The sequence below is a fragment of the Marmota marmota genome, unplaced genomic scaffold (assembly GCF_001458135.2).
Source record: "Marmota marmota marmota unplaced genomic scaffold, marMar, whole genome shotgun sequence".
NCBI lineage: Eukaryota > Metazoa > Chordata > Mammalia > Rodentia > Sciuridae > Marmota > Marmota marmota.
Window position 1 is genome coordinate 321,111 of NW_026000037.1, and position 211,566 is coordinate 532,676.

General features: G+C 47.9%; 1 protein-coding gene and 1 long non-coding RNA gene across 2 annotated transcripts; both read right to left on the reverse strand.

The window, feature by feature from the left end:
* Positions 1–82,569: 82,569 nt before the first annotated feature.
* Positions 82,570–203,248, reverse strand: Prdm5 (PR/SET domain 5). Its single transcript, XM_048812548.1, has 13 exons — positions 203,083–203,248; positions 177,200–177,322; positions 166,451–166,619; positions 163,227–163,472; positions 159,617–159,696; positions 154,565–154,649; positions 153,347–153,504; positions 139,502–139,595; positions 136,149–136,309; positions 132,790–132,883; positions 119,059–119,144; positions 92,811–92,915; positions 82,570–84,284 (listed from the first exon to the last, which is right to left on the reverse strand). Exons 1-13 carry the CDS (start codon positions 203,206–203,208, stop codon positions 84,120–84,122), a joined length of 1,692 nt encoding a protein of 563 aa, XP_048668505.1. The 5' UTR covers positions 203,209–203,248; the 3' UTR covers positions 82,570–84,119.
* Positions 142,597–147,349, reverse strand: LOC125619328. The gene is made up of 2 exons (XR_007350810.1): positions 146,643–147,349; positions 142,597–144,929 (listed from the first exon to the last, which is right to left on the reverse strand). It is a non-coding gene; the product is annotated as an uncharacterized LOC125619328 (long non-coding RNA).
* Positions 203,249–211,566: the final 8,318 nt, after the last annotated feature.

A 211,566-nucleotide genomic window follows, 5' to 3' on the forward strand; every position in this document is an offset into this window, starting at 1 on the left:
TTTTTTGAGTTCTTTGTATACTCTGGATATTAGGGTTCTATCTGAAGTGTGAGGAGTAAATATTTGTTCCCAGGATGTAGGCTCCCTATTTACCTCTCTTATTGTCTCTTTTGCTGAGAAAAAAACTTTTTAGTTTGAGTAAGTCCCATTTGTTGATTCTAGTTATTAAGTTTTGTGCTATGGGTGTCCTATTGAGGAATTTGGAGCCTGACCCCACCGTATGTAGATCGTAGCCAACTTTTTCTTCTATCAGACGGCGTGTCTCTGATTTGATATCAAGCTCCTTGATCCATTTTGAATTAACTTTTGTGCATGGCGAGAGAAAGGGATTCAGTTTCATTTTGTTGCATATGGATTTCCAGTTTTCCCAGCACCATTTGTTCGGAAACAAGAATTTTAAATTGATAACTTTTGCATATGAAAATACGAGCCAGTTAGGAGACAACGAAAGAGAAGACTTCATTTATGAAAGCAATTCCATTCACAGCTAGTTCTAAACTTAAGAAAAGGCAAACCACTACAGAAAACCAACCCACTGCCGAGAGGGAAAGGGGAGTCCTAGTGAGGGAAAAGGCCGGGCAGACGGCACAGAGCGCACCAGCTTCAGGGAGGGTGCACACGCGTGCTGTCAGTCACAGCCCAGGACAGCCATCCCGGGGACTCACCAACAGTGCAGATGAGAAGGAATTTGGTTGAAGAGCTCACTGTGGGCAGGGGCAGGCCTGTCCTACTGTGCCTCACACCTAGACCAAAGCCACTAAAACCCCAAGGTGCAGTGGTGAGACAGGCAAACCGTGGAAAAGAGTTTCCAAACCCAGAAAAGGCCAAATCGTCCAGGATGTGGGGACACTCTGGAGGAGCATCTCACCTCGGGGAGAAGGGGCGGGGGTGACTGCCTCCCATGCAGAGGGCCAGCGGACCTGTTCCCGGCTCCTGGGGATGGGAGAAAGAAACATGGCCCTTCCACAAAGAAACGCAGGCGAAGCCCTCCAGGCACTGCAGGGGAGAAAGGCCTGAGGCGCAGAAGCCAGAGGCATTAAAGGAAAAGGCGGAAGAATCTGACGCTGTGAAAAAAGAGCCACTAAAGCAGAGAGACAGGACAGGGATGTGACCTGACAGCATGAACTCGCGCCCGGTGCTGCGGGGGACGCTGCCTGGTCATTCTGGAACTGCTGGGTGCGGTAAGATGATGATGGACGAAAACATTTACAATGGAGACATTTTAGCTCTTCCTGATGTCTATGGCTCATGGCAGACACATGGCTACTTTGCATACATTCCATTTGGGGATCATTTCTGGGTCTTTTACATTTTATTGCCATTTTGAATGAGACCCTTTCCATTTTATCTTCTAGCAGACGAGGGCTAATGCATAAAAAGACATGCATAGGCCCTCAGTATGAGCCCATTTATTCAACAGTGAGTTTGCTAGTTTTTGCTTTTTTAGGATTTCGGAGGGGCAATAAACGTAGCTTTTCACATCTCCTTGATTTAGAACTGGCTGAAACACACAGGAACAACCCAGGGAGAGCCAGCCGAGTGGGCTCACAATCCTGCAACCTGAGCCATGACCTGCTCCTCTGCCTACACAGACAGCTGCAGGCAGCTGGCCCCTGTGTGGCTGAGGCAGGCTGCATGGACCACAGAGCCTCCGTGGGCAGACGAGGCTGGGAGGGAGCAGAGCCTGCACTCACCACGCCCTCCCCACCCAACCAACCCCTCCCAAAGGGAGCCTGACAGGAGGACAGAAGGGCCCTGTCCTCCACAAAGTTCTCACAGGGACTCTCAGGCCAGAGGAGGCTTCCAGAGATGCTGATTTTTCTCTGGTAGCTGGAACATCTGGTCACTTTTCTCCCCTCCGACTGTCTACTGACATTGGTCCTAGGGCAAGCAAGGCACGGTGGGCTAGGACCTGCCAATCCATGGGTGGTCTGTGCAGGGGCCTCATGCTCGTCACTGGGACCGCCCAGAGACACGGCTCTCAAGACAGATCCACAGGGCAGTGGGGTGTGGGCACTGCTTCGGGGCAGGGCACACAGGGCACCAGGCGGGTGCCAAGCATGGGCATGTGGCCCCCACCTCAGCCTCACCGACCCATCTACTTTTCCCAAGAGCGGCCGTCAGATCTGTCTCTCATGCACACTCTGCTAAGCACTAGGGGCACAATCCTGGGTGTGCCTTTCCTCCTGTGCAAGGCAGATCATAACAGCACCCTCACAGAGGCCGTTTTGACGATGCACGATAATGACTGTAAAGCACTTATTAAAAACTCGGGGACAAAACGCTGGCTATTTCCAGGTGCTGAAGCGCAGCGGGCACAAGGTGCACTGACTGCACCTGGCTCGGGGCTCTTCAGGTTTTCCACTTCTTCCTGTTTCTGTGCTGCCTCACGTCCTCCGACCCTCCCCTTCTCCTTTCAGTGAGTAGTTTTCCTCTTGCCGTGTTTGGGAAACCAAGCACATCTCCTCTATACTGTTCATTTCTGTCTTTTAGAAAATGTTCTTAGAGACACAGTGTCTCTGACACCCTGGGATGCACAAGTCTCTTCCAAGCACCTGACTGCTTGCTGGGAGTGGGGGCCTTGGCTTTGCTGTAGAGCTCAAGGCGTGAACTGGCCATCAATGGTCTTCCCTGACCTCAGACTCCATTTTTCCATCATTTATCTCAGTCACATGCAAATTTTCCCTCTACCAGGAAATGTCAACTTAATTATTTTGTATAATGATTTACATTTTATGTAAATGTAGTGGAGTCTTGAATAAATCAAGACCACAAAACTTGACAAATATCAGTCAAATCACCATGGAAAGAATTGCCTTCTCCTGAGAAAGCACATCCGCTGACATTGCACCAGCCTCCCACGAGCGCTGGCTCCTGACCCTGGGTGTGTTCATCACCTGTGAGCACAGTTCTGACGTGGAGGGAAAGTGAAGTGGCCATGTCAATGGGAGCTGCACGAATCCTCGAATGCAGGAGCACCGAGAGCTCCCAGCAGCCCTGGCCTGGCTTGCTCTTCGCCCTGAGACTCTGCCCCGAGTCTTGCAATCCTACCTTCTTACTGAGGACAGCTGCTGGCAGAACACGAAGCTCAGAGGTGGAAGCAGACTTCACTGTTATTTCCATGCCCACTTTACTTTTTTAGGATCTATATTTTTTCTCACTTATTTGTTTGATTTTGTTGGTTTGGAATTTTCCCCCCCTCTATGATCTCAAGGGATCTTTTCTCAGGTCTAAAAACAAAATCCTAACTTTTCACGTTTAAATAAAATAACCAGAGATCTGGAATACAGAGAAGCATAATGTTTTGCAGGGTATAGACATAATCTTTCTTCCAGGAAAATTCCTTTCAGATGTGACTAAATCAGAAACACATTCCCCCTTTGTCAGATGAGACTGCTTACCAGGGAAAGGAAAGGCAGCCTCAGGACGGCTCAAGGGCCAGATCCACGGCCGGGGACAGGAGGGCAAGCCCGGCGCGGGGGCTCCCTGGGCTCTGGCTCCTGGGAGCACTGGGAATCTCAGCAGCTGGGGGCACCCACCCGGAGCAGCCTGGCTCCCACCTGGGAGGCAGGGCCTGAGCCTGGGGCCAGCACAGGGCGGCTCCTCACTCAACCATTGCCCTTCCCGTATCCCTAATTCCTGCCTTCAGAAAGTCTTTATTTTTAAAAGGGAATCAGACTATTCCCATTTATTTCCCCAATTGACATGACATTTCAAGTAAAATCAAAAATATCCTGAGTGTAAAAAATGACACATCTGCTTCTTTTGGTGTGGGATAACTGGGATCACAGGATCAACTGCAAAATAAAACTCTGTGAGTTGGGCCTCTACCCTGGAAGGGATGCAGCAGTGCACGAGGCCAGAGTGGCCGCTGCTGCTCCAGGAATGCATCAGGTCAGCTACACACATGGTTCCCTCGTGAGGTCCTCCAGCCCCCTGCGCCAGCCAGGAGCACTCCGCAGCACTCTGGCAGAATTCTCTTGCCATAAGCAGCACCCACAAACACAGCCCTCACACAGACTCCCATGAAAGCCTGTGCAGAGGTGGCTTAGCGGCCCTCTGTAAATACAGGCTGAAAACACTGTCCCTCAGCAATGACCCGATGCGGCAGAAGCAGCCTTTGGTCAGCATACCCACAGGAAGGTCCCCGAATTCCAAAACCAGGTACTGGACCAATTTTTTTTCAGTTGTATAAGATACTGAAACTGGAATCTCGCCTTTTTGTGTTTTAGAATTTGATACAAAACCAGCCACAGTCTTTAAGAAGATCTTTCTCCATCACCTTGAACATCAGTGTCCGCTATTGTCCATTAGGCGCTTCCACTGAAAATCTTAGAAACCATCGTGTGAATGAGGCATGTGATTCCTACTAAGAACAGGGAGCGCTAAGCAGGAGTATGACAGTGAGTTCCACGGGTAGGTGTGTTTATAAAAACATCATACTTTTTACAGTAAATGAGAAAAAGGTATGGAAAAGCCTGTGTTTGTTTAGTAAATATCGCGTATCTATTCAACAGTATATTCATATAGGAAGAAGAATTTGCAAAGATCCTTAATGATTGCTTTAATAGTTTTTATGTATAATCTCATTTTTTCCACTATGGCAAACATAGAATTCTTTGCAAAACTAATGGGATATAGTAGTAAGGAAGGATTTTGTACCCAATACATAACTTGTCTAGAAACCAACTTACTTGATTTAAATTTGAAAATCAACATTATTTTAGATAAACTTTGACTCCCTGTGTTTTGAATAAATTTCATTAAAACTTGATAAACAGAGAGGCAGAATAAAGTGAAAATTATGTCCGTCAGCTCCAGGCAAATATTAATTCTCACTTATTGAGCACTTTGGGCATCATAGCCAACAAAACTGTCTACAGCAAAACTAGTTTGAACAAAGACCCAGAGACGTCCAGGGGTTGGAATATTCCCTGATTTCCCCTCATGGGATCTGGCCAGCGTCTCTCCAGGCTCAGCAGGTAGGCATTGGGCTTTGTAGGAGTGGCCTGGTGACCTCCGCCCACCTGGCTGGGTGATGGCCGCTGCCTGTGGAGACAATGGGTCCTTTACACACAGGAGTTGTGGCTTCTCCAGTGACCTCTCTTGCTGCATGTCCTTGAGAAGACAAAAGTACGTCTGCTTTCCAGTGCCCCCAGAATAACAGCTGTGGCTGGCGGTCTGCCCAAGACAGACCTTAGACACGGCACGGCTGCCAGAGCTTCAGACCAACACAGGCCACTGTCAGGAAGTCCCCACTGGGCCGTAGGTGTGGGCAGAGCAGTCAGTTCTTAGCGAGGACAGGGCACATGTTTCTGGTGTCTCCTTGCCACACACAAGCATTAAAGAATCCAGCCTACTCTACTGTCACCATCAACAATTTTGCTGAAGGCAAAGTAAACTGTGTTCCTCTCCCCAGGGAGAAACTGTGTTCCTCGACTCTCCGGAAGCTTGGGATAATCAGGGGAGAAAAACGGTTTAAGCAAATACAGTTTACTCCTTAGTAAAGGCTGTTCAGATTCCGGCCTTTTCTCCCAGTTCTTCATTTCTATATTTTAGGGGGAAATATGCTTTCTCTGGTTACTGGAGGGAAAAGAAGGTCCAGAAACTTCCCTCAGACCACACCTGACTGCGGCTCGTCCTGTGCGCCCCTTCCCGGCTGGCTTTTGTCCTGCGCTGCCCCGAGCTCCTCACCAGTTCCCGCCACGTGACGCAGCCAGGGCACCGCCAGAAGCCCTGAGCTCACCGGCAGCTCGTTTCCCAGGCTGGCACTGTGGATGGTGGCACCTCCCTCACCCAGGAAGCCGGAGCCCGGCCAGGCCAGCATTCCGGACCCTGAAACTCGGGTGCCTCAGTCATGAGCTTTCATGCCATTACAATCACACATCTTAGTGTCTCGTCTCCATACTTCTACCCCAGCACTGGGGTGGCCTCGGGATGTCCCCACCCGGCTGTGAGGACAGGTTGCATGTCATCGGGCCCGCCTGCCCATCCCAAGGGAGAAGCCTGGCACCTGGTTGGCACTAGAGTCACAGCTGGGGACCAGGAGAGAGCCCTTTAGATACCCTGAAGGGCTCTAGGCGTCTGCACCAAGAGCCACCCACAGGGAGGCTTCTGATTGTTACAGGGTGTGTGAGGACAGCAGGTGAGGAACACTCTCGCCACGGAGCTGGTGCATTTGGCCCTCGTGCTGAAGAGGGCAGTGGCCGCGGCCCAGCGCGCAGCCCCAGCCCAGCTCTGAGAGCCTGGCACTCAGGCGGCCTTCCCGGGCCGGGGCAGCAGATTTCTGCCTATTGTCCTTCTTCTCCAGTTCAGTGACTCTCTCCTGCCCCTAAATGTCTGGACTTTTAAGGGGACTGAGAAAGGGGACAAAGAGCTTGGACTAGGGCAATCACTGCCACCGGTCCTCCCGCTGGCCCATCTGTGAGGATCCCCCAGGGACACGAGTGGACACCTGATGGAAGGGCTGGTGTCTACCTCACACCAGCGGCTCCACCACCCAAGGAAGCCGTCCCCCAGCCTGTCCTCCTCAGCCAGGATAAACAGCAGGCTCCTGGCACTCAGGACTCTGTTCCCTGCTCTCTGTCATCGTGGGGGTGCCTAGGGGAGAACACACAGGGGTCTCTCTGCCAGTCTTCACAGGGACCCCGAGTGACTTCCACGCAGCACCCCTCTCCGTGCAGTCAGGGGGATCTCAGGGAAACGAGGCCTGGTGGTCTTGGAAATCGTCCAAGATTGACAAAAACGTGTGGCCCAAGCTGCTGTAGCTCGGGTCCCCTCCCCAGGCCAGGCAGGGCCCCCAGGCACACCAGGCATCCCAGGGTTCCTTGCTACATTCTGGGGAGGCAGGGCCCTGTGGCCACCAGCTAGAGCGGCACAGGGATCATGAATGTCCACAGGAACAGCCCAGGAAGGCGAGTCTGCGTTCTCCTTCCAGTCCCTGGGTGGAGCTTGCTCTGTGCCACCACGGCAGGTGCTCCTGTTCCTAGTGGCTCCATAAGGGCTGGCCAGGAGGCTTGGCAAACCATGTCTCCATCAAAACCATTCTCACCATTTTAAAAATATAATAGAGAGATTTTCAATCAAACATGCAAAAGTCAGACTTCACAACTTTGTAATCTTAGAAATGTGCTTAACATGAACAGGTGGAAAGGTTTTCCTCCCCCTGGAGAGACCCTGACTTTCCCACCTCCCACTTTATGGACGTTTCTGTGCACACTGAAAGTATCCAAAAGCCAGCGAGTCACCGAGTTTGGCGACCCCTCCTTCCAAGCTGGGTGCACCCTCTCGTAGGTTTGTGCTCTCAGAAGAGTTCATGTGCACACTCTCTCCTTCATTATGATTTACGTCCCTGAGTCCACTCATCCCATCTGCACATGGAGCCCAGCGCCTGCCTCTCCTAGACAGGCCTGTGTGCTGCTCTCCACAGCTGCCCTCCCAGCCACCAGCTCCCCGCCCAGAGGGCAAGTGCCTGCCGGCAGACGCAGGCTTTGTTGATGGTGCCTTTGTTCCTTCCTTTCTGAGTGGGAGGACGTTGCAATCTGGTGCGGAGAAGAGTGTGAACCAGCCAAGCACCTTCTCTGCCCCGGATGGCTGCAGGCATCCTCCTTGCTGGAGTCTGGGTGGCTGGCTCAGCTTTTCTCCTGGGGGTCAGCAGCTGGCCACTGGCCGAGCATTGGCAATGTGAGCTAGGTTGTCCACTGCTTCACACACAAACAAAGACAGAGAATGGTGAAGCCCAGGGTCAGGTGCACAGGACAGAGCCACTTTTCTTAAGCAGCTGGTGCTACAAGATTCATTGAGCAGATCGACTCTCACATCCACTGCCTGCTCTACTCGCTTCCTCTGTGGGCCCAAACCCATCACTTGGTTTTAAAGCAGATTTTGAAGTGCGCCATCTTGGTTTGATCACAGTTCATGGAATACGTAGACCAAGGTTTACAGCCTCATCAGAGATCTCGGTCTCCTGGTGGAAAACCAGACTGTTTGTTAACTCTTCACCGAATCAGAGCGGTGCTGCTGGACCACGAGACACACAGTGTTGATGAGTCGGCGATGCCCTTGTTGCTGATTAGAAGTAAACACAGCTTCATCCTGTGACATGCTGAAGAGATACAGAAAGGCGGCTGCAAAGAGGAAGCCTGGGGGTGGCTCTGCTGAACCAGACCCTTGGGAGAGCCCGCCATGCGTGCCCAGTTGGCCACTGCTTCCAGTACTGGCACCAAATGAAGTGGCACGCGGGAGTACTCTGGGTCTCCATTCGTCACCTACGGGATTCAGCCACAGTTTAGGTCATTCCTGAAGAGCCACCACAGGACATGATGCAAGTGTAAGGAGAATCTCGGACAGAGTTCTCGCCCCGGCACGGCCCAGAAGCTGTGCAGGTTACCAGGACTGCCCATCTGCCGGCCGTCTCCTCAGTCATCAGGGAAGACACGTGAGCGACTTGGTTTCAGCGTGGAAGGTCCTTGTCATCTTGTGTAAAATGGTATAGCATCACGACAGTCCGGTGAGACTACACGTGGGCGACTGTGTGCAGGAGCTGGAGCTCCAATCCATTTCTGAAAAGCAGGTAAAACCCAATAAAAGCACTTTGGAAAAACCTCCGCCTTTCCTGTAATCAGTAATCACACGCCTAAGTCTTTACCAGGGAAAGGAGGCCATGCGTCCATAAAAAATAAGACACACAAAAGTGGACTTGGAGGGTGTTTTCAAAAAAGAGTCCAATCAGAGAACCACCCTAAGATCCTTAAGAGAGGATGGATGGACCTGCGTCTCACTCCCAGCCGAGCACGTGACAGTCATGAAGCCACAGGTCAGAGGGCAGCGTGCACACATCTTTAAAACCACTACGTTTAGCAAATGGATTTGAATGTGAATCATTCAGACTACAGGATTCAAATGTGACATTCAGGTAGGCCAGGTTCATAGATGACAACAGAAACCTGAGCAGATGCCAGGCCCGATGGCCACACCTGTGATCCCAGCCACGGGGAGATGAGGCAGGAGGATCCCAAGGTGGAGGCCAGGCTTGGCAACTGAGTGAGACCCTGCCTCAAAATTCATAAATGAAAAGGGCTGGGGAGGCAGCCCTGCCTGGAGTGCTGGCCCAGCCTGCTCAAGGCCCTAGGTTCAATACTGGGGTTCAGTATGGTACCCCCATACTGACAAAAGGAAAAAGAGGTTGAGAATTGACTGGAGTGGCCACGGTACCTCTGTTGTTGAGAGAGTGCCCTGCTTCACGGCAAACCACAGAAGTGAGAAAGCTTTGTTCTAACCTTCAGAGAAGGACGCGTCTAGACCTGCAGCTAATGACACTCGTGAGGATCGACTGAAGTTCCAGAAACGTCTCGTAAAACCTCTTTTTACCCAAGAGGAAGCTTTTTCACTCTGAACATTGTTCTAGAAGTAATTTTAGAATTCTCTTCAAAAGAGCTTCTTTGAATAGCAGAAAATCTTGGCCAGCTACTCCTATGAGAGGAGATTGATATCTAGAATATATAAATAACTAAAAAAACCCAAATAATTCCATCAATAAATGGACAAAAGAACTAAACAGACACTTCTTAAAAGAAGCAACACAAATGGCCAAGAAATATGCCAACATCCCTGGCAATCAGGGAAATGCGCATCAAAACCACACTGAGATTCCGTCTCACTCCAGGCAGAATGGCAGTGATCAAGATCACAGATAATAAGTGCTGGTGAGGGTGTGGGGAAAAAGCACACGTCTGCACTGCTGAGACTGCAGGTCACTACAGCCACTTGGGACAGTGGTGTGGGGACTTCTCACAGAACCAGGGTTGGGAACCATTGTATGACCCGCTATTGCACTCCTTGTTAGTATATATATATATATATATGTATATATATATATATACCCTTAAAATCAGCAACTACAGAGATACAGCCACCTCAGTGTTGATAGGGTTAGGGTTAGGCTTCTCTCTGAAGTTCCATTTGTTAGTTTCACATTTCTCCCCAGACGTCCTCCAGATTCCCTGTGAGTTCCCATTTCTGAATGACACAGTCACAGTCTGAATTCCTCTCCACTTCCTGCTCTGGTGGCACATGGGCGTGGTTGTGAGCTAGTCCCCGTTTCCACCGTGTCCCCACGATCTCCCCCGGCATCACTTCTGGGTCTCAGTGTAGAGACAGCCCACCCTGGCTGCCTTTCCCTCAAGTTCAAGAACACTTGCTCCACCACGTGTCATTTCAGCCCCGGCCTCTTCGTCAGGGACCGCTCTTCGGTCAGGAGCATCGTGTCTTCTAGTGTGCCAGCACTATGTGTAGGCTCATGGATGTCCCCCGTGCCCGGGGCGTTCGTGCTGTGCAGACCAGCAGCACCCGCAGGGTGGCCTCTCCCCATGTCCTTCCTGGCGGACCCCGCACTCTCCACCTGCCCCCATAATGAGGCAAACTGCAGGAGAACCACACCACGTCCTGGGCCTTAGAGCGCAGGGCCGGGGAACTCTGCCAGGAGCCGCCTAAGTGAAGTTCTGCTGCTGGAGGCCCTGCTGCGGGGGTCTGCCTGCTGCGGGGGTCTCCCTGCTGCCCTGCCTCCAGGCTGCTTCTCCTCGGGCCGGGCCTCTCCAGAGCCCGACGTGGTGATATTCAGATATGTAAAGTCCTCACAGAGTGACGCAGCTGTCGTCATCTCTCATCATCCCCGTAGAAGCCTAAGGCCGTGAGGTGTCACCCGTCCCCCCACCCCGCCCAGAGCCTGTCCACACTGACGCTCTCCTGTCCGTCTCTCGGAGTTGCTGCCTCTGGACGTTTCTCAGGAACAGGGCTGTGCCTCTGGCTGGCGTCTCTGCCTGCACGAGGCCAGCCTGCGTGTGGAGCCCAGCCGGTCCTCTGTCCTGTGGGCGTGGCACGGCCTCTGCTGTCCCTCGGTGGCGTTTGGTTTCCCTCTACCTTTGGGCTCCGAGGCTGCCGCTGTGAGCCGCTCGCGGGTTACACGGCCGCTCACCCTCACTCCTCTCGGGAGGACACACGGGTGGAGACGCAGGTCATGCGGTGACAGTTTCCCTCATGAGAACTGACAGACTGTCCTCCGAAGTGGCTGCTCTGGTCTATAACCCTCCAAACAGCTCCATTTTAGAGGCCTCTGGTCTCCACACAGAATCACTCCATCACGCCATGGAGATGAACCTCAGAACAAGTGAATCGCGTCTGAGGACCTCAAGCCTCAGCCCTTGGCCACAAGCCAGCCGTCTGCGTCCCCGTCCTCACCTTCTCCAACACCCCCACGCGTTCGCCCCCAAACTGGCCCTGCCACCGTCTCAGTCGCCCTCGTCACCCTGGAGCCCGGTGACCTGTAGCCCCTCCCCCGGGGCTCGGCTGTCCCCGAGTCGAGTCACCCCGAAGCCAAGGCTCCTCCATGAATCACTGGGAGGTCTGACCCTCCAGCTCCGGCCCCAGCCGCGGCCCAGGCGGCCTGCGCACCTCCAGCCGACGATTCAGACAGTGAGGTGCTTTGTGGGCCTCACTTCAAACTCAAAGTGGAAAAGACCAAAGGGAGGGCCGGGCCGAAGGGGCAGTGGACAGGACCAGACTCTTTCCTTCAGGTGAGGGTGGGACCGACCGAGGGAAGGCACTGGCCAGCGCGGCAGAAGGCGCCCTGCTCCTCTGGTCCTGAGAGGAAGATCCCAACACGCGCCGCGGGCTTCCTGAGTTTTAGACTGAAACTCACGTCCTCAAGTGCCACCAAGTGCCACACAGATGGCAGAGGGGGAGGACTTGGGTCCCTTTCTCGAAGACCCTGGGAGCTCTGGTTCTCAGTGGCTCAGGCAACGGCCCTGCCCTGTCCTGTTGGCAGTGATTTTCTGGAAGGTGTTCCTGAGGTTGGTGTCACTGTCACCAGCATCTGATACTCAGCTGGGGTTAGTGGGTGCTGCCACCCCTGATCTTGGTTTGCCTCTGCCCCTCTGTGACTGGAAGCCCCGTTTGCCAAGCCACTTCCTCCCTCCCTTTCAGCCCCCACACAGTGCTGCATCTATTTGTTTTCGTTTTTTAAATTTTTAATTGTTCTTTTAAGATATACGCGGCAGCAGAGCCTATTCTGCATATTTATACGAACAAGGAGTCCGTCTTATTCTAATTAGGCCCCCAGTCTTTGGATGCACCGCGTTGAGGTCCACGGGGGTCCACGCACATACGCACGCAGGGAAGCTGAGTCAGATGTGTCCCCTTCCTATTCCCCCTCCCTTCCCTTCACTCCCCTTTGTCTAATTCACTGAACAGCTATTCCTGCCTCTCCTGTCATTGTGTGTTAGCACCCATATATCAGAGAGGACTTTCGCCCTTTGGTTTGAGGGATTGGCTTACTTCACTAAGTACGATAGTCTCCAGATCCATCCTTTTACCAGCAAATGACAAAAACTCATTCTTCTTTAGGGCCAAGTAATACTCCACAGTGTATATAAACCATATATTCTTTATCCATCCATCTGCTGATGAGCACCTGAGTTGGTTCCATATATCTTTATCTTTTTTCAACTCACCTGCCTCCAGATTTACTCAGATTTCAGAAATGAGGAACTCAGGGGAATAAGAGTAAATTTGGTGGAGTCCAGCAGTGGGTGGGGCGAGGTAGCGGGCACGTCAGGAAGGGCCCCTGCACACAGCTCCCCATGCACCACCCTGCTCAGCAGGGGCCTCCCCAGGGAGCTCACTGTGGGACGCCCCAGGAGGAGGGCAGAGTGCACCATGAGCTTGGAGACTTGAGGCGGTCCTGGAGGCAGGACCAGGTGTCCACTGTGCACACGTCATGCAGGCTTCGCCCTCAACGGTCAGTCCACTGTCCGATGCCAGATCTGGGTGCCGGCCAGCATTTACAGATTTCGGGGGAACTGGCAAATTTAAACACCCTGGGAGGACTGACCTCCAGAGACCCTCAACCTCTGCTGCAGTCAGGGTCTCACGGGAAAACCTCTCCGTCCCCCCCCCCCTTCACAGGTCCCCCACAGTGCTCCCCTGCCCAGGCCAGGTGAGAGGAGGAAGGGCCAGCTGCCTGGTTAGGAGTGCTGCTCAGAAGGAGCCTCCAGGGCGGCGGCGGGCCATGTGCCACTGGAGGACCGCAGGGAACAGGTTTCCAGACCCAGGGGGTGTGATCAGGAAGCCGTGCATTCTTTCTTTTTATGATGTGATTGGGACTCGGTGTTCACTCATTCCTGATGCAGGATGAGTACAGTCAACGCTTAAAAGGCGGAAACTTAATTAACTGATAAAAGTGGGTGCGCACACTCTGATTCCATGCTGCACACGCGATGTGCCTGTGTGGTAGATTCACACGCAGGCTCTGGGAGTGGAGAGACTAACAGCAAAAATCAGAACGAGAGCTGTTTCCTCGTAGCTAGCCACCATCTATCTTCAGAAGTGCGTCTGCGTCCAGTGCATCCCTACGTACCCTGTGGCCCTCTCCGCAGCCGCGTGCACCCTGCTCCCTGGGCTAAAATGTTCACTGCAGACAGCGGGAGAACAGGATTCCACACGCAGGGCTCAGGGTTCGGGAGTCCAGGGCTGCTGTGCACCCAGAATGCCAGGTGGGTCTCCAGTGGCCTCCTGCTGGAGGACCAAGAAGCGCGTCCATCTGAACTCATGCGTCCAGCCCTCCTTCTTTCACTGGGGCCTGAACAAGAGCCCCGTGCCTGCCGGGCAAGGGCTGCCCCGGGAACTTAGTGACAGACTTCACACCCTGCTACCCCACCATCAGATCTCATGGACTCTAGCATTGTTTTAAGAGACTCCGATATAAAACTAACAATCCAGAGGCTCTGGGAGTGAGTCCGTCCAACCCAGCGTGTCATGAGGAAGGCGGTTCCGCCATGCTGCAGGGATACGCCAAAGCTGATGACTTTTGGCCACTGCTCAAAGCCCTGTGCTCTGTGTTGGACATTGTTCATGGAAGCAGCTCCTAGGCATTCCTGCATAAGTCACCATGTCACTGTGTGCAGCACACACTGCTGGGGACCATAGCGCTGGGACACCCGAGCGGCACCTCCACAGGGAGAGCCGCCCACAGAGGACCCGAGCCTCCACCTCCCTCCGAGTCGGGCTCAGGCCCTGGGCACGGCGTCCCCAGAGCACTTCTCTGAGGACCCCCGGCAGCGCAGTCTTTGGTCCCCTGAGCTGCACCTGGACGCGCTCACACCACTGTGAGCAGAGTGTCACACAACTCTGAGGTCTGCAGAACATGTGGGAAGTATCTCATGGTTCCTTTTATTAATAGAAACCATTTTCCTTTTCTCCAGTGACAAATTGCCCAAAATTAGTTTTTTTACACCTATTATGACTGAACATGATGAGAAATTCATCTGCAGAGCACAGCTGTGGGTTGCAGCAGGAGAGCACTAAGCAGGAAGTGTCATTTATTTTGGTGGGAGACAGAAATCCTAGCTTTCAAACTTTCCAAGAAATCTAAGATTGGGTTTTGGTAGCCATTTTCAACTTTATCCAAAAGTATATTGTTTCAATAAGTTACAAGGGTGCATTTGAAAACTTCTGTGGAGATACCACATTCAAAAAGAAAAACCTTTACTCCTTAGTGTCATCTCAGTGTCCACGAAGGCCTGGAGCGCGGGCGCAGCAGCAACCATACCAGGCTGGGGTCGCCATCGGCCCACACGCCCCCTGCCCTCTGCCTGCTGGACCGCTTACTGGCGATTACGCCCAGCTGCAGAGTTAATATTGCGGGTGATTTTCCGCAGATGACAACTGCCTGCTTCAAAACCTGCCAAAGGAACATAATGGTCTGATTTCGGAGAAGTTGTTGACAAGGAAAAAAAAAATCATACTTAAAAATCAAATTCAACGCTGACTTATCAAAAGTTCCACCAGGAAAGTTGGGAGGCGACTGAGAAACCGGAAACCATTTCCAGAACACTGAGGGGCAACTGACGCCTCGGCTTTGCTGGCCATGCGTCTGTTGGAGACGATTCCTCTTGGCCTCCTCTGTAGGCAACAGCGTGGGCTGCTCGCTGTTGGTGAGCGCGGTCTGCAGACACAGGGCCACTCGTCTCTCATGTCCCGAGCTGGACATCCTCTCCCCACCCCGCGAGCTTGGGCTTCTGTAAGCAATCCCAGAAGCACAGCCCGGACTGTCTCCACCAGAGCAGGACTGTGCTCTTGAGCCTGTCCGCTGGGTCCGACCTGTAGGAGACCAGAGCACCAGTGTGGAAGGAAAGGCTAGCGTGCGTCTGTCCCGGTCAGCCCCGGCCTCCATCAAGACAGAAATGTAAAGCTTTGTCAACATCAATGTAAAACGATACTAATTCTCATAAGTTTTTTGCTGTTGATTTATTTTGAGCAATAATGTTTGATGTTCAGGTACCATACTCATTAATTTTAAGTAAAATTTTAAAAACGTTTTTATTTTTATTTTTTATTAGAGCAATGGCATCATACATAGTATTTGGGTTCATTTTGACAAACTCATTCATGCAAGAAATCTGCTACTTTTAGGTTATTAAATTGGTTCCCATAATTTTTAAACAAAATTGCAATTTATTAAATTCACCTCATAATTCCAGATCCTCTTTTTAGAAATTAACACATGAAAAACCATTTAAAATTCAATTTGATGCCATGTGTCACCAATTAGGTAAGAAAAAATACTAAATGGTTTATTCAATACTGGACCTAATAATGAATTAATAAATTGTAATTTTTGTACACTAGTTAGTCATTTCAAAGGGAGCAATTTCAATGAAAATTATAAGTTTGAAGATTAAATAGTTTCTGTCAAAATACAATGAGGGCATGGAGTTGTCAAGGTGACCAGAATATGAAACTGCTTTTTGGAGTGTGGTTCTCTCAATCATGGAGAGTCAGACAGAAATAAAGAGAAATAAATTCTTCAAGAATGTCAAATCTGTTAGAAATCATTTTTAGAATAAGGTGGACTTAAATGAACAAAAAAGCCCATGTTCTCTAAGGAGCTTTCTCTGTTGTGTAAATACCAAGAGGCGGCACCGTGTGCTGGGTGCGCTCCAGACGGTGAGTGGTTCCAGATGCTCAGGGCCCCTCGCTCCTCGCTCCGGGGACAGCACGCTCACCAAGGTCGCTCGCCAAGGTCGCAGCAAGGACTTGCTCCCCACTGTTACTTCTTTGAATCACCTTGATGTGAGCGTTAGAGTCTGTGATGTTGTGGCTTATGATGAGGAATGGATGATCAGGACAAATGACCAAAGCAAGACTTTAAGACTGGAAAACTCCCACTTACGGCAGTCTTTCCTCTTAAGGAGATGTGAATAAAACTCTGAGCATATTCTAAAACCATGTGAATAAAAAGCCATAAGACAGGTTGTTTGGGGTCTTTCATATAATCCTTCATGTCCTTTTGCCGATTGGACTTTGACATGTTGGGTATACAGATGAGAACCAGGGGCCAGTAGCCTTCACAGCACTAAAGGGAGTTTAGTACTGTGTCTCAGCCCACGCGATTTTCCCCTGAATGACCTCACTGGAACAAGGCGCTCCACTGCACGGGTGTGCAGCTGTCCTGCACGGTGGCTCCGGGTGGCTTCAGGCTGCCGCGCAGGGTCCACGTGCTGGCAGGAGACACAGCTGTCTGCAGGTGCTCACGGTTCTGTCTCAAAACTTGCAATGACAGGCGCGCCCCGTCACTCTGCTGGACGTTACAGGCTTGCCTGGTCCTTCATTCCGAGATTGCTGGACGTGAGAATCCCATGCCCTTTGAGTTCAGGGAGCAGGATTTATTGCTTTTAGCACATTTCACAGTTTACTGGGCCATCAGCCCTTCGTCCTGTGAGATAGTTTCAAGTGAGCTTTAAATCTATTGATGTAAGTGATTTATATCCCAGAATTAACACGAAATACAATACTCGGTTTCATTATCTAAAGTCGTTACCTTATAATAAGAAAAAACAGAGTTAATGAGATCATGATTTTCCTTCCCTCATCCATCTTGGCAAAAAAGTGTAGCATAATAGTGGCGGGTCTCTGTGCCAGAGAAAAGACGTTTTCACATAAACGCAGCAGTCAACTTCTGAATGTCTGCCTTATAATTATAAATGGCCCCATAAGCCCACACAAATGATCTAAGAGTAGATAAACTAAATAAACAGAAGACATTATTTTGAGGTTATGGAGATCTCATCTCTCCAGCTTTCTTTTACCAGTGATAATCTTCCACAAATCCCTCTGAATATGAAGAGACTGGAATCTGAGCCTAACCTGGCTCCTGCTCAGGCCCTTCTGAGGTCAGGGTTCTAGAGGGCGTACATCAGGACACGGGGCTCCGGGCCTTCCGGCCCGTTCCAGGAAATTTCAAACTTCATACAAGAGTGGCTATTTGCTAACAGGTGGCGTATTTTAATAGAAGATCTGGGATTTAAATTAATCATAGCTTCGGAGACAAATGCAAAGGAATCAGAAGGATTCTTAAATTATAATAAGTAAAAAAAAAAATATATCAAAATAAGTTACCTGGACCCCCCTGGTTTTCCCTGGAGTTGAAGGTAGGGGAGTGGCACTCGACGATGTGAATTTCTTAAACGTGACATAGGACCCATCTGCTCAGACTGCAGTCAGCTTGCCTCAAATTCAATCCAAGGCAAATCACACTGTCCTGGCACAATGGAGAGGTATGCGCTGACATGACTATATTAAAAGTCCTTGTCATCGGGTCCCTTCCTGTTGACCCAGGACAAACCTCCCTGACATGACACAGGGGCAGTCTATGCACTTGACGTGTCTCTTGGCTGGGAACAACGTGGCCGCTCTGGGTAAGGGGCACCTGGAAGCCCGACCCTAGGGACATGCTGGCTAATAAAACAAAAGCACCGAGTGAGGGATGGCTGCAGCCGCAGCTGCCTGCCTGCCCCGCCCTCACGGAGAACCAGGGCAGCCTGGCTGTGGCAGATGGCCTCTCCTCCCCGCGGCTTGGCTCTGAGTCCAAGTCTGAGAGAGAAGCTTCCTCATGTGGCCTTGGGGAGATCAATCCCGTATTTTGGGAAACAAAGCTCCAAAAGGGTCATAGGATAAATTGTGTTTTTGTTTTACGTGTCAAAGCCCTAACCCTAAGTACTGTAGAACGGGACCTCATTCGGGTCACTGCAGATGTAACTAGTTAGGATGAGATGATGCTTGAGTAAGATGGACCCAAGTTCAATATGAGTGGTGTCACAGGGCACGGTGGTACCTACCTGTCATTCCAGCTATTCAGGAGGCTGAGGCAGGAGGATCACAAGTTGGAGGCCAGCCTGGGAAACTTAGCAGGCCCGGCCTCAAAATAAAAAAATAAAAAGGGCTGGGGATATAGCTCAGTGGTAGAGAGCCCTGGGTTCATTCCCCAGGGCCAGCATGATTGGTCCTTCTAAAAGGGGTCGTCTGCAGACAGGCACCAGGAAGAATGTCAGGTACCCATCATGCCAGAGATGGAGGTGACATGTCTACCAGCCACAAAGGCCAGAGATGGCTGTGGACACGAGAAGCCAGGGCAGAGGCATGGAACCGACCCCGGTGGCAGCCTCACTGGGAACCAGCCCTGCCAGGGCCTGGCCTTGCACGTCCATCCTCAGCACTGTCAAGCAAGGCCGCTCTGCTGCGCAGACTGTCCCATTTGGAGCCTTAGCTGACCCCTCCTGTCACAGCTCACTCCTTTCAGGGTCTTTCCCCAGATGACAAAGCCCAGCTCTTCACCACCCAGAGGGGAAACTGGCCCAGCCAACCACTGAGGTTTGCATTTAGGATCCTGAGTGTGAGTTTCATTGTTCACTTCTCTGCAGCGAACCTGCCCACCAGCCCACGAGTGGGCACCTCTCCCAGTCCAGCCCTGGCTCAGCACCTCGGCCCATGCAGGAGAGCTCCCAGCACCCGGCAGGAGGCCACGTGCACTAGCAGTGTCACCTGCCTGTGGCCTGAGGAAGACATCCTGCCTGTCAGCAGGAGCAGTGTCAGTGCCAGCAACCTTGCAAGGGGACATGCTAAGTTTTACAACCAAATCTATTTAAAGATAAAGGGGTTTGTCCTTTGCAGGGGCCTGATCAACGGAAAACACTCATAAAGTAGACTCAACGGCTCAGGCTGAGGATCTTGAGTCCCTGGACTCCCATATGGTAGCAGTTGTGTTTTAATAATGGGGCTGAGGGGTGTTTACAGCACAACATGAGAAGTCAGGAGTCCCTCCACCTTGGCTGGAGTTGGCTCTTCAACCTCAGACAGAGGATCAGCCAGCGTGTGCCTCAGCTTAACTACCATCCCACCTGGACCTGCGACCTGCACGGAGAACTCCGAGTGCCCCGAGGGCGGTGGGCTCTGTCTTTCTGTTGCTTTTGTGGCTCACGTTCCAGAAGCTTTGCCGCAGGCTCACAGAGCACAGGTCCTGCAGAAAGGAATGCTTTGGCAAAAGTGTTAGCAGTTTGAGTCAGCTCCGGCCGCCTTTCCCGGGCCGCCCAGGTGAAGGGTCATTCAGAATCACCCCAGGTGCAGAGAAGACCTGGCCCAGGCTGACTCTCAAAGAGCTCTGCCATTAGCATTCTCATTCCGATTCTCAATTCAACATTCAGGGCCGCAGCAAACAGTGAGCAGTGCCTCTGGCTCTGCCGGGGATAAGTTTCCAGAGGGAAATCAACTTCTACTCTTCTGGAGTCCTTTGAGAAGAAGCCTGTCTCCAATCTCCATTTCCGTCTCCTGGCCACCACAGCGCCACACATTCACAACCGCCCCAGGGCCCTGTTCTCAGGGGCCACAGCCGACCTGGGGCAGAACCCTGTCAACAGCGGGCGAGTCGGCTGGGGCTCCTCCTCTCCTGCACATGCCCTCACGGAAGCCCTGCCTGCTGGCCTCGCAGCTTGGCACCCCCTGGCTCAGCACCCCCGGGCTCGGCACCCCCGCGGCTCTCTGACCCTCTTGCCGTGGGGTGCAGGACCCCTCTGTCCCTCTGGCCCCACAGGCCCTCGTATGTTCCCGTGTGTCCCTCTCTTCTCGGGCCTGCTGCGACACCTACCTGCCTGCCTGTCCCTCACCCTGGGTGGTCCACACCCTTCTGACCCTGTGTGGCCATGGCTGAGCATGCTCTTGCCCCTCAGGGGTACACCCCTGGACCCCTTGGCCTCAGGGAAGGGGAGCCCATCTGTTGCACATGCCGGTAAACGCCCTGCCCTGCAGCCCCTGGCAGACCCCCTGTGGGCACCTGTGGGCTCCCTCAAGAGCGCCCCCCACCCACTGTCCTCTGCACCTGCAGCCACTCCTCTCTGTCCAGTCCTGCATCCTCTCCCTGGCCTCCCACTTCTGCCCTTGCTCGCACAGAACAAGTGTGAGCTCTTTACAATGAAAACCAACATCACTTCTCTCTTTGAAATATTTATTTTTGTCTTTTCACCCCAAGTAAAACCCTGTCTTCTTACCAGGCCTGCGAAACTGGCCAGTCTGTCTCTTAGCTCAGCACGGTCCACCGGCTCCATGCTCGGCAGTGTCCGGCACACTGGCCGCCTGTCCATGGTGACCACACAGGGAGTGGCTCCACTTCCGAGCCCACCCCCCAGGTGTGTAGGAGGCACCCTCTCCCCACAGTGCTGTGGCTGGCTCAGGTGGGAATCGGCTTTAGGGGCAGCTCCTCAGGAAGCACCTTGATCTCATGCTTCTTAGCGCCTTCAACGGTTGTGTCCGTTATTGTCTGCTACGTCTCGTCTGTGTCCACCAGTAGAACAGGAGCGCGAGAGAGGACGCAGCCCTCCTCCAGTGCCTCCTTTCGCACTCTGGCGCTGCCTGGACACAGCAGGCTCTCAGTAAGTACCCACTGGTCCATTTTGGTGATGATTTAGTGGAGAAACACTAGTCCGGACTCTAGATATTTTATTTTGCTCTTGTTCTTCATCAAAGGTACCTCGTAAGGTCTGTGTCTTCTCTCGAGCAGTTCTCGCCATGACACAGCGTTCCTTTCTTAACCAAGATGTGCCTGGCAGGTGCATCTTGACTGTGTGGTTCTGCAGTGGTGCGTGTGCTGCAGGTGGTGACAGGCTTTTGCTGGCAATGACCTATGTGAGCTCCGATCAGTGAGGAAGCTTTGTTTTCCGTCTTTACTTGCTCACCTGAAAACAAGGCTGGGAGCAAGGAGCCCTGCGCTGTGGCCTCCCGACTGGCCTGAGGCCAGGGAGGGACTTGGCTAGGGCCCTCTGGGGGCTACGCAAACACTTATGCAGCATGTCTTCTGCAGAGCTCAGGTTCCTCCTCGCTCTTCAGCACCCTGCTGCTCCCTGAGACTCGTCCACACCACCAGTGCAGACGTCAGGCAAGGTGGGGTCGGAGGTGGACGCTGGCCGGCCTTGGTGTGAGGACGGTGTTCTAACCCAGGGCGGACACGAGCCACTCAGGCAGGGGCCGGTGAGGGGAGCGGCTCGAATCCCCGTGACGCCGTAGGCATCGCGCAACATTCTGCAGGCCACATCCCACCTCTTCACAAGATCCTGGGGGCACAGAAATCGAGTGCCTAGAACCCACGCAGCTAAAAAATGGCGGGTGTCCCAAGCCCCATTGGCCACCTCAGACTGCATGCTCTCCCAAGCACAAGGTGCCTCATTTCCCCTGGGACATGGGAGGGCGGAGCGGAGAAGAGTGCAGAACAGACTTGGAGATGGCACGACTCTGGAATGACAGGGAACGCCAAGACTCACAGGTTGTCTCGCTGGGGCCGTCCTTGTGAGGACAGAGACCTACCGGCTGGAGAAAGCCCCGGAGCCAGCGAGCACAGCACGGTCCAGGGGGGACAGCGTTTGGGAGCAGCTGCAGCTGGAGGAGAGAAGAGAGCCTGGCGAGGACCGATGCCGTGCGGGGACCGGGAGCGAGGTACAGAGGGGCTCAGGCCAGGCCCAGGAGTCGGCGTCATCAGAACTCGGGGAGGAGATGTGCAGGCGCTGGGCTGCGGGGCCAGAGGAGGCCTGATCTCTCCAGGGAGCCCTCTGGGAGCAGTGACGGGGAGACCATAGGGTCGGGATCGGTGACAAGTGGAAATGCAGGTCCCAAGCCAGCAGCCACTCCCTGAGTTAAACCGTGGCAGTGAGAGTTGACAGAAGGACGCACTGTGACACTCTCAGCAGGCGCTGAGCCGGCCGTGCCCAACGAGGGCCTTCGCTCGCCACCCCCTTTCTAAATCACTGACTTTTGGACGATGCTTTTCAAGCATTAATCTGGAGGGAAGATTTTCAGATGAAAATGTTTAAAAATTCAGTCTTTCTAAATTTCATCTCAAAGATCTAAGTCACGAGGTCAGAGTGTGAGAAAAGTCACCTTCATCTCGGGCCCTCGCTCTCTCTTCTGCTGGTACTGAGGGTGGAACCCAGGGGAGCTCTACCACTGAGCTGCATCCCAGCCCTTTGTACTTTCATTTTCAGACAGGACCCCACAGGTTACTGAGGCTGTCCTCCACCTCCTGAGTCACGGGATCACGGGTGTGGCCACCACGACTCTACGTCTAAGTCGAAATGAATCGGAACGCCTGTGAAGACACCTTCACGGCGACTTTGGGAGCTACTTTTGTGGCCTGCTGCAATGAACTTCCCTTTGTGTGTGCTGAGCTACGCAGCACAAGAGTGTGTCACAGGTGCAGGGGACCAGGTGGGGAGCCTGGCGCAGGGACCTGGGGAGAGGTGTAACAGCCCTGCCACCTGTTGCACTCCCCATAAAGCCCAGCCTGCCCTTCACCTGGTCTGTGACTGCCGCAACCTGCCAGCCCAGGCCAAAGGTCAGGCAGGGCCTCCTGAGTCCCCAGGAAGCTTAGGGGCACGGCCAAGGAGCAGAGGCCACAGAGCAACTGGGGAAGGAACTGAGCTGATATCAGAGGTGGCAGCCTGCGCAGGGGCGAGCCGCAGGTGGTGAGCGTCCAGCTGTGCGGAGGTACATGAGGTCCTGAGTGGTGCTCTGCTTCCCGTGAGCCAGCCGCCTGACAGCTGTGAAGCCCTGACTGCCAAGGCACTCGGGTCACACGACCCCGGCAGGGAAGTGCAGCCATAGATGTGACCATTACTAGTGAGGACACCACCACTGGCCACAGAGACAGGAGCGCCATTCACTGGAAGGAGTCCTCAGGATCAGCTCGGTGGCTACAGCATCTCCTTCCCTACAGCGGCATTTGGATGGAACTGACGCGCTCCAGCCCTTCCCAAAGTCACCACTGATCTAAGAGAATTGGGTCTCCTGAGGTCCCTTCAGCAGCTGTGTGTCGCGTGATGTTTTGGCTTCATGGCACAGAACACGTCTTGGCGAGCCCTGCCCCGACAGAGGTCAGGTATCTCCCATCTCTGATGCTGGTCCCCCGAGCACTGTGGGAACCCTCTGGACCCCATGGCATGGTCTGGTCCACTCCCAGTGCTTCTTCCTCAGGTCCCTGTAGAAGGAAAGACGCCAACCTCCGACTCAGGCCTCAGCGATTCGTGATAAGAGTTGGGCACAACGCTGCGACATATTTATTTTCTCCCCCCGTTTATTCCGAGACATCTTCTAAGAAGGAATTAATGCAAGTCTAACTATGATTTATCATTTTGCACCGCTGCCGTGGCAATGAGCACACGTGTCCTTTCCCCGTGGCTAAATGCCATCAGCCAGCCATTGAACACACAGGGACTGTGCTAACGGGCCAGCTGGGGAAAGCGGCAGAGCGTAACTCACGCTGCAGTGCACGTGCTCGGAACATCCCGGCGGCTTCCAGAGAGCCCAAGGCTTCATTTTTCTTTGCACCTAACATTGTCTGTGGAAACAGGAGAGAAAGGTCCCCTCATTTGGCAGTAGAAAACAGTGGAGACCCTCTTGGAACTGTGTGTCCAGGAAAAAGGGAAACTCGGTCTTGGGGCGACTGCAGCTGGAGTGGAGCTCTGGGAGCAAGTCCCCGTCACCACTGGCGAGTCTGGTGAACCTGGGCTGGCCCCCTGCAGCCCTCCTCCATGCCCTCTCCCCTTCTCCTCCTGGCTTCAGGTCTCCCCCTTGGGCTCCAAGCCAGTCTTGCTTCCTGGTGACTCTTTGAGGAAAGGGGTCCCATGTCCCCAACAGGTTCCTGGATGTGGGAATCCGTACGACGGGAACCAGATAGTCCCTGTCCTCACAGTGCCACGGCTCTCAGGAAAACAGACCTGATTATCAGCTGAGCTGGACCTGGGCACGGTTCTGATGGGTCACAGGGAGGCACAGGGTGCCTTGCACGTTGATAGTCCAGGACCAGGACAATCTGAAGTCTGTGCTGTTCATGACCAGGGCAGCTGTAAGGTTCCAGGTGTCCGACAGTTTGCTCCTGGGAAGGGAGCTCCACCCACCTACCGCGGCTGCAGGACACGCACTCTGAAATCACACTCCTGTTTCTTTCTGGGATATGCTGTGCACCAACTTCAGTTGGGAAAAGACACATACAAACACCTGTGGGAATACGTGGCCATGGCCCACACCACCCAGGTGGGGAGCCTCTGGCCGGACCATTCTAGAATCAATCTCGTTCACTACCAGCGTGAAGTCTGCAGTAGGATCACATTTGAATGTGATTGACACTTGTTTTCCAATCCCATCAAGTGCAGAGCTACTGCTGGACCTAGGTGGGGGCCATGGGAGGGCAGCAGCAGGAGGAAGATGCAGGGGGCCCCCTTGAGAAAGGGCCAGAACTTGTGCTGACTCGGCCACATTTTAAGTGCTCAGTGAAAGGTTCAAAGGAAGAGCGTTAGCGCATCATCGTGACCTAACCCTTGGCACCTGCTGACAGTCCTTCCCCACCCCTCCCCCTGCTCCTCTGTCATTCAGATGTGGGTACTTGTCATTTCCTGGTTCCTATTTAAATCAGACAAATATTCAATTGACACTATAGTGGCAAGTAAGATCACCGGCTTCAGAACGTGTGCTGCCAAGTCACAGGTGTTGGCTGGCCTGTCCCCTTAATCTACTCTACTGGATCCTGATACAAGTCTTGAAAGCATTCAAATTCTAGCTTAGCCGTTTTTGACTTCCTGATCACAACTCGGGGTGGAGTGTTTCCATAGTCATCAAGGTCTGACTGGCAAAGCTCTGGTGGAGGAGCACCACTACAGGTCTGCTTGGTTTTACCACCAGCCGCCAGCTGAATCCATGCCTGTCCTCACTCCCGGGCAGTCAGATCCCAAAGGCCTTTCAGGAAGAGTCTGGAGGAGTCCTGGGCCTCACCTGGACTCTGCATACACTCCTCTCAAGGCCAAATCCCTCCATGACATCTGGAAGGCACGTGGGTCCTCAGCTAGCAAAGAGGAAAGCCACCCTCAGGCCCTTGGCACCAGTGCCCTCCCAGGTCCTCAGAAGCCCCCGGGGGGACACAGCAGGGATGTCTGGAGGGTTTGCGTGGCCACGCCAGCCTGGTTGAAACCTGGGCCTGGCTCTTTTCTCTGCAGAACCGGCTCTCCACCCGGCTCTTCCACCTGAAGGCGCATATTGCTGCTCTTGCTGGGTTGGCCCTGCACTTCTGCCTCAGAAGCCAGCTGGCTGGACCCCACAGTGGCCAGGCCCTGGCTTCCTGGGTGACCTTAGGCAGGCATCTGAACTCTGTGCCCCTCCTGGCTGAGCTGGGCCTTTCTGGCCTATAGGGACCTCGGGCTCTTAAGCCTAATCTACTTCATAGTCATAATGGAGGAAATCGCATTAGTTAAGGTCCTTTTGGTTTTAAATAAGATAATCTGCTTGTGGAAGTTTAAGTAAAAAAAAAAAGCAATTTGTGGGATTATCTCAGAGAATCAGGGGAATGTCACCAGCCTTCCTGAGGAGGAAAAGGAACCAGGCCTCCTGGGGCTGAGGACACTGTGGCCCAGCATGGCCATCGCACCATGCTGAGCGCCCAGCCCCTCCTGGCCAGTCTGCTCAGCAGGGCATCTGCACAGGGCCAGAGGAAAGCCGCTGAGCCTGTCCCCTGAGACGGTGGCACACGGTGTGGGGGACTGTTTCTGGTAAAGGAGGGCGTGAGACTGTGGGCCTGTGGGTGGATGGCGGGTGCCGTGCAGGCTCTGGGGAGCTCCACCCCGGGGCCTCCCCCCTTTGTGGCCGGGCTCTGCAAGGCGCTGTCTGTGCCTCTCCTTTTGTTCACCCCTCAGCCAACCGGAGTCCAGTTTCCACCCTATCATCGTAAAAGGGGCCTTTGTCGAGGTAACTCTGACCCCTAGGTCCTTAAACCTGATTCCCAACTTCCTGTCTGTATTGTGCCCAGATGTCCAGTCCTATGTGATGGCAGACCGTCCCTGCGGCCTGGGAAACAGCCTCGGACTTCCCTCTGCAGAGCACACTTCACCCCTCCCTGCTCCCCAGGCTCAGCACTGGGCTCCCTGAGAGCCTGGCCTCAGCACCCTCCTCTGCCCCCTCCACAGGGCCACGCGGCTTCCCTTCCTGGGAGCTCCCCAGTCCTGTGAGTTTGAACACGGCTTTCATCCTAATGAATCCTGAATTCATACCCGTCTAGAAGGTCCTCCCCTCACTCTGAACGCAGGCACTTCTCTCCGGCACATCCTTCAGCCTGTGGGCCCACGAGGGTGGAGTCAGGGAGCTGCACAAGGAAGCCAAGTAAGGGACCGTGTGGGAGCTGGGGGTCGTCTCCTGCCTCCTCCATGAACGTCCAGCCTTCTGCAGCAGGCCCTTCCTACCCCACCACCACACCTTCCTCCCTGGTCACAGACATGGCTCCTGGTGACTGTCCACCAGCATTCGCCTAAGGGGTGATCGACAGCTAGCCAGTACTCGGTGTCCCCTTGGCCAGGGGAAGAAGCCATGAGCTGGAGGCACCTGAGATATCTGGATGTGGCTGGGGTCGTGAAGAGGACACTTTCGCACAGAAGACGCGGCGTCCAGGAACACAGATGGCCGAGTGCAGGGCATTGCGCGGGGAGGGCGGGAAGGGGTGGCGGGCTGGCATTTTAACCTGGACGGTGCGTCATTCCAGCTCTGTGGCGTGCTCTGATCTAGGGAACTAGGATCGGCTACTCATCGCTTCTGACCTTCATCTTCAATCCTGACTTACCGGCGATGTCTTGGAACACTTCATCTGGGGGTTTCTTCTATAAATGACTTCGTTTTCTGCAAACAAACCCACGAGAATCCGCTACCGTAAGGGATCTGGTGATGGCAGGTGACAGGGGACAGTCTGGTGGATAAGAGAGCTTGACCCTGCGATGTGTGATGTGAAGCAGAAGCGAGCTCAGGCACTGATCTAGCTGGACGCTGGGTGTGGTGCAGTGGAAAGCTCCGGTGCGGAAGAGCGGCTCAGGTCCACAGCAACAGCCTCTTCACCAGGCAGCAAGGAAAGGGAGGAGGAGGGAGGCAGCCGGAGGGAGCCCCGGGGTGCTGAGGACCACAGGAGCAACAGGACCTTTGGGCTTTGGTGACCGCCAAGAGTAGTCATGAAATGAGGATTTTTAAATGCGTTTTAAGAAGTTATTGGCTGCCATCTCAGCTTTCTAGTGCTACCATGATGAAGTGTCACGGACTGAACGGCTTAAAAGATGAAAGCATGTTTTCCGGCAGTTCCGGAGGCTGGACGTTCAGCAGCAGCTGCTGGCAGTGTCGGTTGTGGCTGAGAGCCCTGAGGCCGCTCCCTGATTGCAGGCGGCTGTCTGCACCCTCTCTCCTCGCCTGTCTTCCCAGCCGTGTGTCTGTGTCCACAGTCGTCCTTCTGTGAGACCCCAGACTTACTGGGGCGGGCCCACCGCAGTGACCTCAGTTAACCTGGTTGCCTCTCCAGAGACGCGATTGCCAGGCAAGATGGAACTCTGATGCCCTGGAGCTTAGGACTGCAGTGTTGAAGGGAACCTGAGGGGCGCCATCAGCCCCTGACAGCCGCCACATGGACAAGGACTGGGGTGGAGGCCGCAAGACCAGGAAGGAAGGAAAGAAGGAGGGAAGGCGGGCCGACAGGCAGGCGCAGGGTGTGGCGGGTGGCGTGGAAGTGCAGAAATGTGCGCAGACGTGGAGCCCCTTAGGAGCACACAGTGGTGAAGGTCGTGGGGTCCTGGTTGGAAGGACCGGGAGAGGGTGGCATTGAGGATGTTGCTGTAGTTTCCAGCACAGGTCACTCTCAATGTCACCAGTGTTGACAGCATGGGGCACCAGAGGTGGGAGGGTGTGCTAAAGTTCTGGCCTGGGACCGTCCATCCTGGATGGCCAGGAACACCAGGTCAGAACCTGGGCCAGGACTACTGAGTTCCAATGTAGCCTCCTCTGCTGTCACTTCTCAAAGCAGACACGCAGTGGAACTGTCGGCTGAGTGCCCACGTTGTGGTATTCAGCAAATCCACAGAGACCACCTGCCCTGTGCCAGGCCCGACTGTCCCCTTAGCAACCAACAACAGGGCTCCTCCTCCAACCAGAGGCACACAGCAGATGATCAGTGAACGGCAAACTAGCAGGAGATAACTGCCATTAAAAGATTCATTAATTCAGGTTGCGGGGTCAGGAGTGCCTGGACCTGAAAGTGTGTGTGGTTGTAGGGTCAAAGACCTTTGGGACAGGCCGGGGTGCAGGGGCAGGCTGGGGTGCAGGGGCAGGCTGGGGTGTAGGGGCAGGCTGGGGGTGCACAGGTAATCTCGAGGCAAAGGGGCAGGTCAGAGTGCAGGGCCCAGGGCCAGGGGCCAGGGCCTGCCTCGGGCTCTCAAGGCCCAGCACGCAGGCTGCTGCGCAGGCAGTGAGGGTGGAGCATGGGAAGGACACTGGTCAGGTAACAGGGACTACGCAGAATCCCATGCGGCTGCCTGGCTTGCTCAGAGAGAAGTACTGCCTGACCTCATTTGTGTTTGGAATCCAACAAAGATGATCTTGCAGAAGTTGAGAGTAGAATGGTGGTCACTGGAGATGGGGAGGCAGGGAGGGAGAGCCGGGGCAGGCCATCATGGTGTAGGGTACAGCCGATGGGAGCCAGGAGGGCTAGGGAGCTGCTGTACCCGGGAGCAGGAGTGACCCTGGGGAACAGTGGCGTACTGCTCATTCCAGAGCTGGGAGAAAGGACCTAGGAAGTTTTACCAGAATGACTGTGGAGACAGGCGTGTTTAACCTGATTCAAACATGACACGTGCACAAAGGTCTCATTAGCCAATTGCCATGTCTGACTTGTATGTTTTACGTATCAGTTTAAAGTTAAGTGTCATATAAAACAAAGCCAACAGAGGCAGAGATATGTGGACAGTCACAGTAAAGCAAAGCGCAGGTCCCCGGTGGAACAGCCGAGGTGGGAGCCTTCCGGTGTCACTGGGACACCAGACATCTTGCTGCCTCGGGAACTTGTCGTGATGAAGTGCTCAGGGTGTTGTTATCACCTGACCGTCCAGAGGAGAAGCAGGGTGAGGCCAGCCAGGCCCATGTGGGGCCTCCCCGGCTCAGCCTACCCTGCAGACAGCAGCAGGTCGTCCCTGGAGTGGGTGGCTCTGGGAAGGGGCTTGCTGACACCCCCAGCTGTCACCTCATCCTCTCTGCTCCAACTCCCTAGTGACTGACTTGTCTTCTGGTTTTAGTCTAATTCCTCAAGGAATACGAAGAAAAGTAAGTCAGACTCTGCGTGGGCCCATGATCACCCTTCTCCTTGTAAATTTAAAAATCCTTTCCTGTTAGAAACGCATTGTTTGGACTGGGCTCTTGGGCAATTCAAGGCAAGTCGGCCTCACCATACAGGTGCTGAGGCCTGCGGGGACTCTCCAGGCCGAGAGATCCCCGGTGCCAGGCAGGAAGTGGAGGCCCCAGTTGGCACCCTGATGCTGAGAAGCTGGGGAAACAGAGGTAGCCAGCGTTCCCATTTCTGTGAAATTGCTTTAAAAACTAACTGGGGTAAAAAGATATGTGTTTCTATTCCATTTCTCTTTCAGTCAGAAGGTACAGTTCCTATACGGGCACAAGAGGACATCATGCACAGTCTGGACACAGAAATGGCCCGTGACAAGACCACTGTTAGGTGCCAATCACCAAACGGGACTCTGCTACCGCTGCCTCCCTCCATCACCGCCCAGTTCACTTTCCTTTGAAAAACAACGTTCCTGTCCCAAATGTTCCTGGAACTCTATTAGGGATTTTTTTTTTTTTTAACACATTGAGGGAAAGCAGGAATAAGTTCCTTTGTACTTAGAAATTCTTTATCAGTTAAAACACGTTTTTGAATATCTCTGGTTACATGTTTTAAAATACACATAAATTTCCCCAAAAAAGAACACCGGAAAGCAAATTGGTGATTTTAAACACGTTCCCTGAAGTTCTGGAGGGAGCTGCTGGGACGATGTGTGACAATGAGCATCCTGTGACTCTCTTTATCACCGCTGTTGAGACGCTCCGCTCCGCTGCAGTCAGGGTGAATCCAACTGCCCTTCAATCGTCTCCTAATGGACAAGCCACAGGGCGGCCATGTGTTTCCATTGCAAGATTAGCTTCTCTCCCTTCCGTGGAATCCGAGGACACAAGTACCCCACACCCTCTGCTGAGCTGGGGGAGAGAGGGCCCTGAGCAACGGAATGGGAGTGAGGGCGAAACCCAGGCTCCTCTCGGGAGCCCCGTTTGTGCTCTGCAGCCTGTTCAGCTCTGGTGCGGCCCAAGACGTCAGGGAGCACACGTCTCAAGTACCAGAGCACCCCCACACGTCCGAGCCACGGAGCGCCACAGGAATGGGTCTGTAAGAGGAAGGCGGCGGACTCCCCCTGGGAAACGGAAGCGGAGGTCCAGGACCTCACAGAGGAGCAGGCGCCCTGGGCTCAGGGGCAAGGCACTTCCACTGTCCTCCAGTCCTCATGGCTCACCAGCCCCAGCCCAGAGCCCTTTCCATCCCCGGGCCTCCAGAGCTGATCTCAAAGTGGACAGGGCTGCTCGCAAGCACTGAGCACGCTGATTCCAAAGGCCTTGCCAACCTGCAGGACTCTGTGTGCTGAGGACTCCAGGTGGCCGTGGAGGCGCTTCCCTCTGGACAGGCTGAGGACGCTGTCCACGCTGAAGACGGAGAGCTGCGGTGGTGCCATGGTAGTGCAGATGCCCCAGGGCACCCTGGCCTGGCAGAGGCTGGTGCTCAAATGTGTCCTGAGCAAGCCTGCAGCCCCTACGCCCCCAGAGTACCCGCATCGCCTTCCCACACCGAGATGCCTGTTTGGGCTATGACATCGTCCCATGCCACGTAAACCACAGTGCCTGCCTCTCTCCTCCTCCCCTTCGGGAACAGCCCTGTCCCATTAACTGGGGCAGAGTAAGCAGGCATAGCTTTACCCGGCTGCCACACGAGTCATCACCACCTCCCAGCTTATCCCAACTAGATGATTCCTCTCATGGTTCTGGAGGCCAGACGTCCCCTGGGCCCCACTGGGCTAAACTGGGGAAGAGCGGCAGGCTGCTCCCCCCGCATAGGAATCCCCTTCTCACCCTGCCAGCTCCCAGAGGCCCTGCCATCTTCAAGCACACCAGCCCAGGTCACCCCCCCCCAGGTCAAGGCCAGCCGATCAGCAGCCTCAATCCCCTTTGCCACATGCCTGACGTGTCACCAAGTTCCAGGGTTGGGAGGTGAACATCTGCACTGGCCAGCTGCGGGGGGTGCTGGAGAGAGCAGCCTCAGAGGCTCAGAGTCCCTTGTCACCAGCTCAGGATTGAAAAGGTGCCACAGATAAGCAGGCAGCTGAGTGCTGGCCACTGGTGGAGGAAGTGATGCCTCCCCAGAGCTGGGCACCTTGAGCAAGGACCAGTCCCCCGTGAGGTGAAGGGGCGTTTGCAGGCAGAGAAGCCCCACGCCGGACGTCAGACCTCGCCTGTCGGAGGCCCGCTTGACATGCCACACGGAGCCCACAGGAGGGGGCTTTGACACAAGTGTGTACCTGCATCAGGGTCAGATGTCCACTCCTGCAGATGGGGAGACAGGTGGGCATTCAGAGCTTGGGCTGGCTAAGGAGGACATCAGCTGGCACCTGGGGAGGCCGGTGCCTGATGTCAGAGCCACAGAGAGCCACTTCTTCTCTGTGAGGAGAGGGCTGGGGTGTCAGAGCTGTGTGTGTTGAGAGCATCTGCATGGTGGGGAGGCCCAGCACGGAGGCTGTTGTGCAAGGAGCCTACGCCCTGCAGCTTGCTCCTCCTCTACCCGTCAGTCCTGAGCCAAAGAATCAGGGACCGGGTTGCAGATCCTCAGAGCTCCCTCTGCACAGCTCCTTTCCTCCTGGCACCAGGCTCAGCTGGACCAGCCACCTTAGCCTCCGGAGTCCATCCCTCCTCCTGGAAGCATGGCCCCATCCTCACCTGGGGAAGAAGCCCTCGGGGCTGGAAGCTCCATCGAAAGGGCTCACCTCTTATTTCTCTTCTCTTGGCAGCGACTGTCCAAACTGACCACTAACCAAACTCTGAAAAACCTCTGTCCACGTAATCTACTTTACTACAAAGAGTAAGGTGAGAGCAGCTGGTTTCTGTCACTTCCTCATGAATAAGAACAGAAGTCGTCTAACTTTTATTTATATGTGTGTGTGTGTGTGTGTGCGTGTGTATACACACACATACACACACATACATATATGTAGGTGTTATAGTTTGATGTCTGCACACAGTTGCGAGATCAAGTTAATCAGCATGTGCACAACATTGTGTGTGTGTGTGCATATGTGTGTGTGTAGAACACTTACAATCCACTCAGCACTTTCCAAGCATAGCACACATTGCTATTAGCTGTATCACAATGTTGGACAGGTATCTGGGAAACTTCCCCCTCCCCGTGACCTGGCCGCCCAGTCACACCCCATTCTCCAGATCCTGGGAGTCCACTCTATTCTGCTTCCTTTGAGTTGGTCCTTTTTAGATTCCATGAAATCATATTTTTCTGCCTGTACCTGGCTTATTTCACTCAATAGAATGTCTTCCAGGTCCATTAATGGTTTTATATTTATGTATCATCTTCCAAAATGCAGCCAATAGAAACATTTTTTAAAAATCCCATTGAGCCGGGTGCAGTGGCACACACCTGTAAACACAATGACTCAGGAGGCTGAGGCAGGAGAATTGCAAGTTCAAAGCCAGCCTCAGAAATTTAGCAAGGCCCTTAGCAACTTAGCAAGACCCTGTCTCAAAATAAAAAATAAAAAAGGGCTGGGGATGTGGCTCAGTGGTTAAGCACCCCTGGGTTCAATCCCTGGTACCAAATAAATATATAAGTAAGTAAATAAATCCTATTGAATGTTTGAAGAAAAACAAAATGCCCCTATGTGAGTTTAAGATTGACAAACCAAAGATTTTCTTTATTATTCTTTAGTTAAAAAAATTGTATTTTTAAGTTTAAAAAATTTTTAGATTCCATGTAAAAACCCAAATTCCAAAATGATTTATGCTGGAAGTGATACACTGCATTGTTTTATTTCTTTTTTAATTTGCATAGAGACATTTTCAAACATATTCTAAACCTAGTCAGGCTTGTATTCCCAGCTACTTGGGAGGCTAAGGCAGGAAGATTGCCAATTCTAGGTCACTTAGGGAGACCTGTCTCAAAAGAAAAATATTCTTAAAAAGGACTGGGGATGTAACTGGTGGTAAAGTGCCCCTGGGTTCAATTTCCAGTGCCCAAAAAAAAAAAAAAAAAAGATATTCTAAAACAGAAAATGGGATTTCGTTTCACCACTAGTTTTTGAAGTCTGTAGCTCTTAGCTTACAGAGGGTCCATGTCATCCGAGATTGACACAGAAATGCAAGTTCTAGGCGGAGAGGACTTCTCCATTCCTCTAAGACACCTGCACTACTACCTGGAAAGGAGCAGGCCTTCATGGAGTTCGACCAGGGACACCTGCTCGCGGGGGCCCTCTCCAGGAGAGCCGTCCCTCCAGCACAGCGTCCCCAGCAGGGCAATGAGCTCATGTGCTCTGAAGTCCCCACTCTCGGCTCACATCTGTCAAGACAACCGGCTGAGGGCTGCTCTGTTCCCACCTAGGTGCGTTGTCACATCAGTGCCACCCACAAAGCTCAGGCCCCTGAAGAGTTGCCCTTTATGCCATGCTACGTAGCTTTCCACATAGGGCCACACATCAAACCCAGCGCAGACCGCCGCAGGGCAGGCAGCACCCCTGCTCCAGGCTGCCGGCCTGGAACTCCACACACTGGCGCTTCCCGAGGCTGCTGGAGCCTCAGCCCTCCATGTCCAAGGCCTCGTGTCCTTGCCGCAGCAGGAGGGCTGACCCTGGATGAAATGAGGACACGTGGGCTGTACATTGCTGATATCAGAAATAGGTGACCCTTCGTTAGGCTGCAGGTGACGGCAGTGCTCGGGAAACAGCTGATTTAGAATTCCTCTCCCTGGACAGTTCGAACCAGTCACCCCTTGAATAATGAGCTACCTTCCACGGCAGCCTCAGGACACCCCACTCTGCTTCTTTTTGAAGAAGATTTCTGTTTCAGATGTGTGACAGAGACACCATGGGCTTGTGGCCTATAGAACAAGCATGTGATTTTCCCAGCTCAGAAGTGCAAGGTCAAGGTGCAGCAGGTCTGGCTTCCGGCACTCTTGGCCCTCATGCAGACGAGGTGTCTCCCTTATGCTCAGAGGCTGAGGAAGACAGCCTGTCTCTTTTCCCTCTAAGCACACTGATCCCACCATGGGCTGTTAGGGTCTGTAAACAAGTCAAGATGGCGCCTGGCATTTTGCAGGGGGAGTGGTTTGTGAAGTCACGCCAGCGAGCCATTAAGTGTGGAGATTCCTTATTGGTTGACTGCTGTATCTAGTTTATGTTAATTAGATAAGCTGTGTGGAATGTAGATATACCCCTCCTGTCCTACAATAAACGGCTCCCACTCCTGCTGTATCAATGTACACAAGTTGCTCGTCACCACCACCACCCCCCCGCCCCCCGCCCTTATCTTGCTGCAGCTGGACTGCGGCAGATGATGGACCATACGGGGAGCCCCGGGACACTCGGGGGTAAGTGACGAAAAAAAGCTGCCCGTCCATAGATAGGACGGGAGCAAATCTGCTCATCCCTAGGCAGATAGGGCGAGAGGAAAAATGGCCATTTTGAGAAAATGGAGAAGATTGATACAGTATGTTTGTGTCTTGTTTTGTCTTGAAATGTTGTATTGTCTTTGTGACTAAAATATGGAAGGGGTGAGAAGTAAATTACTAAGGGAAGAAGGCACCCCAGTGGAACCAAGAATAGTTAGGGCATGTGTTGATGGAAGCCCAGGAACTCTAGTCAGAAAGAAAAAGAAAGTTCAGAGGAGGAAGGATTATCAGGAAAAAAGTTGTAGCAAAAGGCTATTACTAAATACTTTTCGTTACCAGAGGGTGCGTGAATCGGCGTGGCGGCTGCCACGTGCACGAGCCAGTCATGGCCACAGCAAGGACTTTCCAAGTGGCGGCAGCGGGCTCTTCCCCGCCCCCCGCCCGGGGAGCAGGACACCACTGCCAAGAGCCCAAATCCAGACCTGACCCGGAGGCACAGTCTCACAGGCTCTTGCTCCCTGTGCCCAGTGGCAGTTTGAGTCCGGAACACTCCCCGGACTCTCCCCGGGGCCATCTGGGGCTGCCCAGGACGCTGCAGGCAGAAGACAGGCCCGAGTCCCTGAAGTTTGATCATTTCCAGGGCCAGTAACTACAATGGTTCTCCCACACCTGGAAGCTAATGAGTAATGAGCACTATTAAGGCTTATTTCAAATGTAAAAAACCTTGAGATAATGTACTAAATTGTTCAGAAGGTTGTTTTCTTAGTGCCTGCTAGAATACTACAGGATTTTCTTTAGCCAGCATTGCCAGAGTTCCTGCCTTTGTCCCAGTGCCGGTGAGGACGAGGGTGGAAGAATTTCCAGTGTTGCTGAGAACCGGACGAGACTTCAGATCAAGCTAGCTGCCTGCAGAACTTACCTGGACTGTGATTTACCTGGACTGTGAGTTAATCTATTGAGACACTGCTTTACCTGGACTGAGATAACAAACTGTAATCTACAACAAATTGTAACTCGGTATCTTTGCTAATGGTGTCATTGCTGGTATAATTTTTCCAAGGGCTTCTTGCATGGAGCCATCAATTGGCTTGGTATTGTGGCATTTTGTATCCTCCCCTTCTGCTTGTAGCAGATTATTTATGGTGTTTGTGTAAAAACCACTATGGTCGTTATTTAAATTAAACAAAAGGGGGAAATGTTAGGGTCTGTAAACAAGTCAAGATGGCACCTGGCATTTTGCAGAGGGAGTGGTTTGTGAAGTAACGCCAGCGAGCCATTGAGTGTGGAGATTCCTTATTGGTTGACTGCTGTATCTAGTTTATGTTAATTAAGATAAGCTGTGTGGAATGTATATATACCCCTCCTGTCCTACATTAAAGGGCTCCCACTCCTGCTGTATCAATCTACACAAGTTGCTCGTCACCCCCCGGCTATTTTGCTGCAGCTGGACTGCGGCAATGGGCCCCACTCTGCTGACCTCTGGGACACTCGATTCCCTCCCAAGGCTCCTCCTACTAATGCTGCCATTTTGGGTTAGGGTTTCAAGATACAAATTTATAGGTCAGGAGAGACACAAGCATTGGGTCCCAAGATTTCCAACTAGTGCAGTGTCCACATCCATTGCAGATAGTGGGCAAAGAGAGTCTGCCAGGTTCCATGAACCATGCTCCTCTTCAATTATATGTGAACTATATGCAAAATACCTGAGGCACAGAATCTAGTCTCTCCTGGGAAATCAGATGGACATCGAATGGTAGGGTTGTGAGTGGTGTTACTTCAATTAAAATGCTTAATAAATTTAAAAAGAAATTAGTATAAGCTTGATTGGAAGAATTTTATATCATTTTTTGTATTATCATTTAGATACTAATTGTTTAGAAGTTGTTTTTAAAAGCATATGTTCGTATTGCACTGGGGCACAATAAGCATTCAGAAAGCACACTCCTCGCAGCTGTGTGTGGACCCAGCAGTCCTCCCTCCGTGCCTGCGTTTGAGATGTGGCAACTGGAACAAGCTGTTTTAGGAGTGTGAGGTTTTCCTCTTACAAAGTTATATAAGATAAAAACAAGTGTAAAGACCCCTTATTAGAAAACTAATATTGTCATTCAATCAGAGCACTTTCAAAAATCATTATATGTATCGAGTAACAGCTGCCACTAAACACCTACTTTCAATCCTCTTCAGACACTCGGCAAAGCCAGGCAGTGTGAGAGGGAGGAGACTTGCATTTCATGTTCTACTCTGAATTCACGTTACTCTGTCCCACATTTTACCCACCACCTAAATTGAAGGACCTCATGCTATGAGCTCCACCCTCTGAAATAACTTTGCTGTAATTGTGATCATACAATCCTTTCTTACTTAAAATGTTACAGGACAATTATCCAGGGAATGTTGGACAAGAAGCATGAACTGACTGAGTGTGCATGAGCAATGTCCTCCTAAAACATGCAAGATGCACCTCAGCTTCAAAGAGACAGGAGTATGGACTCTACTTTTGATTGACACTACCTTCTCTCCACTTCAGAAAAAGTGGCACAGTGGGACCCTGGACTCCCATGAAGGAGTGAGAGGAACTAGGTGTCTGCTCCAGCAGGGTCAGAATCAGATCCCCTGTGGAGCTTCCAGCCTCAGCCTCATTCTGCGAGAACCTGTCCAGCAGACGGCATGAGGCACTGCCCAGACCACAGGAACCATCTCTCTTTCATCTACTCGTGTTCCCAGTTGTTCTCATCTGCCAAAGTAAGGTCATCACTGGGACAGGAGACAGCCAGGCTCAGAGAACTCGGAGCAGGCTCACTGTGCCAAGACGCAGAATGCACTGAAGCACCTCAGATGCTGCTGGAAACCACAGCTGCTTCATGAGACTGTCTGTGGCTAGGGCTGCTGTAGTGAGCTTCCACACAGCACACAGAGGGAATAAGTATGGTTTTGCTTTTTTAAAGTTGATTAAGATTGCTCACTCCCAACTGCTGGTGGAACACACAACTGTCAAGATTTGCCTGGGAGAATGGCTGCTCTTCTATTTCAGGAAATTGGTGACACTGGTGGACGTGTAAGCGCCTGATGGACATGCCTAAACATCTAGAGTCGAAGGAGTCCTATGGGTCACGCGCTCCTCCCTGCAGTCCTTGTCTGGGCTGGGTAAAGAGGTCTGTGCACACAAAACACTCGACTTCACAGATATCATCGTCAACCCCAACCAGGACATGCCAGGAGTCAACATCAGGACGCGACCACATACTCCCCACCCTCTGACCGTGACCCCCTTTAGGTGGAAAGGCCCTCACCCTGGCTTAGGCACACTGCCCTCGCAGGCTAAACGCCAGGTCCCAGCTTCTCCTGCCATGGGGTGCCCCCTCCCTTCCACTCCGTCTCATCCGCACCCCTGCTCCCCGCTTGATCAGCAGCACTGGCACCCTTGGCCGAGAGACGGCCGAGAGTCTGCCAAGGACCTTCAAGGCAGAGTTCACTCCTTTAGAGTAACCTCTGGAAAGGGTCCAGGTCCTCTGGACAGTTTTGGATACACTTTAATTCCCCACAGCATCACACATCTTCCAGACAGTCTCTCCACAGTTCTCACTTTACGTCCTGCCGTCCCTACTTCCGTCCATTGCTTGGCTTTACCTGTACCCCATTCCTCTTCCTCTGATTATGACCCAGTTTTCATTTCCTCCTAAAGATCACACTAGGTTGACATAATGACCCTCATCTTCTTTCTGCTCTAATTGCTGCCTCCTCCATCCTAGCAGGAGTTCTTAACCTGAGGCCTTGGGAGACTAGAAGCTGCATGAAATCTTATGGAGACTTTCTGTGTATGTGCACGTTGGCTTTACGTATAGGATCGACCGTGGTTTAACTCAGCTGCTCCAAAGACTGGACGTCTAGGAAACGCGTGGGGTTGTTTGTGAAATGAGCCCACACACCTGGGGTCCCCCTTGCTCTGTTGGTGCGCCCTCCTTCCTCTGCCCATGCCCAGTGTCTCTCATCACAGGGAGACTCTTGGCCCTCTCTCTCTTTTCCCTGGCACAGGAAGCAGCCAAAAGGCTGGTGCTCAGTCAGCCTGGAACTGTATCTCGGTGGGTCATACTGGGCGGCTGTGGCTGCACAGGATTGGCTCCACAGAACAGGAGCCCGCTGCTCCGTAGGGTGGCGCATCAGCCGTGAACAGGCTGGAAGGAGGCACGATCGTGGTAGTTATGCTTTATGCAAATGGCCGACCCAGCATTGCTAAAATCAGGATACAAATAGCCCTCAAACGCGCTCAGTGCACAGATTTAAGGTCACTTGTGGGCCCGAAGGTGGTCCTCCTCCAGGACTGGGCTGGCTCTGCAGGATGCACCGCCGAATCCAGCCACCCGCCAACCTGCGGCTTTTCCATCAAGCACCCCAGCTGTGTGCTGGTCCTGGAAATGCGTGCTGGCTGTCATTCACACAGTCCTAATTCACTTCCTAAGCAATTTTCATAAAGTAACAAACTGAGAAAAGATTGCATGTAAGATGGAAGTTTGCTTATTTATTACTGTGGTGAAGGTAAATACCACTACTATGATTTTCTGAGTAGAAATTAAAATATCATATGACATCTAGACAAAGAAGTCCTTTTTATTTACCTCCTAGTAAACGCCAGAAACTCATGAGTAACATGTTAATGTATCTGTGACTGATGAGCTGCCTGGCACTCAAGGAACCAGTATGAACACCAGCCTCTGCTGGAACAGAATCTTTCTTTTCAAATTTATTTCTTCAATATAAAGTCAATGTAATGAGTTCTCTGTCTTGCACAAACAACATCAGGAAATACAGGTGGTGTCAATATTATGGCCATAAAGCAACAATTTGAGCTCTCCACAATTTGAATGCTGCTGGTGGAGAGCCTGGGCTGTGGTTGGTGCCAGGCACTTCCAGGCCCCACCAAGCTGTGTGTGACTTCAGCTCAGCTGGCCCTGGACTACGAGTTGCCAGCCTGCAGAGCAGTGCACACTGCTGCTGGAGGCAAGGTTGGCATCTCAGTAAGTGTTTAAGAGAAACTTTGTTTTCATTTTGTGATACTTGGGGCAGAAATTTAATTTTTGGTGTTTTTGTCTGATTCATCAAAACAAACATAATTGATTTATAAAAGAAAACCACTTTAATTGGCAGTTCATGATTCCCTTCATCAATAAATAGATTGGACTAAATTCAGAGACCACATGTGTCAGTTCAAGGGCGGTGGCTCTACAGCAGGCATCGAAAAGCTCTCTTTGGCTTGTCTGTCCTGTCCCCGGGGTGCCAAGCCATTGTGCAGCGATGAGCACTTCCAAGACTCTGCTCAACACCTGCTTTTCACAATCGCATTTTAAGGGATAAAATCTAAGAGACAGAGAAATATACAAAATCCCCAGCAGGAAAATCCCCTTCTCTTTCCTCCATACCAGCACCAGATCTCAGGCTGCGATCACTGTCCCGTGAGCACTGCTGAGGGCCTGCCTCACCGCAGTCCGTCCCACGCAGCCCCAAGCAGGCACCACGGGCAGCGCAGTTTGGAGAGCAGCCTGCCACGTCCAAAGTAGACCAGAGGCAGCCTGGGGGGCAGACAGAGTGCCCCTCCTCCAGGCCAGGCAGCTCCGCCTGGTGCCCACCATGCACACTGGGCACTCGTCTCTTGCCACAAAGGGGAGGAGAGGAGCAGGCTCACCCCGCATGGGAATCCCACACAGAGCTGGCTGCCCAGGAGTGCCACAGAGATGCCCTAGCCAGGTGCCCTCCACGGATGAAGCAAGTACCCACTGAACCCAAGTCAAGCAACTTGTCCCCTCCCCTCTCCAGATAGTGGAAATGCGTTCCTTCAAGGTGGGCACACCATCCCATTCCATGTGGTGCAGGATGGGAGCAGCCCAGGTGAGTCCTGGAGTTCAGCTCTCCTTCCCCGGGAGGTAGGGAGCCCTCTGCACTGCCGGGTGTGTCCCAGTGAAGAGACCTCCCTCCAGCCACCCGTTCTCACATGCTCATTTGTCCTGGAAATCTCACTGAGCAGACAAGTCTTATTTTTAGTGACTTGGCACAGCTATATCCAGTAATTTAAAATCGTAGTAACATGCTATTACAAGTGGCCCTCAGCTTACCGTGGGCCACATAGATAACCCACCAGCCATCGACAATATCAGGTTGAAAGTGCACCTGGTACCCCCAGCCCACCCAACTCCAGGGCACTGCCTGGACTTCCCTAAATAGCTCAGAACGCTCACATTGGCCGCAGCTGGCTGTAATCATCTACCACAAGCCCCTGTATCATGCCATGCATTGACTCCTGAACCCAAAGTGAAACACAAAATGACGGTCTGTGTGCGCCAGGTTGGAGTCTCTTTGTTAAAATATTTTTTTAGTTGTTGATGGGCTATATTATTTATTTATTTATTTATTTATTTATTTATATGCAGTGCTGCGAATCGAACCCAGTGCCTCTTACATGCTAGGCAAGCGTGCTCCCATTGAGCCTCATGCCCAGCCCATGGTTGGAGGCTCTTAAGGCAAACCATATGGAGTGAATCGGGCCTTTCCGTTTGTCTACTTGATTTTTGGTTAGGAGTACAACTATGTCTAAATTTTAACATCGTGATAGTTAAGCGATTATAGAATAATGAACCAAAATTCTAGAGAGTAAGGAATCATGAAAACACAGAACTTCGGAGCTGGAAACAGTGAGGCTGTTCTTTCTGCCTGCAGCGACCAGTGGCAGCGAATGCCCAGCAGCTAAGGGCTGAAAGCACGCAGCCCCACAGCGGGGAAGCACCATCTCCTGACAACACAGGGAGGGGTAAAGGATCTGAAGGTCACAGCCCTGACCACCAGGTGGCAGAGGTTCCTCCGACCCAGGGCTCACCACTGCAGCCCAGGCCATCCTCCAACCCTGGCCATCCTGGCAGCGAGTGCTGGTGGCAAGCACCAGGGAATGCTGCAGGGACACAGCAGGAACTCTGTGGGAGACACAGGTGACAAGTGAGGGACAGAGGAGAGATCAGCTGAGAGCACAGGAACCACCCCAAATCATGGGAGGTGTTGGCTGCTTGTGGTCCACACCACGGTGTCCCTCACTGTCTGCCCCTTGTCTGCCCACACTCTAGGGGATCCAGTGACTGCGTAAATTAATGGTCACCTATTGATTATTGCAAAACACACTGCCCCCCTCGTGAGGCTCTGAGCCACATCCCTCTGCCTCCTAGGTGTCTCCTGCTTGTCCCTGACGGGGACAGGAGAGTCTGTGTACTATGGGGAGGAGCCTAGGTAAGACGTGGGCTGGATCACTGTGCTCCTGAGGCAGGTTACGTGAATTTTAGAACTCACTTTTGCTTCCATGTGAAGTCACAGTAGCCACCCCTTGGGATGCTTCATGCAGCTGCACCTTCTAATCTACCTGGCCCACAGTCCCTGCTGCTGCCCAGCTGCCCGCTGGGTGACCACCTCTCACACCAAGTCCCTGCTTCTGCTGCTTCTTCACTGCCATAGACCCCCCATGAGGCCTCCACCTTCCCCATCTCATGAGCGGTGACCGCAGGCCTCATCTCATCTCCAGATTCAGACGTGCAGCAGGCCTGCTGTCGTCTCCAGGTGCCGTAGCCAGGCTGAATGAAGGAGTTGCTGCACGATTGAGACTTCCCGGGTTCCCTGACTGTAAGAAGCCCCACCTACCACGTGCGAGGTCCTGGGTCCATCCTTAGCACCACATTAAAGTACATAAATAAAACAAAGGTATTGTGCCCAACTACAACTAAAAACAAATATTAAAAAAAGAAGCCTGAGTGTAGCCCATGAAGTCCACTTAAGTGACAGCTAAATGTGTAGGCAGGACTCAAAGAATTCAACTCATCCTAGAATCTTACTCCTTTCTGATTTCCACACGCATGGTAGGCTGGTTAAAAGGGCCGGATTCTCAGCAGTTCACCTTGAGGTTCCCATCTGGGGTCCCTGCAAACGCTGGAGAGGCTGGTGAGGGGCAGCCACATCCCTGTTTGCCCTTGGAGTGGCCAAGCTCGTTCTCAAAAGGAGAAGGAAGTCTGTTGCTCACTGCTGAGAGGTGTCTCCTCCAGGCGAGAGGACGCTGAGGTGGGGTGCCAGGGCGGCACCTGTCTGGGGCCTGTGGACCCCATGGGGTGCGGCTTCCCAGCTGCCACGCCCCTGCTTCTCGGCCCAAGTGGCTCTCCTGGTGCTGCTTTGTTGCTCTATTTTCAGGGCAAATATTCAAGACTTTGTTCTTCCTTTTAAGGTATAAAACTTCTATTATTCCCTTTTGTGTAGAAAAAAATAAACATGATCCTGAAACTCTGGATTCGTGATAAAAGGCAACTTAGATTTTCGAGCCCTTTCAATCCGATTTCCTTGTGTAAGTTGCAGATGGACTTTCAAACCAGACTTGGAGCACCGTGCTTGGTGTGGGTCCACCCTCTCCCCAGTCTCTCCTCCGCCTGGTGGCCTCGGGCACCTCCTTCCTGCTGTCGCTGCTGGAGCTCTTCCAGCAGCTGTGGTCACCATGACATCCCACTCCACATGCAGGCTGCACAGGCCGCCCACCTGCCACCTGGAGTGCCGACTTCCTCCCGCGCTTTGAGTGATGGCATCTGCACCACATTTGTGTTCCCTGAAGACATGACAGGTGACTGTCATCTGGAGAGCACAGACACGCTGGCCAGCCACTGAAGCACCTGAAGTCTGGGAGTACCTACCCGAGGACAGTTAGTCCCAGAAGTGAACCCAGGACCACCGGCTTTAGGAAGTGCGGCCCACCAGGATCACATCCACTGAACACAAAGCGCAGAACCTTTTGATCGCTTCTGTAAAAGGGTGCCGACTGTCCTCTCCCAGTGCCTTTCCACAATGAACCTCTTCACTTTGAAGAAACCAGGAATTTGAAACAAGAAACAGCTCTGGATTTTCCAGGCTAGCCACCCCATCCCCAGACAGGGCTGGTCCTTCTCTGCCACAGGCGGCTCCCTCGCCTCCCAGCCCCCACAGGCCTCAGAGAACTGAGCCTCTCGGGTCTCATGGAGCCATGTGACTGCTTCTCACGATTTACAAAGACAGAGCGCATTTTCACTTCACCTTTCCCAACGTCTCCCCACACCTTAACATCATCCAAATTAAGCTACATTACAAAATCTTTTGTACATAAATAATAGGCCTGAATAACAGTTGTATATTGTTTATTTTATGAGTCCTGCCATTTAAAAATTGTACAAATAAGAAATAAATACCACTAATGAGAACTGTCACTGCTTCACCTGAATTAGAATCAGACATTTTGGTTATAGTATCGACACTTACTTTGTGTTATAAATTTACTCTAAAAGAGCATTTAATTTCAATATTGAAACTAATTTGGAAATGTAGAAGTTGAAAAAAAAAAAACATGAGGCCTCTCTGTGTAGCTACCAATATGCTACTTTAGGACAATACTAGATTTTTGATGGAAAAATATGTTATAAGTTTCTCTTGTGTCTGTCCCCTGAAGTCAAAATAAAATGGTATCAAAGATTTCAGGCTAATTAAATCAAAGAATTCCCAAGTTACAGACCAGAGCACAGAATATTTGTCATACTGAGAAACAACATCAAGCTGAGAAAAGAAATGGATCTAAAAACAGGACTATGAGAAGATGCAGCCACTAGTCTAAGTTCGATGAAAGACGTGGAATTTCTACACCTGGAAACCAAGACTTTCACCAGGCATCAGCCCATCATCCTGCTGAGCGGAGAGACAAAGCCTGGACGCAGCCCAAGTTGGCCGTGAGAAACAGAGACACTGGCCCTACTATGTTGAATGACTCACCCACCTCGGGCGGGGTCAGGATTTGTGGCTTCTCTTGTTCCAAAAACAATGAATTCCAGGAGCTATAGAAAGCCAGACCCTAGGGAGAGCTTCTCCTGCAAGGAATGTGCTTAGGGACCTCACAGCGGCCTCCACAAGGGTGGTGTGGCCAGCAGTGTGACCGCTGCCCCTGCAGATCACAGCAGCAGGCCACACAGTCCTGTTCCCACAGCTGCTCTCAGGACACTAAGGAGCCTTCCAGAAATACCTTGGGGAGGGCTTGAAAACGGCCACTAATAGTGACGAGCCAAGAGTCTGTTAGGTACGAGCCCTCGTATGTGCGCGGCAGGGCCGTAAGCCCATAGAGAACAGGACGCACTGCCTGCAGCCTGGATGCCTGCGCCTGTTCTGTGGACCGGGGAGCGAGCGAGTGTGTCAACACCTGTTCCTTCTGGGCGTGGTGTGCTGTACTTAGGGTGGCTTTCAGGCTCACAGGCACTTGACTCTCCTCTCTTTTAACTTCAGAAATTTGGGGTACGACTGATCACAACGTGTCACGTGTGAGTTTTGATGGAAGATGCACTCCTGCTTGTAATCAGATACAGCAACTTCTCTCCTCTCATCTACAGACTTAACCAACCACAAGAGGCTCAAACATGAGCTGCATCTGAGAACCTGCAAGTGCACCCTAGTGTTTCCCAGCACTGCTGGTCAGCGCCTCGCCTGGCGTGCCAACGTGCATGGCTCCTCACAGGGAGCCAATCACTGCTCCACCACACTCACGGAGGACAGGCGAGGCCACGTGGTCCCAAGCCAAGGTGCAAACCTGGCATTCTGGCTACAGTCTGCCCTCTCAGCCTGCACATGAGGCCTCTTTCTCCAGTTGCCTTAATTTAAAATAGGATGCATATTTCCAGAATATCCACCACTAGAAAAGACCTATGGTTGCCAATGTAAAACACACACACACACACACACACACACATAAATCATGGGACTAACTTGTGCTCTGTGTTCCAGGCCCAATGCTAGATCACATGGGCCCAAATCAAAATGCATACTCAAAGCACAAGGCTATCTTCCCCAAAGTGAAACCGGTTCAAGAATCAACATAGCCATAGGCCGTTGCCCAGCTTGCTTTACCTGAGTGCAGTATCCTGAGCAAGGTCAGTGTCTAGGAATGTGGACTGGAGGCCTAACTCCAAGTGGATGGTGTCTTCATATACCTTGCGAGAAGCAATGAGTAGTCCATCCTTAAAATATACTGGGGGAATAAAATGGGAAAAAATAATAAAAAACATTTGAACACAGACTCATGGGAGAGGTCAAAGTTATTTTATACTTGATTTCCTAAAATCAAAATGGCTGATCCGCAACACATCTCCAGACAAGTTAAATACAGAACATAAAAACCTGTTCACATCACAGGGGAAATATGTTCCTTCTCTATTCTTTCGACTCACTTTCTAGACACATTTCCCTTGTGTCTTCCCTTGGGCCAACCCAGACCCCTTACTGCTTCCTAATGCTCTGTACCTGGATACCTCTGTGCTCTTCGGAGGAGCCTCCTCAGTTAGAGTCCCTTCGCATATTTCCAGACAGCGTAGGTGCCACCTTTTCAGATTTTCTACCCCAACTTCTCTATCACATTCAGCCGGTAATTGTCTGGTGGCAATTATCCCCGTGTGTGACAATGTTGCTTTAAGTCTGTCTCCTACCAGACAGATGGTTCATTAACACACAAACCACATTCCTGTGTTTATTTCCTAATTATTTTTAGATTGGCCATATTATTTTTGGCTTATCTTTTCCTGAAATTAAATGATCAATGACAAATTTTAAATTATTCTGGTTATATCTTTAAACATTCTAAAAACATTTCAGCATACTTTATAAAACTTGGCTCTTACTAAAGCAGGTTTCCGTGCTCTTGTTATTTTTCACCTTCAGTTTCTAGTCTTCCTGTACCACAGATGTTATTTCTGCTCTTTCCACATTTAGTTCCTGGACGTGTCTCCCATCCTCTGCCTCTCTACCCTGTCATCCACCTGACGGCCGCACTGACCACACTGGGAAGGAGGAGGGCAGTGCCCGGGGGCTCTCGCCCTCTTAAGCATCGGTCTCCGTGCTGCACTTTCTCCCATGGCTTTCTGTCCCGTGTCCTCCGTCACCCTACCCAGAGGATGAAGCAGATTTTAACATTTCCTTTGCTTCTCACTACTGACGAGTTTCAGAATGTGATTTTGTTTGGAATGTGCACAGAACACGGTTCCCTTGTGCAGGGTGGCTGGCTACATCTCTGCTGCCTGCCAGCTGCCCCACCCTCACAGCCCTACTGTCCCGCGTCAAAGTCGGCTCCCTCCCTGCAGCCTGGAGGTCAGACCCTAAAAGGGACCAGTATCTGGTAGCACAGTACCCTCCCCAGGCTGTTCCAGAGGGCTCCTAGGTGACCGAAGCATCCCTGCAGGTCTTCACCTCTGATCCTGGTGCCAAATTCTGGCTCGCTGAATGTAGGAGGACAGAGGCGTAGAGTCAGGGGACAGGACAAAGGACGCCACGCCTGGCCCACTTGGAAAGCAGTGCACACCCTGCCGAGGGGCTTCTCACTCTGCTGGGTAGTGTGACCTTTGCATTTCTGAGCTAAGAGACAGACACTGAGAAAATGACAGGCTTTCCAGAATCTTTCAACTAATTGTTTAATGGACATTTTCGGACTCAGGCCATGGGTGCATTATGACTCCAGTGAGATCTCATCACTCTCTGCTCTTCAGAGTCACTTCAGTGGCAAGCTGAAATAGGTAGCATCAGGACACGCAGGAGACACGCCATCTTAATCTGAACTGACTTTAAAATTGTGAAGCTGAACTCTTCAAATTCTCTGATTCTCACCATAACAATGAAGATTAAAACAAAATAATGAGATAAAACATCTGCACACTGAAAACTATAAAATATCTATGAAAGAAATTGAAAAAGGTCCAAAGAAATGGAAAGACATCCTATGATCATGTATTAGAAAAGTAACATTGTCAAAATGTCAATACTTTCCAGAGATACTGGTACATTTAATGCAATCCCTATCAAACTTTCAATGACATTTTCTTACAGAAGTAGAAAAAATACCCTAAGCTTCCAATGGAACCACAAAGACTACTAATAGTTAAAGCAATCTTGAACAAGAAGAACAAAGCTGGAGACATCACACTTTCTGATATCAAATTATATTACAAAACTGTAATAGTGATCAAAACTGTGAAGTGCCAGCATATGGAACTTCCACCAATGTGCCCAGAATACACAGTGGGGAAAGATAGCCTCTTTAATATATGCATTGGAAACTGACTCTCCACTTTCCAAAAGAAAAGAAAAGAAAAGAAAGAAAGAAAGAAAGAAAGAAAGAAAGAAAGAAAGAAAGAAAGAAAGAAAGAAAGAAATTTGATCCATATCTAACACCATACATAAAAATCAACCCAAAGTGAATTGAAAATCTCAATATAAGGCCTGAAATCATAAAACCACTAGCAGAAAATATATTGGTCTTGACAATGATTTCTTGGGTATAATGCCAAAATCACAGCCAAGAAAACAAAAATCAACATGAAATTAAAAAAGGTTTTGTATAACAAAGGAAACAAAAAATGAAAATACAAATTACATAATAGGAGGAAATATTGGAAAATCAAAATCATATATTTGATAAGGGGTTAACATTCAAAATACATTTTAATTTCATACAACTCAATAGCAAAAAGTGGGCAATTTAAAAATGGACAAAGGACCTGAATGGACATTTTTCCAAACAAGAAATCGGCAATAGGTATATGAAAAGGTGTTCACTCTCACTAATCACCAGGAAAGTGTAAATGAAAATTGTAATGAAATATCACCTCACATCCATTAGGCTGGTTTTAATTAAAAAGTCACAAGATAACAAGTGTTGATAAGAATGTGCAGAAAAGAGAAAATTTATACACTGTTAGAGGAAGGTAGATTGGTATAGCCATTATGAAACACAGTGCCAAGATTCCTCAAAAATTTTAAAATAGAAGTAGCCCATGATTCAACATCCCCAATTCTATAGCCAAGGAAAATAAAATTATCTTAAAATAATATCTGTACTACTTTGTTCATCACAGCATTATTTACTATAGCCAAGGTATGGAAACAACCTAAATCCACAAATAATGGATAAAGAAATTGTAGCATATAGAATAAAATAAAATATTTCTCAGCCTGAAAAAAATAAGAAAATTCTTCCTTTTGCAACAATATTGATGATCCTAGGGAACATTATGCTAAATTAAATGAGTTAGACACAGAAAAACAAATACTGCATGACCTCATTTGTACGTGAAATTTAAAATCTGGAACTCAAAGAAGAGAAGAACAGTGACCTGGAATCTGGGGATGGAGAGTGGGAAAACACTGGTCAGAAGGTACAAACTTTCAATTACAAAATTAATAGATTCTGGAGACCTTATGTACAACATGGTGACTATACTTAATATCAATAATTTTATGCTTAATATCTTCTTAGGAGATTTGTTAGCTATTCTTACCACAAAAATCAACTATGTGAGATGATTTATATGTTAATGAGCCTACTTTTGTTAATAACTTCACAATGAATATATATATATATATATATATATATATCAAGACCAAGTGGAATTATTCCATGGCATATGACTATTTTGACACATGTAAACCAATCAACGCAATACATTACATTAACAGAATGAAATGATTATCTCATTTGACACAGAAACAGCACTTGAAAAATATCAGAAATCCTTTCTTATCAATTTAGGAACAGATCGAAAGTTTCTCAACACAATAAAGGCTATATTAAAAACACACACTTATATTACAATCAATGGAAACTGCTTTTCTGCTAAGATCTGGTAGAAGGCAAATATGCATTCTTACCATTCCTATTCATCATCAAACTGGAGTTAGGAGGAGCAGTAAGACAAGAAAAGGAAATAAAGGCATCCACATCAGGCAGGATGCAGTGTCTGACATCATTCTAACTGTGAAAACCTACAAAGATCTCTCGCACACCCTCGCTCTCTCTCTCTCTCTCTCTCTCACACACACACACACACACACACCCTGTTAGAACTATTAAATTAATTTAGCAAATTTTCAGGATAAAAAAACAACACACAAAAGTCAATAGCATGTTTATATAAATGTAGAAACCTCACGGAAAACCAAACAATCTTATTTATAATGATATATAATAAATGAATAATTAAAATATTTAAGAATAAATTTAAGGAAGTGAAAGATCTGTATGCTGAAAATATAAAATGTCGATGAAAGACACTGAAGACATACTAATGGGAAGGCATTCTGGGCTCACTGGAATACTTGATATTGTTAAAATGTTCATAGTCCCCAAAGTGATATACAGATTCAACATAATCCCTACCAAAATTCCAATGGAATTCTTCACAGAAATAGAGAAAACAATGCTAAAATTTTATGGAACCATAAAAGACTGCAAATAGCCCCCCGCCCCCCCAAAAAAAAATCCAAGAAAGAAAACGTTAGAGACTTCATGCTTCCTGATTTTAAGTTATGTGGTAAAGCTACAGTAATTAAAATGACGTACTGTCATAAAACCAGACGTATGAGGTCCAGAAACCCTACATACACAATCATCTAAGTTCTGACAAGGGCACCTGAGTACACAAAAGGGCAAGGGCAGCTCCCCAATGACTAGGACTTAGAAAACTGAACCTTTGTGTGCAAAAACAATAAAATCGAACCCTTATCTTGCACCATATACAAAAACCAATGCACGGCGAATAGAAGACTTAACTATAAAAACAAAGATTATAAAACTCTAAAAGTTTAGAGGAAAGCTCCTGGACACTGACATCAGCAATGATTTTTTGGCTCCCTTCCTGCAGCCTGGAGGTCAGACCTAAACGGGACCAGTATCTGGTAGCACAGTACCCTCCCCAGACAGTCCCAGAGGGCTCCTAGGTGACCAAAGCATCCCTGCAGGCCTTCACCTCTGATCAGGTCAGACTACAAAAGCAAAACCAGAAACCTGGGAAGACATCAAACTCAAAAGCTTCAGAACAGCTAAGGAAACAATCAGCAAAGTGCGATGGCTATCTACCCACTGGGGAAAATGTCCGCAAGCCATGTATTTAATGTGACAAAAACACCTGACCAGAACAACGAGAGAAGGGAAAGTTTATTTGGAGCTCATGGCTTCAGAAGTCTCAATCCATGGTCAACCAACTCCATTGCTCTGCCCCGAAGCAAGGCAAAGCATCGTCCTAGAAGAGCACGGAGGAGGGAAGCTGCTGGGATCAGAGACAGAGGGAGATGCTGGGGTCACGATGTCATCCTCAAGGGCACGCCACCAGGGACACACCTCCTCCAGTGTGCACCCCCACCGCCTACAGTCACCATCCAGGATAGCAGTCCTTTCAAATTATTAAACCATGGGTGGATTAATCCACTGATTATATCATGGCTCTCAACGTCCCCCTTTCACCTCCTGCATTAACACAGGAGCTTGGAGGGGGCACATCATACTAAACCACAATATCTGATAAAGGGTGAGTATTCAAGATGGTAAAGAACTTATACAATTCAGTGGTGGGAAATCAATGTGATTAAAAAATAAGCAAAAGATATGAATACAAATTTCTCCAAAAAATAGCCAATAGGTATATTAAAAGTTATTTACCATCATTAATCATCAGAGAAATGTGAATCAAAATCACTTTGAAAAATGACCTCCTCACACTCATCAGGAAGTCAATGATAACAAATGTTGGTGAGGATGTGGACAGAAGAGAATTTTTGTACACTGTCCATTATAGAAAACAATGTAGAGGTTTCTAAAGAAATTATAGATAGAACCACCATAAGACTCAGGAATCCCTGTTCTGGGTACATACCCAAAGGAAATGAAATCATCATCTTGTAAAGATACCTGCAGTCATTCATTGCAGCATTATTTACAAGTCAAGATATGAAAACCTGATTCCATGAATAAGTAAAAGGAGCAATAGTAAAAATGTTCAATGGAATGTGATTCAGCCTTAAAAAGAGCCAGAACTTGTTGTTTGCCACAGCATAAATGAGTATAGAGGACGTTACACCATGTGAAAAAGAGCAAGACACAGAAACAAAATGTTGTATTATGACTGACACATGAAATCTGAATACAACACTCAAATAGCAACAGAGAACAAAACAATGGGAAATGGGGTCCTGGGTGTGGAGTGGGGGAGGAGCAGGGAGATGCTGGTCAGAAATCACAAATCAGAGACTCGTGGGAGGGATGAGTATAGAGGTCTAATATACAAAATGAGGACCACAGGTAATAAATTCATATTGCATGTGGGAATCCATGCTAAATGAGTAGTTTTATCTGCTTTCGCATGCATTTAAAAAGTGAGTCACTATTCATGAGAGAATGGACAGGTGGGAGCAATCATTTTCTGTACCCACTTTTTAAACCTCAGTTCACAAAAAGCAACCAAGAAAGGCCAGACCCTCCACCCACGTGCCCCTTTAGCCAATGCCACTGACGCGGTGCAGGACTGAAGGTCCCACCCCTTCCACTGCTGCATCACTAGGCACGGCTGACACCCTCACCTGGATCACATCCTAAATGAGGCCTGCGAATGTCTCTGAACTGGGGTAACAGGTGACTCTCCGGAAGCACACCTCGCCCTATTCTGTGAGTCTTCCGCGAACCCCTCAGCACTTCTGCCTGCTTCTTCCTCATGGGACCTACCACTCATATCCTGTGCCATACTGGATGCCTGGCCTGTGTCCCAGAGTTAAACGTGAACTAAGGGACGGCGACACACCCATCATCTTCCTTCATGGGTAGAATGTCCTCCATGCCTAGAACAAGCTGGTCACGGAAAACCAATAAGGACTGTTTGAATGAGGAAGCAAGCTCTTATTTAGATGTATACAAGATAATTATTCGCTCTGCAATTGTATTTCAAATGTTGTCAGTAATGCATATGTCCCTGAATTTTTATATGCTGGTTTAAGAACTTGTGTTTTACATCTACAATATATTATATTTGCATTTGTGAATTTCCATTAGTCATAAGTTTAATGAGACAATATATCATTTTAAAAGTCTAATCCTGTTACAATGTAAACACAATAAGTGAGAGGGTTCTTAATTCTTTCATAAATTTACGGATTTAGTTCTTTTTTGTTCTTAAATCTGTTTCATATTCTAAAAAAGCAAATATGTGAAAGAAGATTTATAGTCCCCAGTTTGCAAAGACAATTACATGTGGAATAGCTGTGGGCCAGGCTGTGCCAGCCTCAGTGTCAGCCTTGGCCTTGTTGACTGACTGTTTAACCACTCATCTGCACCTTCCTGAGCCCTGGGCATGCTCACGACAACGGCTGGGTTAAAGGGCCAGCACATGTGGACACACAGCTTGGCCCATCTCAGGGAAGCCATGCTTGGCTCTTGTGGCTGTTGGATAGGGAGCAAGAGTCCCGACTGTCAACCAGTATGGCACGATACGTACATGCCTCTTATTAAAATATAGGACATTTTTAAAGGGGGACACTAATCGTGTGGTTTCTTCAAACTTAGCCAGCAACCATCTGTTATGGACAGGAGGTGGCATGGCTCTATTCAAATGAACTGAGAATGCCTCCGGAGTAGGGTCCACACACCAGCACATAGGCACTATCTGGCAACTCAGTAAAGTGCAGAATTTCAGCCCCCAGACCAGCAGGGTTGGACTCTGCATTCCAAGCTGCGACTCAGAGGCACATTCATATTTGAGAAGCCTGCCTCTGACTTTGCAATCTGTACGTCGCCATTCTAATTACAGAAAGTGCCGCAGTCCGGCTGGAGCAAAATAACCGGAGGGTGACGAGCAACTTGTGTACATTGATACAGCAGGAGTGGGAACCGTTTATTGTAGGACAGGAGGGGTATTTATACATTCCACACAGCTTATCTAATTAACATAAACTAGATACAGCAGTCAACCAATAAGGAATCTCCACACTTAATGGCTCGCTGGAGTTACTTCTCAAACCACTCCCTCTGGCAAAATGCCAGGCGCCATCCTGACTTGTTTACAGACTCTAACAAGAAAGAATTCAAAATACAAGGTTTTCAATAGTGAAATGAAAGTCCAGGAGAGGCACTGTGATGTGAGGGTGACCCAGGAAATTCTCCAGTGTGCTTGTCAAGAGTGGTGTCCCTCATGTCCACTGACCCGCATGCTCAACCAGTGGACCGGCTCCTAAATCTCTGTTCTCCAGATACTGCTATGCTCAACCTCTGTGTGTCCAAACCTAAACTTGCTACTCTTTACCCCAATTGTCCTCCAATTGTGTCCTCTGCCGTGGTGGTGAACAGGCCAGCCCTGACAGCTCCGAGGGAGGACTGAGGCGCTCTCCTCATCCACGGGTCTTGCTGGCAGCTCCCTCAGGTTCCTGAGCCTCCCCAAGGCCTCTGCTGCTCCCTTGGCGCCTTCTCTCTGCGTGGCTCCAGCCAGGCTCCGGCACCTCACCTGCCTTACGCACCATCTCACCCCCCACGGAGAACTTTCTACAACATACTCTGGGGGCTAGCTGATTAAGCCGTTAAAATCATGACATTAAGACTGCTTGTGATTATAGGACAAAATCCCTGAAATGGAGCCTAGACTGCCTCTTCACACCCATTTCTGGCCAACAGCCCTTGAGCGCTTGACCATACAGGAAGACCTATCACCACCAGCACCTTGGAAATGCTTTCCACTTGATCAAATGATTTTCCTCCTCTTGTCTGCATGACAAACTCCTGTGCATACTTCACGATCCAACTTAAATCCTTTCATTCAATAAGGAGCAAATGGGAGCAATTTCCTCACCATGTGAGCTGGCAGATAATGACTGTACTGAGAGGTCCCCCGACTCTACATCGTAACATTGCAGATACTCTTGTTAGGAGTTGTCTGTGTCCTGCCCCTCTAGCTGGGCTGCATTTGTGAAGTGCTCCACTCGGTGGAATGCAGCCGACCTGCCACTGTAGAGACACTGGTACTCAGGCCCCACCCAGACTATGGAGCCAGGACCCAGCAGTTGGTGTTTAAATAAGCTCTCCAAGTGATTCCCGCACAGAAATTTGAAAATCACTGCTCTAGACAGACGTATACATTCCCCCCAGACACACATGCAAAACTGTTCAAGGCACCATCGTTCAAGACATCCCAGGCCAGAAACAACCCAGCTTGCATCAGAGTTCAAATGCATGACATATTATGGCGTATTCATATAAAAGAAAACTGAGTGGCTGTGAGAAATGAGCCTCGGCCTCATGCCATTACATGGCTCAGTCTTACAAACATGATGCTGAGAAGAGGCGATCTGAAAGAAAACTCGAGTAGGATTCCATTACACAAAGTCAAAAACTGAGCAAACTGGACTTCTGGAGGCATTGCATGTGCAGATGGCATCACTGTCCTTGCACTTTAAATGACGTCTGTCAATAAGACATATCAAGGGGCGGTGACGGTGATGATGGTGCATTTGAGCAAGACGTATTCATGTCTTGTCCTAGAGAGCAAATGTCAGTTTTCACATCACAATTCGCTCCAAAATGTGGTCACGGTTTCATGGACTCCTACAAGTAGAGCACGACATTCCACAGTCCAGGAGAGGCACCCCCACACAGAATCCACCAGATAGCGAAGAAGACAACCATGAGGTTCCCAGGAACAAGGTCCTCCTTATGCTGTGCTCTTTGGATGGCACCTGTCACGGCCCCCCTCATGTGGATATTACAATTGTTACTCGAAGAAACTGAAACTTCATGGGATTGCATGTCAATTCTAAAGTATTTCTCCTCGGCCCAGATACGTTTTTAAATCGCCGTTTTTATTTTTAAAAGCTAAACAACTGAGATCTTCCAGAGAAGAGGGAAGTGAGGTGTCCAGCAAATGGGACTCGGGACCCTCTTGCCAGCTGCACCCTGGTTGAGCCAACCCTGCGAGATCCTGGGTCACAACCCCAGTGCGTTGCCTGTCTCTGGTGGAGAAAGGAGCGCAGTGTCCCTGAGATCTGGTGCTCCTCTGAAGTTGATGAGCTCCAGATCAACACCTGCTGCAATGACTAGGCCTTGACAGGAGGGTAGAGGGAGAGAGGGATGCTGGGCCGCTATCACCCTGTAAGCCAGGTATTGAAACCAGTGCCAGCAGGCGCACAGCGCCCGCCAGCTGGCTCTGCTGGCAGAGAGCGTCCACTCAGCTTTGAGGAACAGATTCGCTGGCACCTTAACACGACGCCGTGGGTGACTTGGACGACAACCCGCTGCTAGGCCGATTTCTCAACAGCAAGGCAACTCTGAAGTCTGGAGAGGCAAGCACGGACGGGAAACTGACCAGGTGCTATGCGAGAGCACACATGGGCCAGGCCACAGGGAGGCCCAGGCCCACGCTGGCAAGGGTCCACCTCCAGCCAATCCCATACGACCCACAGGTGACATGCCGATGAGTAGGCGAGGGCGCTGACCTCTGTCAACGGTGGAGGTAGGGTGCCCCCCTCCCAGGTGGAAGACCGCGTCACCTTCAGCGCCTAAAGACAGCCCGAATCAGAAAGCAGGACACAGCACACAGTCCTGTCCCTCGCCCTAGTTGAACCTTTGTGACTGAAACGTCCTTGTTCTGCACTTGCTTTTTTCCAGGTCTGAAGCACAGAGTTCTGGGTCACTGTCTAGTCCCCAGTGGACACTGGGGTGTAGATTAAATGGGAGGTGAGCTGGAGGGTCAGTTGTTCACTATGCACATATGGAAAGGGGACAGGTGGTCGTTGCAGACTGCATGGTGCTGTCTCCCCCCCTCAGGTGTTGAGCCTGACCACCACCTTGACAGGGGTGGGGCCCCTGGGAGGAGTCGGGGTTAGACAAGGTCACAAGGATGTGACCCTGGGATTCACAGTGTTCTTACAGGAAGAGCAAGAGACAGAGCTCGGCGGTCACTCAGTCACTCTCCCCACATGAGGACACGGCCAGCCAGGGAGGGCCCACCAGACTCCCACATCGGGGTGCCTGAGCACAGCCTCCAGATGCTGAGCGATGCACTCTGCTGCTCAAGCCACCTGGCCTGTGGTCTTCACGGGCAGCCAAAGGGGCAAAGCTGGTGGTGAGAATTCACGATCGGTACATCTGTGTGTGCTTAGATTATCAGATATCTAGTTTAATGCACTTTCTTTTTTTTTTTTTTTTTTTTTTATATTTATTTATTTATTTATTTTTTTAGTTTTCGGCAGGCACAACATCTTTGTTTGTATGTGGTGCTGAGGATCGAACCCGGGCCGCACGCATGCCAGGCGAGCGCGCTACCGCTTGAGCCACATCCCCAGCCCTTAATGCACTTTCTTCAAGAATGGAAAGCCAGTTCACTATTATGAGCCACTAAAAATCTTTCCGTGTGCCATTTCTTGACAGTGTGTTTTCCTCTTTCTGATACGAGAGAGCACTGTGTTTAGCTAAAAAAATGTCTAGTGTGCTCAGAATGCTCCTACCCACAGGGTGTCCCAGTGCTGTGGCCTGCATTTTGGCATTGGCCAGGGCTTCTTTGGGGATGGTGCCCCTCTTTCTGTCCTCTGCCCGTTCTCTCCACTGATAAGAGTGCATCCGTCCCAGATATTGGAAAAGTGTAACATGTCATGGTGCCTTAGGAAGGATGGGACAATTAAGTGTTTATGCACTTATGAAAATCTTGTGACAATACTTATATTTCCTGACAAATGATTACTTGTCTTCTGAGTTGGATTTTTGTCACTCTCACACATATCTCAGTGTGGTTTTTAAGCACACAAAGGCAATTATGGACAAAGCAACATTGAATAAGCCTGATAAGATCTACTGTCCTTATTCATATTACAAAGTGCACAATATTGCACAACCTAGAATCGCTCACCTGTCGGAATGACAGTATGCTGTACAAGCCCGTCCTGGTCGTCATACAACCTCGCCCTGACCCTCCTGAGCACCTTGCCACCTCGTTCTCCTAAACAGCAGCATCCAGTCTGGCCGAGGCAGGGAGCCCTGCACTGGGCTGTGGCCTGCTGTGGCTGCTGTGCGGATGGATCCCAGGGAGCGCTGGTGTGCGAACAGCAGAGAGCTTCTGCACAGCTCTCTGAGGAGGTTCAGAAGAGGCTGAGGGAGCCAAGAGAAGCACCATCAAGATTAAGCCCCCTGTGTCCTCCACTTTCCAAAGCTCAGGAAGAAACAGGGAGGAAAGCTACGACGATGCTGAGAGAAACGATTCTAGTGTGTATGTGCATCAAGGGAAAGAGAGAGAGCGCTTAGACTGCTGCTCCTCGGCTGCTCCTCGGCACTCCACAGGTCTGCAGCCTCAGTGGGATGCTCATAGGAAGTCAGATTCTGATTGAGAAGAACAGGACTTTTCTCTGTGTGAAGCTTAGTGGAGGAAGGGCAACAAGTAAGTCGTGTGTTTCTGTACGTTGAGAGCAACGGCCATAACCCTAGCTGATGTCATGGTCAGGCACCCAAAAAATGACTGTGACACCTGTATGGCAAAGTGTGTCCCCACATCTACAGCTGATAGGGCGCTTGGTGATTAATGCCATATGAATTCAACACTGTAGCGTTCGGTGACAAAGCAAGTAGAGCACTGGATCTACACACACATTCAACAATGTATATTTACTTTCCCAGTAATTTTCAACAATTTTATGTGGATGGAGAAACAGTTGATTGAGAAGAAAGACTGTAGATTGACTTCCTCTGTTTACTCTCCATGTGACAGTAACTACTGACTTGTAAAAAGCCGCCTCCCAACTCAGAGGACTAAAAGGGCTGTTTCAGTGGGCTCCTAGATGCTGAGGGCAGCAGTTGGAACTGGGCATGTCTGGGTGGCTGGCCGTGGGGTTTGGGCTGGAACATCTTGCCTGCTGGGGTGACTGGAAGGGGAATCGTGTGCGAGCGTCTTCGTCCCATGTCAGAGCTGATGCTGTCAGCTGGAGCAATGACGCACAACTTCTTCGTGTGGTCTTGCCACGTGGGCTGCTGTGGCCGTAGAATCTGGCCAAGAGGAGCAGGCAGAATTGGGTCTCTTTTTATGAACCAGCATAAAAGTCATGCTGTGTTCAAAGCACTTCACTAGGATTAATCCCTGTAATCCCACTAAGAACACAGTGCAAGTCAGATGTTGGCTGACGACAGTTATCGGGAAGCTTAGCTGGGCTGGGCAGCCAAGACACCCCTCACACAGCTGACAGTCTGTGCTGCAGCCAGCTCAGGGCTCCAGGGGGCTGCTGGCAGGAATGTCCTTGGTGACCTTCCGAGTGTGGGGTGGTACTCTATGAGAGGGTTAAGAAACTTTCTGAAAACCACACGAGATGCCACCCACTGCAGGAGGCTGAATACAGGTCCCTGAGAGATGGCCACACTCTAATCCCCGTGCCCTGTGAAAGCATGGCCCTAAAGGCAAGATCAAACCTGAAGAAGAGATCACAGAAGGATCTTGCCACGGGAGACTGCTTCCACTACCAGATGGCGGCTACTGTAACCACCGGGGTTCTTGCAAGAGGGAGAGGAGCTGGACGAAGAGGATGGGAGGCTACAGGCAGAGACAGAGAGACCCCTCTCCAGGCGAGGAGCGACGTGACTGGGCAGTGCAGGCGGCCCTGCCTTTGGTTAGTTCGAACTACATTCACCGACTAGTCCAGAGCAGTTAGCTGACAAAGTCCACCGCCTTACACAGCAACATTAAGTAATTCACTGCTTCATAGGATAGGTGATCTGACTAAAGATTATAAGGTGATGATTAAGTGGTTAACTAGACACTTTAAATATACTGATTGAACTCAGGGGTACTTAACCCCCAAGCCACATCCCCAGCCTTATTTGTATTTTATTAAGAGACAGAGCCTGGATGAGTTGCTTAGGGCCTTGCTAAGTTGCTGAGGCTGGCTTTGAAGTCATAATCCTCCTGCCTCAGCCTCCCGAGCTGCTGGGATGACAGGTGGCTGCCACCATATCCAGCACTAAATGTACTGATCCTGATTTTTTATCACTTTCTGTAAAAACATAAAATCCTAGAATCTATTTTTTTTTTTCAGTGCTGGGTATGAATGAAGGACCTCACACAATCTGGGCAAGGGCTCCACCACTGAGCCACATCCCCAGCCCCTGAATCTGAGAGTTTCAGAGCTAACAATGCTCAGTCCAATACACTAGATATTTGCCTAAAGGAAAGGCAGTCGGAGACGACGCCAGACTTGAGCAGGACTCTTGTACAGTTTCTGCATGATCAGGAAGGCCGTGGAGAGTAAAGACGGAATTAACAGATGTAAATACGGAGAGCTCTTTCTGTGGGGTGAGGATATTTTCCCGACACATCAGAGCGCTCAGTGAGTGCAGGGTCCGCACTACCACTACACTGTAGGCACCCGACAGAGACAGCACTTCTTAGCTTTCCTCCTGTGTGCAGGAGTGTGTCTTTCAAAATTCAGAGCCCACAAGAAGAAACCATCAGAGAGAAACTCAGCCAACGTTTCTTAGCCAGACGGAGGGAAGGAAAACAGCAAATAGGTCAGTGGCAGTTCCCCACCCACTCGCTAGACCCAGCACCACCCTGGATCACACCCAGTCTTGTCTGATCCTGGCCCAGCCTCCGGCTGCCCACCCGGTGGAGCCAAATGTGTTGACTCTAAACCGCGTGACACCCCAACATGGCCACTCCCTCATCTTGGTCTCCAGCAGACACTCAGGTGCACCGTGGTGTCCGCAGACACCCTGCACGCTGCAGGACCACTGAGGTCGCTAACAGATCTGAGTGCTTTCCAGGTGCCAGTGCCCACACAGAACACACCAGCTGGTCTGCTCCTAGAGGGAGCCGCAGGAAGCTGGACCCTCGAAGCGACCATCCCTAGTACTTGCAGCTGAGTGGCCACATGACCCCTGTTGACTGCTGAGCTGGGTAGTCTAAGATGAAGCCCTATGGGCCTCCACAGCCTGGTCCTGGGTACAACTTCCAAGGTTTCTCTGGTGGCTCTTTATGACCAATGGGAGTTTGGGTGGCCAGGCAGAGTGTATGTGTCTTATCATCTCTTTCAGCTTGGAGTCCTTCATCAGACGGTCATCAGCTGACAGTCGCAGCCCAGAGATAGATTCTGCTTGGCCCAAGAAGTGTTTAAAATAAGAAAAATCAATGCGGACTCTGGATTTCTGATTTCTAAAAATTCAGGAGTACTAGCCACTTAAAAGAACAATTAGCATTCCACAGTTATGTCCGTGAAAGAGATGGGAAAAGATGTCAGAGCCCTATAATTATCTAGACTTTCGAGATTAGGGATGCCCATGCCTCTGCTACTCTGCATTCTGTTCCCTGAAGGTACAGGCATTATCAGAAAAGAAACAGTGAGAAGTTTTAGACATAACCCTGTGAGCTGGGATAGCCATACTCCAAGTGACCAGTGACAATGACCTTGGCTTTTTAAAGCACTTTATTCATCTAAATGTTGGGCTGTCTTAAAGTAACCCTATGAAATAAAGTAATTTGGCTTCACTGTCTATAAATAAAACCAGTCCCCTCAGATGGCCATCTGCTACCTCAGGGTCTAGTCTGTCACTGTGACTCCAGGGGCAGGCTCCTTTGACTCTAGTCACTTGATACTCAGTTGGCACCCACAGAGAGACGGGTGGCTGTGACTCAGGCCACTTGCCTCCTGTAGAGCCACACCAGGTATGTGGGACGCCCTGCCTCCTTCACCATGCCCCACTGTTCACGTTCCTGACACCAGCAGGACTCAGAGCACTGCATTCCAGCCTTCCCGAGAAGCAATGGTCCACCCCTAACATGCATGTGCCACCCACCACTTTTAGGACAGATAAAAGATCTCCTGTACCCAGTACAAGAACTTGGAATGGAATGGCGAAGTCTCAATACCTTAATGGATGAACAACTACCTCCCAACAGTTCACTGCACACCCACCTAAACACACACGTGACACACACAGGCACACACACACACATCCAGGCACAAGCAGCTGGCTAAGAGGTTGCAAAGCTCAGAGAGTGACAGAAGAAAAGGAAGGGCAGATCAGGGGCACCTCTGGGTCGCCAGCAGGGGAGAGACCAAGCCAGCATGGCAGATCATGTGCTTAGTGGACACAGACCAGGCCTACCTTCCGGTACTTCCAATATCATAACAAAATTCCACTTTGGGCTCCACTCCTTCATGAGCCTCAGGCTCATGACTCTCAGTCACGAGACCCTTCAAAGCATGACTCAGTTTGTGCTTAAATCCCAAAATGCTGGAATTTAATTTCTCAACTCACAGCAGACTGGAGCCAATCACAGGTCTGTAGCTGTCTCCAGCATCCTGCTGCTGACTTGGGAGAAGACAGGTGGCTTTGAATTAGAATACAGTACACTCTGGACAAGGTTTTAGTATATACTGTTTGAGTGGCAAAGGAAAATAAACCTCAAAACAGCTACTTTTTCATTTGATTACTTCAAAAAATATATATATTCATCCTAAAATGTTCATGTTTACGATTAGTCCCCAAAGGCCCAAGGCGTGAGACCAAGCTGTATCTTCTTTCTTTCTCTACGTAGCATTTTGTATCAGTGGCTGGCTGCTCACTCAGCATCACCTTATGCCTTCTGTTATGAAGAGCTCTAGGAGTGGACCTTACAGTACCCCTAGGGCCTGGAGAGCCGCCCAGCCTTAGGGAAGGAGGGGCCCAGCCATGCTCCTTCAGCACTCACTCTGCGCTGGGTGGTGCGCCAGACACAGCTCTTGGGAACTCAGAGTCGTTCTGCACAGATTCTTCCAATTTTTAGCTGAATTATTCTATCTCACTGACAAGTAAAGGGTAAATTAGGAAGAGTATTTCCTTTTATAAATGCTCTATCGATAAAACAACATTATTTCTCCAAGAAAGTAGATACTTACTTGTTAAACAGGATGTTTTTAACGACCAAAACCATTTGAGGTTTTTGTAGTCTTTCATTCAGAAATTTCAGGACACTGTTAGGGAGGAGATGACCATAATGGTAATTGCGGTATCCACAGCAATTCACAGCAATGGTCAGGAGTGTCAAAACTAGCTGGGGGCAGTGGCACACATCTGTAATCCTAGTGGCTCGGGAGGCTGAGGAGGGAGGATGGCAAGTTCCAAGCCAGCCTCAGCCACAGCGAGATGCTAAGCAAGTCAGTGAGACCCTGTCTCTAAATAAAAGCCAAAATAGGGCTGGGGATGTGGCTCAGGGGATGTTGAGGGCCCCTGAGTTCAATCCCCAGTAGCCCCCCTCGCCCCCAAAAAGTGTCAAAAGTAGAAAGATTCCAGAGTGTAACCATGGAGAGGCCTCTGCTCTTCCCAGGCTGGAGGGGGGAACCTGTCTGTTGAGTGTTTGTCATAAATCCATCATCCTTAGATTTTTTGTTTTTGCAATATAAATAAAATATTAAATACAATTAGTTGGTTTTGAATGTCAGGATTTAAGTTCTTGCCTTCAGGACACTCGGATGACTGTAGGGAAAATTTATCCTGGAATCAGAATACTGCAGCTGATGAACCATTGAAAGTCGTTCATGAAAGAAGACAGGAGCTCTGCTGGTACCAGCGAGATTCTTCAGAGACAGTGCTGGCAGCGTTGGATGCTCCCTCGATGGACTACAGGTGTGGAGAGGGACGAGAGGAAGTGGAAGGACAGTGCCACACCAGCATCAGCAAAAGGCACATCCGTTTACATGCTCCAAGGTGTGGCGTGCATGTGGGCCACGCTCCCTGGGTGTGGGAATCCAGACGGTATCAACACAAGCTGGGTGGTGCACTCAGGCCCAGGATGCTTCATCCCAGGCTTGGAGAGGCTCATGCTTCAGCCTGAAGGAGGTGTCACAATCGTGCAAAGATGCTCTATTACTAATCAGAGTCTGTACCGGAAAACAAAAATGTAAAAGTTAACTTTTTAACTTATTTTTTTAATTGCTCTCGGAAAGGCCAAAGTCTATAGTCCTTAAATTTTTGCTAGTCAGGATAAGGGAGACAAGAGTCACGTGGATCATCCAAAAGCACAGACAATCCACACTTGTGGCTTCTGTCAGTGCAACACAAGGACAAACCTCAGAACTTGTCAACATGTCTCCTTGCCCCAGCAGAACTCATGAGGAGGTGAAAGGGGAAGAGGTGAAGAATGAAGACCAAGGGCAGGGGGACAGAAACACGGCACAGGAAGGGGGCGAAGCTAGAGAGGCACAGAGAATGAATGGAAAGCAGTGAGAGGGCTGGGGCTGTAGCTCAGGGCAGAGGGCTTGCAGCGCACGGCCTGGGTCCTTCCCAGCACTGCAAAAACCAGACAATCAAAGATGAAGAAAAGGGGCATAAGGAGGAGGCACAGAAGACGAGCAAGTGATGTGGGGGCAGATTCCACTGCAGCACCCCCGACAAGAGGTATGGGGCTCTGCAGGTGGCAACCCACGTCAGGACCACCCCACAGGCCTGTCCTCGGACTCAGGGCAGCGGAGCGTGAGCTGCTATTCTGCATGCTCACTCCTCCACCTGGTGGACGCGGCTTCGTGCCAGGAGCCGAGCCCCGTATGAACCGTATTTCAGAGACCCAAGTGCATTGAACACGTTTCCTATTCCTATTCAGCTGTACAAGTTTTAGGTAAAGAGTGGCTCAATCAATTTGACCATAATCATCTTAATTCTATCTTTAGAGATAGGTATTGAAGAAATATCAATGCAAATAGATGAAATCATGTCATTTCTTTAAATACTTGACCATCATAGTTAAGGAAAGATAAATTGGATGTTGTGACATTTAGAATGACATGATAGAACACCTTCTTGTACCATGGTATGCACTCAGGGTCTTGTACTTGGCTAATGGGAGCTCACTGTGTTCCATGTGAGCTCACTTGACTCACTAATGCATCTTTAAAAAACACGTCCAACAAGCTGTTTCTAAGCTTACTTTTCCCACGTGAGAATTTAAAATAAAATGCAAAGAACACTAATTGTGCAAACAAAGCCACATTTTTAAAGTTGAAGGCAGCATGGATCATACAAGAAGAGTTTACAAATCCTGTTCACCCAGAAAAGAGCCAGAGCTGGCTCAGTGTTGTCAGAAAAAGAAGAGCCTGTGCTGATGAAGTAAACCCCAATACTTAGCACTGCTTAGTTTATACCGTGAATGTGGGCAGAGCATGTGGCCTAGAAACATTACTTCATCCACAGGGCACATGGTAATTGTATCTACATTAAAACGCTGATGCTAATCACATGCATGCACACATCTTTGCAGCTGATGGAGTATATCTGACACCAGGGATCCCTCTAGATTGGGGCTGATCAGCACATTGTCTCTGTGTGTCTCCTACCAGGGGCTGATGCAGCTCTTCTCAAATGACTTCTCCCCACACTCCCTTGCACAGATCTGGCCATGGGAGTTTATGGCTTCAGAAGAGCAAGGAGGCTGGCAGGTTCCTCAGCCATTGTTTCCCAGCTCCATCTGAAGTCGGCAGCCTAAGTATTGATCTGGCATGGCTCATGATAGAAAATCCTGCAGCTACACAGAGTTAGTGCCCAAAGCTCAAACAAAAGGCAAGCCTTGGGCACTGGGCCACTCCATGAGCTACCTTGAGTACCATACACTAAGTGTTCCCCCCACCCACACACCAATTGGGAATTAAACCCCTGGGTGCTCTACCACTGAGCTACATCCCCAACCCCTTTTATTTTGAGTTAAGGTCTCACTAAGTTACTGAGGCTGGCCTCAAAGTTGCAGTCTCCCCACCTCAGCCTCCTGAGTGGCTGAGATTACAGGCATGTGCCATGCTCTGGCACACTAAGTATTTCAAGTGTGCTTTTTCTTTAAATCTTCATAATCTTCCTATAGGACTTATATAGTTATCTGTGCTTATAGAGGAAAAGGGTAGGTTCTGAAAGAATAGGCAACTTGCCTAGAATTGGGATTTAAAGTCTGAACTGTCCACAACTTATGCTTTGTTCAGTGGACTCTGAGCCTTATTCAGAGACCATAGGAACTGAAAACAAAAGTTATGCCCCAAGGCATGCAAATCCCAAGTTGATACACAATTCAGTGAAAAGGTATTTTAAAAAATCTCAGAACTATCATGTAAACTGGAATTCTTCCCTGTAGGTCAAAGCCCTGTGTGAATCTGTTGAATGTGGGCTCTTCATAAATGCTGTTTCTGTGTGGTTTTCGTTGGCTGATGCAGCCTGGTGGGGTCTGCCTGTGTCCCCCATATTGCTGCCCTAGAGGGGGTATCTCAACATGCTGTTTGAAGACAGATGCTCCCCAGCTGCATGCATGTGTTCTCGCTGGCATTCCGGGCTTTTCCTGACTACACAGACAGCCCGAGTCACATTTGGTGAGCTGATTTTGATGCTTGCCCAGATCCCTGTGGGGCTTAAAGAGATGAAGTCCTCACGCGAGCCAGATTGTTGGTGTTTAATGCTCCATTACACAGCCTGCTGCAGGGCCCACAGCCAGGCTGGCAGAACAGCTCTCAGGGGCAGGTGATGGGGACACACGCCCAGCCTCACAGCTCCCTAGCATCCAAGGTGTCAGGGTGACCTCTGCGTGCAAAACACATACTGCCCAGGAAATGTGCTATGGGAGTCCACATCGTAGGCAGGCCTTAGAGTTCTGCTCCACCAGTAGAGGATCAAAGGCAGATGATCTTCAAACTCTGAACCACGTGCCTCTTCCCAAACCAAATTCCGAGAGTAAAATCTTCTGGAGGTGCTGGGAGACAAGGCTCCTGGCCTTCACGTCCCAGGACAGAGGCACTGACTCCTTTCTCTGTAGTACCCTGTCAAACATGTTAGCGCGGCAGCAGGGAAGACAGAAACAGGGCTTCCTCGAAGTAAAGGGCAGATGGGACTACTGTCCAGTACAAACCAAGAGTGTCTCCTGCCAGAGCCAGGGCAGGTGGACGTACTGCATATTATAAAAGATCTGGGCTCCCCAAGCTTGGGGTTCCTTTTCATAACACACCTAGTATGAGTGCAGGTATTAGGTCTGGTTTCTTCACATTGTGCCACAGGACTCAGGATCCAGAAATCAGTGCAGAAATGATGGTGCTCTGCATTGCTCTTGCCGAAAGTAATCAGCTGTCTGTTGTTTCTGGCCCAGGAATACCGGGTCCTCTGCCAGCACCACTGGTAACTTGCAGGCTACTTTGTTACTATGCATAACACAACAGTCAGCCCCTTCAAAGTTCTTGTTACAATTTGCAGTTCTGACCACTTTATATAGTCTTTTTAAAATTTTTTTATTTGTTTTAATTAGTTATAATGACCGTACAATGCACTTATATACTTTGATATATCATACATAGATGGGGTATAATTTCTCATTTTTCTGAGTGTACATGTTGCAGAATCATACTGGTCATGTAGTCACATATATACATACAGTAATAATGTCTGTTTCATTCTACTATCTTTCCTATCCCACCTCCCTTCCCCTCCCCTCCCCTCCCATCACTTCCCTCTACCTAATCTAAGGTAATGCTATTCTTCTATGGTGCCCCCTGCCTTGTTGTGAATTAGCATCTGCATATTAAAGAAAACATTCCATCTTTGGTTTTATGGGATTGGTTTATTTCACTTAGCATGATATTACCCAACTCCAACCATTTACTGGCAAATGCCATAATTTTACTCTTCTTTAAAGCTGAATAATATTCCACTGAGTATATACACCACATTTTCTTTATTCATTCATCTATTGAGGGACACCTAGGTTGGTTCCATAGTCTAACTATTGTGAATGGAGCTGCTATAAACATTGATGAGACTGCGTCATTGTAGTATGCTGATTTTAAGTCCTTTAGGTATAAACCAAGGAGTGGGATAGCTGGTCAAATGGGCTCCATTCCCAATTTTCTGAGGAATCTCCATACTGCTTTCCTTAGTGGTTGCACCAATTTGCAGACCCACCAGCAATATATAAGTGTACTTTTTCCCCCACATCCTCGCCAACATTTATTGTTTCCTGTATTCTTGATGATTGCCATTTTGACAGGAGTAGAATGAAATCTTAGAGTAGTTTTGATTTGCATTTCTCTAATTGCTAAGATGATGAATACTTTTTCATATATTTGTTGATCAATTGCATTTCTTCTTCTGTGAAGTGTCTGTTCAGTTCCTTAGCCCATTTATTGATGGGTTATTTATTTATTTATTTTTTGGTGTTGAGTTTTTTGAGTTCTTTATGTATCCTAGAGATTAATGCTTTATTGGAGGTGCAGATGGTAAAGATTTTCTCCCAATCTGTAGGCTCTTTCCTCATTTGTTTCCTTTGCTGAGAAGAAGCTTTTTAATTTGAATCCATCCCATTTACTGATTCTTGATTTTACTTCTTGTGCTTTGGGAGTCTTGTTAAGGAAGTCAGATCCTAGGCTGACGTGGTGAAGATTTGGGCCTATTTTTTCTTCTATTTGCTCAGGGTCTCTGTTCTAGTGCCTAAGTCTTTGATCCACTTTGAGTTGATTTTTGTGCAGGGTGAGAGATAGAGGTTTAATTTCACTTTGCTACATATGGATTTCCAGTTTTGCCAGCACCATTTGTTGAATAGGCTATCTGTTCTCCAGTGAATGTTTTTGGCACCTTTGTCTGGTATGACATAACCATATTTATGTGGGTTTGACGCTGTGCCTCTGTTCTGTATCGTGGGTCTACAAGGCTATTTTGGTGCCAATACCATGCTGTTTTCGTTACTGTAGCTCTGTAGTACAGTTGAAGGTCTGGTATTGTGATGCCTCCTGCTTCACTCTTCTTGCCAAGGATTGCTTTAGCTATTCTGGATCTCTTAATTTTTCCAAACAATTTTTATGATTGCTTCTTCTATTTCTATGAAGAATGTCATTGGGATTTTAATAGGAATTTCATTAAATCTGTATGATGCTTTTGGTAATATGACACTATTAATTCTGCCTATCCAGGAGCATGGCAGATCTTTCCATCTTCTGAGGTTGTCTTCAATTTCTTTCCTTAGTGTTCTGTAGTTTTCATTGTAGAGGTCTTTCACCTCTTTTGTTAGATTGATTCCCAGGTTTGTTTTTTGTTTTTTTGTTTTTTTTGAGGCTGTTATGAATGGGGTAGTTTTCCTAACTTCTCTTTTAGTGGATTCAGCAGCTCCACTCTAAGGGGGCCAGACCAGGGCTCATGGGTCCCCTCTGTTGTCCAGTGTTGCTGCACACTGTAGGGGGCTGCATAAGAGGACCAGGAGGTCATGGGTCACACTTCACTCTGTGGTGGGCTGACCATGGCTGCCCTTACCAGAACTCTGATCACATGTCATGCATTTTGCTTAGGACAGTGGGAAGGTTATTTCTAGTTCTGATGACTATAAAATAAACACGTGCCTGTGAAATCTCTGTCAGGAAATCATGGACTGACCATATCAGCAGTGTAGGCCAAAGCAGCTGATGTGAAAGACAGAATGTTTGACTCCATTCCTGCAGTTACTGCTCCGTCAACCACAGTGCAAGATGGGAACAGTAATGATCCAATTAGATCTGAGGTGGTGGCCACACCCAAAGTATGGAGTCTGCTTGAAATCAGAATTGACTTCTGCTGTCATCCAATATAGGTGATAAATTATAACTTCAGTACTGTACTCCTTTAGCATTCATCCTTTTATATACTTTAGGATGTGTATGACATGTCAATTTGCTATGATACTATGTATCTCATGAAGAATGTTTAATGTCTTCAGAAGCAGAATCAGGTGTGAGACTCAGAGAAGCAAATATTCTGATGTAGAGGAATGTGTTTGATTTATGGGTGTTGATTTTATATCCTGCTACTTTGCTGAATTCATTTATTAGTTCTAGAAGTTTTCTGGTGGAATTTTTTGGATCTTGTAGATATAGAATGATGTAATCAGCAAATAGTGATAGTTTTAGTTCTTCTTTACCTATTTGTATCCCTTTAATTTCTTTCTTTTATCTAATTGCTCTGGTTAGAGTTTCAAGGATGATGTTGAATAAAGTGGTGAAAGAGGACATCTATACCTCACTTTATATAGTCTTATATGTCATATTTTAAAAAGTGTGTGTGTTTATCCATTTTTCTAAGTGTGCATGTATAACATACATATATTTTATATATAAATGAGTGAATATCTATATTGTTATGATAAATGAGTACATGGAAATTTTGCTTCATGAATAATAACAATTTGATCTTCCTAACTTGAGAAAAGTATTTATTTTTTCCTGATCTATTACAAAGACATAACGTGGAACTACTTTCATTTTATATAAAATTCTATTTATTTATAGGCATGTTTGTTACCAATTATTGCAACAATAACTAGACCCTGAATATTAAAGAGAAGAAAACAATAGGAATTTTTTGTCAAAATTACATAGCAAATAAATGTCCTTTTAAATTGTGCTTTAGCAAATCCATTATAATACAAGACTTAGGCTTTTTTTTCTTTTTCTTTCCTTAAAAATGATATCATGGGAATAATAATAAATAATTCCCCACTGTGTTCAGAAAACTTTGGAACCTTCAAACAGTTTTGATGAATAAAATCATGGTATGACAGAGGATAGGGCAGGACGAGGCCTGTTCCCACGCTCTGCGGGTCTCTTAACTCCTCACCAAACAGTGACTTCCCAAATGTCCCACACTCTCTCCAGGACAGAAGGCACTTTCTGGATGCACCTTCTTCGACCACCTGAGACACAAAGTTCTTGTCATATTGAAGGAATAGTTCCAAGCTAACAAGCCCGGTCAGCTGTGAGCTGTGATCACCTGGACAGACCCAACTTGTGTGTGCCTGAGTCACCTCTGTGCTCCATCCACTGTGTGCAGGGTTGGCCAACAGGTCCACTTTATGTCCTGTCATCACAGGTGAGGGTCTCACTGTGGGGGGAGCAGCAGGGAGACATGGAGTGTGTCAGGCCAATAGCAGAAGCAGAACCTGGTGAAGAGTGAGCCCTGAAGCAGGCAGCAAGAAGGAAGCCCTTCTCTTCAGGAACGTGGGTGTGGAGACCTTCCAGCTGCTAGGCTGCGTACTGCCGAGCCCCTCACTTCCTGCTTACCTCTAAAGAGGAGGACTTGTGACCACGGGGTGTCACAAATGGGGAAGTGAGAAACTGACACTGGGAGACTCCCGGGACTTTGGCCTTCGAGTGAAGCCTCATGGAGGAATGAGCTTTTCTCCTTACTTTCCTTTAGAGACAAGGAAATACCCTATGAGGTGTGCAGTCATGCAGTAAGTACTCTTTAACCTCTAGCAAACATTCCACAAATACAACCCACTTTAACTCACCTACATCCTTTTTGGAAATGGAAGGGTTATAAAAAAATAAAGATGAATGCTTACAGCCCTGCCTCAATGCTTCCTGTGGCCCAGCTGTACATCTGGGCACAAGGGCCCTGGGCCTCCAGGTGTGTGATCTCACACTGTGGTGAGGCTTTGGGTTTTACTAGGTGTTTTTGGTGCTTTCAAAATTGATGGACCCCAAGAAGATGCAACAAGTGTACTCCTCAAGAATAAAAATTATTACTCAGAATTTCTGACCATTTTCTTTGATTGAATTTAACATAAGCAATGGAATGGTAAAGTCCTTAAAACCTTCTCAGGATTGAGCAGAAGATAATCAAAACAAGTGTAGTTAATACGCATTTGACAGCTGGTATTCCAGAGGAATTTTATTTAAACCACACTGAGTTTTAAAGTTTCTGACTGACTTCCTGCCACAGGCAGATGAACAACTGAAACTGATCCTGGGCTCACAGCAGGAGAAGACTGAGGACAGGTCTGGACCACGTGTGACCACATGTGACCACATGTGACCAAGCTTTCTGCAAGGAAAACCACCATGTCATAATCCACAATGTCTACCACTCAGCCTTCAGGAGTGCATTGCTGTTTCCAAAGTGCTGTCTTTGAGAGGAAGAGAGAATGGTGTCTCCCTGCAGAGGAGAGGGCAGGTTCCCTGCAGGGAGCCATGTACCCAGAGCTATGGCTCAGCAGCAGCCATCACTTCTCCTCTGCAGCTTGTGCCTTAGAGGAAAGATAAGGCTGGAGAGCTTTGGGAATTCAGCTGAATTTCCCAGAGTAAAACATCCCTGAGTAAGTGAGTCAAGTTTGAAGCATCTCATCCTTTTCTGCCATAGCCTCCAGCAACATTTACAAAAGTGGAAGGCATGCACTGAGAGGTTAAGGTCAGAATCCCGTTGCCATTCAATTCCTCAACAAGTCCTCATTGAATTACATTTTGAAGGAGCCACTATTTAAGTATCCCAGCCTGGAACCTAATTTCATTTGATATTCTAAGTATAAATAATTTTGCATAATTTGAACGTATACTGACTTTTTCAGGACCACAGCTGCCGTTTTGAGAAATGACTGCTTTTTTGTTTGGTTTAAGTCTTTGTTTTTTCCAAGAGTCGCTCACCATTTCTTAAAAATATTTAAAGATACGATGCTGCTGATGGCCTCTCGGTCACCAGGACAGCACTCCTGGATCTGCACTGGACTTCAGGTGGATGCCTGGATGTCCTGTGCAGCTTGTGCGTCCGAGCCATCCATCCACGTGGCCGCAGGTGGACGCCCAGTCATCCTCTTCAGCCCTGTCCTCCCTGAACTTGCCCTGCACCTGTACTCAAAATCAGCATCCCTCCACTAGTGGGTCTGCTTCTGGACTCCCTGTTTGTTCTCCTTTGATCTCGCTGTCCAAGACCCGCGTCACAACTCCTGGAGCGTGAAGCCAGGGAACACTAGGCCTTCCTTTTATTCAACCTTATTTTGGCTGTTCTTGACGCTTTGTATTTCTGTATGAATTTAAGGACCCACTTGGCGATTTCTTTGAAAACAAAGGACCGCTGAAATCTTTGTGTGTATTTCATTGAAAAAAAAAATATATATAAATTTGATAAAAACTTACATTTTTGCAATACTGAGTCTTCTAAGACATAATAAAGCATATATCTTCTTTATTTACAACTTTGAAATTTTTTCTCAAATGTTTTTCAGTTTTCAAATCTTGTGCTTCATTAATTACAATTATCCCAAAACAGTTGGTGTTTTTAACACTGTTTCATTTTTGTTTATTTACTTATCTATTTATTTTTTGTGGTGCTGGGGATTGAACCCAGGGTCTTGGCCCTGCTACCACTGAGCCACATCTCCAGCTCTTAAGGGTATTTTAAATGGTCTTGTAGTTTTATTTGCATTTCCATGGTATGAAAATGCAATTGGTTTTTTACAGTGACCTTGTATCGTACCACCATGGCCTACTCATTTTCTAGCGAGCTGTGTTTTGTACATTCAGTCAGATTTCTCATGGAGGTGATTGGGCTATCTGTGAGTGCCACTGACTAGACCTACATCTGCAACAAAAGGCTGAGACTTGAATGTAAGAGCAGGTGTCCTCCCACCCTATATCCCACCATGAAAAGTCAGCTACAGACTTTTGCTTATGCTCTACCAGAAAGACAAGTGTGATGTGAATTTTATCAGTATTGATGTTGAGTTTTGTCAAATGCTTTATCTGTGTCTACTGAGATAATCATATACATCTTTTCTTTTTTATGTTGCTAATATGGTAAATGACTGGCTGATTTTCAAATTAAACCAACTTTGAATTCCTAGCACAATCCCACCTCATGACTGAGGTTTGTGGACTGGGAGACCCCAAACACCCGCCATTTGAGACATGTATCAGCCAGGCTGGCAGGTGTAACACACACTCAGGGGAATGGGAAGCTCCAGGGAAGCTTGCTGACCACAGAGAGCATATTCAGAAGATGCAGGGAAGGGTAGGGGAGCAGCCTGTGAGGCCGGGTGGCAATAGTGAGTGGTGCGGGCTTCATCAGGGTGAAGACTTTCACAGTGCTGTTAACCCTAACAGAGGTTAAGCCTCCTGAAGAATTCAGATGTCGACCTCTGAGCCTCCCGATGTCAAGAGCATCACTGGTGGCAGGTGGCTGCTGCAGCAGATGCAGTATCTGCCACATCTGATCATTACACGTTCTGAAGAAAAGTTCAGACATGGTGGTCTCCACATGTGTAGGTTCTCAGTATGAGCAAGTCCCGAGACTGTGTCCCATGCCACACTAGCTAGTGGTGGCACACAGACTGTCGTCTGTAAGACTTCGGTTGAATCTGAGACACACCTGCTGGTCCCATGGTGTTCAGCAGGACATGGTCTGTATAACCTCCAGCCAGCCCTTCCTGCCCTAGCTGCTGGTACTCCATCCCTGAACCTTACCTCAATATCCTGGTTCTTTCATGAGGCACCACAATCCCACAAAGCCAACTATCTACCAGTCTGCTGGAGGACACACAGGCTTGCTCTGTCTGTTAGCAATCTGCTGTCACTACTTAGGCTGCTTTCTAGAACCTACACAGCATGAGTCAACCAAGCATCTGCCTCCAGACTCCAGGAATGTCAGAGTCTGGTTTCAGGATGCCTCTGTGCCACACTCAGTCCTCCCTCCCTGGGGACTTCCCTACAGTGGGTTGGTTGAGTTCCATCCACAAAGCTAACTGAGCTCCATCCAGTGGTATCCAGGTAGATTCAGCGTGTTCTGGACAATCTGACACTGGTCTTTCTACTGCCAACACAGGACAGAATCATGATCAGTAACATGCTTATGCACTTGTATCTGACAGACACACCTAATTTACACTGGAAGAATACGATGGACTGGAGTCAAGTACCCTAGTTTAACTTTCATCTCAGCTACACCATTTCTGTGGTATATAGAAGCAAACAGAGGAAAAGCCGTGTGACAAGCCTGTAAGTATGTTCTATTTCCTCAGTTAAATGCCATCCCAGATGGGAGGTAAGTCAACACCACACACCACAGTTGTACTAACCAGGCAAAACCTCCAGGTCTGCCTGACTGGCCAGATTTCTTGATGTCTTAAAAGTGCAGGTTATCCCCAAAACTTCCAACTTCATTTCCAAATGCCCTTTAGAGTAGTCCACGGTAATGAATCAACCATTACTTAAGAAGTACAACACCTGCAAAATGGAATATCAAGAAGTTGGACCTATGTCCACTTTCCAGGGGATTGGACTAGTAAGAGATGTTGATGAGGCGAATGCTGAAAGTTTCCTTTGAAAACAGGTCACAACAGCACAACTGTGCCACAGGAAGGTGCTCAGAGGTGCACTTTGCTCTAGAACTTGTAAGCTGCATTTTCTGTGGAATCTCAAGATTAGAAGCCATGATTTCTTAAACAGCCTTTTCTCTTTACCAATAAAATGCTCAATAAATCAAAAGTTGTGACTTTAGTAACTGGAACTTTCTAAGTGAAACCCACTTCTTTAAACTTTGAGTAGTAAATTCTCCTTACCAAAATTCTCACAAGTTTTAAAACCTATTATTATATTGCACATGGAAATGATTTTAAAAATAATTTAGGCTGGAGCTTTAGAGTTGTTTTTAAGATACTTTTAAACCCTTGGTTCTTGGTGTGTAATATAGCAGTGAAACTCATGTTGAGACCGTCAACATTGTCCAGGGATAAAACCCTAGGAAAATGGCTACTTAAAGAGGACACTCCGTGGGAAGTGTACTGCAGGCACACACGTGCACAACTGGCTGACATACTGCATCCTGTGCCCAGTCCCAGGGGCCACCTTTGTGATGCAGAGGACAAAGCCTTTCATATTCAGCTGGGAATAATCTTAAAGAATGTGTAAGATAAGCATTCTCACTTAAATTCGCAGTCCTCAGCAAAGCCTGGATGACTGGGCTTCATCTACTGGTGGGCGACACTGCTGGGAACCGTGCCTGGCGCCCTGTTGGGCAGTCTGGAGCGGCTCCTGCTGGAGCGCAGGGGCTGGACTCGCCAAGGCAGGGGAGTCTCCACATGACGCCTGGACTCCTCTGCAGGACAGGACAGCTCCCAGCGGGCGCCCCTGTGCCGGCGGTCATCCAATGCCCGCTGCTGGCCCGGCCGGGGCAGGTCAGCGAGGGCAATGTTCACTCCTCTGCGTCGACCGGCCTAGCCATCGTGCTCTGTCATGTCATCAAACCCGGTCACCTGCGGCCCCAGGGGGGTTGTCGATGCAGTCTGCAGGTGCAGTCAGGGGGCTGAGGCAGCGAGGTCCCCTCGACAGGGTGTGCGGGGCCTCGTCCATCGGCTGGAGGCCTGGGACAAACCCTGGGTCCAGGGGGAGTCCTGCCTCCAGATGCAGTGCCCGCTCTGTCCGCAGCCAGCCTCGACACCCTGCCATCGTCACTGCGAGGCCAACAGCCAGGACAACACTGAGGACCCATGTCCTGTCCTCAGGTGGTTCTCAAGAGCTGGAGGGACACCTGGGTGGCCACTGAGCAGCGCGCGGCCTTGGAAGTGGACGTACCTGTGGGATGTGACCCGACCTCCAGTCTGAACGGCCAAACGCTGGCCCCACACCCTGAAGACACCTTGAGCCGCTCCAGGAGCCCAACCACAGAGTCCCTGAAGAAACCTGTGAGACTCTCTAGGAGAACAGAGCCCAACCACAGTCTCCCTGAAGACAAGTGTGAGACTCTCTAGGAGCACAGTGCCCAACCACAGAGTCCCTGAAGACGTGGGAGGAAGTGAGGTCACTGGGTGTGTCCTTTAGGTGGTGGGGCCTGTTGGAAAGAAGGGAGGCCATTGGGAGGCATGCCCTTCAGGAGGTGGGGTCCTATGGGAGGAAGTGGAGGCATGCCCTGAATGGGGTGGGGCCTGATGGGAGGAAGCCAGGTCTTTAGGACTTCTCTTGAAGGGACCCTGGGACCCAGATCCTCTTTTCTTTCTCATTTGCTTCCCAGCCCCCATGAGGTGAGCAGCTTTGTGCTCTCTGCTGCTCCATGATGTCCTGCCTTGTTACAGGCCCTAAAGCAACACATCCACATGCCATGGACTGAACCTCCGAAGCCAGCAGCCACAGTGAACCTTTCCTTGTAAGTGGCTTACCTGAGCTATTCTGCTGACCAACACGCTAGAGCAAGGTCACTTCTTGAACTCCGGTTCCATGTCAGGCATCCTTTGCAGAGGTATAGGCATGTACTGATTTATTTCTTGTAAAGAATTTGGTGATCAGATACCATCCTCCACTTCACTGTTATGGAGGCTGACGTCATCCCACTAATAGGTGATGTCACAGGCCACCATCTTTACAAAGCCATGGGTGATCCAGGCACTTCCTTTCTTTGACCTTCTCCCTGCCTCTTTCCTCAATCCTGTCCAAATAAGAAAACTGCAGACTTCCATTGCTGTGGGGATCAGCTAAAGTATAAATTGTCAGTGATTTGCTACACTTTACCTTGTTAAACAGCTTTCTTAGGAAGTTTAAGAAAGCGGAAGTAGGGCCGGGGTTGTGGCTCAGTGGTAGAGGCTCGCCTAGCATGTGCAAGGCCCTGGGTTCAATCCTCAGCACCACATAAAAATAAAATAAAGATATTGTCTCCAACTACAACTAAATAAACAAAATGTTTAAAAAAAGAAAACAGAAGTATACAGGCTATTTTACATCTGCAATTGATTATATTATGTCTGACAAAACGTGAAACTTGGTAATGTACTATTCATCTCAATTTTATATGTTTATTTTAAATTCTCATATAATATATGATGCAGTTATAGCAAATAATACATAAAATAAGCTTGAAGTGTTAATTTTATATAATTTCATAACATATATACATATATAGATAAGAGATTGAAAATATGCTATGCATTCAATATTTAAATAATGTTTGAAGATTTGTCTCTAATTATTAACTCTGTTGACACTCATCTCAAATTCAACAATTTCGGTCAAAGTTGGAAACAGTATGTACACTATTAACTCAGCTAAGTGTGGTCTAATTGAACACCAGCTTTAGTGTGGTCATTAACTATGAAAATTAATATAAGTAAGAACCATATGTTCTTACATGTAAGTTATAGACCATTTCTTTAAAGAAGTACTGAATATGTCAGATATTTAGAAAGTCACCATTTTCCATTTATTTCATTTACACACGCGCGCGCGCAAAATCAAGACTATGCCTATAATACAGAAGCCCTGGGGAAAATCTTTTGAATTCTTAATTTGCAATATTCACTTTTTTTTTTTTTTGGTATGGGGATTGGATCCAGGGATGCTTAACCACTGAGCCACACCTCCAGTTCTTTTTATTTTGGCAGGGTCTCGCTAAGTTGCTTAGGGCCTCACCAAGTTGCTGAGGCTGGCTTTGATCTTGTAATCCTCTTGCCTCAGCCTCCATAGCCACTGAGCTTACAGGTGTGTGCCACCACAGCCAGCAATTGCAATGTTCTTGAAATTTTAACTTAAGCTTATTTATTTCTAGAAGAAGACTGTGTGCTTCTGCTGCCTGGTGTCACATGGAGAAAGCACTGCCACACCCAGTGTTGTAAAGCTTCCCCCTTCTGTTCCTGCAGGCCTCACTGTCCCGCGGTTCCATTCAGGTCTTCAGTCACTGTGAGTCCACTCTGTACACAGGAAGCCACCCTCAGCTGTGGGGAACATGCTCCAGACCCCAGGCATGCCGGAGCTGTGCAAGTTCTCGTTCCCACGAGGGTCTCGGCGACTGCAGGGTGCAGTGCTTCCCTTCCTGGTTCAGTTGAGGACTTTCCTTTCCACTTGAGCACTGTGACTTCTCTTGGGCACACTGAATTGACAACATCACACTCTGTGCTCTGGGCCACTGTAGGGAAAATAAGGGTTACTGGAACCTAGGTTCTGTGCTGCCCAACAATCTGAGAGCCAGGATGGCTCTAAGTGACTGACCGTGGCTTCGCTGGAGAAAGGGATGTCATGTCCTGGGCGGGACAGTGTGGAGCACCACAACAGTACTCAGAAGGCCAGCGATTTTAAACCAATGAGTTGCTTATTCCTTGGGTTTTCCACTTGGTATTACAAAGTCCAGTGACTATGAGCCCCTGATCTTCACCTTCACATGGGAGGTGAAGCCACATGTAGGGGTCTACTGTAGGATGTGAGTAAGGTTCCAACTCTATGGGGGTCAACTGTAGGGTGTGAGGTAAAGATCCAACCATATGGGGGGGCAACCATAGGGTGTAGAGATCCAACCATAGGGGGTCAACCATAGTGGGTGAGGTAAAGATCTAACCATATGGGGGGTCAACTGTAGGGTGTGAAGTAAAGATCCAACCATAGAGGGTCAACTTAGGGTGTAAGGTGACACTTCAACCATAGGGGGATCAATTGTAGGGGGTGAGGTACAGATTCAAACATAGGGGGTCAATCGTAGAGGGTGGGGCACAGATCCAAACATAGGGGGTCAACCGTAGGGGGTGAGGTACAGATCCAACCATACGGGGGGTCAGCTGTAGGGTGTAAGGTGAGGCTCCAACCATAGGGGGTCAACCGTAGAGAGTGAGGTAAGGATGTAAATCTGCGGTGTCAACTGTAGCGAGTGAGGTAAGGATGTAGGTGCATGGGGGTCACGGTAGGGGGTGAGGTAGGGCTGACAGGGACACTGAGGGCTCACTTGGCATGGCTCTATGGTGTCTTCTAGGAAGCTGTGCACCGTATCTGTCAGGTGAAGAGGATCCATGGTGGCACTGATATGGAGACCCTTCTGATCAGAAAGTGTGGTCTAGGGAGGACTTTTCATTCTTCAGTAAGACTATATTTAAACCAACAGTAGAGACTGGTTAATTTCCATACTTTTTGGAATTCTTAATTACTACATGTAATATTGCACCAAGAAGACTCATTCGTTTTCCAATTACATAAAAGTGCTCCATCAGTTAACTGGCCAGCTCTCCAGCTCACTCTCTTCACATTCCCACATAGCACGGGAAGCATATGGTTTCCTTCTATTTCACAAAGTTGGATTTCAGCCATCTAGATGCTCATATTTACTCCAGAAAAGAGAAGAAAATTGGGTTTGAGTCAATGTCCTTCCTCTTCCATAGGTGGCTTTACCAAATATTAAGGAACACACAGGGGAGTATCACCCCAACACTCATCCCCGTCTCGTCCTCCCGCTCACAGCAGCGACACTTGTCCCACCACACCAAGCCCAGGAGATCCCGTGAGAGGCCTTGCCAGCAGCACCCATGGCTCCCTGTCGGCCAAGACGACCCACAGCTTGTTTGCACGCCAGGCCTGTGAGACCCACGTCAGAGCTGATGGAGCTCGAGGGCAAGGTGTGAAGCGACACATTTCCCTTAGAGCACAGACTGCCCTCCAAACCAGGCTGCAAGAGCCTGAGAAGGGAGGGAGGGTCACCATCAGAGCAAAGCGCACCCAGCTCAGCACCGCCACACAAGACACAAAATGAGGACCCATGAGTTGTTTCCTAAAAACACACCTGAAGTTTTCATATTGTCACAGGAGATGAAGACAAAAAAGTACATCACCCAAATCTTAAGTAAAAGACACCAGGCAAATTAACTTTAAGAAACAACTCATTGCATGGTCTCATTAGAGTATCAAATACATAAGTGAAAGAAGAACGTGATTCCAGAATTCATTGTGCACTGGGATTCTTTTAATTTTTACATTATTTTGAGAGACAAATGGTTGTTCTTCTGAACTTTCTATGCCAATTAATTCCAGGAAGTCTGCAGATTTTCTTATCAAGGTCAGCAACATCCATGTGAACTCGTGCATTGACTAGTGCCATCAGGCTTCAGGAGTCCTGCATTCTTTCCTGTGAAGCACTTGAGTTACTGACATATTTACAACGTTGGAGTCATTTCTTGCTGCCATGCCATATGCTTGGGTACACAAATAAAAATGGATTTGCCTGAATGTTTGCATAATTAAGAAGCAAAATATGCTACTGAATATTTAGGTAGTTAAATTGTTTTACTCTAGGTAAGTAAATACTATCTGTTTTGCAAGCAAACATGAACATTTGCTTCAGCATGTGCCACGCACTGCTTTGAAGGAGGACGAGGAAGGTGGGCACTCATCAGCCGTGCCCATGGCCTAGGGAATCTACAGAACCTGCACGTGGACAGGCTGCAGGCTCCAGAGCTGCTACAGCACAGGACCTTTGATTCTGTCGTGGAGCCAATGAACCACCTGGGAGACGCCTGTCTCAAGCCCCAGCTAGCCGGAGCTGCGCGTCGGCCCCAAACAACCCTGCCTCAGCTGCTCTGAGAGGTCGAGGTTACGTGCACTCATCTGTTCCAACCCCACCACTTAGAGACGAACAGCATTTCAGGGTTTTTACTTTATTTTTGTTTGTTTGTTTTTTGCATAAGGGAAACTTCACGAGACTGAGAACACTGAAATGTTGACGTGCCGTTTTCAGAAAAGTGGCACCTAAGACAGTGGCTGCAGCTTCTATCTAAGACAGTGGCCACAGCTTCCACCACCATGACCTGCTCTCCTGAGCGTCGGGTGATTTTGCTGAGATGCTGCTGTACACTGGGTTTCTGGTTCTCAGTGATGCTGCTTTTCATGCGTTGTTCTGGTAAGTCCAGGAACAAGGCAAAGGTACCTTGGACCAGCTTGGCTCAACATCAGGGACCTCTGCAGACCCAGAAATGCCAAGGCGTGGGAACTTGGGAGCAGGAGCTGGGGCGATGGCAAGCACACCTCCTTCTTTCAAGGCAGCTTTGGGAATGTCCACCTGGCACTTCCTACAGAACTGTGCGAGTTACGGTGCTCTGGTAAATGCCAACACCAGATTTGCTGATAATTTGTGTCTTTCATGATGAATTTACGGTAAAATGGAAATGCCTCTGGGGTTCTGCTGTATTTGAAATGCTCCCATTATACCCATGGAGGCACGTTTCCCCACTGCCCATCCCACATGCTCCCCAGCCAGGGTGGTTTCCTCAAGGAACACTCAGGCTGGTGAAAAGTGTTGGTGGTCTTTCCAGTACCCACGCCTCCCATGTAGCTCCGAGAGAGCACAGCCCATGGCTGCCAACACACAGCACAGCCAGGGCTGGAGGCCCTCTGGGGTCCATGTTCACGCCCAGCCAAGGAGTCGGCTGCACAGGAAAGAAGAGAGTTGAGCAAAGTATGCACGGCCCAGAGGAGCACGCACCAGGGCGGCCCTCCAGACCCACACACACAGCTGTGAGGTACACGTTTCTTAAAAGTGTTTTAAGCATCCTCACAACCCCAGAAGCAAATCATCCGTGACCACTGGGCACCATTAACCACAGCCAGCAACAACCAACAGGAGAAAGAAAGGAAAATTTACGCCTGCAACTGTAAAATAAGAAATCCAAGGTGTACAAACATCCCAAATGGCACAGACAGCAAAGGGTAGGGCTCTGCCACATAGGTGAAGACCTCTCAGAACCACGTGACCACCATGTCACCGGCAGCTGAGAATCTGGCTTTCTCCCAAGGCTCTTCTGAGCCAAAGCTTCTCAGAGCAGGAAAGGAGAGGAGAACCTTCAAAACGGGTGCCTGCAGTCTGCATGTTTGTTCCCAACTACTGATGTTTTAAACTCACCAATGAAGTCTAAAAAGCTCTCTTTATGTTACTGGAGAGCGGTTTAAAAGAACACGAAGGGTAATGGATTTGACCTAGTCAACAACGACTGTCTTCTGGACAGAGGTCACAGCATACAGATCGTCTTGTAAAGACGTGCGGGTCTCAGTTCTCTGAAGAGTGGACAGTGATCAGCAGCGCCCACTTTGCCCCAAAGACCTGCGTGCTCTCTAGGGGGCAGCAGAGGGGTTCCTCTTGGCCTGCTCTGGAACAGCAGGCAGCGCCCCCGCAGTCCTGCAGACTGTGACACTCACTGAGATCACACAGATTATCGTGTGGCCTCCTTTCCAGTCTCACACTCGCCACATAATCAGGGAGAGTGATTATAGAGAAGGCCATGCCCAGAGGATCCCGTGGCACACGACCACAATGCACACGACCGGGTTCACAGGTAGATGACAGAGCGCCCACCATCATCACTGAACATGCTACAGAGCTGAAGACACACCATGGAAACAGAGGACAGAGAGAGAAACAGGCCAAGTTTATTTTTACAAAATACAGTCTGTAATTTCGGATACAAAATACTCCAAGTAACCATACTTAGACGTATTCTAAATTATATTCTAAGGTTTATATTTTTTAAAGCTATCTCTGATAAATTTAAAATTTAGTATTTTACAGGTTTTAAATGTCTATATTGAATTTTTATGTTTCATTTTAAAATTGTAACTGGGCATGAATATAATTCTTTTCCAAAGTCCAGCCCTGTGTCCAGCAGACAGCCTGAACCCATCAGGACCTTGTAACTTCCTTAAGATGAACTGCACTTTCTCTCTTTGCAGTGGTCCCAAACAGAGGCTCATGATTTGGGCCTTTCCCCAGTTTCCTCTGGTCCTGGGTGGCTCAGGCTTTTCTGACACCATTGTAAGGCTGCACCGTGCTCTCCCAGGTAAGCTGTTGGATATGCTGCTGTCCATGCTCCCTGGACGGAGCCTGGCAGGAGCCACTGTGCCCTGCTGGATTTCCCCCATGCACCAGTCCCACTCAGTCCTAGCAACTGCGAGGTCAGCACTTTTTATTCTGGATCCCTAATTATATAAGTTGATAGAAGGTGACTCAAGAGTGTTTCGGAGTCACCTTCTGCCAGGATTCTGGAAAACGTCTTTTGCAAGATGAACTCATGCTCTGAGGCTGGCTGGGCCTGCACATGCCTGTGCTGTGCCTCGGGACGACAGGCAGAGGGCTGCTGGCACCACCAGCTGCAGGCCACCCACTGTGCAGGGGCCAGGCCATGTCTGTTTCAGTTATGCACATCTGCATATCACTGATTTCTAAAGACAAGCAGTGCAGACTCAGGAGGGGCAGCTTGAGGAATATTTAAAACTTCATGGCTACTTTTGCAAAGATCTTATTATAAAATCATTCAGACCATAAATTTCTGTATCTAAATGATGAGTGGAAATGTTGCCTGAGAATCCTCTAAAATGAGCAACGATTTAATAGAGGCTTTCATTATCGAATAGCTCTTTATTTTAAACTCATTTGCTGTGTGAAGCTGTTAAATAACAAACTCTTGGTCTGTTTCTTAAAAGAGCAAGCATCCATCTGCCATCATCTTGGAGACTTGGAAAATGCTTAGTCTTTCTTTCTTCAAAGAAAGAGCAGGGGACCTTGATTTCTGTCTAAATTAGTAAGAACAGTGCTCTAGCCAGTACTGCCAGTGTGCACAAAGATAAACACACACAAACAACAGAGTAAAGAGGCCCAGCAGCTGGAAGTGCTAACAATCTTCCTTACAGAAAGAGTCAGAACACCCTGACCCATCTTTGCAACTTTACGAGACAGACCACAGCAGTATTCTGCAGGCTACAGAGGTTTCTTCCCCTCCATTTGTACCATTTGTGGAAAATACAATACTTTTGATGTATTTTACATATGCATGTACAAACTCCAAAGGTCAGAGAATAAGAGCTCTGAGAGCACAGCTACTTCTGGCCACCTCTGTCATGCTACGTGAGAGGCAAGACTGGGCTCTCCAGGCACCTTCTAAAAGGCCCCCTGCACAGCCATCTAGCTGTCGGCCACTCCGTGGACGTGGTCCCTGTGCACCTTGAGGTAGTCGTTCCTCGTGAACTTCTTGTGGCAGAACTGGCACTCTGCCAGAGGACGGTGGGGATTGTGGGTCATCTTGTGTCGAATCAGCATCTTCTTCAGGCTGAAAGCCAAGTCACAGACCTAGAAGAGACCCAGAGACACCAGTCACACCTTACTGAGAAGCCTCAACTGTCATTCTCACAATAGACTTTATGCAAATTCCTGCTATCCAGTAGGCACTCACAGGAATTTAACACCTAACTAATGGGCTAAGAAATTCATTACTGTCCCCAGGGATATTGCATTTACTCATGTCCAGTGGAGAGTGGTGACTTGAATCATGGTTTCTGACTGCCTCGTGGCTGCGTTTGTGCTGGGAACTTCCTGTGCCAAGGTGTAGGTCAAGATTGCCCAGTTGCTATGGTGACACCCAGCCTGAGGAGGTCTGTAAAAAGGTACAGAGCTATATCAGCCTGGACCTTGAGCTCAGGCACAGCTCCCAGGGATAGACAATTCTGAGCTTAACAAGATGATCCTAACGTCTTGCCAGTGCTGCGTCCTTCAGATTGCCTGCTTTGCAGAAACTTTACCACAAATAACCTTTTGATGAAACCTATGTATTAAACGTGCTAAGCCAGCTCTGGATCACTGCTGCTCCATCAGAGGACACTGTCCCACTTGCTCCCAGCTTTCTCTCTTATGTGTTTGTCTTTTCTCAGTCCCCCCTTGCCCCTTACTGGTTTCTGAATTAACAGCCGCTGCAGAGTGGGTGTGGCAGCATCCTTTGTGCCATGACCACCCCATCGCACCAGCAGCTGGATTTAAACACTGCAGAGAGCAAGTCCCTGGTGAGGAGAGCTTCCTTACATGGTGGAAGCCCAGGAAGCCTCCAGAGCACAAGACCCTATGGTCTAGGTGGCATTTCTCTGAATGGCCCAGCCTTGCCTCCCAATCGGCACCAGACACCCTCTCTGGGTGCCCTTCTGGGAGGCCCCTCTTGTAAAGCCAGTGGTGAACTTCACGGGGAGTGTGGTGAGGGTGCTCAGCCCCTCCTCCACTTCCTTCTTTCTTGTGAAGCAGGCTTTGTTTGGGGAATGCCACAGTGTGCTCCACATGAGCCCTGCGTGGTGCCACCCGGCTCAGTGTGCACTGCGCAGCCTAAGGATGAACTACATTAGCACAGAACACGTGGAACACTGTCACCGAAGTTATAAAAGGAAACGAAATGGAATTCCCAGTGTGGAATCATTCACAAAAACCCCACTCACACAAGTGTCCTCGCAGTCCATCTGTTCTACACTGAAGCATGCTTACACACGCGAAAACAAAGAAATGCAGTGCCAGAGAAGAGCTGTGTGGCACTCTAGGAGAGCTGGTGTGGACATCAAGGCTAGAAGGCACTGGAACCATGAGTGTACACTGGGCAGGTGGGAGGGCAGCCACCAGATGCCACGCAGAGGTGTGCTGGGAGGTGCAGGAGCTTCAGGTCCCTGGCCCTCCAGGGAAGCCTGCCCTGAGCACCCAGCTTGAAGCAGAACCTGCCATCTGTTCTGGACCCTGGGGTCTGCTCACGTGACTTCTACACAGCACTGCCCACTGTTCCTTGAGCATCTCACCCTCTAGTCTCGGTGGCATGAGGGCAGGCATCCAGAGTGTAAGGCAAGGGCCACAGTGATGGCATTCATACGTACTCGTGGAATGACCACTGGGGTGTTCTCGCTCATCACCTACTAAGGAGGTCAGCACAGACAGACTATCCCTTTTAACTCTGCCTCCTTCCCCTGCAAAAGGATGACATGGTGGTCACCTCACAGGATTTTAAAATTAAGTGAAATAAGCGATGCAGATTGGTGTTGTGTCGTGAACACTAAGTAAATGTCAGTGCCTTTTTTTCTTCCTTCTTCTCTAGCAAGGAGCGCCATCAGTAGCTTGGACAGAATAGCCTGTGCCACCAGGAGGGAGCCAAAAGCCACTGCAGGTGGGATTTGAAGGAGGATGTAGCTGTTGAAAGAGGAGAAACACCTAGGAGTAGGCACGTGGCTTTGCAACAGGTGACTCCCAGACCAGGCTCAGGAGAGGACGCCTTCCTCCTGCAACAGCTGACCAGCATGAGTTCTGGGATCACAGTCAGACACAGACTATGCACCTTCACAGTCACTGGAGAACACAGCAAGGTGTCGCAGTGGAGGCAGGGGAAGGAGGAGGGACCTGAAACATCGAGCATCGAGCATGGAGACTACAAGACACAGGAACTGTGGTGGCAGGGAAGGAGTCAGACCCTGTGGAAGGACTGAGATTAGCAGAAAGGGCAGCCTCCAATAAGTCCTGCACTGGAGACCCATGCTTCCCAGAGTCACACCCCACACAAACAAACACGTGTCCAAAGGGAGGACAGGATGTACAGGAGGCCCTGGGGAGTGGTCACTGCTGAGCAGAGTCCTCCAGGTCCTGGAGGGTCAGAGGCCTCCCAGAACCAGGAATGCCACCTGGTACCTCTAGTTAAGGCGTCATCCACAGGGCGCTGATGCAGGCTCATGCACAAAGGACAAACATGAGCCACAGTTAATGGGGGTGCTCACTTGGATACAATCAGAAGGGACTGTCTTCCGGCTGCCAAAGAAGAATCATACTTTCAAAAAGGTTTAGAGGCAAGAGAAAGCAGAGGGAAGAAATGGATATTATGATCAATGTGATTTTATATATAAGACGGAAATAAAGAGTATAACTGCATCAGTACAAATAATCATGAAGAGAAATGTCAAGAGATTGACAAAATTAACCAGCTGACATCAGCTAGAAATGGGATTGTCTTATTGTTCTCATTTGTTTCCATATTTTCCCACTTTTCTGATATTAAAAAGTAATCTTTTATAATAAAAAAGTAAATATTATTTTGGAGTGCAGAACACAGCCAGCTGAGGGCGGGCTTCATGTGACCACCTGGAAGACAGACTTGTTATGGGCAGGAAAGTACCCAAAGTCTATGAAATAATTTTGAACAAATTAAGAAAGTATCTGTGAAAAGTATTTCCAAGTGACATAAACGTGTTCATAAGTATATCTTAACTCGCCATCATGAGGAAGACAGGAAAGCTATCTGCCATGTCCTCTTTCTCTGGCCCTTCTCCAAACCCAGGGTCAAAGTGAACAAGTGATGACAACTTCTCAGAGGCTTTCTTTTGAAATCCGATGCAGAGTGCTTTCCTTCCACTCCTGAGGGGCCTGGCACCTCCAGCTCCACCTGCACCTGCTCCTGCTCCTGGGCCGGCTACCCCCTCTCCCAGTGCCCCTCCCACCTGAGCCTCCCTCTGTCTCACCCGCTGCCCAGATGCTCTTCCTGGAGCTGACTCCTCGTCTCCTAGGAACTGAGTTGCTTTCACAGAGGGTTCTTTCCTGACCACTCTTTTGTAGCCCAAGTTCTTTCCCTTCTCTTTTCCAGTCTTTCTGAGACTGTAGTGAGATATTCAGATTTACTTGTTGAGTGTTGTGCTCCACAAGGGCCTGAGTGCTGCCGGCCAAGACCACTGCCCACTCTGCCTTCCCAATGCACGCCACTGCTCTCATGGTGGCTGGGAGCCGACTGCCAACTCCTCAGATGCAGCACTTTTGGGGCTTACAGAGCATCTGTCTTTTCTGTAGATGTCCATGTGTCTACAGGCGGAAACGAGGCACAGGACAAGAACCAGACTCCCAGGTCCCCAGAGCCAGGATGTGACTTCCAGGATAAGAATGCAGGATGTTGGGGCTATGTCTTGCCTCTCCCTGTCCCCGGGCCATATGTGATGCAGACTATTGCTTCACCAAGACATGCGGAACCACACTCTCCCTACCCACCATTTAAAAACAGAGATCACTCTGACAACATAGAGAAGGTCTGGGAGAGCTGGGTGCAGCAGCGTGGTGGGAGGCAGCCCCTGCAGGTACATTCACATCTTGGCCATGGGTGCAGGGAATGGAAGGAGGCCAAGCAAGTGGCTGCAGCTGCCAGTCATGGCATGAATTAAGGCACCCTCCAAGTCCACATAGGAGATAGGGGTGCAGCCCAGCAGAGGGCAGAATGAGAGCCAGGTAGGGAGCACCTGAGGCCACACTTGTGAAGCTACCTGGACACTAGAAGCTTTGCCTTCAGTAGCTTCAATGTGGTATTAGGCCCCCAAGGACACTCTGAAAAAAATCAGCCACATGCAAGGACGTTTACACATGCTGAGAACAGTGAGAACAAGATGAACAGTGACACTTCCTTTTCTCCTTTCGACTGTAACTCTTATTCAACCCTGACCCACTCTGACCTTATACTGACTTACATGCCACAGAACGAAAACCTTCCAAACCTCCAGTTATGCTCCAGACTGTTTTAAAGTAAAGTAAACACAACTTTTCACAGAAAGTAGCTGGAGAGATGGGAATTGGAACCCTATTGGAACATCTTCAGCTGACAGATACTTAACCCCACACAATGTGCCCACCGCTTCGGTTGAGAACAAAATGACAGAGAACACACTTCTTGACCTCGTGACTGCAGTCTAAGGAGCAGGGCCATGACCATGGGGTCAGGAGAGGCATGGGGTCAGCGGAATCAGGGCCTGGACTGAGGAGGCCCAGCTCTAAGGAAGAGGCAGCCAAGACCGGATCTGGAGGGAGGCCATGAGTGTCAGGTTCTGGGTGGGTGGGCTGTGACGGGGAGGGGAGAGAGGAAACGCAGAGAGGCTGAGGATGTTAACAGATGGCCTATCACACCCGAGGGTTAGAGAATCAACTTGCTGGAAACAACCCCTGGAGGAGTTGGAGACCGAAGAAGAACGTGGAAGGACATCCTGTTAGGGTAGGAATTCAAGTGGAGACTGAACTGGAATATCATCTAGTCTGCAAATGAGAGCATGAGATGGGAGTCAGGGAGGCCGATGACTTGCACTGAACTAAGACATGGCTACTTACCAGCTGGAGTATCCCCGGAAGGCTTCTTGCACGGCAGACACTGGTCTAGGTTTGAGGACACAGGCAAGTTTGAATGAGCGTTATGAGAAAGACAGGAGAGTGGTCTGTGGGGCAGCCTCTGCCATGCTCCAGGCGGCTACAGTGCAGCTGTGGAGCTGTGACACCACTCAGACTCCAACTCACCTAAGAACACTGCCCGTCAATATAATGCTGGACTGGGTGTTGGGTGAGAGAAAAAGTGGACTGAGGGTGGCAAATGGAATTTAGAGGTGGCCTTTGGTGTGAGAAATACCTAGAAGCAGTACTGACGGAAGAAATTAAAATATGACCAAGAACAATATTTCAGGCAAGTCGCTCAGAGGATTTTATCCTAGAGTTTGTCAGAAGCAATCATTGAGAAGCACATGGCTGAGCTTACGTTAGGCCATGACTACCAACCCTAGAGAAGTAAAAATGATTGTAAGAAGGTATTTTAAATAACTGCACATCAACAAGTTGGGTAACCTAGGTAAAACGCACAAGTTCCTTGAAACATATAAATTACCAAAACTGACATGAGATGAAATGAAAAGTCTCAACAGACCTATAACAAATAAAGAGACTGAGTCAAATTAAAACATCCCAGCAAAGAGAAATCCCAGACTTTAAGTGCTTGACTTCTACCAGACATTTAAAGAAGAACATCAATCTTTCAGGAAGAGGGGGAGGAGGGAAAGGAGAAGAATCTCAGAGAAGGAGAACACTATCTAACTCATTCTGTGAGGGAGCATGACCCTGATGCCAAAGCCAGACAAAGATATCACAAAGAGAGTGAACAATAGAACAAGATCCTTTATGAATCTAGAGGCAAAAATTCTCAAACAAAACCCAAGCTATGTCTAACAGCCTCTTAAAAGGATCCTAAACCACAACCAAGTGGAATTCATCCCAGGGCTACAGAAGTGGTTCAAAAAGAAAAACAAATACATTATACTAATGGAGCAAAGGAAAAAATGAACCCGTCAATTTTGATAGATGCAGGAAGGGCATTTGACAAAATCCAGCACTTTTTCTTCTGTTTGAAAACAAAAAACCATTCAGAAAACTAAGAGAGATGGAAACATCCCCCACATAACAACGGGCATTTGTGAAACCTATAGCTAAGACCATATTCAATGGTGAAAGAGTGAAAAATCCGGATCCCTGCCTTACGCCATATGTAAACATTAACTCAAGATGGACCAAAGACCTACATCTAAGACTCAACATGATAAAACTTAAGAGGAAAAAAAATGAACAGAAGTGTGGAAAAACTTCATAACTTTTGATTTGGGAATGGATTCATACATCAAAAGTATTATTAAATAAAGAAGAATGTATAACTTGGACAATATATTATTGTCAGAATATTATCAAGGAAACATATTATTGTCAAGAATATTATCAGGAAAGTAAAAAGAAAACCTATACAATGGGAGAAAATGATTGCATTTCATATATCTGATAAGGGTCCAGAATCCAAAATGTATTAAAACAAACTCTTAGAAGTCGACAACAACCAAAATAAGCAATTCAGGTTTTCAACGGCAAGGACTAGACAGACGTTTCTCCAGAGAGACACACAAATGTGTGTCGAACAGCACATGTCAGAAGCTCAGCACCGCTAGTCCTGAGGAGTGTAAATAAAGACCACACCCAGAACTTAAAAAGAAAACAAACAAAAAAGCAACTAATCAAAGAACAAAACACAGAAATGCAGGTGTGGGCAGGCAGTGGAACAGGGAGCCTCCTGCACACATATGTGGATGTGAACAGTTCAGCTCTGTGGGAGAAGCATGGCGGCTCCCCAGACAGCAAGAGAACCACCCTGGGACTCCCAGTTCCACCCTGGAGAGGGGTGTGTCCCCAAGAACTGAAAATGCACTATCCACAACAGCCCTGAGGCAGACACAGCCCATGTGCCCGCCCATGGCAGGAGGACAAATGCAGTGGGACACCATCTAGCCAGGAGAAGGGACAACCCACTGACACAGCCACAAGGGGAACTCGGACACCTGCTGAGCGGGGAAGCAGTGCGCGCACACACACTGTGTGAGCTCAGGTTAACAGTCCTGGATGGGAAAACCCATAAGGTGAAGTCAGATTGGAGCCTGCTGGCCGGGGGCTGGGGAGTAATGGTCTCTGTGCATACAGCTCTGTTCTGGTGCTGTGACAATGTCTTGGAACCAGAGGTGGTTCTCAATGCAATCACTGAACTGACAGCCCTGGAATTCTTCCTATGAAACTCACATGAGGGACTTCAACTCCACAACTGCAGCCACACACCCCTTGGCAGGGCTGCAGGCTGGGGGGGCACACCCAGCATGGGATCAGAAGCGTGACGGGGTGCCATGCACAGCCAGCAGCATGGGAGCTGCCTAGAAGAGAGGGACCGGTGTCCTGGGGAAGCAGGGCCGCCAGGTGGCAGTTAGGAGGACAGCTGTGGGAGCATCAGCAGCCCATGCTCTGCTGAGCAGGCACAGTCCAGGGAAGCTGAGCAGGTTCTCAGAAATGTGGACCTTCACTCAACAGACCAGCCGGGCTGCAGATGAGGGCTGGAGAGCTCGGCACTCAGAGGAGTAAACAGACAGAAGGAGACAAGAAGAAATGATAGCACGAAAAACAACACTGCACTTTTAGATGCTCGGCAAAGGTATTCCACATAGACAGATAAAAGATGGCAGTGTGTGACGGAGGGAAGATGTCCACGCACCATCAGGATCTAATTCCAGGTCCATGTCTGTCAGCGCTGCTGTGCAATTATGTCACTCAAACGGGTGCTGCCTTTTATGCTCCCAAAAAAGGCAGCAAGGAGTGGAGCTATGGAAATGCCTAGGCCAGGACCGCAGCTCCAACGCAAAACAGAACCCTCTGCATGCGCTTCCTTCTCCTAGGCAGCCTTCTGCCGACTGGGGAGAGAGGACCCCGGCCCAACCCTAGCACCAAAGCTTCCTGAGGACAAGCACAGTGTCTTGCGTCCATACCCGTCCTCTCAGGGCTGCTCACTACAGACTGTGCCCCCTGGCTCCCCAGTTCTTGGAATTTACAGGGAATCCATGCCGTGTTAGCCCATGTCACAACTCTGAGGTTTCTTCCTAAAATTGAGCTACACTAATTCTCTTTTTGACATTTGTCAAAAGTAAGCATCCTCTTGCTTTCCTTAACACCAGTGCCAGCTCTGTCAATTGTCAACTTCTTGAGACAAAGACATCACTGGCTAAGAAGCCTCTCTGTCACAACTTAATCAATGCTCAGATACTGAGAACGGTAGTCTTTTTTCCTTTCAAAATCATGTAAACTGCTATGTCAATGATTCCATTTCAATGCATCATAATTCGGTCAGAAGCAGAAACTCTAGACAGCATTATTTAACACAGAGGCTTCATATGTATTTTAGAAATTCACCATTTGGATTTAACAAAGTAAATAATACCCATGATCAACCAGATCTTTGGTTTAATGTTAGTAAGCGGTCAAAGAGGTGGCAGGCACTTGAATGGCACTCTGGAAGGAAGATCCAAAGGAAGAGCAGCATTTACTTGCTGCTAGGAAGCCACAGGGAACCGTGGCGAGACAAGGGCCATGTGTGATCACAGGGGGTCACCCCACCCAAAGCCACAGGCCATGCTGCGCGGCAGGCAGAGGGGTGATACCAACAGGCTGTGGGGTACGTGGCTCCTGCCTTGCAGGAGATGGGGAAGGGGAGCCACTCACGTCACACTGGAAAGGCTTCTCTCCCGTGTGCGTCCTCTTGTGCTCCTCCAAGCCTCGCTTCTGGCTGAAGGCTTTGCTGCACTCCGAGCACTTGTAGGGCTTCTCCTGTGGGGAGACCAGAGGGTCAGGGAGGTGCAGTCACCAGGGTTGGGGGTACCACCGCAACTGAAATGTCCCCAGCAGCACGGCACATCCTGTCCTGGCAGGACTGGGGGTGGCCTTTGTGATCAACCCCTTTGCCTCACTCCAGCTACTCCTTTTGGCCTAGGGTGCTGTAAGATGTACTGGGGTCCTAGGGCATCCTGAGCAGAGAGCACGAAGACCCCGATCTAGGCGCTGAACTACCAGCTCAGAGGTGTTCCTGAACCCAATTTTGGTAAGTTTATAAAGATACAACTCTAACTTTAATCCGCGTATTCTAATTTCTGTTACCCGACATTTTTTTCCTAATAAGATATTCTTTTTTTAACCTAAATTACTTTTAAAAATGAGGTTTTTTAAAAAAATTGTTGAATACAGATTCTTAAGGAAAAGATATATCTCAAAAGGAAGAAAAAAAGAAATGTCCAAATTCCTTAACCATCTTTGATCCTGGGAACTTGACTATATCATCACCTTTTCAGTCTGAACTGGAACTAAAATAAATGACATTGTTCTCTTTAAATGGCTGGCAGGTTCCTACTCAGTGCATAGTAAAAATGTTAGTTTAGATTTAGGGACACTTACTGTTTTTGTTTTTTAAATTATACCTTCAAAATACTGTCATAAGTACTTTTTTGAATTGAGGCTAGCATAAATATATGCTTTTCATTTCCTCTTATATTAACACATTATATTTACATTATTATAAGTTTTTTCAGACCATAAAACAGCATATAAGTAGCAAGGCAGACCCCTGTGCCCCACCAGCAAACAGGTAGGCTGTTGGGGCCCCAACCCTTCCTGAGAACCTCCCCCTCCAGGGCCACGGGACCACTCCCTGGTGTGTGGACCATTCGCCTGTCTCTGTACTTTACCACTTGGGTATGATGAGTTCCTAAGCAAGACTGCCTATTATTGTGCCTTTTTAAAGTATAGAAAGAATTCATGCTATATTTTTTGTGTGTACTTTTGAAACAAATTTCATTTTCTTCTCAAAATATCTTTATGAGCTCCCAGTCCTCACTTTAATTTTCTGAACAATATATTGCCCCAACTCATTTTTAATGCAGGGTGGTATCATGTTCAATGGCTATATCTCAATTCACTTACTCTCCACTGATGGACAGTTAAGTCTTTCCCACATTTCCCTCTTGCAAACAATGTTGTGTGAATGATCTTGCACATGTGCATACCGTGGGTGAGGGCATTTTTCCAAGGGGAGAGTGTTGGATGGGACCCCAACACTTCTGGGAACAGCAGATTTCACTACAAAGTTCATGAGCCATCCTAAACTCCAACTTCCAGTGTGTGCTTGTGTGTCTTCTTATGCTACATGTCCTTGGTACGTGAGTGTGCAGAATTTAATAATTCAGTTGTTCCCCAACTTATCATGGGCCATGGTCTGACAAACTGCACATGCACCTGACATGCCTAGCTTGACCAACACCTAGGCTTAGCCCAGAGTACCCTGTGACCATGTGGCTGCCTGGGGGCTGCTGGGAGCTAGGCTCCCTGCTGCTGTGCACCACACTGAGAGAGCCCCCCACCCACTGCAAATCCTAAACCCAGAAGATCCGAATCCAATTCCCAACACAGTCTCCACTGAGGCAGGCCACTTGGGTGCCACTGCTAAGCTGGACCTTCACAAGGTCAGGGCAATCTGTGCTGTCCTCATGGAAAGCAGGACCTCCTGTGTCTGAAGTCACCTTTGTCTGGAATCACCCTCTTCACCTCTAGATCCTGGGACAGACATTCTTTCCCTTTCCAGCAGTTGGTATCCTCACGCATAAGAAGTGACTCTTGCAAGCAGCATAAGAATTTTTCAATCCAAGTTTTTTTGATCCAAAGGTCAAAGTTTTAAGAAGGCATGTTTTGTGACTACCGATATACATGAGCGTACCTCTAACACTAATTTTCTGCCCTGCTTTTATCCTATTTGTTTTCTAAGTTTCCCCCATGTATGTTCTTAAATGTCTTGGATCAACCCTTTTATCCTGCATGGGTTCAGAGACTATCAACTCTGTTTCCATCCTTTGCATGGTTGTCCTTGGTTTTTACTGTGTATGTTTGACACCATCTAAAGTTTACCTGCTTTCCTGCCTGCTGAATAATACCATGGTACAGGATGACCCTAGCTTAGGTGTCAGTGTGCGGCAGTATTTATGCATTTCCGCGTTTTTAATGCAGATCTTAGTTCAGGCTGCATGACTACAGATGGGTGCTCAAATCAACAGAAAATGACTCCTCGCAGTTCTGGAGGTTAAGTCCATGGTCAGGTTGCTAGGACGGCTAGGTTCCAATGAGACCCTTTGGGGGCTGCAGACTGCCTGTCCTGGCTTGGTGGAAGGAGAGACCTTGGTCCCACTCACGAGGCTCCACCCCCTGGTGTCCTCACTCCCAAAGGCCTGCTCAGGCCAAGGTCTTCTTGTCCAAGAGATGATCTTGTTTTACGTCTTCAGTGAGGTCTAGCGACACACACATCTGTTTACTAGTTTTTCTGCTTTCTTATGTATCTGACTTACAAAGACCTGTTAGTGATCAATTTTGGTTTTATTTGAAAGCAACTGTTTCTCATTTGCTATTGAATGAAAAACCAAGGACAGCCACACAAAGGACGGAAACAGAGTTGATAGTCTCTGAACCCGAGCAGGGTAAAATGGTTGATCTAAAACATTTAAGAACATACATGGGGGAAACTTAGAAAAAAATAAATAAATAAAAGCAGGGCAGAAAATTTGAATGAAAGCCGACACCTCTGATTAGATGTAGACTAGACTCATTCTATTCTTTGTCTCTTGATTCCTCTTTTCCACTTCCAGGTCTTTGTGTTGCACTTTATGACATTCGTTCACAATCAGTTGACCAATTCTCTTCCCAGATGTTAATAACCTGTGGTTTAACAGGACCATTTGAGCTTTTCAATGCTGTTACCATATTTTTCATTTCTAAAGGTTTCACTTGTTTCTTTTCCAATTCTATTTAATCTTTAGATACAACATGACCTTTTTACTCATGTAACTCACATTTATTTTAAAATGTTCTAGACGTTTGCCAGTTTTCGTCACCTGAAATGTCATATCTAAATTTAAGGCCATCTAGTTCTGCTCCCTGTGGTTTCCCCTCCTCCTGCTCTGGCTCCTGTTTCTGTGGTTCTGGAAGCGTGAGCTCACGCTTGCTGGTCTTTATCTGCTGGACTCCTGTGACCTGCCCCGAGATGGAAGGTTAGCCCCACAGACTGCATGTGTGTGTGTCCTGCCTTGCACTCTAGGAAGCTGTCAATCAAAGGCTGTGTTAGGTGTACTTCCTGCCTGAGACTCTTGTGGCTAGGCAAGCATGTTAAGTCTGAACTCCGAGCACACTTGAGGAAAGGTCTGTGGTTACAGACAAGGAGAATGCTCTCCCAGCCGGCAATTACTCCAAGCTAGTTAAAAGCACCCACCATTGCCAAAGGTGGATGGTTGCTAGTCCCTGGGATCATCCTGAGCACAGTCCTTTGAGGGTCTCAGCACTATGGTGGAAGGAGATTCCATACTGTCCCATGACCTGAGCTCAATGCTCCATCTTTCCCTGACTCCTTCAACCACCAGGTCTCAGGAAGACCTGCCCTGGCCAACCTGCTGGCCCACCTCCTCACTTCTGCTTCTCTCTGGCGCCCAGCTGCACGTTGGCTGGCTGGGACCTAGGGTCACGGTCACACCCTTACAAGCTTGGATGTCAGCTGTTGGCCTTACTTCACCCAGCATCTCTGGAGGCTCCACAGAGGGCCTTTTCTCCAGGATATGGAGCATCTGCCAGGTGGCCAGAAATGGAAGTGTGTGTAATTTTGAAGATGTAAAAGGATACTTTGAAGGAGTGTCACAGCTGCTAGAACACTCTTCTTCACAGCTCAGCAATCGATGTCATCAGTGCTTCTCCTGCCAGTCTGAATAAACAACCCCTCTTCCCTTATCGCATTACCTTTGCACTGATTATTTCTTCAAATTCTTCAAAGCTTTTTAAAAACATTAAAAGGAAAATGTAGTTCTAAGAATTTAGAGTAGAAATTACTTGGAGTTTCTGGCACTGCTCATTAAGGTCCTTTTAATGGCCATGTGATTTACTGAAACGTGTATTTTAAAACACATATACACTAATATGAAGTACATAAGAAGAAAAGCTCTTCTTCCTACAGTTTGCAAGACTGAACGTTCTGAAGACGTGCACCCTAGGGCAGCTGCTGGGCAAAGAGCAACCTGACAGGACCAGCCCTGAAAGGCCGAGTGTGAGCGCAGCTCCAGGACGAGAAGCCAGAGACAGCAAGACTGAGTGGCCAGGTCAGGGTGGCTCCTCTCAGCGATGCTGCCCAGCTGCACCCCAGACAGGTCTCACGCTCTAGCTCCCTGCGGGCTGCAGAGGTGCTGGTGAGAGGCGGGGAGTCAGCAGAAGGCGCTCACAGCCCACAATGTACTGGGCACTGGCGTATCTGGACAGTGGAGCCACCCACAGGATGGCCTCAGTGACAGGCTACCGTGCAGTCACAAGTCACTGCACTTACATTTTCCTCGCCTACCTTCTCTTTAAAAGACTCCATGGGTAGACCACCATCAATGTGTGTCTACTTGTGTTCTTGTGGGAAAACAGGGTGAAATTCACGCTCCTCCAGTTCCTGCAGTTTGAGAACCGCAGGCTGACGAGGGCCAGGGAGGAGGCAGGTCTCAATCCACCTGGCCTCCCTCCTCTCCACCCAGAACCACTGCAATCCATGAGTCCCTAGTTTTGCTCCAAGAGGCATTTGTGGTCAGCTTTCCACACCAGTCTAGAAAGAAAGGCTGTCCTCAGACCAGGGAGTCCTGTGGAAGGCAGCTGGGTGTGCCTTCGAATGTCTGTCCCTTCGCAGTCCCTAGACTCACAGGAAGCTGAGATTCTTTCTGAACATCTCACAAGAAGGAACGCAGTCCTAAGAGATCCTGGTCACACTGTCCACAAGGCTCCTTGGAAAGGCCTCTCATGCCCACCTTTGAAAGGAATTCCACCTCATGTGAGTGGCATTCAAAGCAAGTGCTGGAGAGTCCTGCCCCAGGAAGCTGCCCTGAACTGACAGAGCAGAGCAGCTGCAGGTCACTTACACCAAAAGCTGAGAAACATACGAACGAGATGGAGGAGGTAAGTGCGTTCTTCCTTAGAAAGGAAACCCTCACCTCTTCTTACTCGTCCTGCTCACGGCCCTGCGGGCCCGTCGGGAGCACAGGCAGCCCAGAAGCACAGCAGAGAGCAGAGAAGGCCGAGTGGTGCAGGGTACCACCCAGGGAGACGCCACTCACGCCTGGCCCCTTCCTCAGGGCCTGTGAGAACACCACTGTCTGGCGCGTCCCTGAGTCTCCTCAGCCCAACTCCAGTGCGGCAGGGCCCAGGCACATGTGCAAGGTGTGAGAGGACTGGGACTCTGGTTGCCCAGGCTCGCTGAGGACCATGTAGGCGAAGCACTTGTCCGCCGCTGACATAGCAATGGACCACATGACAGAGAAAGCTCAGCAAGCAAGGCAGGCTCTGACAGCTTCCTGCAAAGCCGACAGCAGAGCTGAGGCCGAGCTTCGCTGCCCTCAAGGGCACACTGGACGACTCCCAGGCCCACGTGCAGGGGCACGACGCCGCTGGAGACCTACTGCTACACGGGGAAGTGTCCCCCAAAGGCCTATGAGGTGAAGGCCTAGTCCCCAACCTGTGGCACTCCTGGGAGGCAGTGGGGCCTGGAGGGAGAAAGCGAGGGCACTGGAAGGGGACTGGGACCCTGGCCTTTTCCTCTTCCTGTCCTCCCATGGCGCACTCATTCACCACAGTCTAAAAGCAAAGGCCAAGCCCCTGATGCCGTGAGCCAAACACGCCTCTTCCTTACAGGTGGATCCGGTGGATCGGCTCAGGTGCTTGTCACAGTTCCACACAGCTAGCTGGTACCATGGGGCATGACTGGGTACCACTGTTTCCCGCCCCCCAGGCCCCCGCACACTGACCACCACACACCACATCAGTCTCATCCTAAGCCCAGTACTTCTCTTCCTCTACCTGGCTCTAGAGGAAACCCTTTAACAGGAGCACAAACCTGCTTCAATAGGCATTATGGAAATGATTTCTAACACTTTCAGAGCGGAATACGTGGCATAAATTATACCTTTCGACTCGTTAGCTGGATTAACTAGACAATGATATGGCTCATGATTAATGCTGTTTCTGAACAATTACGCAGCTTAACTGACAAAGGGCTTCTCCTTTGTCATCGTAACTGGGAATCACTGCTAATGGAGGCCATCTATTCATCAGCCAGGCAGTGTAATCTATCAACAGCAGAATTAATCAGTAGTCTAATCAGTCTTGCTTTAATCAAATGACATTTGGCAGAATTCATTCAGAAGGCAAAATTCACAGGGCTCTGTGCCCTGCACCTAGGAATCTGGGATTTAATGCCATCTATACAAAAGAATAGCAACTTCATTTTTTTTTTTTTTTAACCAGCATCAACTGAATTAATATATTTCAACATCATTTAAGAGGGGTCTGGAAACAAAGTTATATTTTGATAAATTTTGGAGAAACCCTCTCAGTTTAGCTGGGGAGCACCCCTGCAGCCTGCCCAGGACAGGAGGGACATTAGGGACTCCTGGAAGACCCATCCACAAATGGCCATGGGCAGAGTGGCCACAGGCAGCAGGTATAATTCCAAGACCTCCTATGGCTGCTTTTACGCTAAACCACAAGAAGAAAGAGAAATATAACAAGAGCTCTCCCGTGCAGTCAAGGCAAGGTGAAGGTGTCGGGGAAGCTAGGGTGCCACTTACTGACAGGGGTGGCCTATCCCAGCGCACTACAGGGAGGAAAACTGGTCCGTGGTTAGAAGGAAGCAGGCTTCCTCAGAGGGTGCGCAGGGCCCTTAAGCCCCTGATGACTGATGCGTGGAAACCAGGTCTGCTTGAGAATGCAGCCACTGTTCCCCTGCATCCCCAGAGCACGCCCCAGGGACATGCTTATGTCTGCCAGGCTCGAGCTGTAACAGCCAAGTCCTGCTTAAGGCCACGATGTCCTTGGGCAACCTGACTCCCAGGCCACCTGGGGAGGGCACTCTGAGGACCAGGTGTGGAGGTGCAAGTCTCTTATAAGGCTGGGAGGACACGAAGTCACCTTCTGCTAACACTGTTCCCACTCAGTACTCCCAGTTACAACATCTGCAGCCCTTGCTGTTCACTGTTAGAGTCCAGAACAGGAAGGCCTTCTGCTGAAGGCCATTTCCCTTCTCTAAATTTAAAAGAAACTCTTGAAAATTCACGAAGCATAGACTTGGTGTAAACTTCTTAAACATGATATTTCTCAATAAACAGGAATTTGACAGATTTCTCTCTTCCTATTTTCTCAGCTTCTCCAGAGTGTTTCCTCCCTTGCTGGACACACTACAGACAGGTAGACATGAAACTGGCAGGTTTAGACTGACCAGCTCTGTCGTACTGGTAAAAGCCCTGGGGCATGCTCACTGAAACTCGACCATCCTGGCTGCGCAGTATCTCACTACTTTCCCATGAAGAGACCTGTGGTGCAAGGCCACATCAGTGAACCTGCAATGTCCCAGCCTTCGCCAAGGAACTAATAACCCTCTGCCCTCCCGTGCTGATAGGGTGGCTGCCCCACCTGGCGCTAGTTACGTCACTCTGCACCCAGGAAGGGTCACCAGCACACTCCTCCCTACACCATTGTGACCACCAAGCCTCCCCAGATGCTGCCATGCGTCCAGGCTGGGGGACAGCAGAGAGGCCCTGCCCAGAGCAGCTGCTGTTCCTGTGCTGAAGACAGACTCCCAGGCTGTCATAAAACAGAGTAGAGAGGAAGCCCCAGAAGGCTGCCCAGGTGCTGGGGCCCGGCAGCAATGCTATACGCTGTAACAGTGGCCTGCCGGACCAGAAACAAGGACTCAGCCACCTACCTGGCCTCCTTTGCGCTGGACAGCACTGGTCTAAATAAAGCCACCTGGTCACAGGCCACCCAGGGTTCCATCTGCCTCCAGAAGAGGAGATTCTACAGCAAACCTCCTACCAGGGATGCTGCCTGGTGCCTCTGACACCTCAAGTCACACAGCATTCCCGCAGTACATAAAAACTTCAGGTCTCACGGCTGGTGTACAGAGAGGTTAACAGAAAGGGACTGTTACTTGCTTGATTTGGTTGAGGATCATTATTTCATTATCTCTGCTTCTGTAGATTTGAAATTTCCTTACAAAAAGCTATCTGTGTTATTCTAAAATGTAACCCCTCCCCACCAGGGCCCTGGCCTTTCCCTTCTAAGGTCTTGTCTTTCTCTACGTCGGGGAGTCACGTTGGGTACCAGGGAGATGAATTTTATAAACAGCAAGGCCTGTGCTCCAGTGGGGGGCAACCATCAGCCACAAACCACAGCCTGGGGAGCAGATTCCCAGGCCCCTCCCAGCCCACTCACTCAGGCTATTGGCTGTGTGTGGAGTGAGGGTCCTGGTCCTCTTCTACCACAGGGCATTTGCACAGTGGTGGCTGGCATCTCACCTCCCATAGAACTGCACACACAGCAGATCCTCTGAGAATAAGCCACAGGCAGTGATCTGCAGTGGCCCTGACCACCATGGCCACAGGACCAGATGTCACCTGCCCTGTGCCCCCTCGGCGGCCCTGACCATGGACCGGACGTCACCTGGATCTGAGCACCCAGCGTGGCAGAGACTGAAGCTTGTGCCATTTCATATTCCTCACTTTCTCTAGTGACACTAGCCTTGTGATCACCAGACGATGACCGGGTTCCAAAGAGCATCAAAACGGTAGGTAAGACTTAGAGGGTTTGCCAAATGTGGCCCCACGGGGTCCTATCACCCATGGCTGAGGACAGGCCCACAGCCGCAGGACAGCAGGCCCTCGTGGTTCCTGCAGGCTCCAGTGTGACCAGCGGCACACAGCAGGCTCCGCGTCCCCCTCTGCCAGGCAGCCTCACCAGGAGGCCCCTTCACAGATGTCTCTCATGTGGCGTTTCCTCACCCTCCTACTTTTGCAGCCAGTGTGATCTCTCAACATATGACCAACACACCCATGGCCTAGTAACAATGCCCTTAGATTCATGGCTCTCAGGGAAGCCTTCGACAGCTGGGAGAGTAGTTACAGCAGGTTTCTACCTGACACATCCATAATTGGCTTTGCATTGGAGCTAATGGAAAACAGACTTTCTGTAAACTGGGAAAATGAATTGTGCAAGCCACACATAGAAAACTAAAAATATGTATAGTACATAAAGACTAATTTTTGTATCAATGTGTTGTATGCAGTCTTTGAACAGAAACAAGGTCCCTCTTCAATCCATTTGGTCTTGAGGCCCACAGAATAATGTGTGGAAGTGACATGCTGGGCAGCCAGGGGGCTCCACCCCACTGAGGTGACCAAACACAATGCACACAAACAAGACTCAAAATCAGCTCCAAAGCTCGCTCTGCTGGGGCTGTAGCCATGACTCCAATGAGTCTGTTAGGAACATGGGGGAGAAACCTCTCTCTTGCACTCCCAACTTCTAGCCCACTGGATTTCAAGCCACTGGTAAGTTCAAGTCATCTGGGAATCTTTATCATGAACACAGAGGCCTGGGCCACCCCAGAAAGCCCCATACCAGGTGCTGGTGTAAGGCTCCAAGGAGCTCTGAGGTGTGCTGGGGCAGCCTGTGGGGGGCATGCCCCTCTGAGGGAGCAAGGCGTTACATGGTGACAGTGAAGATCACCAGGGTGTGCCCCACCGACCTCTGCCCCGCCCCCTGCTGACACACTCTGCTGTCTGCACTGTGTGGTCAGGACAGCCACAGGCTTAGCTACCAGGCAGAGGGTGGCACACCTTTGAAGACTCCACTCAGTTAGTGGTTAGGCAACATTGTAGCTGCTGTGGTCCCTCGGGCTGTGCGGATGGAGAAGTCTGTGTTTAACAGCATGCCCAGGTTGTATTCCCAGGTAGAGAGGGCAGAGTTCAAGAGAATGCCTACCCCGCAAGCCGTGGCCTGGTGGGGGTGCTGTGCTGCCCATGCCCTCCCTTCCTCCACCCCTGCCCACAGGGGTGCTCCCCTTCTGCCTGGAGGCAGGAGCTCCCCAGCCCAGTGAGGAGCCACCCGGCCCCATGACGAGGATTTCAGGGTGGGAGATGTGGCCTGGGCTTGGTGTTTTTAATGGATGCAGGGGATTCCAGTTGGCAGACATGTTGGGGTGTTAGTCTCAGTGGAGAATGGGATTCGCTGTCCTCACAGAGCCAGATTTAGAGCGCCACTGTGGTAAGTCTGGAGGTGCCTCTCCTACCTGTGGATGCAGATGCGCAAGCTGCCTGAGCTGCCGGGGCACATGCTGGGACACGAGGAACTGCTGTGCAGACAGTGAGGAACGAGGGCCCCCGATTGCCTTGTGCAGACACTGCATTCACCAACTGTGGGCAGCCCTCCCTCTGAACCTCTCACATGAGCCTTGATTCATTCTTATCCTCTAAGGACTTTCAGTTAGGATGGGACCTTCCCATTATCATGCCATGCTCTCATGGCCCTACAAGGAGACAGGGGACACTTGTAGCTCAGGTTGAGCACCACACACGAATGAAAATCTAAGTCCACAAATGTCTGTTAAGATTGAGGCACACAGCAACTCTAGGGACGGGAGGGTTCACCCCGCACCGCAGTGTGTTTCCTGCACACATGGGGCAGGGTATAAAGGAGGCTGCAGACGTGTCAGCTGGGAGGGCTCTGAGAACAAAGAGGGATGTACACTGAAAGGAGTGCTCCCTGTGTGGGAGAGAGAGCGGTGGCCCAGTGAAAGGGCAGTGAAAGGGCAGCCACCTCGTCACCTTCAGAGAAACGGCTTCTCTCCTGCATGATCCCAACGGCTTAGACATTTTCAGAACTTACCGAAGACTAATGGAAAGTTTCATCATAATGGAAAGGTCATACTCACCATCTTAAAAATTATGAATCCAGTGTTGAAATGTCAATGCAAGTTATCATGAAGATACACGGGAAAGAGAAGGGGATGTAAGGAAGATAGATATTAAGAAAATATAGAGGAGCAGTAGAAAAGACGAAAGCACACACGGACACACGGACACACGGACAGGCAGACATAGCGTCCGAGGCAGAAATGGTGGGTTTCACAGAAACGCTGGGTTTCTGGATGACAGAGGGGAGTCAGCTGTGAAAACCAGTTGCTGGAGCTTGAGAGCCCAGGTGCTGACTGATGGCCCTGATCTAGGGTCAGGTATCGTCCGTCCCCATGGGTTCCGCTCTGTCGTAACAATTATAATGACAAAGTCTCGCACGTTAAATAGCCTCTCCTGGGCTGGGGTGGTAGCTCAGCGGTAGAGGGCTTGTCTAGCAGGTGTGAGGCACTGGGTTCGATTCTCAGCACCATATAGATAAATAAAATAAAGGTCCATTGACAACTAAAAACAAAATTAAAAAAAAATAGCCCCTCCCTCTCCTCCCCTCTCCCTCTTTCTTCCTCTTCTCTCTCTCTCTTTCTCTGCAGTTGCAAGGAGGCTGATTTGCCCACGGAACATTCTTGGCAAATTTGGAGCTTAGGCTTTCTAATCCAGCCAAGACCAAAAAAAAAAAAAAAAAACAACTTAGGATGAGAAGCATTAACTGCTCCCTGTACCAAGGTCTTTCCCTGTACATGAACTAGTACTTCGACCTACATGCCACACTCAATCTACAAGGGCTCCGTCAGCAACAGAGGTCACTCTCACGGTCAGATGATATAGCTGAGCCTGTCGCTGAGGCAGAAATGTGCTAAACACTTGCAGGTCCTCAGCACAGGGCAGCAGGCTCTCCAGGGCGGAGGGCGCTGCAGGAGCTCAGTGTCCACCGAACACAGGTTTCACCGTGGCACAATTCAGAATGTGGTGTGCGGCCAATCCCAAGTGCCCCTGTCGATCTCAGAGGCACCAGTGAGGGTGAACAGAAAGGAGACGGGCTGCCACAGCCCCAGCTCTGCGTTCTGGAGGCATCTCTAGCCCATCACAGAGACGCAGAGCTGACCCAGTGCAGTTTGCCGGTTCCAAGACGACCAGTGAGCCTGAGACTTGCAGTCTCTCCTGGAATAAGACCATAGGGCTCACCCAGAGCTCTGCGGAGAAAGGAGTGCGTGAATGCAAAGCCTCAGGAAAGGGACAGCTCATTCCAAGAAACGGTGTACTTATCCACCACACGATTTTGAAAGCAGGAGCCCAGCAGGAAGGGGTTGTCCCCCATGCGGCTAAGGCTGGCATCCAGCAGGGTGCTCCTTCTACCAGGCTCACTGCAAGGGCGGCAGGAAGCTGGAGCACAGACCTGCCCTCCAAGCCCCAAGTTGATGAAAACACAGGTGGGGCCCCCAGAGCAGCCTCCAGAGTCCACCTTGCCCAAAGGTCATTACACGTTTTGAAAAAAGCCAGTCAATCTGAAAGACCAGAAAACAGGAGAAAGAAGATACAACAGGGGGGCTGCAATAGTAGGGAGATTTTGGTTCTCCAAATGTATCACAAGCATTTTAAATTCCTAGGCCAACTGCAGAGCACTCTTAAATTCAGAAAATCAGTACCTTCACTCTTTACCTTTTTTCTGTGAGCATATCTGAGCTTGATCCCCTTCCACAGAGGTGAGGGTCTGTGAAAGTCGTGACACTGCACACACCCCAATATCACTTGAGCCTCTGCACGGCAAGTTCCTGCCTTGGGAGCAGTCACCCTGCAGCCACGTACAGGCCCTCGGCACATACCCAGCTCCCCTAGTTTTTGTAGGCGGTGGTGACTTCTCACCACGGGTTTGGTTGTTGTGGGCCCAGTGTGGTCCTTAAGAAGCAGCCTCTCGCTGATTTGTTTTGAGAACCATGTCAGGTGAGACCAACCCTCTGAATTGGCCCAGGACCAGCCTGGCTTTGGAACCCTGATGATCCGGCATCCTGAGAAACCACAGTGTGGAGCACTCTAGGAGGGACACCTCAGAGCCGGGCAGCGCCCAGTCGGGTTCTGTGGTAAACAGTGGCACCTGCGGTGAGGACCACAGCCTGCTGCAATGGATACTGATAATGGATAATGGATATTCAGGGACAGCACGCACCCGTCACCCTGTAGATGCACCCCACATATTGACACAGCCTCCCCTCCCTGGCCCTGATTATTATCCCACTGCAGGAGGACTCATGCCGTCTAGGGAGGACTGGCTTCGTGTGCCCAGGGGGCCAGGTCAGGGTGCAGGTGCTGCAGGGGGAGGTGGGGAGCAAGGGCAGCCAGGCTCCAGAGAGCCACTTATGAACTGTCTAGGGTACAGAAAATGCCTAGCACGACCAGAATTAGGAGGTAAAGAAAGGGACTGAATGAAGCAGTCTCCTGCTCTTACTGAACCCACAGGCCAGAGAGCCTCCTGGCACCCAGCATTCAGCTCCCAGTACTCCTCTGCACATGGAGCTGATTTCCTCCTGCTGTTTTCTTTGCTTGCTTCTTGGTTTAAATGTCCCATGCCTTTACAGAGCACTGAATATGGAGGAAAAGCCTGCCCACAGGGTCCCTGTGGCCCGCCTCCTGCCAGAAGGGCAGTGGGACCTTGGGCACTGGCAGGCAGGTACAGGCAGCCTAGTGAACACACCTGCTAAGACTCAGTACTGCCACCCCTATCGTACCTAGAGGAACTAAGCCACAGCGAGGCCCAAAGGCTTAGAGAAACACATTTTTCTTCTCTCAACAAAGTGCACAATCTCTCCAAGGGACTTTCCCCCAGACAAGAGAGAACACATGCCAGCCCCAGGGACCAGGTGGTGGTGGGCTGGGTACAGGCAGTCCTCTGGGGCCTGGAATGCACATCCGTCACAGGGACATTGGAGATTGGCAGCCTAGCAGCAGTGGAAGCTCTCACAGGACAGGCGTTGGAGAACCCACTTGTGCCCTGCCAGTTGGAAAACGGGGACAGAATTTATCATTCAACTTCAGATTCAGTCCTCGAGTCCTGATTGCCTGGTGATATGCTGTCCTGCACGTTAGGGACTGTTTTCCTTGTGGAATGTCATTGGGGGGTGGGGGGGCGATGGCATGATACTCTGCTTCCACATCTAAAAGCACATGCTGATTTTAGTGCCTTCCCTTGATTACCTCTGCAGAGGCAGGCCTATAGCAGGCCCAGAGTGGCCAGGCCCATCACATCTCAGCACAGCGCTGACTCTAACACAGACCAAGTGCACACACTCACTGACCAGCTGAGGCGGCTGAGGCAGCAGCCCACAGTAACCCCCAGATCCATGTAGGGCATGTGTGTGGTGGTACGTGTATGGGCAGTGCACAGATATGATGCACAGTAGGACAACAGCAGAGCTGGACCTAAGTGGAATTAGCCAGTGCATGTGGAGGCCAGTTGGGGGAAAGCTCTGGAATCAGCCCCACTGATGTGCTGGTATTGGGCCAGGACCCAGCCTGTCTGGCATGGATATGCTGAGATGTCTGGGATCTGGTCACATCCCATGCTGTAGCTGCAGGGGGCCAGAAAGCTTAAAGAGCTGCTCAAATGCCTACTACCATTGGCTGCAGCAGAAAAGCAGCACTGAGGAACATGAGACCTCTGACGACTCTGTCATGATAACAACGGGTTCTCGGGCGGGTGGTTTCGGTCACTCACAACCTGTCCTAGCTCGACCACTAACCCTGGGGTAAAAGCCTTCAGATATGGTTTCCAGCCCCCAGAGCTTCCCAGTCCCCACTCCTCCTGCTTTATGATTTGCAGAACACTAAATCTCAAATCAGTAATCCATCCTGTTCATCTGTCACAATCCAGCTTGGAGACCACAGGCCATCAGCACCCTCAAAACCACTGTGAGTCAGAGCTTTAGAAAGAAAAGAAAAACCATGGGAAAACACTCTCTACCTAATGTGTCTTTGCAGGATAGATAAATAACACAGTGATGAAAAGGTGTTTTGTAAGTTGTTCCCCATCATGGTTTCTATTATTTACAACCCTGAACACAGAATGACATGGAAACTAAATTAGGGATGTGTGTGTGTGTGTGTGTGTGTGTGTGTGAATGCAAAGACTACATGTGCTGATTCCACACAATGGCAATTTCAGGGAACGCGTGGCTATGTTTGAGGGTATCCACATGCTCATAAAACCACAAAGCAGCTGACTTCCTCCTGCAGTGGATGTCCACCGTGGCACCACAGACCATGGAACATGCACGAATTTTATGCAAATCCACACCTTCCACTGTCCCTCCAACCAACACGCACCCTCCCAGTGCTCAGCTGTGCTGCATCAGACGCAGGTCACTAAGGAAGGACTGAGGTCACATCCACAGTACCAATGTGTCCCTGATGGGGAGAGACTCTGAACAGAAAGCACACACCAGGGATGTGCTTGGACTGGACACAGTGCTGCGGGACGGTGATGGACACGGCAGCAAGCAGGCCTGAGGGCGCGGCCAGAGCTGATGCAAGCAAAGGTCCCCCCATGTGTCAGGACCAAAGAGGGAAGCCCAGGGGCAGGGGGCAGGGCCCAGAGGAGGCCGTTTTCTCTGCAGTGAGGCCAGGATGGAATGGAGCAGAAGGATTCAACCTAGGCTCCAGCAGGCTGCACCTCAGCATGGGAAGGGACAGCCACGTGGTCAGAGCCCTACAGCCACTGCTGGGGTGAAAATGAGGACAGCAAGAACAGGGGCTCTGCCCTGCAGCAGAAGGAAGCACTCAAAGGCACTCTGACCTGAACCCACGGGGGCCTCGCCCCTCAGCCACTGCTTTCCTCATTACCTTGCCACAGACCCCAGCAGCACTGAAACCAGAGCATTCTGCAACTGTGCGTCTCCTCGAGATGCAGGCCACCGACTGAGCCCAGAGGTCCATCCGGGAGGCAGCACGGACATCCCTGGCTCAGGACGAACCTCCCACCTGCGCCTGGCCCGACCCCCTTGCCTGTCACATGGGAGGCCAACCCCACGTCCTAGGATCTGGCTCATCTGAATGCTCGGCACACACTGACATGGCGAGGTGTTTTATGTATCACATTACCTGCTTCCTTCTCCTTATTATCACAATATGCATGAGAACAAATAATGTAATTCCAAATTGAAATAAGGCTCACAAATTATGAAAATATAACTAGGTGACTTTATGAAGAAAGAAATTATGTATGAACCTCAGTGTGGCATTGTTCTTGGAAGCCATTAATGGGACTTTTATATAAATAGACAGTTATTTCAAGATTCTTATGATACTTTAGTAATTAAAACTCTCTGAATAGAGTGCATGATGAATATAAGATTGTTTCAGGAAGAAAATGGTATGGAAAAAATGTATTACTTTCCTAAGAATAATGACCCTATTTCTTTTTAAAATTAATTGTATATTGCCTTTCTTAAAAACAAAGAAAAACTCTCTTTATAGATTTCAGGCAGCACGTACTTTCCTTTTAATCCTGAAGTATATTATTACAGTCTAAAGATAATAGAGTGGTGGTGAACGAGCAATCAGCTCCAATGCCAAATATTTATAGAATTTTATTTTAACTAAACCTGCTCAGCACTCCACATATTCTCTTGGTAGTCAACATCACAAAGGGGACATGTAGACATCCTAGAAGCTCTGGATTAATTAGTACCATCAGGGCTGCCCAAGGGGGATGAAGCTGTTCTCAGCACACGTTTGGGTCCTATGCAGGCCTGATGTCTCCTCACCACCCTGGGCAATGCAGGCAGTTAGACTGACAGGCCAGCCACCAGAAGCCCTGTGCCAATGCCTTGTGGTCAGCTCAGCAGGTGCCTGGTGAGCTCCAGCAGCCAGCCAGCCCCTAGCTCCAGCCAGGAGCATGGCATCTTCCCAAGGGTGGGTGCTTCAGGGAGAAGGTGAGGCTGTGGAGGCCAGTGTACCTTGGGCAAGGATGGTGCAGAGAAGGCCCCAACCAGCCAGGCGTGAGGGTCCAGAGGGGATGGGGAAGGGACAACTAAGCATGGGGCTTCCTCTGTTTTTATCCGATTTAGATAGAAAAGCAGGCAGGAAAACAGAAGAGGACATTTCAGCTGAAACAGAACAAAACCAACACAAGTCCAGAGAGAAGGCTCTAGGGTGGGACTGGAGAAATACCAGTCGTCTCCACATTCTCCTTTTTACTAACAGGAACTAATGTATGGAGTGTGACAGTGAGCTTCAGGAGTCCACAGAGCCCCTGCCCTGGGCCTTCCTGTTGCCTGGAGTGAGGATGTGACAGTGAGTGCCAGCAGCCCCCTCAGGCACAGCTCAAGCTGGACTACGAAGCCTCATCTGCAGACACGGAAGAAGAAAGGGACACCATGATCTGACTGACCAGCTCTGGACCACCCCTCACTGTCTGGCAAGGTGACCAGGTCCACACTGAGCTACCTTGAGACAAGGACAGGCGTCGGAGGGATCTGGAGGGATGCATGCAGTTTTGCTGGACTCACAGAGATTGTCTAAAGGACTGGAAGCTGAACACAAAGACTGTGGAAGCCACCTGGTGTATTTTACATTTTTGAAACTGAGAATACTATGCAAAGTTCACTGATTATTGGGAAGCTCTCATGACAAGACTGAACAGCTAAGCTCCTATCACAATGCATATAATAGTCAATAAACAGCCATCCGTTCTAAAATATGCTTATTTGCATCTAGCATTAAATAGACACATGATTTAATTTGTTTTATATATTTTTAGAAACTCTATCAATTCCACATTAATGAAGATCTATTTATAAGGTTTCTCATCTTTATAGAAGAGATAGGCAAGTTCCAACAGTCATAAGAAATATAGAATCCTAATTGTTTAGTAAATTCTATGTTCTCCATAACTGCATTTTGTAATCAGCTGTGTACTTATAAATGACCTTGGTCTTGAGGTAACAAAACACAATAACACAGCAGGTCACTCAGCCAGCCAGCCCCTAGCTCCAGCCAGGAGCATGGCATCTTCCCAAGAAGATGATGGGATGCTTTTAGAAGAGGTAATACTTTTACTTAAAACAGCACTAAAACTCAAAATGCTGAGGCAGCTAGAGACTGATCCATGAGAAACACAAAGTCCAGTGTCCATTTTCAGAATTCAGTATTCAGCCTTAATTGGGATGCAAGACCCATTTGAAGCCATTTTAACAAAAGCCCTTCTCTTTCCCACCCCAATTTTAAAATTAGCCAGTTGTGTAGATTGAAACCCTGAACTCCTCTGTCAGAGCCAGGGGCAGCGCTGTGTCAGGGATAAAAGCAGGTGGACTGCCCACCCAGGTGCACCTGCTCACCAGGTTTCTTTCAGTAGCACACCCTTCTGCAGAGGTCAAGTTTGCCTACTGAGCAGCTCCGGAACATATGTCTGCTTCCTGAGGCAGGCACCCCAGTACCTTCAACAGGCCTGACAGACCTGTTCTCAGGCTAAAACAGCTTCTCAGCTTCCTTTATTTCATCACCACATTGATTTCAGGGATACCTCAAAGAAAGAATAAGATTCCTGCCTAACTGACCACTGCAGGCCATTAGCATATTTTCATTTAAATCTTCTCATTTTGAAAGGGGTTGGATCAAATGCCCTCCAGCATGCTTTCCAGCTGTGACAGTCTGACTCCAGACTGCACCAAAAATAAGACACAAACTACTAAGAAATTTTAGAATGGTTCCCTGTTATGGCTTGGACCTTCAATGTCCCTCAGCGTCCCTGTAGGCCACAGTTGAAGGTTTGGTCCCCAGCCTGTGGTGATATTGGGAGGGGTGTGCTTTTTAGGGGGCAGGTCCTGGCAGGAGCAAGTGAGGTCACTGGGTATGCCCTTGTGGGTGTTGCCCTTGGAGGGGGCACAGGGACCTGGGTCCTCCTCTGCTTATGATGCTAGGCCATCAGGAGGTGAGCAGCATCCCGCCACCACATGCTCCCTGCTATGACGTTCTCACCTCAGGCCCATAGTGACTGACTGAGCCAAGTGAACATGTGTCTAAACCTCTGAAGTCATGAGCCAAAATAAACTGTTCTTTTAAGTTGTTTATCTCAGGCATTTTGTCCCAACAGCAGAAAGCTGACCAACAAACACATGCCCTGCACCTTTTTCTTACAGAGGTGACAGCAATACTATAGCCTTAACAACTACTTACAAATTCATTAGTTTCAACCTGAAAGGCCACTTTTGTAATGTGAAAAATAATGTGATATAAAACTAGAAACAGTTCAAGTGATGGAGTTGCTGAGCGTGGGCATCTGTCTTACTTCCCAGTTGCTATTTCTTACAAGCAGGGGGCTCTAGAATCACTGCTCATCTTCTCACTCCCACCCCTGCTGGGAACAGGGAAAGCCTGCCTGGGCTCAGCGCCACCTCTCCATCTTCCTGGGTCAGCACAGAGGACTGGGCTCCTCACAGCTCCTGAACCTGCCTGGCATGGGGTTTCCTAGGTGCCACCACAGGTGGGTCTGGGTACACCTCTGACTTGGCCTCCCCTCCTGGTGGCTGAGGCCAGATTGCAACACTCTGTCCTTTTTAACACTTATAAGGAGCTGTTTAGAAAGTCTCCATCTTTACAGGGAAGATTCATAAACACTAGCAGGTTCCAAATCACGTGACACAATCATGGGCAGCAGGACTGCATGGGTGGAGAAGAAAAACGGCTAACAGTGTTGTGCGGGCAGAAACCTGGCTGCGTGGGGTGACTGACACACCAACAACTCAAGGCACAGAGAGCACAGCTGGCCCGAGCTGCAGGGGAGCCCTGGCCCCCATGGACAGGTTAGTGGGGGAAGAGGCCTCAGATGGGGCAGTGGACTCAGGAAAGTGTGGACAACTCTGAGAGAAGATGCGTGGTAGCCACAGGCCAAACCCAGTGTGGCCTGTGTGTTTGGGTCGGAACAGTGTGCAGAAGCAGGAGTCGGCAGGCCAGGACACACCGCACCTCTACCCACCACTGGGCTCCCTCCCGTGGGCAGTGAGCAGCCACTGCCAGGTTGGCGCTGACTGTGACATGTGTTCAAAGTTTTCAGTTGTAAGTACTGCGGCAGCTGTGGGTGGGGTGGATTAGATCAGCGTTTCTCAAACGGTATTCTCTAGAACACGGGGTCCCATGCCATGTCAGTGGATACCCAGATGCTCGAGTCATCCTGGGGAGTGACTGAACAAACTGCCACGACTGTCCCTGCTACTGGGTGTCAGCACCTGCTGCGTGGGGAGCACAGCGTGAAGCTCCAAGGTCAAGGCAGTGTGTGAGCTCCGGGTGCTGGCTGCCCCCAGCCATGGCACTGGAGCTGCCTCTCTGCGCTGGGTTGCCTGGGCCTTGGCTGCTCCCCTCCTCCTGGAGCACCCTATGTGCCCAGCCATTTCCTTCCCACTCACGTGAAGGCCACGGAGTCATCGACACGGCCACCATGCTCTCCTGTCTTCCTGACACCTTCCTCCCACGCAGAGCTGGGCTGCTGTGTGCACCCACCACACCCTGAGACCCCCACCATGGTCCCTGTCCTGCTGTCTCCTCCCCAGGCTCCAGAAGGGCTGCAACCTTCTCCTGAACATTCCTTCAGTACAAGCACATAACATAGAAGCCAACTCAGTAAAGCGGAGTCCGCCAATGGGGACTAGATGGTGCTCTTCCCAATCATCGAGTTGCAATTGGAAACACACCACATGAGTCAGAGTTCCTTTAATCAGGAGTTCGCTATGTGTGCAACAACTGTTTGAAGTCCTTAAGCAAGTTAAATGGAAAATGCCACAGCACTCACAAAGACAAACCCTTTTGCTTTTAATTCTTAAGAAATTATGTTAGATATTCAAGGCAAAGCATGTGTAAGCCTGAGCATTTCCAACTCACAACACAGGGGTCTGGTTTTATCCCCATGTTCAGAACAACATCAAGATAAATCAGTTTACCTAAGACTCCACAAATAATCCCTTCAGGCACAATTCTGTCTACACTTCTTGTCACTTGGGTGCTCAAAGATAATAAGCAGAGAAGCCCCAGCAACACCTTGGTCAGCACTCTTGGATTCAGTCTGGTTAGGCCTGAGAGCTCTGTAACCTTGCCTTAGAGCTCCTGTTCTCTCCTGGGGCAGGATAAAGTTATCCACTTAAAATGCCCGTCTCTTCTGCCAGGTCTGAAGGGCCCATGAGAGGACTTTCAATTGTAGTCACAAGTGTCTTGTTCTGGTTCTAAAGCACTAGAGAAAAGAACCACATGGAGACTGAAAGAGGTCACTGAAGAAGAGGGGGACCATGTGGAGAGTGAAAGAGGTCACTGAAGAAGAGGGGGACCATGTGGAGAGTGAAAGAGGTCACTGTAGAGGAGGGGGGACCATGTGGAGAATGAAAGAGGTCACTGAAGAAGAGGGGGACCACGTGGAGAGTGAAAGAGGTCACTGTAGAGGAGGGGGGACCATGTGGAGAGTGAAAGAGGTCACTGAAGAAGAGGGGGACCACGTGGAGGCTGGTGGAGGCCACTGGAGGAGAGGACCATGTGGAGGTAGCAGGAGGCCACTGACAAGCCCACCCTCTCTAAGGACAGTGACTGGGTTGTCTCCTGATTCACCCTCATCTCTGCCCAGACCACAAGGGCAGGGAAGCTGACAACCAGAAGGATGAGGACAGTCTGAGGGCCTGTGAATTCCAGTCTCTTTTTGGATTATCTTTATTTTTAGTTGTAGATGGACACGATACCTTTATTTTATTCATTCATCTTTTCGTGTGATGCTGAGGGTCAAACCCCCTGCCTCCCTCCCACATGCTAGGCGAGTACTCTGCCATTGAGCTACAACCCCAGCCCCCAAAATATTTCCTGAGAGCTTGGTCTAGCCACCTGCTGACTAGTGAAGCTGGCACAGGCCAGCAGTCAGCTGAGCCATGGCAGTGAGCGGACCTACAAAACCTGCTGTGGCCACCGACCCTCCAGGGGTTGTCGCACTCAAAGACATCCTCCAGCATTCAGAGACCCCATGTCTGTCGTCCATTTACCCCAGAAGCCCCCCTCTCTCTTTTCCTATATCCTCCACACACTCTGTGCTCCATCCACAGGGGGCCCCTGAAACTCCCAGGCCTTGTGTACTACACTTTCGACTGTGCATATCTAGGACCTGGCACTGTCCTGATACAGCTGGCTTAGTAACAATCTGCAGGGTACGCGAATGATCCTGCATCCAGGGACCTGAGGGGACAGTTTGAGATCAATCTCACAGTCCTGGCACAACAAAATGCCATGAGTGACACAGTGACAGCCATGAGTTAAAAAGTGTCCTCCTGAATAGTGAAGTAGTTCAGCTTGCAAGGAACCTAATTCCTCTTTCACGAAGGAGGTGGGTTTAACCTTATCCCCTGCTGACATCATTTTCACTTATTTCCCTCTCAGTATGCCGACTGAAGAGAGCGATAAGTGGAAGAGGTAGGCAGAAGCTTGAAGAACCGCAGGGGTCCAGGCCACGCCGGAGGGCACCACCCACCTGTCAGCCAGCCCTAGCACACCACATATAAGACAGAGCGCCACACGCATGTGTTGAAATATCACACCACATACTCCTGCAATACATACAGTAGTTACCTGTTAATCAAATAAAACCAAAGAAAGCTCTTATTTTAACTTAATGTATAATTTTAAAATTTCAGTGTTACATAAGGAAATCTACCATCTGACTTTGGATCTATGGAGTAAATAATACATAAATATGATTAGAGCCTTAAAGTTTGCACATTTCTGGGCTTCTCATATCTTTTCTAGAATATTTATGGCTTTCTAAACAATGTTAATATTATTTTTTAAACAATGTTTAAAAAATAATACTAATATTTCCTTAATAAAAAAATACTACCATTGGTAAATAGCACTTTGTGATCAATGCCTTGCTTTTGTTTAGGAACATTTACAAAGTGCTTGCTTTAACATTCTAACCAGAAATGTCCATCACTTTAAAATATAGAAACACACTCTATAAATAAAATAGTACTTATTTAGCATTGTGCAATATTTAGTTCTTGCTGGAGTTGTCTATTACTACCCAATAAACCGCCCCCAAACTTGACACATTATTATTTTGTTTTAATATCTGGTCATTGTTGCAATTTTGTTCACTAACTGAATGGCCTATAATAGCTCGCTATTTCCAGTGGTCTTGAGAGTAGTGGGGGCTCTGCAATGGTTCTCATGTAGAGTCTTCCTGGTGGTCACAGTGTGTTGGTGGCCACAGACCTCCTCTGAAGGCTCAGCTAGCCTGGACATCCAAGATGACAGCTGAAGGGCTGGAAGCTCCTGAGGCCTACTGTGTGCAGTGCCCAGATGGCCACTCCATGGTACTTAGGGTCTGGACAGCATGTAAGGGTGATCCCAAGAAACACAAGAAAAAGGTGTCAGGCTCCTAACTGGCCTGCCCTAGAGTCCAGAATATCACTTCTGCTGCATTCTCCTGGTCAAGTGCATTCTGGCCAGCACAGGTGCACAGGAAGGGAAAACAAGACTCTTGGTGGTGATGAGAGGGCAGCTCATGCATGCGGGAGGGAAGAAGTTGATGGCATCGTCTTGGAGACCAGCTTATCATGTAAACTATGTGTTAGGTGGGCACTCCTAGCTCCCTGTCCCCCTAAGAACTTCAGAGTCATGTTGAGTGAGAATGTACAGACCATCAAAAAACTGCAGAAAAATCACAGTTGGTGCCTGGGATCTGAACAGCCTATAACAGCTCACTATTTCCAGTGGTCTTGAGAGTAGTGTTCAGTTCCTCACATGGATGCAACTCTACTCTGTTAACCTCAACAGTGAAACAGAATCGAGTTCCACATAAGGCTTCAGCCTCTTGTCCCATGGGGTAAGAACCTTGCCCAATAAAAGTGTCAGGACGATAAAATGCACTTTATTTTCAAATTCCACCTCCTACCCTGGCTGTGGAGACCCAGGGGCCAATCACCTCATTATAGAATGCCTGGCCCAGCAGGCCTTACTTCCTAGCACTTGCGTGCCAGAAATGTTCCTGACCAGGGACTGGAGACTTGACTGCTAGTGGCCTCAAGAAAGCCCCCTAGCTCAGAAGCACAGATCATACAGCGAATAAGAGCACAGTAGACTCTGAAGTGGAGTGATGGCCATTACACAGAACTTTCTCAAAGGAGGAAAGAAAGGTGCAAGACAATGATGTCAGGTCCCGAAAAGGAAGGTATTTTCAAATAGTTTCACTTTCCCATTTACAAAAGAAAAGCAGCTTACTGTGATAGAATAAGGCCTGCTTTCATGCAGGTGTATATTCTGAGCCAAATAAAACAGAGTTCTATTCCAAGGCCATTCATCTTACATGAGCCACTGGCAAGGCATGGGAAACTCCCCTCAGACATGGGGGCCCTAGAAACAGTGACATGTGCTGATCTAGACCCAGGTTAAGATGTTTTCAAAGGCAGCAAGAAGCCGCATGCTCTGGCCCCCATAACACAGAAACCCATGAAGTTTAAAAAAAAAAATTAAGTTTTCTCCAAAATCATAATGATTTTTTTTAAAAAAAAAAAAAGGGTATCAAATTTGTTCTTAATCTCTTTATCAAAATAAATAAACAGGGGTTGGGGTGTGGCTTAGTAGTAGCGCACTTGCCTGGCATGTGTGAGGCACTGGGTTCGATTCTCAGCACATAAATACATAAATAAAATAAAGGTCTATCAACAACTAAAACAATATTTAAACAAACAAACAAAATAAATAAACAGAACTAGTTGAAGTTCTCAAGTATTCAGTCTATGCAGTGTGAAGCCTCCTTCCCTTCCAGGGTTTCTCTCTAAACCCACCGAGTGTTTCCTGTCTCTAAGTGGAGAATGTGGAGGTCCTTAAGGCCCTGCCAGGTTTCCTGGTTCCCTGGGGATGCCTCTCCTCACCACCTGTGTGTACCCTGTCTAAACCTCGCCACCACTGTTCTCAAAGGCGACTCCCATAGCTGCTCCCCAATTTCAAATCTCTGGCCATGTGGTGTGGGTCCCCTTCCACTCACCTGGCCCCATGCCTCCTAGCTGGGTCTGTGTCTCCAGGGCTGCCCTCAGTCCTCACTGGAGAGCAGCCTCAGAGCAAGCATTCTATGACAAAGCTCACCATGTTGCTCTCCTGCTGTAAACCAGACACACTCCCCAGTCCACTCAGCCTCTCCAAACCAAAGACAGCCAGACTGCTCCCCAGGTCCTCACAGCCCCTTCAAACCAAAGGCAGCCAGACTGCCCCCCAGGTCCTCATGGCCCCTCCATCCCTGCCTGTCTCACATGTTAGCACAGCACTGCAAGACGTGGTCACCCTCCAAGATGGCTGCCTGACTCCATCTGCAGGACCTCCCGACCTGAGCTCACAGGGTCATGGTGACTCCTCTGCCTCACATCCACACCCCCAAAGGGGGAACTCTCCTCCTTCAGCCTTCTGCTTATACCACATTATGCAATTCAATAGCTTTATTCTTTGGTCAAGTTTTTTTTTTTTTGTAAGTTTTCAATTCTACATCAATATACCACCTAAAGCCTTCAGGTCCATCCAGCCCCTCTGGATACAGTGTGTCTCAGAGACCATGCATCTCACTGGGTCTCACTGCATGGTGTCCCAAGGAAATGCCACCTGCACTGCTCATTAAATTGAGTCTGAACTGCCTAAGATCAAGGACAGAAAAATTCATGAAAGAAAATTAACAGAATTCAGAACAGCATAAAAGGCTCACTGGTATGCTCCACCCCAGGCAGTCCACTGAATTCTGAGAGAACTGGTCTGGCTCTGTCTACAGTCACAGGCTGCAATGTTGATCACTGGTGATGTCTTTCCTGAAAGTATTACTCACTGGCCAAATGCTGACAGACTCGTCTTCACAAGGATGTCCTGTCACTTGTAAGTATTCTGCAAGAAAAAACCTTCATATTTTCTAGTATGAAACTGTAAAGATCTATTTAGTGGTAGTCTGTCACTCATAACTCCCGAAACTGACTCACAATTCAAAGAATCAGACATTTTTGGGGCTGGAAATTTTTCCCCCTTTGGCCTTTCAAAAACACGTATCTATAAATGTCTATCATGAACATAAACAGAATTTCAGTTGCAGCACTTTTTTCTCACATAAAGTCAGACACTTTCCTTTTACTGTGAGCGTGGTTTTTACATCATGGATGTTACAGCTGCCATTAGAGAGGCAGGAGCAGTCTTACCCTGGTGTGCGTTCGGATGTGCATCTTCAGCCCATCGTTCTTACTGAATCCTTTGTCACAGTAAGGACACTGATAGGGACGCTCACCTATGGATAAAGAAAGACTTCAGGTCAGAACAGTGTCAGGGCGGAGCATGCCATGTCCTACTCCCAGTGCCCTGTCCTGCCTCACGAAGGCTCCCACATAGCCTGAGCAGACAAGGCCACCTCCGGGAGGCCCAGTGCCTCAGGACTCATGATAAGCCAGGCCACCTCTGGGAGGTCCAGCACTCCAGCACTCAGGAGGAGCCAGGCTGCCTCTGGGAGGCCCAGCGCCCCAGGACTCAGGAGGACCCAGGTTGCCTCTGGGAGGCCCAGCGCCCCAGGACTCAGGAGGAGCCAGGCTGCCTCTGGGAGGCCCAGCGCCCCAGGACTCAGGAAGCCAGGCTGCCTCTGGGAGGCCCAGCACCCCAACACTCAGGAGGACCCAGGCTGCCTCTGGGAGATCCAGCGCCCCAACACTCAGGAGGAGCCAGGCTGCCTCTGGGAGGCCCAGCGCCCCAGGACTCAGGAAGCCAGGCTGCCTCTGGGAGGCCCAGCACCCCAACACTCAGGAGGAGCCAGGCTGCCTCTGGGAGGCCCAGCACCCCAACACTCAGGAGGAGCCAGGCTGCCTCTGGGAGGTCCAGCGCCCCAGGACTCAGGAGGAGCCAGGCTGCCTCTGGGAGGCCCAGCGCCCCAACACTCAGGAGGAGCCAGGCCAGCAGAGCTCAGTGCACTTCCTTTCACCATCCCAGCCCAATCAAGTCTCCGCAGTTGAAGACCTCACTGCAAGTACTTGGCGTTAGTCAATTTGTTCTGTTGCTGCACTGTCCACTGCCCACCACAGGAGTCTGAATTTAACCAGTTCATTAATAAGTTGTTTTCTTATTTTTGCTTAAAAGTTTCACGTAAATGAATCCATCTCAGGGTTTTTGTAAAACACCTACATGAAGCAGAACCACTGGCCTCTGAACTACGCAGAGAGGATGGCTCGCTTTCTGATATAACCAAGAACCTCTTGCCCAGAAGTTATGATTTAGAAGACAGCCAGGACATTTTTAAGACAAGCAAACACACATACATCACAAAATTCTGCTTTGTGAGGACAAGACTATAGTGAGGTGTGATCCTCCTGAGTTGTCTGGAGGTGCTCTCCCCAAGGCCTGATGATCTAGAGTGGATGACAGCTTAAAGTCACCAGCACAGTCTTTGATTTAACAACACACCGACATGGCACCATGCCAGTCTACATTCAAAGATCATGCAAATCAAGGCTCTGTCTGTCTGTCCTTCCCCTCAGGCCCCTGCCCCCAGTATCTACTCCCGCTCTTCTCCCACAGGTCCCACTGGATGCAGGCTGGCACAGATGTATTACTCCAGGGAGCTGCCTTGCTGGGCAGCCATGAACACCCACTGCTTGACCAGCCACTGCTCCTGAGAGGGCTGCCTGCACCTCTTCTCCGCCTCAGACTCAGCACCACCAGACAGGCAGCACGCTCGTGGCTCAGGCCTAGGGCAGCCTCCCACGCTGCTTCCAGAGTAGCACCACCTAGCACCAAGTGCAGGGCCCCAGAGTGACCTCTCCCAGTCTCTCCTCTTCGCAGGGACACCTAGGACCCTTCCTTTCCACTGGGCACTGGAAACCACTGACAACCACTCCAAAATGCCAAGAGCTAAGCATAACAGCCGCACAAACAGGAATAGGCTCTTGCGCGGATGGTCCACGTTTCCATATTCTGAGAGAAAATCAACCTGTGCTCCAGGACAGCCCCGGGAATTCTGGACTGAATGGCAGTCCAGACCTAGAAGGCAGAACCAAGGCTGGAAACAGGCAGGAAAACACTCCCTACGCTAGCCGCAGGGGTACTCCATACTTACCTTATTCCAGGTCTCTGCTGAGTCCCAGCCCTAACTTGGATACTGCACAATCAACTCAAATTCCCCCCACACACAGCTTCTGTCCTGATTATCCATGGATCAAATAAGACCCAAGGTAATAAAATCATTCTGTCTGCAAGATTCATGCTAAATGAGTAGATGGTAGCTGTTCTTGCCACAAAAACAAAAACAAATGGATGCATTAATTGGCTTCCCTCTAACCCTGGACTGGCAGGCTGTGTCCTGTCGCTGATGTGTGATTTACATACACACACTGGAATTCATTGCAAAAAAAAGAAAACTTGGCCCTCCAAGACACCTTTCTATACCCTTCCCCTGCATCCAGTTCCTGAGCCACGAGATTCACCTCCTTGACACTCCCGCTGGCCTACACTCCCGCAAGGATGAGAACCATAGCAAAAAACACAACAGCTGCACGTAGTCCACCAGCATCTGCAAGACCTCTGGCCACGCAGGTGCAGCCAGGAGGTTCCTATGCTCAGAAGCCAAGCACTGGAGGACAGAAAGAGCCACCCAGGCGGTAACGCCTGCCTCAGAGAATTCCACACACTTTCAAATACTCTTCTTCATAAATTATGAAGAATAATTGTTTAGATTTTTTTAAATGCTGAAATGTTTCCCTCTTATATACCTATTAATAATTTAATCAATCAACAAATCAAATCCAGAGTACACACAAAACATGATTAAAAACAGCAGTCTGTTACATAAAGTTACTTCATGATTTTCCTAGCAGACCTAAGACAATCTACTCCTCATAGCTTTAAATTAGGTCTTGCCTTCCAAAGGCCAACAGAACAGCTAGCAAACAAAATCAGATATGGGCAGTCTTGGGTGGACCATATTAACCTTCAGAAACCCCTCAGTCACAGCATGCTCAGGGTGACCCTGCCTCTTTCGGCCTCCAATAACAGAGCTTTCTGCTATCCCACAATCTGAAACTGAAGGACACCTGTGCAGTCCACAGGTGATAATTACTGTCATGCACCTGATCCACATATTATATGCCTATGTAGGAGTCTGATACTGGAAGCATTTTGATCTATACATAGAATTGTGCTGTGAACAGGAAGTAGCCTTCAGTGTGACTTCATCCAACACAGCCTCTAGGTGCCACATAGCCCTATTTTTAAATATCTCAGGTAGATTTAGATGCCACTATCTTTATTTCACTTAGACTAATCATAATATTCAAATTCTCACTGGCAAGAAAATCAGTGAATCTTAAAATTAGAAAAAAGCTGAAAGCCAATGTCAATGGGAATAACACGCCAGCGGCAACCCTCAGTATCCCAGTCTGTGCTGGGAGTCCTCACTGGAGAAGCCACTGAACCCATGCCACAACACTGCAACCTGGTGCTCATGTCCCAAGTCCAGAACAAGTACACAGGCACAGAAAGGACTCACAGTGGGCTGCGAGATGGAGGGTCAGAGCTGGAGCCACTGTGCCCCAGAGCCAAGGTGGGAAGTACTGCAACTGCTGGCCCCTCGCACTGGGCGAGCTTCCCCAGTGAAGGGCAAAGACCTGCCTCTCCCAGTCCCAGGTGGCACGAACCAGGCCTGGGGCTGGTGCATCCAGGCGTTCTTTTGGCTTTCAACACTCATCAGGAAATGCAGGAGGCAAGAGAGGAACATGTGTCCCATCGTTCAGCAGGTCTCACGTGAATGCAGATGTTGTCTGAGACCTATTACCATCTAGACGGCAATTAAGACATCAGAACCTCAGGCATTCCCCAGGACACTTGGCCAAGGCAATCAGATCTAATGAGCACTGTGTGGGCAGCAAACTCCACATATGACTGAAAACTGAGGAGGGCTTTGCATGTTGTGGTCTTTAAATTATGTTCTGACACCAAAAGAGGTTTAAACCCACTGTCTTCTTTAAACACATCAAGGAACAAAAAGAAACATGATGGTAACTATAATAGGTAACTATAAAGTGCCACCTCATGGATACTGCATTAAGTTAATTTGTTCATTTTTTAACAGATTTTTTTTTTTTAGCACCTGCCATGTTCCAGCTACAGACCTGGGCTCTAGGAATGCGGTTGGGAATAGATTAAATTTTTCAAGAGAATACTGAGACAGAGTTAAGAAAGACCAGTGGGCTGAGGAAGAGGGCAGAAGAACCCCAGCAAGGCCAGCAGGAGAAGCCAGGGACCGAATGCAGGCAGGCCTGAGGCAGTGGAACTCAGGCTCCAGGGTCCTGGACCTCTGTCTCTCCCAACTGGGCTTGAAGGGGTGTTTCCAAATTCCCACAGCCAGTGCAGTCGAATGGAAGTGACTTCAAAGTCTTCCATTGTGAGGATGTTGGGGAAAGAGAATCCAGAGAGACCAGTAGTAATGAAGAGCACATGTGGCTGCCATGTGGGGCACCTGACCTGTCCAGCCTGGCCCAAACAGTCACCTCAGGTCTGTAACAAAAAAAGCATTATGAGGGCAACTGCCTACCCAAGCAGGGCTAAAACAACAGGAAAAAAAAATCAGACTCCAATTTAATGCATGCCTGTGTGAAGATGATTCATCAAGACCAACACGGTTCTAGGCAATAAAATCATGAGGATATTAGAAGAACCAGCCCTCACCTAAGGACAAGTCATACACCAATGTGAAAACAGCACCTTATGAAACTGAATTTTACTGATTAAACAAACAAACAGACAAAAGAATATGAGATAGAGGACAAAAAAAGGTGGTAAAGAGTTAATTTAAAACTACAATTAGGTAGGAAAAGGAAATAAAAAAAAACCCTGATCATGGTGCTCTGGCTTTGGCCACACAGGTGTACGAAAGACACCTGTCATTTGTGACTTGTTCAGAGGGCACAAGATGACCTCAGGAGGCCCTAAACGTGCTACCGGAAGAATAGTGTTTACCAAGAGCAGGAGGAAATACAGCCAAAGTCTCAAAGGTTCCGACCAAGAACAAGACCTCTGCTGTGGCATGTCCACTGCTAGGACAAGGGGCAATGACACCAAGGGAGGTGTGTGCTCACTAGTGATTTGGTTTTGTTGTAGCGTCAGGCTTTGGTGGGAAAATCACTAATGCTTTTACCCAGCAGTTTCCCTCTGGAGGAGCTTCAGACCAGAAGTCTGCCTTCACCTGGCATTCAGAGCACCTTCCTGCGCGGCAGCTGGGGGTTGAATGGGCAGTCAGATCCAGGGTGCCAGGACATGCAGGGCGGTGTGTAAACAGCACCAGAGGAAGAATCAAGAGCATGCACCAGAAATAAGCTCCCCTAAACCCAGAGGAGCACAGTGCAGGGCTGCAGGGAAGCCCTGGGGGCTGCTCTGGAGGAACTGGCAGGAGGAAGCCACAGAAGAAGAGCCAAGTGTTCAGAGCCTGCCTGACTGAAATGTGGAATGCAAGTTTAAGTTCCCTTTGGTTAATTTGTTAATTGTCTTATTTGTGCATTAGCAATGTCACTCTTGTCCTATAGTTACTTGTCCTTGGTCACAGCTCCTGTGGAACAAACACTCTGAAACAATGCATGATTTCCTCAGAGTCATTATTGGAAAACAAAGAAGAGCAACGATGGAAGCCCAGATCCTTTATTTCCAATATGATCACAGGTATTTACCAAAAAAAAAAAGAAAGAAAGAAAGAAACATTTCCCCAGACAGTGATTTATGAGTGTGCTCATCCGCAGGCGTGATGTGCCTGGGAGCAGGCCAGCACGGTCGGGATGTATTACCACGACAGTGGTGGGACTCCAGGCGAGTAATTAACCTCTGGCCCAGAGCACTGAAGACCCGAAAGCAGTTGCTAGAATTTCCCTCATAATTTATGAGCAATCCATGCAATTCCCATAGCAAGCTTGGATCCCCTGCTGAACAAGCCCAGCTCTCCCTGATCCAGAAGCAGTGACCCCCAGCAACTGCTGGGCCATGTTGGCTGACCCTCTGAGTGCCACCTCTCATCTGACTTAGGGAGCCAGTGATAAATTACAGAGCTATAATCACGTGGACCCAAGAGCACCTCCACTCAGCCACAGCTGCACTGCGTGTCCCCTCACCCACCCCCCCGCCCCGGAGCCCACTGGCTGATGACTCTCATCATGTTCTGGTGATCCACACTCTGCTGCTGGGGCATATGAAGACAAGCAAGACAACCATGTGGATAGAGGGTCCCACAGTGAACCATGAGCATGTGCAGGCGACTGTGACCAAATGCAGGCAGAAACGGGCGCAGGGCAGAGGCAGAGCCTGTAGCAGCTCCTGTGACCTCACACATGGACACTGGGCACACGGGAAAGCTCTCAAACAGCACCTGCAGCTGGGACCATAGCTGTCCCCTGTTGAGCTGCGAGAACTGGGATTTGAAGAGGCGAAGCGACCTTTGGCGGCTGTGAGCTGACACTGTGGTCCACGGTGCGGATGTGCATAGACAGGGATGACACAGTGCAGAGCTGCGTGGGGTTCTCCATGGCTGGAATGGGGAAAGGCTACAGGCCAAAGGCTACAAGCTCAGCCCTCAGTTCTCAGGCCAGCACATTGATTCCCTACTGGCTGATACATCACTGAGAAGGTGTCTTCAACCGCGTGGAAGGAAGGGAGCTCAGTAATAGTAAGAGCGCAGGGATCCTATGAGGAAGAAGCAGAAATGCCCTCAGCTCTCTGTGAACCACACACATGCTGTGCCACCCTCGGCAGACCTCTCACTGCAGCTAGGCATCAGTGCAAATGAGAGGCTGGACACAGATGACTTTGCAGCTGCCCCTCACCCTGGAAGTCAAGGGCACATGCTTTTGCTTTGCTGTGCCTTCGCAGTGCTAGACGCAGAGCCTGGCATGCCCTCCCCTCTACACTCCAGCCCAGGCATGTGGAATTTCAAAGCCTATGAAGGTAGATGCACACTTGCCGTGTCCCTACTCTAATCACCAAGTTATAAAGAATGAGTGGACCTCAGAGGTTAGATACGAGGGTTATGAAAATTAACACTGCCAAGTTACTGGTAAACCAGCTGGTGTGATTCCACCCTCGCTGTTCAGACTGGTGGTGGAGGGAAGAGGAAGGAGAGGAAGGTCACAGGGAAGGAGGTGAAGCAACAACACCACAGGTGGCTAGTTAAGGCCATAAGAGAAAAATCAATCACTCCATGAAGGAAGTGGGGCTGAGGAAACTTCTTAAACATTGTTAGCAAAGGATGAAAATATGGACACAAATGTGAAGATTCCTCCCTGAACCAGAAGAAAGGCAGGAACCCAACAGCTAATCATCATGTGCTGGTGAAGAGACATCAGCCCTGAGCCAATGACCATGACCTCCTAAAGAAATTCATACCAAGGAGGCTGCACAAGGCCAGCGCTTCCTGTACCTGACAGAAACACTGAGAGACACCAACAGGCAGACTGTAAGCACAAATTAGAGCGGGTGCACTATTTCCTTCCCCTCAATAAAACTAAGTGGCATTTGATGTCATAAAAAGAGAATTGGCTTCCCAAATTATTGACAGTTTGAATACTATAAAAACAAAAATGAAACTGACCCTAGTACTCTGGAAAAAACATTAAATGACTGTTAATGTCCCATGAAAATCCCCTTGTATTGCCACGTGATCAAAGGTCCAACCACCCATCACTCATCTCTTCCTAGAAATAGAGAAGAGATCTGAAAAACTAAATCCAGTGAACATTCACTCTGCATGCTCCTGCCCGCTCCAGAGGACTCAGGAACAGATGGCCCTGGGACTGCTAAGGGAAAAACAGAAACAGCACTAAAGCACCTTCCAGGTGGCTCTAGAGCATGACACTCTCGCAGCTGAAATAAGCTCAGAGGCAGGATCTCACTCCTTGTCTTTCATGCTGGGGACTCTATGACTCTTGTGGTGACTGTAATAGCGTAGAGCAGAAAAAAGAACATGCAGGTACAGCAGAAGCTGGAGTCAAAGGATTTGGGTCTTTTCACCTTGATTCAGGTCATTTGCCTCTCTGAGCCTGGACTTCCTCCTCTTGAAGACGAGGGAAGGGCCTAGATGCGACCTTTGAGAGTGTGTCCCTTCTCCAACCCTCGGGAAAGGCAGGAGCCTGACCTGCACTGCCCTCAGCTTGGAGGCCTGGTCATGAAGGCACCGCACCAGCAGACTCGACCCTCACAAAAGCCCATGGAGCGCTGGTCAGGGCCAGGGTCCTCCACTTTCTTTCGGATGAGGAACTCTTGATGCAGCCACTCCACGCTAAAATCAGTCCCAGCAAGTCTTGTTGGCAAAATAATACTGCCAGCCTTTCCTTGGAGCCTCACAGCTGCATGGGTATTGAGCTAGGTCATATAATGTTCAACCAACCACTCAATGACACAGCAAGATGAAGAATGGGTAGCATCACAAATTGGGGGGGTCAGATTTTCTTCCTTAATGTTAGTATTTCTCAAAATGAATCCCACAGATTTTGGTAGATATCATATGAAAAAATTAGATTTGATGATGATCTCCTAGCTATCTCAAAGCACTGCAGCCTGTTTGATTGCGGTTCTCTAAGTGAAAGGGCTTTTGTTTACTCTGCAAGCATTCCCAGGCGCTTCCTCGATGCAGGCAGCTCTCTCAGTGCAGGCAGCTCTCCCAGTGCCAAAAATAATGGGCACAGTTCTAAGGTAAGAAAGAGCACAGACTCCTGCAGAGCATGGGGACACAAACACGGGGAAGAGCACTGTGGGGACAGAGGCACAGGGGCCTGGAGCACCTGACCTGGGCACCATGGCCAGGAACAGGTAGACAAGCATGAGAACCTGGGGCGCCTTGGCCCAGGGCTGGACAGGAAGCAGATCATCGACATAGCAGACTTAAATGGAGTCTGGGAGAGCAAAAGGAGCTCTGTAAGCAGGTCTGGAATATAAACTGGAGAGCAACTGATGCATCTCATGAGAACTTCAGGCCAAATTTTGTACAAATCAAGGGGAAGCCCTTGAGAAGCTTTTAGTCAGGTGAAGAGTGACTGGGTGAACCTGATCCATTTTCTATACTTCCTTTATAAGAAATAGATACACTTTCCAAAATCTCAAAACAAAAAAAAATCCTCCAGAAAAATCCCTGAGAATAGCAAATGCCATGCAGCTCCTTTTCACGGAAACAAACCCAGCACTCCAGGGAAGGGTGGAGGGTGAGGGTGGTCAGCATCTTCAAGGACTCGTCCCCTCTGAGCAGCACCACCAGGGGTACACGGCCACCTAGCACATGTCCCACCAGCTCAGGGAGACCTGTGCCAGGGAAGGCTCAGGACCAGGCCCTGCTACAGATGTGCCCCCATGCAGTCTCAGTGCTTCAGGGATTCTGCATGGTCGTTGTCAGAATAAAACAATACCAAATTCTTCAATCTCTAAGTTCCAAAGGAGGAAACACTGGAAGCATGGCACAGTGAACTCCTTACTGCACTCATGCTGACTCTGTCAGCTTGTTCATTCTCATTCCCATTTCCAATATACGTTTTTATATGCACCTCTTTTCTCTGCCTCATTTAAGAATAAGATGTTTAAGCATGCATCTTTAAATAAGTTATCTACATAATCATAAGATAGGTTAATATGCTCTAAATATGTCTACTATATAAGAAACTGTTATTATAGAAATTCAGAAAACATACAAAATTATAAAGGGAATTCAAGTCATCCATATTTACAAGACATAGAAATAACCATAGTTAATGATTTATAATTTGTAAGAGCATAATGTAAGAATACTTTATTCTTACAAAACATAACATTGTTTTATTGTTTTGATACCTTTTCATTTCTTTCATGTTAATTAACATGCCCTGTAATACCACTTTTATTACCTATGTGGTAGACGTGGACATACCATAGTCATCTCAGCCAATTCCTCACCATTGGCTCTATAGGACTGTCCTCAGTGTTGTTTTGTTACTATTATAAGCAGTCCTTCTAGGAACAGGATGATTCTTTCTATTAATAAAAATGTACTGTCCATAATCTTTATTGTATATATTCTCCTGATGCAAAAGGAAAAGCAAATTTCAAAAGCTAAAGACCAATTCTGCAGAGATAGGAAAAACAAAACTTAAGAAAGGTTATCCTGGGGGCCACCATGGTTTAATTTCAACAAGGAAATTAGTAGGGACACACAAATTTCAGGATGCAAATCACAGCCCCAAATACATTTTTCAACTGAGTTTCTTTTACATATTTATATAAAGATGGCTTAATTGGAAACATAGCCATCTAAAATGCATTTCTCCAAAAATAAAACATTAATATTATAATTGTGCCAAACATGATATTAAATTATCAAGAGTCAACTGGGATTATGTTTATGAAACTAAGTTATAAAAATTTCAACATGTTCAATATTTAAAATTTTAATAAAATTGGAAGAAAGCAAAGATATTAAAAATGAAAATTTTTAGTAATGCTAGAAAAAAGAAACCCAAGAAAAAAAGGAGCAAATAATAATATGAGAAATCATGCAATTAAGTCAAACCCTGCCATCCAGTGTTAAGGATCGCCATGCACTTAACTTGGGAAGCACAGTCTTAACAAGTGCCGGGTGACAGCAGGATTTTAGGGACCATGCTTGCCACAATCAATTGTCTACCATGAGCCAGCACTGAGTATCATAAGGATAGGATTTTACTCACCCCCTCACAAAGAACCCCCGAGGCAACCTGGGCTTAGAGAGGTAAGCAGCTTGCTCACAAACAGCAAGTAGGGGAGGCAGATGTGCCCCATCAGTGTCTCCAATGCCAGTGCTACGCACTCCCAGTGCAAGTGGGCAGACAATAGGAGCACCCAGGTCCAATGAGTGGGGCGTGGTGGCCATCTGGGCAGGGAAGTCGCTGAATCTCGATACAACCTTGGCTAAATGGTTTCAAGTATCAGTAACTGTCTTACTAATAGGATAATCATTCCACAAAGCTCTAATTTTGCTATCTACAAATAAATTTTAGAATGAGATTCAGAAACATACCTACAGATATGCATGCCTCTTAGAAGTCTTGATGCTTTTCTATTTACAACTGTAAAATAGAACATTATCAATCCAATGAGAAGCAGTCCCTACACAGAAGAGTCAGGCTGGCCAAGCTCCTACTCATTGGCTGGCTTTGAAGATCCAGATTCCAGCAAAGGCAACCAGGAGGGACAGAAAGGTGTCAGAGCAGCAGCTTCAGAAGCCCTTGAACATGCTGGGAAGGAACAGCCCAGCCAGGCAGACCCAACACTGCAGGCTGGGGCCATACTGCAGGAGCAGCTGGCTCTTCTCAGCCTGTCCACCTGGCCTGCCCCAGACACACACACCTACACATCACACATGCACTCACACCCGTGGGTGCTCTTTTGGCTAGGTGTTTACCATGCGAAATCCATCTGGAGTGTTAGTTCCCATAATGTGGCCTGAGCGCTCCTGGGCACCCACGACTCTCACCAGACCCTCAAAGGAACCAGGTTGTCCTGGGAAGGCCCGTGGAGGTGCATCATTTTTAGGACAGGAAAAGGCAAGTAAAGGGGAAGCAAACATCACTTGTCCATGCAGGAGAAGAAACCCACACCAGGAATGTGTGGAAGTCAGATGCCAGCTGCCAGGCAGCTGTGTCACCCTGATACTGCCTAGCACTTCCCATTTCCACCAACCCAGCAATGCCCGGTAGTCAGCACTGAACAGGTGTGACATGAGATATAAATTAAAAGGATTGTAAAATGTGCAAGTAAAATGAGACTGATGTTAAACAGAAAAGTCTAGTTACAAGTGGACAGCTACATCAACAATTAGTTGTACGACTATTTGTGTGGACACACACACACACACACACACACACACTCACTCACTTCCCATCTCAACATATACTCGTATTGTCATCTGTGGGTATATGTGCCTGTCTGTATGAGCACCGGGCCTCAGCATCTGTCTGTTCACATATGTGCTGGAATGCGGGTGTGGCTCACCGTGGCTTGGCAGGGCTGCTGGCATCGGGGAACCCTGTTCTCTTCATCAGAAGCCACGTGAATAGGACAATCTGCACAACAGGTGGCACAGATTCAGGCACACCATAAATCAAATCAGAGGTGAGTGTTCTTTAGCTTTTAGAATAAGTCTTTATGTTATATACAACATGGGACAAAATACAGTACAACAACAAAAAACATGATATAAAAATTCAATATTTTATCAGAGGAAATTCTTGAATCTCAAAAAATGCTCTTATTACTGCAATTCTGTGGGGTATAATCATTAAAATTTTAGGAGCCATTACGATTGTAAGAGCTTTGCTCCACCCCACTGTTCACCCATTCTTTGTTATGAGTACATAAAGTATGGGCATAAGGACTCTCACATTCGGGACATCTGAACGCCAAGGGCTGGCTGGCATCACCCTTTCTGTGCTGGAAGCTATCTTTGTGTGTTCTAAGCAACACAAGTCCCTGTATTGAATGCTCCACACCAGACTGACTCAGTCGCACCAGGATGTTCCCAGGCATCACTGTGAACCTGTCACCCTGATATGCAGCTACCACACGCACTCCCTCTTCCCTACTCTCTCCTGCACACATAAATGGTGAGCAGGAGTGACTCCATGCAGTCTGCCGAGCACCCTCAATCACAGCTCTATACAGCCCCAGTGCATAGGGCAGGGCTGCCTAGGGACCTCAGAGCCTGCCCAGGACCTCCCCGCTCTCTGCAAGCTGCATACAGGCAGCCGCCATCGACGTGCTTTCCAGAGCACATGACTAGATGAGGCCCTCTGCTGCCCCTATCCTGTCCAGCTCATCACTGGATGTGGTGCTTTCTCTTGACCAGTGCACGGCAGAAAGGCCTCTTCTGCTCTGCGGAGCCCCACAGCCAAAGCCATCCCACAATGCTCAGCCACGGTGCTCACGTGTGTCATTTAGAAGCATCTAGTGGCCCCACAACAAATACTACAGTGACTACATGTCCATTAGCTTAAGGCACAAAATACCCAAAATAATAAATCATGCACCATTGTCCCTCCTCCTCCGTGTCCAGCAATCACAGACGTGGTTCTTTGGCCACATGTGTGCTGGCATGCCTGCCTTCACAGCAGTCGCTGTGCTACACCGACAGGTCCTGGGGATATAATTGTCAATAAAAAACAAATCCCATGGCCTTGAGGAGGAAGCTTCTTGAGCACAGTCAGCCTGCGGATTTCCCCAGGCAATACTATCCAGTCGCGAAGACGGGTGAGCTGAGGGGTGGTCAGAGCCTAGAGCGTGCCCACTTTCTTGACAGGCACTGCACAAGATGCAGTCAGAAAGAAGGGGGCCCCTGGGAAGCAAGCCAGTGCATAGTGCTCACCCAGTAAATGCCCAGGGCATCCGAGCACCTTCCACGGCTTCTCAAAGGTAAAGGGGCCACATTTGGTGACAGTTACAGGAAGGGGTGGAGAAGCAGCCCCTCCGCCTTTGATAAAAGGTGACATCTACTCCCTATTCCCTCATTTTGAGTCCTAAACAGGGCAAGCCAGGTGCGGATGGTGCACACTTGTAACCCCAGAGGCTTGGGAGGCTGAGCAGGAGGATGGCAAGTTCAAGGCCAGCCTCAGCAACTTAGTAAGACCCTGTCTCAAATAAAAAATAAAAAGGGTTGTTGGTATGTCTGAGTGATTAAGCAACCCAGTTCAAGCCCCAATACAAAAAAATAAATAAAAACCAACCCCACACAGGGTCAACCACGGCTATATCACGACTTAACATCAACAAAATTATTTCCACTGCAGGCATTTTACTTTTTGGGGGAAATTCAGTTATTCAAATCCAGTCTAGAGTGAGGCACTGGACGTCACAGCACTATGGAAGGCAGCCTCCAGCTGGGAGCTAATGTCTGGGTGTCTGGCCCCAGGCCCATGCCCTACCTGTGTGGCTCCGGATGTGGACCCTCAGTGTCCCGCTGCTGGCGAACTTCTGGCCACAATATGGGCAGACCTTCTCCTTTTCTCCTGTGTGTGTCTGAAGGGAAGGGAGACAAGTAGTAAGAATTAGGGCTGATTAAGTGTCTCTGACAATAGTAAATCCTTATTTTCCAGGATTATGTTTCATTAAAATGATTTAAAATCACAATGAGATTTAAACAATTTATCATGGATATTCCCATGGGTTCAAATGAACCCTCAGAACTGTGTGTTAGTGTTAATTTGAAAACAGTTCTGTAGTTCACTTTTTAAGGCTTTATGGAGCACCCACCGAAATGTGATGAAGTTACAGGAAACCACATAAATGAGCAAAACCCAGAGCCAGGAGGGGCAAATGCACCCACTCTGCCAAGACCACTCCTGGAAGCACCTCCTACATTCTGTGTGCATTTAACTCTTGAGGACAGAATTAATATCAATAAAGCCATCTGTTACTTAATTATGATTATCTGGAATGATTTTACTGCAAAGCAGAAAGGGACACAGATCTAATGAGACCTCAAGCCAGCAGGTGTTAACTAAATATAGTCAGTGTGAAGCCCTGCTCTCAGTACCTTTCATCCAGGCATAAGACCTTCCCACCAAGAGAAGTGAGTGGTGTCCTCAAAAGTGAGTAGCAACCAATGTCCATAATTTAAAGCAAAGAGACCTTTCCGGAAAGTAGAGGTATGAAACTTGGACCCCTCTCATCAGGAGACCAGTTTTTCCACCAATATCAAAACATATTGTTCCAATACATGAGAGGTGAAAGCCCTCTGTCAGACCCCAGTGTTTCTCATGGGAAGGCTGGAGGGGAGGCATGGAATTCCTGCAGGTATCTGCACGAGGTCTCTGAGACAATTTTCAGGGTGTTTTCCCAATGATAACCTAACAATTAAAAAGCAGGGAGTGAACCAACTGGGCTACCATCGCCGAGCAGAGCTTCAGGACCTGAGCCTGCATCTGCTCTCCTGCAAATTACTGGCAGTTACTGCTACGCGCATTGCCATGGACCAGCCAAAAGGGAACAGGAAAGGGGTTTTTAATGGAATGTTCTCAGAAGGGAAACGGGGGAGAGCAGAAGAGACAGCAGACACTTTGCCACCTGGCCACCCCAAAGGACTGACACAAACACACTTCCATCTTTCAATCAATTAGTTACTAACTCTAACATAGTTAGTTTCATGTCTTATTGGTATTTAATTTGCAAATTACACGATGGTATAAAAAAATGTATTGAAATGTGCACAATTGGGTTTGTGATTTTTAAAATGGCTATAAACTAAAATACCTTATTAACATTAGATAGCTCAGTCCTGCACAACTGTTTCCCTTGAAAGGATTCATACTACAAGCAAGTTGGAGAAACAGCCTCATCAGCCCTGTAACCCACCAAAGGTGCCATCTGCGATGGCACCCTTAATTCTGCATGTGGCAGGTACTTGACTTTCTCTCTCACCAAAAGTCCTGCCTGTGCACTAGGGAAGAGCCTTTGCCTGGCACCTTGGGCCCATGTTGAGGGAAGGAGGAGCCGGCCTACAACAGACCTGTCTTCTCACGCCCCACAGAGGGCAGGGGACAGCAAGTCCTCCCTGGGCAGCTCGAGGTCCTCTGGAAAGCGTGCATCTGCTATTATCACCCTGGCTGCTCAAACAGGAGGTGGCCCGCTAACTGTGGCATCTCCAGGAGACCCCAGCAATTTTGCTGCCATGACACTGCCTCACTATTCAGTTACATGTTACATGTGCTGAAATCCCAGATAGTATGGAAGGTTTCAAACTAGACACTAAGGCTGCATCAATAAAACAAATTAAAATATTTTTTTAACTAAAAAATGTATCTTATCATTAGCAACAGAATCTGCTTAGACACCTTAAGACACTGAAAGTACAAAACTCAACTACCTGAAATGTGCCTAAGAAAGCCTAGAAGCCTCTTACTGGAACGTGCCATGTACACATATGAGATGAAAGAGAGCAACGCACTGTCACGACACACGACTAAACCAGTGAGGGTCATTCCAAGTGAATTTGGGGACTAAATAAAGACACAGACACAGACACAGAAAACACCTTTTCTTTGAGTTCAGTGACGCTCCTAAGCCACAGCTCCCACAAGGGGAGCAAGGCAGGCAAGAAAGAAAGAGAGCACACCTGGAACCCGGGTTTTATTGGGAGAAGCCTTTAAATGAGGCAAGGGGTCAGGTTTCAGGGGGTTGAGTCTAGCTTCCTGATGTCTGCTGACTGCTTGGAAGGCCACACCCATCTCAGATGCTATGTGATGATCAAAGGCAGAATAAGCAAAAGGGACACCCACGTGCACAGCCCAGACAGAGCAGCATCGTCAGTCCAGTCCACTTTGTGTTCAAGATGCGCACAGCTCACACACAGCCCATGGCTGGCTCGCCACAACGCACCTCTGTGTGATGGTGTGCTAGCAGACAACAGCAAGATCACCCTTCAAAACCCATTCTTATTTTCCTCACTTACCACAAATTTTTTTTTTAAATTGTAAATACATGCAAAAAAAGTAATGCATCCAAAAAGCTTCATTACCCTTGAACATTAGAGACATGGAAGAGACAGCTGCTCAGGTCCGTCCTTCTGAAGGGGCCAGGTTAAAGACAGGCCCCAAAGTCCCACATCTCCAACTCCCTTGGTAGCACACTTCAATCATTCCTGAGCTCAACATTAAAACCTTTAACTGCATTTGTTACAAAATGAATTTTGCTATTTCAAAAGTGTACTTTAAATGCGTGTTTTCAACAAATGGAAAACAAACTATTGACATGCTTGAGGTACCATGCAACTAGCGTGAGGCAGATCACACCATCCCCACATTGCTCTGAGTAAGGCACCACCTTGTAGGAGCTGAGCAAAGACTTATGAAATCCCTGTCCTTGTCAGGAACCTCCCTGTGCCCTAGAGAGTGAAGACAAAGGGCCAGGCCAATCCAGGAAGGCCCAGTCTAATTACTTCAATTATTCCCAACACAATCTGAATTACCTGGGAAAAAAGAAACTTACTAAGGAAAAATGCATAGTTTTTAAAAGAAAAAAAATCTACATTAACCCCCAAATGTGTAAAGATGGATAAGCTCCTACTCACTGAATATCTGTACGACCCACTAATCCACAAGGGTCATGTAGAATCTATATCTGACTCTGAGCTTCCTTCATGGAGAAAACACGTCTATTCTGAAAAATGGGAAAGCTACGTTTACTGAGGAGGTGGTATAAACCTGTCATTTTGTTGGAACAGCTGAGGGGTTGGGGGAACTGGCCTGCACCCACAGAACTCTACCCTGGGGAGGCTTCCACTCACCTTCTTGTGGCTTCTGAGCACAGACGGTGTGACGAAGGCCTTGTTGCACAGCTCACAACTGTACTTCTTGTGTCTCTCGTGGACCACCTGGACGTGGACATTCAATGTGTCCTTCCTTTTGAAGGTGGCCTCACAGTGGTGACACTTAAAAGTCCTCTCACCTGGGAAACAGAGTCAGATGACAGAACCAGGAACAGGCAGGGCCCCATTACCCCCTACCAAGTTCCTTGTAGCTCTGGTAGTTTCTCGTAACCATGAAAGCTCACTGTATGCAGCAGCTCCCATCCACCCGTACTGACTCACTTGGTGGCTGCAGAAAGTCCCCATGACCCAAGGAAAGCCCTGGAACCTATATTGTCAGTCTCCTCCACTGGAAAACATGGGAGTGACTCAGCTGATGCTCCACAGGGAGAGCGAACACACTTTAAATATGCATCTCCAGTTGACATGCTCAGCTTGGGTGAAGGAGACCCTGGCAGTGACATGAGGCCACTGTCCAGCAAGGCCAGTGGCTTGGCCCCTCCCACACTCCCCTCAAAACACCCCATGTGGGCCCTGAGGCCTCCAGGACGGGGCCCAGCAAGCTGGGCTGCAGGGTAGAGCTCGGGAGGAAATCCCAGGAAGACAGGCCCACTCAGGGCTGCCTTGCACTCTGAAGAGGGAGGAGATGGCAGCTGCTCACCTACCAGATCTCAGAACCCCTCAATGGGCCCTGAATGCTGGGGCAGCTCCCCAGGCCCTTAGAAGGGGAGAGAGGGATGGCATTCCCCTCCCTTCAGTATGCAGCCTAGGCCCCAGGGGAACAATTCCAAACAACAACAACAAAAAAAAAAAAACAAAAACACTAAGGATCTTGGGGAGCTTGAAACCTTTCCTAAAATGCGTCTTTGACACTCCTCTTAAGACGTGGGCCTACTTTAGGTGATCACTCTAGTACAGCTTCAGCAGTGAATGTGCATAATTAAGAGACAGGGCTTTGTAACAGAACATTATGAACACACGCAGACAGGATGCAACTGGACTTCCCCTTTAGAGAACTAAATGGGCACGTGGCCCACGGGCAGACCATAGGTCCAATGGAGAGCACCTCACTTTCAGCCCAGCCCTCTTACATCCTCCCTTCCCCCTGCACCAGCACTAAATTTAGAAAGGGGAAGATTCTTGGGATTTCTTCATTCTACATTTAAGAAAGGAAGAACAGACAAAAAGAAGGAAAAAAGAAAAGGAAACCAATTCCCTCCCTTGTCTTGTCTTGTCTTTTTTTGGTACCTGGGACTGATCTCAGGGGTACTAGACCACTGAGCCTTATCCCCAGCCCTATTCTGAATCATTGAGAAAGTAAGGAAACACCAACTGATGCGGGATCATGAGTGCTAATGAGAATGATTTCAAATGAATTCAGGAGCTGGAAAGATCTTAGAAGTAAAGGAAAAAAAANAGCCTTTGTGTTTTAAAGTGAATGGGTTTGAATTTTCATGATGTGTGAGACAAGACAGACCTAGTGTTTGGTCCTCTCTATTCCGCCCACATCTGTTTTCTCAGCTTGCTAACTCCAAGCCTTCACTGACGTCTACCTTTCCCTTCAAATCAAGGTGCCTCTCCTGACAGATGGCACTGGGTGGCTTCAGGAAGCCTCTCAAAAGGTGCAGAGGGTGCCGAGGACACCACAGAGAAGACATGGCACACAGAACCCACCCTTATTTCTCAAGATGATAAGAATCACACGCCTTGCTGTTATGAAAAACAAAATTTCACTTTGCACAGAAAAATATCCCAAGCATCACAACCAATTTGGCTGCAGAAATCTTAAAATGAGGCTCCCTTCTTCAAATCCCTATCTTAGAACCCATTAATCTCATTTGCAGCCCCTTCTCTTAGACTACGCAAGAGTGGAACAGGCAGCAGCTGCTACTGTCCCACAGGCTCGTCCTCTGTGAGGGAGTGGGAGCTGTGCTGGAGGTTCCCACAGAGCCTGGGGTGACAGGGCAGGTCTGAGAGCCTGGGAGCTCTCCAGGGAGGTGACACACATCCTCACCCCACCTCAAGGCACTTGCAAGCCTCTGTCTTCACCACTTTTCATCATAGACACTTGAACTTGACAGAGAAATTCCTTCCAGGACAAAGCTGATGTCCTATTGTCCCAGAAACTCAAGGCTTCCGCAGTGTCAGGAACTTGCCATGTGCTCAGGGTTTTCGACTGATAAAGGGTCTCAAGTTAAAAGAAGTGTAAATATTCCCCACGCTGCGCACTGTTTTCTAGTTTCTGATGTGCTAGTGCAGTGCATCTCTGGTCACTTTAACATCTGAATCCACCTTAAAACTCAGCTCAGCAGTACTGTTCTCCTTCCCAGAAGTGATGTTCTTCAGTGGTTAATTCTGTAAAGTTCTAAAATAGCGTCTACTATAACTCTTAGACTCTCATAGTGTGTTTGTGCAAACATTAACCCAAAAGGAAAAAAAAAAAAATCTCTGCCAAATCTGTGAGAAATCAGAGGTAGCACAGCAGGGAGCAACACCCTGCTGTCAGAGACCCCACTCAGGCCTGCTTCCTTAGCCTCAGTAGTCTCGATTCCTCTCAAATTAAGGTTCTAGATGATGCCAAGTACAGTGGCACATGCCTGTAATCCCAGTGGCTTGGGAAGCTGAGGCAGGAGGATCACAAGTTTGAAGCCAGCTTCAGCAACTTAGTGAGGCCCCAAGCAACTTAGTGAGACCCTGTCTCAAAATAAAAAACAAAACATGCTGGGGACGTGGGTCAGTACTTCAGTGCCTCTGGGTTCAATCCCCAACCTCCCCCTCCAAAATCCAATGTGCACTGTGATCCTCTCCAACTTTAAAGTCTATAAGTTGTCAAATCATGTCACTATGCCCATGCTTTAAAGAGGCATGCCTGCTCAGGGGTAGCCTGACACGTGTGAGGAACTGGGTTCAATCATCATAAAAATAAATTAAAGGTATTGTGTCCATCTACAACCAAAATAAATTTAGAAAAATTTTCTAAAACAGAGGCAGGCCTGCTTTCTTGTTCGACACAACTGAGAGGGAAAGGATGTCTTCCAAACAAAACTCAAAGCTCCCCCACTGAGTCTGAGACTCACTCTATGTACAAACTATAAATCCGTGGAAGAAAAGACAGAAAATGAGGTACCTCACAAGACAACTGATCTTACTGTGGGGAAAAACCTCATGACAGAGGAAGTAAAGGTGAAAGGCAGGACTGCCAGTCCTCTCCTGTTCAGGAACAGATGCCCTAACCACGTACGGCTGGGCTTCTGGGAGGCCCAAGATCCCCAGGGCTCTAAGAACAGGGTGGGAAAGCCCCTCTGCTCCCCACTGCCCACACAGGCACTTACTGGTGTGTATCAGCAGGTGTCTCTGCAAGGAAAAGGGCGTCCGGAACAAAGCTTTGCACTCCTCACACTGGAAGGGCCTCTCCTGGGAGTGGGTCTGCAGAAGAGAAACATCAGAGTCAGGAGAAGGGCGGGCCAGCGGTCACTGCGGAGCAGAACAGGGAGGCACAATGCCAAGGGGTGGAGAGGAAGGAGCGGGGGTCCTGGCTCTTGCAGCACCATTCTCCCGCCACTCACACATGGGGCTGTGCGCACAGGCACAAAACAGGCGCACCATCGAACCCTTACATTAATCAAAAATGTGGTAAATAGCCAAGAAAATTGCTCCTGCTATCTTAAGTTGCTAATCTGAACACGATAACTTCCCTGGTTCTACTCTGCTTGGATCTACTCTGCAGAGTGAATGGTGGGCGCCCCCTCTCAAGACTCAACCTCCGGTAGCCAGGTGTGAACTACACTGGGACACTCTGGCCCTCTTCCCCTGAGCTGAAGCTTCCCTGAATGATTCCCAGCCCTCAGCAGGCAGCAGGCCTCAGTGCTGCCCATCCCCCTGTGACACCGGGGAAGGGGATATGCTCTGGTTAAGCCTATTTGACAGCTGCTAGATATTTAGCTTGTGTCAAATGCTAGGTGAACCCCTCATAGGAATCACTTCAATTAATTCCAACAGCAACTGGACTAATGAAACGCTGCTGTTGTCACCATTTCACAGAGAGAAAAGGAAGGCTTGAAAGGTGTCATTAAGTATCCAAGATCAAGCAGTGTAAGGGCACACTGACAAGCAGCAGCAGGGCAGGCCCCCAGCAGATCTCAAACCCGGAGACAGAGACACAGGGCAGCTTCCCGCCCCTGCTTTCTGTTCCACGCAGGATAAGCCCACCGAGCACACCGTGTGAAAGGAGGTTCATTCTGCCATGGATGGCAGGATGAGAAGGGCCATAATTTCAAAAGAAAAAAAACTGAACTAGACTCTTATTACAATAAAGGAGACCACCTGAGTTCTGTGATATATGTGGTACAAAAATACAGAGAATACTTTTTTAAAGTCACTTTATGCACACCAGATTGCTTAAAATTTTCATAGCTTAATGGCCAGTCTAAAACACAAGGTCCAAGCATCATCTATTAACACAACATTGGTAATAAAGTGATTACTACACTGTTTTCAGTTGTGAAAAATATAAAGGATGGAAGAAATGGACATTAAAGTTAAGGATAAATCAAAGAAAATCCAACGTATTCTTCAGCCACAGAATTCTTTAGCACCAAAGTTAAAATGAAAGCATGGAAACAGATGAATGGAAGTCAGCACTAATGAGGACTTTTCCCTGGTTACACAGAACATGTGAACACCCAGGGCGGGAGTGGGCACTGCCCAACAGGGAACAAGCCCAACCGCTAGCTGAAGGGCTGGGGGCCGCCCTGTGGGCGTTCAAGGACAAGGCCAGGCCTGTTCTCACCCCTTACATTAAGATTCACACAGATCCAGCTCGCTTTAAGAACAAAACCTAAAGGTGCTGGAAGAAAGTATGAATGGATTTTTAAATGATTTTTGAGTGGAGAAAGGCTTTGTAATCATGGTAGAGAACCAGGTGTTCAGATAACAGAAATAAATGAACTCAAAACTGCAAAGTGAGACTATTCAGTGACAGGCAAAGGAAATATCTGCAGCAGAAAGTAAGAGTTTGATGTTGCGAATGCAGAGAGTTATGCATAGCAGCAAGGAGAGGTGAGCTCCAGAAGAACGTCAGCAGCCAGCTCGCTCCAGGTGGCCCTGGAACATTGCTTGTCACATGATGCCACCTGTCTAGGCTGTGTACCTCGGGGCACTGCGTGCTGGTTCTGGCTGTGATGACAGGGAAACAGCAGCAAAGAGAAAAGACATAGTTCCTGCTACCCTGGAGTGGGTCGCTGGTGGGGAAAGAGCCAGGGGAGTGACCTGTCAGGGAGGCACACCTGCACGGAGAATGGGCAGGAAGAGGTTAGATGGCCAGCGCTGCAGACAATAGGCTGGGACTCTGCAGGGAGGCCAGCAAGGGCAGGGGTCTGGGCCCAGGAGGGAAGCAGCCAGGGGGCCCGCCTGGTGCAGCACAGGAAGAGCAGGGAAAAGGGAAGACCCACAGAGGACCAGGGGGAGGCAGAGATGAGGCATGTAGGATGTGCTCTGCCAAGAGAGACGATAGTGTCCAGGGTTTGGGCAGCTGAGTGGCAACTCTTGCTTCACACTTAACAGAATGCCATGGTGACCGTGTTGGGAACAGGACACGGGGATCACAAAGAGCAGGAAAACTGGAGAAGAGTGGCAATAAACCAGCCAGTGGAGCTATCACTGAAGGTCCAAAAGCGTGTGCATGGCAGGGTGCCATGTGTCCTGGAGAAGGAGGAGGCTGCAGGAAGGGACAAGGACACAGAGGGAGCAGCATGACTTTAGGGTCTGCAGCCAAGTCATGCAGCCATGGATGGCCACTAGCAGACATGAGGGGCCAGCAGGCACCAAGTGGGTCCACGAAGACCAGCAGTCCATCTGGCCAAGTTCAGGTGTCTAGAAGGCAGGAAAACACTTCCAGTATGGACTACAGGATTCCAAGGTATCTACACTACACATGGTACTAATACTTAATTCTCAAATACAATGAAAAAGTGGAAAATTAGAAGCAAAGATAGTATCTCAGTGCCAAACATGAAGAAAAGGGGCATCTTTCAGGGCTGGCTGAAAGTGGGGCAGTCTCACCTGCTGTACCTGGGCTGCCAGCCTTCTGGGGGCAGGGTACCACTCTGCACCAAAGGACAAACACACACCCCACCTAGCCAGCTGCCTCTGCAGAAACACATCTGACAAGTGTTCAAACAAATTTTTACAAAAGGAAAATGCCTCAATGCCCACAAAAGATGTAAATGTGGTTAATTAAATTATAGTGGAACTCAAAACTGCAAAGTGAGACTCTTCAGTGACAGGCAAAGGAAATATCTGCAGCAGAAAATAAGAGCTTGATGTTGCAAATGCTGAGAGCTCTGCTTAGCAGCGAGGAGAGGGGAGCTCCAGAAGAACAACAGGAAAACAGTCACAAAACTAGTAAAAATAACAAAGATAAAACAAATTATGATTGTACTTTTCCTTTCTTTAATAAGGAAAGTCATCTGTAACATGTTTTGAGTGTCAAAAGTAGAAGTCGAACATTATGCACGGAGGACCACACTCTGCACACTCTGTAGAGATGGAGCCAGGGAGGGCTCTGCGGAACACCTAGGAGGGCTGGGAGCAGGAGGCGGCGGCTGTTCCACACAGCATTTGCATTCTTCTTATGCTTTTTTATTTATTTACTTATTTTTGATGTTTGGACTTTTTACAGTAGATAGTACTATTACCAAAAGATTTTTTTTTAGAGTATTCCACCTGAAACACGGGATTGCTTTGATCTTCCAAACACACCATATTCCCTCCTGATCAGTCTTCTCTTTTTCCAAATCTAGGACAAAGAAATCCTATGGAAATTATTTCTCAGCGAAGGCCAGCAATACATCTTAGGCAGCCCACTAGCAGCAGGCAGACGGCAAGCAACTGCTCTTGTCAAGAACCATCCAGCAGCACCACCAGCCAGGCCGCAGCACCTGTGGGAGAGCAGGCAGAGAAATGGTGCTGGAGGGACATGTGAGAATGGAGGTAGCACAATGCTGGCACATTGAGAGGAGAGAACTTTTGTGTCCAGCAGAAGGTATTTAACTTTTGTGTCCACCAGATGAAATTAAGCTTTTTTAGAAGTGTCTAATCCTTGAGTTTTTCATCTATAATGAGTGCCAAACTTTCCACTGATTTATTATCAGAAGGTCCTATGATAAGCAGCAGAACATCCCTGTTCAGGCGCCAAGTCCCTGGTGATACCACATCTGCCAAGGTGACAAATGAACTAGCCCTGGGCGAGTGCCATGAAACCTATCTCTTCCTATGCCAGCTACTGCAATGCACCAAGTCTGATGACTATTCCAGACGTAGAAAATGCTAGGAAATATGCAACTGTTGAGATGTCGCAGAATGCTTCAGGAGGTCTTTCCCATAATGTACAATAATTAGAAGATTAGTACCTTCCTAGTCACACAGCTCAAACATTTATTTCATGACGGTAGAATAAAATTTTTATCAGCACTATTCACCATTAAAAATTACAACCCTGGGGCTAGGGCTGGGGCTCAGTGGTAGAGCACTCGCCTAGCATGCATGAGGCACCGGGTTCAATCCTCAGCACCACATAAAAATAAAATAAAGATACTGTGTCCACCTAAAACAAAAAAATAAATAAATTTTTTAAAAAATTACAACCTCGACTTTCAATAATATGTACTGCTCCACAGTAACAATATTTACTGTTAGTGGCATTTTTTGATTTGGGCTATCTATGTTGCAGGAAAACAATCACAAGACTAGTAAAATTAACTAAAGATAAAATAAATTTGGAGCAAATATATATTTGTTACAAATATTCTTTCTAAAAAGGAGTTTTGCTGGTGAAGATGTTTTGTTGGTGAAGACCCAAGCCTGCATATCATAAGCACATTACTGTCCCACTGAGCCCCATAATGAGCCTAAAGCTATATAAATATGTGCTATCTGGCTGTTTACACAGATTGTGGATCAAAATTTTACTGTCAAATTTATAACTGGCTACTTTAAATGGCCTCCTCCTCTGAAAACTAAATTGAACTGAGAAAGATAATGAGAAATACACAAGTTCCTGCAGTAAGGAGCCGCTCATTCCACACTGCGGAGTTGGGAGTGCGTTCCAGTGGTGCTCCCACAGAAGCACATCCTTGCACAGCCAGCCCAACAGTCCCTGCCTGAGAGCTAGAACCCCGTTTCATACACCCCATAGCCTTGAGTGTGCCCCGAGCAGGACAGGGGATTCACCAAGAAGAGGAACAGCACTGGGCTATCAGAGCAGCCTGGGAAGGAAGCAGCTTAGACCCGCCCAGGGAGCGCCCCTCCATGGCACTGCCAGGACTCTGATCCAGGACGTTTCAACAAGCCCCACTTGGACCACACGTGGCCTCTAGGGGGTGAGCACCATGGCTTCCAAGTACTGCCTCTTTGTGACAGCCATGGTAATCACAGCTAATGTAGATCCACACAGACGCTCTTTGAATTGATGCCCACAGGACCTGAGGACGCCACACAGCTGTGCAGGTAACAGATATCTCTGGCTTCCACTCTTGAAGGAACAGGGCTCAACTCATCGCAGCAGCTGAAGAGCAGAACTTTCTGCATGACACAGGCATCTGTGTTATGGCTCACAGTGATGGCGCCAGCCCTCCACTGGACAGTTTGTCTAGGCAGCACGCCTCAGATTCAGATTCATGTGCCATCCATGGACAATCACGTTTAGGTTCCCAAAGCCAGCACACCAACAGCAGCGAAGCAATCTCTGTCCTGTTGAAAACACTGACCTTCCAAATATTAATGCCAATTCTTGAAAAGGAAATTATTTCCTATATAAGTCCCTGGAGTTTTTACAGATACTAAGATGATAATATTTGGTGAATATTCGATCAGGTGAAAATAGAACACACAGAGAGAAAGAGACAGAGAGAGTGTGTGTGTGTTTGTGTGTGTAGTATGTGTGTAGTGTATGTATATGTGTGGTGGGGAGGTGCGGTGTACATTTTGTGTGTATAGTATAGTGTATGCATGTGTATGGTGTAGTGTATGTATGAATGTGTGTGGTGTATGTTTACATGTGTGGTATGGTATGTGAGTAGTACAGCATATGTATGGTGTAGTATGTATGCGTGCAGTATAGTGTGTGTGTAGTGTATAGATGCGTGTATGGTGTGGTGTATATATGTGTGGTATAGTGTTTGTGTTGTGTATGTGGTGTGGTGTATGTATATGTGTGGTATGGTGTTGTGTGTGTGTGGTGTGGTGTGTGGGGGGTGTGGTATGGTGTTGTGTGTGTGTGGTGTGGTGTGTGTATATGTGTGGTATGGTGTGTGTGGTGTGTTGTGTATGGGGGGTGTGGTATGGTGTGTGTACAGTGTAGCATATGTGTGTGTGTGTGGTGTAGTGTTGTGTGTGTATGGTATGGTGTGTGTGTGCATGCGCACGCATGCATGATCAAGTCACCCCCCCTGCCCAGTTTGCTCAAGTGTGGCCGCTGCCCGAGGACACATTCCCTCTTACTGTGCTAAGCCCCACCATGATCTCTTGCTCTAGCTAAATGAAGTTTTCTCAATCCTCTCATTTAATCTTCTAAGGACAGAATGTGGCAGGGAGAGGGATCAGCCCTGCTGTGGAAATGCAGATGGACATGGATGAAATGGAACATCCAGGGCTGGAGAATGAAGTTGCTGACCACAGAGAAACATGAACCATGGTTTAATTTCTTGCTTTTTCTGCCAAAAATGAAAAACAATGGCCCGCCCATTTATGAACCTACTCATGCACAGGGGAAGTGTCTACATGAAGAACTTTGTGAAGCAGGTTGTTTTTACTATAGGCTACCCATCTCCAGGAAGATGGAAAGTAAGGCATAGTAGTCTGCTTGTCAAAAGTAACCTGTCTGGAACACCACAGGAGAGGGTGCTCACAGAGAGAAACCACAAAGATCCTCCCTAGCAGAAATTAAAACACTCTACAAATTGCAATTAATAAGACAGTAGGATGTTGCAAAACAGAATGGAATCCAAAAATAGGGTTTTTGTACTTTAGGAGTTTTATACATCAATATTTCATTCTATTCCTAAAAATAATAAACTCTGGAGGGTTAAAAAACCAACCAAAAACATGAACTGGTATAACTTTTAAAAACACTGATGAATATTAGCATAATCTTGGAGCAAAAAGTTTTGCAAATGAGACATTAAATACAGAAGCTACAGACTCAGAAGCCGAAAGTCCATGGTGCATATAATAATTCACAAAATAAAAAGGTAAAACTGTTTTACCATAAAGATGAAAGTTAGTCAGTGGGGGGCAAGAATTTGAAATAAAAATAGCAAAGGATTAACACCTGTGGCATGTGCACAACTCCTGAAAATCACTGAGAGGCAGCCAGTATTGCAATTTAAAGAAAGGGGGGCGGGGCAGGGGCCAAAAAGCATATATGGGAACTTTTCTGAGGTGGAAAATAAATTTATAAAAGAAGCACAACTTTACCATCATTGCCAAAATGCAAGGAGAGTCCCTTTTCAGTTCTGAGACAGTGAAAAGATGGCACCACCAGACGCTGGCGCTTTCCCACAGAGCTAGGAAAGAGCCGCTTCAGAAGGCAGCGGGAAGTGCAGAGGGCAAAACGCGCTCAGCATTAACCCAGAAATCCCATACTCGAGGCCCATGTGCAGAGGGGCCATCGCACACTGAGGGCTCCATACAGAAGCAGGTTCACTGTGCTCTATCCACAGCCTTGGCAGCCAAACTCTGTGCGGCTGAAGGGCACAGTCCTGTGGGTGGAGCCTGCTCCCTAGCGACACCATCAACTCTCAACACCTGTTTCCCAGGTGGGCAGCTGACTCTTGGACTCTTCTCCAAGCCACACTCTCTCCCACAGACAAGGCTGTGAAATGTGAAGGTGAGAGGAGGAAGGCCCTGGCCCTTGGGACTGGTCTCCTGGAAATGCCACACGTGACCCGACACTATGATGTGGTGTCCCCTTCCCTCCGACCCCTCCAGAGCCTGCCACTCCACCAGCAGTCCTTGCTGTTCCTCAGCATTCCCAGGCTGGAGTCCTCACCCAAGGTGACAGTAGTAAGGGTGGCCTTGGGTAACTCCCAACTGGGGTCAGAGTCCTTGTAGGGAACACCCACACTGCACCTGCCCCCTGCCCTGGGAGGATGTAGCACAGGGCCACCTGCAAGCCAGGAGGAACCAGAACCACCAGCACCCTTAGGTGGCCTGTCTCCCCCAGGGTAGTGAGAAGCAAGTGGTCACAGACAGGGCTCCAGTCAGGGTGCCTCGTGGGGCAGCCCAGGAACCCGCCTGCCCTTCTGTGACCCTCCACTCAGACCTCCAACACAGAGGGACCTCCAGTGGGGGCAGGCCTGAAGTGGGGCAGGGGGCCGAGGAGGCGCTGCAAATTAGTCACCGGAGCAGGCCCTTGGGACCTGTCACAGAAGCACCATCCCTCCGGTCTTTTTCCTCCAGGCTGTGAGGAGGTTCAGGAGTTGGGGGACGTGGGCCAGCAGGTGCACGGTGGAGAGCTGGGAAGGAGGGCTCTCGAGTGAAGTCAGGGGCCTCAGGGTAAGGAAAGGGGATGGGAAATGAGAGCAGCACAGGGTGCTTACACCTAGGGCTCCAGGAGCACCTGGGGTCTTCAGGCTGCCAAACTCACCCACGAGGAAGTGGGACTGTGATTTACCAGAATGCCACATGACCACGGGCATGTCGGCCAGTCCAGGGAAAGTCAGGTAGGCCAGCCAGCGATGCATGTCACGCACTGACACCCAGACCTGGGGCATCACCTGCCACAGCGACCTCAGCCTAGAGTGCTGGCTCTTCTGGGGTCACTTCTCAGGGCTTTCACTGGGTCATCATCATCCTTCACATTCAGCATGTGATGCATAAGTCGGTATAGCATCTCTCTCCTGTGCCGTCTCAGGAAAGAAGAGCATATGTCAGGAGAACCTCGCACATGGTCAGGATCTGAGCGAGCTCAGCCAAAGGACAACAGCATGCAGCCTACCAGAAAGCCTCAGAGGAGAACAGCCACCTGAAGGGCAGCCCAGGAGGGGCACACGCCCAAGGGGAATGAAGCCAAGTGTCCCCAAGGCACCCACGCACCCATGCTCACTGCAGGTTCAACCTGAGAGGCCATCGGCGGATGAGCAGGTAAGGAAATGTGGTATACACACACATGGAATAACAAGCAACCTTTGAGGAGAGGGACATCTGTCACCTATGATATGGGGGACAGTGTACCAAGTAAAACAAGCCAAGCGCAGGAAGACTGAAGTCAGGGGCCTCAGGGTAAAGAAACCACAGCGTGATGGCACTTCTGTGTGGACCTAAAAGCCATGCACACAGGCACAGAGCAGTGCAGGAAGGAGGGAGTGCAGAGGTGCAGCTGGAGGAGAGGCAGGTTCCAGCGCGGGGAGGCTGCGACGACAATGATGATGATGATGATGATGATGATGTAGGTGCTCCTGAATGCCAAGAGCGGGGCTCTTTATATGTGTGCACTGTGCAATATCACACTGGGAGCACACCCTGGAGCAACAACGTCAAGCTGGTTAGCACCCCTGTCACCCTGCACGCTAGCTGTCTGTGGTGAGGCCACTCAGAATCAAAATAGACCTCAGACCAGGAAACACCGAAGACAGCTCTGTCAGGCGGTGGCTGTGCTAACTAGCCAGACTGGTAGTCACTGTACACCGCATCCACATATGAAAACACATTTACACCACAGATCTACACATATTTTGGCAACTATTCCTCAATAATGAATAAAAAACACATTTACATTTTTTAAAACAAATTGAACATTATTATCTCATCATAATAATAATGAGAACATTATTATCTCATTCCAACTTAAACAAGGTAAGGGACTTGCCATTAGAACTTGGATAAGGACGGCAACTGTGCCCCTCAGAGCTTGGGTCCCTCAGCTGGAGGTGGCCTGTGCACGCACACAGAGGCAGACACAGCTCCACCTGAGCCGCTGAGTGCCCATGTCCTGGCCGGAGGGCAGCCGTGCTGCCATCACCAAGGCTGTCTCTACCTCGCACCTCATCTCTCAGGTTTGGGACGCCAGCTCATGACCTTTGGGGGAGGGGTCTGTCCTGTTCTAAGACCTAACGGAATTTCACCTAAGCAATTTGATGGACATGAAATTTTTTTTTCTTTTCTGTTTTGTTCTTTTTTGGGGAGGTGGGAGACAGTTCCAGGAACCAAACCTAGAGCCTTTGCTTGCTAGACAAGCCCCCTATCACTAAGCCACACCCCAGCCCCAAAGGAATATCCCTTAATCAAAATTCAACACACATGCAGGCACACGTATATTATTTCATAAGTGATCCTAACTCGTACCCTTTCTATTTTTTAGTGGCTATTCAGGACCTCTAGTAAATTGGTTCCTAAGCTGGCCGTGGTGTAAAATTCACTACGACTGGATGAACACTGCCCTGAGGGGCCCAGTACAATCACTGCAAGAAAAGCTGTGACTAGTCATCCTTGGTGGCTGCTATAGTACCACCCTGGAAGGCCCCAACGGTCTGAAAGGTAGGCCTTTCTCTGACAGACACACACCCAGCCCTGGGGATTATCCATGCATTAACCCTCTGCACCTCCATCCTGCGTGGGAGGCAGGAGGCTACAGGTGCACCTGTTCCTTGCATTAAGTTTGAGAGGGAACGGAAGGCAGAGGAGGGTTAGCTATCTCCAGTGGTCCTGAACTTACTCAACTGAGATTTACATCATCAAAATAGAGCTGGAGCCAGAGAAATTATTTTTTTAAACTAGATCTTGATTTACAACTCCAGATCAAGTGAATATCAGAAAGCATGGGGTGTAGGAAGACTCACCGTGACCTACTGAGCCTACACTGTGGGCAAAGCGACAGAATTAGTGGCTGTGGTTCATTTTTGTCTTCCCCTTTTTATTGGTTCTTTTTAGTTACATATAATGTTGGAATTCATCTTGACATAATCACAAAGGCATGGCATATGATTTGGTCTGATTCAGTCCCCAGTACTCCCCCTTCCCCCACCTTCCCTCTACTGATCTTTCTGCTGTTTACTAATAGTTGTTTTGTCTGTTTGTCTATTTGTTGTTTCTGGGTCTCGGGGACCTGCATGAGGGTGAGTCTCACGGTGGTACACCCACACGTACACAGGAAAGTCAGGTGAGACTACTCCTTTTGCTGTTCTTCCCTCATCCCATCCCTTCTCCCTCTCCCTAAATCTCCTTCATCTAGTTCACTGATGTTTCTGTTTTGATAGAATTCCCTACCCCACCCCTTTTCCCTTTGTCTCTTGCTCTGTTTCTGTCTCTCTCATTCCTTACTTTGGACCAATTTCCACATTGCAGAGAAAACATTCAACCTTTGATATTTGGGGTCTAACTTATCTCATTTAACATGATAGTCTCTAGTCCATCCATTTACCAGCAAATGCCATAATTTCATTCTTCTTCATGGTGCTAAATTTTTAAATAGAAACCATTCCTTGAAACTTCACTATATAATGAATGATAATGTTCTTTTTTCAAGTAAATCTAAATGATAGAAGATAAGAATTGGCCCAAAATAAGACAAGTATAATGAAAATGCACAGCAAACCAAATACATACCCAGCAAACCAAAAGAACATTTAATTTATTTATAATAACAAACCTTGGGCCTGGGACATAATGAAGAGCTGATGGACTCTTAATGGTTTTTCTTCTGAGTTCCTTGGCATATCCTTATTCTGAAGTCTCCTAACTAGCCATGAATGAATAATGGTAGAAGAAAAGCTTGATTCCTTTCTCACATGATTCTTGGAGAACTAGTTCAGATATTTTCACATAACCATACCAAACACACAGCGGATCAGCACACCGTCAGGAACACATATGTCAAGGGCAGAGGATTGAATGTGCTTCCATGCAGGAAGGTCAGCCACCATGCCTCTGCCTTTCCAAGGCATCACCAGTACTTTCACGTGATTTATGACTGAGGGCATGAGAGACGGTGCAAAGATCCTATGCCGAATTCCCACATGGCACATAACACAGCCAAACTGTGAAAATCTCATAAACGTGGGTGGATCAGTTTCATCGAGAAAGGAGCTGGAAGTTCCAGAGAGTGAGCAGGAAACCGGCCAGAGAGTTTTTTACAGCCATGCAATTCCAGAGCAGTGGCAATGCACGCAGCTCTCCCTGCACACGTAACACCTGGGTTAGACACATGGGCAGAATGCAGGGACAGGCGGAGACAAGGAATACTATCAACAGTCTGGCTGAGTCTCCAGTAAACTGAAACTGCTGTCATAATTTTTAAAATGATTTCAAAGGAGGTCAAGTCATGTCTTTGGAAAGTCCCTCATAAATATACTGAGGTCACTATAATCCCCATAGAATACCGAAGGTGAAAAAATAAGTAATGAGCTGTTTTAAAGAGACGGTATGAGGTTACATAATAGCAAACATTCGTCACATCACAAGTATGTTTTCCCATGGATTTTTAGGACCTTGAGTATCTTTGGACACGTTTCCTGAATTTGACTCAAACACTATTTATCATCCTCACAAAACAGATAAAACAAATGTGTTCTGCAACAAGAACTGGAGCAAAGGTCAAGGGTAACATGGGAAATCAGCAGAACCAGCTAGGAGACCACGATGTGAGGAGGGAGAGGGAAGCCAGCCTGCAGCTGCTCCAGGGGGCTGCACAGAACCCTGAGCAGCAGCAGGGCATGCACTACAAACAGTGAGCATGGGAACCCCACTTGTCACTGGGAGTCATGACAAGGCTGGACTTGGGTGATTTCCCTGGAGTGAGAAGAAATAAAACTAAGAAGCTGACTAAATGGCATGAAGGGGCTGGGGTGGAAACCAACTATCAAGATGCTAGAATAGCAAGGGCAGGCATGGGCTAGGGTGCAGCTCAGTGGTAAGCACTTGCCCAGCACCTGCACTACCCTGGGGTTCATGACCAGCCCCAAAAGATATATGTAAGCAAACTGACAAGAAAGGGGCATTCGTGAGGGTAGTGAGAGGGTGCAGAAGGCAGGGTCTTCAGGATTTGGCCCTAATTCTGTAAAGACTCAAGACTAAAGAAAGAGACTTGGGTAATCATGTAATTCTGTCATTAACAGAAAAAGAAACTGCAGAAGAGCAGTTATCTGGGGCAAAGAGAAGGAAAAATCCACTCTGGAGCATGCTGAACACATTGTCAAAAGCATGCCCAGCTATGAATCTAGCAAGCAACTAAAATATGGGTCTGAAGCTTGCATACTATAGAAAGTGAATCATCTGGAATTCTTTAGTACAGTTTTGATGGCAACATTTTGGGTACAGTCAAAATCTTAGGGGGAGAGAGCACAGAAGATGTCCAGAGCACCCAGGCCATTCTCCTGGGCCAAGGGAGACTGACAGCATGGAAATGTGCCCAAAGGCCCTATATCAGAGACTTTGTCCCCAGCTTGGTCCCCAACCTTGATGATACTGGGAGGTGTCAGAACCTTCAGGAGATGGGTTCTGGTAGGGGAAGTGAGGCACTGGGATGTGCCCTTGAAGGGGACACTGGGACCCTAGCCCCTTCCCCCGAACCCAGCCATCTCCCTGCTGCCCAGCCACCATGAGGCCAGCAGCTCTGTTCCAGCATGCCCCAAGGAGGTTCTGCCTTCCCACAGGCTTCAGAGCAAAGGAAGCAACCTGGATGGAAGCCTCAGACACCACGCTCTAAAACAAATCTTTCCTCCTCATAAGTGGCTTATATCTCAAGTATTTTGTCACAGTGACAGAAAGCTGACAGAGACCAAAGAAGTCAGAGAAACTGTAAAAGACCTAGCAAAATATACCATAAGGACACCAAAGATGAGAACATTTCCAAAAGGCAACATAAGTAGAGATAAGTCTTTTTAAAAAGGAGGAGGACAAGGAGGTCTTGGCACTCAGCACCACCCCACAGCTGTCAAAATTAATTTAACAGCCGAGAGTTAGTTCATTTATTTAATAGCTCAGTAATGCTTGCTTATCAGACAGCTTCTGTAGAGAAGGGAAGCCGGAAGCCCCGAAGAGCCAATTGGTCTGAGGAGCCATAGGAGAGTAGAGCAAGATGTTCTCCAGGCTCCACCACACTCCGAACTCCCCAGATGCCTAGGGATAAGCAACTGAAAATCATCATCAGCAAATAAGTGAAAAAAATCTGAATATGCTTTTACCTTCTTGTGATTCTTGTAGACATTCCTGTGAGCGAACCCCTTTCCACAAAGCTTGCACTTGTAGGGCTTGTCTTCACTGTGAATGACTTTGTGAGCGCCCACTTGATCAAGCCTCTTAAAAGACTTGTTACAAATCTCGCAATGATAGGGCCGTCTTTCTGTGAAAAATGAGTGGAGAAGGCTCATGTCTACACAAAGTAAAGGGTCTGAGGGACACGTTCTACCCTCAAACCACAGGAGCATAAGTAATCTAAAACGTGGTTACACTAAAGGAAGCTGCCACCCTATCCATCATGCCAGGTACCGGAGTCTGTCTGCAAGTGGAAGGTGAGCTTGCTCTTCTGCAGGCCTGTTTTGAAAACTAAAGCTTCCATGTGAAGAAGTTTAAGTTCAAAGGCGAAATCCAGATGAAAAATGGGCTGAGATGTGTGAGTTTAATTCAGACCCTAAGGCAGGGAGGAGACCCTGCAGCAGAGCTTCCACTTCCACCTTTACCCCAGGTAACCTGAAAGGCTTGTTACAAATGATGCCCATAACTAACTTAAAAAATACCGTGCCAATCAAAGCACACCTGAAGGCCACCAGTTTTTAATCTGACTTTAATTTGCTAAAACACCTACATCTACCTCCAAAAAGGGTGGACATTAGAAAATATCCTGACTTCAAATGGCCTCAAATTGGGCATCTTGACTTCTAGAAGAGACTTCATTGAGAAAAAAATTGTTTCCAGAGTTGACTTTTTTTAAGTCTGCATAAGTGCAGCTCCTGCTACTGAAACTGGCTTCAGAAAGATACTCCAAAGCATATTTATAAATCCCTCTTGACACTGACTTATTAGGGTTGCATTTAGAATGTAAGGTGTCCATCAATGTAGACCCTGAGACTGCAGAGCCTCCCAAGTGTGAGACACTGCCAGCAGCATAACAGGGACCTCACCTAGCCTGTGCAGGCACCAGGATTCTGCTGCACAGATGAAGAATAGAGAAACTGAGATCCAGGAGGTGCAGGTGAGGAACTGAAAGGGAATGGTGAAGACTTGTATGTCCTTCAGTCCAACCACCTTTGCTTTATAAACAGAGTTCAAGAGCATTCAGTAATTTGCTCAAAGTCACATGACTAGTTAAAGCCAAGCCAGAACTCAGAGCAGGGCCATGACTCTGAGTCCTGGGAATGACAGGATCTTCTTCAGGATCTCAATAAATGAAGAAGCAGCATTACCTGAGTGGGTGATGAGATGGCGCTTTAGCTGATTGGCTGAGACAAACTTCTTCATGCATTCTTGACAATCAAAAATCTCATGGACCTGCAAGAGGTTAGTGAACAGTTAATCAGCCGTTGAAGCCTAACAAATCACATGAAACCCAAGCAAAAGCACAAACATAGGGGCAGCTGCCACTGCCGTGTCCAAATGACCCAGTAAAATTCAGCCCTGATTTGCTCATACTGCCCTGAATAAATTAAAATGCAGTGAATACATTCCTAGTAAAAACACATCATCCAAAGAAAACAGACTAAAGCTGCTTAAATATGCAATGACTGACCTACTTAGTTCATGTCAAATGTATATGCTCTATAAAAAGTACAGCTAATACATTAATTCCTTTGTTGTGCACAAATTTAGACTTAGACATCTGTAAACTGCAGGTAATACTGTTCCTTTTCTAGTAACCAAGGATATTTTAAACTTAAATGTATGTAGCACAGAGCAAAGTATTAATTACAGCAGAAGACCAGAAGAGAGATGATTCTGAAGGCATTTAGTTCTCAGTGCAAGTGTCCAACGACAAGAGAACCCCAGCCAAAAGAAAACGGGAGACACAGGTCCAGGGAGCCAAAGCCAAGCAAAGGAGGATGAAGCATCTAAAGGTCTGACCTAAGACCTGAGGACTATAGCAGTGATTGCATAATGCACTCAAGGTCTATTTTAACCCGAGTAGGTCACGCTGCCCTTGCACTGGAATGGGGGTGGGTGACTCTGAGATGGTGATAAGTTAATTTGTTTCACTATAACAACTATTTTACTACATGTGTATGGGTTTGTATCCCATAATATCATATCTTAAAAATATACCATAAGATGTATATTTAAAAAAATCATAATAACAGGGATATAACTTTAGCTAATAATTACTTAATATAAATGTTACAGTTGAATATTACATTGGTTCTTTCCCTCCCAGACTCCAGATCACGGAAATGGGTCAGTGGCAAAAAAGTGGAAGTCCAGTTTATTACCAGAACCAGGATTTTAGGTCCTAAAGCAAAGCCCCGCACAAAGCCTTGGATGGGAAATGCTGATCATCAATGAACAAGAGCACCAGTAACTCGGCTGAAGACTCAGAACTGGTTTGGTGGAGTCATGTTCATGGCCCACCTCATCAAAGGCACAGTCGGAACATGACCCAGATAGACAAAGCATGCAGCCTGATGCAGAACAGCTGAAGACACACCCGAGGACCAAGACCCTGGACCGGTGTAGCACCACAGTGATGTGGGGGGATGGGCTGTCCCCTGCCACATTTGCCTAATCTAAGTGACTAGGACAGGACTCAAAGCTGAGAGGGGGAAAGGGGAAGACACAAGGATGAGGCCCACAGATGGGAGCCCACAGCCCAGGCCCACCATCACTGCCAGGCATGAGGCAAGTCCAAGGCAGCAACCCTTGCTGCTTCTGTCTAGCCTGACTCTTGGGGATCTGGAAACTTCACCTGAGAAAAGCCAAGCAAAGTAGAGAAACAGCAGCAGCAAAATCCACCCTTGTGGGAGGGCCTGACATGTGCTCTTTAGAGATGTACAGGAGCTATGGGGTCTGCAGGATTCCTGTACAAAGGCCATCCTGCAGAGAAGCATGGCCCCCACCTAACCAGGGTCCTTTCCAGAGCCCAGTGCTCAAGAGCAAGATACAAGTGTCACAGAGCTCAGAAGAAATGTGTCTGTGCAATGCGTGCCAAAGGCTGCCCCTTATATAATTTTGAAATGACCAATATGATAAGCCTCTGAGCCATACATAAATTAAAACTTTATTTCTTTTCAATCCAGTCAGATATGGTGGCACACACCTATAATCCCTGCCCCTTGGGAGACTAAGACAGGAGGATCGCAAGTTCAAGGCCAGCATGTAGCAAGAACGGTCTCAAAATAAAAAGGGCTGGAGATGCAGCTCAGTGGTAGAGCGTACCTGGGTTCAATCCTCGGTACCACAAAAAAAAAAAAAAAAAATCACTAGTCCACAAAGAAAAACAAACAATTAGACGAAACACTGCTGGATACTCATGTGTTCACTTCTTAATGCTCACAGCTTCAGAAATAGGAAAATCTTTTCAAGGTTGAATTAAAAGGATAGTCCCAAAATTACAAAAAGTGATCATGTACTGTACAAGAGAGCATGCCAAAGTTATTTCCAAATACCCAAGGCTGCTCAACAAACAGATTTAAAGTCAAATGATAGGTGACACTATTAGGATAAGAAATAATCCTCAATTAAGATTTTGACCCAGATGTAAAGGTCACTCCAAGAAAATAATCAAAAACATTCCAAACATTCTAGCCAAGCGTTTGTCCTGGAGCAGCAGGAAAAATGCAAGTGATGGTGGACCTGAATGGAGATTACAGGAAAATTCAAACTCAAGGGCTAAAGAATCACAAGGTCACCAGACAAATCAACATTGCTGGTACTTTTCCAAGACCTGGTTAGCCTGAATATTGATCAGTGCCCCTACCAGTAGCTATATATGCCCCTAAACTGTATATTCAGGCAGCAACCCCTATTGGGACACCCCTCTTACTCCTGTAGAAGCACTGTCTCTTTTCTTCTCATGTTACTTTGCCTTCTATTATTTTCTGTGGATTTCATTCTTGGAATGTGCTAGACAAGTACCTGGAAAGTGATTGGTGAGCTGCTGGGGTCTGCTGAGACCCTGGAGAGCACAATCCCCATTAACAGCTGCAACACATCACTCAATAATCGTAGAGAAGAACCTGGTTTTGCCAGTTGTGAACTCAGAGCTGACACCAGCAGGCACCCCCTGCCTTGATTAGCTCCCAACACTAAAGAGAGTTTTCTGAGCTGCAGAGACCTTCAGCTTGCACAGATCCACCCACCAGCAGAAGCAGAGAATCTAGTCTCATCTCAAATTGCAGTTTCAATACAATTTAATTACACCCAAAGCTATGTAGAAATATTTTGAAAATTATTAATTGGGAGAATAATATGTTACCATTTTTAAGTTCTAATAATTGTCAAGAGGGACCACAACATTCCTTGCTTTAATATAGGATAGTGTCTATTGTCATAAAGCACCATCTACTGGCAGGGTGATGCCGGGTAGCTAAACTCTATTAGACATTAGACACACCCAACCAAAGATGGCCGAAACTGTCAGCAATACAAGCTGCCTAGTATTCAGGAAGGTGAAACTTGAGCAGCGAGGCTATTAGGGAGGAAGGACTGTGTTAAGTCAATAAGGACTAGGGCTCCATAAGGGCTCACCTCAAAGACAGGAGCTATAGCCCCTCTACCAAGATGCTCCTCTAGGGGAGAAGCTCTTACGTTGAGAAGGAAATAAATGAATAACAGGACATAGTTCAGAAATATTCTCCACAGTGAACTGTGCTAAAATGCTCTATTTGGTAAACTATTCTAAATTTCAACCTCTTTAAACAAATCAGGGAAATAAACCATAAAATAATAAAAGTAAGAGGATATTTAGAAAACATCTATTCCAGTAGCTTGATCTTTTTGATAGAATAGGTTTTTCTTCCTGAAGCCAGACAAGAGATGGGAGGGGAATGAGATACCTAAAAGAAGGGACATCTGCAGTGGCACCCAGGCAAACTGTCCAAGGTAATTTCTGTACATGTACTAAATTCTGAGTAATACAAAGATCAGCAAGACCCCCGCAGAGGAATGATACACATTCACAAGACACTTCAATTTTTAAAATAATCTAATTAAAATCACTATCTGGAAACTTTACCAAAAAAAGAATTTAATAGCACTAAGAGAACAAAACCAAAAACTCAACACTGATGTGTTCAACACTGAGGGCTACTGACACACAGAGCCCCCACCCTGATTCACAATCAGGCTGTTCCATCACTTCTCCATATGAGGATCAAAACTGTTCCAGAAACCAGAACTGCAGACATGTCAACAAAATGATTTAACTGTCTCAAGTGCTAAATTAAGTCCACAAAAATGGTTGGAGCTACTAGATTAAAAATCATAATGAATTTCCAGTACCATCAAGTTATTTTGAAATATACCTATGTATACAGAGAGAGACAATTCATATTACAAAACACAACAAAAGTAATTTTTCATCTTTGTATAACAGAATGTAACATGTACATTTTGGACCCTAGAAATGACATTAATGAAAATATAAATTCAATTTTAACTCTCTTTTATTATACATTCTATTAACTAGAGGATAATATTCTTTTTTTTTAAAGAGAGAGAGAGAGAAAGAGAGAGATTTTTTTAATATTTATTTTTTAGTTTTCGGTGGACACAACATCTTTATTTTATTTTTATGTGGTGCTGAGGATCAAACCCAGCACCCCGCGCATGCCAGGCGAGCGCCCTACCGCTTGAGCCACATCCCCATCTCAAGGCTAATATTCTTAGGTAAGAATTACCATTTATTTTTCAGATTAATTTTTGCTACAAAATAATAAATTTTTATCCTTTTTGTAAAATGTCAAATTCATTTTATCCTAAGGAATCATTTGCGTCTGCTAATAACACCTAGATATACAATCGTATCAGTGCACGATTTACCACATCAACATGAAAAATAGAATGGAGTAAAATCAAACTCAATGGACCGTTACCTGGCAATTCACATCATCACGAAATCACACAATGCAGCTCTCGCCTTTGTTGTGCCAGACTAAACTATGACATGCACTCATTTCAAAACCAAAGGTCACTTGCCAGCACATTCCAAAAATGCATAGTTTTCTCACTGACTTATATTTCCTGAGCAAACAGCAACGGACAAGGCCATGAGCCAAGGCAGGTGTTTTAGGTAAAACCTCGGCCAGAAACGACACAGGGCGGAGGGGCAGTGTGTTCACCAGCGCTGAGCAATGACAGCAGCTCAAAGCCTCGGCAGCTTGCCTTTCTGCACACTGGCTCTGTGCTCTAGAATACGGTACCACTTAGATTCATGACAAAGCTCTGTCCTGGGTCAGTCAGCCACAAGTTCACATGGCAGACACCACGAGCTGCTGACAGGTCTCTGCGAGTGGGTTCATCTCACTGACCTTCCTGTGCTCCTGCAGGCTGGAGGCAGAGGAACACTTTTTACTGCATACCGAACACACGAGCTTTTTCTTAGGATCTCCTAAAAGAGAAATGAAAACCCGTCATGAATTAAATGAGACAATAAGGGGCACCACAGGGAGTTTCCACAGGGTATGAAATTCCACCCCATAACTCAGGCGCCAGCATCCATTCAGATCGCAGGGAGAACCATCCATCAAACTCACATAAAGAGCGAGTGGTATTTGAGACCCTTTCTTTCAAATGTAAGAGATATGCCGCTTATATTCTGCCTTCTACGTGCATGGAACAGACCTCTTTCCCTTTCCTATGTCCTAACCAAGAATTGCACATCTCCATGAACCATCAAGCCAAAGCTGAAATGAGCCAAATCTGCTTATGAAGGGAAAAACTGAATTATCAATTCACAAGTTGATTTTTTCTACTTCCTTTATATTTCAATAGAATATTTTATTTCATCTCATAGGGTTATGAAGATGGAATTCATAAATTAGATTATTCTATCATTAGACTTTAACAAAATCTATGAGCACACTTTTTAGCAAATCAATGTTAGGAAACAGAATAAGATAAAATCAAGCAGGATTAAACATTATATTGACAATCCACAACAAAACAAAGCTGACTTTTGTCTTCTCATATAGGGATTAAATTTATAGTGGTTCATTTTACAAGCTTCACAGTGGTTATAGAAATGAAAAGACTTGATAAAATATGTGAAAAGATTGATTAAATGTGATACAGTAACAGTATCATCTTTATCACCACAAAGAGCCACAAAATGATCTGTCAACTTTTAACTGATTTCAAATACACAAAAAGTAAATACATGGTACAGCGAACGGTGGGCCCATTACCCACTTGACCACAGCAGACGACACCTGCTCCTGTCCAACCTATACTCCCCTCTCCCTACTTCTTTATTACTTTGAAGCAAATCCAAAGCAAGCAAAACCGGAAATATGAAACAGTTTGGTTTTGTTATAGGAAAATGTTTATAAAAGAAAAACATACTTTAATAAAAAAAGAATAAAAATTTTCATCTTGAATTTCCAGGTATCCCGAGTAGCAGCACATCCACACCACGCCCAGCACTGCAGCCAAGAACACATCCTCGGTGCTGTACAAGGAGGAGCGCTGCTGAATAAGAAAAGGCTCCCAAGCAGCATGAACACCTGCCACATGTCCATCAACCTCTCCGAACACACAGCCACCTGAAGGGCCACTGGGAAGGAACATTCCCTCTCCAGCTCCCACCAGCTGGGACTGCCCATCTTCCACCCAGAATTCCTTTTCACCCCTGCCTCATCCGGCACTGTGGCTGTTCCCTAAGGCTGTGCCCTGTCTTCCCTACAGTGGGTGCAGGAGGAAGAGGGCAGAGAAGTGGGTTTCTTCAGGCAGCCCTCTCACCTCACTCAGCACCCCAGCTCGACCACATTCCCTGCCCACTCTCTAGTCTTTTTCCTCCTCCTCATATCTCCTCTTCCACTGAGATCTGGAATCTCAGTTCCTTTGGAAAAAAATGCAGAAAAAGCTTGTGGCTATGAAAACAGATCATCTTCTATAATTACACTCTCCTCACCAGCATCCATAGGACCTAGCAAAGGAGAAGGGCAGGAACTGGGTCCAGAAGCAGCCCCTTCGACTGTGGGCCCCTTTTGGCTAAGTGTAGAGGTTCTCACCACTCCACAAGCTCCCAGAGGTTCCAGGACAGTGGCACCTGCACAAACCCAAACTAGACCCTGGTGCCACTGTGGCTTTTCTGTAGCAAGTGAATCTGGTATTTGACTTGCATTCTTGGCTGTCAAGAATCCTCATCTGGGTGGGGGATACAGCTCAGTTAGAGAGGGCTTGTCAGGCATGCACAGGCCCTGTGTTCAACCCCTAGGGCCAGACAAAAAGAAAAATGTTCAGAAACACATTCCACAGTAGGCGACCATGAAAGGAATCCTCAACTGCCCCAAACACTTGGTCACCCAGGTTCTAGGACCACAGCACCCTCCCTGCAGGTTAAGTACCTTCAAGAGCTAGCCCAAGGACCTGCCCACCTCATGCACAGCCTCTGTGGAGAAGTGTGGCCCACACCCACCGCAGCAGGAGCTACAGACTCTGTGCACCCTGGAATCCCTTCGTCCCTTTGTACTGAAGGATAGACAACCATGGGAACGGTACTTCACTGGCCACTAGCAGGGAATGCTCTGTCCCAAACGTCTTCATGGCTCTCAGAGAAGAGAGAAGGCAAGAGAGAGGCCATGCATGAGACACTGAACTCATGTGCCAGACCCAGCAAAAGCACTGAATATTCTTCCTAAACACTAAGATTTCACATTTCACACAATCTGCAAAATGGAAAGAATAACAAAACTATTTCCTTTTATGAATTATTTTTGACAAAATCACCATGAATTTCCAGAAACTGCAATATTATAATATCCAAGGCCAGTTACAAGAAACCTCAAAAAACTATGCCCACAGCTGGGCACAGTGATACATGCCTGTAATCCCGGCAACGTGAGTAGCTGAGGCAGGAGGATAGTGAATTCAAAGCCAGCTTCAGCAACTTAGCGAGGCTCTGAGCAACTCAGCAAGGCCCTGTCTCTAAATAAAATACAATAAAGGGCTGGGGGTGTGGCCCAGTGGTTAAGCACCTCTGGATTCAATTCCAGGTACCACCACTACCAACAACAACAACAAAAAACAACTATGCTCACAACACAGCAGAAAGGGCACAGGCCCAGGACTTGGAACACAGATTTACAGGGTTTCTATGCTCATCTGGCTTCTCAAGTGGACTTTAAAACTGACTTTAGGGCTGGGGCTGTGGCTCAGTGGTACAGCTTTCGCCTGGCATGAATGAGGCACTGGGTTTGATCCCCATCACCACATAAAAATAAAATAAAGATATTATGTTCATCAACACCCTATTATAATAAGACTACAGCTCAAACAGCTCAAACCCTTCTTCTACAACTTCTGTTCTCTCAGATCACCAGAGATGTGATACCTTTCCTGCCAGCTGATGACTGGCCTTTAGAATCTTACTTTAACAAAACCAAAAAAAAGGAATGTTTAACCTATGTTAACGATTTCTTACCAATGCTTACTTAAATATGAGTTTATAGGTTTCATGATCCCGTGAAAGACAAGGATCACTTTCATGCTATTAACATACATTGCTAAAATAATAAAGAGTTCACAGTAAGTAGCTCAGAGCAGGGGATCATTTAACTTTATCACATTCTCACATTCTGGATCTATTTGTCTCTAGATTATCCTCCAAGACTGCTCTTGAACAAACAGTGCTTTCCAAAACCTCGGTGTATTCCTCACACTCTGAAATCTGCACTCCTTGAACTCTCAGCTGGTTCCAGAGGGGACATGAGTGGAGCTGACTGAGACTTGCTGTGCCACCTCAAGCCCTGGCTCCATCATGCATATCTGGATGTCAGCTAGTGAACCATGCAGCTCAATTAACAAGGCCAAGTCATTAAGTGGACAAATACAATCTACACCAGCAATGCTTACTTCAACTTCACAATCCAAACATGTAAAAAATAACATGCTACACTCAGAAAAGACGTTGGTGCCTGCCACTGTGGGACCCCACCCCTGCACGAGTCAGGTCAGACACAGCAGATGCTCTGTGGTGTACGCACTGTCTTTGCAAGGCCTGCTGGACTGGGAATTTCTTCCCACAGATCTTGCACTTGAATTCCTTCTCCTCGGTGGGCCTCTGGTGCAGCATCTGGAGGTGCTCAGCAAGAATCTCCGCACTGGGGAAGCTGGACTCACACTGTGGGCAGGCGAAGTCCTCTGTGCAGCCAAGGGGATCTGCGCCTTGACAAGGAGTGCATTAATGAGGCCAAAGTTCAGAGCAAGAGCTGCAAGCTTGTGCACCCGCTTTGAAATCAAATTAACTATGTATAACATGAACTCTTTTATGTCTATGAACATTAAGTGTAAACACAACAGGAAGTATTACTGGAGAGAAATACATTCTTTCTAAAATAATTTACTTGTGTTTCACCAAATTAATTCAAATTCAAACTGAATTTTTAATTTACCCTTTGATGCTAACTGTCCAGATCAGAGCCTTCAACTACAAAATCCTCCCTGAGCTAGGCCACCTGTGGCTCACTTTTGGCTTCACAAGGACAAGTGCAGTGGAGGCAAACTGTGCTGAAGCACAAGGGGGTGACACTCAGGTGGAAAGACTGCCACCAGGGCATAGGAGCAGAAGGACCTGCAGGGCTCTGCCCAAGTCCCTCAGTGTGCCATGTAACTCCACCTTTCGAATACCAGACTCAGAAAATGTAAGGAAAATAAAAACGACCAATGATCCCATCCAGAAGAGACCACGGCTCCCCTGGGGCTCCAGGGCCAAGGGTCTTCGTGCATGTGTATCTCATACACAGCAGAAGAACAGCTATGCTACTGTCATACTTCACAGGAAATGGTAGAGGCTTTTCCAACATCTTCTCAGGCCAGGTATGTTTTTTAACCCTAAGGTAGCAAATTCATTTAACCCAACTCTCCACTGTCAGATGTCAGGGCTTCTTGTTTCTCTTGCTGAGATTTTGCTTTTTCTTTTGCTTTTATAAGTGAGTCACTAAGAATTACAAAATGAAAACAGCAACAAAAAGTAATACCTGGTTCACACATTTAAAAAATCTTTTATTAATATATTTACTTTATTTATTTTTATATGGTGCTGAGGATCAAACCCAGTGCCTCACATGTACAAGGCAAGTGCTCTACTGCTGAGCTATAACCCCAGCCCCTTAAAAAAATCTTTTTAAGTATCTGCTAATTCTTATTACAAAGATGACAACTAATATTTTGATAACAGCAAAAATCAGGGCATTAAAACAGAAGTAGGATAAGTTATTTTTAAATTAAAATAACATATACAATAATAAGTCCTAGGGCAAAGGAGAAAAAATAAATAAAACAATACAGCCCAGTGGCTGCTCTGAAAAGCCATCTTTGCACTGTTCTTGGGTCCAGCTCCCTGCTCACCACAACCAATGCACACTCTGGCGGCTTCACTGCCAAAGTGCCTGAACTCAGTTTCCTTTTTAACCCACTGCATCAGATCACCAGCAGGCCCCACCATGTCAGACATAGCGTGGACATTAGCTTCAAGATCACCACCAAGGACTTAAAGGAGAAGAAGAAAGTTGTGAAGGAGGCAGAAAATGAAAGAGACGCCCCAGCTAATGGGAATGCTAATGAGGAAAATGGGGAGCAGGAGGCTAACAATGATGTAGATGAAGATGAGGAAGAGGAGGAAGGTGATGATGAGGAAGAGGATGGAGATGAAGATCAGGAGGCTGAGGCAGCTACAGGCAAATGGGGAGCTGATAATGATACTGATACCAAGAAGCAGAAGATATCCGGATGAGGATGACCAGACAGCAAAAACGGAAAATTAAATGAAAAATAAGAGACCACCATGACATATTCACCCTCCACTTCCTGTCTCCAAATGTAAATGTGGTCGGTCACCTTTGAGTAGAGAGGCCCAGTACCTGTCCACTGTAGGCAGTGCCACCCACAGATGACACCTGCTCTTCACCACCCAACCAAAACCACAATATAAATTTGCAACAAGGCAGGAAAAAAAGAACCAAACCTTCCAAGGCTCTGCTTATTTTCTTAAAAGTAATTTTAAAAAGAAAAATTTGTATTTTTAATCTACATTTTATATTTTTGTGCATATTGTTAGGGATCAGCCATTTTTCATGATCTCAGATGACCAAAATAGCCTTTGGAGCATTTTCTGTTCTACTTCTTTCTGACTTGTGGTGTGACCATGTTCATTTATGATCTCAAAGGAGGGAAAAAAACTCGTAAAAAAAAGCGAAAACAACAACAAAAAATCTTAATTCTGAGCATTCGAGTAACTTTTTTTGTGAATTTACTTCAGCTCTACTGTAAGTAGTTGGTTTGGAAATCATGGTTTAAAAGGCCAAAGATAAAAATGTTTCTTTTTTCTTTTTTTGTCTATGAAGTTACTGGGTTTTTTTGTTTTGTTTTGTTTTGGTTTTTGCCTGTTTGATGTATGTGTGAAACAATGTTGTCCAAAAATAAACTGGAATTTTATTGTAATCAAAAAAAAATTGCTGTCACTCCAAATCCAAACAGCTTAAGGCATATTTGAAAAACATCATAGACCGAGCTTGCCATTACCTACCTCCTGAATAGTCACATAAACCACAGAAGCACACACTGGCACTGGGGGCAGCGCTCATGCCTCTGGCCAGCAACACAGGCACAAACAGGAACCTCCAGGAAAGCAGCTCAGGAAGCCTACCTGGCGTCAAGCTAGGACAAACACTAGTCCTGCTGGCTTCTACATCACAGCAGAAAGAGACCTCCAAAAGTCCCAGATTCCCAAAGTATCCCAAACTAGAGCAAAGCCCAGTGAGCAAAGCACACCTCACCTCTGCATTCACCTTCCTCCAAGGTGTAGAAGAGAAGAAAACTTTCCAAGAGCCAGCTCTGAGGCAGGTGAGAGGCAGCACCAGGGCAAGGGTGCGAAGATCCCACTGCATGTCACCCCAGCTCACAAGAGACAGGGTGAGACATAGGGACTCCCTGGCAGCCCTGGACCTTGGCCATCCCACAGGCACACCTGTCACCTCCCCCAACCCCTTTTCCTACATAAAAGATGAGCACACAGACGATGCCTTCTGAGAGAGCTTTTGACAAAAACTTTTCATCAACACCCTATTATAATAAGACTACAGCTCAAACAGCTCAAACCCTTCTTCTACAACTTCTGTTCTCTCAGATCACCAGAGATGTGATACCTTTCCTGCCAGCTGATGACTGGCCTTTAGAATCTTCTGCTTCTCTGATCACCGTCACAATCTGCTGCTCTTCCTCCTCCGCCTCCAGGTCACTGTCTAAGTAGCCAATTAGAAGCTCTGTGTCTGTCTCTATATCTTCCACTGCCAAATAGAAGATGTTCTCTCCTTCCTGAAACAAAGTTTTTTAAAAATGAAGATGACAATTAAGAAACTGTTTTAAGATATACTGAGTTCCATGTGCCCACCAAAAGATACCATTTCATTTTTTATATCCTCAGCTGATCTAGACACTGAAAATGGAAAGTGACAATGTTCATTCATCTGGCAAATAATACACAAACATATATTATGTAAATATAGTGAATTTATGTCTAAAGTGAAATAAGGAAAATGATACATATTTTTAAAGAAAATTTTGCAACATTAACTGGTCTTCTGCGGAGGTCCATAAAAGCAATTTGACAGAATAGTGCCATTTACAAACCCAGACAAATAGCAGAAATCTTACCAATGATTTCATTATGATTAACATTAAATACAAAACTGGAACAGGAAAAAAATTTTTGAAGTTCCTATCCAAACCAGAGGAATGGTAAACAAATTATTTTCTTGAAAGAATATTCAAAATGCAGGACCAAAAATAGCAGGAAAAATAGATCTTTAGGGGGTTTGAGGGGACAACTGAGCTGTCATGTGCACCCCACCACATCAACCTTCCCAAACCTCACTGAAATAAAAAAGAGTAAACAATTCCACCATCAACATACAAAAGAATACTTTAGAAAATTCCAGAAGATAGCAATCAGACAGTTGACACCATTGATAACTAATACAGAGGAAACCCCAGCCAGTAACAGACACAGAAGAGCAACACTGCAGAACCTTTCTAATGAAACCCAGAGAAACATCACAATTGGAATCGACTGGTACAAAATGTCACTCCAGGCCAGGGCCCATCACCAGGGAAGCGAGAACAGGGCTACTTAGCTGGCTATGCCAGGAGGAAGTGCCAGAATGCCTCTTTTACAGAGCTGAGCAAATGTTCCCAGTTTGGCTGCTGAGGACAAGAGAAGCAGAACACAGCCTGAATTTTTTGAGCCTTCATGGTGGGCAAAGAAAGGAAAGATCAAGAAAATAAGCTCCACTCAGGAAACTCAATGATGCACAGGAAAACACCTGCCTGACTTCAATGTATGAAGGAGGAGGAACAGCAGGACATGGAGCAGAAGCAGGAGGGAGAGGGGAAGGGAGCAAAGGAAGAGCACAGGAAGAGTATGTGTAACGAATGAACAGGCGCAGGTGCAGCTGGATCCTGAGCAGACCAAACCTGGGGCCTCCAGCTGCTCATACACCATCACTCCACGGAAGGGACAGGAGCTTGTCTACCTCTGATGTTGACCTAGTTTGGATTTTTTAAAAATATCTCTTTAACAAGGAGAGATTACTTTGTAATTTCAACAGAAAAAAATTAAAATTCCATGGAAGAGACAGAAATGATGATTATATGCTTCCAAAATTATGGAAAGGAGGCTTCATTCAAAGGTTCAAAACACTGAAAGAAATCTACCCATTAGATACAGTTAATTAAAGAGTGTTTGTGTAATATCAGGAACATCTTGGAAGTTTTTGAATTCTGTGCATCCAGAAACACACAAGTTATTTCTAATTAACAACATTAAATTAACTTCTATATAATTGTTACTCATGATGCAACAAAATAAGCAAAAAGCATAGACTTTCGGCAAAAGATCTCTTTAAATTAAATCAGAAGTGGACTCCCCAGGGGTTGGAGAACACTGGCTGAGGGGGTTCCTCAAAACATCTAAGAACTCACCCAGTAAAGACCTCAGCTGAGTTATAAATCTTAGTGCTTATCTGATCAATATCCAAGAAGTTGACTGAAACTTCTTTCTAGAGAGCACAGTGGTCGTTAATCTTGTGATGGCTTTCAAAATATGAAGATTTTAATTTTGAAACATGATAAGACTATATTTGAAAGGAAAGCAAGGAACCAGGAAACAGGAAAGCAAGAAGTGAAAGATGGAGACCAGACAGAGATACACAGAAGAGAGTTTATTTGTCAGAGGTGACAAATAAAGGCCATCTCTCCATAGTGGAGAGAGGCAACACAGGCTTGGGTTCTGGGGCTTTTATGGGGGAGGCTCAGGAATTAGAGCTGGGTGGGTCCTACAGTGGGTGATTAAGTTTGGGGTTGGTCTGCCCTTTGGTGAGAAAAAATACAGCAGCCAAGGTTTGAGGGCGTGGCAATACACCTTTGGGCAGGAAAACAGTGGCTGCCCAGATGCAAAGCAAGGAAATTACAATATTTTTAAAAAATATTTATATTTTAGTTGGGCACAATATCTTTATTTATTTATTGTTATGTGGTGCTGAGGATGAACCCAGGGCCTCGCACTTGCTAGGCAAGCGCTCTACCACCGAGCCACAACCCCAGCCCAAGGACCTTACAATATTAAACTGTAGTCTGAAGACAGCACGTTAATCAGGGTGTTCTGTAATGAAGCACCATTTTAATACCCCAGCCAAGCCAACAATGGGAGTGAGTGGCACCACCGCTCTGAGACCAGCCCCCTGCCCGCTGGGTCACCACAGGAAGAGACATAGCCACAACCCAGTGGCTTCCACCTGTGCATTAACAGGGGTGTCCTTCCACTGGAAGGTCCTACCACTGTCCACCGGGGCCAAGGGGCCTGGTAGGAAAAAGCAAGGTATTCTTAGGCAGCCCTTGAGGGACTGGGGCCTATGGGAGGAAGTGAGGTCATTGTGGGTCTGCCCTTGAAGGCAACACTGGAACCCCAGACCTTTTCAATCTCTTTTCTTCAGGCCACCATGGAGTCAGCCGAGTTGCTCCAACCTGTACTCCCACCATAGACACAAAAGCAACAAAGCCAGACAAACACAGACTGACACCACTGAAAGCATAAGCAAATATAAACCTTTCCTCCTTATGACAGAATTGCAAGTATTTTGCCACAGTAGTTCAAAGCTAACTAACACACTTACACTGCACTCACTTTTACTGTGCCCACAGTTCCTACAACTTTCCATTATATCCTCCTCCTTCTAACCCTCTGACTCTCAGACCCCAGCACTCCCTACTTTCTGGAGTCCCATGGAACTATTTTTGCCATGTGTGGGCTCATCCCAGGCCCAATCAGAAAGGATCCAAACAGGGCTTATGTGCTCTGTGACTCAAATCAGCTCCCTCTTGTCACTAGCCTGGCTACAACATTGTGCTCCATATCCAATAGCCACTTTAATCCATTTGCCCCATCATCCCAGATATGGAACACCTGCAAATACTTAAACATAAAATTTTAATACGAAGAAGAATAACTATATCATAATTATTATAATATTTTTAATTAACATAATAATATATAAGCTGTAGATGATCTCCGACCAATTTTGATGAGCCTGTGCCAGTTTCTTTGAAGTGTTCACAGACATGAAAACCAGGAACCTAACAGTTCACACTCTGATCCTGACACTCATTCCTGGGTAACCCACCCATCACTTCCATTCCTGGCTTACTCCCCTGAACAGGCCCCTGCACAGCAGAATCACTGCTGTTTGGGCCTCAGGACCAGCTGCCTCCCTGGGACTCCACGGGGTGGGGGGCAACATCCCACGTAAGGTTCTGCCTCAGGACACAGCTGATTTCATGAAAACACAAAGCTCTTTGCCATTCTGCTCTGCTCTGCTCAAAAGCAACATTCCTCAGTTACTGGTTTTTACAGAATTATAATTTGAATATGCCATACAATGAGTGATTTTATGATTGTTATTCATCTTTGCATGACTGCCCATACTTTTGAATTCTTTTTCTTTTCATTTCTTTTGGTGGCACTGGGGATTGAACTCAGGGCAATTAACCACTGCCATGTCCCCAGTCCTTTTCATTTGGAGACAGGGTCTCACTCAGTCGCTGAGGATGGCTTTGAACTCACCATCCTCCTCTCTCAGCTTCCCGAGTCACTGGGATTGTAGGTGTGCACCACCGTACCCAGCTTGAGTTTTCCATATTTGTAAGTATCCTTTCATTTTGCTCTATTTTATTTTCATTTGCACATCCTCTCTGGCTAATTATTTCTACTCTTAGTTGTTTGTAATATCAAAACTTTGCAACAGTCTACATGTCCAACGAGAAAATTAAAGGTTTGACAATTGGTTTCAAACGATTTATCAAACATCATATTTTGTTTTTGTTTATTTAACTAATTTTGTTAATTTATATATGACAGCGGAATGCATTACAATTCACATTACATATATTTTCATATCTCTGGATGTATACAAAGTATATTCACACCAATTTGTGCCTTCATACATGTACTTTGGATAATAATGTCCATCACATTCAACCATCATTCCTAACCCCAATGCACCCGCCCTTCCCCTCTCACCCCTCTACCCTATCTAGAGTTTGTCTATTCCTCCCATGTTCCCTCTCCCTAACTCGCTATGAATTAGCCTCCTTATATGAGAGAAAACATTCAGCATTTGGTTTTGGGGGATTGGCTAACTTCACTTAGCATTATTTTCTCTAACTCCGTCCATTTACCTGCAAATGCCATAATTTTATTTTCTTTTATTGCTGAGTAATATTCTATTGTGTATATACGCCACATTTTTTATCCATTTATCTATTGAAGGGCATCTATATTGGTTCCACTGTTTAGCTATTATGAATTGTGCTGCTATAAACACTGATGTGGCTGTGTCCCTATAATATGCTATTTTTAAGTCCTTTGGGTATAGAACAAGGAGAAGGATAGCTGGGTCAAATGGTGGTTCCATTCCCAATTTTCTAAGAAATCGCCACCCTGCTTTCCAGATTGACTGCATCAATTTGCAGTCCCACCAGCAGTATATGAATGTACCTTTTCCCCACATCCTCGCCAACACTTACTGTTGTTTATATTCATAATGGCTGCCATTCTGACAGGAGTGAGATGAAATCTTAGAGTGGTTTTGATTTGCATTTCTCTAATTGCTAGCAATGATGAACATTTTTTCATATATTTGTAGATTGATTATATATCATCTTCCAGGAAGTGTCTGTTCAGGTACTTGGTCCATTTATTGACCTGTTTTTTTTTTGTTTGTTTGTTTGTTTTTTTGGTGTTTAACTTTTTGAGTTCTTTATATACCCTAGAGATTAGTGCTCTAACTGATATGTGAGGGGTAAAGATTTGCTCCCAAGATGTAGGCTCTCTATTCACTTCACAGATTGTTTCTTTTGCTGAGAAGAAACTTTTTAGTTTGAGTCCATCCATTTATTGATTCTTGATTTTAATTCTTATGCCAAAGGAGTCTTATTAAGGAAGTTGGGGCCTAATCCCACATGATGGAGATTAAGGCCTACTTTTCTTCTATTAGATGCAGGGTCTCTGATTTTATTCCTAAGTCTTGATCCATTTTGAGTTTTGTGCATAGTGAGAGATAGGGATTTAATTTCATTTTGTTGCGTATGGATTTCCAGTTTTCCCAGCACCATTTGTTGAAGAGGCTATCCTTTCTCCAATGTGTATTTTTGGCATTTTTGTCTAATATAAGATAATTGTAATTTTTGGATTAGTCTCTGTGTCCTCTATTCTGTACTATTGGTCTACCAGTCTGTTTTGGTGCCAATACCATGCTGTTTTTGTTACTATTGCTCTGTAGAATAGTTTAAGGTCTGGTATTGCGATGCCATCTGCTTCACTCTTCCTGCTAAGGATTGCTTTAGCTATTCTGGGTCTAAATGTCCAATAATACAAGCTGGAGAAAGTTAAAGGTTTGACAATTGGTTTTGAAAGATTTATCAAACATCATATTTTGGAAAAAATATATATGTGTCTGTGTGTGTGTGTGTGTGTGTATATATATATATATATATATATATATATACACACACACACACACACACATATACACACCCTCAAAAAAAAGATATAGACAAAGGTATTAGTAGGCTTGCTTCTCTTGGAGAAACTGCAATATTTTGTAGTTGTCTTCTGCTAGAGTATATTTTACAATGTTTCTAGAAAAAAAGAAGAGTAGACAATAAATGAGCTCCTCACTTTCCTTTCAGGAGGGACTCTGTGGTTTCTGGGAGGAGAGGCATGTAAGTCCCACCTAATCAAAAATCAGACCTACACCAACCTGCTTGGCTCTGACTCTGAAATTTTGCTATTATTAACTTCAAGAGTTCTGTTACCTCCATCATATTTTCAACCTTTTATCCACTAGCTGAAATGGGGCAAGAGGAGTCAGAGGAACAAGAGCCACAGAGGGATGCTGCCTGAGCTCACCTTATCTGCAAGGAGAGCAGTGCCATGTCTTGCCATGAACTGAGGAAGGGAATTTGGAATCTGACAAGGTCATGGAACACAATATAAATAATTTTAATCTATGTTTTTAAAATGAGAGTTTGGCAATTCTTCGGCAGTTTCCAAACTATGTAATACCAACTTTAGAAACATGAAATACTTTTAAAATCTAAATTTACTCCTTCAAAATTCTTTCAACTCTTAAGGTTGAGAGAGTGCACAGCAGAGTCAGATTCCCAGGTTCCCCTCCCACCCTGGCTGCACAGACCCAGGCAAGTCACTTAGAACCTCCTGCGTTCAATTCTTTGAAGACAATGACAATCATGACTCTCCTGGCAGGGTCCCAGTGATGCAAGGAAAATGAACACAGGACAGCTTCTATAACTTGAGATGTTTCTAAAAATACGTATTTTCCCTGCTAATAAACCCCAACCTGAATAAAAATAATGAACCAATAAGTAGTAAAATCCTTCTATATGCAGCCACAAGCAGCATTAGTTTGGAACCAAACTAGGACCAGCTGCTTGCATTTTTATTGTTTTGCTTTGTTTTGAACTAATAGATAAAACTCTGTGTTTCCTGTGTCCAAAGTGACACTCGGACACACACACCCACACCCCGTGGGCCAGCTGCACACAGCCCTCACCAATGCGCTGCCCCGGAGCTGGCTCCTTCAGGAACACTGCTGTCACCACCAACCCCAGGCTGGCCACGCCTGGGGGGTGCCTGCGGGCACACAGCTCACTCAGGCAGACTTGCCAGTCACTAAAGTGGTATTTCATGTCACTACTGAGGACAATCGCTTGACAGTTCACCTACTGATATTTAGCAGATGGATTCGAGAAACCTGCAGGAATACAGGCCGTGCGTGATAAGCGGCAGGCGTGGGGCTCCCGCCACTGTCCAGGAGCGCGGCGCCCCCGGCGCAGCAGGGGTGCGGGAGTGCCCCGCAGCAGGGTTTCAGCCAGGACCGCCCTCCGCTCAGACCCACGTGTGACTTCGACCCCCGCAATACGGAAACGCCACGTGTCACAGAGCAGACCCCGCCTCACTGCCACTTGGCAAAGCAGAGGAAGGGGACCAACAGTGTGGCAGACCCGCTCTGCAGGGAGGGGTGGGCGCTGAGCGGCACCTGGAGTCCACAGCGCCCGCGCCTCGCCGCTCCTGGCCAGCCTCACCCCGGGCCGTCCACAGGCCGCCTGGGCCCCCCCCGCCACGCTCCCCGGCACACCCTCTCCATCACGGCCTTCCGTCCAGCCCCCACGCTCCCCCTCACTTCACTACGTCACACCCTTCCGACACCCCCTCCCCGTCACCCCTACCCCACAGTCCAGGTCACCTCCTGTCACGTCCTGTCACGTCCCCCCACAGTCCCTGTCATGCTCCCGGTCACGTCCTTCCGTCACANCGGTCACGTCCCCCCCGCACACACACACACACACACACACACACACACACACGCTCCCCGGGGCCAAGCTGCCTTTCAGTTAGGCTGGTGAAGGACAGCAGAGGCCCAGGAAGGCCACGCCAGGAAATGTGTCCCTAGGAACCTGACAGGTAACCCTCCACCTCTGAAATTTCCAGACAATTCAGAGTTTTATTTATTTCTAAATAGCCTAATTCAGTAACTTTAACTGAATAGCATTAACTAAATAATTGTCTGTCAAAAAAAAATTTAAGAGAATACCAAACACGAAATCAAATGATTTTTTTTAAATACCACGTGTACATTTTTTTTTCCTTTAGTGAAACAAAATTAACACTTAAAAGAGAATCACCCACATCTTACAGAGCTTAAGCATACTTTGGGTTCGTTTTAAGCTGCATCTTTCATATTTAGGTTTTTCTCTCACAGTTGGAAACTTTCCAGAAGCATGAACATACAGTTCGACTGATTGTTCAGGAAAGTGTGCAAGTGGGAGGAATTGTTTGCTTACAGGATACTTTTTCTGCAATTCATACACTCAAATCATCATTTCCAAAACAAATTTTCCAAAATCAAATAAATTGCAAAACTAGAAATATGATCGCATCTCCAAGAAGGAGCTGCAATCCTCTGCCAAGACAGACCTCAAATTCTTAATCCCTCAGCCAAAAAAACTGGATCAAGTATTGAAGTTTTCCACCAAACCAGCCACATAGCCACAAATGTTTCTCATTTACTCCACTCCCGGGACAGACAGCTCAAATTAAAAATTTCCTGAATACCCCAAATTTCAGATGCAATTTGGAATGCAAGTGATTCATAATATAATGCAGGAAACACTGCAATCTTCCCTTACCAACTCAGTGTTCCTGGAACAGGATCCTCGGGAGACTGTCCCATCCAATTAGGAGGCTCACGTTGCTGTGACCCAGCTGTCATGCTCTTTGGCCCTAGCTCAAATGTGATCTTGAACCCTCAGCAATCCACTGCTCCAGCTACTGTGCTACCTCATGGGTGCTGACAAAGGTCCCTCTTGAGTTCCATGACAGAAACCATGGCAACAGTGCACTCAATCCCTTGCTACCAAAGGGCAAACAATGTTACAATCTCAGCCGCCATCCCACCTGAGCACCACACACCCTCGCAGTGCCTCAGCACATTTAGATTCCAACACATTTAGAGTCCAACACATTGAGAGTCCAAGAGTGAAACTTCACGGAGCTCTGGCCCTGCTCTGGCCTCTGCTCAGGCACTGATGCTGCAGGAGTCCTAAGCCACAGCTGTCATCCCTGTGGACACTTGTTCTTTCAGCAAAGATGCACGGTGGACACAGAGGAAGGGCAGTGCTGCACTGAAGGCACCTAGTGAGCAGGAGCACTGTCAACTCTCAGAAGACATGACCACTGAAACAGCAAGTGTCCCCAGGTGCGGCTCAGGGGCCCCTGACCAGGGCCCCTTGCAGGAGTCTAGCCAGTGGGAAGAGTACTGACCCTAAGGGAGGAACAGCCAGTGTGAAGGAATTTGGAAGAAGCTCAATACCTTTCTCAGCAAGGAAGAAAATAATTTAAATGACATTCTCTACAAATGCGATAATGAAGAACCTGCCAAAACAATAGCTTGGCTAAAAGAACGTTTCATGTTCTGTAGGCAAAGTTGATAACAGTAACATGTACCAAGAAGAACTGGGTCTGTAAGTTAAACTACAGCATAACTGAAGAGCCCAGGACAAGACTTGGCCTCAGGAAATCAGGAAAACAAAATAAATTTGAAAAAAAAATTAATGCCCACACATAAAGAAAAAGTAATCAGTTTAATCTGAGGCTGGATTGATATACACTGTGAATAATGTGAAAATGGCCTAAATATCTGCTTACCAAAGATCCTATTTTCCATCCCAATTTAGCTGCTTGATAAGGACTCACTATTCACAAAAAGAGAGGAATCACCCTATTACCAAGAGGAATCACACTATTGCAGTGAAAAGACTGGCTAGATAAAGACAGTAGGAGACGGAACACTCCCAGGGACTGTTCCAGGGACTGTGCTCCCTTTGCGTCAGAACCTGACTGTGTGCACCCTCTCACAGCTCTGAGCCCGTCCTCACAACGGAAGGACCAGAGCAGTCCTCAGCCACCTACCCGGGCGGGAGCCAGGGACCACCTGGTGGACGCTCACATTCTGGCGCACCCACCGCCCCTTTCCTTCCTGCTTGCACCAGCTGCAGCTTCACCTCCACTGTGGACCCCGAAGGCTAGGCGTGGCCACGCAGAAAATCAGCTCCCCCAGAATGTAAGCATTTCTTACACTCTCAGTCCTCTGGGCAGCGCCCTGTGATGACCGGGCCCTTTGATGCCTGAATTTTTTCTTGTCTCAATTTCCATTTATGAATCCCACTCCCCCACCACCCCAGGTAACAGAAACTTACATTATGGGCAGTGGTACATTAGGATCCAGGGAAAGGATTCCAAACAACATGTTTCCTACCTGTGGCGGTTTCTCTTAGGTGTCCACTCAGCTGGGTCCTGGGTCACGGTTAGTTGGGTGTTTTTGTAAGCATGGTTTTACAGGACATTAACATTTAAAATCTGTGTATGTGAGTAAAGTGTATTGACCTCCATTATGTGGGTGGGCCTCCTCCAATCAAGGGAAGTGCTGAACAGAGCACAGTCAGACACCCCCCCACACCACCACCACCACCGCAAGGATAGAATCTGCTGGACAGCCTTGGGACGGGAGCAGAGGCTTCCTGATCTGTAGGAGCTTCCAGTCTTTGAACTCACACTAAGACATGGCTCTACAGATCTTGGACTCTCAGCCTCCAGAGCCATGCGAGCCAATTGCTATGGTAAATCTCCACGGTAGTACACAAGTGCTCCCACTGGCTCTGTCCTCTGATTTAGTTACTGTTATCTGAAGCAGGTCCTGGGGACTGAGCCCAGCAGGGAGTGCAGTTAAAGCTAACTCACAAACACAAAGCAGCGTGCTCACCTGGATGGCTGCCAAGTTCTTCTGCTCTTGTGAGGGTGCCTCATGCACGAAGCGCAGCCAGTTGGAGTGTCGCGGGTTGGTGGCATCCAGGATGTACAGCACCTCCCCCTTACTCCCCCGGACCTGAAACGGAAGAGGCTCCTGAGTTCCCAGTTCAGGCCAGGATCCACCCCACCGAGTCTGTCAAGGGCGGGACATGAGGTTCTTTCTGTGGACCTGTGTGAGCAGGTCCTTTACCATGCTAGCATTGGGCCCAGGTTCCAAGGTGGCAGTGTCTAGCCACTCTCAGAAACGCCCAGTGCTACGGAGGCTCTGTGGTCCAGAGGAGCTCTCCTTCTAGTATTCACTCACAAGCACGATCACAATGGTGGGGGGGAATGCAGCCCTCCCCTTTCCCATGGACAGGGTGCTGCTGGGTTCCCAACTGAGGGAGTGGGGGGAGCAATCCCTTCAGTGCCTCCCTCCACCAGGGCATGGGGTCACATCCTAAAAGGAGAGCTCTCTTCAGTGATTGAATTAAATGAGTCCGTTTCCTCTTTCCATGGCGGCTCACAGACTGCTGAGATAGCCCAAGTTCTCCCCTGCTTCTTGCTTCACACCTACTCCACTTTGAATTGGAGAGAGGGGGTCTATTAGACATTCTTGAATCCAGGTTGCTTGAAATCTCGTTTTTCCAAACCCCTATGTTGTTGGTTACTGGGCATATGCCCCATTAATAAAATACATGCCCCAGGCCCTGTTCCTGCTCGTATTCACATACTGCTGGGATCCGGCAGAGGACACAGGAGGAAGGCTTGACTGGAGGATCAATTGGCACCCCTTCCCCCACAAGGACCACAGACTTTGGAGATGCACCTGTGCAGACTTGAGGAAAAGCAAACTCTATCCAATTTTTTTGTTTTAGAAAATAAAGGGCAACGAGTCCTATGAGGTATGTCATGTCATGATGCTTGGACAATCTTTCACTTACCCCATAGTCACTGAGTTCTTCACCACTAAGGATGAAGACTCTTCCTGTGAACAAGACAGATAAGCCCCTGGCCTCACCGCACTGAAACAGACACAAGACAATTCATGGGAGATGAGTGTGGCTGGCGATGAGGACATGAAGCCCAGCAGAGAGCAGAGAAGGGAGAGGGCTAGGCGTGGCACAGTCGGGCACAGCCTTGTTGCAGAGGGGCCTGAGTTCAGGGAAGAGGAGAGAAGGAAGGGGTGGCTCCCAGGGCAAGGGGACAGCGAGGAGAAGCCAAGGGGTCAGACCTAAGTGTGAGATAGGTTCCAAGCATGCTGAGAGTAAGGCAGTCACAGGGCAGGGACAGAAAGGAGCTGGAGAAGAGGGCAGCACAGAGTCAGACAGATGGGCAGGTGCAGAGCAGGCATGAGGCTGTCCACACGCTGACTCAGGCTGCACATGATTATTTTCACCCAAAATCGGCTGCAGAATCTTGTGGTGCACACACTGCAACAGCTGAAGTTCCATGATCCTAACACTGGAGAAATGTTCGCCTGCTCCTCCTGTCAGGCAGACTGCCCGTTTCTCAAACAATTCTTGATTTCTTAAATGTCCACAGAGTCTCAACCACCTTGTAAAAGTCTCTCTCATGAAATGCCAGACCCTCAGCAGGAAGCAAGAATTTAATATTCGATATTATAATTGCTAAAAGAGGAACGGAGGATGGTAAACACCCCGTATTTATCTTTCATTTGCTTAGACGTGAACCCGTGGGAAACTGCTGTACTCACTCAGTGACAAACCCACTCTGAAGTTGCCCTCACTCCCTGCTCAATTCTGAATCCCAGCCACCCCGGGGGAATGCCAAACCCAGGCCCTCTGCTATGAGAGACAGGCAGCACACCATGCCTCTCCCTAGACAGGACACCAGCGCACACAGTAAACAAGCATAAGGGTCAACCGTAAGGGTCAAAGTCCTCCCTCCCAGGCATCTCCATGACCACAGTGACCACTCACGTTGACAACAGTTAAGTTAAGCCCTGTAAAGAATAATAATAAAGAGTAGACAGACAGATACAGTGCAGAGGCAGGGAAGGTGGCAGATGGCTCCTTGTACAAGAGGCCATGTTTATTTATAACAGTAGGTTAGTACAATAATATAATAGGTCATTAGTACCATAACCACGTTACTGTTTAGAGTATCAGGAAGGTTGCTTGTTCTGCAGTTACATTTCACAGTTACAATATGCAATGTCAGGAGCTTTGTGCAGCTCTCAAGAAGGGCCATTGTCTGAAGTTACTGTTAGGCAGGCAGCTCCAGGAGCACGGGAGCTTGGTGAGACACTGTAGTTATCAAGCAAGCAAGTTCCTTTACTCCCGGGAGCTATGTGCCTAAGATTAAGGTCAAAGCTGATAAGACTGTAGCATGGAGGGCATTGCCATTCCAACCGGGCATCTTACACCTTTGCACAGAAACTTTCCCAAGCACCAAGCCTGCCATAGCCCTGAAGTCATCAGGGACCCCAATCCCAAACACAGAACCCCTACAGCTCCCCTTTCTTGTTTTTTAAGGCCTTTTGGATGAATAATTTTTGTTTTCTTCTTAATGCTGATAGAGGCAAAAAATAGGGTAGGTATTGACAACAGCACGCACAACATAACAATCCCAGCATTAGTAAACATCCACCTATAAGTAATTGTTTGACCCAATAAAGTTGGGTAATCACAGTTAACCAATCCCATAAGTCTAAATGTCCATCATCTTGTCAGACCTTATCAATGATATCGTTAAAGTAATCTAACTCCTTTGAAATAAAATCACTGTTATCACTTAAGTTAAAGCAACACATATTATTAAACTCCTGACATCCTTTATGATGTAATATTAGCAGATGATTAATTGCAGCCCAATTGTCAAGTATGGTTTGACAATCTTGTTTTTCTTATGAAGCAGGTTAATTGCCAGAGACGTATGATTAATGTCATTTACCATAGCACAGTCCAGTTTTATAGTGTTTTGTAAGCCCTGACAGCTAGTCCAGGGATGTCCGCTAAGGAAAATGTCAAAGCGTCAAATGTTGCCCTAGAGAGAAGGTTTAGTGGATCATCACAGTTTTTATCAAGGGGACTAGACCTTATGGATACGTTGTGTAGGATGGTGGCCTATGAAATCCTGTGGGGAAGGTAAGAACACAGTCTGACAAGACAACGTGGGTACCATGAGACACTGTTGTCGGTATACAACAGTTTCAGACAAGCAAACCCAGATATTGTAATGAGTTTTACAAGTGAAGGAGTCTGGCTGTACTGAACTTCCACAGCTGGGGGACAACAACAGAACAACATTATTGTTAAGACCAAAGCATGTACAGAGTTCTGTGTGAGTTTAGCGATCACAGCAGTAATTAAGTTTTCTGGGGTACATTTTAACCCCATTTGAGCCAAAAGTTGTTGAGCTGATGCTGTTAATGATTTTGTATCTCCCCAAGTCACTGGAATTCTAGTAGCTTGAGATCGTCTTTCAGTGTACCTTCTCTTTCAAGGAGAGTGATCACTGTCCTTTTGTTTGGTGGGTTCTCCTCATCCACAATCAAATGAAACTTGGGGATCAGGTTGTGAAGTCCCTAATGTCCATTCATAACTGATAGGTCTCCTGCATGGAGCTGGAATCCAAACTGGACCTGCTGGTGTGAGCATAGCCGTCTCTTCTTCCCCATGTGATCAGAGGCATAGGGTCCTGTCATCCTGGGTATGGTGGAAACCTATATTTTACATAAATTTTTGGTAATGGCTGTTTGGGAATAAAATGTCTATCCAAAGCAGATGACCAATTGTGAGTATAAACTTTGAACTGTATGTTGAGTGCATAAACTGAAAATAAAACAATATTTAAAGCATTATTTCTATGAGAGAGGCTAGATTCCCCCTTTTTGTTTCTTTATTAAAAGGCAAATTTTAAGAGTACAATGTGCTTGTTTAACCAAAGCCTGTCCGATAGGATTATGGGGCATTTTATGATTTTATGATACTGTGCTATAACATTAGGGAGGAACTAGTCAAGAAAGCCAGCTGAACACAGATAAGACAGCCGGCCAAGCAGTTAGAATTTAAAAGAGACACTTTTTTCCTTTTGTCTTAACTGGTTTTTCATAAGTCTAGTAAATCTTGTTGGCCTTGAAATTTACATTTTAAATAAGGCTAGGAAAGTTAGAAACCAGCAGAAGTTAAAAGGTAAGTAAAAAATGTTGTAATCATTTTTTTTCTTTTCTGTTATAATTTGCTTAAAGCATGGTATTGTAGTTTACATACTTTATGGAGAGTTCTTTTTTCTTTTTGTTTTAAATCTGTAAATCTTGTAACAGTTTCCACATATGGTTGAGTATAAGTAATGATTTGTTGTGGATTGGAAAGTATAGAGCATGGTAGCCACAGGGAGTTTTTGAACATTTGTTTATTTTTGGTTCCTTTGCCCCAGACCGGGGTGGCCTCTTGAGGCCATGCATAAAGCAATACCATAAAAGTATTTATTGCCATGACATTAGTATTTGTGTCCAATAACCCTGCAATTGACTGCTCATTTAAACAAAGAGTTAATTTAGGTCTACTTTCAGTAACTGATAAACATGTTCCAGTAACAGTAGAGTAAACCTGTATTTCCCCTTTCATTTAAAGGTTGTAATTCTTTAAATATAGCAAGAGGTGACTGTTCATATTTTGATTGGTTAGCAGAATTTATCTTAATGGACAGACAGGTAAGTTATTGAGATTCCCCCTCCTCCACAGCTTGTCCCAAACACACAGTTAACTGGGATCTAGCTGGGGGTAGGGCGCTGCCATAGCTGGCCACGGGGGCAATGGCAGAGAGTTAAAGAATCGCATGCAACATGCGTGAGAGGCTCCAGAAGAGCTCCGGGCAGGGTGTTGTTGCTAGGGCTGTGCCACCGCTGCAGGGGGAGCAGTAGGGGACTTAAGGGTCACAGAGCCAGGCACAGAAGGAAGAGCAGGCAGGTTGATAAACAGAGGTTTTATCTATTGCATCTGTACAAAGAAACCAAGTTTGAAGCACAGGAATAGAAGTTCGTGTCTTCTCATGTAGTGTTTCACCTATTTTCTCCCATTTTCCAAATTTAGAGTCCCACTTTCTGGATAAAAAGGTCAATAAGAGCTTATCTCTGACAGCAAGGCGGTAAGATCAGCATTATTTACGGTATGTCCAGCCTTACTAAGTAGAAGAGGAAGCTCGGCCTGATGGCGTCATTTAGCATCAGACAGAAATAGAGAATTACCCATAGCCTACTGATTAGGGATAGGTACCAGCCAATGAAAGAGACACATGTCAAAAGCCTGTCCCGGGCATAAGGAAGCTACCCCCTTCCCCCATTACCTGTCAATGTCTGTCCAGAAGGGTCTCTATTAAGGCGGATTCTGTTGTCCCAAACTCTGTGGACTGGGAGGCTTCTAGGGAGAGAACTCTTCTTGTGCCCCAATGTTGGTTGCCAGTTGTAATTAATAATAATAAAGAGTAGACAGAGACAAGGTGCAGAGGCAGGGAAGGTGGAAGAATGGCTCCTTGTCCAAGCAGCCACATTTATTTATAACAATAGGTTATATTAGGTCATTAGTACCATAATAATACTCTAAACATTACTGTACAGAGTATCAGGAAAGTTGCTTATTCTGCAGTTACATTTCACAGTTACAATATGCAATGTCAGGAGCTTTGTGCAGCTCTCAAGAAGGTCTATTGTCTGAAGTTATTGTTAGGCAGGCAGTTCTAGGAGCACCAGAGCTTGATGAGTCACTATAGTTATCAAGCAAGCAAATTCCTCTATTCCCAGGAGCTATGTGCCTAAGATTAAGGTCAAAGCTGATAAGACTCTAGTCTGGAGGGCATTGCCATTCCAACTGGGCATCCTATAACTTTGCACAGAAACTTTCCCAGGCACCAAGCCTGCCATAGCCATGAAATCATCAGGGACCCCAATCCCAAACACAGAACCCCTACAAAGCCCCTAGGGAGTGACATCACTGGATATCTGAAAGAAGCATCTCAGGAGAACAACTGTAACTCCTGGGGCTGCTGTGGAAACCCACAGGGGGCGCTCTCCCCCTCTGCACCAGCCATCCCCCACTGAGCTTCACTGGGTTTCCTGATTCCCAAGGCAGAGAGGGTACTCTCTGCCTTTGACCTCACAGACACCAGGCAGCATCTCCTGGAACCAGGTGCAAGAAGCGCGTCGTTGTCCCGGTTAGTTTCCCCTCAAAAGGTTAAGAGAATATGCCCACCAGAACCTCAGGGGCCAATAGCTGCTCCCAGGACAACATCTTGCTTTAGGTGGCATGCCTGAGAGCACACAGGCCTCGTCCAGCCATGTCACCTGTCAAGGACAAACACGAATGTACCTCAGCACTACTGGTTCAGTCAACTTTTTCACTGCTGTGATTAAAAGACCTGACAACAGTAACTTTAGAGGAGGAAACGTTTACTTGAGGGCTCACGGTTTCAGAGGTCTCAGTCCACAGACAGCCAGCTTTATTCCTCAGGGCTCGAGGTGAGGCTGAACAACAGGGCAGAAGAGTGTGGCAGGGGGAAGCAGTTCTCATGGTGATCAGGAAGCAAAGAGAGGTCGCCACTTGGCAGATACAAATGTACCCCCCAAAGCCACGCCTCCAATGCCCGCCTCCTCCAGCCACACCCTCCCCTCCGGCTCTCCAGCTATCACTAAATCCATCCCATCAGGAGGTCAGTTCACTGACTGGGTTGTGGCTCTCACAACCCCATCACTTCTCCTCTGAACCCTCTCGCATTGCCTCACACATGAGCATTTGGGGACACCTCACATCCATAACAGCTACTAGTCAAATCCAAATGCAGATCCACACAGTATTTGCAGTGTGACAGCAATGTGACATGGTGGCACACCAGGAGTGGCTTCTAGGGCTCTGCCAGCCATATGCCAAGCTGAGGAGGAGCACCGTGACCAGGTCCCCCGCCCCAGCACACCCTCCCATGCCAGGGCACTTCCCCTACAGAAAGCCTGCAAGCCTAGGCAGGCAGGAGCCCTTCGTCTGCTTTCTCTTCCATATGGATCGCTCCTTCCTGTCTGAGGGGACGTGAGGGTCTTCAGCCTCCTGGGGGTCCTCTTACAGACACGCACTTATTCGTCCAGGTCCCCTTTACCTGCAACAAGATCAGCACATCAGGGGAAACGGGCCCCCTAGTCTGGGCATGATTTCATTGACTCAGCTTAAAATCACAAAAGCTTTTGGGAAGCCAGGTGCAGGTGCGGTGGCACACACCTGCAATCCCAGCAACTTGGGAGGCCGAGGCAGGAGGATACAATGCGAGGTCAGCAAGACCCTCTCTCAAAGTAAAAAACAAAAACTGCTGTGGATGTAGTTCAGTGGAAGAGCACTCCTGGGTTCAATTCCAGGTACCAAATGTGCGGACGCACGCACGCACGCACGCTTTCTGGGAGGCCACGCCTTACATCTGGCTGAGACCCCACAGTGGTTACAAAGCCTATAGAAGACACAGTGCTGCCAGGGACACACAGGCAGGTGGCCGAGGAGAGTGGTTGGGGCTGTGTAGCTCCGTGAATCTAGGCTCGGGCGTGACGGCAGGAAGTGCCGAGGTCCAGGACAGGGAGCAGAGGGCCGGGTTCCAAACAGACTTGGAAAAACAGCCTAGCTCAGCATCAAGCCCAAGTGGATCAGGCCAGAGACCCCAGATTCATGCACTTAGAATCTGCTCTCCTAAATTGGGCTGTTTGTGTGAGGGGCCGTTGTCCCTCTTCTCCCGAGACATCACTTTATCTCCTGATGCTCCTGCTCTTCTCCAGGATGAGAGCCCCAGCACCGCCCCCAGCCTTCCTTCCCATGCCTGCTGGTTCAGCAGATGACAAAGAAGTTATGAAGAACTGTTCTATATCACATTTCATTAGGGAATTGCAAATTGAAATAGGGAGCCACCTCCAAAGCTCCCTAACAACAGCCAAAATCCACACACTGGCACCACCAGGGTCATCTTCCAAGTCTTTGAAATATAACAGTATCTCATACTTGCAGCACATAGCAACTGCATTTATTCAAGGAACAGGAAACTCATTAACCCTGGGGTCGACGAAGATTAAATGAAATCACAACTGAAATAATACTGCATAAATGGGAAAGCAACACTGATCTTATCAGTATCAAAACACATTCATCACTGCGTATTTGAGGGTTTTCATAGCAGGTTCACATGACACCATGCGACAATGGACGCCAACTGCATACTCACTCAATGTTTTAAAGTGCAAAAATGCCATCACGGATTTGTATTATTTAGAGTTTCCACCACCAGCTGGGCTAAGGAAGAACTTCTCCTCTCTGTGAACTTCAGAGAAGCTCAGTCACAAGCAGTGCCACTGTGGGGACAACCTGAATCTCACACGGAGGGGCTTTGGGTTTGGGTTATTAGGACCTTCCACCTATGGTCAGCTCTGAGGAGCCATGGACTTCTGAGCTACAGGAAGGTCTCTGAAGACTGCCACCAGGGGATGTCAGTAGCCAGCTTTCCTTCTACTCGTCCAGCAATAAATCAATGTTAGGCCAGAAATACGGTGACGACCTGAGAAATGGGGAGAGGAAGTAGCTGATGCTGGAGAAAAGCTCAGAGGGAAGGGAGCGAGCATCAGGGGAACTGGAGGAACTGAGCAGCCCAGGGCAGCAGAGCTGCGGACGGAGGCCTGCAAGACGGATGGTCGTGTGCACTGCAGGCCTTATTGGAAGACCCATCAGAAACTGCCAACATCTGATATCTGTGAGTTTTCTTTTGGATGGAACCCAGCCACACGCGTGAGCAGCCCACACCCCCTCTGTGTAGAAACATGGGCCACAAGGATTGCACAAGCCACAGAATGCCACCCCAGTCCTGCAACCCTCCTCTCCCCTGAGCCCCAGCCGCCTGTCCCTCCCTAGCTCACAACCCGAAGCCCACTCCCCACAAGCCCAGGAGCTGAAACTGCACATCCCTCCACCCTATGCTCTGTTCAGGGATCCATGGGTTGGGACAAGTGCCAGCCTCTGCCTGCACAGATGACGCCAGCACTTCCAGCGAGACGCTTGCCTGCTGCCAGAGAAGAACCACAGGAAGCACCAGGCGACATTGGCAAAGGTGTCCCCCACCCCTGTGCTGGAGAGAGGTGTATGCATAGGGCCTCGGTGACAGCAGCAAGTCTGCAGAGGGCAGGACTGTAACCTTCTTCCTGGCCTTCCGGCCACTGTCAGATGCTCCACAGCTGCAGGACTGAAGCGTGGTATCAAGGGAATGAGCTTGTGAGCCACTCTGAGGAGAGCACGCAGGCAGGTCACCAGCACTCCAGCTGCCCAGACCCTCGCAGGCCTCCTTGGTTTGCTGAATGGTTCCCTCAGATGCACTCCTGGCCATCCCAGGTCTTCCGTTTCATACTGCACAAGTACTCTTTCATTACCCTGGGAGTGGACTTTTGTTCCTATAGACGCAGCGCTCACAAGGGCAGCAGACAAGGGCGCTTCCCCTCCACACAGCCGCCTCCCCGGCATCTGCGTCTGCTTGTCTGCGATCCTGATCAGGCACTAACTCCCACTTCCAGACTGTTCTGCTGTGGTGCTAAGGCAGGACGGAAGGAATAAAAGGCATGTGAAGAGGAAACCCAGGAAGGGCGAGCAGACAGACTGCACTCCTCCGCAGGCCTGTGCTGAAGCTCCGCCCACAGTCGCACACCAGCCAGCTTTTCTCCCAGGAAATCCAGAGTCTTCACTCTGATCTTAAAGTCACTGGAGATTGAAGCCTGATGTGGTGGCACTTGTCTATAATCCCAGTGGCTTAGGAGACTGAGGCAGGAGGATTGCAAGTGCAAAGCAGAAGAGAGGTGCAAAGCAACTCAGTGAGACTCTGTCTCTAAATAAAATACAAAATAGGGCTGGGGATGGGGCTCAGTGGTCAAGTGCCCCTGAGTTCAATCCTCATTATCAAACAAACAAACAAATAAAAACAGGTTGGGGATGTGGCTCCATGGGTAAGTGCCCATGGGTTCAATCCCTGGCACCAAAAACGAAATGTCACACCAACAGGGTAAAAGTGTTCCTTTTTCTGTACATCATCTCCAGCATGTTTTACTATTTGTATTCTTGGTCATTGCCGTTCTGACTGGTGTGATATGAAATCTCAGTGTACTTTTCAATTTGCATTTCCCTAATTGCTAATAATGTTAAACATTTTTAAATATATTTGTTGCCCATTTGTATTTCTTCTTTTGAGGAGTACCTGTTTAATTCATTTGCCCATTTATTAATTGGGTTATTTGGGGGCTTTCTGGTGTAAAGTTTCTTGAGTTCTTTATATGTTCTAGACATTAATCCTCTGTCAGAAGAGTAGCTAGGAAAGATTTTCTCCCATTCTGTAGGTTCTCTCTGCACATTCCTATCTGTTTCCTTTGCTGTTCAGAAACATTTTAATTTGATGCCATCCCCTTTATTTACTCTTGGCATTATCATCTGAGCTCTAGGGGTCTTCTGAGAAAGTCATAATCTGCGCTGACATGCTAGAGTGCTGATCCTATGTTTTGTTCTAGGAGTTGCAGAGTTTCTAGTCTAATTCCTGTCTTCAATCCTTTTTGATTTGATTTTTTTGATTGACAAAGGATAAAGGACTAGTTTCATTATTCTACATATGGATACCCAGTTTTCCCAGTGCCATTTGTTAAAAAGAATGACTTTTCTCCAATGTATGTTTACACCTTGTCAAGGATCAGATGCCATTAACTATGTGGGTTTGTGTCTTCTATTCTGTACCATTGGTCTCTGGGTCTGTTTTAATGCCAGGACCATGCAGGGGTTTTTTGTTACTATAGCTCTGTAGTATAACTGGAAGTCAGCTACTGTAATGCCTCCAGGCTTCTTTGGCTTAGAATTGCTTTGACTATTATGCGTCTCTTATTCTTCCAAATGAATTGTAGGACTATTGTTTACAGTTTTGTGAAGAATCTCATTGGCATTTTGGTGGGGATTGCATTGAATCTATATATTGCTTTTGGTAGTAAGTGATTTTAACAATATTAATTTTGCACATCCATGAACATGGTGAGTCCTTTCCATCTTCTAAGTCTTCTTTAATTTCTTGTTTCAATTTTCTATAGTTTTCATTGTAAAGGTCTGTCACCTCCTGGGTTAGATTTATTCCTTGAGTTTTGCTTTTTGGTGGGGTTTTTTGTTTGTTTGTTTGTTTTGAGGCTATTATGAATGCAACTGTCTTCCTGATTTCTTTCTCAGTAGATTCGTTGTTGGTATATAGGAAAGCTATTGAATTTTTTATGTTGATTTTGTAACCTGCTGCTTTGCCAAACTTGTTTATTAGCTCTAGCAGTCTTTGGTGGGGATTTTGCATCTTCTAAGTATAGAATTATATCATCTGCAAACAATGATAATTTGACTTCCTCCTTTCCTATTTTTATCCCTTTTATTCCCTTCTTTGCCTAACTGTTCAAGCTAGAATGTCTAGGATTATTAAACAGGAGTGGTGAGAGTGGATGTCCTTGTCTTGTCCAATATTTTAAAGGAAATGCTTTTAGTTATTATTTATTTTCCATTTAGTATCAATTAGATTTGTATTTTTCATATATAGTCTTTATGATGTAGAGGTAGGTTACTTCTATCCCTACTTTCTTCGGTGATTTTATCATGAATGGGTGCTGAATTTTGTCAAAGACCTTTGTGCATCTACTGAGATGACTAAGTAATTTTTGTCCTTAATTCTTTTTATGTGATTAATTACATTTATTGATTTGCATATACTAAACCATCCTTGCATACTGGAATAAAACTAACTGGGTCATCATGTGTAATCTCTTAATATGCTATTAAACATGATTTGCTAATATTTTATTAAGAGTTCTTTGCATCTAAATTCATCAGAGATATTAATCTGTAGTTTTCTTTATGTGTCCTTATCTGGTTTTGGTATGAGTGTGATACTGGCTTCATAAAATGAATTTGGAAGTGTTCCATCGCTATTTATTGTACTGAATAATTTGGGGAGTATTGGCATTTATTCTTCCTCAAAGGTTTGGTAGAATTCAGCTGAGAATCCAAAGCTTTTCTTTGTTGGAAGGCTCTTTATTACTGATTCTATATCACTGCTGGTTGTTAGTCTGTTTAGGTTTTCTATGCTGTCTTGATTCAGTTTGGGAACATAGTCTGGAAATGTGTCCATTTCTTCTAGGTTTTCCAATTTATTACAGTACAAGTTTTCGACATAGTCCCTAATGATCTGCTGGATTTCTGATGTCTGTCGTGTTTTCTCCTTTGTCATCCCTAATTTAGGTCTTCTCTTTTTTCTTTTGGGCAGTTAGGCTATGGGCTTATCAATCTTATTTATCTTTTCAAAGAATGAAATCTTTACTATAAATTGAAATGCATTCTGCTGTCATGTATAGCATATTAGAACAAATAAATTAATTATTTTTAAATGAAATCTTTATTTCATTGATCCTTTGTATTTGTTATTCTCAATTTCATTGATTTCGGCTCTGATTGTAATTATTTTCTTCCTCCTGCTCATTTTGGAATTGTTTTGTTCTTCTTTTCACAGGGACTTGAGATGCATTATTAGGTTATTTGGGATCTTTCTGATTTTCTTATGTAAGCACTCACAGTTATAAATTTTCCTCTTAGAACTGCTTTCATACAGTCCCAAAGTTTCTGGTAGGTTGTATCACTATTCTCATTTGAGTCTATAAATTTTTCATTTCTCCCTTAATTTCTTCTATCATCCATGCATCGTTCAAAAGTATAGTATTCTATATCCATGTGTTTATATAGTTTCTGTATGGTTTTCTCATGTCAGTTTCCAATTTCATTCCATTATAATCTGATAAGATGCAAAGAATTGTCTGTGGAAATTGTGAAAATACAACTCTTTTTGTATTTTCCAAGAGTTGCTTTGTGACCTAAAATACGGTCTGTTTTGGAGAAGTTTCCATGATCCACTGAAAAGAAGGTGTATTCAATTATTGTTGGGTGAAATATTCTACAGCTGTCTGTTAAGTCCATTTGATTTATAATAATTTTCAGGGCCAAAGAGTTTACTGAGTTCATGTCTGGATGATGTATTTAATAGTGAGAGAGGTGCATTGAAATCACACAATATTATTGTACTGGGGTCTAACTGATGTTTCAAATTGAATATTGTCTCTTTGATGTATCTAATTATACCCACTATGGGGCATAACTATTTATTATTGGTGTATCTTCTTGTTAGACTGTTAGCTTTACCAGCATGAAGTTACCTTCTTTATCTCTTCTGATTAATTTGAAGTGTGCTTGTCAGATATAACAGTAGCCACTCCTGCTTGTTTTTAGGCTCCATTCCCATAGCACATCAATATCCATCCTTTCACTTTCGACCTGTGGCTGTCTTTGTCTATAAGGTGGGTCACTTTCGAAAAACATATATTTAAGTCTTGTTTTTTAAGCTATTTTAATTGAAGAGTCAAGACCATTGACATTCAATGATGTTATAGAGAGATGTTTATTAATTCCTGCCATTTTGATTTACTTATGATGTTTAATTTGGTGTTGTTTCTCTTCAAATGAGATTTGTTCACTTGTGAACTCTGGGTGTTTTTTAGTTACTTCTGTGTGAAATATTTCTTCAAGTGACTTTTGTAGTGCCAGTTAAGTAGTAATGAATTCTTAAAATTTTTGCTTACCTTGGAAGTTTTTATTTCTTTTTCAGTTTTGAAAAACAGCTTTTCTGGGTATAGCAGTCTTGGTTTACAGTTATTTTTTTTTTCAGGACTTGTAACACATCATACCAAGGCCTCCTGGCTTTTAGAGTTTGTGCTGAGAAATCGGAAGTGATTCTAACTATCTAGCCTCTTGATTTGACTTGATGTTTTTCTTTTAAGGCTTTTAAAATTCTTTGTTTTGTATGTTAGGCATTGAAATTATAAATGTATTGTAGAGAGGCTCGTGTTTATTTTTTTTTTAATTTTTGTCTGCTGGGGCTCTGAATGCCTCCTGTGTCTGGATGTCCATATGATTCTCGAAGTTTAGAAATTTTTCTGTCATTAATTCCCTGAAGAGTTTATCAATTCCATTAGCCTGCATTTCACAACCCTTATTAATTCCAGTGAGTCTCTTAATGTTCTCTTAGAGTTTTAATATATTGTGATCATGGATATTTCTTTTATTTTATTTAAAGCTCTCTGAACATTCAAGGCTGGCCACTCTGTTTTCCAGCTCTGAGATTCTGTCTTCAGTGTGGTCTACTCCATTAGAGGTTTTCAACTGAACATTTTACTTGATTTAGTGTGTTGTTCATTTACAAGATTTCTATTTGGTTTTGTTTCAATTATTTCTGTCTCCTTTTTGAATTTCTCATTTATATCCTGCACCAACTTCCTTAATTCATTCAACTGTTTTTCTGTATTCTCTGGGAATTTGTTGATCATTTTTGTAATGACTGTCTTAAATTCTTTATGTGATAAAGAATTTAATAACTTCAATAACTGGGGGTCAGTCATTGCCATCCCTGCTTGCAGGAAGATGGAGAGGTCTTGGGTGGTGTCACTGAGCTCATCAGCCCCCCTTGCAGCCACTCACCCACCTCTGGACCTTCTGTGATCTGGCACGTGGACTGCCTCATTACTTACACAAGCTGGAGCTGGAATTGCAATCATCTGCAACAACAGATGCATCTATTTGGTAGAAATCCTGTAGTGCTGTAGGCTGTGGTCAGAACCGCACTGATAGTGGCACTCCTCCAATAGTACAGAAGCTGGTTTGGCTTTTATTTGTTTTTTCATCACAACCTGGTCATGAATTGCCAGCTCTCTCCTAGTCTGCTCAGGTTTGGCTGAGTGGCCAGATTTGGGTGGTGTGCTCAGGTAGGAGGACACAGATCACATCAGGACTTCACAAAGGCATGTGACATCCACTGACTTTGCTCTGCACCGACCCAGAGTGCTGGATCGGGGTGGCAGTGTGACATCTGTTTCAGCCATCCCAGCATTCAGGGCTCCCTGGGTGGTATTTTCCCACTAATGTCTACACTAAGTGGTTCCATTTGGAACCTAAAACAAAATGTTATCTTCTGCAAAAGAAAAACATTTGGCAAAGAGACTTCTTTGTTCCAAACACCTAAAAGGACTTCTATAAACAAGAAAAAAAATAAAAGATGTTAAACAATTGAAAACATTTTTACCAAAAACTAAAACACATTGGAAACCTGGTCCTGAGTCAAGTTCCCAACAGCAGAACAGCTGTAATCACAAAATAACTTCAAATAGAGAGGAAAACATGCAAACAAAATGTCCATTTTAATATCCAACAAATCACCTTCTTCAAAAACTGCATTGTCAAATCACCATGGTCATGAAAAAAAGAAAAAATATCTACAAAGGAGGCAACCCCAAGCCCACAAAACACTAAGGGATTCAATAAGCTATTTCTCTTTCTGTAATGTTCACGTAACATGTTTCCCAAGAACACCAGATAGTAAAAACAGGTCACACATTGGCTCGACATATTTGTTGAGTATATTTACTGAATACTGGATGTGAAATGAGCATTTATACAATTATATTTATGTCCTAGATACACTGTGCAAAGACCTGGGGAGTCTGATAATAATCAGACAGTGGGAAGTCCAGGCCCTCTCTGCAAAGTCCACCTCACATGCTCCAGCCCGTCCTCCCATCTCCCCCAAGCTCACTCTCCCACTGCCCTATCTCAGAGGTGTGTCCAGTTTCCAGCCATAGGGCCAGTCACACCATCCACGCAGGTCCCACCATGTCAGTTCCTCCAACTGGAAGCCAAGTGCCTCCTGCCAACTCCATCACCATGGCCCAAGTCCCCATCAGATCTCCACCACCCTTCACCAGCAGGATCACAGCAGGTTGACCGGCCACCTCACCTCCCACAGCCTGCTGCACGCAGGGCAGACACAGTGACCTGTAGCCATTTCTCCCATCCTGTCTACAACATGAACCCCGTCTACTGACTGTGGCCTTGGAGCCCCAGACATTGTCTCTGCTCTTAGAACTGTCCAAACTCACCACTCTGCCATGCTAGTGATGTGACCCAGGACTTCACCTGGCTGCCACTCTGCTCAGGTCTCAGCACTGACAGAGAACATAGAGGCCCCTAGGTCCCCAACCTTCGTGTCTTGTTTTTGAGTAAGCTTCTGACTGGAGTGCAGTGCGGTAGGGAGAGGTGCAGAAACTCTAAGCACACCACTGCAGTAAGTCTCGCACAGTGAACACTCACATGACCAGCACACGGATCAAAAGCAGCACTCCAGCCAGGCGTGGTGGCCATGCCTGTGGTCCCAGAGACTCAGGAGGCTGAAGCAAGAGGATCACAAGTTCAAAGCCAGCCTCAGCAACTTAGTGAGAGCCTGTCTCAAAATGAAAAGTAGAAGTCCTGGGCTTGGTGGCAGAGGGCTTACCTGGCCCGTGCAAGGCCCTGGGTTCCATCCTCGGCACTGCAAGAAAGGAAAAGAAGCAGCACCCAGAAATCCTCCCCGGCCCCTGCATCAGGGCCACTCTCACAGTGAGGCAGGCACAATCCCTGCTCATGACTTCACAGACAATTCTACCTGGCCCTGAACCTGGCATAAGAGAAGCGCATGTGCACACTCACAGCACGCACGTGTGTTTGGCTCCAGCTGCACCACTAAAGGCATTTCCAAAGCTACTGTACCGGTTCACACCCAGCAGCATTGCTTGAAGGCTGTGGAAAAACTCCTGCAAATGCTCGTCACCGCCTCTTTTCCATCAGTCATTCTGAGCCACGCATTGGCCACTGCTGCTTCTGGGGTGCATTTCCGGGTGATGGAAGGAGCTGGACCTTGTTGCATGGTTTACCGCCCACCTGGACGTTCACCTGTGTGACACACTTGTCCAAGTGTTTGCCCATTTCCTCCAGCTTGACCCTCACAGATCTTTAACGTGTTCCTCTGTAAGCCCTCTTCAGACAGAGGCATGGCCGAGGTCTCCTCCCCTGACATTTGCTTCTACATCCTCTTCACAGTCGCTCTGACCAACGGCTCTTCATTTTAGTGCTCTCCACGTGCCTTTCCCATCAGGGGTAGTGTTGGCTGTGCCTTGCAGAAGAAACCCTGCCTGTCCTAGGGCCACCAAGGCATCCATGACCCCTCCTAAAGGTCCCTGCTCTCACCCAACACACACTCACAACAGGTTCACCAACTTTTGCATGTGATGTGAACTAGGGGCAGAAGGACATCATCCTGACCTATGAAGCACCCATGATGCCTCCCTGTCCCAGTGATCCACCAGTGCCACTGTTGTCAAAAACATGGTCTCCTCGCCCACACTTGCACGGATCCATTGGCACTCCCCCGAGCCTGGGGTGGAGCCCAGACGGTAGAGCGCTCTGTCAAGGCCACCTCACAGTTCACAGACCTTCGGGTTCCCACACAAGTTTTAGGGTCTGTTTCCACCAAAGGAGGTGCCAGGATTTTTATTGGGATGCTACCTTTGAACTCTGTTTGCCTGCACTTAGGACAGCAGAGATGGACTGTGAGGCATGCTCCACCATGGGGTCTGACTTCTCTCCTCCCGCACAGTGTCCCGTACCTGTGAGGCGGGTGTAGGAATCGCATCTGTCCTCCTCATCTTCTCTGGAAGTCCTCCTCAATCAGCAGCCGCGGCGCGGGCCTCCCCAGGACTGTGCTTGGCATTCCTCCTCGGTGTGGCTACACTCGCTTGGCCCTGAATCTCCAGGGCCATTTCTTCCTCAAAGTCCTCTGCAGGCTGCTGGTAAGATGAAGCCTGGCGTCTCTTCATCTATATTTGCACTATATCTTTTTCTCCCTTTTTATTTTCAGGTTGTCTGTGTCTTCATATTTTAGAAGCTGTTTGTCTTTTGAAAATGTCTTTATTCATCTTTAGTTATTTTAACACTACTACTTATGAATCTAAGCAGGAAGATCTGAAGTCGGCCTGTTCTGAGGGAGAAACAGCCAATCCTCTACGTACACGCCTCATTTTGTTAGAACAGAAGAATCTGGAGAGACCCTTAGGGTTAAAGTTGAGGTTCTCACATGCCCAACCAGAAGAAAGCCAAGTCACTCTCCACGTATGTATAATATGTCAAAGGTCACCATGAAGGGGCTGGGGCTGGGGCTGAGCAGGGGAGCACTTGCCTAGCACATGCGAGGCCCTGGGTTCCATCCTCAGCACCACATTTTTTTTTAAATAAAGGCATTGGGTCCAACTACAACTTAAAAAAAAAAAGTCATGAAGACAGAATTTTATTTTAAAGGTATCATGCTAAATTTCAATAGGCATGCCACACGGGAAGCCAGCAACTTAATTCCATTATCAAAAGTGCATCGACCACACACACCCCTCCTCCAACACCAGAACCCAGCAAGGGCTCAGACCCACTGTCTCCCTTGATCCTGTCTCACAGAGTTCCATGAGCTGTCTGGAGACAGCATGGACGTGGCGCTGATGCTGAATCTCCATGGTCACGGAGACGCAGCCTCACCTCAGAGTCCTACGGAACGAGAAGCCAACTCGAGGATTTCAGGCACTGTCACGAAGGGAAGAGACCTCAGCCTCAAAGGGAGAAAACACCCTCCTTTCCCACAGTGCATGATCAGGTGCTGAGTCCACATCACCACATTCACTACATTCACTTTTTTGAGACAAAAAATAAAAATAAACTTGGACCAGAACTGGTAGAGATTTTTCCCACTATATTTTGGTCAAGATGATCTCACACAAAATAAGTGGAAAAGCAAATCAGAAGGAGAGAGAAGCCCGCATTAGGCAAAGGAGCAAAAAAAAAAAAAAAAAAAAGAAAAAACCAGGTAAAAACAGAGGACAGCAATTGGCTCCCAGAGAATGTGAATTTTCTAAAAATAAGACCACTGTGCCGTTAGTCATTTCTTCCCTGCCCCCTTCTCCCACAGGTCACGTCTCCATCTTCCCTATCCTCGCCCTCTCATCACACCCCGCGTCCTCGCCACCATTAGGAGCACCCCCTTCCCCTCGTGTCTTAATCACACACATAAAGATCCAAACTGTGCGCCCGTGTCTGAACCACTGGCACAGCAGGGAGGAGGGTCTTCCCAGGGCACTGCTCTGTGTCGGACGGGAACCTTTCGTCCAGTGCCTCCCAGAGTCACATTTGACTTCAGCCAACTTTGAGGAAGGGTCACCACTCTAATTGAGATGAAATTTATTGGACAGGACTTTATTTTAAAATGATGATTTTCAGCAGAATAAAAAATTCATTTTACAATTCAGTATCTTCAAACTCTGTCACTTCCACTCTGAAGAGGCACCCCAGCAGGAGAGTTGTCCTCACAAGGTTAGCAAACGCTGCCCACACTGGTGACTCAAGGGATCGGCTGTGACAGGTTTTGAATGGTTCACAGAGTTTGCTACATATTGCTCTACTTTGGAAATCTCCTAATTGCCTTGATGGTGAAATCTATTTCAATTCCATGTGTATAAGTGCTTCCTATTGGATTTTATTTTATTTTTTTTGGTCCCATTAGTGAATCTAGAGTAGCAACTTGTCCTCTGATTGTGGTTGGGAAGTGGTCTTAGTTTTCTCATTCAAAGACTGAGCAAGACCTTATGTTTGTGGCTAATGCTGTGGATAAAAGGAACTCCAAAGAATCAATCACTTGGGAAGATGGTCAATTTGAAGACATGTAGAGAACTATGCTTTCATTTTCTTAATGACATTCTGACTGGGTATAAAATGCTAGATTTGCCGCTACTTTCTTTTGACACTGTAAAAACATTAGTCAGGTGCCTACAATATTTTACCTTTAATGTTAAAAGCCAGCTGCCAATCTTACTATTGCCTTCTTATAGATAATGTCTCTCTGCTTTTTAGTTTCCTGGCTGTTTTCAATAGCTTCACAAAAATCTACCTAGGTGTGGTTCTAATTATATGGACCCTTCTTAAGGTTAACCGAACTTCAACTTGTCATAATGGTCCTGGCAAGTCCCCAGCCACTGTATCAACATGTTTGCTTCTGCCCGTCTGTTCTTTCTTCCCTTTCTAACACTAAAAGGCCCTGACATTACTATCCTGTGTCTACAGATGTGTACAAACATCCATTCTACATACTTTCACAAGTATCTAATTTACTTTAGTCTTTGGGCTTCATTTTAAACATTTCCTATGAACTTCTTTTCTTTTTCATTAATCCTGTCTCTTGCTATATCATATCTTCTATCTAATTCAAATATCAAATTCTCAATTTCAGTTCATTTTTTGTTCTACAATATCTATTTTCTGTTTATACAGCTTATTTTTTTCAGTAAAATGCTTCAGCATTTCATCTTCTCTTTCACATGATAGAACATGTTGATCATGATTATTTTAATCACCCTTCTTCCAATCAATATTTGAAACATCTTTAAGTCAGTTTCCATTACTGAGTTTTTCTCTTGGTTTTAGTCACATGGTCCTATCTTTTAGCATTTAGTCATTTTTTATTAAATGCTAGACATTGCATATTACAAAACTTTAGAGGATCCAGCTTTATTTCTACAAAGTAGGTTCCGCTGTCTCTTCCAGAGGGTGAAAGCTACTCTCCTAATGCCCATCAGGGAGGAAGAGGACGCAAAGCTGAACTGCATTGGTGGTTGGATGCAGGCTGCCTGGGCAGACGCCCTTCCAGCCCACAGTGCTTCCAGTTCACTGCAGTGTGGTCTGCAGCAAGGCCCTCTTCTCAGCAAGATGAGACAGCACATTGGGCACGGTGGCGCACACCTGTAATCCCAGTGACTTGGGAGGCTGAGGCAGGAGGATCGTGAGTTCAAAGCCACCCTCAGCAAAAGCGAAGTGCTAAGCAACTCAGTGAGATCCTGTCTCTAAATAAAATACAAAACATAGGGCTGGTGATGTGGCTCAGTGGCAGAGGGTTCAGAGAGTGCCCCAGGGTTCAATCCCCAGTATGAAAAGAGAGAGAGAGAGAGCAGAACATTTGCCTCTCAGAAGAGCACGGCTTGAACTCCCAGCCTCTGCCAGGTAATTCTACAAACGCCTTGAGGAGGAGCCAGCAATGTGTCTAGGTCCTTGGTGCAGCCCTACAAGACCTCCACAGCTGTCCTGTTTCTCCTCCCTCCAGTGCTGACCCTTCACACAGGCTGAGCTCAGATGTCCAGCCTCTCAGACTCCGTGAAAGGCTGACTAGGACCCCAGGAAAAAAAACCCTGTGGATTCTCAATTCAGCCTTCCTCCTCCTGCTGCTGCTTCCCACCCTGGGTTTTGTTTGCTCGGTTGGGTTGGGCTCTGTCTTTGTTTGTTTAATGAGGAATTTCAAACAAGTTCATCTTTGGTAAGAATAAGAAAAGGACTCTGACTAGGAGTTCTCATTGACCACCGTGCCCCTTCATGCTGCCTTGCTTCATCCCATGAAAGGAATAAACTAGAATACATATGCCTCAGTCCCTCTTCATGGCTCCTCCTTCAGCTTGGTGCTGAGACCCTGACAGTCCTTGGGCCAGGCACTTCTTGTGGTCGCTAGTCATCAGCCCCTGGGACACAGCCCTAGCCTGGGAGCAGGTCCGTTCTGCCAGGTGGCCTCTCTCCAGGCTCCCTGCCACCCTCTGATCCAGGCACTCTGCCGTAATTCCCCATGCAGACGGGTCGACATATTCAAAACCCATTCTGGGGACCACCATAGGTGGCAGAGAGACCAAGATTGAAGAAGCAGAGAGGTCCGCACGCTGACCTGGGTCTGTCACAGACTCCTGCCCAGCTTTTCTGGAGCCATGTATTAAGAGTCTTTGTATAGCCATGAAAAGTGGATGCCTTCCTCTCCATCTGTGTCCTATCTGTTCTCCATGGGATGAGCCACTGAGAGAGAGGGTCACTAATCAGGGACTGTCACCAGTGGGAAAGTGCAGCAGGGACCAGGGCTGGGAAGGACTTGCAGGAACCAGCTGAGTGCATTTTAACTGACACCAAGGGATTCCAAAACTCATCAGCTACAGACAGGGCCTGCTCACCTGGCATGTGGAAGCCTTCTGAAATAATAATCTACTGTAACTGCAGGAGATTGATAATTCACATAACAACACCTGGAAATCTCATAATTAGGTATTTGATAGTTAGGTTTTGAAAACACATTATTCATCCACAAGTACAAATTCTTTTCTGCTAACAGAAACAAATGAAACTGAGACCATTTGACAGGCTACTCTTTATAATATGCAGCTATCTGTTAGACCATGGAGACTGGTGGCCCTGATAATTCCACTGCCTCAGACTTAAAAAGTGGTTTTCCTCCTTGAGTCTCCAGGGGTTAGATTTAGGAAAACTAGCAAATGTGAACCTTACAAATGCCCATGTCAGGCTCACGCAGGAAAAGGTGGTGCTCCCACAGCCTCGTGTCCCACACTGTGCTCTTCTGGAACCGGTACAAGAGCAGTGGCCTCAGGAACAGCAAAACTAAGCTGTTATGAGAATTCTCCTGGAGCTCCTGGTGTTTCAGAAACATCTGCATAAGTTGTACATGACGTACGTAATACGAGGAATCAACCTGAATCTAAGTGAGAGGTGTTTTCCCTATAAAATCCACCCAGAATGTGGACATTTTACCTGAACCTTCAGTTTTCACGTGGTTTTCTGGGATCTGCAATGAGCCTTTTGCTGCCTAACCAGTAAGAACTGTGCCCACGGAGGGGCCACCAGCTCCCTCGGACATGGCAAGTGCTCTGTGGGCGCCAGCCACACACTAAGCACCCACCAGCATCTGCTGAGCCCTTTAAGGACTGAGGCAAAGAGGACCCACTGTGAGTGGGAGGGAGAGAGGGGGACCCGGCTGGGACCTTCGTGATCTCAGAGGAACTGCAGGGGCTCCAGTGGAAAGTCAATGTCGTCTGGAGAGCTCCCAGGCTGGCATCTGCCCACCCCTCTTCAGGAAGTGCCAGAGCACCACGCTGGGAGGGAAGGGGAGCCCCGCATCAGAGGACGCCCGGCCCCCACTTCAGAACACTCGAGAGACCAGCGGAACAGGGGCAGGAAGACACGCAGGCCCCTGGCACCCTCCAGGCCAGGACTCGGAGGCCCGTGCCAGTGACTGAAAAGGGGACACCTGAACTGGGGCTGGAATATCCGGGAAAATTCTGTGGAGGGTGAAAGACCTGGAGATTTAAACCAAAGTATCAGGGAGAGTTTGGGCAACGGCACACGGGTGGAGTTTGGTCCTGCGTGTGAGTGTGAGCGAGTAGAGGGTGAGAGAAATGTACCTTGAGGCCCAAGCGCCTGGCAGAGTTTAGGTGGAAGGGAGCTGGGAGCACAGCAGAGCACCGGCACATCCACGCTGTGCTGGTGACATGGGTGGCAGCAGGACGGCCACGTGCTGGCTCCCAACCTCCAGCTTGACTGCTGGCCTACGGGCTGAGAACCCAGAACTCCTCTGCTACCGCTTTTGATTCTAAATAAAAAGTCACGAGGGAAAGCTACCAAGAAGTGCTCAGGGTAGACAAGACTGAGTCCTAAGACGCCAAGCTCTGATCCTGGTGGCCAGGACAGCAGACTGAGCAACTGTGGCGGGTCCAACGTGCCCCAAGCTGCACTGGGGAGGGGGGCAGCCGCTGGCACACACCCCAGTGCTCCCGTGGTGGGATCTGACCCCAGGATACTGGCCGTGGCCCCAGGGCTCACAATAGGAGGCCACTCCCACCTGGTGCTTCTTTGGTAAGAACTGGCCTCTCGGGGAAGGAAGGAGCCCGCATCAGAGCAGCGCTGTGGGAGGCCCCGACCGGGTCCACCAGGACCACTGGGCTCCTGGCCGTGTCCACCAGGACCACTGGGGCTCCTGGCCGTGTCCACCAGGACCACTGGCACCACAAGCGAAGTGCGAGGATGATGCAGAAGGGGCAACGCCACGCACTGTCCCGCAACAGGGTCTCCAGACACGTTGCCACTCCTCCTCCGTCATCCACAGCCACAGCACTGGGAGCTTGACCTCCCACCTGGAGCTGCACTGTGGTGAACGATGTCCTCACAGGCTTGTCAGAAGTAGCACGTCCTAAGGGACCGGACTAAAGCCAGCTGTCCAAGGTGCCCAGTGCTTTGGACATTCCCACAGAGAACACAGCACCAGAGCAGTCTGCATCCCCCCTGCAGGACGGCTGCTGCTGCAGAGGGTGGCTGATGACCCCCAGGGAGGAGCGGCAGGAGGGCAAGGGGTGGGACCTGTGCAAGAGGCCAGCAAGGACCTGAAGGCCAGCCCAGGGAGGAGCTGCAGAAGGGCCCGAGGGCACCTGAACAAGGGGCCAGCACTGTGGCACTCCTGAGAGCAGGGAGTAGGCTCGGAGGGGCAGCCGGTGCCCGTCCACGCCTTCCAGACTGTGCAAAAAGTACACAGCACTCGCTCACAGTGTCAGCACGAAGTAAATACAATGGAAAGGTCATTCCTCGAATTTAACATCCCTGAACACAAACATGATCAAACCAACCGGTAAAACCAATGTGAAAACACAATCCTCAGGCAGAGATGGTGAGGAACCACAGACACAGGGTGCAAAGCTGACAGCCACTGCCACACCAGCACCAGCCGTGCAGAGGCCTGGCGTCTCCCATCTGCAAGCTTTCCTTTCCAAATAAAGGTCACCTCATTACCTGATGAGCTCTGCCTCGACACCAGCTGTGCAAACCAGGAACCTGCCACACCAGGATTTTCAGACCTAAAGCAGACACCAAAAGCCACCAACGACCTGTTAAATATCGCCATTTTCACCATTTGAGACTTGTTCGGTTATCTTTTGTCACATAAGCATTTGACTTCTGAAAACCTTCAGGGCAAGAGAATTAACTGCTGAGAAAATTAAGACCTTACAGAAGAACAGTGAAAGCCATTAAAAGTATTTTTAGATTTGTAAAAGTAAACTATTAAAACAGCATGCTAAATTAAAGCAGTATCTATAACATTCCCCACTTAAATTACAGGGTAGAGAGTGTAGTAATTCCCATCTCCATCACTCGCACTACAGAACCTTCTCAGAATCCTCTGGGCACCCCCACCTGACCCTGGGCAGCAACACAGGTGATGGTTATAAGTGTATTTTGCTTAGAGACCACACACTCTCATGATTTGTGTGTTGACTCTGCTAAAGCTACAGCTAAGCTAATGCAAATCCAGCCTTTGCTGCGCAGGGACTTCAGGGTGTGAGTAACCGCAACAGTGGGTGGACTCTGAGAGGAAGACAGCCTCCACGATGGGTGTGTCTCTGGGCCAAGCAGCCAGGCTTGAGAGCCAAACCGATGGCTTCCAAAGGCACTTCTGCCTGAAGACGGCAGCCTCCACTCCTCTCTGCCTGCAGGACTCCAGACTGGCCACCCAATAGCTGCGGAGACACCATCTTGCATGACACACATAAAACACCTCCTGGTTGCTCCTGGTCTGCTCCGGAGACCAGGCACAGACACCACAGCCCGAGAGCCTTTCCAGGTGGAGATCTCCACTCCAGGTCCCGCCTCTCACATTCCTACCTACACATTCCCTCTCCTGTTGTCTCCTCATAGAAACCGTCAGATATGATTCTTGGGGCCCAGTTTTCCGAATTTTTGTTGCAGCTGTCTCTGCCCCTTTGTCTCCCCGCTCGTCTCCTCAGGCCCTTCTCATACCCAGAAAGGAGCAGCCACAGGCGCAGCTGGCCTGCCAAAGCAGAGGGAAACTCCCTGGCGACTGACCCTTGCACACATCCCCACAGGCCGCTTCTCCAGTGATGAGCTATCCATTCCAGAGCTCTAGGAGTCCAATATCTCAGCAGTCTAATTTTATTAAATGCTAAATGTCAAAACTAAGATGCATATGCACTTAGATACTCAAGTGAAAATCAGCACCCACTCGTGTGGACTTATAATCACATTTCGTGGTTCACAGAGGGCCCCTGCTACGCACCTCCCACATCAGCCTGCAGTCCATGTTCTCATCCAGGTCTTCCGGCATCCTCTTCTCCCCAGCAAAGGGCCCAAACTTCTCACCCTGAGGAGCAACAGGCACACAGAAAAGGATCAGCTCAATCATCAAGTTACAAAAATCAACCCCCTTCCATCATCTGGGAGTCTTCTTCCTCAAATCTTTACTCTAGCATTAAGACATTTTAAAATATTAACTAATTTACAAAACATGAAGTATTTACATACGCAAAGCCCAACTTAATCTCCTTGTTAGCCTAGAAATCAGACTCCACCACACAGGTGCCAACATAAAAGGGTTAAACTGCCAAACTCAGATTTGAGGAGGTGGGAGCCGCTCCAGGCCGTCCACAGCCCGGGGCAAGTGGGCCTGAAACCAGAAGCTCCCAGTTTGCCGACTTGAGTGAGAGACAGGCCCACCAGGCAGAAACCCACCTGGTTTCCATAAAAGTCATAAATTCCACCCTACTTTGCACAAGAAAGAAGCAGGCTTGCCTTTCTCAGAGGACGACTGTTCATAAATAAAGTTCAGCTTCGCCTGCCAATCTTCAAACTGTCACACGGGCACTTGTTACAACCGGTTTCTCAAAGTGTGCGCTGTGTGCAAACCCATGGCAGGAGCATCACAGGACTTGTTTCAAACAGAGATCACTGGGCTTTGGGGTCCAGACCAGACAGTGGGGTGCGGAAGCCACACTCTGCCATGCACTCTAGTGAGACCCCCAAGTAGGCAGAGGCCTACTCCCATGGACAGGTGACACTGATTGTCTCCAGGGAGCAAGCAGAGACTGTGGAGTCAGAAGGAGTGGGTGGGAAGAGACGGAGCCTCTTGTCTGCCTCCGCCTCCCAACAGAGCACTTCCCCAGGCTCAGGGGACCTCGGCCACATGCTCCTGGGGAAAAGCCACCAGCACAGAGCTTCAAGGAACATGAATGACCCAAAGAGCAACAGAAAACCCATACCCTAGGATGAGCAAGGGCACATTGCAAAGCTTAAAGAAATCAAGAAACAACAAACCAGCCCCAAGGAAAGAGAGCCCGGAGTCAGACAGGAGGAGCACAATGATCCCCAGGACCTGGAAATACCAGGGGAGTTTTCAACCACGACTGCGATTCTTGTAAGGAACCCAAACAGATATCCCAGAAGCGGAGACCGCTGGCTACTTTTTTCAGGATACTGAGGGAATTTAGAGGGCAGGGGCCTCCTGTCCTCACTGCAGTTCAGGCTAACAGGGCCTCACATCACCTCTGGGACAGACACATGGCCCCAAGGGTTTAGAAGTAGCCATGTCTCACCTGAAGATGGGACCTAGAGATGGGGCTCCCACACCCACAAAGCCCGCGCTCACAGAGGCCTCCGCCTGAGGCTGGGCACCGCTGCCCACGCACTCTGACTAAGCCCACTGTGCTGGTATACTGACAGCACTTTCTTAGGATCAAGATCATGATCCTGCACTTCCACAGAGACTAACATAAGCAGGAGCCTCATCGGCCTCGCTGGTGACATTCAGGAGAGGAGAATGGGGCACTTGGCCACATGCTTGTGACTATTTTTTCTGTCAGTTGAATCAAATGAGCTGCCGATAGCCCTCGAAGTCAAGGCTCTCCCGGGGACTCAGGAGAGGTCCACCCCAGACTCTGATATGGGTCACCATTCATGATGGGGAAAACCCCCTTCCAGCTACCCTGAACGTCCAGCCTCCAGCCTCCTCCATCATCCCTGGATGCACCCAAGGCCACACTGCCCACGCTCTCACCCCCAGCAGGAAGACCCTGGCCGGGCCACGTTCCAGCCATCCAGCCATCCAGCCAGGCCTGTGTCTCCGGGCTCACCTTCGGTGTGGGGTTTCTTTGTGAGAAAGCTTCTAAGTTCCTGGCTTCTGATCGCCTCCAGGGTCAGCCCTCACTCAGGTACCTCGAAGCTGCCACAGGAAGGTAGCGGGTTCGGATCCCAGCCCAAGCACCACACACTGGAACACAGCCAGGTGAGTGGGAAAGGGTGTGCCTATCAAGAGCTCTTCACTCCAACCAAACGTCAGGGTGGCAGAGGGTGGCCCAAAGGTGCCCACTGCTTGCACCATTCCTGTAGGAGTCTGACTCAGACTCGTGTATGGAATCACTACATTCCTATATTGGCAACGAATTCCAGCTTTCCAGAACTGCACACCTGCAGCACAACGTGACTCAAGGCAAAGTCCACCTGCACAAACCAGCCTGCAGGAGGCCGAGGCCTGGGCCAGGCCCCCCAATGCCAGACTGCAGGGTGCCTCTCTGCAGCTACTCAGACTGCTTCTGAACTAAGGGTAATTAATCCACTCACCTGGCTGCCCACTGAACTGGACATGACTTTGACAAGCAGCAGTGTCTGACTGCCACACTGTGGGTCACTCTCCCTCCCTGGCTTGTGAGCAAGGTTCCTGCAGGCGCCTCTCGAGTCACAGAGAAGGCACTAACAGGGCTTGGAGTGGCTGGATGCTAGTCCTTGCTCCACTGTCAAGAGGCAGTGCTGCTTTACAATGTCACTAGCAGTCTGAGTGTTTCCTCATCCATAAGCAGGGGCTTGGCCTGGTTGACCCTAAGATTCTAAGATTCCTTCCAGCTCCTGGAAGGAAGGTGGTTAGAAAGAGCCCACAGACCACATTTGGAACAACTTGCCAATCAAGGAGACAAGAGTGTGACTGAAACACACTGGCAAGTCCCTAACTTCATAGGAACGTCCGAGAAAGAAAGTGAGAAAACACCAGCTTCAGAAACTAGTGTCCATTTGCAATCCATGTTAAAAGCAGGAAACACAGGCCACTGAGTCACCACGGGAACAGGACGAGGGGATTCCTGCAGGCCGATGGCAATCACTCCTCCTCTATGACGTCTCCAGGAAGTGTAAACCAACATCCAAATTTGGGCCAGAATGTGGGCCCCAGGACAAAGCCACTGTCTCCTTAAGAGAGTCACCTCTGACCCTGTTGAAGTCAGCGTTTTTGCTGCTGTAACTAAAAGACCCAACAAGAACAATTTTAAGGGAGGAAAAGTTTATTTGCAGGCTGACGGTTTCAGAGGTCTCAATCCATAGAACCTGGCTCCATTCCTCAGGTCTCAGAAGTGTGGTGGAGGGAAGCAGCTCACAGGTGGTCAGGAAGCAGACAGAGATGCACTCACCCGATACAAATAGATACCCCAAAGCCACACCCCAATCCCCACCTCCTCCAGCCACACCCCACCTCTGTACCTACTACCAGGTGATTAGCTCACTGGCTGGGTTAGGACTCTTAGAACCAATCATTTCTCCTCTGAACCCCCTCACATTGCCTCACACGTGAGCTTTTGGGGGACACCTCACATCCAAACTATAAGAGACCTGATCAAGACACCTGAGGCACAACCTGCCTTCCCGGGCTGTCTGTGGCTGTGTCTGGTGGCATTGCCTCTGCCTGCTTTCACTCACTTTTCTTTTCACATTTTTCTTTCCCTCATTTTTCTAACCTGAAGTTCAACTTTTTTTTCTTTAGCCTCATTATATTTTCACGAACTAAGCATCCAGCCTTTACTCCAGGTACTTCTTACTTGAGGTTTTACCTCATGAAAACACCAGGGTCTGCCTGTTAGTGAGACAGAAAGTTGGCACCGAGGGTGACGATGACGAGGAGCCCAGAGGTAGCGGATGCCACAGGATTTGCAGACCTCGGGCTGCAGCCGTCTCACCTGCAAAACCACGAGGGTCTGTGGCGCAGTGCTATCGGACACCGCATCCAAATCCATTCCTGTCTACTCTGCTGCCCTTAGGTACACCTTCTCCTCCACCTTATGGAACCACCCACTGAGGTCTCCCTGCAGGGAGGCCAACCTGGCAGACACACCCACCCAGGAAGGCATCACAGTGCCCCAGGTAATCTGGGCCAGAAGGAATCAGACTTGGAACTGTGAGGGGCAGGAAATCCACACCTTGACCCCCAGAATCTCCTTGCCCTCTGACTGCCACTAAGGATCTCGACATGGGGAGTCATTCTGCATCACCTGAGCACACTCACTCACAGGGAGGGCAGAGTCCAGGAAGGAAATGCGCCAGCCACGGCAGAGCCCAGGAACGGTGTGGGGCCTGGAACCCAGGAACGTGGCACCCCGACCAACCACCAAGAGCAGGGAGTGGAGCCTCCCTCAGAGTCTCCCAGGACCCCGTGACCCCACCCTGTTTAGATGTTTGGCTCCAGATGCATAAGATAATAAATTGTGTTGTTTTAAGCCCCAAAGTTTGTGATGATTTGCCACAACAGTCATAGGAAACTAATAGCCCAGGACCGTCAATAGCCTTTGTCCTGGAAAACAGCTGTGGACAAGATCTAGGGCATCAGGAGAGTTCAAACTGGAACGTGGATTCATGAGAGAAGAGGGATTCATGAGAGAGAGCAATGAAGATAGCCTTGCAGCACTGGGCGCTGGGTGCCATCAGGAGCTCTTAGGCAAAGGTACTGAGCAGTGTGGGGAGAAGTGGCCCTGGGGGCCAACTCAACAGGCCGGAGTGTACCCTGTGAGACCTGGGCCTTAGCAATCTCTTCATGCCTTTACTGCAATTAGGGGACCAGAAATCGAGTGCAGACACATTTTATTTCATTTATAAATTACTTCCTTTTTGCTTCAGCTTTATTTTATTTTTTATTTCCTTTTAAAAATCCCAATCTAACTGCCAAATAGCTCCACTACGTTAAGGGTAGGCAAGTTATTTTCTGTAAAAGAAAATAACTATCTCTCTGAAGAGCAGACAAGGTTTTATCACCTTAATGAAGAAAGGCTTGGAAAGGAGAGAAAAATGTTAAAAGATCAAAATTAAGGAAAACTGCCACATGTGGTCAAGAGGTGATAAATGAGCAAGTTTCTTACCTGCAAAGTGGAGACAATCATCAACCACTTAAGACCACTTTATGACACAATGAGACAATATGTGCCAGCCCTGAGTAAACAGAACCTCAAATTCAAAACCTGTGCGGGCATACGGCAGTACCAGGCGCCACGGGCTCCTCTGTGCAGGCACATCCCAGTGGGGATGTTTCAGCAACTCTGGGGTCTGCTGGGTCTAGATCCCTTCAGCTGCACTTCCAACACTATGTCTACAAGCCATTCAGCTCTATTCTGACCAATGAGCAGCACAGCTTCTCATCCAACCAACCCCCTGAGATCAAAGTCACAGGGCCACCACATAGTGTCATGCTCGCTGGCCCTCTGCCTCAGGTCCCCTCTGAGAGTGGGCTTGCTAACAGTTCCTACAAGCTAATGGAAGAGTTGAAGGACACAAGGCGTGTGCAGGAAAATGCTCAGCAACCTGACATGCCTCCTGCAGCCCAGGGGATCTGCCCTGCACCTGCGGCTGGTTCCTGCAAAGTCCACAGCTCTCCTCTTCCAGGTGCACATGACCTCATTATAGCACTGGTCAGACTGTCCCCAGGACTACTGAGTCCAAGCCCTCTGAACTTCCCTTCTCCAGGAGTGCTACCACTGGTCAGCTCCTGCTGTCAACCCAGGAGGCCACCCTCCGTACTCCAACCCTTCATTTAACCTCACACAGGCCCTTGTTGTCTGGGTAACCCTCCCATTTTAGCTGCTTACCACCATGTCCCAGTCTACCTCTGCACACAGTAAAACCATCTCCCTGTAAAACCATCTCCCTGCAAAGCCCTCTGTCTGGCAGAGTCATGGCCACATGTGAATGAAAACCTGCAGACTAAAGTAATCCAAAGGGAAGGAAAGCTGGTCGCAGTATTTCCCCACCTGGGTCCTTTCCTTAAGATCACCAGATCTGACATCTGGAAGGAAACTTGAATTACCCTTCCCTGCTGGGACCCAAGCCCAATGTCAAACAGCACTGCCCATCACTCACTCCTATTGGCCAGCAAGAGAAAATGGCCATGAGGAAAGTCAGGAGCAAGGTATCTATTTAACTTTTGTTCATGTATATACTGGCAAGACCAGTTTTGAGCAGCTAACATTAATTTAGTGCTTTGCAACCTAAAATATCACATCTTTATGAAAGCATAAAGGTGTGCTCATGAAGTCACAGGGCAGACACTTAAAACAAGGTCTCCCACGGGGCATGTGAAAAGCACCCATGGTATTATTATTATTATTATTATTATTATTATTACTACTACTATTGCTACTATTATCATTGTCATCATCATCAATAGCAAATGGCAACCTGTAAGATTGTTTATAAATTCAGGCTTTTTTCTACTCAAGGGGTTTCCAATAGACTCCTTATCTTGTTCCCTCTACATGGAATTTACATCAAAAAAAAAAAAATAGAAGCAACAGGTCTGCAAAAAAAAAAAAGTAACTGCCAAGGAAATTCCATTAGGACCATTGTAGAGCAAGGGAATTAGGTGATTAGCTGCAGGACCAGCTCCCGAGACCCAGCCAGAAAGGGATGGCTCTAGAGAAGAATCATGGCACTCTGGAAAGGGAATCCCAGATCCACCTGGTGAGTGTCATGGGTGGAGTCTCCAGCAAGATTCCCCAAGCTCAGTCTGGATTCAATTCTGCATTTGAAATCACCAGATGGCTTGAATTGTAATGGTTCTGTAAAACAGGAGTGTTATACCCGTATACATGTAATAAAAGTGTGATGAAGCATCTGGAATTTCCAACACAGATAGCTGAAGTAGCATATTCCAAAATTTGTTTAGAATGGAGAACATGAAACTTTGAAATAGGTGCTTAACACCACTGTCAATCTATCTTCCCAGACCCCTTGATTTATGGTCACCTAGACCTAGGGTAACTTGGGAAATATTTAAAAATTGGGAGACTAAGCACCAACAGGTAAGGGTGCCTTGCTGACATTCACTCTAGCCGCGTGGCTCAGCTGAAATCTGCTCTCCAGGGCCAGGCATGCCGTTGGACTTTAGCAGGTAGAGCTGAAGCTGACTTTAAGGTCATTTCTGGCACCTGTGAATAGTCTATGACCTTGTGAAAGAACATCTTAGGATCACAACTAAACTCTGTCAATCGTTGTTTGGATTTAGTGCAAAAATCTGCATATTCTTTAAAATATAGATAAGCATTCTATCTGCAATCTCGACAGAAGTCTCTGTTTTATATATTAAAATTACACTAGCCAGGAAAAGATAAGCTTCCACTAATGCAACAGTTATGCTACAATAATAAAAGACCACTTCAGAAACTGTTTGCCCTCTTGCCCCAAAATAATTAAGTACTTCCAAATAACCAAGTACAAAAAAAAAAAAATGGTTGAAATTGATAAAACTACCAAAAGATAGTGCATTGGCCAGCTGTTTCTAAACTTTAAATAGTATTAAAAAACAAAAAACAAGAATTATAAGTCTAGTCTTTGAAACTTTGTTGTCTTACTATTCAAAACATTAAATAATCTTTAAAAACTATGCTTAATTTTGGGGGGTAATTACTTTTATGCCAGAGACCTTAAGAAAAAAAGAAAGAAAGAAAGTCCATTTGGGAATTTTTCACATCCTGTGAGAATGAAATGAAAAAAGCACTTCAACTCTGTAGGGAGAAGGCATTCTGCATGGCTGCCCTTGGGTATGGACGCTCCTATCTGTATTGTAACGTCTGGCCATTCACAACATTCATTCACTACACCTTTAATTCAAATAAAGTATTTTCCTCTGTTTTTCACATTTATGCATTCTCCCAAATTCCCATTCCAAACAGTGTATTCCGGTTGATTTTTTTCCAACATTGCCCTGGAGGGCTTGTAGGTAGTGCCAGGAAGGGTCACTCTTTCTCCATTCACTTGCTCCCAGGTCAGAGCTGGGGAAAGGTCACTCAATGATAGGACGCTGGTGTCTCTGGGCACATCCTGGGACCCTCCTGGGGTCCTGCCCAAACCTGCATTTCTCCATCTTTGGAAACATCTGCAAACAACAGGAGGGGGTGGGAGGAAGGGTTGAAAAGGTGGCAGGGATAGGGGTTTATACGTCCATTGTTCCATAAGAAGCAACACATATTCCAGAAAGAACTTGAGCTTCAGACCTAACTCATTAACTCAGCAAGAAATGTAAGAATTTCCGTTTTCTCGCCTCTTAAATGGAGATTGAGGCTGATCTCTAGAGGAGTGTGGCGCCAGCGAAGTGAACTAATCGAGGTCACTACCCAGCGTGGGCCCTGGCACAGGTAGCCCGCAGGAGGGGCTCTGGGCGCCTGCGGGCCTCGCCGTGCGGCGGCGATTCCAGATCCACGAACGGACCTGGCACACGTCCGGGCGTCGTGGGGTCGGACCAACTCCAGAGACCAGAGACGGGGGCGTTTCAGGAACCCCTCCCCGGCCTTTGCTCCCACCATCCCACATCTCCAGCCCGTTCTCGGGTGGGCAGTGCACAGCGCGTGCCCTCATCTCGCGCCTCAAAATTTCTGCAAGAAAAGCTCCAAACCAGAGAAAATTTCAAAAAGGCAAAGAAAAAGCAAAGGCTGACAGATGAGCGGGCGCCTCCCAGAAGCCGCGG

Bases quoted from the DNA above. Each gene is read 5' to 3' on its own strand.
- Prdm5 (XM_048812548.1), bottom strand. From the start codon at position 203,208: ATGATTGAGCTGATCCTTTTCTGTGTGCCTGTTGCTCCTCAGGGTGAG. The intron at 163,473-166,450 runs GTATCACATCTC...CTCCTTGTCAAG, and splicing joins GTCATCAGCTGGCAGGAAAG to GCGCAGATCCCCTTGGCTGC. The intron at 132,884-136,148 runs GTGAGTGGAAGC...CCTTCCCTTCAG, and splicing joins TGCTCAGAAGCCACAAGAAG to ACACACACAGGAGAAAAGGA.